Raw genomic sequence first — 281,859 nt, 5'->3', positions numbered from 1 at the left:
CTTTCTTTTTTTTCCCTACAAGGTTTTTTTTTTGAGTTTTTTCCTATCTTCTTAGAGAGTCAAGTCTGGGAGGCTGTCAAAAAACAGGACCTGTTGAAGCCTATTGGGGCATTCCTTGTGTGATATTTCACTAGACAAGAAATAATTGTTGTAGTTGTTGCACAAATGTATATCGATAATATTTTACAAAATATTTTATGTAACTTGAAATCACAAAATGAAAGCATAGAAATTGATTGAACATTGTCTTCCAACCATCAATTAAAAAAAGATGAAGCTACACCATTGCACCATATCTTTATCTGGTAACGTGTACATGAAGCTACTGTACTTAAAGTTACTATGAAATAGTAGTTATACTCTTAGAGTTTACATCTGCAGTTTAAGGAATCAACAAAATACTAAAGAAAAGTAATTTGTCAACTGTAACCTTGAATGTGAAGAAAAAATCATCAGGGAGGTAAAACTAGGATTTTTATTAAAATGAAAATAATTGCTAAAATTTCTAAACAAAAAAAGACAAGACAATTTATCTTTTAATAATTTGATGTCTTATTTTTGTCTTCACAGTCGATACCCTGAGGCGCAGGTGATCAACTTTGGAACTTGGTTTGTTTTCAGCTTTCCCATTGCTCTCATTATGCTTTTCCTGACCTGGATATGGCTTCATTGTCTTTTCCTTGGGTGCAAGTGAGTAAGATCTATGGCAGGCAAGAGGCTAATATCTTTTTTCTGCTTTTATTATCATCTGGCAACTACTCAGCATATACATTACATTTCGTGAAAAATAACCAGAAAAACACCCTGAAAAATAATAAGGGAAAAATTGTTATGTTATTTTGCTTGTGTTGATTTAAATGATTTTACATTAATTGTTGACTTTAATCACCAGTTCAGTATGGGAAAAAGTGCTTTCCAGCGCTGGCTCAGTCCTGCATTAGCAAGTTTTTATTTCAACTAAGCTTACATAGTAGTTTCCTTTATTCAAATAATATAATATAAAGGTATTGAGTCAACATTTTTACCTGCTCTTATAATTTTTCACAGAGTTGTAGTGCTTCTTAAACAGTGTCTATGAACCTGAGTTTTCAACAATCTAAATACAATGTTACCTGTGGAATGAGTTCTAAGCAATCTAAGAACAATGATACTCAATGATAATGCATTTAAGGATTAACTCACTGAGACACTGCCAAACAATTTATTTTCATATGTCTTTTCATATTTTTGCAAAGCTTTAAAGTGTCACAGAGGCCATCAAATACACATACATTAGCTATTATTTAAAGGCAATGAAAAATATAACTGGTAAATTCTTAACAGCAAAAAATCATGTTTATCCAAGAAAAGGGAAACAAAATTTCCAGAATTTCATAAATTCTGGAGAAAATAAACTATTCGCTATAGTTGTCACATAACTAAAGTAAAAGACCCAAGTTAACCGACCAACTAAACATAGCAACTTTTTAAAAGTCTAGTGCTTCTGATATATGTATACATATATATGTACTGTATACACTGTATATATATATTTTTTTTCCTGACATAGCTAAAAATATATGCATATAAAATAAACTTGCACAGAGATAAGTGCCCCACAATGTATTTTAAAGCAATTCTAGTAATGTGTTGTGTTTATCATTTTCTAAATGAACAAATTATAAAAATCTCCCTCTTTTTTTTTTTTTTATTTCTTCATATAGCTTTAGAGAGACCTGCTCACTAAGTAAGAAACGCAAGACAAAACGAGAGGAAATGTCTGAAAAACGCATCCAGGAAGAATATGAAAAGTTGGGACCAGTCAGGTATGAATCACATAATAATTAAAGCAAAGACAGTGTTGTAATCAATGATATAGAATGTAGGATGTAAGAAAAAATTGCTAAGGTTTAGTTGCCATTTGTTTTTCCAGTTTTCACCTTATTATATTTGCTTAAACTTTCTAAAATATTGTAAAGTCTCTGAAGAAAACATTTTCTAGCTACATGTATATGTCAACTTATCTTCTAACCTCAAACATTACATTGCAGGGTCCTGAAGGGCTAAATGCTATCCTTAAAATATCACACAAAAGGCAGGAACCAGTCGAATATAGAATACTAGACACTCACATAGAATCAGTTTACAACTACCAGTTAACTAAAAGTGCATGCTTTTCAAATGCGCAAAGAAACCTACACAGGCATGTGGAACTCCGGGCTCTGGAGCAGTACAGCAGTAACATTATATATTGTGTCACATGTCCAAAAATTTTTATTTTTACTTAAAAATAGTTTACAACTATGTTAATCTTCTCCTCATTCCACTTTTATTTGGATTTAAAATATTGTATAGATTTCATCTTCCATTCCATCCATCTGTTATCTAACCTGCCTAATTTAGTTCAAGGTTGCAGAAACCACAGCTTATCCTGACAGCTTAGAGCACAAATGTGGAACTAAAGAACTGTGAAGAGTTACTTCATCACTGCACACATTCACACTCTCACATTCATGGAGGACTGATATAAAATTACCATTTAATCTAATTCACATATCTTGGGGACCTGCAGGGAAATGTGAAAATTCCATATAGGTAATACTTAGTCCAGGATGTCAGAAACAATTCTGAAGCTTTACAGTAGCAGGGCTATCTGTGTCACTGTGCCATCCATGGAATAAGCTACAATGCAGTACATGAGAATTAAGCCAGACCCTTGCATAAAGCCAATGTGTTGCCTTCATTTAAGTTGAAGTTACCAGATGAATGTAATTCAGATAAGTCAAGCAACAGAACAGATTGTTAATTTCTGTCTTGTATAAAATCTTTTCAAAATGAATCGGATACAACCATCAACCGTCCCTAGTGGTTGAAACCAACAAGCAATGTAATGAGATGGTTATGCAATTTTAGGTTGTGCAATGCACATGAGAAAATTACATGGAAATGTTTTGGCTGTAGCTTTGGATCGATTTCTGTTTAATTATCGTTGATCACATCCATAAAAAAGTTCAGGGTTTCTCATTAAGAAATGCTAGGATAAACAATAAAGAGTTCATATATTACTCACAGCCATTGTTGTCATATGTGTAGAGTAGAGTCCTTATTTGCATGTGTTAATTAACATACAACATGTCATCATTCTCTGGTACTATGATTAATGAACATAACTACCTTAACTTGAAACTTCTATATTTCTTCCTTATTTTAAAAATCTCAGAACATTTATTCTGCATGTTCAAGAGCTACCTTCTTAAAAATGACTTCAAAACATACATATACATATTACTACATTAGTGTTTTTATTCAGCATAAACATTCTAGATGTTCTAGTAGTTTTTTTTAAAGCCATAATGAATAATTTGTCAAAAATATATTTCAAAAAGAATTTGAAGAACACTGCTTGCATAAGTTTTCATATCTAAAGATTAAAGTGGAAAAATGTTCACAAACAAGACACGTTTATTTCTCATTTGCAAAAATTTGTTTTTACCAGTAAGCAATTAGAGTGAAAGTGACATTTTCTGGATAAAAAAATGACTCTGTTTAGGCGTCATTAGCCAAACTATTAACCCAATACAAAAATGAAGACTAAAGAGTATACCACAAAAACAAGATACAAAATTATAAAAATGCATTGAGTTAGGAAAAGGGTACAAAAATATCTAAGCTGTACTTTGATGTCCCAGTGAAAACTATTGCAGTGATCATCAGGAAGTAGAAGGTATATCACACCACCCAGTTGCTGTGTAAAGAAGGCAGTCCGTCAAAACTTAGCCCCCTTGCAAGATGTAGACTGATAGGGGAAGCAACAAAGAATCTAGCCATCACATTGAAGGAATTACAGAACTCATTTGCTGAAAGCTCTTCATAACATTGGCTGTTTGGGAGGACAGCAAGAAAAAAGCCATTATGCAGGACAATGCCACAATGCATAAGAGAGATGCAGCAAGGATGTGGGAAAAGGACTTGTGGTCAGATGAAACCAAGATAGTTATTTTGAGTGGAATTTACAATACAATTTATAGCACAGACCCTGCAATATCCACACCTTAAAAAACAACATCTTTGCAGTGAAGTATGTGTTGGTAACATAATGCTGTGGGGATGGTTTTAATCTACAAGGACTGGGAAAAATGGATGGAACTAAATACTACAAGAGTGTCTGTTTCAGTAGGTTCAGAAACTGAGATTTGAGAGAAGGCTAACCTTAAATCAAGGTAATGATCTAAAGCACAAGGCCAAGGTAACACTAGAGTGGCTCAGAAGCATAAAAAAAACTAATATTCTATGGCCTATTCGTAGTCCTGATCCCAATTACATTGAGAGCCAACCTAAATAAACTTCAGAAAACCTGCCAGGATGACTGGAATAAAATCACTCCTGGCTAGTGGACAAAGCTGGTTCAGACTTACCCCAAAAGACTTGAGGCTGTTATTGCTGCAAAATGAGGTTCTACTAAATATTGATGTGTGGCGTTTGAATACTTATGCAAGCAGCATTTTTCCAGTTTTTGTTCTTAGATATACAGTAAATTCTGCACTGCATACTGCACTGTGTTTTAGATTTAATTTGAAATGGATAAATGTGCCATTTTTGCTCTTCCATCTACACAAAATAAACAATAATGACAAAATGAAAACATGTTTTTGGGAAGATTTATTACAAATAAAAAACTGAAATCTGTCATTCATATAAGTATTCAGACGGTTTGCTGTGGCACTCCATATTGTGGCAAGGTGCTTCCTGTTTCCTATAGTTATCCTTGAGATGTGTCCAGAACTTGACTGGAGTCCAACTATGATAAACTAAATTTACTAGACATAGTTTAGAAAGACACACTATTGTGTATATAAAGTCCCACAATTCACACTGTATTGTCAGGACAAAAACCAAGGAGCTCCCAGTAGGTCTCTGCAATAAAATTGTATTGAGGCATGGATCAGAGATAGGTTATAAAACCATTTCTAAAGCTATTTGTGAAATTGAAGAAGTTTGGAACCACCAGGGGCCTCATGTATAAATGGTGCGTACGCACAAAAGTGTTGCGTAAGCCCGTTTCCATGCTCAAATTGCGATGTATAAAACTTAAACTTGGTGTAAAGCCATGCACATTTACACACTAGCTCAAACCCTGGTGTATGGTTTTGCAAACTGGCGGCACCCAGCGTTAAAGCAGTGCTTTTGCTCCAGTGTGGTTTCCCTTTCTTTTTTAGATCCACATCCCTGACACTGAAATTAACCACATATTGTTTATTATATATTGCATCTGATTGTAATTAACCTGTAACAATATAATGGTCCACAGAATGGTCAAACTATTCTAAATACCTTAGCTGCTTTAGCGTTGTTACTTTCACTGCACCTTCTTCTTCTTCTTTCAGCTGCTCCCATTAGGGGTGGCCACAAGGGATCATCTTGATCCATATTACTCTCACTGCACCACTCGAAGTATTTATAACACTGTATCTGAGTGTGGAATCACAGATCTACAGCAGCTGATTAGAAAGAGAATTATCGGTATACAGCATCAAGCACACGCTGCCTCAGCCATGCTGCCTATTTGAACTGCTGTCACACGGCAAACGCTTCAGAGCCTTTCCTGTACGGACCTCGCGGTTCAGAAACAGTTTCATCCCAAGAATTATAAACGCAATCAATCAGTTCATCAAGTGCTCCTTGAAGAACTGTTTGCACTTATTAGTACAATCTCCTCAATGTAAACGTGCACTACAGTTATATTACACAACCTGAGCCACTTTATAAAGCGAGTATTTACATATGATGACGATATCATTTTTATGATGAAATGCAGCAAAATATGTTTATTATATTATACAGATAAAACTTTAACTTCATTTAAATAATCTATATTGTTAATAATTAAACATGTGAGGACACAGTGTCACTGCACTAGCAAGGATCTGGTGCTCTATTCACGGATAGTTCCTGCATCGCGTTGTATTCTTGCTGGGGCTGGCACGACACTGGAAGGATAGAATAATGAAACATGTACTACGAAGATATTTCAATGTTCCTTAAAAGTTTTGAAGAACCAGCGTTCTAAGCTTACAGATGGCTTAATGTCTATTACGGAGCTGATTGTGTGGCGATTGGGTAATTGTAGAAAGAAAAGTAAGGACAGGAATTGGGGTTAGTACGTTTGAAAGAGACAGTACTGCTGCAATAAATTATTTAATCGAAGGTTGCACATGGCGCAGCAAGCATCTTGCGTGAGACATGAACAATCACTGCACCACTGTGTTCCCATGTTTAATAACATGCTTTAACTCCTGTTTCCTCATGAAAATGATATCGCGTATACATCTCAGTATTTTAATTATTCAGAGAGCTGTAATATTACGAATGTAATGGATTCTGTGTCCTGTCGGTGGAAGAGAAAGCCCGTTTAAGAAGCATGTAGTGCACATAGAGCACATAGAAGATCAAATACAAAACAAAGCATTTAACGTGCTACTTTAGTTATGATAGGATTTAAGAAACTAATAAATTAAACTATTTTAAGATAAAGTTTATGATGTTCAACTTTAATGACAAAATAAACTACGCGATTAAAGTGGACATTTCGAGATTAAAGTTGACATTTCGTGCTTTTTTCCCCACTGTGTGCTTATTTTTTTTTCTCTGTACCCTCATACGTTTTTATATGACACTCAGTCGGTGGGCTACGACTCGCCGTTTCACGGCGACTTTGATATGTGAGTTCTTTTTTATTTCGGGCACTGTGCGACTTTGTGAACTTGAGCTTTTGAGTTTCTCCGACACTCAATATCACTCAATCAACTTCCTTTTGTTGTTTATACCACTGTTTAAACCAACAAATAGTATGTTTTTCCTTGCCTCCACTTGGTATTCGCTGAAATTCTTCTATTTCCCCCTGTTCTTTTGCCATTGCCTTTTCACAGAACGCTGAGCTTAAGGGCTATTTATATTGATTTGCATATTTAAAGAGGCATAATTCTGGGCAGAATTTGGGGAGTGGCAGCTGGTGCATGCATGTGCGTTACTTTTCACGCTGACCGGGATTTCTGTAGCGAAAGAACATGGAAGTTGCCGTTCGCACAGGTTTACGCATCTGGATTTTTTTGTGCGTACGAATATTTTCACTTTTGTCCGTACGTTATGTTATAGTGTGAATTCTACTTGCGGCATTATGCATGACCAAGAACACAATGATCACTCTAACAGAGGTTCATAAATTCAAGCATTTTTGAGAGAGTGGTAAACTCCCACATGGACTATCATTTAAAGAAATCTGAGTGCACAAGGAAAAAGATTATCTAGTCTGATAAGGCAAAAACTGAACTCTTAGAGCAGAACTCCAAGCACTGTGTCTGTCAAAGACCTGAAACTGCTCATCACCTGCATAATACAGCATCAGGCTATGCAGGGCTTATCAGTGGCATGAACAATGAGGCTGAATGCAGCCATATAGATAGAGTTCCTTGAAAGTAAGTGCTTGCAACCTTTGATTGGTTTCAGTATGATAATGGCCCAAACCATACAACATTGCTGCATTGACTTTGGGATAAGCCTCTGACTGTCCTTGAGTAGCGCTGCCAAAGCCTAGACCTAAACCCCATAAAATATGTGTGGGGAGACCTAAAGATGGCAGTTTACAGATGCTTCCCATCCAGTCTAATGGAGAGAATATGAAAAAAGAATGGAATAAATTGCCCAAATCCATATGTGCAAAGCTTGTAGAAATTTAGCCAAGAAGACTTGTAATTGCTACAAAAGAGGCTTCAATAAAGTGCTAAGTTAAGGTCTGAATACTTATATAAGTATATGCTTTTAGTTTTAAATTTTTAATAAATCTGCATCTGTTTAGGAAAATATGTTTTCTCTTTGTCATTATGGGTTATTGTAGATATAAGGGCAAAAGTGAAAAATTGTCCATTTAACAACACTATAAAGTGTGTTGAAAATGAAAGGGTCTGAATGCTTTCTGAATCCACTGTATTCATTTGACAAATTGTTTACTTTGGGTATAAAAATAAACTGGTAGAACATTTAGATTGTCAATAAAAATACTTATTGGAGGAATATGCATATGTTTGGAAATCCAGATAATGGTGGTCACTTCCAAAAGGAATTAATACTTTTGCACTGTACAAATGAAACTGTCTGGGACCACTTAACTAACAAAATACAAGAAACACTATACTCTACATGAGATTTTACCCCAAGAATTACTGGTATCTCTGCTACTCTTGTAGAGTACTACATATAGAATGTATAACTTGTTTACAGAAGGTACAGTTTTTCCCTTTGTTATAAATCTGAAGCATTTGTTTTATTTATTATGATTTACCTAGCTACCCTGAGCTGGTGACTGGAATTTTCTTTGTGCTTATGACTCTGTTGTGGTTTACCAGAGAGCCTGGATTTGTACCAGGATGGACCGCTCTGTTTGAGAAGTAAGTGAATGAACACAAATGCCTAAAGAGTAATAGGACACCAGTGAGTAAAAGGCAAAGCTAAAATTGAATAACATTAAGCCAGTAAAAATTCCTACAATTAGAAAAAAAGCTTTAAAGTTGGTGTTCATTTTATGAGTAAAGTATTAAAAGATCACATCACTTTAGCACTAAACTGCTTATACTGTATGTTATTCTGCCTCTCATTTATAACAGGAAGGATACATCTGAATTATGACTAATCTGAAAAAGAACAAAAATTAAGAATAAATCTGGAAAAGCCATCTGCACTCTAACACAAAGCAAAGTACTATTGTAGAAATCTAATTGTTGCCTTATCACACTACAACGTATACTTGATGTTAGTATAATTAATGAAACACCTTGTTTCTAACTTTGATCTTATTTTTCTATATGGAATTAATTAAATTTCAAAAATAAAGTAGAGAATGATTTAGCCTTCAACAGTAAATTAACAATACTTTCAGACTAAAAAGGCAATTTATTTTAAAATAACAAACCATAAAACTAAATGCTAAGATTAAAAAATCTATTTAATCAACCACAGATTTGGGTGTGGGTAAAGGCCTTTCAGGCATCATTGTTTACAGATGTGTGACCCAAAACTGAATAGCATAACAATCCATTTTAAGGATGTAAATACCTGTATATCTATACTAATAAAAGGCAAAGCCCTCAAATGACTGGCTGACTCACTCATCACTAATTCTCCAACTTCCCGTGTAGGTAGAAGGCTGAAATTTGGCAGGCTCATTCCTTACAGCTTACTTACAAAAGTTGGGCAGGTTTCATTTTGAAATTCTACGCGTAATGGTTATAACTGGAACCTATTTTTATCCATATACTGTAATAGACTGCAGCTCGATGGCCATGGGAGGCGGAGTTGCCTCCCACGTAATCATGTGAACTGACTGTGAACGCAGTACATAGAAAACAAGGAAGAGCGCTGAAGAAAAAACGCATTACACAATTGAGAAGGCAGCGAAAGAAGAGAGTGACGCATACAAGCATATTCATAAGTGCAGCTACTGCGGAAACAAAGCATGGTGTAAACCATAAGTTTAAATTAAGTTTATAGACACGCTCCCGCTCTCATTTGTCATGCCTACGACGAATACCCTATTCGTGAGATACAAGTTTAATGAGAAAACAGGAGGTATAAACGAGACTTTGGATCACTTTGTAACAGAGTTAAAATTGCTGTAGCGAGAAACTTTTAAGTGCCAGTTCTTAGCTAACATTAAATAAAGCCTTGGACATCGCAAGATCACACAAGAGAGAGCCTCACGTGAACTGACTGAATGCAGTACGAGTGATCATTTGATGAATCAAACCTGTTCAAAAAACGCATTACATAATTGAGAAGGTAGGAAAAGAATATGAAGCGAGTGACGCATTCAAGCATATTCATGAGTACAGTTATTTCGGAAACAAAGCACGGTGTAAACCTAAAGTTTAAATTAAGTTCATAGACAGGCTGCCTCTAGCGTTTGTCATGCCCACGAACTAAAACGATATTCGCGAGATACAAATTTAATGAGAGGACGCAGGGTATAAACGAGAGTTTTGATCACTTAGTAACTAAGTTGAAATTGCTGGTGAAGGACTGTGCTTATGCAAATTCCAAGAGACTGTGTTTGTGGAGGGACTGACAGTTAAGGCGGGTGGGGGAGTCACGTCATCATCTCCCCTCCCATTCACCTCATTTCATTCACTTCATTTCACTCCGAGCTGAGCTCTGCACCTGATGTGGTCTTGCCGTTTTTTTTCCTTAGTGTTTAGTCCTCTCTCCTTTACTGATTTATATAAAGGAGAGTTAAGATCGTCAGGGATAGAATAATGTTTGGCTCAAACTCAGCAAAAGTGCGACAGAAATTTTTAAGTGCCGGGTCTGAGCTAACATTAAATAAAGCCGTGGACATCACAATCCGAGAGACTGTGTTTGTGGAGGGATTGACAGTTAAGGCGGGTGGGGGAGTCACGTCATCATCTCCACTCCCATTCACCTCATTTCATTCACTTCATTTCGCTCCGACCTGAGCTCCACAGCTAACGCGGTCTTGCGGAAGCAACTTCGTCACGCTGCCACCAAATACTCACAGAAAAATCCACAAGTTGATACACACGCTGTCTCTAGAATTTCTCCACACTCTGAATGTATTCCTCGCATCCCCGTTATACCCTCTGATCTCCCATTTCAATTCAAATGCCTCAAATTTCCAGTAAGGCTCTGCTTTGCGATGACAATTAATAAGTCTCAGGGACAGATGCTACAAAAAGTTGCCATTGATTTGAGGCAAGATTGCTTTTCTCATTAACAACTATACGTTGCATTCTCAAGAGTAAGCTCGCACAGCTTGGTCATATTACAACCGGAGTGCTGAACTGACAACGTGGTATACAAAGAGATCCTTAACAAATAGTTATTGGTATATTTTCCCTCAGTTTAAAAAGGTTTTCTTTCCTTCTTAATAAAAATTTAAAAGCAGTACTTCGCCGCTGCAATCATGTTACGTTATTTTTAAAATGTTTCCTTTTCTTTTTCATGACTTCTTTAACACACTACTTCTCCGCTGCGAAGCGCGGGTATTTTGCTAGTTGATTATAATTACACAGCAGGTGTTATCAAGAGATAGAAAGCAGGCCTAAGTGGTATTAATATTTTCTTTAAACAGATAACATTCAGAAATGGTTAAAAAGGCTAAATAAACACAGTGTTTTGTTCAGAGTATAATCCAAGGATTTGCAAGGCCACATTTGAAATACTGGGTACAGATTTGGTTTCCATATTACAAGACAGTGTGACACATAGGGCCCAGATAAACAAGATAGTTAATTAAAACATAGTAACACACTTAGTAGGTATTATACAAGGTGTGATAAATAGAATAAGAAAATAATTAAACTATAGCTTCTCAGGGCTTAGCTAAAAAGTAGCATCCCAGTCTATCCATGTTGGATGATTTGTCCTGTTTCACACATAACACACACAGACAGTGCTTTACCTCCGTCACCTTTCTCCAAAACCACTGGCCACTCTTTCTCTAACTAGACAAGCCCTGGTTTAAAATTCTTCTCCTAGCTGCACTCTGTTATAGGTCATGGCCAAAAGGTTCTTTTAAATTTCAGCCCCAAATCTCTTCTAGGTCAGCCTGAGAATCAACTCATGGGTTCTTCTCCCAGAGCTCTCCCTGATAGCCCAAGGCATCTGTGCATCCTTACCAGGTCAGGTCATTGGCCTTCCCTCTTGGATTACAGCTTATACAGTGTAATTCTGGCGGCTAACAATGTGAACCTTACAAAGGATAACATATAACTGGAAAGTCATGCTTATCCTGCAGCTTAGGTTTGTCATGATACCAAAATTCCAATTTCGATATGATACTTTGAAAATAATTTATATTCGATAACATTTTCAATATCAGAGGCAGAAGGGTGAGAAACATGCATGAAATTAAAGGTCAAAATGTTTTATCTTTTGAAAAGGAAACTATCCTTATATATAATTTGATACTATCTGTATGTACGGTGTTCACAGCAACACCTCGAGTAGCCACAAGAGCAGCAGCCTCTGGAAGGATGCGTAGGAAACAAAGTCACATGACGGACGCGGAACGTAGACTTGCTAATGCAACCACACATGCGCAACGAGCACAACAAACGGATGAGCAGCGTACGGCTACAAATGCCACTAACGCTGAAAGAAATCGTGCAAATCGGACACAAAGGACAGATGAAGAACATGCGCTACAGAATGCTACTAACGCTGACAGAAATCATGCCAGCCGTGCACAAGCGACTTGAGAAGCTCGAGCAGCTGCAAATGCAGCACGGGTTAAAAGAAATCGAGCAGCCCGTGCCTTGCGGCGGCTGAATGGGTCTATTTTAACCACAAATCAGTGCCATGATAACAAAATCATTTCAAGAACTTAAAAAAAAATAATTCTTTGCAGAGAAAGTATGGTTTTCACAAATGTAGAATTTGTAGCCCAATTCGATCAGGCTACCAGTTGCTAGTATAAATATAACTGAATCCTTCCTGAGGGTGTGCATTTGGTTAAAAGGCTTTTGAGATTGCCACATATTCAAAAATCCTTATAACTGGGTCAATAATATCCTTGATAAAATCCTGTTCCAAAGTGCTCTGAATCTCAGACTGGGTGGAAGTTTCACTTTCCAACAAGACAATGATCCTAACTACAAAACAAAGATGACTGGCCGGCCATAGTCCACACTGGACATAGCTGTCCACCGATAATCTCCATCCAACCTGACAGAGCTTCAGGTTGAGGACCGGCAGAAAATCCCCAAATACAGGAGTGCAAAGCTTGTCATGTCATACCCAAGAAGACTCCAGACTGTAGATAGATAGAACGTTATTTCTCCCCGGGGGAAATTTGTTTTTTTTTTACAGAAGCTCTTAAAATAAATAAATACATACATACATACATAAATAGTTAGATAAGTAAGTAGGTAAATAAATTTACAAACAGACTTTGGTCTGAACAAAGAAGAAAATTAAAAAGAAAAAACTTCAGACTTGGCTCTCACAATGAGGAATTATTCAGAAATATTGCTGTTGGTATAAAGGAACCCCAGTAGCTTTTATTGACACACTTCTGCTGAATAGTTTGTTGACTGAAAGTTCTCTGTGTTAGTGTGTCGGAGTGAGGATGTGCAGCATTGTTTATAATGACATTCAGTTTTGTCTTACTTCTGTCCTTTGCTACTACCTCCAGGGGGTCCAGAGTGTGTCCTGTAACTGAGATTGACATTTTAATTAGCTTGTTGATTTGGTGAGCCTCTCTTGAAGTGATGTTACCAGTCCAGCTCAGCACAGTGTAGAAAATTGAATTTGCCGTCAGAGCTATAGAAGATGTGAAGGATATCACTTCCCACATTAAAGGAATGCAATCTCCTAAGGAAAAAGAGGATACTCTGCACTTTCTTATATAGTTTCTCTGTGTTCCGAGACCAGCCCAACTTGTCATTAATGTGGACCCCCAAGTACTTGTAGATGCGGACAACTTATACACCCACTCCTCGGAATAGTAACCAGACATAGAGTTTAGAGAAGGTCAAAGTCAATAATCAATTCCTTGGTTTTACTGATGTTAAGATGAAGACAATTATGTTTGTATCAAGAAACAAAGTTCTCCATCTGACTCCTGTATACTGCCACATCCCTTTTATCAATACATCCAATTAACGCAGAATCATCTGCCAAAGGTCCATGAACTAAGTAAAGGGCCATAGTCAAAGTCATAGTGATATTACAGTTTTTTATTTTTAATAAATTTGCAAAAAAATGTTAAAGTTTTGTTTTCTCATTGTGGGCAATGGAGTATTTGCTTGATGATTTTAGCATAAGGCTGCAACATAACAAAATGTGAAAAAAGTGAAGGAGTCTGACCACATTCTGAATGCACTATATTTACAGCACCAAGAATATTTAAGATATCTTTGAGTATATTGAAATATATATTTATTTTATTTTTGTGAGTGTTTAAATCATAATGTTTGGTTAATTTGACAGCCATACTGCAGATCTGTTTATTTTGTATAGAAAGCTAATTTTGAACAACAGCACAGTGAGTGAGAGGAGATGGGGCTGTCACACCTTGTGTGGAGCAGTGTGAGTGTGAGTCTGTGACAGCTTATGGGCCTGAGCTCATTGTGAAAAGAAAGGGCTAGCACCAGGAAGTGCATCTGATACAGACAGAATCAATACTACAGAAAACAAGTATTGGTATTGTTTCAAAACCTCAAAATCAATATGTATCGAAAACAAATTTTTCTACAACACTGCTATAGTTATGAGCTGTCTGGAAGCTTAAGAAGTGAACTCTTTTCTGTTCAAACAAGAGCAGCTTAAGAGGAGGCATGACAAAAGCATTTAAAAAAGCATTATGAAGAGCATACACAAGATTAATGTCATCTGTTGCTTTCAGGTTTGTCAACAGGAACACAGGAATACAGATGTAAACTAACTAAATGTAAATGCTCCTTATATTCCTCTTAAAGCATTTTTTCTTCTTCGTCTGTTAAACTACCTTTCATAACCTGCTAATACAGTATGTTCATCCTCATTTTCACTGTTCTCTTTATAAAGTTTTGAAAAGTTTGTAAAGTACACATGTATGTCTTATGTAAACAAACCATTGAATGAGGCAGTCAAAGTACTTCGGGGCGACTAAGAAAGTAACGTTTACAGCTGCAGATAAACATAAACTTGCCTTTTAAGAAATGCAGGATAAAAATCACTAAAAGAATGAAAATTGAGTTTGGAGTTTTTTTAAAGAGCTTTACAAAAACCCATGTACTTTGAATAATTGAAATTCTTCAGTTTTGAACTTCTTCAAATGAAAATCATCTGTACATCTTCATATATGTTCATCCTTGTTGAGTCTTTAATCTTATACTAATTGCTTTGTTGCAGGAAAGGGTATCGAACAGATGCTACTGTCTCATTGCTATTGGCTTTCCTACTCTTCCTTATTCCATCCAAGGTTCCACGACTGTTCCAGGCTGGCAAGGAAAAAGCGGGTTTGGCTAGTCATTTCATTACACTTAATACAGTAAACTAATATGTATTATTGTAACCAGCACCAGGACAAACTAAGCAATGATAAATGATATAGTAATTCATCCATCCATGATCTTATATGAACTCAAGATTTATTTTTTTTTGTCTGTGTAGGTGTTTCTCTAGGCACTCCAGGTTTCACCTACATACACATGCATGTGCAATGGATTGTTTACCTTAAATTAGCTCAGAGGGAAGCTATGTATGAGTGCTAGTGCCTTTGTTAATACATCTGGAATACACTTTGGCCTCCTGCAACCATGAAATGATTAAATTACTAAATATAATGGATGGATGAGTATAGAGGTGAAAAATGCCCAGAGTAAAAGCATTCTCAGTTGCTTCTCTGCACAAATACCTTTCATTCAGTGATTCAAATTATCCCAAGTGTTTTGTTAATTTAAATGGTATTTCTTGCCTGTTGCATTCTAAAGCAGTGAGCATAAAAGAAAAAGTAACTCTGCACAGGGCACTAGTCTATTACAAGGAACTCTCATGCTCACTCGTACTGGACATATTTAGAGTTATCAGTGAATATATCAAATATGTTTTATGATAATGGAGAAAAACTAGTGCCACTGGAGAAATATACATGTGAAAAGAAATTGCACAGACAGTATCTAGGCCATGAATAAAGCACAAGATTGTGAAGTTTTTTGGTAGCAGCGCTAACTGCTGCACTACCACTTCGTCTACACATCAGACAGCAAAATTGGAAACAGTTCATTAATACATCCCCAGTATATCAGATAATTGACTTTTCAAAATGTTTCTTAAATATATAAATATAAATATATGTAAATTTATATATATATATAACTATAAATATAGCAAATTGTTATCTATACATATACTGTAAAAGGCAAAGCCCTCACTGACTCATCACTAATTCTCCCACTTTCTATATAGGTGGGAAGCTGAAATTTCACATACTCATTTCTTACAGTATACTTACAAAAGTTATATATGTTTCATGTCCTATTACAACATCCAAGGGGGAGAAATGGGTTTACCTCCTAAACTGTATATATAGTTAGGGGAAACCCCTCCTCACTATTTCTGTGACTTCCAATATACGTTAGAAGCCAAAATTTCCCGTGCTCATCCTTTACACTGTACTTACAAACATTAAGTATGTTTCATTTCGCACCGTCCCCCATAACGAACTTTCGAAAATAACAGCTTTTTTTTGGCGGTTCTCACCATTATGCCGTAAGGAACTTTCAGAACTGACCTCTCCTTTTGGCGGTTTCATTCCTTATTTCCATTAAAAGACCATTTATTTCAAGGCAGAGACGTACATGGGCAGTCCCCGGTCCCCCTTCTTTTTTCCGCATGGCCACTGTCCGCGCATCTACCACATGGTTGGCTCCCTGCCTCTATACATTAATGACATCCAGCGCTCATGTGCCTCCTCACTCTCTTCCTTAATTTCCTCAGCTGTTCGTTGGGCTCACTGCTCCCTTATTCTTTACTCCACTGCTTCAAGCCTGTTATTGTTTGCCTTCCTTCATGTCTTCCTGCTAGTGACTCCTGCCTTTTCATTTACTCCACCGCTTCAAGCCTGTTATTGTTGGCCTTGCTTCATGTCATCCTGCTGGTGAATCCTGCCTTTTTATTTACTCCACCGCTTCAAGGCTGACATTGTTGGGTTTCCTTACTTCCTCACATCTCCTTGCTCATGACTGTTGCCTTTTCTTTTACTCCACCGCTTCAAGGCTGTCATTTTTGGGCTTCATTACTTGCTCAAGTACATCTTCCTGGTGCTGACTTCTGCTTTTCATTCCCTGCTCCACCTCTTCTTGCCTTCCTTCATACTTTCTTTCTCAACGGGTACAAGTTTACTGCAAATAACATGTCTATTCCGGTGATCACTGTTGATCGCAATTTCACCGACTCATACCCAGTGGTTTCCATTACCCAGAGATTGTGCTTGCCTCTTCCATTCTCTCTCTTACTTATTGCATATCAGTCTCAGCCTTGATATCCGCAGACATTGTTGCTTATATACTGAATAACTGGGACAGGTTCAAGGTGTGGACTGATGACAGTACAGGAAACAATTATACTACACAGGACCACTACAGCAGTGAAATGCTTAAGCTCTCAACCTATGGTTCTGCATGTGAACTGATAGCTTCCGCGGAATTGTTTCCTTGTCACTTTCAAGTGTATAGAAATGGGGAAATATTTTACACCTTTGGACAACCGGGAATGCCTGTTAAACATCTTATATTCATGGGTAGCAATTTAGGTAGTGGACACTTCGATGCTTATGAAACTCTGACAACATGGACAAAAAGTTAGCGATGAAACCTGTTGTATCTTTACAACGGTTGACAAACGCAGAATGTAACTTGAACACAACACATCCTCCAAATACGAACCTGATTGAAAGAAATGATGATAATCAAATCATTGATGACAGCAACGCTCATAGCAGTGACAAAACAATTACATTGACAATCATGTTATGTTATTTTTAAAATGTTTCCTTTTCTTTTTCATAACTTCTTTAACATACTACTTCTCCGCTGTGAAACGCAGGTATTTTGCTAGTTACTACTAAATCATTCCAACTGCTCCCCCATACATATACAAACATTTATTTTTAAATTCCATCATGAATACACTTTTTCCAGGAAGTGAATTCTAGTAAAACATGAATATCTACAGCATAGTGCAACTTCTAATCACTTACTTCTCTATTTACCATGTAACCTTTTACATTTCAAAATCAAAATGGGATAACAGAGCTGAGGATTTACTTTTAGAAACTTTCATTCAAGACACAGACTCACCTTGTAGCTGCCCTAAAATATTATGCAAGCATAGGGGTAAGTTATTTTTGCTATCTTTTGTACCTGCCTAAACAAATATAGAATTGCTACAAAATAATACAACTCAAAAGTGAAATATCTACTAAGAATCTAGTAAGAGGAACTGTTTGAAAGTAAAAAGTGGAAAAATAGAGAAAAATAGTAAAAAGACATTGATTGCACACCCCCTTCCATGACACATTATGGGGTTAATAATAAGCTTAACCTCCTTTTGTCCTATAAAACAAGGTGAAATTCCCTTGGAAACATTGTCTTGGGCTGCTGTTTTTGTGTAGCCCATTCTGGTAAATGTACTACAGTAGAATCTTAAAATTATTCTAAGTACATCCATGCTATACTCAATTTAACCTCGTAATTATTTTTTACTTATTCAGGTTTCCTTTCACATAATAGTAATTTTACAAGACTGATTATTTCACACTCTCTGCAACAATTTATTTGAATTAAAGAGTTCAGAAAATAGTGTGATAGATATATGAATGATTATGTCAAATGATGAGCTTTGTTAGCCACACATTTCAGCTGAATACATTTGCTTTGCTAATTCCTTTATAAACATCATAAGTGACCAAATGCTAAGAATGGGGGTTAATCTTCAAAATATCCAAAATGACAATTTTCTATTTCTCTCTCTCTCTAGAGAGCAATGCAGAGAATGAGAAGGAAAGTGATGCCCTCACCCCAATGATAACCTGGAAGGACTTCCAGAAACTGATGCCATGGGAGATTGTTATCCTTGTGGGAGGAGGCTATGCACTAGCTGCAGGATGCAAAGTAAGAAGATTGAATAATAGAATGTCGCACAAAGATATGTTGATAGGATTTTTCTGTCATTTCCATAATTGTAATGTGGCAGGTCAAGGATGGTACAGTCTTAGTACAGTGGCTTGAGATAAGTGAATTCAAGGAGAAACTTGGAGATATGAGAAGCAGGTATTCTACCATCTGAAAGCACACTGCAATGGTGTATTCATGCTTAGGTGTCTCTGATATGTTTCTCAGACCATCGTTTGGTCTCTATAGCACAGGGGTGTCCAAACTACGGCCCGCGGGCCAAATGCGGCCCTTGGCCCATTTTTAATTGACCGCAGCAAATTCTAAAAATATAATGAAATATAGCCCACAGACGAAACTTGTTTTTAGCTGTATTGTACTTCTTTGGTTTAACACAAAGCATAGCTACTGTCTTGATCAATGCAGCGTCTTCACAAACAAGTGCAACCAAAGAACAATTTTGCTACGGGTGACCAAAAATGGCAGAACCAAAGAAACACAAATAGCAGGTGAGTGCAGAAAATTTCAAACACAATCGGAAAATTAATATTTCTTCCTAGAAGTCAAGGGCAAGTACACTACAAAACCAAACATCCGACCTACACGTCCTACACTGGTGCAGAGAGAGAACAGAAAGTTAAGCAAATGGCAGTTAGTCTGCTAGCTCAACAACAGTATTTTTTCTGTGCTAACAAAACAGAAGAAAATTCCACATTAGCCAGTTACAAGGTAGTGCAACTCACTGCCCGTCACGGGGTAACCTTTATGGTGACTTCATAAAACCATGCCTCATTAAAGTCGCAGGAATAATGTGACCAGAGAAAATGCAGGAATTCAACAACGTTCGCTTGTCCAGAAACGCAGTTGTGCAGCGAATTGAAGATTTGTCAGCTAACTTAAAACATCAAGTGTCAGATAAAGATTATGCTTTAGATTTTTACTTGATTGTATGTGGTTAGAGCTCTTTATAATACAATAAATGAAAACCCATTAATGGAGAGCTGTGATGCTGTTTTTTTAAGCATATTCAATTATGAAGCATAATTTACCTATATTTGATTGATTTTGCTAGCTTAATAACCAGGAGGTGAGGCAATATACCTCACCTCTAGTGGGTGGCCCCCAGTGAAAAAAGTTTGTAAACCCCTGCTATAGCATGTACAATAGCAACAAAATTTAAGGGAATGGTACTAGAATTCAGAAAGACATTTACAGTGATAAACGGGCTGATGAATATTTTTTATGTGTGACCCTTTAAATAAAGGTGAGGCTTACAAAAGGCAGATAATCGTTCATCCTGTGATGACATGCAGTATAATGAGTTAATTGAAAGTCAATCAATCATTTTGATTTTGGCAATGGCTCGGTTAGCCTCGGACAACAGCAATATAAAGCTATATAGAAGAAAGTATTAGGTGCTGACTTTCAGTGCCGGAAAGTGTAGCAGACAAAGATCTCATGGGAGCAGACTGAAGGACTGCAGTTTCATGAATTCTGTTGTCATCTTCAAAATGTGCAACCACATTATGTTAATTTTGGGTTGAAAGGGTTCCCAAATCTTTTTTTTTTTCACAATGCTTCAAACATGACAGTTGCTCCTGTATACTTTGTGGATTCATTCAGGCTACAGAGACATCCTCAAAAAAGCTGTAAGAAAAAGAATTCCATGATTCAATCTTCCATAACCATCACAAATCATCAGGCAAAACACCAATTCTTGAAAATATGTGCTGTTTCATTTTCGAGCAGTATGATGGCACTACGCTAGTGTTTCTACCTCAAAGCTATGAGAAACTGGTTGGTATCTGCGTAAAGTTGCACATTCTCCTTGTGTCCGCCTGAGGTTTTGTCTGGATACTTTGGTATCTCCCAACATTCTATACAGTATATCTGCAGGTTAGGTTGACTGGCCACTTTATATTTGCCTTTTGTAAGTGAGTGAGTGCATCTGTCTGCATAAGTGTAGCCTGTACCACTGTGTTGGCTATTGCCTTGCAATGAGAACTATGGATATAGAGTTTGGATATTTTTGACCGTGTTAGTGTAAACAGAAATAGTTTTTTTTTTCATTAAAGAAAACCTCCACAGTTTACTAATGCTATAGTACTGTATATTATAACATAAAATACTGTATCTGTAAGTATTCCTGTCATTATTTGATGTCAATTCAATCCAACTTTGCCAGCAGGTTTCACATACACAAAAATACAGCAAACAACGACTCAGCCATCAAACTTTGTACACAAAATAAAATGTACTTGTGGACATAATAGTTATAATATAATATTGGATCATATGCATTACATATATATAGAACCATTATCAAGACTTGAGTAATGATGTATGTTAACTATTTAGACCACAGTTTAAGCTAATGGATGTCTGCTAAAGCAAAACTTGTATACAGTAGGTGATTAATAGTGCTTGGGATGAAGGAGTTTTTGAACCAGTTGTTTTTAATCCTCAGGAACTTCGACCTCTGATCAAATTGCACAAAATTGACTTGTGAGAATTGTGAGAACTGGGACTTGTGTGGGAATACACTCTACTTTTTTCAATAATAGCTTATTAAATAGGTCAGTCAGATTAAAATAGTGGGACGTTTCAATTCAGTTATCCTATTTTAGTTGCTTACAGTAAGACTTTTAAACCAAGCCACCAGAAAATAAGTTAAGAAGGACTTATGTATTTTATTTATAAAAAGTCTACATAATGTTAGAATTCACACTAATAAGATAACTTCTTAGACAGCAGAGGTCCCTTTTTACAGACCGCTCCTGTATTTTGATTAAAACTCAGATTTGAGTCAATGATTGTATTTATAACTGTCAACAATTTCATATTTCTTTTAAAGCTGATTATTAGCTCTTTCATTTTTGCGGTGTTAAATTGTAGAAAAGAGTTTTAAAAACCTGCCATTGGACAATGGACTAAACAATGCAAATTACCACCTGCTAATCATCTTGGAAGGAATTTATAAAGAAAGATTTTTAGTAAACAGTAAAGAGAATACAATAACTGTATATTCATCACAACTTGGAGGATGTTCATGTTTTTGTACTGAGAAAATGGAGTTCATTACTACATAGATCACATAGAGTAACTGAAAATAAAGCAGGTCTCTGACATGAAATTTATAATTAGGGTATGCGGTCCTTGCAATATAATGTTCCATCAGCTATGATATTTTCAAGGGGGAAGCTCAAGAATGTGTTTTTTATTTTTTTAACACAAATCAATTTCTATAAATCTAGTCAATCAAAGTCTACAAGAAACAGAATTTCAGCACTGCATCCTATTCAGTCATAAGATGCATTTACACTGTAACCTAACCCTGATTCACACTTAGGAAGACAGAATACACACTTTTAAAATACTTAGCGGAATCTAAAAGATACATCTGTTTTGATGCCAAACATGGTATAGTTTTAACATTTAACCTGTGTGTTTTGCATACATTTGCAGCATTTTTCCAAATCGACATGATAGAAATATACTAGAAAGGAAAACTGACATACAAGAGCTGCATTTTTGGGATTAGTACTCCTGTAAGCGAAAGAGTATTAAGGAGGAATGGGCATGCACCACAGCTCTATGAGATTTTGCAGGGGTATTTGACAGTGAATTTAAACTTGTGTCTACTTGCACTTCACATGACAAAGGTTACTGCAGCTGGCTACTTAAACAAGTGGTCACAAATCTAAATAATATAGTAAAGTATTTTTCTATTAACCTGCATAGTTACTGAGATGCACATACTGGGGTCTGTTCATGAGATAGTCCACAATCCATGCCACCAGGTATATGAGGAATGCATGAACCCATATACTGTATAAAGCTTAAGCGTTAATTTAACACTGGATATTTTTTTGTATTGATAGCTAACTAAGCAGTTTATCCAACTGTAGACCATCTATTTACTCTAACATGCTAATCCAGGGCAGGATCACAAGGTAGCGGGAGCCTATCCCAGCAAGCATACGCCATACATCAGGAACAACACCTCAAAAAGTGAACACAGGCACCCACTACGGTTTAGCAATGGCAGTTCACGAAACCTGCATGTCTTTGGACTGTGGGAAGAAAGTGGAGCATCTGGAGGAAATCCACCTTGGTCTTCAATCTGCAAGGCAGGAGTGCTAACACTATGCCACTGTGCTGTCCTACAACTGCAGTATAACTATAATTTGGGGTCTACATACATACATATAATGTTTAGAATAATTAATAATTTAACCTCAGTTTTTTATGGAGAGATTAAACTGATATCTAATCAACCCTTTGTTAGTCTTTAGTTATTTATTCCTGATATCTTTATAATCGGGAATTATTTAAAAGCACAATTTATATTTGTCAGTTCAATAAAGTGTTTGATATTATTGATGGCAAAGAGATACAGATTATTATCAATAATTTGTAGCAATTTAAATTATGTCCATCTGTCATATCTAAATACTAGCAACTTCTTCAAAGCTGTAAAGATATAATTCCTTTAAAACAACAATAGTGGAGATACTGTTCTAAACAGGACAGAAGAATAACATTGCTTTTTGGAGTTCAACAGTTAATTAATGGATAGATTCTGCTGACCTCTATTTATGTTAATCAGTTTGAAAACACTTATTTCCAAATCTGAGTCTTTATGTGTACTCATTATGTAATTAGTGATTTGTAACATTTGTTTCTGTATTTTACCAGAGAACTTATCTCAGTGCTCTGTGGCTGCACTCAATGAAGAGCTCTATGCAAAAATAAACTGAACTACTATAACATTTCTAAGCCTGTTCTCAGCAAGCAAGGGGAGATTAAACTGAATTCAATGGAATAGAATTTCATTTCCAAATCAGACGATTTTAATTTTGGAAACGCCTCCAGCATAATCATAGCTAACAGGTTACCTTTAAACAAGCAGATTTCTGGTTTGTAGCAGTATAAGTACAAAAGCAGTTATTTCTGACTTTTACCACACTTCAAAAACTCCAATTTTGACTTAACACTTAGTGTATAGGAGTACACTCTTTCCAAATACATATTCCCAAGGGTTAATTTGATACTATAAAATTGAATTTAATGTGGGAGTTTTTACGCTGTGCAGGTAAGGTTCCATTAAATGCATTTTTTCCATTGTTTCTTATAATTTTTTTTTTCTTGGCATCAATGAAACAGCTCAAGTAGTATCTAAAAGTCCAGGTATTTTATGTACAACATAAATCTTTAGTTCACTCCACTCAGTGTTGTGTCAGCATTTGCCTTTTCATAGAGAAATAAATACATCAAATTGCAAGCTTTTTTGTCATAAGATGGATAAGCATTTTGTCATTTCTTGCAGGTGTCGGGTTTATCAGTCTGGATCGGAAGGCAAATGGAACCAATGACAGATCTTCCTCCTTGGACTGTCACTCTCTTAGCTTGTCTCCTTGTATCAGCGGTGACTGAGTTTGCCAGTAATCCAGCCACTATCACGGTCTTCTTGCCAATTCTTTCCACACTGGTGAGGGCAAGAACATTTGCTGTGGCTAATCATGTATTTGTTAATTTTGATTAACTTGTTAGATCAACTTTCGATTGGCCTGGTAAGGAAGTGTATGGGTTAGCGTGTGTGTATGTATGTGTAAGTATGCCTTGTGATTGAATGGTCCCTTTTCCAGTATTTTGTTTTTTCTGTGCTGTCTGTTTGGTACTACAGGCAGGAAACATAGCGCTTCTTGCTGCTGCTGCCCTATAAATCTCCATTTTAAAGTATTATTTTATCTTTGTAAATAAACCTTGAATTTTTCCCAGCAGGGTATTATGTATCATACAGATACTGTAAGTGATTGTTACCTTTTCAAATGTTATAATCAGATGGATAAATACCAGAGACCGTTCTCTTTGCAGCATTTATTTCAAACATTCTGTGCTTCAAATTAATCATTACTAATGCATTTGTAACAAAAAAAATCAAAGACATTTAAACAAAATTTTGGGGTAAATCATTATATTTACTAGTATTATTACTAATATATATATATATATATATATATATATATTACAGTGCATCCGGAAAGTATTCACAGCGCATCACTTTTTCCACATTTTGTTATGTTACAGCCTTATTCCAAAATGGATTACATTAATTTTTTTCCACAGAATTCTACACACAACACCCCATAATGATGACGTGAAAAAAGTTTACTTGAGGTTTTTGCAAATTTATTAAAAATTAAAAAATTGAGAAATCACATGTACATAAGTATTGACAGCCTTTGCTCAAATTGACAGCCTTTGCTCAATATATATATATATATATACACACATACATACACACACACACTAGTATATTTACTAATATTTATTTGAATTTGATAACTTTGTAAGGTAATAACAAAAGCAAGTAATATTGCTAATTCACACACAGCTGGGACAAATACTTAATTAGCTATTGGCTGACTCGTAGAATATTATGGCTAAGATGGAACAAACAGTTTATATTGTGGCTTACAAAGCAATTTAAAATTAAAAGGAATTGTTATTAAAAGGTACTGTCATTTTAAATTTTTTATACTTTATCATTGGCCTTGAAGAATAATGGAGATGGTTTGGATGTTTTTGGTCATCACAATGGTTTATAGTTTTCGTTTTTTACCAGGAGCTTTTCTCCATTCCATCTATAAAACACATACAGCCAGTATTTTTTAGTTTCCATCTGTACAAAGGTTAAGGTTTGAACCACTGTACCAAGACCAAAACTGGATATGCAGTTTAGGTTAAACTAATAAGAGAGAGATCCTGCCGTACTAGGCATAGGTCTTGCCTGGGAATCTGAGGAGTGTGATCCCTCAATACCTGGAATTCACAAAAATGCCCCCAATTTAAAAAACAGTGACAAAACAAGCCTGTCAATCCAAAGGAATTTGCCACACAAATTGAAAACACCACACCATATCCCATGAATCCAGTAATACATAAGTTTGATCATATTAGTCTTGAGAAATTAGTGACCTTTTAAATTTGACACTATTTTTTTTTTTTTCCCACAGTCTGAAACGCTGCAGATTAACCCACTGTATACGCTGATCCCAGCAACCATGTGTGTTTCTTTTGGTGTGATGCTTCCTGTGGGAAATCCTCCCAATGCAATTGTCTTCAGTTACAAGCATCTTCAAATTAGTGACATGGTAAGGCTGGAGTTTTTTTTTTTGTTTTTTATAAACAATCAAATTACTTTTACCAGAACAGTATATCACAGACTTGTAAAGATTGTTGAGTTCATACCTCTTTATGCCTTACTGTCTGAATTTCTGATTTTTTGCTTTTTTATAGGTTAAAGCTGGCTTTGGAGTAAATTTGATAGGAGTAGTGGTAGTCATGCTTGCGATCATGACCTGGGGCGAGCCTTTGTTCCAACTCTCGGAGTTTCCAGACTGGGCAATGACACTAAATGCAACAGACAGCTCGTGACTAAAATGAATGTGAACAGTCAAACATTCTGAAAAAGATTAAACTGTGCCTGCCAAAAGAAGGACAAATGACAGCTTCTTCACCAAATAATGCAGCAATCAACACTACAAATGATGTCATTTTAGGATGATAAAAAAAACAAATCACAAAACACTGTAAAGGCCTCTGGAGACTGTGGGTCTGAAATTCTGACAGCAAAAGTGTCAATAAGGTGAAATGAGGGATTTATGTGCAATCAAAGGCTTATTATCATTATGAACTTAACAAATGTTACTGTTCTTACCTCCTTATCACTCAGATTAATCTGTATATTCCCAGAACAATAAATGACTGTTGTATTTATTTATAAACTCGAGCTCCTGCTCATTTACATAATACACAAACAGCTGGTTTTTGTGCCTAGTCTTCATGAATATAAAATATGGTGCTGTAGGAACACAGTGAATTTTGAAGAATTTAGCAACAGGTTCTTTTTGCATTTGTTGTCATTATTAAAAGTGTTTCTAAAACAGCAAAGACTTTTCCCTATACAAAATACATCCTTTGAACAGATATTTCTATTATTTTCTGGGGTTTATATAGCAATTTATTTTTCCCATTTGTAGTCTGAAAGGTAAAATAAGGTGTCTAGACATTTATTATGAAGGAGATGTGTATTTACTCAGAATCCCATTGCAATACAAAGTAACAAAGATAGAACTGAAATAGTAAATACAGTTTGTTTTCATTCAAATCCTAGAACAGGTTGAAACCTGTATATGTATAAAACATTTAGAAATACACTTGCTAATTGAAAAGAATATGATCATACAGCCTTACTGTTAAGCACTCCATGACTAATCCACCATGAGACCACTATCATTATGTAATATATGCAGTAGTGAAAAAATATTGTTCAAACAACAATTTTAAATTTCAATAATGTGGCAAGCTTCTCCAATCACCAAAAGCAAAAACATATTTCTATATGTTCAGTGTTTCTGCTTACTGTAATATATATATATATATATATATATATATATATATATATATATATATATATATATATATATATTTTTTTTTTTATTAAAGGTAAATAATAAAATGCAGGGGCCACATATGTTTTAAACTATTAAAAACATTATTTGCATATTTAACATGGTACTCTTTCTTGTAGATATGCCACTTTTTTAACTTTAATAGATGTGCCTATTATGACAAACACTTAGACTGATCAAATTCTACATTATGGTTTATTTTGTATTATGAATCATAACACTTAAATACTAAAAAGCTTTCAAATTAGACAATTAATTCAAATAAAAACTGTACATATTTCTAAGGTTTTTCGCTTAGAAAATCCTTTAATCATTGAATTACCATACATTTAATGTAAGCCAAAAAATGCCTAAATATGTTAACACCAAAAAACAAATGTCTTTGAAATTGCATCCTACAGTGAACTGTTTCCAGTTCTCGTCTTTACTGTCTCACCCATGATACATCACAGATAAAACTGGATGTCACAATAGATGAAGCAGCGTCTTTGGGGCAGGAACTATCCAACTGCAAATTATTAACAAAGTCATTTTTATCTTCAGTGATGGTTGCTTTCATTATGATTTCTGTGGCTCTCTCAAAGATTCAAATCCTTCAGCCTCCATCTTCTCTTTGTATTTTATATAGTCTCTTCTTCTATCAAAGTATTTTACCTGTGTATAAACAAGGACACATTTTCAGTACAAGTGATATAACCTAATGTATGCATTTGGTTTTTCTTTCTTAAAAGCAGAAATATGAATATTTACAAGTATAAATACAAGTTATGTTATATTTGCTTTTTTGGGTAATCCGCAGCCTACCATTTTGAAACAGGTAACAGCAATACGATTTTAAACATTTCTGCATTAAAACTAGCACCATGCTGCAGTGGTCTACAGCAGATTAGTACAAATGTTCTATATTTTACAGATTTGTTTCAGATTAATTTATTGCAATGACTAATGTGTTTGTTTCTAAATAAAGAATATCTGGCTGAGACATACACTGTAACAGTGAAGCATGTGCTCATCGCCAAAATTAGCAGCTGAGGTTCAATTCTATAATTAACAAAAATAAAATCTCCCATGCACTGCGATTCTGTGCTAGTATCTTCATTTCAGAAGACTAAAGGACTGCTAGTGGAATTAACAATTTAAGAAGCAATTTGCAGCTAAATTTTAAATGTGGATCAGCATATGAATTTTTGAATAGTGTAAATTAATTTGATCTATATTTATTACAAAATAAATTGTAGATAATCTTTCAACAATATGTTACTGATAGTTTGGAATTCTGAATGTTTTATAATCTATTTAATTTGAAATGTTACATTATGGAATGCTAATTTACAGAAAGATTTATATTATGGAAAATTTTCTACTGGAATTGTAGATTAGTTTAAAAAATAAAACATTAAACATGCTAAAATATGCTGTCAATTAAATAATGTTTTCAATCAGACCAGGCCCACTACCTGCTCTCTGCATGCTCTGTCATTCAAAAATTGGATGTTTACAAATGTAATCTTAATCTTCAATGTGTTTTAAAAAGTTGTCCCTGTATTTCTTAACAAAACATTCTCTTCAAAGTTCATCTTATGTGCGACGAACAGTATCATTCCTGCCCAAACCCAATTAATTGCTGGTCAGTCAGCATCTCTCTCTTAATAATCTCTATTATTCTTTTAGCCTGGTCATTGATTAGACCCCAGCATGAATGTGTCCACTGTTTGCTATGACAACAGTGGAAGGTTTCTTGGACTGCTTGATGGGAATGACTGTCTTTATGGTGAACATCCCAAACACATGTCTTTCAGCTTAAAAAGATTGTTGAATTAACCACTTCTGTAAAATCCTCTTGTGAACTGCTGGGGAGTGTTTGTGACATTGGGAGCATATGACTGGGTATCTGATATATGGATTAAGCGAATTAAGTAAACAGATTTTTTTTCATAGACACTGATATTGTTTGCTATTTCTTAAGTGATGTTACCCACAAAAGCCTCTTATGTTTAAAACTGTATTATGTCTGTTTTTTTGTGAAAAAAATTGCTGCTATTACTACAAACAATCAGGGTAAGTAACAGATAAAAATATATAGGGTTTTTGGGTGGAGTATTCCCTTAGGATAGCTTTACAAATGGCACCATTAGCATTGGTAGGCGCAAATGTCTAATATGTTTATAATCAACAAAATATCCAACTACCCAATATGTTTAAAAGAAAATACCATGAAACAGAATTAATTTGGATTCCCTGTTTTTAATTAGAATGAAAAAAGAAAATTGAACCTAATTGACAGATACATTTTTTGCAACAGGATATCCTTCCATAAATGCATGTTGACGCCTACCCACTGTGTTGGACAGTTGCTCTCAAACTGCTTCCTTAGTTGCTGGCAGCTACCTGCATTCTCTTGGTTTTCATCCAGACAGTGCCAAAATTCATCTCTTGCTCCCCAGCATGCACGCCTCTGTCCTGCCGATGGAGCAGACATTGCAGGTTTGCTGTCTTCTCACTAAAAATACATCAAAAACCTAATTATTGCAATAACATGTTAGATCCAGATGGCATGCTGACACAATGGTCACCAATGCTGCCTCATGGACACACTCCTGAATGCCTTCAGTGTGGAGTCTTCATACTCTGCCCAGGTGTGCATGGAGTATGCTCCAGGTATCACAGTTTTTTTTCCCCACAAACACCAAAGACTGGTGACTTATGAGTGAGTGTGACAGTGCACTATGATGGAATAGCACCCAATCCAGAGTAAAATCATGTGTGCAAAAAACCTACGTGGATTATGGAGTCTCATTAGTTCTCCAGTGTTGGCTGGGACACTGATATTTAACCATGGTACTTTGGACTATTTAGTAAATTAAATAAATTAGGGTATCCATATCCTAAGTAGGTGGACCACATGATACACAGATATGCAGCGGAACCGCCACTTTTCATGACAGAAATGCACTTTTGTAACTTGCTCACTTGCTGTAGTATATGTTATGTTATGAAACGTTCACCTGAATGTTTTCAATTGGGGCATTTTCATTGTTCTGCTTCATTGTTCTTATCAGCACAGATCTTTTTTTCTTTTCGTTTTTCCAACTGAGGTTAGGCTAAATGTAATTTCATGAGCTGAAATTTTAAACTCTTGTTTTCGGTACACAGAACAGCTGTAGTTAGTTAAGAGCACACTAGACAGAAGCATGTCTTTTTGTGGGTAAAGCATGCTAAAATAAAAGGAAACAACCCTAACAATGACCTTATTCAGGAATTGTATTTAAGTATATTTTCTCATAAATTCTGTAATTTGCACTGCATTATTTATGAGACCCCTCCACACACACATTTGGATTTGTGACTTCCAAGGTGTCCAAAGGTTTAATTAGGGGTTCCAGACCCCTCCCATACATATTGTATACCTTGCCTAAACAGGTTTGAGCAGAAATGGTTGGTTAGTTTATAGCTGTCCATCAAGGCCTCTTTCCATTACAAAATCTTAATGGAAAAGACTATCCTCAAAATTTGACAATGGCCTAACATTCATTATGGATTTACCTTGTGCAGACAAAAAAATAGAACAACAAACTAGTGTTGAAGGGATACCTTACTATTTGCCTCTTCAATGACTGTCTAGACCAGGGGTTCTCAACGTCAATCCTGGGGATACCCCTGTGGCTGCAGGTTTTTGTTCCAACCAGATACCTAATCAGTGACAACACCTTATAGCACTGATCTCATTTAATTAGCTGGTATTTTTTTTCTTTTATTCGACATTCAGAAAAGCATAGCAGCATGATTTTTACATTTATAAGACATTTATAAATATTTCTGCTTTTGCTATAGATTTAAATGCTTGACTCTCTTTTGTTGATTTCATTTTACTTTGCCCTTTCTCTGTGCTGTTTTTCCCCCTTCATTGTATCTTAATAATGACAACTTAAAATGAGCAGAGCAGACACCCAGGCAAACAACACTGAATAATCAAAGGCTGCAGCTACTTTAGAGTCAGACCCACTAATTAGTAAATAATGGATTAATTAAACAATTAGAACACCTAGAAAAGTAGAATGAAAATACTGTTAAAAAGAAAAAAAATACATTATTCCTATATAACTGCTTGGTACATTTAAAAAAATTTTTTTTTTTTTGTTTAGCAAACTTCGTTTTCTAATTAATATATTGTTCCTTAAACACAGAACTTGGGAAATATCAGTTCACTTAATTAGCCCAGGAGTTCAATTAAAAGCAGAAGATGGTTGGAACAAAAACCTGCAGCGACGGGACCGAGGACCCAGGGACAGGACCCAGACAGGAGATGCTCTGTCACATCTGATCTGAGCGAAGACCCACCTCCAATGCATTTTTTTAATGTCAGGTCAGCAGACTTATAGCAAACCAGGCTCTCTCTCTTTTTTAAAAAAAAAAGTTAAGTTTTTATTTATTACAAACTACAATCCAGAACAATACTATTTTATCATATAACAGACGGTCATTTTCCATTTCTATCTCTTAACCGAAACTCTCATCCCTCCATATAACATTGGACCAAACATCCTTACTACTAACATATGTTTTGGTTTAAAATCAATTCCCATTAAAGCCTTATTCCCCATTCCCCAATGTCCACAAGCCCTTCCATCCCTCCTTAGCAGCTGCAAAACCCCACTTCTCAATGTATGTGCTATTAGAATGCATATGGAGGGAGTAGGTGGAAAGCTTTTAGGTGTGCTAGATGTTTATGAGCCTCTGAATGACAGTTTTGTACTGTTGGGGACTTTGTCGTTACTTACAGTATATTAGAAACCAAGCAAATAGACTTGCAACAAGAACACACATCTGGGGACAACATGCAGAAAATCATGTTAGTGGATAGCAATGAAATCCACTGCTGAAAAGGCGATGTTCCAGGTGGTGGTTTATAAAATCCCACTCCCAATTTCCTATAGTCTGTGCACTGTAAACACTTGGGGTACAGCCGAAAACACAAGCAAAGCAACATCTTGATGGCTCCCAAAATGTATTAGATTTGTTATGGCACCATTAACATTTCAAACTGGATGCCTTGAGAGTAACGTCTGATTCAGTGCAGTGGTCTATATATATATTTTGGTGGGGCATGTTTATCAATTTACTAGGAGACAATAATGTTAACTTGCTTTAGTTATTTGTTTAGACGTGTAGTCAGAAACTGAATGCTGTACAACCTCATCCATGGTTCTGCTGGTATTAGAGATATTAGACACATTTACGGTTTTGACTAAGAAATCTGCAACTCCTATCTCTCTACATTATCAACAGCATAAAGACTTTGCTTAACGGGAGTTCTCTTCACCTTCCTTTGACTGGGAATGACAGCACACCATTCAGCTTTAATTCACATTACAAAGTATACCTTTTAATGGATATTGCTGCCAATTCTTTCAACATCACATTTACTCCAACTATATTATAACTGTAAGTAATGCATTGTTCACTTTTAGTACTAGTCTAGTAATGTTTTTGATAATGGCAAGCGAACACCACCGAGTTCCTCAAAATCATGGAAATGTTCAGGAACTTCTCAAAACTTTACAAGATGCATTGAAGTCAGTGGAGAGAAGGAACTGAAATACTTTTATTGGGTTTTAATGATGCAATGGTCTTTTAAATGTCCTTGAGGGATAGGGAAGTAACTGTCAAGTACACTGGACCAATTATTGTGGCTGGGCAGTGAGGCATGACACCATGCCGCAAGGAACAAAAGACATAGCTGGAACAATAGCTAAAAACAAAATACAACAAATGGAGCAAACTAGCAAGAAGTACAAAAGAAATTATCATTGCACTCAGAAAGTTCCAATCTTCATGGCACTCACTGGATGCCACACAGGTGTCCATGCAGGTGGAATAACTTTTTTGTTTCTGATCTATCTGTGCAGATGCTTTGCACATTTTTCTTCCATCAAGAATATAAACATGTGTTGTAAATAGTAATCTTTCATTATGTTTTTTAACAGGGTCTTGTGTTTTCTGACTGCCTCTGCACTTGGCTTGTGCCTGTCTCCTTTGTATAGACCTGATGTGTGATAGGCAAGAGGCCAAACTGTGGCCGCTGGGACTCAAAGATCAGTTTGTGCTGCTATGTTCTCGAACTTCCCTGTTTGAGATTCTAAGTTCCAGCAGAGATCAGGAAGTATACACCAGGGGCTATTCCTGTCAGTACCTGATCTGCAAAACATAGTGACGAGTGTACAGCAGAGAAGTACAGTGTACAATGGATCTATGCAGAACAATGACATTTGTTACAATATTCTCATTATGGGTAGTGTACCCCTCAAATGATAAAAGTTTTTTTTTTGTATTATTTTTATAAATGCATGTGGAACACAACTTCGGCAAGAGAACTGATAAAATTGTGTCTGTGAAGATTCTCAGTCATCCAGGTGACATTATCTGGTAGTTGAGTCAGGGCAACTGGACTTCTTTCTTGTTAGGTAGATATGCTTCACTGCTCATCCAAGCAGCTGCTGTCAAATAGGACTCAACAAAGAAGTTAAATACACTCCTATATCAAGAGTGAGAAGCGTTTCTATGAATTAATGTTTTTTAAAACGATCTGCATGGCATCTTGAAAATAACTACTTACAACTCTACACTTTATTTTTTAATAAAATATGTGTGACTTAACAAATGCATTTGCATTGCAATTGATATCTGGCCAAGAACCTATTCTGGAAGCAACATGTGCATGGAAGGAGTGAACGCTGCAAAGAATGTCAGTCCATCATAGGGCGCAGGCAGAGGATTATTTTAGGTTTCTTCATACGTGTCCAATAACACACAATGCAGAAAATCAATTGCTGCTGTTTATGAAAGAAACCTGTGTTAATCTCCTTTTTTTCGTTTACCCTAACTTTAATTGTCCTTCCCCCAACATTTAAATCAATAACTTACTGTCATTCAAAAAGTATTGTTATGTCATTTCTCAGTCACCTGCGCTTCCCGCTGCCCTATCCCAGCCTCTGAATGATAGTTTTGTGCGTGCTGTTGGGAGCCCTGTCTTCTGTTAAATCGCTGAACAGTTCTAAGTTTTACTTTATTTCCTGTGACGCTCTTCACATCATAACGTTTGCCACGCAATGTGATATCACGTGGCTTGTACTTTACATTATGGTATCGCTCACATTAATATAAGTGAAATACGATGGTTTTGAACCTTTATTTATACATCAATGGATATTTGAAAAAAAAATTATCAAGTTATATGAAATACACTTGCAAAAATAAGTCGACATACTCAGATTCACTCCCGAAAGGCAACTGCGTTTTCGCCGATTATCAAATCATAACACTTTAGTAGCTTTCTAAGTTGCTGCAACTTACCTGGCTGGCTTCACACAAAGTGAAAGAAAGGTTATCGCTGACAGAACTATTGCTTCCGGAGTCCTTTAAATGCGGGGGTCACTCAATACCGGAAGCTTTTTGCTACGCGGCGTCTTCAACTAATGGCACGACGCCCTCTGCCAGACACTTCGAGAAGTGCCAAGCTCCCGCTTCAAGGTAAATGCACTGCTGGAATTACAGTATTTTAAAACGGCCAGATAGGTGTTGCAGTAACCGTTTTCGCAGCTGGCTAATCCTTCTCATATCTTAAGGTACATTTGTCAAAACAGTGTATATATTATGGCACAACACCATTTTTTTCACTCGAAACTATTAATTCAATTCGTACTGCAGAATTAAATTATTGCAACAGAGAGTAATTAAACCAACATATGATCCTTTCACGTTACGTAGAACCATGGTGGTAAAAATATTTTGATGTTTTGTCAGTATGACAGTGAATTCTAGAAATTGTTCCTTAATCTTAATTCCACGCAATGCTGCTATACATTGTTCCACTCACATTAGATGTCTACTGCTGTTATTGTTCTTATTATTATGTATCAAAGTAAATGCTATTCAGGCATTCGGGCACTGATTTCAACAGCACAAGGTTTTGTTCTCCATAATTATACTTTAGATCTCTTCAAGTCTGATAGCATTATGTTCTGCTATCATGTTGTATATTTCATGATCTTGCTGAGTTATAAAAGGCCTCTTCTACCACCAGCAAGAGGTATAGTCATGTCATTCTATACACTGGATTTCACAAAGTGAACAAATTGCATCTACTACATTGTGTGCTTCTTACTGAATGTCTTTCAAACATGCATTTAATTATTTTAGCTGTCACATTCTATACCACTGTAATTGGAATAGCTCACAGAACGACGGTATTGAAGTATACTGTAAGATGGTTGTTTGGATGATCAACGACACTGTGGACAGGTTTACATTAGGCTGCACCCGGAGACCAACCTCTGCCACTGTAAGGCCATGGGTAATGACAGGGTCCACAGGTGTGGCCCATCTTTCACATGGAAAAGCTCTGTGCCTTTACATTCTTCTGCCTCTTCCCCATATACCACCACCACCATACATGCTTACTCCTCTTCTTACTTCACAAATAGACTGCTGCTCAAGTTCAGTATTTGCCTGAACAGGTTCCTCTGCATTTAGAGAGCGTACACATTCAGTTGCACTCAGTCTCTAAAGATGAGTTTAACAGTACTCATACTCACGAATTGACAGCAGGTGCCATTGGGTGGTCCAGGCAGTGCTGTTCTTAGGCATGGGTGAGCAGGGCAGTCACCCAGGGCCCTGAGACAAAAGGGGACCCGTCAATTGTTTTTTTTTTTAAGATCGACGCAAGCTACATATCTGTACTACGAAGTTTAATGCTAAGCTTACTGCCCTTTCCCAGGGCAGGGACACTGCAACAGAGAACTGGGGCTTGGGGCGTTCGCTATGGCCAGGGCCCTGTGCAGACGCAGGCGGAGCCCTGTTATGACACGCCCCCACAAAAGTCAATAAATAGAGTGCTCTCGCCGGAGCAGACCATTCCGTTCCAGACCACGGTTGCATCGAGAGCGTGGGCGCGGACTTCTTCCCGTGTTTTTCTGTTGCGTATAAGGATTTCTTCCTTTTTTCGCCTATTTTCCGCTCGTAACTGCGTCTTATTCACGTTAGCAGTTTCACACGTACCATATTATTATGAAACGCAGTTATCCATCCGGTGCTGCTAAACTAAAGAAAAAGGCAGACAATGTAGCCTTCATTGAGACAAAAAAAGGAGCTTTGCTGAAATTTGTCGTGGCCGAAAAGGTGCATTCTCCTACTGATTCCTTTCAAAACCGACCAGCAGTAAGCAACGAGCAACATACCAGTTACTGTCGCTGCTGGGGAACGCAGCTTTTCTATGCTAAAAATAATCAAGAATTACCTCAGGACAACCGTGTTACAAGAATGATTGAATGCTTTAGCATTAATGTCCATTGAGCGAGATGTTGTCCAATCGCTTGATTACTCGGCATTAATTAAAGATTTCGCAAGTGTTAAAGCGCAAAAAGTTGATTGAGCTTTATTCTGGAACATTCTTTAGCCCAAGTTTTAATTTGGTAAAAAAAAAAAAATGGAAAACGGTATAAAAAACACACTTTTTAATTGTGACAAAAAATAAATAAAATGCTCTAAAATGTTAAAAATATGCACCACTGCACTGCACATTTTGCACACGCTGGGCTTAGCTACATTCCTCCACGCGGTGCCCAGTGGAAACAGGTCAAATCTGGCTGAACTGTAGCTAATACTACACGCAGTAGGGCCCCCAACGTCCTAAAAACGGCCCTGGTTCACCTTAGAACCAATTTTTCACATTAGGAGGCATTACAATAACTACATGGCACTGCAGTTATTGAAACATATAATTGACAGAGTTCGACAACAAGCTTTTGTGCATGTGATGATTTACACGATGAGAATTCTGACATGTTTTTAAGCGTAAAAGTATTTAGCTGAGAAGCAACAAAACATATGTTGAACACAAAGACAAATACAACTGGTAACAGTTAACAATTCTGGACAATTGTACTTGTCATTTTTTCTTATGTTCTAAAGTATTTGCAGTTTGTAAAACACATGGTTTTGTTGTGCACAAGTAAGTAACGTTTTGACAACCTAAAGTGTTATTAGAGAGCTGGCCCAAAGCAATTGAGAAAAGCTATAATTCTAGGTTGAAAATAAGGAAAACTCACGCAAAATTAAGGGCACTCAATACCTTACTGCAGAATTTCACTTTTTCCTTTGGCAGATACACGCCAAGGCAAATCAGATGCAACTCCTTTCAATTACAATTTTTCAAAGTATTTTTATTTGCAACATTAGGTTGCAATTGCAACAGTTTACAGAAGCTGAGCAGATGTCCTTTATTATCTCCTTATTTGTTTATTTCTACTTCATGGTTCAGAGTTCCCCTATCAGTTTATTCAGCACCATTGACGGTATTATTTAACTTTTTTAAAATGTTCATAAAAAAGACAAAAAGTTCTAGACTTGCTGTAACTTTAAACATATAATTGAATTTATTAATATATAAAGACAATTACTGACTAAGCAGCCAATATCTGTGTTTATTGTATTTCCTGCTTTTTTCCTAAATTTACTAACTCTGTTTTTTTTTCCTTTTTTAAATTATGTGGACATATCAAGATTGGTCAGTATCTTTAGATAAATGCGTCTTTGCAATAATTAACTCAATGAAAAATGAAGGGAAATGTAATTTCCTTCTGAGAGAAAATTAAGCACATCCTTGGCTCTGACAGCTGGTACTACCCCTTTCGAAAACCTCCAGCAGGCATTTCCTATAACTGTTTCACAGTCTCTGGCATCAGCTGGGATAAAGTTTTGCCCATTCCTCTATGCAGAATTTCTTTATTTGTGTGATATTTTACCTATTTAAATCCCCTCACAGTATTTTGATAGGATCTTATCCTGACTTTGACTTAGTCATTCCAACACTCTCCATTTCTTATTTTTCAGTGATTCCTTGGTGGATTTATAGGTATGCTTAGGGTTGCATGTTGCAAAATCATCTTTCAGGTCAGCTTCAATTTTCTGACAGATATTCTCACATTATCCTCAAGCACACTCTGGCATGAAAAAGAATTCATAGTGGATTCTATGGTGGTGAGCTGCCCAAACCCCAATTCAGCAAAGCAACGCCAAACCATAACATTTCCATCACCCAGCTTTGTGGCTGGTATCAGGTCCTTCTAGTCAAATGCTGTCAGTGGTTTTCACCAACATGTCTTTGCCTCCCCTGTCCAGAGCACATTGTTCTAGCCTGCCTGTAATTGTATACTAGTGCACTTTAACATCAACAGTGGCAACAGCTACCTGTAGGTCTCATGATGAAATTCTGGGGTTTTTGGAAACTTCTTTTGGCATCTTGCATTGTGCTCTTGAATGAATATTCTGAGGCAGCCTGGCCTGAATAAGTTGGCAGGTTTTTGAAATAGATGATCTCCTTGGACAGTAGAACTGTTAATTTCTAATTGTTTGGAGATATTATTTAAATTCTTCCCCAGACATAAAGAATCCATAACCTTCTTTCGATCTAGACATTGTAATAACACACACTTTAAAGAGCAAACAAAGCTAAATGGCTTAGTTTTAAATAAGACGAGTTCCTCCAAGATCCTCTCGAATGATGTTCTGATCATTTGCACTTGATCTGGTGCGCCAAATTCTAATTTTAAGTATTTGAGGTAGCAATAGTTACTTTTTCCACATGCTAAATTACCATTTCGTTTTTAAAATTATATATTAGACTATGGGCAGCACGGCCCCCAGGCATGGTTAACTCTCTTGGCACAAACTCTTGTCTCGCTGGACACGAGTTCTTAATATTTTTTAGTTTATAATTTAAAAATGAAACAAGAATCTGAAAATCTAACAACATCACATTAAAGTTCAATAAATTCTGAAAAGAATGATACCAAGGTTTTAAAATAAGCCCGATTTAAAGCGTGACAAAACACATGACATAAAATCGTTGCACTTTTAGGTTTAGGATTTTATACATAGAGAGAGAGAGACCGAGGTGGGGAGAGAGAGAGAGAGAGAGAGAGAGAGAGAGAGAGAGAGACGCAGTTAGGAGGCCCGGGTTCACATCCCCTCCTCATGTCTGCGTGGGTTTCGTCTGGCTACTCTGGTTTACTCCCACAGTCCAAAGACATGCAGGTTAGGTCCATTGATGATCCTAAATTGTCCCTAGTGTGTGGCTCTGTGTGTGCCCTGGGGTGCACTGGCACCCTACCCGGAGTTTGTTTCCCATCTTGCGCCCTGTGTTGGCTGGAATTGGCTCCAGCAGACCCCCGTGACCCTGTATTCGGATTCAGCGGGTTAGAAAATGGATGGATATTAGACTACAAATTTTAATTGTGACATATTTGTTAAATATCACCTTTATCTACAGTAGATACTGTTTAAAGGAAGATCAAATCTGGATATGTCCACATTAACATCAAAAGAAAAAATATGTCATGGAGTGTACTTAATTTAGGGCTGCATAGGCAAACACCAGTGGTTCTCAAGCTCAGTCCTGGGAATCCCCTGTTGCTGCAGGTTTTTGTTTCAACCAACATTTGTTTTTAACTCGACTCTTGGCCTAATGAACCAACCTGTTACTTCCTAGGTTCAATGTCTTGGGATGAATGTAATGTAGTAATTACAAAATTAACTCTGCTAAATTTTTATTAGAATGTACGTGTTACAATGGAATAATTTTGTGTTCTTTAAATGTGACTTTTATCAATTTCATTCTGCCTTTCTGAGTATTCTTATTATTTCTTCCATTATGTAATATTGAACACGTCAGTAGGTGAGATAGCTGAAGTAGTTGTAGCTTCTCATCATTTAGTGTCCTTTGTCTAGATGTCTGCTCAGCTTGTTGTTAGTTGCTATTATTAGGAACTGTAGAAAAAATAAAAACATTTCTAAATGTTTTATGAGTGGATTTAAAAAAAAAAAAAAAATCACACTGCTGTGAGGAGAGAGACAGATTAGCTAATTAAATGAGATTAAATACAAGTAAACTGATTGTGAAACAAAAAACAGGACCCATATGGGTTTGAAGTTTGAAAACCACGGAGGTGCACAATACGCAGTGTGCCCTCATTACTAAGCCTGTGGACTAGAATCTGTATGGCTACCGCTAAAATTCAAATCATTTATAGCCCTGATGAAATCATTTCCCCAGCCTGTGTGACAACTAGCAAATTAAATAAGCAAGTACTGTGGGTCTGCATTTATAAATCACGGAAGGATGTGGTTCACTATGAAAGAACTGACCAGACAACAAGAATCAGATGAATATCCATAACCCCCGATTCATTATTTCTTTGGAGGATTTATATTCACCTCAGTTTTTTAATTACACATTCAGAACAATATCTCTAAAATCTATTGCATAGCGGCCCCTTTAGGAGTCTGTCATTACTGGACTAAGCAGCAATAGTAGTAGTAGCACCCACATCCTCAAGGCCAGACACAACGTTTTGTAGCAACTGAACTGGAAAACAATATACTTGATTTTTATCTAAAATTAATTAGTCAAATAAAGTCAAGCATTTTCAGTTTTTATTCTTGTTGTATACAAGGGATACATTTGAAAAAAAAAAAAACCTTTATAAATACAAATCATTTAAATAACCTTGACAAGGAATGCATTTGATTTGTGCTTTGTCAGGCCTATGCCTCAACATACTGTACTGTTCCAGCAAAACAGAGTAATGATATGTCCATGATTTGCTTGTAAAGACAAGATATTTGGGGTACACAAAAATACTGCCAGCAAAGGCAAAGGCTGCTGTGGCATTTAATTATGTTATTATCAAATAATCATACCTTCTTTATACAGACAATGCACAGTCTTTCAATACTGATATTTTTCTCACTACAAGAAACATTGCATTCAACTCAGGGCACCATTCCACTAATTTAAACTAATAACATATGCATACAAATATATACTGTTTTTAAATTTTCCATATATATCTGACTAAGCCTCTTTGGAGAAATATATTTTTAATCAGGAACTTGGAGGTTTCTTCTTGGCTTCGACATCTTTTTTGATATCTTCTAACTTCTTGGCAATATTTGGAACCTGTGCCAAGAAAGTAAAGTTACAGATTGATGGTGAAATATTTTCACAGGTTGAAAAATCGTAATAATAAAAACTAACATTTTCTACGTGGTAAGAAAAAAAATCTTCTGAATGCAAATATATATAAAAAGGTCACACACAAATTAAGACAGGTTAATTACATTTTTTATATTAGAGTGCTTACTTCTTTGACAATAAAGGAGAATACAATTGTTTTGGTTTAGTTAGATAGTCAAGGTTTTGAATTATATCCTTACTGTTAACATCCTTGATTAAGTAAAAGCCCCCATGGAAATGTAGGCAAGATTTCTCTAAGATATTTTCAAATATTTAAAAGCCTGTACAGCAGCTGTCCTTTTGTCTCCCTGCTTTGTCTCTACGACATTCTACTTTGTCATCACCTCTTTGTCTTTTATTTCCGGCCCCGGCCGTGGTTAACTCTCTTGGAACAAACTTCTCGTCTCGCTGGACGCAAGTTCTTGATATTTTTTAGTTTATAATTTAAAAATGAAATAAGAATCTGAAAATCTAACAACATCACATTAAAGTTAAATAAATTCTGAAAAGAATGATGCCAAGGTTTTTAAAATAAGCCCGATTTAAAGTGTGACAAAAAAGTGACATAAAAATCACTGCACTTTTAGGCTTATATATATATATATATATATATATATATATATACACAGTCAAATAATGCAAAGAGTATGCAACACGTGTTTCACCCTAATTCTGGGCTCATCAGGCGTACACACTTGCTGCACCCCCTCTCAGGGAAACTCGGATGTCAGCGTCAGATGTGAAGCCTCTTTACGTTGTGCCACGGCGTGTGGTTCGTTTATTTGACAGCATGTAGATCGGGGTAATTACATTCAGAGAAACAGTATATATATATATATATATATATATATATATTGTGAGCTGGAGCGCTGATCACACCCCAAATAGAGACAGACGCCCCTAGAAAAACCACAAAGCTTGAAACACTGACTACCCTCACATTGCTCCTTATCCTTGCACTATAACGCGTAATACAAGCCTTGCGCGGTACTCCGCCGACTTAAAAGCCGTGCACAGCGCCTGTCAGATTTGGAATTGATTGTTTGCTTTTATCTCTCTCTCTGCTCTTAGCGGAACTGTCATCTCTGACTTGTCATGGAGCACGTTTAAGCTCATGTGTTTGCAGTGTTTGAATAAAAATCCTTCTTGTTTCTACGACCTCCTGTGTCTCTGTGCAAATCTGTGACCCAAGCGTGACAAGTGGTACCAGAAGTGGGGTGGTTGCACAGATGGATGCCGCGAAGACTTATTTCAGAGGTCTAAAACTTATGCACTTAAAGACTGGAAACTAAACATGGATGACCCAATCCGTGCGCAAATTCAAGATTTGATACATAAAGTGCACTGCTGGTTTGAAGGAGACGTGATGGAAACAGTTGTCGTGAATATATTACTGGCCGGCATACCTGCAGTTCTTCGAGATGAATTTCTACGTCATATTAAATCATTAACGATTATGTCCAGACGATTAGAGGGTTCACTGTCCGATTGGAGAAAGAGCGGTGGATTTCGTGCTGCTTCGCAACCTGTGAACGAACGTCCAGGACATTCTCGTCGCTTCGATCGACAAGCTGCAGGACCTGAAAATCGAATGGGGTCAGGTAGGACCCCGGGAAATCCGGTCCTAGATGAGACGCCTGTTTCTGGGGAGACAGCGGCAACAGCGGGCCGAGGAAACCGTAGACACTACAGGGCACGTCGACGTAGACGTAGCAGAGGATATTTCGGAAGCGGAGCCGACCGTAGATGTTTCCGATGTGATCAACTCAGCCATTTGGCAAGAGAATGTCGCTTGTCTCCAGCTCATTCAATGGAGATTGGACTGGCCGAGGTTTGTTGCTCAACTATTACATATCCTTCGGATGGAAAAGATGGCTTGTTGATCCCGGTGAAATTGGGGGGCAGAGAAATCTCAGCATTGTTAGACTCGGAAGTGACCTTTGTATTGTGAGACGAGACTGTCTTAATGAACAATGCCTTAGAGACTGTGAGACTGTAAAAATACGCTGTGTATATGGTAATGTTAAAGATTATCACACTTCTTCCTTTAACTTATAGGGGTCGCCACTTTAAGGTTTGGTCTGCCATTTCAGACTCGTGGCCTTGGCCATTACTCATAGGACGGAGAAATGCCCTTTTTCTGAAACTGATTAATAAATGTAAGGGACCAGTAGTCCAGTCCACTAATGAACTTAGTGGGGGGGGGAGAAGAAGAAGAAAACCAAGACGAAGAACTGGTAGCGGCCGGGGAAAATCTAGAGCCCAACTTAGATATTGAACCCGATCTCTGCAGCGAGATGGAGGAGGTCACCCCCGACAATCTTCCAGAATGGGCTGGTCCTTCTACATCTTCCCAGATTGCAAACGCCTCTGAACACTAACCGAGCGTTAACGAACAATCAGATTTTGTGCGTTTGCAGGATACTGATAGCTCATTAGAATATGCATTTAAACAGGCTTGCCCTGCTAATGACTCTTATTACCAAGAGCGTAATTCCGGGGGTGTGAAAACCCCACACTTTATAGAAAAGGACGGTTGCCTTTTCAGAGTGATCTCAGATCATTTGGAGGGGGAATTTATTAAACAACTGGTGGTACCTGAAGCACATAGGGAAACTGTTTTGCATCTGGCACATTCACACATCTTGGGGAGGGGAACCTCGGTGCCGACAAAACTAGAGAACAGTTATCAAAACAATTTTATTGGCTTAATATAGGAAAAGATGTTGAACGGTTTTGTACTTCATGTCCAGACTGCCAGATCGTCTCTGCTTATAAGCCTCCTCGGGCTCCCCTTTGTCCTATGCCCATATTGGAAGTTCCCTTTCAGCATGTGGGATTAGATATTGTGGGACCTTTACCTAAGACTAAGGATGGGTACTAATATTTGCTGGTGTTGGTTGATTATGCGACATGATATCCAGAAATGATTGTGCCGAAAAAGTCCTTGCACTATAATGCGTAATACAAGCCTTGCACGGTACTCCGCCGACTTAAAAGCCGTGCGCAGCGCCTGTCAGATTTGGAATTGATTGTTTGCTTTTATCTCTCTATCTGCTCCTAGCGGAACTGTCATCTCTGACTTGTCATGGAGCACGTTTAAGCTCATGTGTTTGCAGTGTTTGAATAAAAATCCTTCTTGTTTCTACGACCTCCTGTGTCTCTGTGCAAATCTGTGACCCAAGCGTAACAATATATATATATATATATATATATACACACACACACACACACACACACACACACAGTGGTGTGAAAAACTATTTGCCCCCTTCCTGATTTCTTATTCTTTTGCATGTTTGTCACACAAAATGTTTCTGATCATCAAACACATTTAACCATTAGTCAAATATAACACAAGTAAACACAAAATGCAGTTTTTAAATGATGTTTTTTATTATTTAGGGAGAAAAAAAAATCCAAACCTACATGGCCCTGTGTAAAAAGTAATTGCCCCTGAACCTAATAACTGGTTGGGCCACCCTTAGCATCAATAACTGCAATCAAGCGTTTGCGATAACTTGCAATGAGTCTTTACAGCGCTCTGGAGGAATTTTGGCCCACTCATCTTTGCAGAATTGTTGCAATTCAGCTTTATTTGAGGGTTTTCTAGCATGAACCGCCTTTTTAAGGTCATGCCATAGCATCTCAATTGGATTCAGGTCAGGACTTTGACTAGGCCACTCCAAAGTCTTCATTTTGTTTTTCTTCTGCCATTTAGAGGTGGATTTACTGGTGTATTTTGGGTCATTGTCCTGTTGCAACACCCAAGATTGCTTCAGCTTGAGTTGACAAACAGATGGCCGGACATTCTCCTTCAGGATTTTTTGGTAGACAGTAGAATTCATGGTTCCATCTATCACAGCAAGCCTTCCAGGTCCTGAAGCAGCAAAACAACCCCAGACCATCACACTACCACCACCATATTTTACTGTTGGTATGATGTTCTTTTCTGAAATGCTGTGTTCCTTTTATGCCAGATGTAACGGACATTTGCCTTCCAAAAGTTCAACTTTTGTCTCATCAGTCCACAAGGTATTTTCCCAAAAGTCTTGGCAATCATTGAGATGTTTCTTAGCAAAATTGAGACGAGCCCTAATGTTCTTTTTGCTTAACAGTGGTTTGCGTCTTGGAAGTCTGCCATGCAGGCCGTTTTTGCCCAGTCTCTTTCTTATGGTAGAGTCGTGAACACTGACCTTAATTGAGGCAAGTGAGGCCTGCAGTTCTTTAGACGTTGTCCTGGGGTCTTTGTGACCTCTCGGATGAGTCGTCTCTGTGCTCTTGGGGTAATTTTGGTCGGCCGCCACTCCTGGGAAGGTTCACCACTGTTCCATGTTTTTGCCATTTGTGGATAATGGCTCTCACTGTGGTTCGCTGGAGTCCCAAAGCTTTAGAAATGGCTTTATAACCTTTACCAGACTGATAGATCTCAATTACTTCTGTTCTCATTTGTTCCTGAATTTCTTTGGATCTTGGCATGATGTCTAGCTTTTGAGGTGCTTTTGGTCTACTTCTCTGTGTCAGGCAGCTCCTATTTAAGTGATTTCTTGATTGAAACAGGTGTGGCAGTAATCAGGCCTGGGGTGGCTACGGAAATTGAACTCAGGTGTGATACACCACAGTTAGGTTATTTTTAACAAGGGGCAATTACTTTTTCACACAGGGCCATGTAGGTTTGGATTTTTTCTCCTAAATAATAAAACCATCATTTAAAAACTGCATTTTGTGTTTACTTGTGTTATTTTTGACTAATGGTTAAATGTGTTTGATGATCAGAAACATTTTGTGTGACAAACATGCAAAAGAATAAGAAATCAGGAAGGGGGCAAATAGTTTTTCACACCACTGTATGTGTATATATATATATATATATATATATATATATATATATATATAGAGAGAGAGAGAGAGAGAGAGATGCAGTTAGGAGACCCTGGTCCTCCCTGTGTGGTTTCCATGTTCTCCCTGTGTCTGCGTTGGTTTCCTCTGACAGTCCAAAGACATGTACGTTAGGTGCATTGGCGATCCTAAATTGTCCCTAGTGTGTGCTTGGTGTGTGTGTGTGTGTGTGTGTGTGTGTGTGTGTGTGTGTGTGCCCTGCGGTGGGATGGCGCCCTGCCCGGGGTTTGTTTCCTGCCTTGTGCCCTGTGTTGGCTGGGATTGGCTCCAGCAGACCCCCGTGACCCTGTATATAGGATATAGCAGGTTGGATAATGGATGGATAGATAGAGAGAGAGACAGAGACGATTATACTAACATACTTTCAGTAAATTAAAACCTGATTAGGCTCTGTCAAACCTTGTAAAGAGAGACCAAGAAAGGTGCACATGTTACAGTAACAGCCTTGTGCTACAGTGCCATTGCAGATATATTTAGAACCAAACAAAATTTTCCAAATTTCACAGAATTAGAGTGCTAGGCACTGAAACTGTTGGACCCCATTTTTTTTTTGTTGGGGTTTGTATTATGCTTATTTTTAATTCTTGTTAAATTATAATACCAAGAACTTGCCAGCGTAAATATTTAATTTGTGCTTATAAGTGATGTTAGTTAATCGGTTTGCAGTTTTATTATAGACAGTTTACTGATGAATGCTTCAATGGTGTGTTTTAGTTCAGTATAGTCACCAGCCATTACTTTTATAAGATAAGGCTTAAATTATGTACAAAGCAAAAGCAATATATTAATACTATGATTATTGAGTATCTCATACTAAAGATAACATTTTTACAACTCTGAAGTAGCCAGTTAACTTTTTTTTCCCCCATTTATACCAAAAGGTGCTCTTCAAACAATTGCAAGTGGTCCACTAAAATAGCCACAGAGTTTTAGCACTCCGTGTATCCATGGGTCATAATACTTATCTAAACTCTGTTAGCTGTTGTTATATCATATAGTAATGAAATATTTAAAATGACAGACAGGTATCATAGCAGACAGAGACACTTCTCAAACATGTAGTGCCAAGTAGCTGTGGAGGTCTACGTGTGTGTATGTCTGTCTCCACTGTTGCAGCGCTAATTACAACATGCAAGATAATTATTAAGCTTCAATTAAATTGTGCCAAGCAGCTCCTGAAAGGATAAGAGCAATTTTACCTTTTTATTTTCTCTCAGCATTATTAGTCTTTTATTCAGTATCTTTTGCTCTGTCCCTAAAACCCTGGTGACAGTTTAAAACACATAGACTAGAGAAACTTGGAATGGGTGTTTTAGGAAGACACCCCGTGGTTGTATTTTTTTAAAGTGAAGTGTTATTCACTACATACATTTTCACGGTTTGTACCCAGACATGTATTCTCGTTTGAGAATCATATCTGGCCCCACAAGACTAGGGACTTATTAAAAATAATCAAGAAAAAGAGATCACTTGTTCAATAATCCTTATCAAATTGACTGCTTAATTGAGAGCAATAAGGTGGCACAATGGCTGCATGTGGCTTCTTTGGGTTGACAGCTCGACCAAGTTACATGGATCACCCAGTGAACAGGTCATCAACTGACAAAAGACCCACACCAGGACTGTTCATAGTATCCCAAATCCAGGCAAGGTTTGCTTCTAATTACTAAACTATTAACCCCCCAAAACACACACACGCTACCAAAACTTTTAATGACACAAAGTAACCAAATCCTATTATGTGATATCATCTACTGTTGAATTTTGCTCTGTACTTGTAATGTTTCTATTGCACTATTGTATCAGGATTACTTGTGTTCTGCTCTGTGTATTGTATTGTATTTACCCCCTTTTGACTCCAACTGCACACCCAAACTACCTGGAAAGGGTTCTCTCTTTGAATTTCCTTTCCCAAGGTTTCTTCCATTTTTTCCCTACAGAGGTTTTTTTTGGGGGGAGTTTTTCCTTGTCATCTTAAAGATGTCAAGGCTCGGGGGGGAAAACCTTGGTGCTGTGAAAAGGCAAGGTCGGTTAAAGCCCATTGCAGCACTCCCTGTGTGATTTTTGGCTATACAAAAATAACTATTGTATTGTACTGCATCGTCTTGACATAATTTTATGCTTGTTGAAACATATCTTTTAGATCAGCCAACAAATATAAAAATGGTTTAGAACGTTGTATTGGGGTTAGAATTATACTGGCATACTAATACTTGGGCTTTGATTGAATAATATTTCAATTAGTTATGTTTTGCAATTCAATTCTGCTGCATTTTGGAATTACTTATTTATTATCTGAGTAAAGTTAAACTTGAAATAGTATATTCATCTCTGCAAAAATGTGGTGAATGTTTCAAACCTAATAAAAACACTTCCATTAATTTGCCCTAGTATTTTGTTTTCAATTATGGAGATGTTTTTCAAATAATTCAGCAGTATCAGTAGTAATGGTAGTTATAGTACATAAAAATGTAAGACTAATTTTGGCCAGACATGGGGAGAATGAACACTACATCTGATTATGTTGAAAAATTCTAGCGGAGATCGGGTTTCTTGCTTATTCATGGCCTCTTTGCTTACATCAGTTTGTGCCTGTGAAGAATTCTCAATTAAGTATAATTCAGCATGCAAGTGCTTTTGTATCAGCAGGAGTAGGAAAGATAGTTCAGTTTGCCATGATACCCAATGTTAAAATGATAATATTTGCATTTTAAGTTGTTTCTTCCTTGTGACACTGTAGAAACCAAAATAAATGCAAATGGAAAATGAACATATAATTTGTCATTGGAATCTCTGCAGCAATGCTAGCATCCGACATATACATATTTCAGTACAATGCACTACGTTTTCAGTGCCACAACTGGCACACTTCAAATGTTAGCATTGCTACAGAGATTTTTAAAATGGTATGTGGCATCAAAAGGAAAAAAACTGATGCTTGTCCACAGTGATTTGATGATATAGTGCAACAAAAAGTACTGTGCTATTCTATTGTATCAACTTTTTTCTCTTTGGTCATACCTCTAGAATCAGTATTGACCCTGCTTAATTTTATGCATCTTTATGTTAAACAGAGGCAATTTTCTGTTTAATTTTTCTGCTTCCAACATAAATGAATTTACTGGTAAATCCATTTTATACGTGTTATAAGCACACTAGGCTACTTCTCATGGCTTCAATGGTGTAAGTAATCAGAAAACCTACATTATACTTATTCACGTTATGTCAATAATTTATGCTTATTTTATGTTGTTAATATTTTAAAATGTAGGAACACAGAATATTCTGTAATGATACATATAGAATATGTATCACTATTCGACATACCCTTCATAATATTTCACATTTTGTTAATGTAAAGACTGAAATTAATATAAATTTTCACCTTTATTAAGATCTTATAACCATCAATAAGTGGAAAACAGTCACATTTTATGAAAAATAATTAAAAATATTGAGTGTTTTAACTATTAATTTGTTGAAGAACCTTTTGCTTCGACGACAGCTTTAAGTGTGTTTGGAGATCTCTGTCAACTTAGAATGCCCAGATTCTGCAGTTTTATCCCAGTCTTCCTGGCAGAAGAGTTTAAGTTCATTCAAATTGTTAGGAGGAATTTATTATGTACAACCCTCCTTAATAGTCACTACGCAAATTTTCTGAATTTCCAGAAATTCTGAAATCTGGGCTCTGATTGGGAAATTCCTGGAAGTAAATCTTGCTTTTTTTAAAAAAGCCATTCTGTCTCAGAGTTGACACTGTAATGCAGATTGTTGTCATTTAAGTTAAAATTCCTCTTCAATTTATATTTTCCAGTAGAACTGATAACTAGAGTTGTTCAGAAGCCCTGCTCTTGAGCAACCTGATACCACTGCAAGGAATTTTGTTGAAAACCATTGTTTGATGTTGTTTCAAACACTGTAATGGCACTTATGATGACAGTTAACTTTCATAATATGGCTCAGGAAAATGATCATAATACCATTTTATAATAATGTATTTTACATCATTACTAAGCCTAAAAAAACAGATTTAAACAGTTTTTGTTAAACCATGAAAAATGTCTTAAATTGCAGTGTGGACATGAATACAGAATATGAGTTATCAAGCACCTCTTTATTCCAAATCTGATGCATATATCCAAGCCAAATGCATCAAAAAGTAATGCAGTTAAGAGAATTACCAAATAAAAAAAAAAAACTTTATTTTTTATATTATTTATTTATAATTTATTTATTTATTTATAATTTTATACATTTATACAATTTATAAAACAAGTACAATTAAGAAAATCATGAGAAGGATTGCAGTGTAACTGGTTGGGCTGGGTGTCTCCCAAAAATGTCCATTCCTGAAAATCACTTCTGCTACGAGTAAACAATTTCGGTATGTACAAGAATTTTATGCACCGAGTACTGAGGCTACTTGATTGCTTAAAGAAGCCAACTTGTGCCACTGACATTTAATTCACACCAACACACAGTTCAATGCCAAAACATTTTTTGTGCCTCTATTAACAAACAAATGATACAGCTCTTTGTTAACCTGGTTTAGACCCCTAAATGAGGTAGATGTATTTTCATTTGTTATTAAGTTTTCCATTCTTTCTCTGCACCTGCTGTTTGCCTGCTTTAATAGCTTTTGGTCATACTTGATTTGCAACCAAACAAAATATTTTAGTCAAATGCACTGGGTATTTTGTTTTATTTTCATGGTTGCATGTTTATGATTTCTTTGTTGGTCTTCTTGAGGTGGATTGTTTAGTTGGTTAACCTACTTTTTCTATCAGCTATTTCTTTCTAGTTTAAAATTCCTCTGGTATTTATTTGATAGTTATGTTACACTTTAAGTATAACTACAAATAATCTTATAATAAGATATGTTATTATCAGTTACAACATTTCTGTAAATTTAAAGGATTTACATTTGATTAGAAACATTTCGCCACATAAATTGCAGCAAGTGCATGAGACAGATTTGTATATAAATACTGTCTAAAAGGACTAAATTATTACAATTATTTTCATTAATTCAATGCCTGAATGCCTGGGAGCTCACTTCATGAAACGTTCCTGTTTATGTCATACTTATAATACTGGGATGTGTTTAGGAAATGCATTATACTTGTCATATGACAGTATGTGAAGCTAACATTCCACTAAAAAGATAAAATATGTGAACTGTTTCAGATCAATTTTTTTTCAATAATACAGTATTTTAAAAATTAAAACTGGTACAGACTCTCCAATAATCACATGAAAATTACTGGTATTCAATAATATTCTAGTGAATCCAAACCAAGAGAAAGAAAACATTTTAAAGCAATGCTAATATTGTTTTATGCAATAAAAAAATTATATGCGTTATATACTGTACAACTAATATATGCATGTATATATGCATGTATATATATATATATATATATATATATATATATATATATATATATATATATATATATATATATATATATACACACACACACACACACACTCTTATATATATTTTCACATAACATTCCCAATTCTGCTTAATCCAATTCACAAGTCCAGTGTAGGGCCCAATGACACACATCCACATTGGGCCAATTTGAAATCACAGGTTAACGTAACAAGAATTTCATTGGGAATGTACACAAAGGAGGAAAACCAGAGTATACAGAGAACATATACAGACTCTAAATGAACAACGTGGAGCAGGATTCAAACCCAGTATAGTGGATATACTTAATTATATATTTAAGCAGCAATGCCAAAAATTGCGTCACCGTGTGTGTGACATGAGATAAATGTTATGAAACATGCCTTCAAAGGTCTTGGGATTATCTTTGCTCAACATAAAAAGTTAATATCAAATTTAGTTAATCTCATTAGACACTAAAACAAACAACACATACACACACAAGGGATTTTTTTTCTGTCACCCCAGACAGCTCACCTCATAGTTTTGTGCAAGGTACATCCCTACGACATTACCCAGAGTAAATCCAACCTAGAAAAGAAAGAAAAAAAGATACACTGAATAATAACTACAGGTTCCCAATGCTAACTAAAAGCACAACACATAGTGTTTGGAATTGACCAATTAACCATTGCAGATTTGTAGAAGAGGTGAAGCAATAAGCTGAATATATTTTTCTAATCAATTAACATTTTCTATTTACAACATTTTAAATTTTACTACAGTGCCTGCCACGTACACATTTCATGCTGACAGCATACTACATACTGTAAGTCCACCTTATATTGCTTAGTCAGACTGCACTACCAATAACTTTAACTATTGTTAAATGTTTTTATTGTACAATTAATATATTGTAAATGTCAGTACAGGACCACCAAGTCACTTATGAAATGAAGAAAATTGATGGAAATCAATGTCAAACTGCACTCAACCAAAAGACAAAAATGTTACATCTCTGCTATTTCTACACATATATATTTCCAAATCAAATATACTTTTTATTCTCCCCATATTCACATGACTGCTGCTATTAACGCTTTGGACTGTTGGAGGAAAGTCATGTGGGAAGAGGATTTGGCATAGCATCCTGTGTAGGTTACGGTTCTGCCAACAAAGGATGCAGCTCCCCACAGAAAATAATGTATTAATCATGTCAAAAAGATACTCCGAGTACAGGGTAGTATTCAACCATGGACGCGGCACCAACATTGTGGTAAGGAATCCTCAGTTATAGCAAGCAAATCGCGACACAACCATAAGCTTAAAAAACAAGATATTTGTTATTTGGAAGGAAAGCCACGCTAACTTATGGACAACATGGAAACATCACACAGGATTTGCGGTTATGTCTCTGGAGCTATTTAACACCAAATCTATGAGTTCTAAAAGAAAACCGGACCGGTTAAACACCACTGCAGAGAAACAGAACCAAAAATAGGTAGAAACATTGTGACATGACGGTAAACACCAATAATAGCCTGCCGACGTCACAGAATTCGCATTTTAACTCAATATTTACCTAAAGATATAGATAGGCTGGTAATCGTTAATTGCTCCGTTCGAGTCCCAGCGCTGCAGTTTTACATTTTTCAGATCGCGCAGGGTGTGAAACTAATCCAGGGTTTGCCTTTAAACGGAATGATTGCCATCTGATCCACAAACCGAAACAGCAAACTTAACAGGCCCTTCTCTTTCCAAAAGAGTGAAAACGTTTACCTCTTGGTCTCAGACATTGCGTTCATGACGCTGACCGTTTCTGTAACCCGTTAAGAATGTATGCGGACCGATAAATTATTGTTTTTTAATGAAACTATTTCAGCAAACAACTTTCAACAGATAACCAAGCATGGATGGGTTACACTGTATAACTTCCCCCTCCAACTGGTTAGAGTGATAAAATGTAAAACTCATTAATGTATGTCGCCATAAGAAAAGGAGCGAGCCTACTTGTTAAATCTACATTTTGTTATACTGTACTCGTCAACTGCTTTCGCCCTGCCTTTCTTTCCATTTCGCCTGTCGTGTGGCAGGGAATGCCGGACAAATTTAAGTGGACACTCTTCATATTCGGTCCCCTTTGCCTCCGCCCACCTCTCTTCTTGGTCAACAAATACAGCCGGCAGATAATCTTGTGTATATGTTCGACAAAAATAATAATTTACTTTTTTTAAACCAGATCGTTGGCACAGTCAATAGTCCCGGGTCTCCGGGATCAGAAAGAAGGATGAAATAATTTACCAAACAGTTGTTTACTTACCAAAAACTGCAACATTTCCACAGAAAATGTGCGATTGTACAGATGGAAAAAAAAAAAAACTTAAAAGGTGTCCCAACTATCCTTTACACGTTCCTTTCGGACTTTACTGTTTGGGCAGGCAAATAATCTTCACTCTTGAGCACGGTTGACATGCGCTGTAAGGAAGAGATCAATGCGCCACCTTTAGGAGACTCGCCGCAAGCGCACGTAAACATTAATTTATACAGTATTAACCTCATCTTCAGTTGGACCACTCCCAGTAATGTAGTCACGTAGTTGGGTGGAATTGCAGCATTCAAGTTTCAATCACATAACTGCCTGGAGTTGGAAATTGTAAAACTGACTCTACCCTAAAGAGGCCTTGCTGCTTATCTATCTATCTATCTATCTATCTATCTATCTATCTATCTATCTATCTATCTATCTATCTCTATTAAGTAGCTTTTTTTTGAAAAGAGAAAGTGTATTTTCACATTAAACTAGGCAACATTAAGGAGGGTACACAAGTGATAATGATAATGAATTGATTCTATACCATGTGTCCAGTGCTGCCAGGATTAAGTTTAGTACCTGTGCCAATGAGATACTTATGGCATGGATTTCTTCTAAATAAATGTTCCAAAGTTATTCTGCAAACGGTTTGGTATATGTATTTATTTATTTTAATTCAACAGATATTGGAGAGTGGCAAGTGAACTGTTTGTTTAACTGTATCCTTTCTGATTAGGCAAAGACATTCTTAAGCTTATATTAACTTAATGTAGATAAGAAAGAACTCCCTTTTTTGAGAAGCCCACAGCTGACACATCTCACTTAGGTAATTACATGTAGGTAAACTCCTTTCTTTCTAAAACACTTAAACACGCTGTCCCTAACTAAATCTCTTCCTTCCTTCTAAAGAACAAACTGCTCTTTTGTAATCAGTCAGGGTTCAAGAGGGGCGATTCCCCCAAGATGGTTCTACTCACTGTTAAATTGGCACAGTCCACCAATAAATCCTCCTTTCCATCCTCTCTGACCTTGACTTTACTGGGAGTGCCTTCAGTTGGTTTGAGTCCTACCTCTTGGGCAGATCCTAGCTTGCGTCCTGGGGTGACATTTCAGGAGTGCATTGAGCAGGTAAAAGGGTTCCCCTCCTCTTCTCTCTATACACCTCCTCACTATGCCCTATCATCAAGTTTCACTGTTTATCTTATCAGTGCTATCTCCTGAGGACCACACATTTTGAGATAGAATCATGGCTTGCCTCACTGATATTACAACCTGGACAAAGTAGTGAGAAGTCAAGCAAAATTACACCTTTTATTGGCTATCAAAAAAAAATCACAATATGCCAGCTTTCACGGCAACTCGGGCCCCTTCTTCAGGCAAGATGTAATCCAGAAACTGGAGTTCCCTGTGTTTATATAGACTCCAGGACAGATACAACTTTGGAAAACCCTAAAGTGAGACATTGTAAACCGCAAGTGTGTATGGTTGGATTCCTTATCATGATGCCTTTCAAGATAAGATTTTCCTTTTTGCATTTCGTTAAGAAGAAGATGTCGCTCTCCATGTGTGCCAGTTTCTTCCACTCCATGTAGTAGGGTACTAGGGTGTTGTACAATGTTAGCCATTATGAATGTAGTCAGAAGTCAACCAAAATGACACCTTTTATTGGCTAACTAAAAAGATTACAATATGCAAGCTTTCCAGGCCCCTTCTTCAGGCAAGATGTAATACAAAAATACAAACATACTGTACAAGACACCGACATGTACCGCTACTACATGGAAAACAAACAAAATCAAAAGTAATCTTTAAAGTTCAAAATTACTCGCTGCAGACATCTTTTCATTAGCTATCGGCTGACCTCTCGATTCTGCACTGAATCGTTTCTATCAGCAATAGCACCTTTAATACGAGTGGAAATGCAAATGTGTCATTATATCTCCACCTACCACAATAAAGTGAGCGGAAAAAAAGAGAATCATTAAGAGGATGATACAACAGTCAGGTAAGCCGCCAACGGGGTGCCAACCCTGGCACCTGTGCAGCTTTACAAAGTAAGCAGAGCAGTAGCAATGGCGCGTGCCTCCATTAATCTGCCGTGTCTTTGACATCATTATATAACGTAAAATGTAGGCCCTAATAATGGCAATGTGGAACGGCATCTTCTTTTTACTTTTTTGTTGGGTCCTGTTCCCATTTACAACTGGTTAGTAGCTGCAGTGCGCAATGTGGCACAGATTAGCACGAGTGGACACAAAAGACTAATTTTAATGCCAGGTGGAAATGTGGTCCTTCTTGTACAGGTACTATGAAATGAACGTTTAAAAAGATCTTTGAGAAAACTGACAGTCGTAATGTACAGTTCCAAAAATATTGCAGTGACTTATTTGCAGGAGAATTTGGTAAATAAAGAAAAGAACAATGTATTAATGTGGTTGGTTCAAAAACGCAAGGCAAATATGGATGGTGCAGGTAAGAAACAAAATCAGTCCCATTGGTTCGCCACATTCTACCCGTGGCCAACACTCCTTATTGCGAGTGTCTTTTGCATAGCCGGCCACGCTCCAAGGCCCCCGCCATCGCTCAGTGTCAGAACGGCGCCGATCGTGCTTGGGTGCGAAAAAAATAAATATAGCCGAGTCGGTGCAATATTTTAGATATTGATTAAGCGGTCCACTTTAAAAGGATCATTCTGATACTACTGCAGTATCTGGACTTATATTGATATGAGTATTTAGCTATAATACTGAATATTCAGTATTTTCAGCAAACTTGCCCAAAAAACCATGAGTTTACAGAAGACCCGTAATTGTCAGCGACCCCAGTTCAGAAACCCCGCTTTAGACATGGTCTTCTAAAACTTTGATGAAAAAGGCAGGTTATAGCAGGGGACAGCTTGAAGCAGTGCAAAATAAATTATCAAAAAGAGAGGGCATTCGTACGGAAGCTCTGAACCGCACAGTGAAAAAAAATTATGGGATAACCCCTATCTCGTACGTACGTGAAAATATGTCGTATGTACTAGATACTTTCACATACGTACGAGATACTTTCACGTATGTACGAGATGTTTTCACGTACGTACGAGATATTTTCACGTACGTACGAGATAAGGGTTATCCCATAATTTTTTTCACTGTGCGGTTCAGAGCTTCCATTCATTCGAAATATCAATGATGGAAAAAAATTAAATACACATAAAATATACATGAAAATTAAAGACACTTCTTTAGAGGCAAATTCATATTTTAACAAAAAAGGAATAAAGCGTAAAGTAATTATAAATAAAGACACAGGCAGTAAAGGATGAGTATATTACAGAATATTACAGGTGGTAAATGACCAAAAGGTCATTTAAACCAATATTTAATTTTTATATAATGCAATTTAAATAATTCACAACTAAATTAAAAAGGAGCTGACAAGTTTACTAATACAAATTTTGATGATGAGGCCAATATAATGCAAGTTCTGTTTGATGTTGTAGCTTTTGTAGTGTATCTTGGATGAGTCCGGCCTTCTTCAGTTGAGGTAGAGGTAGGTGCAAGTAAATATTGCACTTTGTTCTGTGGCATCAACCCTAGAACTGGAAATGTCAAAACATTTTCAGGACTTTGCAGAACTAGATGGTGACTCTGAAAACTCTGAGGTGGTAGGTAGGTGTAAGAGTCATAATGTAAGTGAATCTTTTCGTTTAAACAAGAGTAGTTTTAAATATTTGTAAATGCACCATCAGTAATTTCATGTGTTTCAATGAGAGTTCTTGTGCACATGTCAGATAGGTGTTGTGTGATTCTGGATGTGGTAAGGGTGAATTTTGGCGGGCAGAATGAAATGGAGCAATACAGACTTTTACTGTGTCTTAATATTTACAAACTATTATACAATTCATTTGTTATTGTTGTTCGAAATAAAATCATGAACTTGTAAAAGAAGACTCGCGTCAAGTCTATGCAACAAATTCATTCATTGGAAATTAAATCTTGCAAACGAAAGAAGGACAAATGTTGTTACAGTAGGTATTAAGAACCAATGGGTCATCTCAAAACATGTACACAAAATGAGAGACAGGTGGTGATAGTGGTGGACTTAACCTGTAGAAGTTTTGAAATGCAGGTTCACTCCAGGAGCAGACAGTCTTCTAATGTGTACTGTAGTCTTCTAGGTCCAAAGTTGAGGGAAGTCCCTGGAATGGTGGCTTGGCTGTTGGCCAAAGTGAGGGTGAATGTAAATGTCATTGTCCATGCTGGAACAAATGACATAAATGAAGGCAGGCTATTAGTTCTGCAGTCAAAGACTTACGTGCCAAGCTGGGGTATAAAATTGGCAAGGTTGTCTCAGAAGGTCTTCCAATGCCACAAGGCAGTCCTGGTAAGAGTAAGTAAATTAAAACATTTAACATATGGCAAACCTTGGAGTAGGATAGAAAGGTATGGGTTTATGGGACATTAGGAGTCTTTTTGAAAAGGATGACATCTGTTCTGTTGTGATGGCTTATATTTGAAGGGATACCAATATATTAGGGAAACATATGAGTAGGTAAGTCAAGAACTGAGGGCCAGGGAGTACTGTATAGCATAGGCCAAGTTTAGAACTTCATATGAAGGGGTGAACTGTGGTGTTATAACAAATACACATAGTAACGTAATTTCTAACCCAAAGTTAAACTGCAGCAAATTAACTATCCTTCAGAATGTGTTTTAATTGAATTATCCTCATTACTACCTTATATTTTCATTTGGTCACCTAAAAGTACTTTGTTTGACCTATTAAAAAATTACATCAGAATACTAACACATTGTCAAATTGTGGTATGAACTTTGCATATTGTGCTTAAAACTGAGTCATAAGATAAGAAAAATATACATTTTTAAAATGCAGTGCCAATAAAATGCATCTATCCACATTTGCATTATAGTGGGATTTGGGCAGAGAATCAGGTTTCTTTTAGGAAAATAAAACTTTTGTCATCCAGCACTGTTCGGTCTATAATAAAAAAAACAAAATGAACGTATTATGACACAGTGGTGCTATTGGTCATTTACATGATTCTGTCAAATAAAAACAAAATGGTTATGATAACACACTGAATAAATTACTGCATATTTTTATTTGTAATTAAGTTCCAATTATTAGTCTTTTAGTTGACCAGTGATAAAAAGTCCCAGCTACTTTTTATAGGTATGATATTATTACTACTTGGCACTCCAGAGACAATGTTTTTAGTCATTTTTGTTATCTCATAAAAGGTACAGTAACATTGTCTTAGAATGGTAGAAATTTCTTTCCTTCATTGGTATTTTATAGAGGGATGTTCAGTCAAATATGAAACACCAGCAAAAATAGATATAGTCTTGAAATCCCACATAATAAACTCACCAAAGTCATCATGTACAGCTGGAATGCATCCTGAAAATAATTTAAACAATTAGGAAATAACACTGTGTGAACTTTAACCCGGACACATACAGACAGCCAAGTTCACCCAACACACATTTAATTTTACAATATTTATAGTGCACGAACCCCAGTGCCTCTTGCACCGATTCCCCAAAGTCCAGGCCTCTCCGTCACTATGCCTTTCTCTTGGCCGCCTCCCGTCCCCTCTCCAGCTCTGTCCTCTTCCACCCGACATCCACTAATGACTGGAGGGAGGCAGCCCCTTAAATGGGAACCCGGATGGGCTCCAGCTGCTTCCCGGCACTCTCCTTTGGACACACCCTGTGTGGCGGAAGTGCCGGCTGTGCACCCGGAAGCCGTCCGGGTGTCTCCTGTTCTCTTCCCCCCAGCACTTCCTGGTGTGGCGGAAGTACTGGGCTCCAGGGTTCCTCAGGCACCTGGGTGCCGCCTGGCGGTGGCCACGGGCCCCTACAGGGTTGGGCTTCCAAGCCCTCTACCCGTGGCCCCCAATACAACCAGGGCGATCACCCCCTTGTGGTCTGGAGGAGGCACAAGTCCTCCTCTAGTCCTCCTGGGCGTCCCGGCCGGGGACCACACGGGATATTCCGGCACCGGGGCGCCACCTGGCGGTGGCCACGGGTCCCTACAGGGCTGGGCTTCCAAGCCCTGTACCCGAGGCCCCCAACATAACCAGGACGGACACCCCCTCGCGGTCTGGAGGAGGCACAAGCCCTCCTCTGGTCCTCCTGGGCATCCTGGCCGGGGACCACAACTGATATTATATACAGTACATATGAATATAAATAAAGACATGGCCTATTGTACACAAGAACACTGCACATTACTACATTTTTCCAGATAGACCTTACAGTTGTGTTGACTTAGCATGTACTTTCCTGCACTTAGGATAGTAATAATAAGCTATTTTCTGCTTTTTCATTTCTTGGCATAAGCAAGGAATAATAAACTTTTATGTCAGCCAAGAACATCAGTTTCAGTGTTCAGTTTGCCTTAAACATTGATTTTAAAAGTACTATAACAGCTACAAACTTTTAAAAACTATGAAGAACTAGAAAATGTCAAGAATGTATTAATTGTTTAATTATCAGTGACAAAACAGTTTAATTTTTGGTTTAAAAAATTTATTTTTTTATTACTATCACCCCTGAAGTTTCTCTTTAGTTATCTAGTTTCTGACTGTGTAATTTTTGGAAACTGTCATTTAAAGACAACTGCCGCTTAACGACAGACGAGTTGTGTAAGCCCGTGCTGTAAAAAGCCTGGGCTTCCAGAAATTATTGAAATGGTCTAAAAAAAAATTGAAATGCAGAGTCTGTGGTTTCGTATTGTGGTTGTGCTTGCCCTTCCTTGTCTATCAGTTGCTGAGCGAGTTTCTCTCTCGTTTGTCATTCCTCGGCAGTATCACTTTGACGACCAAGTCTCTTTCTTTCAGCTTCATGCTGTAGCCTCATACTTCTTACTTCTTTCTTCTTCTGACTCGTTAACTTGGGGCCAACTTGCCGCCTCTTTGAGCTTCGTTGCTGTAGCCTCGCACTTACGGGCTGGACAGACAGACACAAACTTCCACGTGTAGACGTTTATATATAAGATGATTAAGATGCTGGGTATAACTTTATGACACTGAACCTGAAGACTGTCAGCAGGGTGAGTGTACTCACTAGGCAATGCATACAAGCTAGAATATTGACACTTTACTAACCGTGTTAAATTCAAGTGTTACTGTATATCTCAAGTATTTTGTTCCAAACAGCAACTGGGATAAGTTGTTAAATTTATAAGTCACACAATGACCATTTTTGTTTGCCTGTTTGCCACAGAAAGTCAGGTGCAATACGTGGGCTTTAACATTTTTGAATGTTTTGAATAATATGCAAGCATGACATTGAACGATGTAAATTAAGAACACTGCTTTGCTGACCTTTTCAATGTGATACCTCATTTTTTTTGTAGTTTGCAGTTTGATGGGGGTTTTGATTTAGCGCATACCATGTAGATATTTCCAGAACAGAAATTTGTGGTAAAAACTATTACAATTTGTAAATTCCTAACATTTGCGGGCTAGGTGTTGGTCATTATACATATTAATAGATGAACTATTGTAAATAATATGTACTAAGGAGAGAGACCTAATTAAGTTTAAAGCAGAAAGTTATTTAGCGACAATAGCTGAAGCTTTTTCCTGCCCTTCAAAAATATATATATATATATATTTTGCAATAATTATTATACAGATTATCGACCCCAACGCAATGCCCTCTACAGACATACATTTACTGAATTATAAGCAAATTCCATTAAACCAGGTTAAAGTTATTAAAATGTTAAGATTTCTTTACATATTTGGAAATGCATAAACAGGACTACCTGCACCACTGTCGCTATAATGAACTGCGTATTTAACTTTTTTTTTCTGTATGTGCTCCAGTGATGCTTCGATCAAGTTGACACAGTGTGGACATCATGCCCTGGAAACCTTTAATCGTTCTGTGAAACTAAACTAAACATATTTCAGTGTCCTGGAAAGTACAGCCCAAAATAAAAAAGAAGCTATCGCCTAGTATATTTACAAGAGAAAGCTTTGATCGATTTTTTTATTTTTAACTAAGAAATGGCAATGACATACAACAATTAGATAGCTTATGAAAATCACATAGTTGACTTGTAAAAGTTTCTTTACATTATTCTCTAAGGTACATCATTAGTCTATTGTTATGCAGAGAGGGGCCAGTGATGGGATGCCAGTGGTCTGTAGAGGTAGGCCATTGGTGAGTGACGGCGAGCCGTTGGTCAATGAAGGGTGAGCTATTGATTTGGGAACTTGCCCAAGAGCCTGTAATACTAGCCCGTTAAAGTCAGATATAATAATACTGTACAATACTGTACACTCAATGCTTAAACACCTCTTGTTGCTCTGCGAAACCAACATGCTGCAACATGTATTAGCAATTACTTTATCAATGTGAAAAAAAGAGAAAAACTCTTCTAAAAAAGGAGACATTTTTGCAATAATGTCCTACACAACACCTTAGAAAAAAAAAGAAAAGATTTAGAGCAAAATTTACTATTTAATTAACTTACATACAGAACTAACACACAACACTCTGCATTATTTACAATTCGGGCGAAGAAAACATAGTTGTGTCAACTCATCAGCAAGCAATCCAGCAATTTTCAGCAACTACTGACAGTGGCCCTGAAAAACTAAATGTACAGTACACTTAATGCTCTAACTCCCTCTCTCATTTTTCACAAAGACATCTCCAATGAGAATTAGGATAACAATGAAAAAGGCACAAAACAAAATATGTAGCAGGAATAGAAATGCATATGCATGCAGAGAAAACACAAACCCAGATAAACAATAAAGTAAGTACTGTCCGTGCAGTCAAGGGCAATACTAGCTGTTCTGAGGGGCCAATGAGCCCACTTTTCTGCATGCATTTGCAACAAAAATGTTCGTAGGAGTCAAATCCTCATCATCAACATGGGGTTTGTGGCTAAAAATGAAGTCTACAACATAGACAACTATTCCGAAAATAGCCAGAACGAAACAACAGTAATAGGGATCAAAGTGGCTTAGCGAAAGATACACAAATGTACAAAAGAAAGTTAAACGATCAAAAAGGCAAGCGGACTGCAGCTTTCTTTGACTGCATTCCGTAAAGCTGGTGTAATTCAGGAAAAGAGAGAGAATGAGAAATGTACTAGATATTTCTTCAAAAAAGTCAAAGAACAAAGAAGACAAAGCTTCATTAAATTCTTAAGAGACGAAAAAGAAGAAGAGGTTAAGAAGGCGACATTTTATAAGGCTTTTTTTATAAGGAATTAGGGGAATAAAGATCAAAGAACATTTTTGGAAGTATTGTAAAAATGGTGTAAAAAAATATCCAAGGATGGGGTGGAAAAAATATATTACATTAGAAAAGCTACAAGAAGCTTTAAAGAAAAGCACCAAAAATTCACCAGGAATCAATGGTTTTCCATTGAGTTTCATATAGCCTTTTGGTATTGCTTAAGTGGAAATCTACTGGATGTTTACAGAGAAGTTAGCACACTGTGCAAAACACCAGAAATATGGAAGAAATTTGTCACAACCCTGATCCCAAAGAAAGGAGATATATGAGAGGTAAAAAAAACTGGAGACCAATTACACTGTTCTGTACAGACTATAAAATAGGGAGCAGAGTACTGACGAATTAAATCAGAGGAAAGTTGGAAAATATCATAGAGGAGGATCAAGCCTGTGCAGTACCAGGATGTAATATTGTGGATAATTAAATACTTTTGCAGGAACTATTAGAATATACAGAGGATAGGAAAATTCCAACTGCAAATTTTAATTTAGGTATGGAAAAAGTCTACAATGTTTTAGCTCACAAGTATATTTGGGAAACGCTAGAGAATATAGATATGAAGACATAACAAGTTAAAATCAATGGGCACCTTTTCATCAATTATTAAAATAGAAAGAGGCATAAGGCAGGGTTGCCCACTTTCACCCACCCTCTTTGTCCTATCAATAGAACCACTACTGCAACAAATTAGAAAGGAAAAGATAACAGAAGGAATAAAATGCCTGGAAGTGCTTCCTGATATCTGTCTAAGGATTCCTCTAACCTGTAATATACATGGGATACAACTTTCTCCGAGTGCCCAAGGGTATTTTTTGTCAGTTGAATATCTGACCCCATCTGGGGTCATCTACTGTATATTACATAGATGTTTGGGAATAGTGGCTAAGATGGCTGGGTTTCACCCCACTGGCCAGAAGTAATAATACTACTAATAATAATAATACATTTTTATTTATATAGTATGATCCCGGTATTGCAAAGCTTCTGGGAGTATTCTAAGAAAAGAAGCCACACCAGTCCATTAAGCAAGGAAGAGGTTCATAGGCAGATAGACAGGTATAACACATGTTCAAATGTTTTTTAAGATGTCCCGGTAGGTGTCAAGAAGTGGATGTACCTCATGCCTTCCTGTCTGTCTATCTAGACTCCCAATCACTATCACCTGAAGAAGACAGCGGGAATGGTTTTGGATGCTGGCCAATCACAAATCACTTTCATTGGCCAATGCACATGAGGTGTTGCTTTTAGTAAAAGTTTAGCACCCATACCGGAGTTAGGAGGTGTCAGTGGTTGTAAGCATGAAAACTTTCTGCTCATTTAAGTTAACAAGGGTAGACTGTGATTTACCTAGAAGATGCAATAACTAAGGCTTTTGAAGTTATGGTAACAATTGATTCTGATGCCAGACTTATTTAAATGATAGAAGAATATTTGTAATGGCCAGCACCCCTCCAGATGGCAAAAAGAGCATTCTTTAGTTTTTCAGTGTTTTATCAAGACACATATAATCAAACACAATAATCACATTGTTATGCACAAAATTCAATAATGAACTCAAAAGTAGTGTATGGCGTGTATTTGGTTTGCAAATACCTTAAACAAATAAGGTGCTTTTTAACAGCAGTATTTCTTTTACATAGTAGCAGTTAAATATTTCTTGTAAATTTGAACTTAAACATTAATGTAATCAAATCAAATATAAAACCAAAAACAATTTGCCCCTGCAAGGGCATTAACATTTTATCTAGTTTGTTACAGAAAGACAAGTTACCCTCAGAGTCTAGCACCATGATCACAACATTATAACAGGCACCTTCCGAGTAACAGCAAGTTAACATTTCTAAATGTATTTTCTTTTTTATCTGAACAGATGCCAGCAGAAATATTTTCTTTCATCAGGGAGCAGCATAAACAGACTATGTTCAGTAGCATTACTTTGAGGGCTAATATTTTTTCCAAAAAACTCAGTTTTCTGAAAAGCGCACAATGCACTGGTTTCACACATAAATCAACATAAAACGTATGTTTCTGCCTGTTGTGCCTGCTGTTGGCACCTGTTTGCAGTTTGCAGCAGCTGTGCGGGGGGCAGCTTGACGGCCAACAGGAATGCACAGTGAGAAACAATATGGTTTGTACCTTCTGTCATCGTAAGTGTCTGTCCTACCAGGCGAGCTTTTACCATTGGTTCATCAGCTACATGAACATGTTCAGCACCACGATCAGCTGGGGTCTGTTTCCTTTTTAGGGTGCAATATAGCTCCCTAATTGGAATAAGTTCTTTTATAGTTGTGCCATTTTAAGTAACCAAAAAATATAGATATGTATTAAAAGGCAATATCCCTTCCATAGTGATAAGGCGGTAAAAATCACATAAGAGAAAATAACTTAGCTTTCTTTATTGATGATTTACGCAGCATTACGGATGGGAAGACATAATAGCAAGACAATTCCAAGGTGGGATCTTGCTTTATACAGTCTGCCATTTTTTCGTCGCTGTGCTGGAAGGGTTTTCGGGATGAATGACGATATCACCCTGTCCAAGCCTTTTATACTGGTTCCTTCATGGCGCCCACTTAGGTTCCAAACAAGGAAAGGAAAGGATTCAATTTCATCTCTATATAGAAATAGTACAATGCCTATTTTCGCAGTTGTCCCCTTCTCTCTCAAATGCTAGACTAGCAGTTTCTAAATGCTGACAGCCCCTTTTGGCTTGGCCTGTACATGTGAATGGATTTATAAAATAATTTCTTGTACAGAGCACAGTGACATTAAACTTACATTCTTGTTACAGGGTCCGATCAGCTGATGCCAGTACCTCAATTTCGTTTCAATCTACATCTCCAGATCACTTGCATCATAATCAGACTCCGACAAATCAGAGTCCGATTTAGCGATAATACGAAAAAAGTCATCCACGGATTATATTGCTTTGAGCATTCACTTTGGTATCACTCCACATGGCATTTTAGAAACTGTTTGCTCTTTGCTACTCATGCACGCGCAGGGAATTGAGGTCAAATCAACAAAGCTAACTTTCCTTTTAGCAAAAGTGTTTAGAAAAGCGCTGTAACAAGAAGATCACTGATCTCTATCAATCTCTAGTGAGAGGAATAATAATAAGAAAAACTGCATTAATGCATGATAAAATAGTTGTCTGCATTAATTAATTAACGCATTAACGCGATAATAACACGTTAACTTGCCCAGCCTTGAAAAAATTCACGTTTTCTCTAGTAAAAGAAAACATTCACGGGAAGTGACCATATCCTCAAATAGGATAAGGCAGTTGTTGTGTAATGGGGATAGATTCCCATGTAGTGAGATTTTCCTATGGGGAAAGCACAGTAAGATACAAATTGGTTCATTTTTGTGTGTCCTTGTGTCAAGAAAATGCAGCATAGCATATTGCTAAAAAAAACTATTGTTCTCCTTTGCATTGATGTAAATAAGATACATAAATACTGTAGAACCGATTTTACCAGTGTTCTTTGTGGCTTTGCAGTTATGCTTCTTGCTTCAAATGGGTACACATAGCTGCACAGTTCTGCTCGTTGACTTTGTGCGACTGCATTGTTCTGCTTCGCAGATGCGTGTTGCTAAATGTGGTTCTGATTTTTGGCTATGTACAGCTGTGCTGTTCTGCTTCATTGGGACTTGCTTTTTGGCAGTGCAGTTCGGCTTCTCAGCTGCAAGTGGCTGGGTGGGTCTACATCACAACTGTGTGCAGTCATGCAATTCTTCTTCACAGTTCCACGTGGCTGCAATGGGCTATGAACTTCTACTTCATGACTGTGCACTGCTAAACAGTTCTGCTTCTCAGCTGGGTGTATTCTATTGAAAAAGCATTGATTCCCTTTGTCTAGTGTGCTTTGGTCTTTTGGCTGCAATTTAGAATCAAGAACTTGTGTTTCATTTCAGTGCAAAGACATGGTGCAGCATTGGGCAGGATGACATTCTTTTGCTACAGTCTGTTGTGGATGCACTAGCTCCCATAGTTTTTGTGGATCCAAAGTAACCTGGGCTTTAAGTGTGCTGTAATCATGCAACCAAGCCCACTGTGAAAAACCAGTGCTACCATGTTTAACTTGTACTAGCTCAGAATATGTGGAAAACCCAAAAAAACATTGACGCTTACAGCTCCACTACTGGTGGTCCAATTGGTATTACAGTTGTTTCAATCTCTGGCATCAGCACCTAGCACTTTTCTTTAAACTACTGATCTTCCTAATCAATTTGTTTTGCATCAGCAACAAAAATAGACCCTTTGGTCAATGCCCACCGGCAGCGTCAACTTCAAAATTTTACACGCCTTGCAAGTAACCCTCAGCTCCACCAATAGGAATACGTAGATGGAAGATGATTTAGGCCGGGATGGCCCATACGTGTACAGGGTCCATGAAATGACTAAGTACTTGAATCAGCCTTTCCTCAGAAGATATGCTAGTTAGTCCTTCTCTTCTATGTCAGTGCATCAAGGGCTTAAAAAGGTTTCCGCATGGGCAACAATACAATACAATACAGTTTATTTTTGTATAGCCCAAAATCACACAGGAAGTGCCGCAATGGGCTTTAACAGGCCCTGCCTCTTGACAGCCCCCCAGCCTTGACTCTCTAAGAAGACAAGGAAAAACTCCCAAAAAAACCTTGTAGGGAAAATGGAAGAAACCTTGGGAAAGGCAATTCAAAGAGAGACCCCTTTCCAGGTAGATTGGGCGTGCAGTGGGTGTCAAAAGAAGGGGGTCAATATAATACAATACACAGAACAGAACAAATCATCAGTACAGCATAAAAATAAAAACTGTAGAAGTCCAGAGCAGAATTTAACAGTATAAGGATATCATGTAATAAGATTTGGATATTTTTAGAGTCCTGGAGACCTCATTCATCAATCTGCCTCCCAGTGCTGGGCCAGCCAATCCAATGAAAGGACCCCTCTTTCCCATGATTCCTGCGATCCTCCATCAGGGATTACTTTACCATAGGCAGGCAAAACAACTTGGCAGGTGGGCCGTGGCACCAAGTGCCACATTTGAGTACTGAGAAGAGAAGCAGAATAGGTGAGGGTTAGTATTCAATTATAACTGTCATGTTACTTATGTTTTAGTGCTAATAACTAACAACAGAGATGCAGTATGTACGGTAAATCAGCAGCTCTAGTCAGGATATGCTAAACTGAAGTAGTGAGTCTTCAGCCGGGATTTAAAGGCTGAGACTGAAGGGGCATCTCTTATAGAAGCAGGCAGACCATTCCACAGTTTAGGGGCCCTGTAACTAAAAGCTCGACCTCCCACTGTTATTTTATAAATCCTTGGAATCATAAGCAGACCGGCATCTTGAGATCTTAATGTGCGCTCTGATTTGTAAGTCATGATAAGTTCAGACAAGTAAGCTGGACCTTGGCCATTTAATGCTTTATATGTTAAATGGAGGATTTTGAAATCTGTCCTAAACTTAACCGGGAGCCAGTGTAAGGATTTAAGAACTGGAGTTATGTGTTCATATTTTCTTGTTCTTGTAATAATTCTTGCAGCCGCATTTTGGATTAACTGGAGGCTGTATAGAGAATACTGTAGTTTGAACATACAGTGAACACTGCATTGCAGTAGTCAATCCTACTAGAAATAAATGCATGAACTAATTCTCATGCAGGTGATGGATGAAGATCCAGTTTTAATAATTTCAGGGAACATTGACAATGACTGTAAGCAGAATTAAAGCAAATGTTGAAAAAAAGGAAGGAGGAGAAGTAATTAAAGCATGTCTTCAAATGGCACAGTGCAATACAAGTTGAACCCCCATGTCATGGGTGTTTATGAAGGGTGTTATGTCAGAGAAAAGGGGTTTCTATTCTGGGCCTGGTATCCAAAAAGTTTTTGCCTGTTCTCAACCATTTCCTAAAAATAAAACAAATTTCACATAGGTTGATACATTTTTAGTGAACGTGTTTTACATAATTAGAGTTAAAAAAAAAAATGACCTGAAAAAAATTCTTATTTGGTGACAAGCGTAATATGTGGTATTTTTTAACTGGACAGCAATTCACTCAGGTTCTGGCAGACACTTTTAAGAGCTCTGAATTAAAACCTTGCCCAACAAATACCTTCATATTAAGGACATCACTTTTCACACATATAGTTGGAAAAAATTCTATTGATAATTTCATGTGTTCTTTAAATATTTTTGTTTATCTCTATCATGTAACATTTTATTAAGTAAACACATTTTTTTACCTGTCAATTATATAGTGATGTGTGGGTCGCCGACTTGCATAAGAGAGAAGAATTTGAGTTCAAGTTTCAGAGAAAGTCAGCTTTATTGTAGTGAATACGGGAACAGTCTCAGCATTTATTCATATTGGAGCTGCCTCATCAGTACGCACAAACAAAGCGATCAAGAAGTGATGTTATTGGTCGTCTTGGATTAACTCCCTTCTTCAGTTTAGGAGTAGATATCCTCCCTCATCAGTTAGGTTCAGCACCTGTGGATCAGTGGCTAGGGCCAGCTCATTCTGGAGAAGAGAACAGAAGAAAAAAGAGCGCAAGCCAAGGTTAGTGGGCAGTTTTAAATGTTCCCTATATCAACCATCGGGTGACAGATTCATTGCATGGTGAGCCTACAAGCTTACAGTTGCCCCAGCGACAGACAATCAATCTTTTTTTGCATTAAAAGAGTTTCGACGCACTGTGCAGTTGGGGGGGATTGCCTGGGGTCTCAAACACATCATGATATATATATATATATATTGTCACAATAAAGAGTCCAAGACATCATAAAGATTTGGGGCAGCCACCCATATATTGTTTTACCCAGCTGCAAAAGTTGAATTAAGTAGCATGATATGTAAAGAACAGAGTCCAAAACAGAACTGATTATAAAAGACAAAGATGAAGGCTTTTAAAGGCCCATAAAGGAAAAAAAGGAAGTGACATCATCAAAAGGGCCAGAATTGGAAGTGATGTCTTCTGGTCTGGAAGTGACGTCAGCGAAGGGCCTGGCACTGGAAGTTATGTCTTCTGAGGTGCCAGAACCTTGCAGGATTTCCTGGGAAGGGTCTGTAGGGAGTAGGGAACTGAGAAAGATAGTCAGTGCATTCCACTGCCCCCCGGTTGGATATTTTATTACAATTACTCAGGTCCTTTAGCTGGCTCCTACTTGCACGAGTGTGACAATATATACATATACTTCTTCTCACAGTATACTTAGACATAACTACTTTACTTTAATAATTTGCTTGAATTTAATATTTCCTAATGTGTAAAGCTCGATTTAAAGCAATGCAGATTTTTCTAATTTTATAAAAGTTATTACCTAAAGTAACTATCGTTGTGTTCATATGCACAGACCTGAATGTTCTGTGATTCTTTCTGTATCAGCAGTCAGGGCATACAAAATTCCCAATTTTTTCTGTGTGCGTGGGGCAGCATGGCCAAAAACTGACATTAGGTTCAGAAGGAACGGCCAGCTACAAAGGCACTACAACATGATGCTAAAAACATCATCAGACCAAGCATGGTGGTTCCAGATAAAGTACTCCTGCAACCCCTTCATTTTAGGTTTGGTTTAATGAAGCGGTTTTTCAAAGCACAATCAAAACATGGAGCCTGTCTGATGTGTTTGTGCTGAGGTTTCTGGATTTGTCTGATTTTAAATTCCAAATGGGTATTTTTGCCAAACCTGACACAAGAAAACTGATTTCTGATACAGAATCTGAAAGAGAGGCTTGGGTATCATTCACAGAAGTAATTTCAAAATCTTTGTGTAACAATGGAGATCAAAATGGAAATGAAATGGTGAAAAAAATGTATTGAGGAACTGGGCCACTACACGAGTGTCAAAGTTTACTTTTTGGATTCGCATTTGGAATTTGTTTTCTGAAAATCTTGCAATGTTGAGTGAAGGGCATTGTGAAAGATTCTATCAGGATATCAGGGACATGGGAAGAAGATACCAGGGACATTGTGATTCAGTTAGAAGGGAAACTACTGCGGTATAATTCTTAGAGACAAGCCAGAAAACATGGGAAAAGACAGGCTGCCAAACCAAGTTCCGGATCAAGAAAATGTGAGAAATGACAAAAACTGCAGAAGTTAGCTGTAAGCCAATGGGTTTGTGTTGTTGTTTTCTTTGCAAACTTATTTTAAAATATTAGATTGACAAAATATACTTTTCATGTTAAATGAATTTAGAAGAATTTGGTAGTAAATAGTGGAATTGAAGAGTCGCATGTTTGAATAAAGTATGAATAAAGTGTGTAAGTTTTTAAACTTTAATTACATCTCTTTTTAATTTAATACTTATAGTAAAAGTGATGTGATGTAAACATTCTAATGATATATTTTTATTGTGTTTATGAATGCAAGTAACCACAACTATTTATAATTAAAACAATGTTTCTGAGCTTAATTTTGTAAATCTTTATTTTTTGTCGGGTATTAAAATTCATGTTTGCCTGAACACCTGTAAAATCGTCAAATTAAGAGCTTTGTGCGTTGTGATGACATGCCCACTGCAACCAAATCAAGAGATGTTTGTCTTCATTACCGCTTGGCACAGTCAATACTGATATGTGTGTCCTACTTGAGACTTTTTGCGAAGGACTGACATGAACACAGAGGCACAAATGTACTTTCAGTAAAAATAAATACAGTTCATTGCCATTATACTGTACATTACAGTATATTAAGTGATGGTAGATTCTCTCCTGCCTCCTTTCCATTTAGAGCGGAAGAGCCTCAGCTATCCCATGTGCAATTTCTATTGTGAAATCTTTCGAAACAAAGCACAAAAAGGGTGAGTAAGCCTCAAAATTCTACTAGTCAGTCCAGGACCTTGTAGAGTCAGATCCCAAAATAGTCCTCACTCCAGGCAGCCAAACTATTTACAAAAATGGAGAAAAGTAAGATCATGAAACCTCTGATCCAACACAAAACAAGGCATGTTCTATAATATTGAAAGCTTTATTAAGAACAAAATAACAAAAAAAAAAAAAAATTAAGACAAGGCAAAAAGGCACAAAAATTAAGTTTTACCTGTAAAATGTGAAAACTAAGGCAAACAAATCCAATACAAAGTCTATAGATTGTACCTTATTCACGAACCAGGGATTAAAACCAGAAAGTCCAAATGAGTGGAAAAAAAGCAAGAACTGAGTACAGGCCACAAACCACATCATATTGTATACTTTTTTGACTGCACAATAAGCTAGTGACCATGAAGTTAAGTTTTTCAGATTTCAATTTAAGGAGAACGATAACTCGCAGTAAGCATATCTTACAAGCAAAAGCTTGCTTTGTCAGTAAATGAAAGGATGCACTGTATACAGTATTGTACTGGCATTGATGGACTTCTTGTTTGATTGTTTTTTTTTTCCTTATAGACATAGATGGTTACTAGGCAGCTGTTTCTCCACTTTGAGCATTTTTCCAGGAAAGATATGTACTACAGGGAATGAAGCAGTCACGTTACAGGTATATTAAGGGGCTTGCTGGCAGATGTATGAATTGTTGCTTATAGGGAGACCTATCAATGCATGACATTAAGCATTAATAAACAAAAAAATAACATTGAATCAGAATTCACAAAATCAGATTGTATCAGACACATTCTGCAGCACAGCTGCAGTTCCAGGCTTTAGTTCTTTTTAAGGCTGGACCACTGCAACTCTCTGCTGGTGAGAGTTCCTGCATGTGTCACCAAGCCACTGCAGATGACTCAAAATGCAGTTGCATGTCTGGCGTTCCATCAATCAATGTGGGTACATGTCACTTCTCTCTTCAGATTACTACATTGGCTCTTTATAGCGGCAAGTATTGAGTTCAAATCCTTGATATTTGCCTACAGCGTATTCAGTAGATCAGCACCTATTTTTAGGGAGACACTTATGAAGTCCTATGCCCCTTTTCAACCTCTCAGATCTGATGATGAACTTGTCATCGCTGAACTCAAAAACGAACTAACTCTGAGCCAATCTGGAATTCTCGAAGACCACTGATCTAGGAATGGAAGAAATGGATGAAGATTATCCGCTTTGGCGACGCCTAACGGTAGCAGCCGGAAGAAGAAGAAGAAGAAGAAGACTGTCTCATTATGATACTGACTGCTCGAAAATCAAAACGCTCGAGCAGTTTGGTCTCACAGACTTTCCGTAGACCGGGAGTGCGCGGAGACGTTCACGATTGAGTTGCGTGTCTCTGTCTGCAGTTCTTGAGACTGTGAAGTCCGTGGCGGCAGTGACTACTGAAAGATAAGTTTTAAAAATGAGCAGAAGCTACAATGATGAGCTCCAGTTTCTGGATAAAATCACGAACAACTGCTGGCGCATTAAGAAAGGTTTTGTCCCCAACATGCAGGTGAATGTGTAAGCCGACGAGTAGGCTGTTGAAAGCACAATGGATTTGCCAGTGGAATCCTTTTTTCCTACAGTTAGGGACGCGATGAAGCGAAATGTCGAACATATTGGCAACTTCATTGGGCGTTGTTTTTTTTTTTTTTTTAGAAAAAGTGTTTCATTTAGATACCTTATGTAGTAAACTCGATCGTTATGTAGCACTTAGTGCATTGTCTCTCACTTATGTGTCAATGAATGACACGATGCTGGCTTTTAGAATTGAACTATCACGTGGGGACGAATACCATCAGCGGTGTTTGTTCACAAAAGGAAAAATGCAGTTTTGAGTATACAAAAGTGATTAGGTGTATTTACAATAATCAGTTTAGGCTGGCTTTGGTTTGAAGAATTAAGTAGTTCAATTACAGTGCATGGGATCCGTTACCATTTTAGCACATAAAGCGAAAGAGGTCGCCGCCTACATTAGACAATTCATAAAAAAGAGATTATTTCTAATATATATTGTAACACACAGTAGTTTCATCTCTCTGTAGTGTCAACAGTCATTTAATCAAACTAATGTCCTGTTTATAGGCCTATGTTCTGAAAGAATTAAACCCGTCATGTTTTGTGCAAGCGAGTTATTTTCAGACACTTCCAATATCCTTTGAATTTAAGCAGTTACATTTTGCTTAAAAGGTTATCTTATATTCATTTATTTTAAATCCTTTCAGATGTAAGCACGTAGAAACAATATATAAAGGATGGCTTATTGATATACTGACTTCCAAGTACAGTACATGAGTTTGATTTCTATCTGGACTCAGTGGATTTTCTTTGAGTGCTCTGGTTTCCTATAAAAAACTGAGAACATATTATGTTAAATGGTGGCTCTTAATTTGCTTGGTATGTGTGAGTGTACATTGAACTCGGTCCTGCTGGTTTTAGGCTTTGGACCCCTGCAAATGTGCAATAAAAATGGATGCACATTCAGAAAATGTATGACTGAATGAACTGTGAATGTACAATCTGGGTTGCAGTTCAATTTATTTGTGAAGTTTAGTTCTTCACGGTATTTTAGTAGCATTTAGAATACATGCACATCATTCCATCAATACCTGCATTGTTAGTACATATACTGTAGCTTATCATGGGATTTTAGTTCACTGTATGTCAGGCAAATTAGTCTGGGCCAAATTATTGTCACTTAATAGCTGTTTTATTGCATTGTGGAAGGAAACATGAACATGCAAAATCAACAAGGGCGGCAGTGATTTCCTGGTATATAATAACTTGTACACTATAAACAGTCCACATTATAAACAACTGTACCAGCAAGAAAAACTGTGTACAGAGAAAATTAAATACTTATCCTGGAAGAGCAGGAAAGTTATTATATAATGTACCACTTTGAAAAATAATGCACAGTCATGTGTGCAAGTTTAAGTGCTGGATATGACATATAGTACTGTGTATACCCTAATTTGAGCAAGATCATTTATAAAGTATTAGCATATAGCAAATAAATCTATGAAAGACACTGACTGCTTTGACAAACATCTATAGTAGATTTATCAAAAATATAAAGATGTTTAAAAGTTCATTAATCTAACAGTGGTCAGGTATGTGTTTTTGCCTCCAGTGTGCTACTAAAAATGATCCAAAGAGATTGGTGCTTAATTTTGCTGAGGCTTATCTTTAGCCAGTTGCTGCTGAATACACCTGTGAGCAGTAGGAATGTTTTCTTGGACATTTGAAAGATTAATTTGAAGATGATTCTCTAAACATAAAGATTACTTTCTTGACAACCCTGTCTTCTGGGCTTATGGTTGGCTTTGTATTTGCAGGTTGAGGGTGTCTTTTACGTAAATGATTCCTTGGAAAAACTGATGTTTGATGAGCTTAGAAATGCCTGCAGAGGAGGAGGTAAGATTAATCACCCAATCAATTAATTTTAATGTAACAAAACACCATTACATTAGCTTCGCAGGTTAAGTAAGATTTTGATAATATGAAGAAAAAAAATAAAAAACCTTGCAAATACAGTAAAAAGTATTGTCTAAGGAAAGGTACTTCTTTGTGTGGTGTTTGTGTTTTAGTAGTTTATTTTATTACCAAGTTATATTTTATTTCCAAGTCATATATTCCCCCTATTTGCAGGGAGGGTTATGCGTGTTCTCCATCATTGTGATCAGGCAGGACATTTACTCAGCGTGGAGGGCATAATTTTAAATATATATGAATTTTACTTTTTATCAGTACCTAAAATGTGACCTAAAGGGATCTAAGCACCATAAACTGTCCACATTTTAAACCGTCCTGCCATGTGGAAAACTTTTAAAAGAATAACCTCTTAACTTGCAAACATACAGTCATTAAAAGTAAATGTTATGCTGAATCCACAGTATTAGTTAATTTTTCATTTTGGTAACTAAAAATGCATTTGACTACTGAGGAATTTGTTTACTTAAAGAATTGCTATAATTTTTTATTTTACTTTTATTTTAACATTGTATCATTATTGGTAGTGCCGCCATTCTATTTATTTTCCAGAAATATACAGTATATAAGGTCATTCCATGTCAAATCAACCACATTTCCAGAAATCCCATGCACTTTGGTCTCAAAAAAGTCTGAAAATAAATACCTGGTGTTACCCATGTTATCCAGGAGACACCCTGTAAAATTATTTTGATGTAAGATCAATATTTTCCAAGATACAGCCAATTTTGTGAGGGGAGAAGAGCGTCAAATTTGACATGGCTTTATTCTTTCATCAGTTTCACAAGACCATATCTCAAGAACTAAACCACCTAGCAGGCTCAAAATTTTGCATACTTATAACTTTAAAGGTGTAGTATGTAACAAAATCAAAATGTTTGTTCCAGATGACACCACTTGGTGAGAGCAGACCTTCAAAAATGGATAAAAAAATGTTTTGCATCTTTGGCTTTGTCATATTTAGGCTTTCAGAAAGCATACTTCTAAACTGATAACAACCTGCTGAAACTTTTTGCGTGTTTAGATATCTACACAGGGCTTTTCAAAAGGTTATAAACAAACATGAAACTTCATCAGAGTTTGACCAGCGGACCTCTCAAATGTGAACATCGTTTTGGGTCTGATTTTCAGACCAGCTTAAATGCACTGTGGGAATATCCGGCCATTTTTTAAATTATTTTCCTATATCCTACATGGTCCCTTCTTTCTCAAAAAACAGGTCTTACTTTTTTATGTGAATCTTTCATTTTTATTTTCTATTCTAAACTTAGGTTAAATTCACCATTTGACAGTAATGATAATTATCACATTCTTCATCACTAACTTGGATTATTGGAAAAAAGTGAATCACCAAAGGCACATTAAGCACATGTGAACAATAGCTGCTTGATTTATCATTAACTCTTTCAGTGCGGATGTCGACTTTGTCAAAAGGAGGGATTGACAGTGGTAAACAACTATAAACAGTGACAAAACCCGCCTTTGTGTTTTAGTTGGGCTCTCTTTGCTAGAAGGAAAGTTATCGTTGTCGGTTTGACCAAGATTCCCTGAGCTTGCGTGAGTAGCGCGGAGCAAATAACGGCAAAAACTGGCATCGATATCTGGCAAGAAATCAAAGAGAATGCGTAAAGCAAAATACTCCGTGCACGACGTTTTGCAAATTATCGCTGAATTGAACTCTGACTTGTCGGACTGATTTTGATACAGCTGATCAGTTCCCAACTGGTCATGGTGCTGAAGAGGTTCGTGTAGCTGATGCGCCCACGGCACTCTGCCTGGGAGGACTGCTCCTTTCAGCAACAGATGTTTTATGTTGACTTCTGTCTTGTGACAATAGATGGCGCTATACCAGCGTTTAACCTGGCACAAACAGACGCAGGAGGCACACTGATAAATCAAATAAATGTTTTATTGTTCTTTTCTTTGCCTGTGAGCAACGCTTTCCCCGTTCCAATAAGCACAAGCACAATCCCCATAATATTTCTTCTCTTCCTATTTTCTCCACCACTCATCTCCGGCAAGCTTCATCCACTACCACCTGACTCACGGATTGGTTTCTGCCACCTCCTTTTATAGCCCACCCGGAAGTGCTCCAGGTGTTTGAATACCTATTTCCGGCTGCACTTCTGGGTGTGGTGGAACAGCCGCTGCCCACACGGGTTCGGGAACAACTGCAGCGCCCCCTGGCAGCACCCCCAGATCCCAACAGGGTTTTAGAGAACTCCATATCCCATGGAGCCCTGCAGGAATCCGAGGCACCACTGTCACCCAGGGAGACTGCCGTCTACCGTCCCAGGGGAGGTACTTTTCAGTCCATACTTGTTCCCCTGGACCATATATAGAAGAGGCATCCCGATTAGGCAAAGGCCCCAGCTGTCCACCACAGTGTGAAGCTATTGCTTTGTGTGCTTTCCAGAAAACTGTATTTTTTTGGAAAAAATATTCAGCCCTCAAAGAGTTAAATACAAAGTTATAATGAAATGTTAACATTTTGGTATTGCAGCAGCAGGAATATAACCCATTTCATTTCTGTTTCAATCGAAGTACTGAGTGTAGGGCATCTTTTGAGATCAAGATGGTACTGCCTCCCACTAACCATTGTAGGTACACTAAGCAGTGCGATGACACACTGTAATGGCACCCAACAAATATCATCTCTTGGTGGCCGATGGAAAGACTGTGCAGGATAATTTGAATGCATAAAACATATCAAGATGTTGGATTCTGCTTCAGTCTTGTCACGAATCACACCAATCCAGCATTTTTTTATTATACATGCACACAACATAGCCTCCCAACAGGACACTCATCTAATGTGGGGGGTGCATTTGATCCATCAGGAGAGCGATCATGAGAGGGTAGGATCCCAGCTGCTGCTTCAGTGATGAATATTCGGAGTGTCCATTCACTCTCTTCACCAGACACCCAGGTGACTTTCAGTTTGCCATCTTCTATAGGGATGTAACAGTTGTATTCTCGAGTACCAGTTACTCTTTTGGCCATGGAGAATCACATTCTCTGTTCAGAAATACAAAATAGGATATTGTTTGATATGAAGAAAAGTTTGACATCTTTGATAACTTACTGAATGAAAACTCAATGACTACCATTTTTGATACATGGTGCATTCAGCCAAGGATTAGGATGGAAAATAAACATAACAGTAAAAATGAAAGATCTGCATAAGAAAAGTGAGGTTTGTGTTTTGAGAAAGAAGGGACAATGTAGAATAAATGAAAAATATTCTAAAAATGACCTGCACATTCCCACATGCTGTTAGGCTGCTCTAAAAATTAATTCCAAAATTATTTTTTGGATTAGAGATGTCTGCTGTTCAAACCCTGATACAGTTACTTTTTTACTTTTTCAAAAAGCCTATACAGTATAGTTAAAAGAATTAAGGGGGAAAAAAATCAAAAGTCTCTGTTGGTTACAAATATGTGGTTCTGAGGCCTAAACATAGCTAAGCCAACAAGTCACATTAAATTTTGGTCAGTTTCAAGGGGCTGTTTTGACCATGCAGCGTTGTCTGGAATAAAATGTTTTAATTTTGTCACATGCTATGTCACTTAATGTACCAGCATGCCATGTCTGAGCCTGCTGAGTAGTTTAGTCCTTGAGCTATGGACTGGAGAAATTTGATGAAAAAATTGGGCAAGATAAAATCAACATGCCGCAAATCCCCTAGGTAAACTAGCTATCCTACATCAAAATAATTTACAGGGTGTCCCCTGACTAACATGAGTACACCTGGTAATTTTTCCAAAATCTTTTCAGTCCAAAGTATGTGGGCCATGTGGTTGATTTGACATGGAATGACCTGGAACTTTCTAACCACACATGTTTTTTTTATGCAAAAGTGAAATGTGATCTATTTTATCCTATGATCAGTACAGCAGATCAGGATAAGATGTTTGTGCAAGCTACTCTGTAAAACAGATCACACCATTTAAAACATATATTAAGTATGTCTACAGTTTTCATCACTAAATTACAGTTCTGTGCAGAAAAAAAAGTCCTGTTTAAAACAATTTGTCTCTCAATGCCTTAAATTAATCTTGAGAACGATGTTTTCAGGTACTGCATAGATTGCATCATTGTCTCAGACATCCTGCATGTTCACATACAGTATGCTTTTTAGTTTAGAAGCTAAATATTTAGGGGTGCAACAGTTTGTGAGTGATTATTATTTTTCCGCACATTAGGTATTACACAACTATTGTGAGATTAATCCAAAATAAATGAAAGTGCTGAAATATACTGCCTAACACCTATGTGATGGTCTTGTTTGTGGATTTCTGAGCAGCCTTCAATATTAAACTAATCCAGTTAGGTATACCCTATGGCGTCTGCCTGTGGATTATGAGTTTCTTGATAGGTAGGAAGCAGTATGTGAAACTGGGCCCTTGTATTTTGGATCCAATGTCAATTAGCATAGGCTCCCCTGAGGCTATGTTGTTTCACCCCTCCAGTTTTCACTTTATTCAAATGACTGTAGGTCAATGGACAAATCTGTACAAATTCTAAAGTTTGCAGAGGGCACAACCATAGTCAGTCTCATTTCTAATAATGACATGTCTTCCTGTGAAAGAGAAGTCAAGAGCTCAATGCTATTAAGACAGTGGAAATGAGGATTGATTTCTGCCGACAAGTCACTAACTGTCCACCTTTGCAAATTAATGGCCAGAAAGTGTCTGGTTCAGTAGTTTAAATTTCTAGGGACTACTTTCACAAATACATTAAAATGGGACAAGCACCTCATCTCCATCATCAAGAAAGCCAGGTAGAGATTGTTCTTCCTTCGCCAGCTTAAGAAGTTTGGCATATCAATGTGTATATTTGTAAATTTTTATTCAGCCATCATTGAGAGTATTGCGACCTCCTTCATCACCGTTTGGTTTCCTTCTGCCTCCTCTCTTTCTATGACTCAGTTGCAGCAGGTGATTTGTTCAGCTGAGGAAATCATTGCCTGTTGTCTCCCAGTATTAAAAGATCTGTTCATCACCAGAGCAAAAAAGAGAGCAGGAAATATTGCAGCTGACTCCACTCACCCCAGCAGCCTTTTGTTCATTAACTTGCCACCAGAGAGGAGGTACAGGTCTATTGCGACCCAAACTACACGCCATCTTCCCAGCTTCTTTCCTCAAATTATTCAGATCCTAAATAAGCTTACATAGAGTTACTGCTAACTGTTTTACAACATATAACTGGTAACTGTTCCGTCTGTCTACTTGCTCAACTTCTACTATTTGATATCTTACTAAAATAGTTTTTCTATTTATTTGAGTTAACTTGAAAATGTGTTGTCTTGAGTTTTGCACCTCACCAATGTCAATTCTGATATGTTTTACATGCTAGCTTGCTTGCTTTGATCTTGATTTCATACTTCTTATAGTTATTTAAGATGCTGGATAAGCTAGAGGTGCAGGAACATTTTCCTTCAAATAACTGAAAGTTTTTAATACTATTATAGCAGTGAAATGAGGAACAGATACAAAGGTACAAAGGTATTTTCAACATAGTGAAATTTTACTTTTAATTAACTTGGGATCTAACAGTTGGATGTATACACTTTATTTTCTAGCTATACTGTATGTTCAAGAACACACGGGAACATTTATTTTTTCTTCAGTGTCAAAGAATGTTATAATAAAAACAGTGGCATTTCACCTAAATATACTTTTTTGTAGGTATTGGAGGATTCCTTCCTGCAATGAAACAAATTGGTAATGTGGCAGCATTACCTGGGATTGTTCACGTGAGTACCTACATACAAAAGAGGTGCTGTTCTACCCAATTTGTAACCCAATGTAGTGTGAATGTAAGGTGGATTAACTAGGGTACAGGATATGGTCGGTAGTTATTACACATTCTTTTATATTTGGTAATCATATCTGTTAGAAACATGTACTTTATAGTGTAACACAAGATATTAAATTTAAATAACCTGAAATTTGCAACCATAATGTCCTTATAGTTAAATTGTATACTCTTAAGTATAAAAAAAAATCATACTTATGTGTATAAACATAAAAATATGTATAAAATATTGCATATTAGTTTAATATACAGGTATAATGTACATTCTGTTTAGTCAGAAATTAAGTTTAAGTTTTTGAATGAGCTGGTTAATATATATTTTTTTTATATTAGTAGTATAGTATGTGGTTTCAGGGGACAAAGCTACACTCACCTAAAGGATTATTAGGAACACCTGTTCAATTTCTCATTAATGCAATTATCTAATCAACCAATCACATGGCAGTTGCTTCAATGCATTTAGGGGTGTGGTCCTGGTCAAGACAATCTCCTGAACTCCAAACTGAATGTCAGAATGGGAAAGAAAGGGGATTTAAGCAATTTTGAGCGTGGCATGGTTGTTGGTGCCAGACGGGCCGGTCTGAGTATTTCACAATCTGCTCAGTTACTGGGATTTTCACACACAACCATTTCTAGGGTTTACAAAGAATGGTGTGGAAAGGGAAAAACATCCATTATGCGGCAGTCCTGTGGGCGAAAATGCCTTGTTGATGCTAGAGGTCAGAGGAGAATGGGCCGACTGATTCAAGCTGATAGAAGAGCAACTTTGACTGAAATAACCACTTGTTACAACCGAGGTATGCAGCAAAGCATTTGTGAAGCCACAACACGCACAACCTTGAGGCGGATGGGCTACAACAGCAGAAGACCCCACCGGGTACCACTCATCTCCACTACAAATAGGAAAAAGAGGCTACAATTTGCACAAGCTCACCAAAATTGGACAGTTGAAGACTGGAAAAATGTTGCCTGGTCTGATGAGTCTCGATTTCTGTTGAGACATTCAAATGGTAGAGTCAGAATTTGGCGTAAACAGAATGAGAACATGGATCCATCATGCCTTGTTACCACTGTGCAGGCTGGTGGTGGTGGGGTAATGGTGTGGGGGATGTTTTCTTGGCACACTTTACCCTTAGTGCCAATTGGGCATCGTTTAAATGCCACGGGCTACCTGAGCATTGTTTCTGACCATGTCCATCCCGTCATGACCACCATGTACCCATCCTCTGATGGCTACTTCCAGAAGGATAATGCACCATGTCACAAAGCTCGAATCATTTCAAATTGGTTTCTTGAACATGACAATGAGTTCACTGTACTAAAATGGCCCCCACAGTCACCAGATCTCAACCCAATAGAGCATCTTTGGGATGTGGTGGAATGGGAGCTTCGTGCCCTGGATGTGCATCCCACAAATCTCCATCAACTGCAAGATGCTATCCTATCAATATGGGCCAACATTTCTAAAGAATGCTTTCAGCACCTTGTTGAATCAATGCCACGTAGAATTAACGCAGTTCTGAAGGCGAAAGGGGGTCAAACACCGTATTAGTATGGTGTTCCTAATATTCCTTTAGGTGAGTGTATATTTGTATTCATCACTATGCAACCATTCTTTGACACAGTTTGTCAAATTAGAGATTATCCTAGCAGTACTGGGTGAAAACTAACTCTGGTCACAAGACACATGTACCCACATAGACTCAAATTTGAATTACCCATATGCTTTTTGGTTATTTTTTATTAGGGTTACTTAAAATAGGATACATTTTTACGCATTAAAAACTACTGCATAATTTAGCAATTCTTAAATAGCCTTTTTGGACTTTTGCCTGACACATTATAGTATGTTGAACATCTTTTATGAAATTTTAAGTGCTTCTTTATAATAATACTAGCCAAAGCCTGCCATAGCATACGGCAGTGTAAGAATAGGAATGGAAAACTGTGAGAAAGGAATTCAGTATAATAAAGGCTTAGGAAACCACCGTTGCAGTATAACGAAAATAGCAAGGAGCGAAACCAATGCCAATGGTCGAGAGAGTACCTTCCTGTAGCAGGCTACGGAAAACATAGACATATATAGATAGATGCTGCATTCACTGTGTTGCCCAGTCGACACGATATGTCAGCGTGTCCGCCCTATTGCGAGTCGTAAAAGTGCCATTTAAACTAATACAGGTAGATATGGAAACCGGGTTTTCTGATGAAAAAACAACGTTCTAAACAGTATCGTTTACATACAACAGATTTTGGCGAATCGTTTACACGCAATTATGTATATCCATTTATACACTAATAATGGCAATTATTAAATAATAATAATACAAATTATTATTATTAAATAGTCACTCCTGTATAAGTAACATTTCTCGGACTGCTTTCTTCCATCTCCGAAACATTTCTAGACTTCGTCCTGTTCTTACACAACACAGTACTAAAGTATTGGTTGATGCCCGAGTCACCTCACGTATAGATTACTGTAATGGTATTCTATCTGTCATCCCACAAAAATGTATCCATTGCTTACAATTTATTCAAAATTCTGCTGCCAGGATAATAACCTGCTGTTCTAAATCCACTGAACATACTACACCTATTGTCTCTCAACTTCACTGGCTCGTTGTTAACTACAGAATACAATACTAAACACCGCTCTTAACATTTAAAGCTCTCCACAGCCTCACTGATCTCCTACAGACAGACACATCTCTCGCTCACTCAGATTCTCATCTGCAGCTCTACTTTCTGTATCGCACATCAAACTCTGCGCTATGGGAGCTCGAGCGTCTCTCATAGTGTTCCTCAACTCGGGACTTTTCTTCTCTCTTGTATACATCAGCTCGATTCAACACATTTTAAAACTACCCTCAAAACTTATCTTTTCAAACTGGCATACCAATTATGAATTTGGACTGTTACTGCCAGTTATCTTTGTTTGCTAATTGTTGCTGTTTGATCGAGAGCGACAGTGGACGCGGAAATAGGATTAGAGATGGCGGGCGGGGCTCTGTCGTGCGTATCTCATGGTCTTAGAGTTGGTGGGCGGGGCTCTGTGAGTTGGCGTGCATGGCTTTCTGTCTTGCGCTCACTGTCTTGCGTGCCGTTAACGAATTATATATATAGATGCTGCTGTTAATAAGTATAAGTTCACTATAATTGCTTAACAGTGCATCTATCTTTTTTGTATGTGTGGTTGCGTGTAAAACAATGAGATCTGAAATCACACTTAATGAGTTAAATGTAGATGTGCTGTGTGGCGGAAAGAGCTCTTAAAAAAAGAACAGTCTTGAGATTAGATGACAGTTGTTTGGGGCTCACATGTGACTCATTTTTGCATCTTTTCAGATAAGGTTTTTTCCAAGAGTTACTGAAGCATTTATGAAATTTTGTTGTTTACTGCCTTCTAATTATGTTGATTCGCAGCCATGGGGAGCACCATCAACAAGGTTGTTGTAGGACTTCTTTTATACCAATGTATACATAAATATGCACCTGTAAAACACTTGGTGGTGTGTGGTGGGTGAAGCAGTACAGATTTGTGTTCTAAACAAGGATCCAGTTCAGGTCCAGAAGGGCTTAAATCCACATCATTGCCTAGTTAGTTGTCAATCTTTTCAGCTTAATTAATTTCTTATTTGATCAGAAGTCTTGCTGCTGCTTTTGTCATTTGTAGCAATTTCACTATTGCTCACTTATTACGTTTTAAGTGGCTTTTGGTTCACATGCAGATTAGTGCTTTGGATGTTTTGCACTATCCATCCATCCATTATCCAACCCGCTATATCCTAACTACAGGGTCACAAGGGTCTGCTGGAGCCAATCCCAGCCAACACATAGCGCAAGGCAGGAAACAAACCCTGGGCAGAACACCAGCCCACCGCAGGTTTTGCACTATTAAAATAAGTTTTTTTTTTCCTTCTGAACTAGTACTCGGTTAACAGTTGAGAAATAAATAAAGATAGTTTACAACTAACCAGGTAATTTGGTGGAAATTTTACCTGTGTCTGTTTGTATTTTTTTGCTTATCATTTTTGTTCCACAAAATATTTTGTTGATATTTGAAGAAAAGTAAAATGTGCACTGGTGTAGATTTGTGGCATAGCAGACCAGTGCTGGTTAAAGTAAAAATTTGGACCCACTGTGAAGCTCATACAAGGCTTAGACCATTCAGGGGCATTAGTAACTATAGTAATGCTATTACATTTAGAATGGGATAGATCAACTAAGTCTAAAGTTGCCGAATTACTTGCAGTAAAGTCTCATTTTAAGAATATAATTTGACCAGACTTGGAGGAGTAAAAAGTATCTTAGAAGTGAATAGAAACAAAAAGAGTAAAATATATCTTTCATGATTGAAATGTTATTCACCTATCTCGAATAGGATTCAGTTATTCTATACATTAAAGTAGGAACAGTAGGGCAATAAAGGATTATTTGTAAAAATAAATGTATTATCATATCATAATCTTTTGGTATGACCATATTACAATATACCAAGTAATCTTCTTTTTTCCAGCGATCAATTGGACTTCCAGATGTTCACTCAGGTTATGGGTTTGCTATTGGAAACATGGCTGCGTTTGACATGGACAATACAGAAGCTGTTGTCTCTCCAGGTAAACTGATCCTTACTACAAAATAGGCATTATTTTCAGCTTTAAATTGTCTCATATATTAACATTTGCATGGCTGTTTGCAAACATTTTAAAAAGACAAATGTAGAACTGCCTAAGGAAACACTTTTAATAAATGTACAAGATATGAGATAAGTAAAGTATAATACTTTTGACTCTCAAAAGATAATTTGTAGGGAAGTATAAATCTGATTAGTGCTCTAGATACTACTTAGATACTACTAGCACATGAATGCCGATATTGATACAGTACAACAATATTTTTAAACCATAAGAAACTGCATATGCCATACATTTACAGACCCCGCTAAATTTCCATTCATCCTTCTGTTTCCAAGCACTCCTAATCTAATTCAAGACTGCAGAGAACCCAAGCCTGTCTCAAGGCAGGAAGCAACTCTGAATGGGACCCCATGCCATTGCAAGGCACATTTACATACACACTTGTATTTATTTTTATAGAACCAATGTAAAGTCACTTACATTCATAATATGAACCTCTTCTTCAATTTGGCGCAAAACCAGAGTACTAGATGAAAATATCCTGTATACATGATTAAAGTTGTGGGTTTTGTAGAGGTAGTAAAAGGAGCAGGATTCATGAGGAATAAGGCAGCACCCAAAGCTGTGCCACAGTATACTAAATTTGTTGTTTTTTGTATACATCTAAAAAAATACTGGTAATTCTAAAAAGAGTAAGAATACCTAACCAGCAATGTATGTGATGTTGATATGTTTGGACTTTTCATGATCTCTCTTTCCATACTATCAACCCAGGAATTCACCAGATTTCTTTTAATACCAGAGAATGAGCAGCTTTTGCTGGTTTGTTAGGTTCTATATATAAAAGAGTTTGTATTGCCTTTTTTATGTTAATCAAGTAGTAAACAATGTCACTAAGTATAACTCTACATTCACAATGCTTTGGTGTTTATGGGATATTAAACCTTCAATCCAATGCTTAATTGTGCAGATTTTCTCTAGATACAGTACTTATGTGAGATAAATTAAATTGAGTTTTGGATGTACAAAGATTTACCTTTTTAGAGAAAAGATAATTAGTCCCTATATACTGTACATAAAAATGTTGAGTGGCACAGCCTGTCTGTTTTGGACATCATAAGTAGGCATACCAGTTTAATGCACATTACAGGTTGCTCTCCAAGCAAGTCCCTTGCTGGAAAAAATAATTAATTTTAACACTATGTTACAAAACCAAATTCATGCCTGGACTGATATACAGTCCAGGCAGTGAATATTTGAATTGAATTGAATTTGAACATCATTGAATATTTACAACTAACCAACCCGCAGCATACCATACGCCGCATAATCAGGCCGTTTTTTTAATAATTTTTAAGCACAGGGAGAAAATTAACATTTGAAAAATCAGTAATGTAATAAATCGGCAAGAAAAGCAACATTGTAACAATGCATGGAACGAACCAACACACAATCGTCCGTGCAGCGCTCAGGCGCGGAGGGTGGAACGGGAGGAGAGGAGAAGGACGGCCACTCGCTCCCTCCGTCATGCTAGTTTGCTTATTTCTCATCCAGTATGCACTGCCTGCTCATGTGCCCACCTCCAACTCATCACTCGAGTCGTTGTCGTCTTTGTACAGTCCAGATGCACCTGTGACTCACATAGATTTTTCATTGCTCTGTGCAGTTTTGGCTGCCTTTCTACTGTATATATAATCCACCAGGACACCCGACCACGGTAGCAGCGAGGTGGGAGGGGGGTGTGTACAAAGTGCAGGAGCATCTAAGAAGACGTATGTTTGTTGCGGATGCGAATTGCTGTATGTAGCGTGTAAAACAGTTTGCTATGGTGCACGTTCGTGCGTTGTAACCGAAAACTCGGTTTTAAAGACTGCTCACTTCATTGTGTATACGACTGTAGGTGAATGAAAAGATGGAACTCTGGAGAGGGCAACATACAATACAGCATTTTACACGCTGCATACAGCAATTCACATTCGCGACAAATTGTTTTACACGCTGCATACAGCGATTTACATCCGTGACAAACATGCCTCTTCTTACATAGTCCTGTCGCGTCCACCCTCATTCTCGAAGCATACACACCGCCTGATCATGTGGTGCCTCTGTGTGAACCGGTCAGGCACAGAGAAGGTCAGCTGCCGAGAGAGCGTCTCGACTGTTGCAGGGCCTGCATTGGTGAAGCAGGTGTAAGACAGTAATGAAACAGAGGCACAGGGCTTATTGGTTTTTAAAGACTGCCTCCTTCATTGGGTTTTAACCAATGCACGGAACGAAGCAACACACAATCGTCCGTGTGGCGCTCAGGCGCGGAGGGTGGAATGGGAGGAGAGGAGAAGGACGGCCACTCCACTCCCTCCGTCATGCTAGTCTGCTGATTTCTCGTTCAGTATACACTGCCTGCTCATGTGCCCACCTCCAACTCGTCACTCGAGTCATTGTCGTCTTTGCACAGTCCAGATGCACCTGTGACTCACGTAGACTTGTCATTGCTCTGTGAGGTTTTGGCTGCCTTTCTGTATATAATCCACCAAGACACCCGACCACGGTGGTAGCGAAGTGGGAAGGGGGTGTGTACAAAGTGCAGGAGCATCTAAGAAGACGCATGTTTGTCGCGGATGCGAATTGCTGTATGTAGCGTGTAAAACAGTTTGCTATGGTGCACGCAGTCGTGCGGCGTAACCGAAAACTCGTTTTTTAAAGACTGCTCACTTTATTGTATTTTAACCTCAGTTGTAAAGGAATGTTTTTAGGATCCCATGGGATACCCCTCGCAAACAGTTTTACACGCTGCATATGGCGATTCACCTCCGCGAGAAACATGCCTCTATGAACAGTCAAAGTGGGTCGGAGCTGCATGTGACCTCTACGACAGACGAATATAAATGACGCCAGTTTTTCTGTGTCGTCGCGTCTGGGTTGGTGGGCGTGGCTCTGTGAGTTGTTGTCGTATCCAATGGTCTTGGAGTTGGTGGGCGTGGCTCCTTCCTGTGTGCGCCATAGGTGTCTCACTTGTCGGAGGCTTAGTGAATCCACGCCCCTTCCGGCGTGCTTTCCATGGTTGTCTTGCCTTAGTGAATTATATATATAGATACAGTAGAGTGAAAGAAAAATTAGAAGAACTATATCAAATGGGAAACTGTTATTCACTTTATTTTCCAAACCTGACTTTTCCTAGGATGTTAAATTTTTGAAGTTATATATAGTCATATGAAAAAGTTTCCAAACAAAGATTTTTAGTGAAGCAGTATTTAGTTGTATGAAATTAAATCAAATGTGAAAAACAGGCTGTGCAAAAATGTGGGTACCCTTGTAATTTTGCTGATTTGAATGCCTGTAACTGCTCAATACTGATTACTTGCAACACCAAATTGGTTGGATTAGCTCGTTAAGCCTTGAACTTCATAGACAGGTGTGTCCAATCATGAGAAAAGGTATTTAAGGTAGTCAATTGCAGGTTGTGCTTCCCTTTGACTCTCTGAAGAGTGACAGCATGGGATCCTCAAAGCAACTCTCAAAAGATCTGAAAACAAAGATTGTTCAGTTTGATGGTTTAGGGGAAGACTCCAAAATCTATCTTAGAGGTTTAAACTGTCAGTTTCAACTGTAAGGAATGTAATCAGGAAATGGAAGGCCACAGGCACAGTTGCTGTTAAACCCAGGTCTGGCAGACCAAAAAAAATACAGGAGTGGCATATGCGCAGGATTGTGAGAATGGTTACAGGCAACCCACAGATCACCTCCAAACACCTGCAAGAATATCTTGCTGCAGATGGTGTATCTGTACATCATTCTACAATTCAGTGCAATTTGCACAAAGAACATCTGTATGGGTGATGAGAAAGAAGCCCTTTCTGCACTCACACCACAAACAGAGTCACTTCTTGTATGCAAATGCTCATTTAGACAAGCCAGATTCATTTTGGAACAAAGTGCTTTGGACTGATGAGACAAAAATTGAGTTATTTGGTCATAAATATGGTGGAAGAAGAACACTGCATTCCAAGAAAAACACCTGCTACCTACTGTCAAATTTGGTGGAGGTTCCATCATGCTGTGTGGCTAGTTCAGGGACTGGGCACTTGTTAAAGTCGAGGGTCAGATGAATTCTACCCAATATCAACAAATTCTTCAGGATAATGTTCAAGCATCAGTCACAAAGTTGAAGTTACACAGGGGTTGGATATTCCAACAAGACAATGACCCAAAACACAGTTCGAAATCTACAAAGCCATTCATGCAGAGGGAGAAGTACAACAATGTTTTGGAATGGCCGTCACTGTCCCCTGACTTGAATATCATTGAAAATCTATGAGATGATTTGAAGCAGGCTGTCCATGCTCGGCTGCCATCAAATTTAACTGAACTGGAGAGATTTTGTATGGAAGAATGGTGAAAAATACCTCATTCCAGAATCCAGACACTCATCAAAGCTATAAAGGAGGCATTTTGAGGCTGTTATATTTGCAAAAGGAGGCTCAACTAAGTATTGATGTAATATCTCTATTGGGGTGCCCAAACATAATTTTGTTATGATGCATACTGCATATTTTCTCTTAATCCAATAAACTTATATATACTTTATGTTTGAAGACATATTAAGAACATTTAAAGGTATCTCTAAATGATTTAAGGCTGTTTTTAAATAAATTTAAACATCTTTTTTAAAGATATCTTTAAATGATTTACAGATATCTTTCAATGAATTTCATATATCTAAACATGATGGAAAAAAAATGTAAATAACCAAAAAATCTAAACAATATTTCACACAGATTGCCATATTGCTAGTGTAAAACTGAAAGTTTATGTAGGATTATGCCCAGGGGAAACATACTTCATGAAAAATAAGGTCAGCCCATGTACTGATAAGTTTTTCTTCAGGTATCTAAGTAATGAATTGCTATGATTTTCACTACATCATCATATTTATTTCACCTTATGAAACAATAGCAAAGCTATTCAGTTGCATAATTAAAGATTCTGTATCTTCTAACGGGATATTTTTATCTATAGCATCAAGTGCTGCAATCGAATTAACCTAATCAGCACATCTTAAAGTAAAAGGGTGGGAAACTGGTGAGCTTGGGAAAACTCATGTTGGCACAGAGCAAGTATGTAAGCTGTGCATAGAGTTCAGCATGGTGTGAGAATAAAACCAAGATGATGGATCCATGAGACAGCAGATTTAACCAATGCACCACCATGCCATCTCTATATCTCATGGTACTAAGATTAAAGTAGTGAGGGCTGTCGGCAGATTTTTTTGTAATGTAGCAAACTGCAGATGTCTTCATTGTATTACTCAATTTGAGTATATTCATTGTAGGTCACTGCTTAAAGGAAACAGAATCTCCGGTTCTCCATTAGAAGATATTTTTGTAACACCATGTATTCAAATTGATCTTCTGTAAAAATCACACATCAATTCTATTGTGCCATATTGTTTTTGTGTATGGATAGAGACACCTTTGGCTTTAAAATAGTCATGTTATTTAAATTGATATTCTAATTAAATGTTCATGTGCACAAATGTGTACCTATATATTGAAAAGCTTGGAAAACCATTGAATTAAAAAAAATTGAATTCTGTGAATTGTAATCTTAAGTTTAATGACAAGCAGTGGTGCATTATGTCAGTTTTAAATCTACTAAATAAATTACTTATGACATTTTAAACTGTTAGGAGCTGCGCAAGTTTCTTCTTTTTCAAATTAAATTTTATTAATCTTATTTGTCAGGTGGTGTGGGATTTGATATCAATTGTGGTGTCCGGCTGCTGCGTACAAACCTTGATGAAGGAGATGTTCAGCCAGTTAAGGAACAGCTGGCTCAAGCCATGTTTGATCATATTCCAGTTGGTGTGGGCTCCAAGGGTGTTATACCAATGAATGCCAAGTAAGAAAAGAAAAATTCCACTCTATAATCAAAATGGTATTTGCTCAATTTATAGTTCAATACATATCAAAACATTTAATTTAATTTTTTTTCTAACTGAAAAAAAAATGCATTTTATAAATATTTTATATTTTAATGTAAGTAATCATTGGAATAATGTAAGTTACTCTTGCATTTAATGCTTTTTCTGAGTTTTTGTTTTAACTGAGCTACATTCTGACTTGATTTCAGACTTAAATACCATATTTAGTTTATACAATTTATTTCTCATCTCTTAGCCAGTTCTATTGTTATCAAAAAAACAAAACTACATGTAATTGGTACTTACTCTTAAATAAGTGATTGGCATACATTTCCGATATTGTTACTAATTTGGATCCATCCAGTTTTTTAATGTTCAGGCCCGGCCAGTACTTGGATAGGAGACCAAGCTTCGGTTGCTGCTTAAAGAGGTGTTAGTGAAGAGAACAGGGGGCGCTTACACTATAGTCTGTGTGGATCCCAATGCTGCAGTGCAGTGACAGGAGTACTGTACTGTAAATATGGCACCGTCCTTCAGATGAGACGTAAACAAGAGGTCCTGACTCTCTCTGGTTATTAAAGATCCCTGGGCATGTTTTGAAAAAAATATGGTTTATCCCAAACTCTTGGGTAAATTGTCCATTGTGGCTTTGTTGAGTCTGGCCCCATCATCATCCCCTATCTGTAATTGGCTATCTCTCTCACCCCTTCACCATCTAATAGCTAATCTGTGGTGAGTGTACTGGCGCAATAATGGTTGCCGCCACATCATCCAGGTGGGTCCTACACATTGGTGGTTGTAGTGGTGCAAGTAGTTCCCCTCTGTCTAAGCGCTTTGAGTAATGAGAAAAGCGCTATTTAAATATAATTTACTATTATTTATTATTATTATCATTAATTCTGTAGCTTGATGATGATGTAGTTTCTCTTTGCAAAGAACATTGTTTTCTTTTCCAGTATAATAGATAGTGATATTTTATTTAATTTGATCACAAATTTCTCAAGTGAAATAAACCATTTTAGTTTTCCTAATCTATTTTGCTCTACAAAAAGCTTACCCTCCACATAACCATAGGAGGCACGGTGCTAATCCAAACCACACTCACATTCACTTTGTCAGGTTAAAATCCATTTCAATCTGGGATGGAATTGTACCTTCCGCCTCTGGTGTATAATTGTAGAGGCCATTGTGAGTCCCAACCATGCCCATGACAATCAACATTTATATCAGGTTTTCTCCTAGAAAATAATTTTGTAATTGAAAATACCATTCATATAGTATGTTCATTTTTTAACAGAGACCTGGATGAAGCTCTAGAAATGGGAATGGACTGGTCTCTAAGAGAGGGCTACGCCTGGGCGGAGGATAAAGAACACTGTGAAGAGTATGGCAGGATGTTACAAGCAGACCCCAGCAAGGTCAGCTCAAAAGCGAAGAAACGAGGCCTGCCACAGGTATGTTTCTACATTTGCATAAAAGCATATTTTACTAATTAAGTTCTTTAATACAGTATGCTCTGAAAATTAATGTTCATACATGTTACAGTTAACAACTTGTTCCTTCACGAGGACAGTAGGCATAGGAAAATACCATAGCTGAATGCTTGTTTTCTTTTGCAGTTTAATGCATTTTTAACTGTCAGTACTTTGTTCCATTAACAGTAGTCTAGTTACTGTATAATTTTCAACTACTGTATATTTTTAATGCTTGTTTAGTATTAGATTCACTGTGTATATTATTTAGAATGAATAGGTCACTATATAATGAGAGCTGTCTATTTTTTATACATATATAGTTGGGTACCCTGGGTGCTGGAAATCATTATGCTGAAGTTCAGGTTGTTGATGAAATTTACAATGATTATGCTGCTAAGAAGATGGGAATTGATCACAAAGGACAAGTTTGTGTCATGATCCACAGTGGCAGTAGAGGTCTTGGTCATCAGGTGGCTACAGGTAATGTGGACATAAGAATCTAATATATAAGAGCATGTGACTTAATTCTGTTGCACAATCATTAGAATATAGCCGTGATAAAATGGAATATACAGGTCCTGTAATAATAATTACAACTTTAACTATGTTTGTGCCATGATGAATTTTAAAGTTTATTCTCTGCAGTAGGATCCTTTAACATGAATTTTAGTTTATGCCTAAAATGATTTTTAACAGTCTGCCATTTCCTCATAATGGATGGTACTACTGATATTAACAATTAGTGTTTTGGCAAAGTTAAATTATTGTCAACATTGCAGTTGGGCCAAATACTGTATTTTAGAACACTTCCCCTTTAAGCATTAAATAAATTACTAATAAGCAAATGAATATGACGTTCATGCATACAACATTATCCATAACAAGAAGTGATTAAAATTAATGTCTATACCAGCATCACCTTCCTGTCTATCAGTTCATCTATCTACAGTAAGACCCTGAGAAAGATATAAATGACAGTAAAACAGTAGCCTTCTTACGTCTCCAAACACAAAACTAAAACACACTTAGTCTTAGATGAACTTAAGTGACTGAAATGTTAAAAAGAAACAAATCCCAGCGATGATTTAGTAGTATGTAAATGAATAAATAATAAATTGAATACATTTCTTCCAAAGATTCATAGTTCATTACTGTATTTGTAGGAGTTGTTCCGTTTCATTTTAAACAAAGAAAAAGTTTGATTTCATGTTTATGTTTAGATGCCTTAGTTGCAATGGAAAAGGCAATGAAGAGAGATAAAATCATTGTGAATGACCGTCAGCTTGCTTGTGCACGAATAACATCTGCAGAAGGGCAAGATTACTTGAAGGGCATGGCTGGAGCTGGAAACTATGCTTGGGTGAATCGAACCTCCATGACCTTTCTTACCCGACAGGTAGGTATGATTAAAAGTGTACTAGTTCAATTACTATAGAAGAGACTAAAACTGGGTAACATCCCAATTTGCTATTTTTATATTATATTAGTTGTATTTCATTCAGTCAATTAAATTGTTCTGATTTAATAGTGTTGTATAAAAGAGAACTTTAAAAGTATCGCTACCAGGATTTTAACTGATATTGCTTATATAGTGTAATTTTTTTGTTATTGATCTTGCAACTCAGCTATCTGGTTGAGTAGACTGGTAGATATTAAGACTAAGTTTAGAAGAGTAGTCCTTAATTGTTAATTGAAGATTATCAAGCTGTCTTACATCATATGAAAATTAATTTATTATTTATGGTCTATGGCTGTCACAGTATTCCACAAAACTGTTGTTGTCATTGATGACTTGAGTAGGCTGTGAAAAAATCCATTATGTAAATTTAAGTGGGAAATGATCTTCTTGCACTGAGCATCAGAACTGAAAAACAAAGTTTTTGACCAAGAAAGGCCATTCAACCTAAGATACACCACTCCCCAATATAATATGTGGAAATTTATTGAAAGTATCTGGTATTTACTTTGTGAAAAATATTTTCCGATGTTAGTGTGAAATTTTGCCTAACCAAGCTATCTCTTGCTATGAGTTACTGTGAAAGAGTTCATTTTTAAATAACAGGTCAAATCCATCCTACTGATTGCCTTCATAATTGTAAAAAATGTGAATTATCTTATAGTCATTGTTTGCATAAACTTAGAAAATGCAGATACATCAATAATTCCTCATAGCTCATACCCCATTGTCCTTGGATCAGTCTATTAGTTCTTTTCTGAACTTCATCTAGCCTCTACGTCTGATGGGTTTTTTCTTTTTTTCTTTTTTTTTTTTCTTTTTTTTTATAAATATGGAGACCAAACACAATATTCCAGGGGAGTTATACAACATATGTAGTATAGTGTCCCTGTTTTGGAATTTATGCTATACATCTTTTTAATTGGCCTTTTAATTTTCTTTATATCGGTTTGTTTTGGAAATTGGTTTGTGGATAAGTCCACTGCATTTCCTAACACATTCTTATATTGTGTACTTTCACATTTCCTACTACCCACTGTGTATTTACAGTTAACATTTATATATCCTATGTCTGCAACCTTAAATATACTTATATTAAAGTATTTGCCACAGATCTGCTAAAGTAAATTCCACCCAGGTCCACTTATAATGATATGGAGTGGACAACAATCCACTTAGTTTAGTTTAATCTGCCAACTGAACCACATTTTAGGTTACATTCTTACATAGGCAGTTTATATGAATTACAGTAAAACAGGAGCACCCCCAACATTAATCTCAAGTGGCAACACTTTAATATCACTAATTTACAACCAAATACCTTGCACCATAACTTGATGCAAGCTTCATGCCCTGAATACCTGACATTTCAAAAGTAGATCAATCAATGGCCTCTTATGTTGTTCCTTACCAATTTGTATTTGAAAGTTAATTTAAAAATTATAAATTTTTGACTTTGGATTGTCCATTTCTAAAAGTAGTGTTGTTTTATCAGTTTAAAGTAAATAATGAACATAATAATAGCAAAGAATAACTTTCTTTTCCAGTTAAACTGGATATACTAGAGGTAAACATGAATTTAAAATACTTCCAGTAATACTGTTGGCACTTTCAAAATTAGAACAATGTGTAGTTGTGGAGCATGAAAGAAAACTATCTCATGAGAAAGAGACCCTGGTACAATACCACACGCATATAAAAATATTCAAATTAACTTTTTTAGTAAAGCTTTTTACTTTTGGGTATGTAGAAATGTATAATCAAAATGATATTACAGACTCACCCCAGTACAGTGTAGAAAATTAATTGGCTACCACAGTTACTGTATGTAACGTGTGAAGGAATTAATGGAATGCAGTCTTTTAAGAACAAAAGGGTTTGCTCTAGCACAGGCATGTCAAACTCACTACCATTGGTGGGCCGCTTCGACTGCCATACGTGCGTCAGCGGGCCGCACTGTAACAAATACTATTATACTGTTATACAACTTACTGTAGCTTTCCTTCCAATACTGAAAACTTTAAAAAATGTAACACTTAAAGTTTAAAGAAAAGCAATTTATTTCCATACAATCTCCGTACAACATGGTACAATTAGATTCTTAGCCTCTTAGCTAGGTCCTTATATAGGAGTCTTACAGTGTGAGATCTATTTCTTTTGTCCAGACACTTGGCATCTCTTGTTAGTAACCAGTTCGTCAATATCAGGCTTGAAATCTTGTGCAGCTGCAGCTTTTATGAGAGATGAAAGGTGCTCGACAGTAAGTCCTGAGCGATGTGGGGTTTTAGTAGCTTTCATTAATGAAAACAGTTGCTCACAAAGGTAAGTGCTTCTGAATATAGACAGTACTCTTGATGCCAACTTACGGATCTGCACATACGAGGGTGGCAGGTAAGCATACAAGTGTGGCACACCAACTTTGTTGTATTTTGCCTTCAGAATAGAATCTGACTGCAGTTCAATCAATTCTATTTGGATATTCTCAGCCGCATTCTCAACGTTGGAAGAGTATGGTGACGTAAACAGCGCAAAGTCCTGTTCCTGTGAACTGAAGTCACGAAAACGATAACTGAATTCATTGCTCAGTAATTTAAGTTGGAAAACAAATCCTCCAAAAATCTAAATTTACTTTACTAAGTTTACTTCAAAGTTTATATTGTAAAATAAGCCAATATGCAAAAAGCCCCCTGACCTACACTAATTTTACAAACTCAAAATCACAAAACTTTGCTAATAAACAACTCACCAATTTCTCGTGTCCACCAGATCTTCAGCTGTAGTCTGCACTAACTGTTTGTTACAATACTAGCACAAAATTACATAAAACTAGAGCAAAACAACATGAAAATATCCATCCATCCTCTTCCGCTTAGATCTGAGATCGGGTCACAGGGGTAGCAGCTTGGGCAGAGATGCCCAGACTTCCCTCTCCCCGGCCACTTCTACTAGCTCTTCCGGGGTAATCCCAAGGCGTTCCCAGGCCAGCTGAGAGACATTGTCCCTCCAGCGTGTCCTGGGTCTTCGCCGGGGCCTCCTCCCGGTTAGACGTGCCCAGAACACCTCACCAGGGAGGCGTCCAGGAGGCATCCTGATCAGATGCCCGAGCCACCTCATCTGATTCCTCTCTATGCGGAGGAGCAGTGGCTCTACTCAGCTCCTTTTTCATTACAACAGACCAATGCAGAGCCCGCATCACTGCGGACGCTGCACTGATCCACCTGTTGATCTCCCACTTCATTACATGAAAATATGTAAGCTATTACTTCTTGTGATGGTGTTTTGATTTGGGAAAATGGTTCAAGGGATTAAAACATAAGTAGGCAAAAATCAGAGAGAAGAGGTCCGTTACTTAAATAAAATTTACTTATTCAATTATAACATATAAATACATATGAATGGGTTATAGAAATAAATATATATGCTTAAAGAGACAAACTTATACTTACAATAACATACATACATACAGTAACATACATCAAAAGACCCAGAGCCATCATCCTAGACCAGTAGACTGAGGGAGCCCGCATGTCAGTCTCGTCAGAGGATCAACCCCGTGTGCCTTTTATCAGATACCGGGCGGTTGCGCCTTTCCCCACGGTTGAGCATCCAAAGAAACTGAGGGCGGAACCTTCCCTTATATACTAATTAGGTGTCCTTGCCCAAAAGCGGTCTACGTGGAAGCAGTGCATGCAGAAGTGATCAGTTTCTCACACCCCCTCCTTCCACGGGACACGGTGCTTTTTCCTTCTACTCGGCCTTGAGACTAGTGCCTGATACCAGAAGACACAGTAATATGCTTACATGTGAAAAAAGCCTCTCGAAGTGAAAAACAACTCCTTACATAGCCTTGGCTGTATCTTTAGAACATTCCCGGCTGTTTCTCCCAAAACATTAGTTTCTATAGCTGATTCTGCGCTTAAGCGACTAACGCCCATCTGCTTTCTTGATTCCCCCTCCCTCTCTTTATTTCACCTTTGCAGAGAAAAATCCTTCCATTACAGATGGTCAGTTCTGCCCAGTAGCCAGTCTCGGCAGCTCATCAACTTTGGTCAAGGCTCGTGAGGGGTAGGCAGTGTCATGCCTAGGGTATCAAGGAGCTGACGCCGCAGCTGCAACTATACTAGCAGATGATGTTTCCGGTACCGTAATGCCATGGGAAAACACACTTTTGTCAGAAGGCGGAAGTAAGAAAAGTCAATAAGTAACGCCGAAGATGCAGAATGAATGAATGGATGGATAGATAGATATTTTACTAATCCCAGGGGGAAATTCACATTCCTTTACACATTCTCCTTCAGCGCACAATCACCAGTGTTAAATAAACTCTTACAGCGTCTAAATGACCCTTAGATAGATAGATAGATAGATACTTTATTAATCCCCAAGGGGAAATTCACATACTCTAGCAGCAGCATACTGATAAAAACAATATTAATTAAAGAGCAATAAAAGCACAGTGCAAGTTATTATTTATTTTAATTTATTTATTTTTTGACTGCCTGTCCATAATGACATTTCTTCCCCTCCCTTAGGCTTTTGCAAAAGTTTTTGGCACTACCCCTGATGACCTGGACATGCATGTAATCTATGATGTATCCCATAATATCGCTAAGGTGGAGGAACACGTGGTAGATGGTAAACAGAGGACTCTTCTGGTGCATAGGAAAGGTTCCACTCGAGCCTTCCCTCCTCATCATCCTCTTATTGCTGTTGATTACCAGGTACCTTGAACTGTATGGAGTTAGTTGATGCCTCATATTTTCTTGACTCCGGTCACCTAGTTAGCATCATATTTTCTTTTTACGATGTGTCTCTGGACTCACTATTGCACTAGTAAGTCACAACTGTACTTTTAAACCAGTTTGTTGGATGCCTTTCATTTTCACTCTTGCTGGCAGTAGCCATGTTGTATAATAACATCAGTTCATTGTATGACTGATGACCATTTTTCACTTGATACTGTGTGATGTAACAAAAAAAGTGAACATGGTCCTTTCATGACAGTGCATAATACAGTATAGTGATATACATTTCTTCTTTTGCTTAATTTCTCAACACAAGTTGAACAAAAAAAAAATATCAAAACTCTCATTGATCTTGGCAAACTCCACATTCAGCCGATTGCTGAATAAAGTAAATCTCTCCTGCATCTGGAAGTTGATCTTAGTGAGTTGGGGATTACTCAGTTACTAAAGGCAAGTGTCTGTTTATATGAAAACAGCTTTGCATTTAAACATAGAAATCTGTTTGCAATAATTTAAGAGTGTGTTTTAGCAGAACCTTTGATTTATTTAATTCATTTTTATTTTGCCAATGTCTAGAGATTTCTCAAGTTAATGTTATTGTTTCAGTTGAAGTCTTAAAAACATGTTTATTATTAATATGAGCATATTGTCATGGGATTGACTCTGATGATTTCTGTTTAATACATAGAAATCTGCAAAATACTCCAGTGACTATTACAGTGTATCTTATAGGCTAAGAGTTAGTGTTAGATGGAGGCATGGGTTCGTACAATTTACTGATTTGAATATCTGTTTATTAAGAAAATGCTTGAGGAAAAAAAATGTATTTGACTGTGTTGAACACACATCTTTAAAAGTGTACCACTAACATTTTCAGAAAGGACCCACAAACATTACAACCATGTCCATTTTTGCTTGTATTTAGCAGGTCTACTCCTTAGTGCACTAAACAAAGCAAATTACAGCGCGATGCCAAACAGACATATTTAATAGTATAATGAACAAAAAAAAGTGTAAAACTGTAAAGAAAGATATGTGATAGCAGTAGCAAACTAAAAGTACAAGATGATCTTTGAAATCTAGCAGACCAAGTAATTATTGTACATTAGCAACCTCAGAGAACAGTAAGGACTGTTGAAACATGTAAGTGAACAGAGAGAAAGGATGGGCCTTTGACAGTTTTGGAGATTAGGAGGCACAAGAAACTTATGGAACATGGAAGCCATGTTTCAAGGAGCTCAGTTTTATATGGGCAGGTTTAAAACTTCTACAGCATTAAATGCCACAGATAGCAAGCAAAGTACAGTGATTATATAGACGTACAGCCAGCAAACTGAAAAACAGACAAATTGCATCTGAATTAAGAAATATATATGAAGTAATACTCAGTTTAAATGTAAAATATTCTTGAAAATAAACTTAGCATTTGCAAAATACTAATTATGTTTTGTCAGTTACCTAAAGCATACTGGTGTGTTTTAGATACTGGTAACTGTACAAAAGAAAACAAACATTACTGTATGTATACTACTATTAATGTACGTTTGCATTTATACACTAGTATTTTTATTAACATTCTTATTTTCAGGGTACTACCTGGTTATTTAATTATTGTTATTTTAATTTCCTTCCATTAGCTGACTGGACAACCTGTTTTAATTGGCGGTACAATGGGTACGTGCAGTTATGTTTTGACTGGTACAGAACAAGGGATGACAGAAACCTTTGGAACCACCTGCCATGGAGCTGTAAGAGTTTTGATCTCCGTATCTACACTCCCCTTCAATACTAATATTTAACGTCCTTATGATAAACTTATATTTTAAACCAGGAGAGATGCCAGTAAACTAGATAAATGTTGAATGATGTCGCTGTTTTCATTAAAATAAGGCAACACACTAATTGAATGGCTATGCAAAGTTATCTCCTTTGGCTGTTTCATCTTTGCGGTTTTTACCGTTAATAATTTGTGAGTAAAACTTGACACAAATGTGTTGCCACTTCACAGTACTTGAGGCAGTACCCTCCCTCTAGAGATCCTGTTGTTGACTTTCATACATGGTGTTTTTTTTTTTTTTGTATTCTCATACTGCTGATACCCTAACCATGGATGAATTGATGGTCTTTTCTGATACTTCAGTTCCCATATGTTTTGTCACACTCTTTGTTTTTTTCTATTTTCAGGGTAGAGCGCTGTCTCGTGCCAAATCCCGAAGGAACTTAGATTTCCAAGACGTTTTAGACAAACTGGCAGACATGGGAATTGCCATTCGTGTTGCTTCACCTAAACTAGTAATGGAAGAGGTAAAATTAAATTCTATATTATTATTAAGATATACATTTTACCTATTGAAAAGAAATTAAGAAAACCAGTCAAATGAAAAAAGTTTCATATTTGAAATGTAAACTAATGCATTTAATCATAAAAGTACTATCATGTGTACTTTTACTGGATATAATTGATGATTTTGGTTAGAAGGGAATTGTTATTTCATAATGAATTTTCTCCCAAAGTGTAATTAAATCATGGTTTAATTAAAACAAGTTTTTTTTATGTTGGAACCGGTTTTATTTTTGCAAACTTTGTTTTTCAGTTTTGAAAGCATGAGAAAGAATAGTTCAGAAATATTTTAAGAATCTAACCACCACTTGGTGTAGTGTTCATGAAGTTTGAGTTACTAAGTCTGCTCAATATTTTTAAAATTTTCTGAAAGTTTTGTTTTTCCTGGTATGATACCTGATACATGGTGTTTCTATGAAAAGAAAAAGTGACTACATCACACTAGTGTACACACATGTAATTAGCTGTTTAGTAAATAACACTTCTGCCTGTTTTTAACTGACCTTCTGTCTTCTAAACCTGTTTTTTCTACTATGCCTGATTAAAATTAGCAGTAAACCCAACATTCACCCTAGGTGACCATTGTATCCAAAACTAAATTTACATGGTCTTGGGGAGAACATGCAGGTTTCAAGCTAAGAGTGATCAGGGAGGAGATTGCATACCACACAAGCAGGCTGAGCAGTCTAATATATGTATCTATGTATTGTGTTACATTTACAGCAAGTATGTTAAATAATGAATTACTTATACTTGTGATGAATCACTTGCCATACCTAAACAATAGTATCATTCTTACATCTATCTACCTACCTACAATAACAAATTCTTCTTAACTCTTTGATAGTCACATACGTATCTTCTTGTTTTTGATTGAAGTTTTGAAAATAACATCAAAAACTGTCACCCATGCCAAAATTAATCTGTCCTCCGTAGATGCTCCGGAGATAACTCTAATTTGCACAAAAACTAATCTAATGAAATTTAGGCAACTGTTTATTTTGACTACTGCATCACTAAGAGTATATTCATGGGACAACAGCCAAGTGAGTAGCAAAGATTTCTGTTTCCAGAATCATTTTCAAAAAAAGGTACTTGCAGAAATATCATATAACAGTTTAATTAAGTAATTTTAAGGGCAAATTTATACTTCACGCTCAGAAAGCGTACGCGCCTGCATCATGGCTGCCACACGTTCCCAGCATTCAGTTGCAGTACCAGCAAAAAGTTGGGGGACGCAGTGTGCTAAAAGTCGGAATGTGACGTCAGAGTCTCTGTTTACTATTTACATGTGACAGAAAGCCTCTATGCAGATGCTACGGGAATCGATGTGCATGCTTCGCTGTTTGATGAATGGTTTGATGTGGTGAAGCAAAATGCTGACATACAGATGCATTCGTGGTGCTTTTATATTCAAGTGTCGCATATTCCCGATCGTAATGACACAATGTATTTTAAAAGTCTCATAACTTTTGTGCCTTTTTTGCAACTTTACAACAGCAACATAATGTATAGCGCTGTGTTTGAGCCACTGAGAAAAAAAATAAAGGACATGGTGAAAACATGTATTTTGTGATTAAAGTGGAAATTTCAGCTTTAATCTCGAATTGTCCACTTTAACCTCGTAATTTACTTTATCATTAAAGCAGCAGTCGTAAACGTCATCCCAGTTTTTAATCGCTGCGAGCTTCTTGGACCTGACAGCAGCGGCAAGCAGCAATAGATCACCGCACAGAACAAATTAAATGTATGATATTCCAACTCTCTGCACATTAGTATCTATCTATCTATCTATCTATCTATCTATCTATCTATCTATCTATCTATCTATCTATTTAGAATCTTTAGATTTATACTTGATATCACTTTCATGATGGAATGCATTAAAGTGTGTATGTTACACTTTACATATAATTTAGTTTAAATAATGAATACTGTTAATAATTACACACATGGGGGTGACACGGTGGTGGAGTGATAGCACTGCTTTCTCACAGGGAGTTATGTTGCTGGTATTTCCTGCTTGTATTCCACACTGTGCTCCGGTTTCCTTCCAAAGATATGCAGATTTGGGGATTTGGTGCCGCTAAAATGACACTAGTGTATGCGAGTGCTTGTATTCACCTTGCGATGAGCAGAGACCTCGTCCAGGGATTGTTTCTCAGTCGTGCCCAATGCTTGCTGGAATGGACACATCCCTGGATTTATGGATTTAATCAATAAACATCCTTTTCAGAGATATTGCGGTAAGGTGTTATCGGAATTTAATGAGTGTTCTAGGCAATTCTCTACACAGAGAAGCCGAACATGTTCTCACCGTGATATCTCGCACTGCCACCTGTTGGATTCCTCCAGATTTACGTAAAGTACGCGCGCAAGTATAAACACTACAAAGCTTGCGTAGCAGGAGCGTCCTCTGCAGCATGCGTCGCGTGAAGTATAACACCGGCCTAACTTATTGAATTTACTTTATTGTACATATCACATAAGTCATAATGCACATAACAGCAAAGCATTGTATTATTAGTTTAAAATAGATTCATCATTAGACCTAGTACAACACACATGTAAAATAACATGGGAAAATTATTTCATAAATAAATAATATTAAAACAATTATTTTGTTTTATGACAGTGTCACACAATTAAAAAATTTTTTGTTCTGTTTAAATTCTTTATTTCCAATCACAGTGATAAGTGTTTTCTACTGTTTTTTATCGCCCATTGTGAATGGGACTATAGTAAATTTAGTTTTATTAAATACTAGCAAAATACCCGCGCTTTGCAGCGGAGAAGTAGTGTGTTAAAGAAGTAATGAAAAGAAAAGGAAACATTTTGAAAATAACGTAACATGATTGTCAATGTAATCAATGTAATTGTTTTGTCACTGTTATCTATATCTATATCAATATCTATATCTATAGCAGCTGTTGCTGGGGGTGCCAGAATCCATCGAGGAAGAAAAATGAAAAACATTATTTGTACAAAATCTTAATTTATCTATCCATTCCTAAATAATGAAATGGACAGGCTATTTCGTATCAGTGCAATATGCTGCTTGTTAAAACGGATGACTCCTGCTCTTACATGCACTTACTGTAGTGCTGCGTGGGTATTATGAACTATCGTATCTGTTCAAGTTCAATTAAAATTTTAAATATAAGTAATTTTTATTTAGTCAACAGAAATATGTTTGGTAGGAATGTAAGTTAAATTTAGTCATCATTGCATAAATTTTTCTTCACCATAGAAATTTATTCTTTCTTCACCATAGAAATTTAAAGACTAAATTCAACTTACATTCCTACCAAAGATATTTCTGTCGACTAAATAGAACCTACTTATATCCAAATTTGAGCTATTCAGCTATCGCCTGCCTGCCTGGATAAGTCACCCTCGCTTCGCTCTTACTTTTTTTACCGTTCATTTAATCATGGCTAGTCGCGAAAAAATTAGAACATGGAAGGAGGATTACACTGAGTATGGCTTTACCAAACCAATTATTGATGGCGAATAAAGTATCCATTATTCATAAAGCTTCGATTGGTGATCTGTTTTTCTGCGTTAACCTCATATTTTTTCATAGTTCTTCTCAAACCAAGGGGGTGCAAGGGTAAAATGAATCGGGAAGCGCTGATATATATGTATATTGAATATATTGAAATAGTTTACTGTCAAATAATGCAAACAGTACGCGGCACGTGTTTCGCCCTAATTCTGGGCTCATCAGGCGCACACACTCACTGCACCCCCTCTCGGGAATCGAATCTCAGACGTCAGCGCTAGAGGCCAAGCCTCTCGTGTTGCGCCACGGTGTGTGGTTCATTTATTTGACAGTATGTAGATCGAGGTGTGTATATGTATGTATGTATGTATGTGTGTATATATATATATATATATATATATATATATATATATATATATATATACTCCTGTAGCCACAATAAATGCCTTTATTTTATAGACAAACCAGGGATGAACAAGTTCCTTTCTACTACAGCCACGACACACATAAAAAACATCAATAATAACTCATAAACTTGCAATAATATTTAGGAAAATCTCAACATTTTACTCACCAAAAATTCGGATTATTTGTAAACAAAATCCATCGTCCTCTCTTTCCTCAAAAAACAGTTCAATTACTCTGTCGTGCAGATTATCCATGCGCTTCAGTTCCATCAAAACCTCACTTTCTATCGCCATCGAAGCTAATGCTGAAAGGCGAACCCGCCCTATGGTATTTCTGGCATAAGTTTGATTTCGCTTTAGGGCTGAAAATGTCCGCTCGACAGAAGCAGTGTACACAGGAATGCTCACCGCCAAATATACCAATGTGAACAGCTGCCCCATGCTCTCATTCAGATTTTTCTGATGAAGGAAGTCAAGGAGATAAGTGGGAGATTCTCCTGCAAAATCATCCATGGCATACATTACAGTCAGTTCTGTTTTTAGCCGAGACAGATCAAAAAGCGCTCCGTGGCTCTTGTGTTAAACTGGAGAAGGCTGCATGCGTGAAATTTTTCTTGTATTCCCGAAACTTCTGGGGCTCGAGGAGCGTGACAAATATCAGGTTTTCATGGTCTTGAAATCTGGTCTGTGTCTGGCAAATAATATTGTCCAGAATCCTGCCATGGAGTTGGCCGTAGTGCACACGACGATCTTTCGCTCGGAGCGTTTGCGGTGCGTTCAATGGCCTCGTAAAGTTCCTCATATCTGCTTCTATCCAATCAATGGGTCTGAATACAGTGACGTTGCCGTACGCCTGCTAGAGGGCCCTACTGAAACTCAAAATCTGATTGGTTGAAGCAACAGGTTAATCGACATTTATTCTGTGTTAGAGTGCCTCCACAACAGATTGTGAAAGCCTCTCTGCCTGGCAACAAATGATGGCTGAAATGTGATTGGTTAAATATTTTAATACGAAACTCCGCCTCCCACGGCTATCGAGCTGCATTCTATTACAGTATATGGGCGAAAATACGTTCCAGTTATGACCATTACACGTAGAATTTCGAAATGAAACCTACCCAACTTTTGTAAGTAAGCTGTAAGGAATGAGCCTGCCAAATTTCAGCCTTCTACCTATACAGGAAGTTGGGGAATTAGTGATGAGTGAGTCAGTCAGTGAGTGAGTGAGTCAGTGAGGGCTTTGCCTTTTATTAGTATAGATGTGCAATATGTGGTTTTACATTTCTTGGCAAGCTACATATTTGCATACACAAATGGTTGGGTGGATCACAAGACAAGACTCTAAAGTTGACTTCTTTTCAACATATTATTGTCAGCTCACATACTTTTTAGAAATTCTACTGTTCATCTTTTAGTTATTTTAATTGAATCTCACTGTTTTTTAATTTTTGTCTCCAGTTTTATTTCAAAGGATGCCATAATGTGGCTGATATGACTAACTTTGTATGGTCACTTAAATACCACTTTTAATTGTCCAAAGAACTCTTTCAACTCTATCTTCATTCCTCTTCAGGGTCACAAAATAAAGACCAGCCCTGGGTGACATGCTAGCTTCTTGTAGGTGTTTTCAAATGCACCTCCATATTCCAGTCACATCAAATTGCTAACACACACGTCTATGGGATGTGAGAGGAAGGCTGAAGTAGCACTATAAGAATGTATAAGCACCAGACACTCTTCAGCATTCATTCCCAATTTCTTGGAGCAGTGAGGCAGTGGCAGTAGCAGCCACCTACTAGAGTTTGTACAATCTCCCAGTGACAGTAAGAGTGGTTATTCGAATGGTCCAGTTTTACCCCCTAATTATAAAATATGTTTTATGGTAGATAATTTGCCTTTCAGTTTTAAATTCTGATATTTTAATATTTGGTTTACATACTGGTAATTGTTTTCTTTTTGATTGCCATTAGGAATATTAGTCTACCTTATTGTATTTACTTTTTGTATAAAGTAGCATTTTGTTACTTTTTTAGTGTTATTGTTCTCAACTTTTCAATTTGTTTTTTTTTTTTCTCACCCTAGGCACCTGAATCTTACAAAAATGTGACTGATGTTGTGAACACGTGTCATGCTGCTGGCATCAGCAAAAAGGCCATCAAACTGCGGCCAATTGCAGTGATCAAAGGTTAAGTTTGGATTGACTCCTTAGCACAAATGGTTATTACTTTGTTTGACACTTTTTCTGGGTTTGTGTTTACATAACACAAAGGAGATTGGGTACTCTGTGTTTTTCCCCATTGTCTAAAATGTAAGCTTTCTTTACCCTGCAAAAAAATTAAGATGCCAAGTTTGAATATTTATTTTATTAGAAGACAAATGTATTAAAAATAATTATGCATTACCTATAACAAAAAGACTGTACCCAGCATTACTTTTTGGGGGCAAAGAATATGAATTGGTCTGTGCACCAGATTCATTTTTGGTTTAATAAAATCATTTTGCATCAAGATATCCAGATACAAATGATAATTTCTCTTTTTTTATTATGAGTTAATTAATATGTTTCTACAGGTATATGTTTTCCCACTCTATTTTAGTTAAAGGCTTTGTTGAATAAAGAAATTATACAAAGCAGAAGTTAATTTCAAGAACTTCACAGACAGTACTGTGTTATGTGATAAAAGATGAAAAGTAATATGTTTAAAATAAGGGAGCGCTTTTGCAAGTCTCTTACCCAGAATACATTTACTGAGGTAAAATATAGAAACAAATGGAGAAAAAGATTATTAAAGAATAAAACACACAAAGACTACAAATAAACTGTAACACCTCAACACCAGCAGCCACTCAAGGTTTGCTGACGCTAAAAGACCTTCTTTCTGTCTAAAGGATGGTCAGGCACCCCTAGTTTCTGTTGAGTTACGTTCCCTACAGTTTCCACACAGAGGCCGTCTTCCACTCTGGGATTTGGCTGTAGGCTTCCTGTTTACTGAGCAGTCCATCTCAATATTCATATTCACAATATCCACATTGGATATCCATCATTTACTTGTAGCCTTTTATTCAATTTTGATAGCACATTCAATCTTTAGTTATAATAAATCTGAATAGAGTATTTATGATTTTCTGTTTTTGATGAAACTAATTTTTCCCACTTTTGCTGTTAGTTTATGTTTTTCATTTTCAGATTCTAATTTAGCCTGGCAAATCCCATCCATTGCTGTAGACAGATTGAATAAGCAAACTGTACGCAGTTAAAAGACCATTAAGAGGTTGATTGTTTGTGTTTTCAATTTGAAGCTTCGGTCAAATGACAGAAGTAGAATCTACATAAGCTCCAAGGCAGTTGTCTCAAAAGTTGACAGAAATGTATAACTCATAATTTTACAGTTGAATAACATTTTGATGTGCTGGAGTATTGTAAACTGAAAAAATAAATATATCTTTTTTTACCCCAATCTCTCCAATATGATTGTGCTGGTTTTTGGAAGGACTCCAGACTATGCCAAACCTCATGGATACAGTTGTGCTTGAAAGTTTGTGAAGCCTTTAGAATTTTCTATATTTCTACATAAATATGACCTAAAACATCATCAGATTTTCACTCAAGTCCTAAAAGTAGATAAAGAGAAACCAGTTAAACAAATGAGACAAGAATATTATACTTGGTCTTTTATTTATTGAGGAAAATGATCGAATATTACATATTTGTGAGTGGCAAAAGTATGTGAACCTCTAGGATTAGCAGTTAGTTTGAAGGTAATATTCGAGTCAGGTGTTTTCAATCAATGGGGTGACAATCAGGTGTGAGTGGGCACCCTGTGTTATTTAAAGAACAGGGATCTATCAAAGTCTGCTCTTCACAACACGTTTGTGGAAGTGTATCATGGCACAAACAAAGGAGATTTCTGACGACCTCAGAAAGGGGGTTGTTGATGCTCATCAGGCTTGAAAAGGTTACAAAACCATCTCTAAAGAGTTTGAACTCCACCAATCCACAGTCAGACAAATTGTGTACAAATGGAAGAAATTCAAGAACATTGTTACCATCCCCAGGAGTGGTCAACCAACAAAGATCACTCCAAGAGCAAGGCATGTAATAGTCGGCGAGGTCACATAGGACCCCAGGGTAACTTCTAAGCAACTGAAGGCCTCTCTCACATCTCTCAGGAGAACACTGAACAACAATGGTGTGCCTGGCAGGGTTGCAAGGAGAAAGCCACTTCTCTCCAAAAAAAAAACATTGCTGCTTGTCTGCAGTTTGCCAAACATCACATGGACAAACCAGAAGGCTATTGGAAGAATGTTTTGTGGATGGAGGAGACCAAAATAGAACTTTTTGGTTTAAATGAAAAGTGTTATGTTTGGAGAAAGGAAAACACTGTTTTCCAGCATAAGAACCTTATTCCATCTGTGAAACATGGTGGTAGTATCAGGGTTTGGGCCTGTTTTTCTGCATCTGGGCCAGGACGACTTGCCTTCATTGATAGAACAATCAATTCTGAATTATATCAGAGAATTCTAAAGGAAAATGTCAGGACATCTGTCCATGAACTGAATCTCAACAGAAGGTGGGTCATGTAGCAAGACAACGACCCTAAGCACACAAGTTGTTCTACCAAAGAATGGTTAAAGAAGAATAAAGTTGTCTTGTACTCCACTCTTCACTGTTGTATGAAATTTTTGGTTTCTTGACTGTCACATGGAATAACTATCATCTGCAAAAATAAAACAACAATAGACTGACATGTCTCTTGAGAAATGTGTTTCATTTTGCAATACCAGTACGTTGCAACTCAAGTGAACAGAATAACAGGCTTCAGGGATTCAACTACTGTACAAAGGTTTCTCTAATAACCAATTAGCTGTTATACATGACTATTAGGGGATGAGCTAAGGAATTTGACCATTTGGACATTGAAGAAATGAATGCTGAAAATGGGGCTTCGCAGTTGAATGCAAATAATAAATAAAAAATTAGCCATTTCAAGTATTAATAGCCATTGGCAACGCTAGTAATGTATTGGTTGAAATTTGTAATCATTTTAATGGTATCTTGATAAAACAAAGCTCTAAATTTCTATCAAAAACATTAATCTTTCTTGGTGATTCCAAACTTTTGAACGCTAGTGTAAATCATGCAGAAATTGCCCTGAGTGGTGTTCTGCATACAGCACCACAGAGGTGCGCTCGATTTAGTCCCCAGTCACACAACACAAGTGAAAAACTCACATTTGGCTTACTTTAGCCATATTTGCAACCTGCAAAAGATCTCTTCAAGGGAAAGTTTCTTTAAAAGGATTAGATATTGCAATCCCTGTTGATTGAGCAAAGCTCTTGCCTTGAGTGGGGTTGGAGGTGTCTTCTTTGTTGGGATGTCATTGATGATGACCACTTAGTGATGTTTCCACCAGTTCAGCATGTCATCAGTTGTGTACCCCAGCCTCATATGGTGATTTGGCCTTTTACCACAAGACACCCACAGTCAAGGCTGGTCAGACCTGGGTGTGTGTCGAATGGTTACTAAGTGGTCATTTGGCAGCCCATGCTGTCTCCTTTCGCTTCAGCCACAACAAGTGACTGCTTCTATCAGCGACAGTGGCGAGTACCTTAATTGCCTTCTGCTGGGCCTGCCCTCTGATGCCCACTTCCTTCAGCAGCCTTGTAGTGAAACTGGCTACAAAGCCCCTGCAGCCCACCTATACTGGACGCACTTTCACCTTTCAACTTTGTTCCTCTGCCTCAGCTGTGAGATTGGCATATTGCAGCCTTTTTCTTTCATATATCTCATTGATGGCATCCTCCTAAGGGACTGTCAGTTCAACAATGAAGACACGTTTGTTGGAGTTAGACCAAAGGACCACATTCGGGCACAGATTGGTGGCTGCAATTTCAGATGGGAAGGTGAGTCTCTGATTTATGTTGACACGCATTTCCCAATACCTGGCTGTACTCAGAGGGCATGAGTCAGCAGGTGAGGGCTTGGTCCGCTGTTTCCCCCCTTCCCAGATGAAGGATGTTAGTTGCAGGAAGGTAGCCTGGGCATTTAGGGAGATTGTGTCGGTTGACACTCTCTAGTCCTCTAGTCCTGAGGCCAAGCACCTCAGTACTCGGTTATGACGCCACATGTATCTTCCTTGTGTTTAGCGATTCTTACAGCCCACCAGGATGTGTTTGAGGGTTGTCGGGGACGCACACTGGTGACAAGTTGGGTCCTCTTTACGACAAAGATGTTAGTTTGTTGGCGAGGCCATCATATTATATGTGGCTCTATTAGCTTGTTTGTTTACAGCTTGCTCCATGTGATTTTACATTGCTCTATGCCATCCCATCTCATCCAACAGCCTTGCTGGGCTTGGGAGCTGCACTGGATGTGCTGGCACATTTGGCTGCTTCGTCCTGGCAGTGCACCTCTTCCACCACCAGATACCGGCGTTCATTTGGTGTAGCCTTTTGCCATATGGGTGTTGTTGGTCCCGAACCATGTCCCCTTCTGCCATGTTGGACTTGCCCCACAATGTTCCGGTGTCAGAGGGCAGCCTTTGTTTCTGCCACTGCCAAAGCTACATCCCATTTTCTCCCTGTCGCAGGGATTGGTGGAGCATTTCTTATGAAGGGGTCACAGGACACTTTGATTGTCATACTGTATCTAGTCTTACTTTGGCACATTTATATTCCTGCACAAGGCTTGATATACAGTAGGTAGAGAGAGGGCTCCATTCCCATATAGGCCTATGCTGCTGTGGCATCTTGGTAGTCCAAGCCACTTCCTCACTTGTGCCCTCACCGTCGTCTCCAGCCATTTGATTTGGGATGGTGTGACCTCATGGGTCCACTGCTCCAATTTTCCAGGGAGAGCAGTGGTGTTAGTTTTCTTAAGGACACTATTTGTGTCCTGCCTGTGTTGTTGCACCTGTTCGAGGTCTTTAAGTGTGTGATGTGCCAACGTCCAAGGCTTTTAATGGGCTTCTCCAGGATTATTGGTATTGGCTCATCATTTATGGAGAAACTCTTGTTAGGAAACTGGCCTTTGACAATGGAAATGATGCTGGATTTGCTGGGGTTTAACTCCATTCATGCCCATTTAATGTTTTCTTGGAGTTTATCCAGCAGTTGTTTGTTGCATGCTTTTGTTGTTGTGATTGTAGTCATGTGATCTACAATCCTCTTCCGCCCCTCCAAGAATAGAGTGCTGCCTATTGAAACTACAAATGAAATTCATCCTGATTGGAGGAAGATGTAGCCCATTTCTCAGACGTTCTCCTCCAACCACCCACTGTGATGCTCGAATAATGAGCTCCATCGCTATTGTGAAGGCCAGAGAAGACATGGTACAACCTACCATTATGCCATTCTCAAGCTGCTGCCAGGCAGTGGTAGTGTCCCATGTTGTGATACAGAACTGGAGGTCCAGGAAGTAGGCTTTGACCTGCTTTGTTATGCCCTCTGGGACATAAAATAAATTGAATGCTGCCCACAGAACCTCATAAGGAAATGGCCCAAAGGCCACTGGCAAGGTCCAAACATTCTGAAAAGCCATCTATTCCTGCTTTCTGCACTGAAGTGTCCATGAAGTTGTTATAATGCAAGAAAGCTGAGAGTGATTGGGCCACAACACTGAAGAAGATCTTTCTTTCCACGTTCAGGCGACTAATCTGGTGGAACTGGTTGATGGTTGAGGAGGTTTTCTCCATGGGAATCAGGATTCCACCTGCCTTTCACCATAGCTTTTGGCATGAATCGCTTCTTCCATGCCAGCTTCATTAGTTCCCATAGGTACTTCAGGACACCAGGGGTATTCTTATAAAACCTATATGGAACACCGTTGGGCTCAGGGGCTAATGCTGATCTAGCCCATTTTACTGTGCTCTCAGCTTCACTCCATGTAGGGGGCCTTGTTTTTCATCTGGTGCTCTGGGGACTCATGCATAGTGCCATGCGTAGAATTCACACTATGACATGGAGTGCAGACAAAAGCAGAAATGTGTTTATGCACAAAAAAATCAAGATGCATAAATCTGTGCGTTCACCAATTTCCACATTGTTCCGCTCCATAAATCCCAGTCAGCGTGAAAAGTAATGCATGTGCACACGCCTGCTGTCCCCTCCCAGACTCCTCCCAGAATTACGCCTCTTTGAATATGCAAATCAACATAAATAGCCCTTTAGCTCAGCCTTCTGTGAAAAGACGTTAACAAAAGCATGAGGGAAAATAGAAGAACTTCAGCGAATACCAAGTGGAGGCAAAGAAAAACGTACGATTTGTTGGTTTAAACAGTGGTATAATCAACAAAAGGAAGTTGATCGAGTGACATAGCGTGTCGGAGAAACTCGAAAGCTCAAGTTCACAAAGTAGTACAATGCTCGAAATAAAAAAGAACTTATCACATATCAAAGTTGCCATGAAAAGACGAGTCGTAGCCCACCGTCTGAGTGTCATATGAAAGCTTATTAGGGTACAGATAAAAAAAAAAGGCACACAGTGGGAAAAAAGCACGAAATGTCAACTTTAATCTGTAAATTTCCACATTAATCACGTAGTTTATTTTGTCATTAAAGTAGAACATCATAAACTTCATCTTTAAATTGTTCAATTTATTAGTTTCTCAAATCCCATCGTAACTAAAGCAGCATGTTAAATGCTTTGTTTTGTATTTGATCTTCAATGTGCTCTGTGTGTGTGAACCTCTACGTGCTTCCAGGCTTTCTCTTCCTCCGACAGGACACAGAATCCATTACATTCATGATATTACAGCTCTCTGAATAATTAAAATACTGAGATGTATACGTGATATCATTTTCATGATGATAGGAGTTAAAGCATGTATTAAACATGGGAACACGGTGGCGCAGTGATTGTTCATGTCTTACGCAAGTTGCTTGCTTTGCCGTGTGTGACCTTCGATGACATAATTTATTGCAGCAGTACTTTCTCTTTCAAACATACTAACCCACAATTCCTGTCCTTACTTTTCTTTCTCCAAATACCCAATCGCCACACAATCAGCTCAGTAATAGATGTTAAGCCATCTGTAAAGCTGAAGGCTGATTCTTCAAAACTTTTAAGGAACATCGAAATACCTTCGTAGTACATGTTAAATTATTCTATCCATCTATCCATATAGTTAAAGTTTTATCTGTATAATATAATAAACATATTTTGCTGCATTTCATCTTAAAAATGATATCGTCATCATATGTAAATGCACGCTTTATAAAGTGGCTCAGGTTGTGCGATATTATAACTGTATCACAAGTTTACAGTGAGGTAATTGCATTTATATGTACAAAGCATTCTACAAGGAACACTTGATGGACTGATTGAGTGCATTTATAGTTCTTGAGATTAAACTGTTTCCGAACTGCGAGGTCAGTACAGAAAAGGCTCTGAAGCGTTTGCCATATCAGAGCAGTTCAAATAGACAGCATGGCTGAGGCAGTGTGTGCCTGAAGCTGTATACCGATAATTCTCTTTCCGATCAGCTGCTGCTGTGATTCACACTCAGATACAGTGATATAAATACTCCGAGTGATGCAGTGAGAATAATATGGAAAAAGATGATCCGCTGTGGTAACCCCTAATGGGAGCAGCTGAAAGAAGAAGAAGAAAAAGAAGGTGCAGTGAGAGTAACAACGCTAAAGTAGTTATGGTATTTGTAATAGTTTGACCATTCTGTGGACCATTATATTTTTACAGGTTAATTACAATCAGATGCATTAAACTAATAAACAATATGCAGTTAATTTCAGTGTAATTTCTGTGTCAGGGATGTGGATATAAAAAAAGAAAGGGTAAACACGCAGGAACAGTTGCACTGCTTTGACGCTGGATGCCACCAGTTTGCAAAACCGAGCGGAGAACTGGCATACGACAGGGTATGAGCTACTGTGGAAATGTGTGTGGATTTCCGCCAAGTTTAGGTTTTATACATCGTGATCTGAACATGGAAACGTGCTTAAGCAACATTTTTGTGCGTACGCACCATTCATACATGAGGCTCCTGGTGATAGGATTGGTGGCATGTCGCCTGGAATAGTGATTGGTACATGCCTCTGATTGCCAGAATAGGTCTTCCTAAGGTGCTCCTTAAGTTCCATTGCAGGTCCTTTAAGGTTCCTGGTTTTCTTCTTGACAAAAGAGGATTTTGAGGAATTTGTAAGGATCTCTGTAGAAGGCAGTGCTCGTTCACTTTTTCTTCTTATTTTGCTTCTTCAAACTCTGCAGCATTGGAAGGCACTGCTTGATGTTGCCCGGTAGTGCCTTGAGACCTTTCCTTTCCTCTTCTATTGCCCTCCTCCACTGTTTTTTCAGGCTCCTTCTTACTTTCACAAGTCTTTCAATCTCTTGTAGTCTCCTGGACTTGAGCTGGGCCGATGGTTCCTTGCATGCCCTTGGGTTCTTGGGAAAAATATAACCCTAAAACAGAGAAAGGCCAGCTTCCATCTTCGATAAATTATAATGCAGATGTCAGTGATGTTTTCAGAAACCTACGGTAACTGACAGATTTGATTTAACATTTAGAGTTAGCTAGATAAGTGGTTTATAAAAAGGATGGGTTAAGGTGAGGCTACAAACTTGAAAGAGATTAATTAGACTTGAGGAACAACCTGTTGAGGGAGTAATAATTATGAAACCTGGAACACGATCAGTCACTGTAGAGCTATCATTAAAGCTCATTATTTATGCAACAATTCATAACTTGTCACTTATTAAAAAAGCAAGCGCTGAATTTGGCAATGGGCTCACAAAATGTAAAGAAATCGTGAAGTCTTTGTTAAAAACAGATAACTTCAAGCATGCCTAAACAACAATAAACCACCTTACACACATATTAGGAAGGTTAATCTCACACAAGGAGATGTCAGTAGACATTGTGGCAGGCGGCTGGGGGTGGTACCCAGCTGGGACACCCAGAAGGACTGGAGGAGGGATTACGTCTCCTCCAGACCACAAGGGGGCAACCGCCCTGGTGTCTTTGGGGACCACGGGAACAGAGTTTAGAAGCTCAACCCTATAGGGCCCTGTGGTCACCGCCAGGGGGCACCCCAATGCCTGAGGAGCCCTGGACCTCAGCACTTCCGCCACACCCGGAAATGCTGGGGGGAAGAAGACCAGCGACACCTGGAGTGCTTTCGGGTGCACAGCCAGTACTTCAGCCACACTTGGGAGTGCCAGCAGAAGCTAATCGGGAAGCACCTGGAGCACGTCTGGGTGTGTATAAAAGGGGCCACCACCCTCCATTCGATGGCTGGAGTTGGGAGGAAGAAGGCAAGAGCTCGGTGGAGAGGAGTGGAGGCGGCGAAGAGAGGCATTGTGTAAAGAGGCCTGGACTTTGGGGTGAAGTGGGTTGTGTGTGCACTTTGTAAATAGTCATGTTAATAAACATGTTGTGGTGCTTAAAACGATGTCTGCCTGTCTGTGTCCGGGCTGCTTACCACAACATGCAAACTCTTAGACTGAAAGACTAAAGTTTTGCTCAGAAATTCTGCGTCACTTTAGAGCTCACAGTTCATAACAGCAATGAAAATCATGGTGCGCTGTTGACCTTATAATAGACTAGGGGGCTTAGCCCTCTGCTCACTTCGCTCGCCAACCCCCAGGCTGGCACTACATGCTAGCCACTTTGTGGTTCAGCTGCTTGCGTATGTGGATGTGGATGTACAATTTAAACAGATTGTTATTTTCATGGGAATTGTTACATATGCATAATAGAACTATTTTACATTACAGCAAGTAATTAACAATATTAAAAAAATAGTAAAACGTAATCATTTGAAAGTAAATTCTGTTTCATGTGGCGTTAGAGGTATTTGTTGCGTTATACAATTTCATTCTGTTTGGATTTGAAATTAACACGCAAATACTTTTTAAACTTACACTTTTACTGTAAAACGTAATTAAAAACAATTTTTTGAATTTAATTTTCGTCAACAGTGGTAGCGCTGCTGCCTCGCAGTTAGGAGACCCGGGTTCGTTTCCTGGGTCCTCCCTGTGTGGAGTTTGCATGTTCTCCCCGTATCTGCGTGGGTTTCCTCCCGGTGCTCCGGTTTCCTCCCACAATCCAAAGACATGCAGGCTAGGTGCATTGGCGATTCTAAATTGTCCCTAGTGTGTGCTTGGTGTGTGGGTGTGTGTCCTGCGGTGGGTTGGCACCCTGCCCGGGATTGGTTCCTGCCTTGTGCCCTGTGTTGGCTGGGATTGGCTCCAGCAGACCCCCGTGACCCTGTGTTCGGATTCAGCAGGCTGGAAAATGGATGGATGGATGGATTTTCGTCAATATCACAGTGAATTTTGATTCTGTGTTTGGACTATCATCGTGACAGTGTAACGTATAACTGCCCGTGAGTGAATTTTGTTTATTTCTCTCTAATAAATAAACCGACTTTTTCGAATGTTTGGCTCTGAGATTTGTTAATTGTCTTTGCAAAAGCTATTCTAACGGGAAACTGTTAACATTTTAATACAAATGGCATATCAAGATCTCCTTTGTTGTCCAATGTTATCCAGGAAAGATGTACTACATTACCTTTCTTGGATACATCCTTCTTTCTACAATAATTCATGCAGTGGAAGACTGCCTGGTGTTAACAGTTGTAGATATTCTTTAGGATATTGTAAGTTGATGTTTTTATCTTCCGCACGATCACCACCAACTGTTTCAGCGTAGGCTATTGATACGCATTTAACTAATTTGCAGTGTAAGCGATTGACAATTTTTGCATTAAATCGTTCGACTTCATCGTTTTTCAGTGCTAGGATTGCCTGTGTACTCATTTCTTCTGTTGATAACCCTTCAGGATGAAATTCATCAATAAGATTTGGACATAATACGTCTTCTTTAATTGGGAACTTAAAGTGAAAAAAATGTCAAAATTTATAAGAGCTGAGAGAGCAGAAACTGTGTCTGTCAAAAGCATTCACACGAATGAGAGGTGAGAGCGCATGGTTGAATATGGTTGAGAGGAAGGCGTGACTTGAAAAAATCTCATGCCCAAAGTCTTGTCTCGTGGAACTTAAGATTATCTCTTTGAAAAAGTCTCGTCTCAGGATTTCCTTTTATAATAGAGAGATATATAATATGTAATGTCAAACATCTTCATCAACAGTTCACAACAAAACAAAATGATAAAATGGAGCCTAGGATTGCTTATCAAAATGTTAAATGGGAACCTAGAATTAATAATAAATAGTTTTATTTATATAGCTCCTTATCATAAACTCAAGGCCACTTTACAAATATACAATACAAGTATAAAACAAGTTAGAATATATAACATAATACATTTATATTATTGTAAAAGATGAATTGATGGGTAAAGATTATCAGGTTTTGAATTAAGGAACGATAATGTCGAGCAAAAATCTGTGCTTTGAGGTTGGACTTAAATATGGCCACGGAGATGCTGTAGAAGGTTGTTTCAGAGTGTGAGGGCCGCTACACTGAAAGATCTGTGTCCGACAGGAAGACATGTCAAAGGAACAGACCAGTGTGTGAGGATTCAAGTATTGTAAGGATGAAGAAGTTCTGAAGTATAAGAAGGAGCAAAGCCAGGAGTTTTTAATGTGAGGACAAGTCGTTTATGTTTTATACGAACTGTCACAGTAAGCCAACGTAACCGAATGGGAGCCAGTGTGATATGCGAATAAGTAATCTAATTAACAATATCTGGTTGATTTTGTATTTAGTACACCTATATTTATTAGAAATTACCATAGTATTAATTAATGATACTGTGGTGGGCTGGCACCCTGTCCGGGGTTTGTTCCTGCCTTGCGCCCTGTACTGGCTTGGATTGGCTCCGGCAGACCCCCGTGACCCTGTGTTAGGATATAGCGGGTTGGATGATGACTGACTGACTGATCAATGATAATAATCCAAGTAAATGTGGTATATCTTTGTTTTTGTTGATTAATCTGTGGAAAGCACCTTGACTTGCATTTAAATGTATGATAAGGTGCTATATAAATAAAGTTGTTATTATTATTATTAATCTGGCAGCAGGATTGTATATATTTTGCATTTTATTGAGAGATTTAGCAGGCAGGCCGGAAAGCAGAGAAGTGATATCAGTATGAACAAGAATATCTGCATCATGAAACCCAAGAGAAGAATGGAGATGGGCAGTTACATAAGTGACAGAAAGCTACTTTCTTCAAGGAAGAAATGTATGACGGTGAAGAAAACGTTGGATCATAAGTAACACCAAGGTTATGAAACTTCACTAGAGGGGGGCACTGTGAGCCCATCTAAATTAAGGCAGAAGTCATTAATCCTTGAAACCACTGCACTGTTTTTTCCCTTTTCAGCATTAGGAAGTTTGATACCATCCAAAGCTTAATATCAGATGACCAAGGAGGAAGGTGGAAGACGACCTGTGGCACTAGTGCTAAAGTAGATGTGTTTGCATCGTCGGCATAAAAATGAAACTGTAAATAATGAAGCCCAGGACTGGAGAGTAAATGGTAAACAGGAGAGGAACGAAAACAAAGCCTTGAGGGACACCTTGAGAAAGTGGAGCAGCATGAGATTTACGTTTCCTAATAGGAACAAATTGTTGCCTGTCAGTAAGATAGCATTTCAACCATGCTAAAGTAATGCCACAAACTCCAAGGAGTGGCTTCCATCTAACAGTGCCCATACATGACAACATTGTGAGCTGTTTTCACTTGCTTCATGACCGGTGAAGACTTCCTTCTTTGTCAAACACCTTCCTGCTCGTAACCACCACTGAAAACGAAAAACTGGATTCAATTCCTTAAGCGGTTGTCCAGCAGTATTAATGAGTCCACTTGCATGGACTAATTACACATTTCACATATCAGTTATTTCATTCATGATGCTAATTAAGATGCTGAAATGCGAGTGGTATGAAATCATTGGGCACACTGCTGATGTCCATGTACTCATGGAAGACATCAGGACAATCCAGACGAGAACAGACCATTCAGTTTGCCAGTCCTATCCACTTATTTCTTCCAAAAAAAGCATCAAGTCGAGTTTTGAAAGTCCCTAAAGTCTTATGTATGTATAGGTGACAATACTACTCCCTACTATTACTACTGTCTGTTTTGTTTTCTCATCAACATTTGAAATGCTCTTCTCTCATTAACTAGGCCAGTTTGTCTCTCCATGTCCTACATGCGATGTATCGCTTGGTTGTCACGTTTGGATGCTCTGTCTACACTGTTGTGTGGGTGTCTGTCCACAAGGCTCCTAAAGAGCTGAGCACAGATGTTTGAGTTACCACACAGAGGTGTGCTTTTCAATGTCACGCCGAGCAGCTTTAGCCGTTTCTTCAGTGTATTCTCCTCGAATAATGCAAGCAGTCTCCGTAACTTGTATTCACGTTAAGTTATCTCTTGATTTTGTAACTGCAGTGATAGCTTACTTAACTCGGCAAGTGTATCATATACAATTTCTGAGTTCTTCACCGTGGATGTTAAAAAATTGCACAGAGCCTTGTAATTTGATCTTTCTTTTACGTTTTTTGTAATGTCATTTACTGCAGGACAGAAATGTCCAGTGAGGATACTATAACTGTCCGATAATCGATCTCAAACTGGATGATAGCCATCTTATGGCAAACATTTTGGCAATTCTTCTACAGTTTTTGATTTAATAAAAGAGCAGCAGTTCTCTCCAAATTTTTGATGACATGTACAGTAAATGCAGTTTATCCAATACTGAGCGAAAACGATTATGACCTTTGAACATCGTCTCTTGTATCATTTACTACTAAATCCTGTCTCTAACTACAGCAGTGCCAAACTATCATGTCAGGGAATGTCTTCATCTGTTCATCGACAGACCATTTTGTGTACAGTACCCGGTATTACTGAGCCTCCAAGGATAATAAAAACCAAGCATATTTTTCTTTAGGAATTCTTCATTCTTTCTGTAAGATCTTAAATTGGCTAAACATGCATCCTTTACAACTGTTGCTGTAGTGTTACGAAGTTACCAAGATCACAGAGAAAAAGGTATAGGCTTAGCATTAGCATAACATGATATGTTCTGCGGTGGGCTGGTGTTCTGCTCAGGGTTTGTTTCCTGCCTTGCGCCCTGTGTTGGCTGGGATTGGCTCCAGCAGACCCCCGTGACCCTGTAGTTAGGATATAGCGGGGTGGATAATGGATGGATGATATGTTTATTGATGTTGGATGTGATTATTTGCCATAGTTGTCATTTTATTGTATATGCAGCAAGTGATGCAAGATCAACTAAAATTTGAATGACGTATCCTAACCTGATTTCGTCCATTGAGCTCTTGCAGTTCCACATCAAATGATTACTCCACAAATGTTCTTTTTTATTTAGCAATCTTATATGCTATGCAGAAAATTCGTACTGTGACGTCAAAATATTGACACTTCAATTTGTTTACAGCATTTCTACATTGCAGAAATTAGTTATCTACTCTCTCTATATAAAATTCTAAGCCTAAAAGTGCAGCGATTTTGGGCAACGATTTTATGTCACGTTTTTTGTCACACTTTAAATCGGGCTTATTTTAAAACCTATGCATGTTTGGTATCATTCTTTTCAGAATTTATCAAACTTTAATGTGATGTTGTTAGATTTTCAGATTCTTATTGCGTTTTTAAATTACAAACTAAAATATCAAGAAAGTCGTGGTTTTTATTTTTGATCGCTTGAACTTTCTTTCACAGGAACAAACTATTAAAAAATGACCTATTCACAACACCAGTGTTTGTATTTGGGTGATTTAGTTAGCTGAAGGTCGAGGCACCGAAGGCCCCCCTAGTTTGCTTTCTGTGATTTTAATGGATACTGTATTTCTTTGGGGAATGGATCTTTAATGTATATTTGATTGTGATCAATTACCTGTTGAGAATAATACTGTATATGATACATAGCAATGTGAAAACACATACAGTATATAAAATTACAGATTAGTCAAAGAAAAACAACTTACAAACTGCATTTGAAAAATCATTAACTAATAAATTGCTAGATGTTAGAGAGTTCGTAAACACCAGCCCCCCCCCAGACTCCATGGCCCCAACCCTAAATTGCCCGCTCACCCGTGACAGTAAACACCTTGGATCTTTAAAGTTCATGATTTTTATGTTAGCTTTGGTATTACCGTTGCAGCCTGCTGGACATTCCACCCACTTGACTTCTTGGTGGATTCCCTTTACAACTGTCCTAATTCTATTCTTCTGGTATCCATTTTGTTTTTCAGGAATTAGTTATGTTTTTCTCCCAACCAGACCAACAATGTGTATGAAAACTGAAGAATCTGAAGTTGTTGAAGCAAAGCTATGTGGCAATTCATCTGCAAAAAATGAGGTATGCAACATATTATCTACTGAGACAGAAACAAAGCACACTTGAAATTCTCCAAGTTCTTCTGCATTTAAAGAAGATGTTAACCAGATAATCCTGACTAAATGAGTACTTACTTGCTATGTAACTTCCCATGTTGTTCTGAGGTGGTCTTTCTATTAGCCACTTTCTGAAACGTATGTTGAAACATACAATTAGACTAAATTCAAACCTGAGTTTCTGCTTTTCTTTAAATGTACTCCATAACAACAACAATTTATTTCTTGTGCAGCTCAAAACCACACAAGGAATGTCTCAGTGGGCTTTAACAGTCCCCTAATGTCAAAAAATGTAAAATATGATCTACCTGGGAATTCATATTTATATAATGTTATCTACCTGGGAAGCCAAACAAATGCTGCTCTGGTGTAGCAGCCCACGATGGGTTGGATGCTGTCCTGTGAAGCGACATGCCCACCACACTCAAACTAGGCTACTTTAACAGGTAATATAGCAGGTTCAGGTCATTTATTTGGCTAATTCGAGGCAGGCTTACACATGAATAAAAGGAAGCTGGAAATCCCGATGAGCATTCCTGCAGACTTCACACAGACAGAGATCAAAGTGTAGTTGCAGTCGGCCTTTTAACCATCTTCTAAAAGAATTAACATTTAAAACTAGAAATGCAACGCTCTTTGACACTGTGCTGTCGCAGTCAGACCAAATCCAACTCCTCCTCAGTCTTTCTGCACAAGCTGGAGTTCAATCAAAAGTTCTGAGAGTGCATCCCACAACCCAGCAGTGGCTTATTTTTCTTTGGTTAGTTCTACTCCTTCGTATGCAAACTCTGAAATGCAGGAGAAAAAAAATCACGGACGTGATACTGGCTCATGTATAACTAATTAAGCATGTCGTGGGTTGTACATAATAAACGTTAAGGGTTTCTCTTTCATAGCACATAGCGTGTAACTCTAGTGGGTGGAGTTAGACCACTGCGACGAGCTTATGGGCTGCATTACTCCATTACTTTGAGAACAGGATGGAGATCAGCCAATCATCATTGCTCTAGAAGGCGAAGTGCCCCACCCACAACGCCTGGTAGGCTGTCAAATCTGGGAACGTCACTTTTGCTTGGCAGTCCATAGGTGTATTATTGACTATGGACGAGTGCCAATACGGAAAATACTTAAGGCCTCTTTGAAAGCGTGTAGGCGAAAAAAGAAGAATTCTGAAAGTATAACACAAAAAATCGAGGGGGATTTAAAGGTGGCAGGAAGTAACTGTTTTTAACCAACGTAAGTACCGCACTGACAAAACCGCCCTGTTTTTAAAAAGGAGAAAAAATTAAAGTTATATTGGCAATTCCGGTAGGTGAAAAGTCAAACCTCAGGGTGTGTTTATTAGGCTAGATTCATAAGTAGTACTTTCAGCATAGATAAAACGAAATGAATTACCGGAGGGATGGTTTTTGAGAAACTTTGCATTTCAACCAGTCTTTCTTGCGCCTTACATTTTTGTTATTAGAGTATTATTGGAAAGAATATGATTGCTCGAGAACGGTCGGTTAATGCTACTTCATTTTTACTGTTGTATATCATTTATAGCAGATAAGCCGTTAAACTGACATCTTGGTGTACCCGAGTCGGGTTCTCTGCTTTGAATCTGTGACGCCTGCGTTCATTCTCGACATGAAGAGAAGTTACAGCGAGGAGCTGAAGTTTTTCGAGAGAGTCTCTCCCTATAGCTGGCGTATCAAAAAAGGGTTTGTCCCGAACATGCAGGTAAGCGCCCTTGTTATCTGATGAAGCCGAGAGGACTCTCTAGTAACCAGTGTACCTCTTTCTGTCTCTTATTTTATTATGTTTACTTTACCCTGTAGGTGGAAGGCATTTTCTACGTGAACGAGCCGCTGGAAAAGTTAACCTTTGAAGAGTTACAGCAAGCAGCTGGAGGACAAGGTGACTTCCTGTGGCAGTGAATACATAATAACGGTCCTTTTCTCAGGATTACAATGGATGTTTGATAAACGAGTCAGTAGGAATACCATAGTTACAGAAGGCTAGTAAATAACTTTTTAAAATGTACATCCATAGAATACAAACCTTCGTGCAACTATACAAGAGTCTTTCTATTAACTGCTGGAAACGAGTGTCCTTTATGGGATGCCATCTGTTCAGTGTGTGTGAAAATACATGACAAAGAAGAAGGCAGTAATTCTAGAAGTAATACTTTAAAAACATATACTTTCTTACAAATAAATACAAGGTGCATAGTCTTTCTCAAGGGACCAGTTAAGGCCATAAATAGGTTTTATGGCACAGGGATCAGCATTTTCACTTTGCACTGCTTGGATTTCAGCCCTTTTCTAGGTTGTAGTGACATTTTCATGGTGTTTACATGACTTTCCCTTGGAGTCCATGCTTACCTGAAGAAGTCATTCAGTTGCGGAAGTAGCTGCCATAACATTGCTGCACGTGAACATGCCCTTTTCTGTCAGAGTAAGACTAGGCACCCATAATCTGGTGCTGGATAAAGTTTGTTCTGAAAATCAATTGGCAGTGATCTGCACCAGTTTCTAATTTTTGTATTTATCAAAACCTGAAGAGTTTTGCACTTTTAAATGGTCATGTTTGTGTTTATTTAATGATAGTACTTACACATTTTAAAGTTGTAGTTTGACATTAATAGCACTATTTGCCTCTTCAGTATAGTAAAGTGTATACATTAATTTATTTAAGGACATGGAGGATTTCTGCCAGCAGTGAAGCAGATTAGCAATGTAGCAGCATTACCTGGAATTGTTCACGTGAGTAAAATCTAAAGTTTTCATCAAGACTCCTGGAAAGACTTCGTGTTACACAATAACTGATACTAAGGTTTGCAGCAGAACTGATACCATCGTCCGATGGGACCAAGTCAGGAAGTTACAGCTCATACAGCGGATTCCAGATGTTGAAGGAGAGAAGTGAACTTAAAAAAAGAACCCAGGATGCACTTCGTTATACAAAACATAATATACATTTAAAACAAGACGCCATGATGGATTAAGGTAGTATACCTGATAGAAGAGTGTGATGGGCTTATTGATGGTTCTTTCATATGCAATTGGTTATAAATTGGAGTTCCCTCGATATCTTTGAGGTTTTATTTATTTCTGTATAATTAGCCATGGTACCTGTTGACTGGGAGTAGCAAATATTTCTATATTCTTCAATCTTTTGGCCTATGTGTACCTTGAGTGCCTTTCTGTCCAAATTTGCTTATGTGAACGTCTCCTAACCGGCGTGTTCCCATAAAGCCTCCTTCTCAAACTCATTATTTTCAAGGTACCTTTCTCCCCTCGTGCCCCACTTTATACTTGTTGTCTTTGAAGGTGACTCCCTCAGCATGCCTCGTATGCCTTTACTCCTCCCTCGCATTTCCTGTTTCATCAGGTCAACAAAGCCAAACTGACCAATCCGATTGCTCGGAGAGACTGGACACACAGACCTTAGTATTTTATTATGCAGTAGATTATATCTTGGCTTGTGAAGCTGTATATGGCACACAAAAAAAAATCCAAGATGAGAAAGCGAAATCTTAAGGAAAAGTTAGCTTATTATTTGTGTTTATGTATACATTATTTTGGCAGTTAGTTTTTTGTGAGTAGTATCAGATTTCTTACAGAAATCTTGAGACTGTCTAGTGGAAACCGCGGGCAAAGTATATTTCATCATGGTGACTTGTTAGTAAGGGTGGCAGGGTGTCATGGCACAGTGGTAACGCTGCTGCCTCGCGGTAAGGAGACCAGGGTTCACATCCCAGGTCCTCCTGGTGTGTGGAGTTTGCATGTTCTCCCTGTGTCTGCATTGGTTTCCTCCCACAGTCCAAAGACATGCAGGTTAGGTGAATTGGTGATCCTAAAGTGGGTCTAGTGTGTGGTGGGGCGGGTGTGCTGTTTGCCCTGTGATGGACTGGCACCCTATCCAGGGTTTATTTTCTGCCTTGTGCCCTATGCTAGCTGGGATAAACTCCAGCAGATCCCCATGACCCTGTTGAGGACTAATGACTGACTGACTTATTGCAAGGATTAATTACTGTGTCAGGTTTGGTCAACTAACATGTAGGAAGGAAATTTTTATGTGTGTATAGATAAAATATATAAAAAGGTTGATCAAAAGGCTTTTTAAGTGAATTGCAAAGAGAGATCTTGTGGTGCTGATTTTCTGAGTGTCTCTGCTCCTGTCTCCTAAAATATGAGTTACAAGTGTCTGGTAATTGTGGTGTATAGTGTGTTCTCTTTTTCAACAACCATATCCACATTGGTGCCAAAAAATGAAGTATTTCATATACTTTCAGCAGTTTTTTCTTGTCAGGGCACTGTATATTAGGACCAGTGTCCTTCATGTATCACGTTTGAGGGTTGGTCTATAGAGAACTCTCAAAGGTATCCTGTGGTTTGAGCAGCCTTTGACATTGATGACCAAAGAAAAAAATTGCCCTCCTGCTTCAAATCATAATGGAGAATCAAAGAGTGATGGTGTGCACAATATCAATCGCTTTGAGGATTAGTTCTACGGGTCTGTTGAATCCATTCCTTGCAAAGTTAGAGCAAAGTGAGTCCACGTTGTATAACCAGAGTACGGACTCCTGAAATGAAGTATTCCTGAATTCCACGTTTGAAGGAAACTCTCAAGCTAATTCATTCAGCTTGGGAGAAATTTCAGAAGCATTTCATAACCGGATGGAACTTGGATACCCTTTGACTAAGAAACCAAACAACATACAAAATGGAGGAAGCACTGTGATTCATATCGTGGTGTTTTTTTATGATGCTGAGGGTTTACTGTATGTTGGTTATTTGCCTCAGAAGGTCTGTATTAACTCAGCCAAATTACACTGTTTGTTTTTCTTTAGCAAAGTGGTGAGAAAAGCTGTCAAGTATTTCCCTTCTAATTTATGAAAATGTTCTGTTCACGGGCTGCTTTGTAAAACAGTGGATACACAGTGCTGCCAATCTACCAGTCTGTTCTCCAGATCTGGCCCTGTATGCCATCCATCTCTTCCCCAATCTGAAGGGCTACTTGTCTGGAACTTTCTTTGCTAAATAAGCCACATCAAGTCACCCTAAGAAGGGAGAAGAAACATTTTAATTTGTGCGTGGCACAGAATTGTTTGAGAACGGTGTTTGACCCAATAGGTTAGAGTCAAAGCTTTTTGATCACCCCAAATGTGAATAAGTAATCCAACACTGACAAACCCATTTAACCCAGTTGAGGGTCTTGCAGACCGGGAACAGAAATAAATTTAACATTTTATTTAATTGCCTGCATTGACAGGCACACAGTTAGCCTTGTCACAGGAATCCAGAGCTCATCTCTGTGCAAAACTGAAACCTGCCGTGGGCTAGACATTCGTCTGTTGGTGCGCACACACTTGCTCAGTCATTTTAAAATTTGGTAGTGAAACAGAGTACAGTGTGTCTGTAAGAGGAGAGCATGCACACAGACGGCGGCGCATCACCGAATCAAACCAGGGCATAGCAGCAATTACGAGATAATATGGCAAGCTGATCTGGTGATATTGTTACAGCACTCATTGGAACATTGGTCTATTTTACTTAAAAAATAATCAAACACAAGTTAACTTAAAACATGAGATTCTCACTTATAAGCCTTTTCAGGTAAATTTGTTTGAATTAGTGTTTTTTTATCGTTCAAACTGATTTAGTTTTCTTTTTGGAGTTTGGTAGAAAGTTTTAAGTAGACAGGCAATTAATTATATGAGCCACCATCTAAATTTGACAGATCTGGAAATTAAAGTGAAGAATTAATCTTGAAATGGTTAAAATATTTGAGTAATAAAATGTGGTGTTGAAATTCTTATGTAACAACTTGTAACTTACAGAAGTCGATTGGCCTTCCTGATGTACACTCGGGCTATGGGTTTGCTATTGGAAATGTAGCTGCCTTTGACATGGACAACCCTGATGCTATAGTCTCTCCAGGTAATGTACTGTAAGCATGTGTTTTTATTTTTTAATTTTTTCTTCCTTCCCCCATATCTACTTTAGAAAGGTTAACTCAAATTGGTCCATAGTGGGTGAGGGTTTGTGCATGTGCCCTCAAGCAACCCATCTAGTACTGGTTACTGCCTTTTGCTCAATGCATAGAATAGATTGTGTCTTCTTGAGACCCAAGTTTGAAATGACTGGGTTCAGAAAATGAACAGATGACAAAGAGCTTTGCCATATATACTGTGATTGTGATACTAAATTATACATTATAAACGTCTACGCGTGGAAGTGTCTGTCTGTCTGTCTGGCTCGGGAATGAGATGTGGAGTTGGGCTAAGGGCTCAACCTCTGAGGATACACAAGCGAGGCCAGCATGTCGGCAAAACAAAACCTCAGAAGAACGAGTCACTCGCTTGGCTGCTAACAACACAAGCGAGGCCAGCACGTCCGCAAAACGAAACCTCAGAAGAAAGACAATGTCGCTTAGCCACTAACATCAGCAAAACTGTATCCCTTTTACTTTTCCTCCCGCCGCTAATACACAAAACCGAGGCAAGCAAGTCAGCAAAATGAAACCTCCTAGGAGAGAGATGCCCAGAGTAGTTCCTTTCAATTACCTGACATCTCTACATTTCAATTTTTTTTTTGAAGATTTCAATAGTTTCTAGGACTAAATAGTTTATAGCATGGGCTTACACAGCTTGTACATTATAATTGCTAATGTGCTGCACAATATTAGGAGGATAAATGCATGTTTTATAACTTACATACTGTATATGCAAGAAAAGATCTAAAATATCTAATATAACAACAAAACGCAAGACTAAGTGGCTGTGGCAGTGTCACTTTAGTTACTTTCTGAACATTCTGGCACTTAAGATGTGTTTATCACTGTTGTTATCCATATGGAGTTTGCACATTCTTGCCACGTGTATTTGGGGTTCCCTCCAAAATCCCCAAACGTTAACACAATGTGATTGTGTGCGTCAGTGGGCCACACAGTGTGCTGATGCTTTGTCCAGAACTGTTTCATGCTGGATTAAGCACCGTTAAGAATGTTACATGATCAGTTCGAAAATTGTATGAAAAACGTACTAAATTAAAAATTTTTGGTATACATGTATTTGTTTTGTTAAATCTACCATATTTGTAGGTTATGGTGGAGGTGTAATACACTGTTTTAAATATTTTTAAATTGAATATTATATAGACAGGGCGGCACGGTGGCGCAGTGGTAGCGCTGCTGCCTCGCAGTTAGGAGACCCGGGTTCACTTCCCGGGTCCTCCCTGCGTGGAGTTTGCATGTTCTCCCGTGTCTGCGGGTTTCCTCCGGCACTCCGGTTTCCTCCCACAATCCAAAGACATGCAGGTTAGGTGGATTGGCGATTCTAAATTGGCCCTAGTGTGTGCTTGGTGTGTTTGTGTGTGTCCTGCGGTGGGTTGGCACCCTGCCCAGGATTGGTTCCCGCCTTGTGCCCTGTGTTGGCTGGGATTGGCTCCAGCGGACCCCCGTGACCCTGTATTTGGATTCAGCGGGTTAGGAAATGGATGGATGGATGGATTATATAGACATGGATTTTTTTTGTTATTTTTACTGTGTTTTTTTTTTATCATTTTATTGACGTGACAGTGTTTCTATGTGAATCCAGGTGTAGTGTATTCCAAACGATGTTTTTGTATGAGGAGTTTCAAAATGTTTTGCATGTACAATAGCTAAGTTTATATACAGTTTTATTTTTATTCAGCATGTATCTTGTTTAATACTTCAATATATTTCAATTTATAAATTTCATTTTGTAGGTTCTGTTTTTACATAAAGTAGAAAATATTTGCTCATGTTTCATTTATTTTTTTTAACCGTATTGTTTTCAGTTACGCTTTTTTTTTTATTTAACTTGTTTCTTTTAAATAGCATCTCACTTTTTATGTGAAATAGCTTTAAATTATGCTAAGTATTATTCAAAATGTATTTGTTATGGGTGAGCCAGGAATGAACGGTTTCTTTTTCCGCCTTCTAGGTGGTGTGGGTTTTGATATAAACTGTGGGGTCCGGCTGTTGCGCACTAACCTGCACAAAGATGACGTTGAGCCAGTGAAGGAGCAGCTGGCTCATGCGATGTTTGATCACATTCCAGTAGGTGTTGGTTCCAAGGGTGTCATCCCCTTAAGTGACAAGTAAGACCAGCAATTTTTTAATCTGTAGTAAATTACATTCCAAGTCCGTGGTTATATTGCTGTGTGTGTCCTCTTGCATTGTTTTTATTTATAAAAAATCCTTTTATTCATATTCATAGCATTCATTATGTAAATATTAAGTGCTATAGAAGGGGTGTATATTGTGCTATTTTGTACAGCTGTGTGAACAGCGAAATTAGATTTTTGTTCGGCACGGTGGCGCAGTGGTAGCGCTGCTGCCTCGCAGTTAGGAGACCCAGGTTCGCTTCCCGGGTCCTCCCTGCGTGGAGTTTGCATGTTCTCCCCGTGTTTGCGTGGGTTTCCTCCGGGTGCTCCGGTTTCCTCCCACAGTCCAAAGACATGCAGGTTAGGTGGATTGGCGATTCTAAATTGGCCCTAGTGTGTGCTTGGTGTGTGGGTGTGTTTGTGTGTGTCCTGCGGTGGGTTGGCACCCTGCCCAGGATTGGTTCCTGCCTTGTGCCCTGTGTTGGCTGGGATTGGCTCCAGCAGACCCCCGTGACCCTGTATTCGGATTCAGCGGGTTAGAAAATGGATGGATGGATAATTGATGTTTTTCTAAAGGCTAGGGCAGAGAAGTCCATATAGATACATCGTCTTCCATTCTCACATGTTGATCATGTGAAGAAAAACAAAGTAAACAGTTCCCTGTGATTGAATGAAGTTGAAGAGAGAAAAAAAAATCCTAAAAGTTACAGTAGCATAGCATTAAAAAAGTAGATAATTAGTTTGATTTTTTTTTTTCTTTTCATTTTAAGACTTTATTTATCAAATCCTAAGAGGTTTTATCGAGGCAAAATGTCCGGTGAAGCTGGGTAGTCTTTTGGCCTTGGAACCCCTGCTGAATTTTTTTTTTTCCCAGCTTAACTTGAGTTTGGTTTTTCTGTCCCCCTAGCTATTTGACCTTTCCTTGTTTTGTTGTTACTTTTTTTTTAATACTCTTACCTAATCTTAATTGTTTTTTCTTTTCTTGTAACTTTCTTTTTGTCATCTTGTAAAGCACTTTGAGCTACATTGTTGTATGAAAATGTGCTTTATAAATAAATGTTGTAGTTGGAATTCAAGTAAGATTACTGAAGCCTATTTTGATCTGCAAGCAATATTACCTTTCATATAAAACTGCACATTGCACATGTAATTTAAGAAAAACAAAATCCTTAATGAATATCTGATTTTTCACAGAGACCTCAATGAAGCACTTCAGCTAGGAATGGACTGGTCTCTGAGAGAGGGCTATGCCTGGCCCGAGGACAAGGAGCACTGTGAAGAAAATGGAAGAATGCAACAAGCAGATCATACCAAGGTGTCTTCAAAGGCCAAGAAACGGGGGCTTCCTCAGGTACGTTAGGTTAACTCAGGAAAAATCATTAAATACAAGTGCTTCTTGATATTGTAAGATTAATTAAAGCCCTGGTAATATTGCACAAAGTAGGCTATATAAAATATATTTTTTTAACTATATCCAGTGTGATATATGGTCGGCAGTTTATCCCGGCCAATACCCCCACACCGCTAGATGGAGTCTTCCCTGCAACATGGAGGGGCCCCGAATTCCAGCAGGGCATCATGGACATTGGAGTTTTACTTCACAGCCCTGCTGGATACTGTGAGGGCCACCAGGGGACGCTGCAGGGAGGCACAGGGATTTTTGTTTTCCATATAGCCTGGAAGTACTCCCTAGTCGCGGGGGACGGAAGAGATGAAGGACTTCCAGGCTGAAGGAAAAAGGAGTTTTCATCTGACCCGGAAGTGCTAGGGAATTACATGGATTGAAGGACTACAGGTGCTGGTCATAAAATTAGAATATGACAAAGTTGATTTATTTCAGTAATTCCATTCAAAAAGTGAAACTTGTATATTAGATTCATTCATTACATACAGACTGATGTATTTCAAATGTTTATTTCTTTTAATTTTGATGAATATAACTGACAGCTAATCAAAGTCCCTAATTCAGTATCTCAGAAAATTAGAATATTGTGAAAAGGTTCAATATTGAAGACACCTGGTGCCACACTCTAATCAGTTAATTAACTCAAAACACCTGCAAAAGCCTTTAAATGGTCTCTCAGTCTAGTTCTGTAGGCTACACAATCATGAAAAGACTGCTGACTTGACAGTTGTCTAAAAGACGACCATTGACACCTTGCACAAGGAGGGCAAGACACAAAAGGTCATTGCTAAAGAGGCTGGCTGTTCACAGAGCTCTGTGTCCAAGCACATTAATAGAGAGGCGAAGGAAAGGAAAAGATGTGGTAGAAAAAAGTGTACAAGCAATAGGGATAACCGCAGCCTGGAGAGGATTGTGAAACAAAACCCATTCAAAACTGTGGGGGAGATTCACAAAGAGTGGACTGCAGCTGGAGTCAGTGCTTCAAGAACCTCCACGCACAGACGTATGCAAGACATGGGTTTCAGCTGTCGCATTCCTTGTGTCAAGCCATTCTTGAACAACAGACAGTGTCGGAAGCGTCTCGCCTGGGCTAAAGACAAAAAGGACTGGACTGCTGCTGAGTGGTCCAAAGTAATGTTCTCTGATGAAAGTAAATTTTGCATTTCCTTTGGAAATCAAGGTCCCAGAGTCTGGAGCAAGAGAGGAGAGGCACAGAGTCCATGTTGCTTTTGGTCCAGTGTAAAGTTTCCACAGTCAGTGATGGTTTGGGGTGCCATGTCATCTGCTGGTGTTTGTCCATTGTGTTTTCTGAGGTCCAAGGTCAACGCAGCCATCTACCAGGGAGTTTTAGAGCACTTCATGCTTCCTGCTGCTGACTAACTTTATGGAGATGCAGATTTCATTTTCCAACAGGACCTGGCACCTGTACAAAGTGCCAAAGCTACCAGTACCTGGTTTAAGGAGCATGGTATCCCTGTTCTTGATTGGCCAGCAAACTCGCCTGACCTTAATCCCATAGAAAATCTATGGGGTATTGTGAAGAGGAAGATGCAATACGCCAGACCCAACAATTCAGAAGAGCTGAAGGCCACTATCAGAGCAACATGGGCTCTCATAACACCTGAGCAGTGCCACAGTCTGATCGACTCCATGCCACGCCGCATTGCTGCAGTGATCCAGGCCAAAGGAGCCCCAACTAAATATTGAGTGCTGTACGTGCTCATACTTTTCATGTTCATACCTTTCAGTTGGCCAACATTTCTAAAAATCCTTTTTTTGCATTGGTCTTAATTGATATTCTAATTTTCTGAGATACTGAATTTGGGACTTTCATTAGTTGTCAGTTATAATCATCAAAATTAAAAGAAATAAACATCTGAAATACATCAGTCTGTGTGTAATGAATTAATCTAATATACAAGTTTCACTTTTTGAATGTAATTACTGAAATAAATCAACTTTGTCATGATATTCTAATTTTATGACCAGCACCTGTAGTTAAAGGACTGTGGGAAACCCAGCAGAGAGAGCCAAGTTAGGAGGAAGTGTGACGGAGCTGCTGGGTGGAGAGGAGGATTTGTGATTAATTATTGTTTACCATTGATGTATTATTGAGTATAGTGGAGGTGCTTTATGCACATTATTGTAAAAATAAATTTTATTATTGGGACTTTGTGTCTGAACGTGTTGTCTGAGGGTTCAGGGGTCAACAGTACCCCCTATCTGGGCACACCAGTGATTCTAAACAATTAAGACTCTTATCTCACAAGTGTCAGTGTTTTTTTAATAATAGTGATTGACTGTAGATGTGAAAATGAAACTGACATCTCATTTACCAGATATTTGTAAGCCATCATTACAATCCACTTCTGATTGGGTATCTTCACCAATTGTCATATGCACATACTCATCTGGATAGAAAAAAATACTTTAAACAGAACTAAATAATCAAACTAACTAAATATAATGCATATCAAAAGGCAATCACCACATGTGCCATGATTAAATTAAATAAAAATATAACATTGTTTCATGTCACTTTTTTGAACTTGGCTATTCCAGTTGTGGAACGGGCCCAGGACACAGACAGACGGACATCGTTTTGCACCCAACACACACACTTATTTACACAACCACTATATACAATATTTACAGACTTTAGTGCACGTCCCAGTGCCTCCAGCACCGATCCCCCAAAAGTCCGGGCATTTCACAGTCTCTTATGCCTTTCTTCTGGCCGCCTCCAGTCCTCTCTCCAGCTCCGTCCTCTTCCACCCAACTTCCGCTCTCGAATGCAGGGAGGCGGCCCCTTTTATACCACCCCGGATGGGCTTCAGCTGCTTCCCTCCGGGTGTCCCCATTCTTCTTCCCCCCCCAGCACTTCCTGGTGTGGCGGAAGTGCTGGGCTCCGGGGTTTTTCAGGCACCGGGGCACCACCTGGCGGTGGCCACGGGCCCCTACAGGGTTGGGCTTCCAAGCCCCCTACTCGAGGCCACCAACAAAACCAGGACGGTCGCGCCCTCGTGATCGGGAGGAGGCACCAGCCCTCCTCCGGTCCCCTCGGGCGTCCCGGCTGAGCTCCACCCCCAGCCGCCTGTGACACAGTACCGTCGTGGTGTGCTGGAGTCCACCTTAGCAGCACCAGGGACAAACCACAAACCCTGAGGTGCCGCCTAAAATATCGTAATTTTAAGTTTATTTGTTTCTTAGACTAAGTTATACATTTGTTCTTTAATGAGACTGGCATTACAGTACATGCTGTCTTCTGCTTTATTTTCAAGATTTTTAGTTTTTATATTGGCTACTTCTGATTTTGTCAAAGTTCAAATCATTATAACACAGTTAATTTTGTTCCGTTTTTATTTTTGTAATATGTTTGCTTTTCCATACTGCAACCCATATTAAGTAACTGAAACTTCATGAAAAAAGACAAAGCATGTACATTCACAAAGGCATAAAGGTTATTCATTGAAAGTGTTTTTGTAGATTAAAAAAGAATAAGAATCTTTTTTGGGTGGAATGATTTTAAAGCACTGGATATATGTGACTTGCTGATCCAGTTTGTAGGATCAGGAAGGAGCTATTATGGCACACTCTCTCACAGTGTAAGTCAGTGTAAGAAACTAGCAAATGTCCAAAGAATGCTGGACACCAAAAGAAAGTACAGACTTCTAATTAACACAATTTGAAATATTGAATTTGTTGTACTGAGAATTTAATAAAACATTTTTTTCTTTTTGTAGTTGGGAACACTGGGAGCTGGAAATCATTATGCAGAAGTTCAGGTGGTGGAAGAAATTTTTGATAAACAGACAGCCAGTACTATGGGTATTGACCGTGAGGGACAGGTCTGCATCATGATCCACAGTGGCAGCAGAGGCCTTGGTCACCAAGTGGCTACTGGTAATAACCAGAAAAGAGAGAAACTCATTTCTTGTTTTAAAAAATACAAATAATTTGAATTCTCTTTGAGAAGAAACTTATAATTAATAAAATGACTATTATTTTTATTATTTTTATTAATTATTAGATGCACTTGCTCAAATGGAGAAAGCAATGAAGAGAGATAAGATCATTGTGAATGACCGTCAGCTTGCTTGTGCAAAAATAACATCTGAAGAAGGTCAGGATTACTTGAAGGCCATGGCTGCTGCAGGAAACTATGCTTGGGTGAATCGAACCTCCATGACACACTTAACTAGAAAGGTAGTTGACATTTAATTCATGTTTAATTCTGCAAAGTTGGGCAAGGTCTAATGTACCATTCCATTCATTAATTTGCATGTCTTGTTTAAAACCACTTCACTTATTGATTTTAAAAAAAAAAAAGTAATGATACATGTCTTACAAATATTTATTTAGTGGTACATACTCCTATTTCACTTACTTAGTGTTAAGTGTCTAAACCTATAAAAGTGGACGTCATTATTCCAAATTAATCCACACTTCACAGGTTCTTAGAAGTTGCTGTATTGTTATGGCAAATTACTTTTTATGGTGTCTGAAATATCGGTGTCATGTTGAGTCATCACTGGAAACTGTTTTTAAACACTGGACAGTAAACTCAAACTTATAAATTCCCACCTGTATCATTAACCTGCAGCTTTTTTCAGTCTCATTAACTGCATTTTTGTATTAACCTCATTATGTGGTTTAAATTATTTATAATTATACTCTTAAGTTGATCAGGTACATCATAACGTTCTGGTTTGAACTGTGACTAGACTATCTGATCATGGTTAGGTTTTTTTATAACTGAGCAAAACAGTTAATAAGAATGGTTAGTGTTCAGGTCAATGTGCATAATCTGTAAATGAAAGACTACAGGACCAACTACAAGCCCCATTACTTTTACATCTTGCAAATCTTATTGCAATATGCATACATTAACGCCTCATTCACATTAGCTGATCACTGCTGGCTACACTTCCTTCCATTCAGCAATTCTTTGTTCTGCTTTCCCTAACATCTTCAGTCGGTCTCTGGAGTGATGTCTTCGTCACATTTCAATACTTGTTTCCTTAGCAGACCCCAGCTCCCCAAGCAAGTGTTCATGAGGTAATTAAATAGGAGGAAGGAAGGTAACTAATGTTGGGACTCGGGAGTCTGAGATACAGTGCATGGTGGCCTCCTTGTAAGCCAGTCTTATTTACTCTGACCTGCTACTGCTTCAGTAATGCAAGGGGAGTGAATGCTGCCCTTTTACTTTATGCTTTATACATTTCTGGTCTTTCCCCCCCTAATATTGTCATCCCTCAATGACTCCTCAGTTTATGAAAATCTGACTAATTAAAAATTACAATCCAGTCATGCACTGTTTCTTTTGTAAATATTGTTCCAGGCTTTTGAAAAGGTTTTTAGCAGCACACCTGAGGACATGGACATGCATGTTATCTATGATGTGTCTCACAACATTGCTAAGATAGAAGAGCATATGATAGATGGCAAACCAAGGACTGTTCTTGTCCACAGGAAGGGGTCAACCAGAGCTTTTTCTCCACATCACCCCTTGATTCCTAATGATTATCAGGTAAATGTTAAAACGGTGAAATTGAATTTTCAGCTGTAAATTGTAGGGGCTTTACTTTAAAACGTTAACATTTTTGTTGACAATGGACACTTGCATTAATATAGTATTTGAGTATTATTTGCTTTGTACATCAGCAAATTAAATATGTGTTATTGAAAGTTAAAAAATCAATACTGTAATACAGTACAAGAATGTAATAAGGGTCAATCATGCTCTTAATATGAAAGCTGTAAGCAAGTTGTTTAAAATAATAGACTTGTTTAATTTTTCTTCTACTAGCATGCTGATTTTCTTTATATTTGTTTTTGTGCTTACATTAGATAACAGGGCAACCTGTTTTAATCGGTGGGACCATGGGTACATGCAGTTATGTTCTGACTGGCACAGAACAAGGAATGCAGGAAACATTTGGAACGACATGCCATGGGGCTGTAAGTGTGCATGTTGACATATTAAAAATTGTATTTTGAAGTGCTTCACACAAGCAAATCCTGCATGTGCTATTAGTATTTTCTAGAGCTTAGAACAAAATGCTGTCTCTTAAGCCAAGAAGGTGAATTTTTCTGCAGTTTATAGTGCAAACTGTGGGGTTCTGTAATGTCAAACAACATTTTTTCATCCATTACTGGCCTGAAATAAAGGCCATCCCTGGCAGTATTGCCTGTGTCCACTTGATTATTAAGCTGTCTGCCGGAGAAGTAAGAATGCGAAACTCATTTATTTTTGATAAAATATTGTTAAATAAACCACTTCTCAAAAATGCTGTTATAAACATAAATGGACAGATGAATGACTGAAATGCTAGATGTTAATTTTGCAAAATTTGGATTGATGTTTAAACTTTTGGAAGTGGGGTTTTAAAATGTATAACCTACGCTCTCCTGGTTACAGGACGCCTTTCCGTTCCTCCCCTCTGGATGTGCACTTTCTTGCCTTGCCACAAAACCCTTTCCCTTTTCCCTTGCTGGTTGAATCAGTAGCACGGCAAGTGTCTGTAAAGCAACTATTGATGTGCAGCGGACTCTCTCTTCTTTTGGTTTTATCCCTTTGGCCTTATTGCAACTTGTACAAAAGGAATGAGCAATGGTCTGGAGTTAACATTATTAAGACTGATTAAGACTTCCTCATGTGAAGTACGCCATTTCTTACTTTATGCACGCGCACTCGTCTACCCTTACATAAATAGGCAGGAAGAAAGTGACCCGTGTAATTGTTTAACTTGTAGAGTCGCAACTTTGCAAGAGGAGATGAAATGATGGCGAGAGGAGTCACTTTTTAATTCAGTGTCCTACAAAGTTCCGTTAAAGGAACAGAAACTTTGCAGTTGATTCTCTGATTTTAAATTTGCACATCTACAAATGTCCGTCCGAGCACTCCTCCATTTTATAACGGGTGTATACGGCTCAGGATCATAGGGAGAACCTTACGAAGTATCCACAATTATGCACGTAGGGTTGGGAAGTGAAAATGAACGTGGGACAGTGCCAACCACTGTTGTAACAAGTGACAAGGTTATACCTTGCCTGATAAAGGGGCCTTAGCTACCTCAAAAGCTTGCATTTGTAATCTATTTAGTTAGCCAATAAAAGGTGTCATTTCACCCTACTTTCTCCTGTAACAAGTGACAATCAAGGTACGTTTCAAGCAAAGTAGCTGTTTGGCTTGTCTGCATTGAAATGAGCTGCTCCATTTGTTAATGCCAAAATAAACTCTACTTACTGTTTCAGTGCCTCGAACCTACTCTCCCCATTATTACAACATGTACTGTGTTTAACAAAAATGTCTAATCGTAGAGACGTGCAGTTAAGCAGGATCGGCAATCCAGTATCCCTCATTGCTATATATATATATATATATATATATATATATATATATATATATACACAAACTAAAATTTGTGTCATTCATTTGGTTTTTGAAGGGAAACATTCATGAGTTTAACACATAAAAACATAATGAACATGCATCATATTGTATATTTCAGTCATTTTCTAACCTACTCAGTCCTGGACAGGGTCTTGAGGTCTGCTGGAGCCCATCCCAGCTAGTGTAGGGCACAAGGCAAGGAACAAACGCTGGACAGGGTGCCAGTCCTTCACAGGGCAAACACACATGCACACTATGGGCCAGTTTAGGATCACCAACTCCCCTAACCTGCATGACTTTGGACTGTGGGAGGAAACTCATGTAGACTCCATGCAGGGATTACCCGGGACGTGAAGCCTGGTCTCCTTACTGGGAGGCAGCAGCGCTACCACTGCGCCACCGTGCCGCCCCACACCAGTCCAGTTAATTTTCTAATTAGGAATTTTCACACAGGCTAATCAATAACAAAGTCTGCTCACTCATGTAAGATACTTTGAAAGCAGTACAAAGAAAAAAAAGAATTCTGAAATAACAGGTTAATGCAGAGGTTCTCAAGTTTTCTTTCCAACTGGTTTCCTAATTAGAACTCGGTTCTTGCTTATAATGAAACTTGATATTTAAACTGTATGCCTCATTAGTGTTTTCATTCATCCAAGAGAAATTATAATTGTGCTGTAGAGTTTCTTTACCTGAGAGCATTATCCATGTATTTTGTGGACTAGAACAGAATTAAACTTAATCTTCTTCTTCTTCTTTTAGCTGCTCCCGTTAGGGATTGCCACAGCAGATCATCTTCTTTCATATCTTTCTGTTCTCTGCATCGTGTTCTGTTACTCCCATCACCTGCATGTCCTCTCTCGCCACATCCATAAACCTTAGCTTAGGCCTTCCTCTTTTTCTCTTGCCTGGCAGCTCTATCCTTAGCATCCTTCTCCCAATATACTCAGCATCTCTCCTCTGCACATATCCAAACCAACGCAATCTCAACTCTCTGACTTTGTCTCCCAACCGTCCAACTTGAGCTGACCCTCTAATGTACTCCTTTCTAATCCTGTCCATCCTCGTCACACCCAATGCAAATCTTAGCATCTTTAACTCTGCCACCTCCAGCTCTGTCTCGTGCTTTCTGGTTACTGCCACCGTATCCAGCCCATAAAACAAAGCTGGTCTCACTGCCATCCTATAGACCTTCCCTTTCACTCTTGCAGATATCTATCCGCCTGTCACAAATCACTCCTGACACTCTTCTCCACCCATTCCACCCTGCCTGCACTCTTTTTTTTTTCCCCACACCTCTCTTCCACACTCCCCGTTACTCTGTACTGTTGATCCCAAGTTTTTAAACTCCTCCACTTTCACCAGTTCTATTCCCTGAATCCTCACCACTCCACTGAACTTCCTCTCATTTACACACATGTATTCTGTTTTGTTCCTACTGACCTTCATTCCTCTCCTCTCTAGAGCATATCTCCACCTCACTAGGATCTCCTCAACCTGCTCCCTACTTTTGCTACAGATCACAATCTCATCAGCAAACATCTCATTTATTTCTAAACATTTTTTTTTTTTATAAACACAGACACTTTCATGGTGCATATGCACAGGTTTAAAAGGAAGCACATTGGCTGGAGAGCTACTGGTTTATTGGTTATCTGCATTTTATTATTAACTAATGTCTCATTAACAAAACAGGCAACAATTTAAAATTTTAAATGCAGCTGCTAAAACTAAAATAGGCAATTAAGGGTTCTGAATTGTAACAGGCAAGATAACTAAAATTAAGCCCAAAAAGGTATTGCTTTAGCAGTAAATAATTGGGGTCTAATTAAAAAAAAAGTGGTTGAAGTGGAAACCTGCAGCCACTGCGGCCCTCCAGGAGCGTGATTGAGGACCCCAGGGTTAATGTAAAATTGACAAGATTGATTTCACACAAGAAGCCTTAAAAGTTTGGACAAATGAAAGCACCAGGAAATTAACACATGTGACATTTGAATTAATTTGACTCGTCTGTTTATTTCTCTTTAGTAATTTTTTTAACCCCTAATGTTATAAAACCTTAAAATAGTAAATGTTGCAAACCAAACGAAGTGGTCCTCTGACAAACCAGACTTTAAAAGCATGTTCTTAGAAAAACAGCTTTATAGACTTTGTGTACATTAAAATACCCTGAATTATCTCGGATTTCACTAATTCAATAGTGCAGATGTTATAATGTTTGAATTTTTATTTTTAGTACTGATTTTAAGCAGTTTTTTAGTTACTGGGGAGACTGTCAGAATACATTAAGAATATACATGTGGTGGACATTGGGTAGTCCATGATGAGAGCATTCTTTATAAACCTTATGCTGAAATCCCCCTAAAAGTATTACACCCCGTTGTTGTCACACAAGGGGTATCTTTCCATGTTTCCGTTGACTCCTAATTATTAGTTAAAAGATGGGAAGATGTACCAACATGGAGGTAGTGTGGTATTTTGGCTGTGTCATGGATCTTTAAACCTCAAGGTTTAAACTAACTTTGTAATCCTGAGTCACTTAACCCTCCTATGATTCAACTAATACCAAAAAAATCTGTCAGCAGTTATAATTCGATTTTGTAAATGTCCTTGTGGCGTTGGCCAAATATGTAATAATGAAATCATAACGTGCTTCTCCTATGAGCATGCAAGAAACTGTCGTCTATATGTTACTGTATATAAAGTTAAAGTTCACATTATTATTTCAGGGGCGAGCGTTGTCCCGTGCCAAGTCCCGTCGAGATCTGGATTATAAAGAAGTTTTGAACAAACTTAAGGAGCTGGGCATTGCCATCCGTGTAGCATCACCAAAGCTGGTCACAGAAGAGGTAAGAATCTTTATATTATGAATAGAATTACAAAAGATCTGCATAAAAGTACTGTTTCTGACTACATTTGAACAGCAGCTGCTTTGTGCTCTCAAATTTTGTAAAATGTAATCTGAAAAATTACAAAAAAAAAAATACAAAAATAAAGTAGCTTAACATATGCCGCTGCTTTTCTTGTGATTTTGTGCTAAAGGTGACCATTGATATGTAACAAGTCTGTGCTCTCTGTAAGGTGTCAGAGCTTGGGAGGAAAGCACACCAGGGGCCTCATGTATAAACGGTGCGTACGCGTAAAAATGTTGCATACGCTGTTTCCTCGCACACTTCGAGATGTATAAAAACTAAACTTCACATAAAACCACATGCATTTTCACAGTAGCCCCCTACTGTGTGTATGCACGTTTCCGCTCGATTTTGTAAACTGCTGGCACCCAGCGTCAAAGCAAGTAGTACTGTTTCTGTGTCATTTCCCTTTATTTTTCAGATCTGAATCCATGATGAGGGACTTATCAAATACACCGAAATTAATTGCATTAATGTATACAAATTTAATTCTCTTGATTGTAATCATTCTGAAACCATATAATAGTGCACAGAATGACCAAAGTATTCCAACTACCATAGCTGCTTTACTGTTATTAGAAGACATCGCAAATGTAAGAATTAGAAGAGAGCGGGTATTTAGAGATGATGATGATGATGACTGGCTTCTAAGATGATTTTGATTTCCAAGGTGCTGTGTGCTGAACTGGCACCAGCTTTACAAAGGCAGGCTTTGACGAATTGTGCTCTACCTGCTCCTTTGCAAGTTCTGTCCATTCTTGGGTGTTTAGCCACAATGTGAACTTGCGGTCAGATCGGGTATTTCTCAGTCATCACTGCCAGCTGTATGGGATGGTATTATCCGCTTGTCATCCAGGTATACAAGATTTCCTTACACTGTGGTTTATCTGGGAAACATCAAAGCACAATTCACAGCAACATCCAGTTTTCCCAAATGTAATCAGAGCGGTAAACTCCACTCACATTGCTATTGCAATGGTCCTGGACAAGCTACATTAGCCAGGAATGAATCGCCAAAAGAATGAGCTGGCATTGCATCATCTATAGCAGGAGCGCCTATAAAAACAGCAGCTCCACACAGTTGATGGTGCTTTTTTCAACTAGTGTGGCAAAAGGCAAACAGTCCTTTTAAGGATAGCAAGTCACCTCAAAGTGCCATGTAGAGAGAAGAGAATCAATCCATTATGACACTTGGTGTTGATGCTGTTGAGGCACCTTCAGAGAATGAATCTGCTTATATAAATAGAAAGCATTTTTTACTCTATTAATTTGCTGCTCAACGGTGCAGAGAAAGTGTGTCGCATTGTGCATCGGACAGTGTTACAATTTCGTTTGAATGTTTTTAGCAGAATGTATAAACAGGTAGTCAGATGCAACATTTATTATTTTTTTTAACCAGTTCATTTAATTTGTGGTCAGTATCACATAGTACAGCCCTTATATTCTAAGTTAATTGACTCCAGAACAATGTCTGTTGGCACACAGCTAGCAGGTCGCATGGCGATTTGAGGCAGAGGTGTGTGTGTGTGCGTGTGTGTGTGTGTGCGCAGCAGCACCATTACTGCATGGATTCATATCAGAATAGAACAGAATAAGCAGACAGTGGGCTGCGACTCACTTTTCACGTTGACTTTGATATCTGACCACTTCGTTTTTACTTCAGGCGCTGCGTGACTTTCTGAACTTGAACTTTGGAGTGTCTCTGCCATGCTGCATCACTCATGTCAGTTTTCTTTTGTTGTTTATACCACAGCCAACAAATAGTACATTTTTCCTTGCCTCCACTTCACATTCGTTGAAATTCTTTTCTCCATGTGCTTTTGCCATTGTCTTTTAACAAAGCACTGAAGGAAAGGGGCTATTTATATTGATTTGCATATTCAATTATGCAGAATTCTAGGAGTCGGGATGGGATTTATTTTGTGCATATGCACATTTCCACTTTTGTCCATACGCCATGTTTTAGTGTGAATTCTGGACCTTTTTCCTCTTGTGATATGATCCTTCATTGACCTTTTATAGTTCATTGCTTTTTTACGAATACTTTCCCCAAGCTTTCATCACCTACTCAGAAATGCCTTGGAGTATTACCGTTTCTTTTTACTTGACAAGAACAAAGAGGGAATGTCATTTTATGATGACCAAAACTGCAACTAACGTTGAGGAGCGAGTCACCGTGCTGCCTGTTGCAGCTAATGGTATGTTGATGTTCTCCATCTGGACTAGTTAGAGAGCTTTTTTGCTGCCTGCTTTCTTCCCTCCAAGCATTGTGCCATGATCAAGCACTTCTTAAATGGTGGTCTCGCTTATTAGAGGCCAGAGCCATGATAAGCAGTAAGGTGTGTTGAGAACCCTTTTAGTTCTTTTGTTTGAGGTATTTGCATGGAGAGAACAGCAGAGCTGCAGCTAATACTATAACTGGACATACAGCAACTATCAATGTGATGTGCTCCGTTTATAGCCAAAAGGCCCAGTATGAACAGATGCACGTGTGCCATGTGCAGCAGTCTATAACTGCAGTGGAATGGAAACTTCTGTTGACATCAAAATTGGCAATCACAAAAAATGTGGATCTAGCCCAAAAAAAAAAATCGCAAAATAAAATTGTTAATGATGATTAAGCTGGAGTATACAGTCATCTGAAAATATTTGGGAAACCCTCTTAATTCTTTGGATTTTTGTTTATCATTAGCTGAGCTTTCAAAGTCACAACTTCCTTTTAATATATGACATGCCTTATGGAAACAGTAGTATTTCAGCAGTGACATATGCATCATAACAAAATTAGACAGGTGCATAAATGTGCCTTCGAGTGTCTGGATTCTGGATGGAGGTATTTTTGGCCATTCTTCCATACAAAATCTCTCCAGTTCAGTTACATTTGATGGCTGCCGAGCATAGACAGCCTGCTTCAAATCATCCCATAGATTTTCAATGATATTCAAGTCAGGGGACTGTGACGGCCATTCTAGAACATTGTACTTCTCCCTCTGCATGAATGCCTTTGTAGATTTTGAACTGTGTTTTGGGTCATTGTCTTGTTGGAATATCCAACCCCTGCATAACTTCAACTTTGTGACTGATGTTTGAACATTATCCTGAAGAATTTGTTGATATTGGGTTGAATTCATCTGACCCTCAATTTTAACAAGGGCCCCAGTCCCTTAAATAGCCACACAGCCCCACAAACCTCCACCAAATTTGACAGTAGGTAGCAGGTGTTTTTCTTGGAATGCAGTGTTCTTCTTCCACCATGCAATGCGCTTTTTGTTATGACCAAATAACTCAATTTTTGTCTCATCAGTCCAAAGCACTTTGTTCCAAAATGAATCTGGCTTGTCTAAATGAGCATTTGCATACAAGAAGTGACTCTGTTTGTGGCGTGAGTACAGAAAGGGCTTCTTTCTCATCACCCTACCTTACAAATTGCGCTGAATTGTAGAACAATGTACAGATACACCATCTGCAGCAAGATGTTCTTGCAGGTCTTTAGAGGTGATCTGTGGGTTGTCTGTAACCATTCTCACAATCCTGCGCATATGCCACTCCTGTATTATTCTTGGCCGCCAGACCTGAGTTGGTTTAACAGCAACTGTGCCTGTGGCCTTCCATTTCCTCATTACATTCCTTACAGTTGAAACTGACAGTTTAAATCTCTGAGATAGCTTTTTGTAGCCTTCCCCTAAACCATGATACTGAACAGTCTTTGTTTTTTTAGATCTTTTGAGAGTTGCTTTGAGGATCCCATGCTGTCACTCTTCAGAGGAAAGTCAAAGGGAAGCACAACTTGCAATTGACCACCTTAAATACCTTTTCTCATGATTGGACACACCTGTCTAGGACGTTCAAGGCTTAATGAGCTAATCCAACCAATTTGGTGTTGCAAGTAATCAGTATTGAGCAGTTTACAGGCATTCAAATCAGCAAAATTAGAAAGGTACCCACGTTTTTGCACAGCCAGTTTTTCACATTTGATTTAATTTCATACAACTTAATACTGCTTCACTAAAAATCTTTGTTCAGAAAACACCTCAGTACTCAGATGTTCCTGGAAAATGAAAGACGTACCACTGTTATCTTTTTTTGTTGAAAGTAGAGTAAATTATTATGCAGGGTGAGAGGGTTACCAAATTTTTGGTACATTCATATTCAGAAGAATATGTGTAAGCATATGAATATGGTGGAGTCAATATTGAGGCAAAAAGCAAAATTGGTAGTATTGCTAAGGGCCTGGCTGGTGAAAAACTGGAAAAAGAAAGGGAAAGGAAGAAGAAGGTGGTGGATGGACTATGTAGAAGAGGTGACAGGCACCCGAGATGTGATAATTAATATCCAAAAAGCTAGAGACAAAAACAAGGGGCAAGATATGGTCGATGTAAGATTCCCAGTTTGAAGACCCCCAAGACTGCTTCCGGTCATGGTCGTGCAGTGGCATACACACACACACACACACAAAAACAAAATAAACAAAATGACTACAGTTGCATCAGTAAGTTAGATCCTCAGCTTGCACTATACACACATGCCATACGGCAAATTACCATAATCAGTGCTAGTGGCCTTACAAGGTTGCTGCATTGAGAACACCACCACCCAGATAGTCCATCAAAATGTTTTAACAACATCACTCCAAAAACCAACAGTGATGCAGAGAGACCTGTTTGTGACGTGGGACAATGCAAACCATTCAAAAGAAGGTGCTTGTAAAAGGCCCGATGATCCCTATTGGCATCACTTACTTTTGTGGTTTTTCTACATTAATTCTAAAATTAGATGTTGCTTGTGAAACTATTAGTTATGAAACTTTTGATTCCTATTAGGGTATCCTACAATAGGATTGTGCATCAGTGTTCAGTCTCGCTGGTGGAAAGCAAGATTCAAGCAGGATCATTTTGGGCTACTGTCCAGAAGATCATCTACGAGTAGAAAAGTAAGTTTAGCCTTGGTGAAAATTACAAGGTTGCTGAAAGAAGTCTCGAAGAACCCCAGAGTTTCATCATGGGACGTACAAGTAACTCTTGTCACAGTTGATGTCAAAGTGCATGAGCCTACCAGTAGACTATGACTACACAAATTTGACCCAAATGTGAGGACTTCTGCTGTCCAGAAAGAACATCAGGGCAGGTTTAAAATTTGCCAGTGACCACCACGACAAAGACCAGGGGCTTCATGTATAAATGGTGCGTGTACACACAAAAATATTGCATATGCCTGTTTCCACACTCAGATGTATAAAAACTAAACTTGGCGTAAAGCCACGCACATTTTCACGCCAGGTCAATCCCTTGAGTATGCAAGTTCTCCGCTTGGTTTTGCAAACTGGCGGCACCCAGCATCAAAGCAGTGCTACTGTTCCTGTGTGGCTTCCTTTATTTTGTAGATTCACATCCCTGACGCGATTTTATCAAATACCCAGAAATTAATCGCATATCATTTTTTAGTTCAAGGCATCTAATTGTAATCAATCTGTAACCATATAAAGATGCAACAAATGGCCAAACTATTCCAAATACCATAGCCACTTTAGCATCATTACTCTCCGTTAACCCAGTATATCCGAGTGTGGAATCACAGCTCTACAGCAGCTGATCAGAAAGCTCTATGGCAGATTGTGTCAAGAGCAGGGAGAAATATCTGGATGGAGCCTCAGTCATGCACACAGTCTATATGAATTTCTCCCATTTGGCAAATGCTTGAGAGCCTTTCCTATACTGACCTCATGGTTCAGAAACAGTTCCATCCCTAGAGCTCTAAACTCATTCAATCAGTCCATCAAGTGCTCCCAGTAGAACCATTTGTTCTTTTAAGTACCATTACCTCACTGTAAACTTGCATTACTTTTGTAATATTACACAACCTCAGCCACTTATGCTTTCATATTGTATACTTTGTTTTTTTCCCCTATTATTATCGCTGTTGTTATTTTACCATTTTGTTGGAAAGTAGAGGGTTTGCATATTGAATCTCCTTGTACCATACAATAACAAACAATAAAGGAATTCAATTAAATAGAAGTTTCCAGGAGCTATATTCGTGGAGCTCTTGATATTTTTAAGATGGAATGCAGTAAAGTATATATATTACATTACACCGATTTACATTTTTAACTTCATTTAAATAATGCATATTTTTAATGATTAAATATGCAAGGATTTGGTGGACAGAGGTAGCGATGAACTGGCGCCCCGTTCAGGGATTGTTCCTGCCTCTCGCTGTATGCTTGCAGGGACTGGCACAACCCTGGATGGATAAATGGATGGAGTAATTAAACATGTACTGCAAAGATATTTCAGTGTTCCTTAAGTTTCGAAGAATCGCTGTTCTAATCTTACAGATGGCTTGACATTTATTAAAGAGCTGATTGTGTGGCGATTGGTTATTTGGAGAAAGAAAGGGAAGGACAGGATTTGAGGATTAGTATGTTTGAAAGGGACAGTACTGCTGCAGTAAATTATTTCATCGCTTGCTGTGCCGTGCACAACCTTCATCTTGCAGGAGGCAGGAACAATCTCCGGAAGGGGCACCAGCTTGTCACTACCACTGTGATATCTGACCACTTCATTTTTATTTCAGGCACTGCTTGACTTTCTGAACTTGAACTTTGGAGTGTTTCTGCCACACTGTATCACTCATATCAATTTTCTTTTGTTGTTTATACCACTGATTAAGCCAACAAATAGCATGTTTTTCCTTGCCTCCACTTCACATTCGTTGAAATTTGTTTTCCCGTGTGTTTTTGCCATTTGTCTTTTAACAAAGCACTGAAGAGAAAGGGCTATTTATATTGATTTACATATTCAAAGAAGCAGAATTCTGGGAGGAGTCAGGGTGGGGCAGCAGGCACGTGCGTTTTCATACTGACCAGGATTTATGTAGCGGAAGAAATGGTGTATGTACAAATTTATTCATCTGGATTTTTTGTGTGTACGCACATTTCCGCTTTTATTCATATGCCAAGTTTTAGTGTGAATTCTATGCACGGTGTTATGCATGAAGCACCAGGACGTTTAGAACAAAGTGCTCTGGACAGACCAGACAAAAGTTAAGAGATAGTTGGCCAAAGTAGCAGTAGACCTGTTTTTTGAACACTAAAGACCACATTTGACCACATGAACCTGACAACCAGCTGTAAAGCAAGAATCTGGTGCTTAAGAACCTTAAACAGAAAAGTAAATCCACCAAGGAATGGCAGAGAAGAAAGAGATGGAATTCTGGAATGTACAAGTCAAAACCTGGATCTGAATCCCATTGAGCTGCAATGGTGGGATTTGAAACAGCCCATGCATGCAAGTCAACCCTGAAACATTGAAAGCTGAGCGAATTCTGCATGGTGGAACAAGAAAACCTTTCTCCAAGTCGCTGTCAGAGACTACTAGACAGTTCTAGAAGACACCTACTTTTGAGGGGGCACCATCAGCCATTAGAGTGAAGGGTGGATTTCCACAGACATTTATGGCACATCTGTTTATTTTTCTAAGTCAAGCTTTTATTTTTGCTCTAATTATACCCCCTTGTATGTATAGACTTTGTTTAAATGAAGATATGTACACATGTTAGAAATACCTGGGGGTGTACTTCCTTTCGCACGTGACTGTGTTAGCAGAGTTAATGATCCTCCACTCTTAGGAGGATCTTGCAGTGTGGTTTTCTGTCTGTACTTCTTAAAATCCAGGTTTACTCCTCTGTGGTGTGAAAAACGGCCAAACCAGGGATGGACAGTGCAGGACGTCCCAGAGGAGAACTGCCCAGGGCCATATGTGCTTGTGTCGTACTACATGATACCTAGTGACCTTTTCCTGGGTTAAATTTGTTTAAACGTTTTATAAAATACATTTTTAAGGCATTTTACCATTTTAATGTTTTAATTTCATTGCCACAAGTGCTTATTGTAGCCCCACTGTATTTGGCTAATAGACGTCAATAAAGGTTTATTAGCCGCCTAATTCATAAGCCACTATCAGCTTATACGTTAAGCAGCTAATAAATGTTTATTGACATCCACAACATGGGCGGATTGGTGTCCACGTGTTTACTGATGCCTTTGAAAACTGAAGCAGGAGTAAATGTAAAGTTGCTATATTAATCCTTGTTATGTTGTACTTAATACCAAATCTCCTCATTAGAAGAGTGTCCAGTAATGAATAGTCCAATGTTCATGTAAGGAGCGTATTCCTTTAATCGCTCATATGACCTTTCTGTGGATCATCTAGAAAGACAAATATATATTTTTTTCTCTCTGAATGTCCTTTAAAAATCTTAATTCACACAAACTTGACATGTTTTATTTTTGTTGTTTGTTTAATACACGCAGGCACCTGAGTCATATAAAAATGTGACGGATGTAGTGAACACCTGCCATGAAGCTGGCATCAGCAAGAAGACCTTCAAGTTGCGCCCCATTGCGGTCATCAAAGGTTAAACACTCCACAAGTAAATCCCACATCTTGACCGATTTCTTTATTTTTTTCTTCTCACCTGACTACTTTTTGGTTATTTCTCAATTTAGAACATAAGACTGTAATGAAAAGACTAAAAATCCTTTGTAATCCATGCCAGCTAACATTTGTCAAATGCTTGTAAATTTAAGTTTAATGATACAACATGTTTTCATTTTGCTGCTGTTCTAGTCAGGTATAATAAACAGGACTAATGCTGACATTCACAATTCTTTGTCATGAAACAGGGTTTTTTGTTTGGATCTGCTTTAATAATTTATGGTTTTTAAACAAGGTACAGTCCGTGCACTTTAAGACAACCAGAAGACCACCTGTAAGTGGCCAGGCCAGGTGGCCCCAGCAAGTTCAGACTGAGAATGCAAGATGCTGTGTAGGGTCTTGGAAGAATTTCATTACGGGACCTGCAGCGAGTGAGTCCTGACCACTGCGGATGTCTGCCATTACAAAGATACTGCACAAATTAGTTCTGTCCGGACAGAACTTCAGGGCTATGAACACTCGAGCAAAACGCCAATGAAGTGTCCTGATTCTCTCATCACTGTGAATCAGCATGAATGGGTTTCATCACGTCAATCACTTTGTTTAACCTCCCTGAGAGTTTTAGGTTTCATGGCCAATGTTACCTTCTTGGCTATTCTTGACACAACTGCAACTCATTTGTTCCTTGACCAGTGTCCTCAATCTATGACAGTGTAGCAGGAGGTGTGCTCCGCAGTTGTCAAGCCCTTATTTTGACTGGTTGTACTGTATTTCTAAACACAACCACCAGAGTTTGGAAGGTATGTGCTGGTATACTCTTAAAATATAATTATAATAAATATATAATGTACTGCTGCTCCTACAGTCACCCTGGTGCATATTCTACCATCCACCCCATCTTTTGCCTGTTGTGTCACTGAATTGCACAAATGACCCATTGGTTTTTTTGCCATCTGCAATGTGCGCACAGGACAGTCACACCCAGCAAATGGGCCATCTGGCCTACCGCCATTTCATAGGTTGTGACGTTCAGTCCTTCAGCAGCCTCTGAAGATCATCGCAGATTGGAGGAAGTTGAAATGTTTGGCTGCATGTGAACTCTCCTGCCCCTCTGGAAGAGATATAAAGGTATAATAAAATTGATGTGTGTTGTTTTTATTTCCTGAAGTTTTATTTCAACCCATAATTGTTCTGTTATACTTCTTAGGTCCATGAGAGTAGGTACACAGGGCAAAAAGGAAGGGGCTGAAGAATAAGGGGGAGTGATGAAGTAGATATGGCTGGATCTTCTCACACAATTACAGATCTCTATTTAACAGTTTTCTGAACCATTGAATGCTGCTCTTGGGTGGCAAAGTCAAATTCCTTATACTGGTAGTGGGTTGGCATTGCTGTCTGCTAAATGTCCACTCCAGCTCAGACAATTGTCTTCAGTTTATCAGCATGGGGGGTGACCATCAAAAACATCAAGCAACAAACTGACCCACTGGAATTGTGATATAGTCAATAAAAAGTGAAATCTTCCCAGCACTTGGCACTGATCACCTCACTTCTTCTGCATTTACTGCTTATGGTGGGTGTGCCAGAGAGAATGAATTTATATTTTCTCTATATGTACTTGTATTTTAAATATCCATTGCACTCTTTATCTTTTTCAGATAATTAAACAAAAACAACCTGTAAATATTGAAAAATAAAATGTTACATTGTTACTAACGTGTGCCATATATACTGTACAGTAGTTAGGCTATAATGGTTGCATCTACTCAATGAGTACCGACTCTCTTTCCTGTCATTATTCCCTGAACAACAACAGGATAAGAACTATTTAGGTTGGGTATTATAAGGAATTTAGAGATGCTTTAAAGCAGTGGTTCTCAACCTGTGGGGCAGGCACTCCTATGGGGGCGCGAAGTAACAAAAAGGGGGGCGCAAAGACGTGGAAAAAAAAAATGAAAAATACATCTGTTGAAACCAAATCAAATTAACTTAAACTACATTCTGATACTAGAAAAACAGAGTAAGATAAATGTCGATAAAAGTTAAGTAGGTATAATAAAATATGCATCTTTGATATATCATTAATTAAAAAAGAAATTGGTATTAGTGGACTCCTTTCAAAAAAATGTTAGGGGGGCGCGATTAAAGCAGCGTTTCTCAACCTTTAAGTATTTGCAAGCTTTCATAACAGTTTTAAAGTATACAGAGGATATGCGTCAGTTCAATGCAAATACCACACCATTTTATATAAATAGTCCACGTTTACATGGGCAAGTTGTCTTCCGGAGGTTTGCTTTGTCAAAAGTGGTCCAATGTCATGTGTCATTCTCGGCCCTCATGAATCTGAAAATAAGCACAGCCTCTGTGATCATTTCCTTGTGTTTTATAAATATGTTTAGTCAGACTGATGGCTGATTTATAGGTTTCTGTTACAGGGTTGCACACCACACACTCTCTTCTGCTTGGCTGTGCAAGTGAGTCCTGCAATGGGCCCGGTACGTGCGCTTCTTTCCTTACACGCAATGCTGCTGGAATAATAATGCAGGTATTTTAAACTTCACTAAGTATTGCATTAGGTTACACATTAAAACTAAACTTATCAACCAAAATTAGCAATTTCTAAAATACTGACACAAGGAGAAGGAATAATGTGATTGCTGGGATATTTGCCTCTGGAAGTGTACCATGTGGACGCTTCTACCTGCAGCTTCTGAAAGCGTGTTAAGCAGGCAGACACAGAGCAGAAACTACAAAATCCTTAACAGTAACCGGCTAAGGCTTTAGATGGCTGCATAAATATGATTATTCACGGAGAAATCTACCTCTGATAATCAGACTAAGGAGTTACATAACGTATTAGAAATCACGTTTCTGTGAATAATTGGGGTTTTGAAGAAACAGAACACAAGTAGGAAGAACTTCCACTCGAAAAATACCAAACGTTCCCAGACACTTCTACGTGGTGCCATTATCCGCACTGTCTCAGTCTCAGTCATTCACTGGGTTAAGTGCCAACCCTGAACTGAAGGTGACGGCTCAACTGGCTTCCTTGGTGTTGCTGACACACTACCACCATTTAGAAACCCCAACAGTTTCAAACTTGTAACGTGGGACTTGATAGTTTTCAGAGGGAGTGCTGTAAACTATAAGAGCTTTCAGATTTCATATGGCAGCTCGTCTCTGTCCATCACGACCAGCACAGCACGATTTATTTATTGACAAGCTGAGAGGAAGTGTGAACCTTAACATCCTGACCCTCAGAGTCATCTCAAGTCTAAACAAGTCAGGGCTTCTGAGTAATGAAGATTAGTGCTGTCCTTATGTTAGTTTTATATTGTTTTATTGGTGTGTGTTTCACCCAATCACATTCCAAGTAACTGACATTGTATTTCTTTAAAACCAGCGATCCTTACTAGCAACTTACCTATTTTTGGGCCGATTTCAGCCATTCACATCATCCAGAAATAAATGAACACAACCAACAAATCTAGCAGCACAAAGAGCTCTCAAATAGAGGATCGATAAACTTACCGTGACAGAGGGCACTCTGTAATAAAAAATATAACCAAAGCCTTCTCCAGCCCAAGGGATCCTTTTATTCAAACAAATAAAAATCAAGTCTTTTTTTTTTTTTAAACAAAAAAAATGTATTAGGCTAGAATTCCATAAAGCTTTCTCTGTATTTCAAGGTTTTAATCCCTTAAAAGTTAAAAAGGAAAAAAAATGAGCTCTTTATCAGGTATTACCATATTGATGTTGACAATAAATATTTCTATTCATCTATATACAGTAGGTGCATGGATTTGCAAATCACTAATCGAAAGAACTTCTCCGGCAAAGAAATACAAGACAGCTAGCTGAGAGTTTGTTCTTTCCTGTTCCGATGACTAGGCTGAAATGAACTGAATTGGTTAAAATACGGAGAAAAGACTTTTTTTTTTTTCAAACTTAATTGTTATTATTATTATTACTTTTTTTAAAAAAGATTCTCCTTTGACATCCTAACAAGTCTTATCCTAAGTAAAGGATCCACAAGTGGGTATCGGATATGAAATGAGATCTTGAGGACGTCTCGTCAGCAGCACAATGGATGCACGGGCTTATGGAATTACATAAATGCATGGAAACGTAAAGATCGAGGGGGGTCTCCATACCAAAATGTGGACTGGCTACTGGTCTTAACGCGTGTCATTAGTCCTAGATGATCCACTGGCTTTCCTGCACTCCTCTATTGTATGCATCAGAAAAAGCAGCTCTCTTACAAACCACAAACATTTCCTGCCTTGAAACGTCCCATAATTGTGGCAACCGGAAGATACGATTAGCAAGATGTGTGTGTCGGTTTTGTTTTGTTTTGTTTTTTTTTTTTAATTTATTTGGAATACTTCTCTCAATTCATTCTCTGCTTCTTTTAGAATCACGTTTATAGAAAAATATGTGCTCTACTCTCTGAACTGAACAACATGAGAAGAATTTGTAGAAAAACAAGGCTTGAGCTGTTCAGGCACAGTTCCCCAGCAGTCAGTGCAGCAGAACACCTCAACAAGCATGGTCTTAACACTATAACCTCATAAGAGCGAGAGCAGGTCCAGCTTCTAAATGGCACTTGTGTTCAGTTGTCTTCTTCGCTTATGCAGTGTAGGAAGCTGCTCTTTAGACTTTTGCTCGCTGAAAGAATACCTGTTAAAATAAAAAGAAAAACACAACTTCTTAGAAATCCACAGGATGTACCACTATTGGACTGTGAGGGTGCGCAGTATCTTGAAAACGTATTCAGACTTTTCTCACATACTGTAAATGATGGTTACAGCTTACAATCAGAATCAGTTTGGGATTGCTTGTTAGTAAATCAAACACTTTTTCAATATGCTGTTGTAGGATATTTTGCCAGGCTTTTTAGTGGCACACAGGCCTATTAAGACAGCAGATTCAACAGTTAAGTCCAAACTAAGTGACTGAACTCCAACTTGTTCCAGGATCACTTCATCTGATAACAAAGGTGGAAATCGGAGGTGAGCAGACATCTTTGTTGATGCTCTGTCAGGCCAGAAGGCACCAAATGTAAACAAAGAACGACAATTCAACAAGTGACAGCTGTAATGGACCAAATAACGCACCACCCAGAAGGCATTGGTTCTACAACCAGAAACGACTTTAGTCCAAATCACCAGAGGTTGCACATTCCTGTGAAAACAAGCCACATTCATCGGTGTGTTCCTCTTTGAACGTCGAGGACATTCTCTGAAACCTAAAAACTGTTGAGACGCTCCCTCTTTGGGAAGCTGACAATGCACTCTTCCATCGAGCTGGATGCCATGAACTAACTCTAAGATCCATTCTGCCAAGTCATGCCATGTGCACCTCTTACCGATATCATCTCGAGTGTCCTTTTCTCATTACATACGTTCCAAGTCACTGAAGTTAATAATACGGGTTTTTGCTGTGCAGCTCTCCATATTACCAACTTTCCTATTTTCCAAAAACAGAAACACACACCACAATTCCCAGGTTTAATAAACATTTCTAGATACAAATATTGTACCATTGCAGTAAATGAGGACAAGCAATACACCATTCATGATCAAAGAAATGCAATTAAACAGCAGCCTACAAATATTTTTTGCTCATTACACTTCAAGTACAGTGAAGCGCCCAAAAGTGATTATATTACTGTGACTTAAAACGGAGACTCTGTAAGACATGGCTTTGTTCTGCTCCATCTCAATAGCAATAAACCTATTATAATTGATAACAAGTCTGAGGAATATTTAGCTAAAAGAAATACGTGCATTAAATCCTCATGACTGGTAGTTCTGAAATGAGGATGGCGGAATTATACAACTGTCTTTCTGGCTCTACTCCTCATTGATACACTGATCTCAAATGGGCATGCAAGCCATAATATCATTGTACTCGGCCTACCAGACTACATTTTATTTAACGCTCTTACATTAATTCAAATTGCATCCTTGAAACAAAGAGGATCAAGTTAATTTTACTTGATAATGATCGCATCAATAAACCACCATTTTCTTTACTTTTGGGCCAAGAATGAAGTTTCATGTTTCTTTGTTCAGTTTGGTGACACGTCACAACATTTCTGCAGTTTTGTTATTTCTCTTGGACTGAAACTTCTGTTTTGCTGGGGTGCTGAACTGAAACCATTTCCATATAAATTGGCTTCTTGATTTTCAATGCAACTTTTAGAAAATGTATATACTTGTACAATTTGTTGATGTTAATTATAATGGTGGTCCTGTGTGCTGTTGACTTCCTGCAGTTAGCAGGTCTTCTTCATCTTAGCCAGCCAATCATTTAATGTGACCGAGATCAACTAGTCTTTGACTGGCTATAATAAAATCAAACAGATTTGATTTTCCTGTTAGTCGAATGGCCGGGCTGTGTATGCAGGAGAGCTGCAACCAAATGAACCAATGAATGCTCATCCAGAAGTATAATGCATAGAATACAGCGACGAGGAATAAGAAACATTAATGTTTTAAACCTCTCAAGAAGAAGAGATGCTCATCTATCTGATGTCTCATATATTACATATAACTGAATGAAAAAAGAAGGGCAGAGACTGTAATGCGCTGCTCTGTCTAGCAACATGCTGCTGTCACTAAAAGGGGCACACATGAATGCACTGAAAGACTGGCACTCGATCAGTGAAAGTGACATGAGCTGCAATTTAAAAGTTATACTTATGAAAATGAGATGAACACTACAGAGTAAAACAGAAAACAAAAACAAGTAAACCTACTTAAACAGTACAACTGTGACAATTTCAACACCACACTGCAAAGGAGCCTTTGCCAAAAAAAGAAAAGATGACTTAACCCATGAGGAGGCAGAGCCAATCTCAGCAGCACTGGACGCAAGGCCAAGAAGCAGCCCTGAGTGGGGGTGTTAGCACACTGCAGGGTCACCATTCTCTCTCAATGAAAATACTTGAACTGAAACACCAACTTCTTGTTCGTTTGCAAATTATGCAGACATTGGGTTTAATAACTTGATTTCTTTTTGAAATGTTTTCTGTTATGACTGACAGTCTTTGAAGCTTATGACCGGGGTGCACATAACTGGTACGCATGCACAACTAGAATTGTAAATGCGTAACGTCATCTGTGTCCCTACGGCGCCAGTGCGCACCTGACGGTCAGAGAGGGCATCGACACCTCATGTTGCTAATATACGTTGTTTTATTTTTGGTTTTGATTATCTTGTGTTGCCAATATGTCCAAAAAACAAGAGACATAAAGCAGCTGCTTTGGGGTTTCACCACCTGCAAAGAAACAACAAGCCGAGCCAGAGCAGAAAAAAAAAGTTTTTTTCTGAAAAGTGGCTTCAAGCTAATGATGAGCGCACTGAAATGTGGTGTAAGTTGTGCTGCTCGCATCCACATATTGCAGACAAAACAAGTGCCTTCTACACAGGCTCAAAGAATTTCTGTCATCCGTTATTTGACAAACATGAAAAGTGCAAGGAGCACATGAATGTAGTAAAAGCTATTTCTAATAAACATGCTAGTCAGGAAGAAACTTCCACTCGCCCACTAGCTAGAAGGCAAACAAAGGTAAATGAAGAACAACGGCAAACTCTGTGTAATGTTTTTCTCCATGCCTTTCATAAAGCTAAACACGCTCGTCCCCTACCTTCCTTTGCCGAAGATATTCCTTTACTGGAGCGGATAGGAGTAAATGTCGGAACTGCGTAACATTCACGTGAGGCAGCCACACACAATGCAGACCATCGCGCGCACTGTCAGCGCGGAGTTGAAAGCAAAGTTAGAGTCTGCTGAATTTTGGGGACTGATCTTTGATGGATCAGAAGACATCATTAAAACCGAGCAGGAGATCGTTTTCATTGTGTCTGTGTCCAACATCGAGCAGTTTACCACAGAGTTCCTTGGCCTAATCGAACTGGGTGCTGACCGATCTGTGCAGGCTGTAACAGACGGACTCGTTAAACTTTTCCAGGAAGCAGGCTTGGACAACTGGAAGAGAAAGTTGGTCGCTGTGTGCACAGACGGGGCTGCTGTTAACGTCGGTAAAAATTACGGCAACTGGCTACAGTAGGAGACTCCCTTGTGCACATTCTGTGCACCGCACACACACTAGAAAACCGCGGAAAATCAGCTGATCACAGCGTTCCGTATTGTCCATCCATCCATCCTCTTCCGCTTATCCGAGGTTGGGTCGCTGGGGCAGCAGCTTAAGCAGAGAGGCCCAGACTTCCCTCTCCCCGGCCACTTCTTCCAGCTCTTCCGGAGAATCCCATGCTTCCCAGGCCAGCCGGGAGACATAGTCCCTCCAGCATGTCCTGGGTCTTCCTCGGGACCTCCTCCCGGTTGGACGTGCAGGAACATCTCACCAGGGAGGTGTCCAGGAGGCATCCTGATCAGATGCCCGAGCCACCTCATCTGACTCCTCTCGATGCGGAGGAGCAGCGGCTCTACTCTGAGCTCCTCTCGGATGAGTGAGCTTTTCACCCTATCTTTAAGGGAAAGCCCAAACACCCTGCGGAGGAACCTCATTTCAGCCGCTTGTATTCGCGATCTCGTTCTTTCGGTCACTACCCATAGCTCATGACCATAGGTGAGGGTAGGAGTGTAGATCGACTGGTAAATTGAGAGCTTTGCCTTACGGCTCAGCTCCTTTTTCACCACGACAGACCGATGCAGAGCCCGCATCACTGCGGATGCCGCACCGATCCGCCTGTCGATCTCATGCTCCATTCTTCCCTCACTTGTGAACAAGACCCCGAGATACTTGAACTCCTCCACTTGGGGCAGGATCTCTCCCCCAACCCTGAGAGGGCACTCCACCTTTTCCGGCTGAGGACCATGGAGGTGCTGATTCTCATCCCAGCCGCTTCACACTCAGCTGCGAACCGATCCAGAGAGAGCTGAAGATCACGGCCTGATGAAGCAAACAGGACAACATCATCTGCAAAAAGCAGTGACCCAATCCTGAGTCCACCAAACCGGACCCCTTCAACACCCTGGTTGCGCTTAGAAATTCTGTCCATAAAAGTTATGAACAGAATGGTGACAAAGGGCAGCCCTGGCGGAGTCCAACTCTCACTGGAAACGGGCTGACTTACTGCCGGCAATGCGGACCAAGCTCTGACACCGTTGTACAGGGACCGAACAGCTCTTATCAGGGGTCCGTACCCCATACTCCCGAGCACCCCCACAGGATTCCCCAAGGGACACGGTCGAATGCCTTTTCCAAGTCCACAAAACACATGTAGACTGGTTGGGCAAACTCCCATGCACCCTCCAGGACTCTGCTAAGGGTGAAGAGCTGGTCCACTGTTCCGACCAGGACGAAAACCACACTGTTCCTCCTGAATCCGAGGTTCACTATCCTACGGACCCTCCTCTCCAGAACCCCGAATAGACTTTACCAGGGAGGCTGAGGAGTGTGATCCCTCTATAGTTGGAACACACCCTCCGGTCCCCCTTTTTAAAGAGGGGACCACCACCCGGTCTGCCAATCCAGAGGCACTGTCCCTGATTTCCATGCGATGTTGCAGAGACGTGTCAACCAAGACAGTCCTACAACATCCAGAGCCTTAAGGAACTCCGGCGTATCTCATCCACCCCCGGGGACCTGCCACCAAGGAGTTTTTGACCACCTCGGTGACTTCAGTCCCAGAGATGGGAGAGTCCACCTCAGAGTCCCCAGGCTCTGTTTCCTCATTGGAAGGCATGTTAGTGGGATTGAGGAGGTCTTGAAGTACTCCCCACCGACCCACAACGTCCGAAGTCGAGGTCAGCAGCGCATCATCCCACCATATACGGTGTTGACACTGCACTGCTTCCCTCCTGAGACGCCGGACGGTGGACCAGAATCTCCTCGAAGCCGTCCAAAGTCGCTCTCCATGGCCTCTCAAACTCCTCCCACTCCCAAATTTTGCCTCAGCAACAACCGAAGCCACATTCCGCTTGGCCTGCCGGTACCTATCAGCTGCCTCCAGAGACCCACAGGACAAAAAGTCCTATAGGACTCCTTCTTCAGCTTGACGGCATCCCTCACCGCCGTGTCCACCAACGGGTTCGGGATTACCGCCACGACAGGCACCACCACCTTGCCACAGCTCCGTCAGCCGCCTCAACAATAGAGGCACGGAACATGGCCCATTCGACTCAATGTCCCCACCTCCCTCGGGGCGTGGTTGAAGTTCTGCCGGAGGTGGGAGTTGAAGCTACTTCTGACAGGGGACTCTGCCAGCCATTCCCAGCAGACCCTCACAACACGTTTGGGCCTACCAGGTCTGACCGGCATCTTCCCCACCATCGAAGCCAACTCACCACCAGGTGGTGATCAGTTGACAGCTCTGCCCCTCTCTTCACCCGAGTGTCCAAGACATATGGCGCAAGTCCGACGACACAACCACAAAGTCGATCATCGACCTGAGGCCTAGGGTGTCCTGGTGCCAAGTGCACATATTAATACCCTTATGCTTGAACATGGTGTTCGTTATGGACAATCCATGACGAGCACAGAAGTCCAATAACAAAACACCGCTCGGGTTCAGATCGGGGCCATTCCTCCCAATCACGCCCTTCCAGGTCTCACTGTCATTGCCCACGTGAGCATTGAAGTCTCCCAGCAAAACGAGGGAATCCCCAGAAGGTATGCCCTCTAGCACCCCCTCCAGAGACTCCAAAAAGGGTGGATACTCCAAACTGCTGTTCAGCGCATACGCACAAACAACAGTCAGGACCCTTCCCCACCCGAAGGCGGAGGGAGGCCACCCTCTCGTCCACCGGGGTAAACCCCAATGCACAGTCTCTGAGTCGGGGGGCAATAAGTATCTCAAGGAAATTGGTTCCAGAGTCCAAGCTGTGCGTCGATTTGAGTCCGACTATATCTAGCCGGAACCTCTCGACCTCGCGCACTAGCTCAGGCTCCTTCCCCTTCAGAGAGGTGACATTCCACGTCCCAAGAGCCAGTTTCTGTAGCCGAGGATCAGACAGCCAAGGTCCCCGCCTTCGGCCACCACCCAACCGTACTGTGAGACCTTTAATCGCTCCGCGGTCAGGCTGATGCAGTTTTATTTACAAAAAGGTGGAGCCAAAAATACGGCTGTGCTTAAGAAGTTGTGTGAAGAGAACGGGATCTCCTCTGTGAAACTGGGTAAATTTCATAATATCAGATGGTCTGTATGGAGGCTTGACACACCGCTAAAAATATCAAGATTATCGCCAGCCATTAAAAAGCAACTGGCCACAAGTGATAACATTAACTTGCAGCCTTTCTTCACAGACCAATTTCAGTGTTTTCTGGGCAACGTGCTTGACATTGGCAAGATTCTGAAGACCACATCCATTGTGTTTCAGAAGGAAAAGCTGAGCATTGGAGAATGTAAGGATAACTCACGGTGGCCATTGGACAGTTTACACTTTTGCTTGATGCTGAAGGCCACTACAGAGCATTTACTGTTTCTAATGCTGATGCTGACAGGGACAAGATAAACTTACTCAAGAGGATAATTGAGGAGTTTGGAATCAGATATAACTCACTGAAGTCATGTGATCATTTCTTAGCATTGGATCCTTCAACTTGGCCTCAGGAAATACAAGATTTACATCATTTTGGAAACACAACAGTTTGAACCATTCTTCAGAATTATGAAGCCACACAAAGTCTTGACAGAGACACAACTGTCACAGAATGGATGCACTTAAAGCAAACAGGGAAACGCTTGGCAGCATCCTCTGTGTATGAATTGGTCCAGATAATAAATACAAGCAATCCAGATCTTTACTCCAACATTATCAAATTGGTTAAACTGTCTCTTACACTGCCTTTGAGCAGTGCAGCCTGTGTGAGGGGATTCTCAAATCTTAACATAATAAAAAACAAGCACAGATCTCGTCTGTCACACGCTCGCCTCATGGCCCTAATGCACATCCACCAGTCAAAGAAGACCACAGAGACATTTGACCCAAAACCAGCGGTTGACCTGTGGATGGAGACAGCTAAGCGGAGGCTTAACCAAGGAGAGGAAGATGCATCTGCAGCATCATCATCTACCATGCAGGAAGCTGAAGCAGAGGACTGTGAGGTAGACAGCGAGGAGGACAGTGAGGAAGGCTGCACTTATTAAAACCTTACTCTGTATACAGTGATCAGGTATTTCTGATTCTTACCTCTTTAAGCTGCTGCCAAATTTTTATTTTATTATTATTGTTGTTGAATCTGTATGTATTTTTTACCCTAATTCTTTACTTTACTGTTAAATCTCTTATAGAAATTGTTTTACTTCAATTTTTTCAATTTCTTTGGCAAAACTGTTTACGGTCATGCCAATAAAGCTCTTTGAATTGAATTGCGTACCAAACTCCATTTGATGGTACTCACTTGAGTAACTCACTGAAAAAGTTATGTGCACCCCTGATTATGACACAGTAAGCAGAGTAAATGAAATTGAGAATGAAAATATTGAAGAGCTGTGATATGAAAATTACGCTTATACTATTACAGTCAACCTGCTACACTTTTCATTCTACACCCTTATCCACTACATACTTGTTAATAATGTAATTTAGATTTCACAAATACATTTTTCTGGGATAGAATGCGGCACCCAATTGTTTCGCACGTGACGATGTGGGGTCTGCTCCAGGCTCCCGTCTCCAGTTTGGGAGTTCTTGAACCCGGCACAGTCGGTAATGTCACCGATGAGCTAGACAGTGAGACACAACAAAGCAAGGGGATGGTGCAAAAAGTGCAAGTGCTTTTATTTAAAATAACAAAATCAACAGTGTCCAAATAAATAGTGCAGTGTTGCAAAGTCACTGAATAAATAATCCATTAAAAACAAGTGAAAAACATGGAGGTTAAAAAAGCAATAAAAAGATCCAAGTTAAAAATGAGGTTAAAACAATGGCTGGAAGCAATCCTTTTAAAAACAAAGCCAGTGCCTTCTTTTACTGGCGACTCCCCTGCTTCTCCCATCCAGGCTATGCACCAGAGGAGTCACCCTACCTGACGAGGATCAAGTGTGGCGATTAGCAGCTCCCGGCATCAATTACGGATGTGGACAACTCCTCACCTTTGCACTTAAGCGAGGACTGCCCACAATCACATAGCGTATGGGAGCCGCTCTGACCACACTACCACGCCCCCACTTTAAGCCACAATTATCTATTTAAAAAAAAAAACAAACTGGCCTTTTCATTCTGAGCTGTGGACCCGCTACACCACACTGCAAGTCCTTCCTGTCCTCTGTGTGAATGTTCCACCCATGTCTTTAAAGACCTGAAAATGGCCCAGTATGAGTGTAAGGAGTGAATGACTAGGCCCTGTGATGAACTGGCATCCTGTCCACGGCTGTTTTCTGCCTTGTGCCTCAGCCTCCCTGGGGGCACTGCGGCTCCCCACAACCTTGAACTGGATCAAGTGGGTTTGAGAATGTTGTGTGTGAACTGCGCATTTTATGTCAACCAAACTTAACAACAGTACAAAAATCATTCCTTACCTTTAAGTAATTTTTAAAAATTTTTGAATCAGGTTGTTGAAGTGCTTGGCAAAATTCCTAGAATAGAAGACAAAAACACAGCATAAAATTCTATTTCTTTTGTATTACTTGTAATACCATACTGTTACATAAAGATCACTACATGTTTTATTAGTTATAAAATGAGCGTCTATAAATTTAATATGTCTCTTTAAACCAAGTTTTAGAGTTGTGTAATGCTAATGCTCTGCTTGACTGATATGGCCATGCTCTCTAGCAATCGGTTTATTGCTGTGTTTAGAAGACTGACACCCAGCTGAGCGCTTTTCTTATAAGTAACATTGGGCACAAAAGCATAGAAGACAGATGTTTACCACTGCTGCTTGTGTTCTACACCTTTAGGCAGATGTTTGAAAGTTCAAAAAACTCTAATGGCACAAAATTCAGCCCAAGCTGACCACGTCATCGCTTTAGTTCCTATATATGCTGCTTAGAATAACAGCACCAAGAGAAAAGAAACACCGACTTTACCTGAATGATCTCAGGAGCTACTTGCAAAGATGGCAGGTATTCTTGCTGAAGGTACTGAATACATTCTGGTCCCTAGATAAAAAGCATATTGAGGTTTATTCATCATTAAGTGTGCTCATATTTCAGATGTCTGTGACTGTATGCCTGTGACTAAGCACACTGACAAAAAACGTACACATTTTGGGTATGACAGAAAATGATCCAAATAGCTACATTATGACATGACAGCTAAAGTGGCAACAAAGCTGGGAAAAGAAGAAAGCAATCCTTATAAAAGGGGAAAATAAAATCAATGATTAAAATCCACAGAGAAAAAAAACATTTAAAAAGCTGTAGGGAACAATTCAAACATTCAACAGGCGTGATATTATAAAGAAAATATGAGAACCAAATTTATGAAGTTCACCTTACGTGTTTTTCTTTAATTGGTATCTCCTAAGAGTTTTCACATTGCCTGACAAAATCTGCTGCCACTTTTCTTTCTGCTGCTTTACAGTTTTTTGAATTGTTGGATTAACACTACTGTCTTCTAGAAGCGTGTGTTTTTCTAAGTGTTTTAAAGGCAAGTATTCGCAACGAATGCTCCACTTTGATGTTAGAAAGCGAAGCAGCACCTTTCTAGGTATCACTGACTACATAAGACAGGTTGAAAAGGTAAACCTGAGTGGGTCAAAGGCAGACTAAACTCAGGCAAAAGTATGATACACCATTTGTTTTGTTCATAAATCTTGCAAACTGCTTGCAGAAGACAGGCTGATTAAGTAAATGGTTGAAAAAGGAGTGAACTGACAGCTGATAACAGAAAGGTCATGCTAAAAACAACAAAGAACCACAAAGAACATCATTTAAGGACTCAGTATAATGGCATGCAAAAGTCTGGCCGGCCTTGCTTAACATGTCTGTTATTGTGAATAGTTAAGTGAGAAGAAGATGATATGATCACCAAAAAGAATAAAGTTAAAGATGACCTTTCTTTAATAATTTAAATAAGATTTTATTTCCATCATTCGTAAGTACAAAATAGCAAAAAAAAAATGAAAAGGGCCTGAAGCAGAAGTTTAAGCACACATCATGATCAGAATTTAGTAACACTCCCTTTGGCAAGTATCACAACCTGTAAATGCCCTCTGTAGCCAGCTAAGAGTCTTTCAGTTCTTACTTGAAGCATTTTCACCCATTCATCCTTGCAAAAGGCTTCTAATTCTGCAAGTTTCTTGGGATGTCTTGCATGCACTGCTCTTTTGATATCTATCTACAGATTTCCAGTGATGTTTAGGTTAGGGGACAGTGAGGGCCATGGCAACACCATCAGCTTGCACTTCTTCAGGTATTCCACTGTAGATTTTGAGGTGTGTTCCGGATCATTATCCTCTTTTAACTTCAACTTTTTTGCAGTTGATGCAATGATTTCATCTAGAATTTTCTGATATTTATCTGAATTATTTTCCATCTACCAATAACAAGTTTCCTGTGTCACTGACTGCAAAGTTCTATTTTGACTTCGTTAATCCACAGGACTTGTTTCCAAAATCTATCAGACTTGTTTAGATGTTCACTTGCAAACTTTGGGTGCTGAATTTTGTGGCTAGGATGCATGAAAGGTTTTCTTCTGCCGACTATACCATGAAGGTCATACTGTATTTTGTTCAGGTGTCACTGCACAGTAGAACAGTGTACCACCACTCCAGACTCTGTTAAATCTTCCTGAAGGTCTTTTGTATACAAACAAGGCTTTTAATTTGCCTTTCTTGCAATCCAACAAGCAGTTCTTTCAGAAAGGTTTCTTGGTCTTTCCAACCTCAACTTGACGTCCACTGTTCCTGTTAACTGCCATTTTTTAATAACATTATGAACTGAGGAAACAGCTACCCAAATACACTTTGCTATCTTCTTGTAGACTTCTCCTACTTTGTGAGCATCAGTTATTTTATTTTTGCTAGGCAGCTGCTAAAAGGTGTCCATGGCTGCTGACTGTTGGTACATGGGTTGAGGAGTCAGAGAACTTGTGCAGCTTTGGAATTTGCATCATCTGGGGTTTCCTGACAATGACTGTCAATAAGCCATAGCTCTAATGAGCTAATGAAGGTCTGAGATATTGATAAAAGTTATCTGAGATCATGAATATCTTGGGGTGTCCAAACTTTTGCATGGTGCTCCTTTCTTTTTTTCACTGTACAATCGTACAAAACAAATGTGGCATCTTTAACTTTATGCCTTTTGGTGATCAGTTCATCTCCTGCTCACTTAACTGTTCATAGTAACAGACCTTTTAAGCAAGGGTGCCCAAACTTTTGCATGCCACTGTATGAATATATTAAGGCCAGTATTCACTGCTCTGCTATTCAGAAGACACTGGCCAAACTATTTACATAAATATACCAGGATTCTGCTTAAAGGCTCTAAAGCAATGCTCTATAGTCAAATTAAGTCAAAGGGAAAATAACCCCGGAGCCCATGTAAGCCATATACTGTAGTGACTCATTTGACCAGCTATCTACCATTATTGCATATCCTAGCTTCATATCTAGCATCAAAAGGTAACCTGAAACAAGTATTACCTGCATATAAGCAATTTACAACTATCCTACACAATATATGCTTACAAAAATTTAGCAATAACAAGTGCACCCTAACAATGGAAGCATAAGCATGCTTAACCAATTAGTAATATTAGCAAAAATATAATATATAAAGTGCAGGAAAGGCAGAGTATAACATTCATATGAGTTTTGAATAATTTTTCAGTCATATTTTCAATAGTTACCATCCCAATAACAGCCAAAAAAGGTGGTGTGCAGAAAGAACACTACATAAACTCCATATGCAACTGAAACCTTTTTTACACCTAGCAAAGCCTCCATTTTGTTTTTAATATGAGAACATGGAAGGCTAATTATGTGCATCTCTTCTGTCTCTCATACTGCCACAGTACAATAATGAATGTCAAACAAGGTTGGTACAGCAGATATTGCTCACATTAAACAGTTGCTCTTGGCATTGAAATGTGACATAAAACTTACCCGTTTTAGATGAATTGTTTTCAGTGTTACTGCACACTCTGAAAGAGCCTAATTAAAACAGGGAGAGTTGGGGAAAAAATTAGGTTTATTTTAATATACAATTCCCTTTTGTGCAAATCTTGTATTTAACATACTTCACTGTGAAATGCTAGTTTACATGGGCTTTTCCAATCTTTTTGTGCTGAAAATGTTATGTATTTTTCAATGTTTAAAAACTACATTAAAAAAGGTTGTTGCCAATTTTGTAAGTAAGGAACTAATGTTAACATGGAATGTGTTTAAATAGACATTTAATTGTACGTGTTATATATCAACATTACAAAATGGACAAAACTATATGTTCAAAATTTAAACCTACCAATACTGTCTGAGCATCTGACAGATCGAATGTAGGCTTTAAAGGTGCCATGAAGCAGGCTGGAACAATGTGTTTGTAGGTGAAATCTGCAAAGCCAACCAAACCGTCTTTTCCCCCTGTAAGAAAAAGTTTTAAGATAACAGACTAGGTAATCAAATGGCTAAATGACACTGTAGTAGGATGTGTAAGGTCAATTATGCAGAAATGTGCTTTATTATGCATTAATATGGTCGGTTTTAAATAGAAAAATATAGAGCAGGACAGTTGAAAGCAAATAGAAAGCTTACCCCAAAGCTCTACTAGTTTGGAAAGAATAATAAAACACGTCTTCTGAGCAATTGGATCTGGAAAATCAACAGCCCCTTGGATGATGGTAAACAGAATTCGTTCAATATTTTCAACTCCTGAAAAAAGAAAGCGCAGATTATTTAAGTCATCCCTGAATACTGCAATCCCATACAGTATATAATATCAAACAATGATTTCCATAAAAAATAGGTAGGGAGAATTCAAAATGTGCAAAGTTACTAATGTATTGCACTTCATAAAATGAATCGTATAAAAAACACTGACAAAAAAGACTGCATTGTTTCTCCCAAAAAGCAGAGGAAAATGGCAACTTAACTAATGATATTCTACATTTAAAATACATTTTGCACTGTCTTGCAGGATCAAATACATCTATACCATTCATACAAAGCAATACCAAAATCTCCAAAATACCAGGGATACCAGGAGTGGAGGAATATCAATGTCGGTATTTTATTCACACTGTTTCATTCAGTTTCAACTGTGTGTACATTCTCTTCATGTTTATTCAGATTTTTCTGGTGTTCTCCATGCTTCAATGCAAGGTAATTTAGAATAACTATGAACTCTAAATTGGTCCTATATAAGTGATTCCAGCAAAGGAGTGAGTGGTGTTACAGGAAGTCTGTACTTCTGTCTATTCATGAAGCTGCTGGGGTGTGCCTCACCTCCATAACAACCAAGTGAAAGAAAAGGTAGTTTCATTAAACAGATAAATGGATGGATGGGAATTAGGAAAAAGCAGTAATGTTCCCTTCAATAATCAGGAGAAGAGGTGCAATCAAAAGGAATATGCAATCTAAAAAATCTGTTCACTGTGTATGGCAGTTCTACCCCAAAAAGGAAATGCAGTGACCAACTGCAGGTACTGTTATACTACATGTTTCTTTATGTCACTATATCTGGACAATACTGTTATGAGTTTTATTCACATGTGCATGTTAACTGTGGCACACAGGGGCTCAGCAGTTAGAAGTGCTAGCCAAGCATTGGATTAGATAGCCTAAGACAACTGGAGGCTTGTATAGTCAGCTTAAACACAGGTTAGGGTATTTCTGTCCTCTATCAGCACAAATCTTCTTTCCTTATTGGGAGAATGAGAATCGGCATATAAGCACTATGATATTTCTGTATTTTGGGGAAGAGGAATTCAGCCCTTGTTTGGAGACAGAGAAGACCAGCAAATGAAGCAAGAACCATATAAAAGGTCTGGACAGTGGCCAGACCCTTCGAGGCTGTGTCGACACAAAGGTGTTGGAAAACCTCCCAGCGTAGGGACGGAGAAAATGGCTGACTGTGTTGATCCAGATTTCCCACCTGGATAAAAGTCTGTCCATATGCCTCCCCGTCTGTAACCGCGTAAACGTCAGTAAACGTAAGCTAAAAGATATTTTGTCTCATGTGATTCTTGTACCGCCGTAATCACTATGGGAGGGATATCGCCTTTTCTGGTATATTATGATATTGTTTAATTATTTAATAAGCCACAATATTAAAAGAACACATTTCCAAGAGAGCTAATGCCTCTGCAGGAAACAGGTACCCAAATTTTTCTAAGGTAAACGTTGAATGGAAATGATAAATGATCCAAGTCACATGCAATATGCACAGTTTACCTGTGAAAAAAGTAATTAACTAGACATCCAGTATTAGCCAATAATTTTACAAGCTTCTTTCTAAACATTGCTACAGCATTCTTTTCATTAATAATATTAATGTTCAATTGTGTTAGAAAGTAATTACATTGTTTCTCACCTTGATTTCCTATGACTTCATTCATTCCACTGCCAGCAACCGTTTGTAAGAAAACAAAGTAGCTTCGACGCAACATTTGTTTGTCCATTGCTGCAGTTTGGTCATTCTCTTCTGCTGGACGTGATAACATCTCAAATATTGCCTGAACAAGTGGCATGAAAATCTGCTGAAGGAAGGGCGAGACCTGTGTCTACAGAGAAAGGAGAAATAACAATTTACTACAACAGAGTGCACTAATTACAAGAATAACTGAATTAGTAATGTAGTAATAAATTTAATATATACATTTGACAAAATTAAATATCCCCAATATATAAACTCTAAAGAAATTAATGAAAACAATTTGAATGACATTATGTCAGTGTGATTATACAGAACTTAAACATATTATACCTAGTGTAAGAAATTATGACTAAAGATTAGGTTTAAAGAAAGGTCATAAAAACACTGCAAAGAGTAAATTTTAACAACTGGCAACAAGTATTTATACTAGCACTTGAAAATACCTTTTACATTACCACATATTAGTTGAGTTTAGGTTAGATAGACTTTATTATTCCAGAGGGAAATTTGTCTACAGCAGTGAAGAACAAAAACTAGGTCATTGTTACACAGATTGAAGAAATGAAGCCAAGACACAACAGCGGACAACTAGTACTCAAGATTAGTACAAAGATGAATTATTATAATGTATTCTTGGCTTTTTTTTTTTTTTGTTTAAAAACTGGAATAAAATAGATAAGATTACATAGATAAATAGACATAACTTTATTTGTCCCCAGGAGAAATTTGGCTTTTGACAGGAGCTCTTTAAGCAAATAAATACAGTACCAATACACACACAGTATGGTTTGAACACACACCACAATGACTTAAAAGGAAGAACGCAAAAAGAAATAAAAACATCTAAATTGGCTGTCACAGTCACTGTGAGGCATTATGTAGGCATATTGCTTTTGGGATAAGGGAGTGCCAGTAGCGTTTCATGACACACTTCCGTTAAATATTTGTTGGATAAAAATTTTCAGTGTGTCACAGAGAGGAAGTGCAGCATTGCTCGTAATGGCCCTCAGTTTTGTTATTATTCTCTCCTTTGCTACTACCTCCAGGGAATACTCTTGGAAAAGACTCCGTGAAAGTTTGCACATGCTTGAATTTCATCCACATTGTTTCAGAGAGACTAAATATTTCCTATTACAACAGTCGGTAATGGAGGTTGCACTCCACCGTAGTTTGTTCAATTTTTCTTTTTTGGTTATGAGACTATTATGACAAATTACCCAATTAAATGTATTTCTAAGATTTACGGAGGAATTGGGCGGTAGATATGTACAGGCGAGTTCCACTGAAAGGAATGCTCACTGTGGTGTGCAGTTCATGTAGGCTATTTAGGAGGAGTAGCATGAGGACCCCAAATCAGCTGCAAATATATACGAATGATAAAGATATAAGAAAACATATTCTGAATTAGTTTACTTCACTACAACTGCGTTAACTCCCAAAAAACAATAGGAAAAAGATTGACAAATACAGCAGAAAGAATATAACAAAATTTAACAAAACGCAGTGAGAGGCAATACTGTTAAGATTTCAGTTAATCAATAGCAATACAATTAAATTTTAAAATTATTATACAAAGAAGAAAAATTGGGCTCTTGTAAAATATGCAACACGCACACTCTCTGATGTCAAAACCTCACGGTCTTAGCTACGTACTGTGTATATATGTATATAAACTGAGCAAAAACAGCAAAATGGTAATGTTTGTAATATTTTATTTAAGATTTGTTTTTATTACTCTAATTTTGAAATAATTTTTTATCTGTTTAACTCATTGTCAAAGCAGCATCAAATTAAGAGCATACTGGGAACATGTCACACGTGAAGCATATTGATAAATGATAATATAATCAGACAGGGGGAAATACACGCTGAAAAGAGATCAGGCTAATTAAAACATTTAAGTTATAATGCCAATACATTTAGCAGACAAAACACATAATTCTTAACAAAGATTGACTGAAACCCATTACAAAGGTTGCATTTTGCCTTTACATCACTAACGTGCATCACTTAAGGAATAAAACATTCTATTATTATACTGCACCGTGCCATATTCATCAGGCAGCAAGGAGCTACATATCCTCTAGAACAATGTAAACACAGCAAATAACACATGCCCTTTATTTCACTTTTTTGAATTATCCTACTTGAAATATTTCCTTTTATTTGCTTTACCCCTCACATATTTTCTTCAGTAATGATACTCGCTGGTTAAGTGCACCACTAAAAAAAGATGTTTATTATCATTAAGATGTAATGTGAAAGAACTCAAACAACACTGATGTGAATATTTTTAGCCACTTTTGTTTTTTAACGTTTTTTTAAACTAAAACCTAAGATAAAGGATTGTTTTATTGTATTTACCTGTATGTTTTAGTCATACTGTAATTTTTTGAAACAATGATATACTGTGTAATGCAAAATGAATAAATACAAAATTTGTAAATAAAATGTTTTTGTGCTTCACATATTACTGTCCACAGGCATGAAAATTTTGATCTAATGTCAGGTATCATCACACTTATTAAACTTTCCTCAGTGACCTCATTCTCAAAAATAAGTTCACAATGAGTTTATATTTCAATCATTTTTGTTTTTGTCCAAAGGGGTTGGTGTGTAGTAATGGTTAAATTCTACTGGAAAAAAATTAAACAACTATGAAAAAACAGTGATTGTATAACATTCAGATGCTTTCAGTGACTCTTTGGGCATATTTTATTCTTGTCATTTTTTTTTTCATTTTGTTTCAATCAAAGATGGAGAGACCAAACATTATTAAATATTTTTGTAACAATAAACAATAATATTGAGACACACACTGAAAACAAAATGTAATTAAATATACGAGCAGTGTAAATAAAATGTATGGTTTTAAAAACGTTTTGCAGTATCATGTAGTTTAACATCAGGCTTAGGCTGAAAGGGGTATCATAGAAAACAGACTGCAAGCCAAGTGATGCAAAATCGACAGCAACTGAGGTGATATACTGTAGATTCCGGAATATAAGCCGAGAATTTCGTCCTAGATTTTTGGCTTGGAGTTTGTGGGTCGGTTTATACGACGAGTATCGTTTCAGATTCAAGATTTCCAGCGCAATGCCGGTTTTGCTGATAAATACGGAAGCAATTAATGATGAAACCACAGAGCCATCTTTCAGATGAAGAAGTAACTTTGCATGCCGGTACTTTAAATTAAATAAAGAATTTATTCAAAAAAGTGTTTTAGTTGTTGGTTTTATTAATAAAATTTATAATAAATTATCGGGAAGTTTAAAATAAAAATTTTTGTTTTCATTTATGACTAACATCTTGCGTTACGACCCGAATGCGGTCATGTGTATCCGCTTGTGTGATTGTAAACAAACAACTGAAAGCCCAGATACATGTGCTTGTGGATGTAATTTCGGTCATTGCAGTGATTTACCTATATATATAATTCACTAAGGCCATGCAAGCAAGACACATAATTGCTAAGGAAGGAAGAGAAGGTAAAGAAAGAGATCACAATCGAAACGAAGATGGAAATTGTGTGGAAATATGAGAGTGCTGTTCGTGTGACCGATCTCGCTAATATGTACAGCATGTCGAAATCCACCATCTCGACAATTTTACAAAGAAAAGATTTGCATAAGGAGGCTCCTTCTAAACAATAACCACCTTCCGTTTCATTCTCCTCCTCCTCCTTTTCTGCAGCCCAAAGATGTCAAATTAAATGGCGAGTACAGTATGAAATTGTTGTTTCTAGAATAGAATAGAATGCCTTTTATTGTCACTATAGACATGTACAATGAGATTAAAAGCAGCTCCTTCAGTGCAGACATATGTGTAGAACACAACAAGTAAATAAACAAATAAACAAATGGTGCGAAAAGATGCAAAGAAGTTGCAAAAAAAAAAGTTCTGTATGGGGCTTGTATGGTTGTTTTTTTAGCCTTAGCATAACGCCGGATCTGAAGCCCCACTTCTGCTTTCTTTCCCTCCTCCGTCTACGTCGTCTCATAGACCCGACAACAATCCACGGAGAGCCTGCTGGTCTCGCTATGTTGTCTGGGATGTTGAGCGTGTGATGAAAACTACTCGAAACAGATGCCTGGCTCTGGACACTGATGTCTATAAGGTTCTGACGGGTGTAGCGGATGTTCGCCGGACTGATCGTGCACAAACAAGCAAAAAAAAAAAAAAAGGACAAAAAAAACAAAAAAGTGCACTGAAAAGGAGAGCCCAGAAGCCGCTGCGACCATGCGCACAATATAGCTTAATCTAGCTTCCTTCTGGTAGGCTAGGCACTTTTTATAACTTTTTGGTTAGTACATTAGAAAAATTACTGGTGTTTTGGTAAATTACGCACATTATACAACATTTTTTTATTATGAAAAGGTTATGTAAGTGTTGCAGTGGGAGGTTCGGAACGCATTATGGGTTAGACTTAGCGAACGAATTAAGTTCTTAAGTCAAGGGAACCACTGTATTGCGTATCTAAATTAATCAAATTTATAACGAGTCTCCGTATTTGCGTATATAGTTTCAACACAAAGGTTTCATTTTACCAAACTTCTCCGCAATCACTTCCTGGTTTCCATCAAAAATGCCGGCAGTCTCAAATTCTTGCTGATAAACATGATAAATATACCTGAAGAGACACTTTTAAGGAAATTTCGAAAATTTTGCTTGGAGAAGGGGGTCGGTTTAAATACCGGTCAGCGGCAAATACATATAATTTAGTAGGTAGAGAAGGGGGTCGGCTAATATACCGAGTCGGCTTATATTCCGGGATCTACGGTACTGCAATTTTTTTTTTTAAACTAGTTTTAGGAAAACTGTCACAGTATAAAGAACACACCACCGTATGCATAAAAAATCTTACTGTTTCATGTAATCAGAACAGTGGGATCTGCATCTGCATTTATCAAAGTCACTTTAGCTTCAAACATGATAGCACTACTTTTTGTGAAATCTGAGCAAAGGAATTAACATGCACCTGTATCAATAAAAAAATAAAAGTGCATGTATGTTTAGATACTGCTTTAAAGGTTCACAGTATAGTCCCATCTATATTTGTAATTCCACAAAGCCCTTCATCTTGTCTTTTGTTGTGGGTTTCCAATTTGAAAACAGAGAATGCGGTGCAAGGGCCGCCCGCGAGTCAAAAAAATTGCTCTGCATATCTGTTTGTCTCGTCTGACAGTAGCTGAAAGGCAGCTTCAGGAAAGAACAGCCTGAAGTAGTCCAGCGGCTGGTAATCTGTCATGTCCAACAGCAACCCATGCCACCTTGTGAAGTCCGGTAGCCAGTTTGGCTCCCACTGATCAATGTCTGGGTATTCCTCCCACATGAACCTTGATATACAGTAGGTGCATCAGCTACGTGAATGTGCTCAGCTGGGGCGGCATCGGCGGGTGTACGATCAGCTGATGCCAGTTCCTCACTCTCTTGCTCGATTTCCTGATCACTCTCAACAAAATGAGATTCTAAAAAATCAGAGTCTGACTCAGCAATAATGCACAAAACATCAACTGCCGAGTATTTTGTTTTCTGCACTCGCTTCGCTCCATCGTGAGATGTCGATGCCATCTTGCCTTTGTTTACCTTTCGTAACTCATGCACACGCAAGGATTAGATGCCGAGTCAATGAGTCTAACATTCCTCCAAGCAGAGAGGGAATGCATGTAACTTAACAGTGAGTTTCTGTAATAGAAATACACATATGAAAACAATGAAAATGAGACGCTAAGATGTATTTTCATAGTAATACAGGTCCGAACACAGAATGAAAACGAGATGTTAGATTTTTTTTTAATAGAAATACAGATATGAAAACAGAGTAAAAATGAGACGTTAGATGTAATTTCTTAAAATAGAAATATAGGTATGAATACAGAATGAAAATGAGGCGTTAAATGAAGATGACTCAGTTCCAAAATGTTTTCGCCACTTTATTTTTCTTCATTCCGTAACAGACTTTTTCCCGGATTGCTAATTTTTCTTTCAGCCTAAACTGACGCCGTTTAAAATTTTTTTTAGCTCATCTCAAAGAAACTTTTGAAGCACTATGAAGCTTAAACAGTATAGTACCAGCACACGATATAACTACCCACCTGTACGCTCGGTGGATTACTGACATAGAATTCCGCTATGTGTAGGATGTCACACTTACACACTTGCCAAACCTGCCCAAGACCAGAAATTGTGCAATAGACTGACTCTTTCTTTGAGATACCCCTCTTGCTTTAAATCCTCTAACTATTGTTACTTCATCTCTGTCTGTTAGTGAAAGATCAAGCATAAATAAGATATCGAAAATACAGCTGTAAACTTTGTACAGTATTTTATATTTGTAAAGCACCATAAAAATGAATTGCCTCTGTGTTAATTATTACTGTTTTTTTTTTACTACTGCATATTTTACAAGAAAATCTATTTAGCAGTTATTAGTAATATACAGTGAACAGCATGTGGAGGAGGAAACTACCCATACAAAAGGTGCTTCCCTCTTTTATTAGCCTGGAATACAAGGTAATAGAATGAGTGATCTTCAAATGTAGTGAACTCAAACCTTATTAAAGGAATAATTACAGTTATCTGGTTAAAGGTGTCAAGTAACAATCAGGCCTCATGGTTTTCAAAATCTAAATCTGAATAAATTTGTACATTAGCATCAGAAATAAGGTATCAGCACAGATTACAAAGATGGACATGACCCAACAAAATGAGTTCCTGGAAAAATATGAAGGAAATAGATTAGTATATCTAACGGACCGAAACAGATAACAAAGCCACTTTTACGTCTCTGTCAAAGTGCAGTGAAACATATATTGTTTAAATGAAGAAAGTATTATGCAATAATTAGAAAGACATTGGGTGAAAATAGCATTCATGTCAGAGTAACAAAGTGAAAACCACTGCATGTTAATAAGAACACTTTTGGAAGTGTACATAAATAACCTTGCATAATCTTCAAGAGTCTTTAAATGTCCTATGGAGAACAGAGTCAAAAATGCTGCTTGATTTGGGCATCATTATCCACAGAGAAAAAACAATACAATGATGACAGTGTCATATACAGTTTACAATACAATACAGTTTATTTTTGTATAGCCCAAAACCACACAGGAAATGCCGCAATGGGCTTTAACAGGCCCTGCCTCTTGACAGCCCCCCAGCCTTGACTCTCTGATAAGACAAGGAAAAACTCCCAAAAAAACCTTGTAGGGAAAAATGGGAGAAACCTTGGGAAAGGCAGTTCAAAGAGAGACCTATCATATCACATGTTTGGTCTGTTGCATGAGGACCTGAAATGATTGCCATTACTAAAGGTATCACTAAATCTGCTGTGTCCCATGTTCATGAAAACAACAGGCCTTCCTTGTGTGAGCTGAAACAGCTGGGCTATGGAGCAACCATCAAAAGAGTTGAAAGAAAAAAGTCAATATACAAACATAAACCCTATGAAGATGTTGTTTAAGATTTTCACAGTGGCAAATTTTTCACTTACCTTAAATTTGGCAGTAATTTGGTTAATCAGAGGAATGAATTCTTGTAGATCCTTGGCTTCACAGTCTTTGAGCATGTGCTCAGATGCTGTCGGAATAAAAGGCAGCACTTCCTCTTCTAGGCATATAATCATTCGGTGCAGAAAAGTGCGAATGCCGCTTCTTAGGACCTCTTTCTGTAGGTGACAGCTTAATGCTGGAAGGAAAGTCCTAAGACAGTCGAGATAAACCTCTGAGCATCCACACTGCCTCACTGTCTGCTTGTTGCTGAATGCCTTACTAGTTCGACTGCAAAACCCAAAATAAAGAGGAAGATTCAACATACATATTTATTAATGAAATTATGTGAAGAAAAGTTTTGTAAATGTATATAAATTTGACTATTAAGACAAACTGTTTACTAGTTATTTTAAAGTATGATGTCACTGATCTACCCTCCTATAAAAACAGTGGTTCTCAATGTAAATTGGCATGAAAAAACTGCCTGTACAGTTTGATGGACTACACTGTTCCACTACTATTAACACCGTATTTCTCACTAGTGTCACTGTTAACCCTGTCATCCAACCTCACTGCATCCTATGTTAATCCAACCTATGAAAATAATGAATATTCTTTAGTCATTAGGACATAAATCTACAATCTGCCAATGACATTCTTAAGACTTAACTGTTCAGACTAGGTAAAATAAAGAGGAATAATATTTAAAAATAGCGAGATTCAGTACACAAACCTGGCAAAGCCCACGGCATGGTTCAAGCAGTCTGCCAAAGTGGCCTGTCTTTCTTCATCTTGCTCTCCCAGCAATTTATTCAGCAAAATTTTGAAGTTATCCATGAGTGGTGCCAATAAATTTCTCATCAGAGCCTGTTTCCTTTCAGCAGGGTACTCACTGTTAACTATAAGCACTCCAGCCGCTTCAAAAATAAAGAGCTGATCATCCCTTGTCAGCAATGCTGGTAAACCATTCTCCTGCAACAGAATATTCACATGCATTAACAAGAAAGATCAAACTCATAAAAACACATAAAGCGACACTGCTGATATAAATCCACAGCACCACTATTGTAGTAACAGTGTTGTTTTCTGCTGTACACTAGTGCAACTTCAAAATGAAGTAAGTATGTTTAGACATGACTAAATGTATATAAGACAAGTGTATAGTACTATAGTGTGGATATGTTATTTTTCTGATTCTTATTTCCACCTCACTATGAAACACCTTGGGATCCCGGTTAGCAAACCTTCAGATAGACAAGCGGTTCAGTCCAACCCTCTATCTGCTGCAGCCAGGTGTCATGTGGGCATCCCCTTGGCCTGTTCCAGTCGCTCAGGTCGTCAGCAATGGCAAACCTGCTAGCCGGATCACCCTTGGGGAATCGGACCACATGGCTGTAGTGCCATAACTGATGCTCACTCACAATGCAGGTGATATGACATTCGGAAATCCATGAACAACTGCTCGTTGGACACAAAGTCAAACCAGCGGTACCCAAGGATTTGCTGAAGAGACACAGAAGGAGCCCAGTCTTCATCTCTAAGATACTGAATAACATCCATATCTCACAACCATATATCAAAACAGAGAGCACCAGGACGCTAAAAATTTGAACCTTCATCCTTTTGATGAGATATCAGGACTGCCATACACCCTTTTCCAGCCACTTCATGATCCTTTAGCTCTCCCAATTAGTCTACTGCCTTCATAAGAACAGTCACCAGAGACATGAATGTCACTGTAAAGGTAAGTAAACTTCAACGTGGTTAACCTTCCCAACACAGACAAACACACCTCTGATGACTGTGCCGAAGAGGCTGTTAAAGGCCTGGATCTTGGTATCTTATCACAAGGCCAGACACTCAGACTCCTCGCTCAATCTCCCGAGAACCCCGATCATATCTCTTTTCACCACCAGATACCCCACAGCCACTAGATCCCTCGACTCTGCTCAACACCCAGTCCATGCAAGTATTGAACAGACTAGAAGAAAAAAAACACCCTTGATGACACACAGAATCAACTGGAAAAAACGCAGAGGTTCTGCCTCTACTCTGCACAGCACTCACAGTACCACTGTACAGGCCGGGCATGATATTCACCAAGTTTGGAGGGATCCCGCAAAGTCTCCGGATGTTTCACAGGACAGCTCGATCAACTGTATTGAACACTTTACACAAATCAGCAAAGGCTGCAAGCAAATTCTGCTAATATTCGTGTTTGTGCTCAATGACAGTCCTCAGTGCCAGGATGCAGTCAATGGTAGACTTAATGGGCTTAAAACCAGTCTATTTCCGGTCGCTGGTAGATAAGCAAGTGATCAAAGATCCTATTGAGGATGACCCTAGTAAGAACCTTACCAAACACCGACAGCAGCGTTATTCACCGTTGTTGCCATAGTCCAGACGATCACCCTTCCCTTTCCGGATAGGGACGACAAGTCCTGTTTTCCAGTCAGCTGGGATGACGCCTGTCTCCCAAATGGAAACAATGATTGCTTGCAATGCCAGGAGGACAGCTTACCAACAGCCTGGAGAAGTTCACCCTGCATAACACAAATCCATGCAGCCTTCCCTACTACCTGTGCAATCTCAGTGAGACTGGGTAGTTCACAGCTAATTGTAGGGTCAGCCTCAAGGACTGTGATCCCAGAGATGTCCAATGTCCTAGCCAGAGGATTGGCTTTAAACAGCTGCTCTGAGTAGCCAACACAGCGGGTCACATCTTCAGTGTCACCAGTAAGGACCGTTTCATCACCCACCCTGACTGTAACTCTCTGAGGAACAGATACAATTCTATAAAATACACTATCAAAATCAAAACGGTTACCATTTTCACAAATTATCACTACATGATACTACATGAACATTTGAAAAGAAACTAGAATTATGACTATAAAACTTGATAATCTGTGGGTAAACAAGAAACCAAAGGAAATACTATACTCGTCTTTAACACAGTCTTCAGAGTGATCTATCTTTGGCATGTTAAAATGATATCAGATGGGAACTTGGCAACTCACATCTACAACCTAAAAATAAGATTAGCTTCAAGGCCTGGGTCTCGTAGGCAAGGGAGAAATGAACGTCAAACTATCCTTCTGAATCACCCAGCTGTGACTGAACAACTTCTGTTATCAGATGATCTGCTAGAATTCAGATGGTTTGCTTCCAGTAAGTAATTTAGTTAAACACAAGGTTAAAGCAATATATACTGCCAAGCAAACATTTCCTTGGAGATGTTTTAATACCCAAAATGTAAAACATTGTGTCACTGCATGAAATGCTGAAAATTACCACCAAATATAGAACCAACCCGATGGATTTGTCCAAGTTACACCAAGACATGATATGAATTCAGAAAGCAGATTCAGATCAGCCTAATAGTTTAAAATGAATAAATATTTAGAAATGCAATCTAAACAAAATGTCCAAGTATCACAACCGTTGTCTATAATACAATAATTTCTACTTGTTACTTAATCATTCTTTGCTACTACTACTACTTTAACATATGAGTAATATAACACTCTAATATAAAACAGTAATAAAATATAATAATATAAAAACATCTCATACATGTACACTTAATTAAACATCTACCTTTAACACTATTATGTAATGTTTACATGTTATTTTTTTTTTGTAAAAAAACTACATTATTTATGAAATTGTTAATAGTTTTCTGTTAATCAGGGTGGACATTTCAATGGATAAAGTTAGCATCAAATAAACTGAGTTCAGTAGTTTACTATTACATCACTGAATATACCAGGTGCTTAAAACTCAAAATGCTAATTTAAATTAAACCAACTGGCTATAGTGACCAGTGAACCACTAATTTCAAACCTGATTTTTAACCGGTTTAAGGAAAATTACTTACAGGAGGAGAAAGTTCCAGCAGGTCTTGTAGTCTATTTAAGATATCTTCAATATAGGCATTCATAAACTTACTAAGTAAAGAGAAAATAATAAAATGCTTTGGGATTTGATGTAGCAATGTACTATAATAGCATTCTTAAATTGTATAAGCTTTAGAAAAAAAATAAGCAAATAAATAACTAAATGACAATATTTATGTTTATGATCTCTGTCATATATCCAATAGACAGTGCATTATTAGCTTGGTGAATGAACATTTCATTATAAGACTACTTACTGCAATGACTTCACAAATCGAGAGAACAAATAAGAGGTCCTGCTTCTAACTTTCGGACTGGTGTGCCTTAAGCCACGATGATCTAAAAAGGCCATCTATTGAAATGCACAAGATTGTAAATTTAATAAACATTCGCTTCACTGATATTTGACTGAACAATAGACGTTTTTAAAAATGGAAGTTTATTTGATAGAAATTTTTAATCAAAGTTATTATTAGTTGTACGCAAAAAAAAGCTACAATTAAAAGTTACATTTAACAATAACAATGACCCATGTCTTTGAAAGAATGATGAAATACAATTACCTTCAGGCATTCAAAACACTGTAGCTAAAAATTTACAAGTGGATTATAAATTTGAAATTCAATTTTGCAGATAAGTCTTTAATGAGCCAGAATTAACTAAACCTAAATCAAACTAGGTAAACAGCATACTTCTCATTTGATCGCCCTAGCCAGTGGCTCCTCAAGGCAGCTTAAAGTATAAAACTTGTTTATGACTTTATTGTAGGCCAAAACCGCTCTAATGCCACTTAATTTGGGATTAATAAAGTATAATAAAATTTAAAAAATAAGTGGTGTTTACCAGATAATCTTGGTTTAGACAGAAGATAAAAAGTAATAGTAAGAAGTAAAAAAAAGTAATAGTTTGATTGATACAGTAATAGATTAAGAAAAGCACAGGAAGAGTCGCCGATACATAAATACTCACCTATCTGTTTATCACTACATTTAACTGGCATGGAGGTTACCAAGCCCACTGGACAGTGCTGCATTCTGACCAAACATATTCAATGCCACACAGCTTATACAATTCATGTCTCAGAATATGTTGTTTAAAGTAATAAGCACCAACAGAAGTTCTGTGTTAGTACGTTGTGTTCTATGAAGCATAATATCCAAACTGGTATTGATTATGCAACCACTGCCCTCAAATACCCTAGGCTAGGGCTACACAGGCGTCTGGTATTGCAAATTCAAAACCTACCTAACTCCTATGCATACTCTATTTCTCTGAAACACTTCTTTTTAATGCATCTATAACTATATGAAAATAATTTGAGCATGTGAAATCATACTATTCAAATCTCATAAAACAGTCTTTGCAAGCGGTGAAATTATTCTCAGTAGGTCAGTTTTTTCTTGTTGTCAGCTTTAAAGTGCAAAACCCAAAATACCCAACAAAATAATAAAGCTTAAATCTATCAAAGCACATCACAAGTTGGAGTGATGAATGATGGAAGAATGTTTACTTGTGAACACTAGACATAAATTATATCCAATTAAATTAACAAAGCAAACAATGCAGTATTTCATGATTTATAGCATCTTACAGGCAGTCAGGAATGAGTTCATCAGTGGATTATAGAAATTATTTGTTGACACTTTCCACAAGCATTAAATTGATACATTTCTATTAAAATGTCTGTTCATTTGTCATCCTGATAAATGTCTGTTCATCCCATATAATTAGTATGGATATATACATTACATGGATGAATGCCTGCATACAACAGTGGAACAAGTTGGAGGATCCCAGCAGCAGATTATTTTTCTGAACATTATTTTAAGAACATTAACAGAACATGTATGGCACATTCATGGGCAACCTGGACATAGATAATGTAGGAAAGAGTCTAGTGGACAAGTCAACACAATGGAACAAGGACAAATATATACAGTCATGGCCGAAATTATCGGGACCCCTGGAATTTTCCCAGAAACTGCACCATTTCTCCCAGAAAATTCTTGCAATTACAAATGTTTTGGTATACACATGTTTAAGCTGTTCTGCAGACTCAGGGTGCAACAGTGTCAGCTCAAACTATCTGTCGACAACTGAACGAAATGAAACGCTATGGCAGGAGAGCCAGGAAGACCCCACTGCTGACACAGAAACATAAAAAAGCCAGACTGGAGTTTTCCAAAATGTACTTGAGGAAGCCAAAATCCTTCTGGGCAAACATCCTGTGGACAGATGAGACCAAGGTAGAGCTTTTTGGTAAAGCTCATTATTCTACTGTTTACAGAAAACGGAATGAGGCCTACGAAGAAAAGAACACAGTACCTACAGTCAAACATGGTGGAGGTTCTAAGATGTTTTGCTGCCTCTGGCACTGGATGCCTTGACTGTGTGCAAGGCATCATGAAATCTGAAGACTACCAAAAGATATTGGGGCGCAATGTAGGGCCCAGTGGCAGAAAGCTGGGTTTGCATCAGAGGTCATGGGTGTTCCAGCAGGTTAATGACCCCAAATATACCACTAAAAGCACCCAGAAATGGTTGAAGACAAAGCGCTGGAGAGTTCAGAAGTGGTCAGCAATAATTCCAGATCTAAATCCGATTGAACACTTATGGAGAGATCTCAAAATTGCTGTTGGGAGAAGGCGCACTTCAAATCTGAGACCCCCTAAGCAGTTTGCAAAAGAAGAGTGGTTGGAAATTCCAGTCAAGGGGTGTAACAAGCTTGTTGATGGTTATAGGAAGAGCTTGATTTCAGTTATTTTCAGGGCATGCAACCAAATATTAAATTGAAAATGCCAATAATTTGTCCAGCCCAGTTTTTGAGTTTTGTGTGAAATGTCAGATTTGGCTTTTTTTCTGTTTTTTTGTGTTGTTCCAATGCACATAAAGGAAATAAACATGTGTATACCAAAACATTTGTAACTGCAACAATTTTCTGGGAGAAATGGTGCATTTTCTGGGAAAATTCCAGGTGTGCCGATAATTTTGGCCATGACTGTATACATTAAACAACCATCCAGAAATATGGGGTACAAAAACTCACCAAAACGTTTGGAATGTGCTGAGGCTCCACAATGAAATACTTGTCATAACGTACTACAGTTTCAAAGAATTCCAAGATCACAGAAGTATGCCGATACTCGCTCACACCAGAGTTTACCAGCTGCAAAAAAGTCAAATTAAATACCAAAAAATTATTAAAGCTCCAACATTAAGTGCAGATTAAAAGATTTTTTCAAATAAATCTATTAAACAATGGCAGTAAAGAATTTAATAAGTGCCACTTTAATTAATAATGGCATTTACTTGAATAAGGTTTATTTAAACAAGTTTTAAAATGGAGTGAAAACAAAAACCTCAAGTTAATAATTCCACAAGGTTTTGGGAGGCATTTGACAATGCTGAAATTTATCAAGGTTTCATAAATTAAAAAATCGCCAAAATAGCAACAATCTCAATTAAGAAAACAGAGAGGATGAGGAATAAACAATAATTGTTCTGTATATTGCTCAAGCAATATAAAGGTACTCAAACCTGTAACATGCTGAAAAAACAAGCAAAGATGTTTGTTTAATTTGAAATAAAGCATTTACTTATGCTAAAACACTTCAAATAAAGCACATCCTTTGATTTGACTGGATAGTTCACTCCAATCTCCTGGCATTACAATGTATTGATAAATATTTTGGAAGAGAACTGACAGAAGGATGGAACTGTGACTGGAGAAGAGAGCTGTTGCAGGGACATGATATGAAGCTAGACAGATTTATTCACAAGGAGAAATACAGACCCAACACATTTGAACTGAAATTCTAAAGAGCTGGAAAGAGCCTGGTATTTGGCTTTTTTAGTAACCAAGTATGAGAAAGAAAACAAAGAAATGAACTGCATATCTCTCTATTATAAAAAAAAATCCTGGAGACTTGAGCTTTATGTTAAGATCACGGAAGACACTTAAAAGACCCGCGGGACTAAAGAGATTGGCCACGCAGCGTCTTGCAGGAACCTTAAACATGAGACTTTGTGCCAAGAGATTGAACCAGGACCGTGTCGCGATGACGTAGAACATGAGATTCTTGCAAGACACGTCCTACTTACAACCAAATAACAGCACGGCCAGCAACACACTCAGTCGTGTTTTGGCTTTGAGCCCACACAGATCCAGGGCTCTTAGCGCATATAAAGACAATACGCTATAAATGAAACGTAGACGACTAAGTGAAGAAGAAAGCAGCGCGGAGAAAAGAGACTCAAATCGTTGGAGAGACAAAAAAGAAAAAGAATAATCTAGGTTCAAATTCAGAAAATAAGGAAAGTAATTGTCAGCCAGGAACAAGAGGAATTGAAAAAAAAGCATGTCCAATCTGGATGTTGGCGCTATACACATGCAGAGCAGGTTAGAGATTATGAAAGCAGGGGAATTCAAAAGGCTCCAAAAAAAAAAAAAAAATGTTGGCGCGATACACATTTGGAGAAAGTTAAAGAACATGAAAGTATGAAAATTAGAAAGTATAAAAAAAAGAAAGTAAAGATTGCAGTAGCGCAAACAAACAGAAATTATTACTCAAAAAAGGGAAAATAATCACCATGGACAAGGTGGCATTGAAACAAAAGCAGGATAAAGCGAGGTCAGAAATAAAAGAGAAGAAAACAAAGTAAAATGTCATAAAGAGGTTAAAAAACAAGGGGGCCAAACACATGCAGTGCAGGTTAGCGAATTCAAAAGACTCGTAGGCACGAAACACACGCAGAGCAAGATACAGAATAAGAAAGTAGAAAACAACAAGAGTGTCAAAACAAAGAAAGTAAACATCGCAGTAGCACAAAGAAAGAGAAATTATTACTCAGAGAAATAACGAAAAGGCGAATGGAGATCTTATATATGGACATAGGTGATATGTCAGAAGTACAGTGGGTACGGAAAGTATTCAGACCCCCGTCAATTTTTCACTCTTTGTTATATTGCAGCCATTTGCTAAAATCATTTAAATTAATTTTTTTCCTCATTAATGTACACACAGCACCCCATATTGACAGACAAAAAAAGAATTTTTAAATTGTTGCAGATTTATTAAAAAAGAAAAACTGAAATATCACATGGTCCTAAGTATTCAGACCATTTGCTCAGTATTTATTAGAAGCACCCTTTGGAGCTAATACAGCCATGAGTCTTCTTGGGAAAGATTCAACAAGTTTTTCACACCTGGATTTGGGGATCCTCTGCCATTCCTTCTTGCAGATCCGCTCCAGTTCTGTCAGGTTGGATGGTAAACGTTGGTGGACAGCCATTTTTAGGTCTCTCCAGAGATGCTCAATTGGGTTTAAGTCAGGGCTCTGGCCTGAACAGTCACAGAGTTGTTGTGAAGCCACTCCTTCGTTATTTTAGCTGTGTGCTTAGGGTCATTGTCTTGTTGGAAGGTAAATCTTCGGCCCAGTCTGAGGTCCTTAGCACTCTGGAGAAGGTTTTTGTCCAGGATATCCCTGTACTTGGCCGCATTCATCTTTCCCTCGATTGCAACCAGTCGTTGTGTCCCTGCAGCTGAAAAACACCCCCACACCATGATGCTGCCACCGCCATGCTTCACTGTGGGGACTGTATTGGACAAGAGATGAGCAGTGCCTGGTTGTCTCCACACATACCGCTTAGAATTAAGGCCAAAAAGTTCTATCTTGGTCTCATCAGACCAGAGAATCTTACTCCATGCGGGCTGTCATGTGTCTTGCACTTAGGAGAGGCTTCCGACAGGCCACTCTGCCATAAAGCCCTGACTGGTGGAGGGCTGCAGTGATGGTTGACTTTCTACAACTTTCTCCCATCTCCTGACTGCATCTCTGGAGCTCAGCCAAAGTGATCTTTGGGCTCTTCTTTACCTCTCTCACCAAGGCTCTTCTCCCCCGGTAGCTCAGCTTGGCCAGACGGCCAGCTCTAGGAAGGGTTCTGGTCGTCCCAAACGTCTTCCATTTAAGGATTATGAAGGCCACTGTGCTCTTGGGAACCTTAAGTGCAGCAGAAATTTTTTGTAACCTTGGCCAGATCTGTGCCTTGCCACAATTCTGTCTCTGAGCTCTTCAGGCAGTTCCTTTGACCTCATGATTCTCATTTGCTCTGACATGCATTGTGAGCTGTAAGGTCTTATATAGACAGGTGTGTGGCTTTCCTAATCAAGTCCAATCAGTATAATCAAACACAGCTGGACTCAAATGAAGGTGATCTCAAGGATGATCAGAAGAAATGGAAAGCACCTGAGTTAAATATATGAGTATCACAGCAAAGGGTCTGAATACTTAGGACCTTGTGATATTTCAGTTTTTCTTTTTTAATAAATCTGCAACAATTTCAAAAATTCTTTTTTTTTGTCTGTCAATATGGGGTGCTGTGTGTACATTAATGAGAAAAAAAAATTAATTTAAATGATTTTAGCAAATGGCTGCAATATAACAAAGAGTGAAAAATTGAAGGGGGTCTGAATACTTTCCATACATACTGTATATAAATGCTGTATTGTAAGGCTTTGAAGTTTAAGTCAAGAGAATTTCAAAAACAGAGTTTACCTCACATGCATTTTATTGGTTATTTTGCACAAAAAATTATTAACTGCTGATGAGGTAGATCGTTTTGTCTGTGCTGAAACTCCAAACAGAGAAAGCTATCCTGAATTATGGTACAAAGTCATTAAACACATGTCTCACTGACCTCATTAAAAAGATTCAGCACATTGGGACTCGAAATATTGCTTTTACAGAAGTTCTGAAATAAAAGTGAAACTAATGAAATAGCAACAATTCAAAGAAAAAAAAATCTTAAAAATGTGCATTTGGAAAAACAAAAATGGGGGTTGGCGAGCGAGGCAAGCAGGGGGTAAAGCCCCCTAGTTAGTGAAATAAAAAAGGTAAAAAAAAAACCTAAACAAAAAACATAGCTTTCTCCTAACCCATTAACAGCTGTGTTTGGTGTTCTTCCAGAGGGGTTTAAAGTGGAGAAAGACAAACAAATTGTGATTGCATTCACTACAATTTTGGCACAAAGACTTATTCTGATAAACTGGAAGAACCCAAACTCTCCTCTTAAGTCAGTAGGAAACCGATGTGTTGTACTATTTGAAATTGTAAAAAATCACATATTCAGTTAGAGAATCCGTACAGACTTTTTTCAAAACATGGCAGGATCTAATCAGTAATATTTTAAAATAAGCTCATAAAGCACAGAGAATTTAAAAATTTAGGTATGTTTACAGGTCTTAAATTTCACGCTGTTTGGCTTGCTCTCTCTCTCTCAGGGGTGGGGATCGGATTTGTTCTTAACTCAATTTTTCCTTTTGTAAAAACTTAATTGCAATAAAATTGATAAAGAGAGAAAAAAAAAAAAGATAGCTTGCACAAAATGATTTTTCACATATGAAATAGTACTTAGTTACACAGCCCTCAGGAAACATAATGGTCTTCAGATGGTTTACTGCATCCTTAGACTGAAAATGTATTGTTTCTTCAGATGACTTAGTCAGGTTTACAATTAGATTTTAGTGGGATTCAGAGTAGGACTCATTGATGTCTACTTCAAAACAGTCCATAGTATTTAGGAACATTAACTTACTAGAAGACCTAACAGCTTTTATAGAAAGACTGTTTTCAAGACTCATGGCTTGATATTAGGTGTCGAAATGCCTTGATAACCTTCATGCACATGTTGGAGGCCTCCAATACCACAGGAAGCGAAACAACTCTACAGCATTATGTGACCTTCATTATGCTCAACAGTAATGAGAGTGTTTATTTGAAAGCCTATTTTTTTTCCAATATAAACAAAAGGCTAGTAACCACTTCTAAACATAGTGGGTCTATAGAAAAGAAACACCTGCCTTCAAAATGTTAACATTTTGTTGCTTTGCAGCCTGAAATGAAGACACACAAAAAATATTTCTTCAGCTGTATTTACTCAATGAAACTTACAACAGCTGGGTATTCCAACAAGACTCATGGCTGTAGTCAAAGTAAAAGGTGGTTCCACAAAGTACTGACAAAGGGGGTGATCCTTTAACCATCTTAATGATTCAGGTTTTTTATTTTTTTCAGAACTTTTGCTATGTCTTTCACTTGGCTGTTATAAGTTGAACTAGCAAAATACCCGCGCTTCGCAGCGGACAAGTAGTGTGTTAAAGAAGCAATGAAAAAGAAAAGGAAACATTTTGAAAATAACGTAACATTGTCAATGGAATTGTTTTGTCACTGTTGTGAGTGATGAGTGTTGCTGTCATATATATATATATATATATATATATATATATATATATATATTTACACACACATAAACATATATACACACAAATACATATATATATATATACACACACACATATATAAACATATATATACATATACATACATATCTACATATATACACACACAGCTATTTCGTATCAGTGCAATACGCTGCTTGTTAAAACGGATAACTCCTGCTCTTACGTGCAAGTCTGCGTGGATATTATGAACTATCGATTTGTTCAAGTTCTATTTAAATTTTAAATAGAAGGAATTTTTATTTAGTCGACAGAAATATCTTTGGTAGGAATGGTAAAAACAGACAGGAATATTATTCGTGAATAAATCAACTCAAACCTTAAACAACTTATAATATTTTGCTCTCCATAAAAATATATCCTGTCAAAATTATACAAATTCAAATATGAACATGCTGCATAACAAAACCTAGAAATATAAATAAAATGTGTTCCTTTCAGCAATAACAAATCAAATCATTCAGTTGTCTTTGCTCATATGTCATTTTAGAGCTGGACGCCTGGCATCTTTTTTTGGCCACAGGTTTGTTTCTGTTTGGTGTGAGGTTCTGTGTTGTGGAGATTCTCAGGATGGATTGCAGGTGCTCATCAGTGAGGCGACTCCTGTGTGCTGTTTTGTTAGTCTTTATCACTGAGAAGAGCTTCTCACACAGATATGTGCTACCAAACATGCACAAGGTTCGAGCCGCATGTAGACGGACTTTTTGTTCTTCAAAGTCACCAAAGCGCCGTGCAAACTCAGTGCGCAGTTTATCAGCAAAGTGCGTATTTGGGAACACCATAGTGACGACTTGGTTTAACATTACTTGGCAACAGGGAAAGTGGGGCAAATTGGACTGGTGCATTTGTGTCTCCCATAAAAGCAGCTTCACTTTAAATCACTTTGTGATTGTGCACGGGTAAAAACGTCCGCTGAAGTGTCAGATTCTTATTTAATTCTTCTGCTTTCTGTATCTTCTGCATTGCATTCAGGTTACTTTGATGTTTTGTCTCATAGTGCCGTCTTAGATTAAATTCTGTAATTACAGCCACATTAGCTCCACAAATGAGACACACGGGTTCAGTAAACATATACTCAGCCTCCCATCGGTTTTTAAAGGCTCTATTTTCAGAATCAACTTTTCTCTTCAGCATCGTGTGAGCTAGCTTCACAATAACTTGCAGCATCATAAGCTAGACTTGATTAATGCGGTAAGTGTTTGGCAAGGCAGCTGAAGCGCTGCATTATGGGATCTGTAGTTTATTGTGTTACCAGCGCTTCATATACCCGGGTCATTAATAACAATAATACAGTATATAAAATGATCTCGGGGCGGATATAATTACACGGGCCGGATGTGGCCCGCGGCCCTTGAGTTTGACACATATGGACTAAATAGAACTTGAAAAGATATATTTTTTTGAAATGTGATCGCCAATTCAGATAGAGTTGACGCGCACTACAGCCTGCATGCCTCAATAAGTCATCCTCCCTCGCTCTTACTTTTTTACCATTCATCTAATGAATACACTGAGTATGGCTTTACCAAAACAATCATTGATGGCGAATAAAGTATCCATTATTCGAGTATGTAGATCGGGATATATATATACATATATATATACCTGCGTATCGCAGCGGAGAAGTAGTGTGTTAAAAAGCTAGAAAAAGAAAAGGGAACATTTTAAAAATAACGTAACATGACTGTCAATATACAGTATTTGTTTTGTGAGTGTTACTGAGTGTTGCTGTCATCAAGGATTTGATTATCATTATTTCTTTCAATCAGGTTCGTATTTGTAGGATGTGTTGTGTTCAAGTTACATTCCGTGTTTGTCAATCGCTGTAAAGATGACAGGTTTCATTCATCGATTCATTTCTTACTGCATCAATAAACAGCTCGCCTTCTTCTTTATCTGAGACCTGACACACTGCATGCACGGGGTTTTTTTTTTTTTTTACACTGTCTTCCTTTAGCGGACATTGACTTTTTCCACCGTGTGCTTTGTTTCCGCAGTAGCTGGATTTATGAATATGCTTGTATGTATCAGACGCTTCATATTTTTGCTGCCTTTTCAATTGTGTAATTCGGTTTTGTTCAGCCTTTTGGAACTGTTGCTTTTATCTGTGCACTGCGTCAGTTCACGTGAGCCGCTCGGTGTACATGCATCGAAGTTTCCCAGCTGTGCTGGTGCCATCTCGTGCTATGTCCATGGCTGTATTTAATGTTACCTTAGTCCTGGCACTTAAAACTTTCTCTCGCAGTTTCGCTGAGTTTGTACCAAACACCACCCTGACCATCTCATCTTCCTCTGCATAAGCACAGTCCTTAACCCGTGAATATTTAGTGGGAGTTTGCTGACGGACGGCCTTATATGGGCAGGCACTAAATTACAAACGCCAGCGGCAGCCTGTCTATGAACTTAATTTAAAGTGTAGGTTTACATCGTGCTTTGTTTCCGAAGTAGCAGAACTCATAAATATGGTTGTATATGTCACTCGCTCGCTTCTTATTGTTTCGCTGCCTTCTCAATTATATAATGCATGTTTTCTTCAGCACTTTTTGGAGGTCTTCCTGTTTTTCTATGTACTGCGTGATTACGTGGAAGGCGTGATGATGTCACACGAAACTCCGCCCCCACGGCGTTCAAGCTCATCTCCATTACAGTAAATGGAGAAAAACAGCTTCCAGTTATGACCATTACGCGTAGAATTTCGATATAAAACCTGCCCAACTTTTGTAAGGAAGCTGTAAGGAATGAACCTGCCAAATTTCAGCCTTCCACCCACACGGGAAGTTGGAGAATTAGTGATGAGTCAGTGAGTCAGTGAGTGAGTGAGTGAGTGAGGGCTTTGCCTTTTATTAGTATAGATTGAGTAAATACAGCTGGAGAAATATATGTGTGTGTCTTCATTTGATGCTGCAAAGCAACAAAATGTGAATATTTTCAAAGAGGTGATTCTTTTCAATATCCACTGTAGCTCTATTTTTACCATCTGTACATAAAACATTCTCTCACAAAGGGAGTGCAAGTGTCTGCACAATTCAGTCTGTTTTGGGTCTTTCAGCAGATCCTAGGGGGACTCGAAAGCATAAGTCTTTGTAGACAGTGCAGGCTGAGACCACTATTCTATACCTCTCTCAAACTGCCATTTATTATTTACTTATAACAACTCTTGCCGACTGCCAACAAGATCTCTAGATCCAAGTTCCTCTTATGACCACACCCTGGCAAATTTAACAATTTTTAAAATGAAAATTTTTCAGAACATTGTTTGGCACTGATTTTATTTTTAATATCCAAGTAGTGCTGGGTGATACAAGGAAATAATAAAATCAATTTTTTTAGACTTAATTTATAGACTTAATTAATTAATTAATTTCACAATTTTATTATTGTTTTCTTTTAACGAACATTTATTTTATTTGGACCAAAAATAAAAATACAAAAATGCCTACAGAAAACTTGCAACACACACTCTATGTTGTTAATAATAATAATATTTTCTTTTACTTTACTGTGACAGATTTTACTCCAACTAAAGTTGTTATTGCAAATTCTTGATATATGGCATATATGATTTTAGTTATAGCCCTTCTTTAACCATTTTGGTGTCACCAATATTTCAAATCTTCATTCCAAGAGTAAAATATAAATAAACCTTAATCAACCTTTTTCTACATCTGTTGTGGCTGTGATGACTCAGTACCAGAAATATTTTATGTTAACAAGGACCATACAGAAAAACTAAACCATATTATTTAACAAAACAAAGAAATGCAGTCGAAGGCACTCAAGCATTAAAACTGCTTTCCTTACAAGACTTACCAGTCTCATCATTTCCTGTAAGACAGTGGCTTTGGTAACATCCCCAGAAAAATGTGCCCCATGAGTTGTAGGAAGAGCCTCACCAAGCATATAAAGAAGCCGTATTGCTACTTCTACCTCCATAAATGGCAGACTTTGCCAGTTCCTAAAGACAAGAGATTTTACACTTAGAAATCCAAAAAACAAAAACAAACTAACAGCTGACAGTCTTTATTAGTTATTATATTTTGTTGCCCCTCATGATGAGATACACAGGACTGCCAATGTCAGACAACATATTCTGCATGCTTATGTAAAATTAACTAAAATCATATTATACAATTACTAATAAATATTTAGTACATTTAAATGTATTATTTACTTTGCAAAAAGAATGTACTGCAAATATGATATAAAGGGAAAACAACTTTACGCTGACAAAGGATAACACTCAGGAGAGTTCAACTACTAATGGACCAGGATCAAACTACGTGTAGTGCAGCTCCCAATACCCAAAAATACTATCTTTGTTGTACTGAAACACTGAATGATTGCACATTTCAATTCTTTAAATTGCTTTACTACACCTGCAGTGATGAGAGGGTATGACATAGAGTGTATGTATCGAAAATTGGAAGCATAATATAAACAAAAATCACTGTAAACTACAAAGGTTACTCCTATAAATAGCTCTGTGTAAGATTTGCCCCAGAAGGTAAGTGGTACAGACAGAAAAAAATAATTTAGTAATCGACATCTAATAATTAAAATGTTTCACTTGCATGTCAATATAAATTTGAATATTAAACATGAAAGCCAATCTGACCAAAGATCAAGCAAATTAAGACAACATGAATCCTATGTATTGTAAGTGCCACACAGGATAGACAGGCATCCTGACCAGGGATGTCATGCATAACGGCGTGTATAGAATTTACACTATAATTTGGTGTACAGACAAAAGGGGAAATGCACAAAAAAATCCAGATGCATAAATCTACTGTATGTGAACGCCAACTTCCATGTTCTTCCGCTCCATAAATCCCGGTCAGCGTGAAAAGTAATGCACAAGCACACGTCTGCTGTCCCACCCCAACTCCTCCTGGAAGTAAGCCTCTTTGAATATGCAAATCAATTTAAATAGCCCTTAAGCTCAACTTTTTGTGAAAAGACAATGGCAAAAGCACGGGGGAAAACAGAAGAATTTCAGCGAATACCAAGTGGAAGCAAGGAAAAAGTACTATTTGTTGGTTTAAACAGTGGTATAAACAACAAAGGGAAGTTGATCGAGTGACATACAGTGTCGGAGAAACTCGAAAGCTCAAGTTCACAAAGTCGCACAGTGCACGAAATAAAAAAGAAGTTGTCATATATCAAAGTCGCTGTGAAAAGGCGAGTCGTAGCCCCTTTACGCCAGGTTTAGGCTTTATACATCGCGATTTGAGCATGGAAATGTTTGTACGTAACATTTTTGTGCGTACACACGGTTTATACATGAGGCCCCAGGAGAGGATATTGGTGCCTGGTCAGAAAGACCCCAGCTGGGGTCCACTGGTGAGGGTGCTGTAGGAAGAGACACTCCTGGTTATTCAAGAGTCTTATGCCTTCCAACAGGCAAAAGCCCTGACACTGGAAGTACTCCTGGGTCTTCAATAAAAGTGACAGCACTGCGTTATCCAGGTGAGTCAGAGCTGGGAGGAAGGAAGGCAACACTAAATTGGAGGAGAGTAGTGCGGTAGAGAGTGGAGAGGAGGAGAAACAGGAAAAGAGACAACTTGCTTTTGAGCTTGTGTATACAAGGTACAGTATTTGTGTAATAAATGCCTTTTTATTTAACCCAGGACTGTGTTTGTGTGTTCATGTTTGGGACTTGGGGCTTGCTGGCAGCCCTAGCCTACACAGAATATAAAAAGTGATAAGCATTAATCTATATTTAAAATCCTTATAAATGTACAAAAAACATTTCATCATATTTTAATACACTAAAATAAGATACAAAATTTTGAAAAGCAGTCCCTGAAATTGATTTCATGGTTTTTAAGCATGTTATGTCATACTTTACTGAAATACACATTTAATTCCAAGAATTCAAAAAAATACTACTGAAATTCTTGTCAAAATATATAAAATTACTGTATTATTAATTCTGAACTGTAATGCATTTAAGTAATAATAAAAACCAAGAAGTATGTAAAATGAGATCTCAAATGCCTATTACTCTAATTATACTAGATGCATATGTACTGTTTCTTTTGACATTTTTATTAAATATGTTGCATGCTTATCTATAGCACTGTTTAAATTACAGTATATAATAAAAAGCAAAAGAAAAAAAAGAATATCTAGAACCAACAAAGGTAACCTGCACTTCATACACAGTCCATTAATAAACCATATTCATTAATTTGCATAAAGCTAACATTGCATTAAACCAAATGGTTTAAAACTTGCTAAAAGACATACAAATTCAGAGTGTTAACTTAAAACTATTTATGAAGAATGGAAATGAAAGTAAAATAAAAAATAACTATTCTACCTTAATGATCAATAACTTATAGGCAACACAAGTTAACCTCTTGTTGGGAGTTGCGTTTTCTTATTATATTGATTCTTTTTATGTTCAAAAAACAAAGCAGAATGTTTTTCTAGATGTTGTGAAGGACAGCTGGGGCACTCCAACAGTGGAAGGACTTGGGGGGAAAAAGCATCTATAAGGCACTACCTTCCCTGGGATGCTAGAGGGCAGCCCTCCTGAGTGGCTATGGCACCACGGATCCCTGCAGGGCACACTGGGAGTTGGAGTTTGGTACAGCCCGGTTGGGTTCCGTGGAGGCTACCAGGGTGAGCTGTAGAGCCCTACAGTGGACTTCCACCACACCTGGGACTGATTCCAGGTAACGCTGAATAAAAGGAGCCGCCTAACTCCATTGGGGGAGTCAGAGTCAGGAGGAGGTGGACGAAGCTTGCCAAAGAGGGAGTGGAGGTGGAAGGACTGAAAGTCAGAGACAAGAGAAGAAATGACAGTGCTTTGGTGCTTCTATTGTGATGTGCTCTGGGGAGCTAGGAAAGCACCCAATTTGTGAAAAATAAAGAGTGTTGTGTTTTGCACCTGACAGTCTGTATCGGGTTAGGGCAGCTGTATGCACCCTTGGGGGTCCACAACATACTCTGCATGAACAAACAACAAAGCAGAGAGTTCCCTCTGCCTGTATTAATGCTTTAAGTGACAATAGCTTTATTATTTGTTGTGCTTTTAAAAACCAAGTCACACATTACAGCCAAATCATATAAGGAAACATAAGCAAATATAATGTATTAAATGAACATATATAATTTTGAACAAAAACCAATAGTTTCCTAAAAATATTTTTTTTAAGTTAATTACTCTATATGCACATACTCCAAAGATCCTCTCTTTCATTTAAATTTGTTTTACTTTCTTCTGCAATGTATATTTGTTGTATAACTTTGAAAGAAAATACAAACTACTGCTTACTGTACTGTAGCATTGAAGACTCTACACACAGCTTCTAACAGGAGCTCCGGAGACACCTGGGCTATTCTGTCTAAGAGAAGTTTTAACTGTTTTCTGTATTCTACAAACATTGCTTCATCTTCACCCTAGTTCAAATAAGACAGAAAACATTCACAAGAACAGTTTAATACAGTAGCTCGTGCTTATAACAATATAAAGAATGAGTGGAAGAATGGTAAATGCATAATGCACTGTACTGCATAAATGTATTGATGTCTCATTTTTATTGATAAAAAGGTCAAAATTCAAATAAGAAATATGTTCAAGGAAATTATTAAGCTATTATATGTAGCTATCTGACCTAGCAAACCAGACTTTAAAGCCAAAAGTGCTTGCTAAAATGGATTAACTGATATGTCCTTAACAACATTATAATATAGTACCACATGTTGTGCACCAAATATAACTAAAAATTACAGGCTCCATGTCTTTTTACACATACTGCCTATTTCAGAAATCAAGTAGTAAATTGGTAAATACAGAACACATAAGTGGATTCAAGAATTCAGTGAAAGAAGATTAAAGTCTTTGTACAATTCCCAGGAATCGTCTGATCAGTTTATAAGACAAAAGCTATAAAAATGGACACAAAACTTTATTGCATCCTAATGAGCAATGACTGACTTTTATAATAGTGAACCTATCAAAAGGGACTTGATGCAGCTTGATCATGCTTTCTAAAGTTATTTATTTGAAGTCAGTTTTGGAAACTACAAGAATTTGAAAATAAGGGATCCACTCTCCTTCCAAACTAAGCAGAAAATTAGGCATCTCCAGTCACAACCCAAGCATTACTCACTTCACAGTTGCTATATTCCACCAGTGAAGGGAGAGGCACATTCATATGGCAGTGAAACATAAAGACAGTTTTCATTAAAAAGGAAATGGGGTTGTCAAACATGGCAAAACAGCGAAAAAGCAGTAGCATATATAAAGGTATGCTTCAAATATTTTCCTCTGCTTTTTTTCAGTTTCACAGCCATAATTTTGTTTATGTCTTACATGCATCTTTGTGTTTCTACAGGCTACTATATAAAACCAACTACTACTGCTCAACACTGTATTTGCTTTTGAACCAAAATAAAATGTGGGAAAAGACATTTATTTTTTGACTGCTATTGCCCTGGGAAAATTGATGGGAATGTGTGACTAGGTGAATTTCAGTAAATTCCTGGAATTATGGTTGCCTTCACAATTTCATAGACTAGTATACAAGAAAAGATGCTAATATCTACCTCATTTTCAAAATTGTATTCATCATCATATGTCAGTTTCTTCATGACAGCCAACATGATAGCCTATTACAAAGTATATGAAGAAAGAAGCTTTAAAATTTATTTATTTCAGCATTCATTCTAAAAATGTATTAAGTAGGAATTTCAAACAAATACAGTAGGAGGGCCTACCTCAACATTAGTTTTCTGCTGATCTGTAAGCACAGTGAGCTAAAAAGGGGGAAAGAACAAAGATGCTATGATGGCACGTCTTAATATAAATAAATATTCTCAATAATATTGAATGTTAAATATTAAATACTAACTATTCTAAATAATACATTACAGAACTCTACAAATACATTAAAAATGGCAAATATCAATGCTGACAAAGTAGGCAGTATTAAATCATACTTTTACGATGTGAAATTAAGTATAAGCTGTGATCACTTCTGTTAGTAATACCACTATTAACATTAGGTGTAGTTTTGCACTGTTAAATGTTGGTACTATGAATGAACAACGATGTCAGATTATGAAAACAATGATGTTTTGCCAAACTGAGACATATTTATGTGGGCAAGAATATATGGATGATGCCGCTTGTTAAATGGATGTATAAAGATACAGGTACTAACTTAATAATTATTTGCCCAAAGCTACCATTTAAAGCCAGAAAACACCCATCAGCTCTGAAAGTAGATTGTCAAGTTTTCCAAGAAAAAAAATAAAAGGCAAATCCACAAACTACATTAATGAGACAGTGTAAGAAACAGTCAACTAGGTACAAACAAAAACAAAAGAACAATTTTTGGCCAAATTAATAATGTCAGACAGGATTAAAACAGTATGTCGTTAACAAAGTATTTCTAATGTTTCGATATACATGTTAAAACATTCTTCATTAACCCATTCCTGTAAGTAACATATTGTAAAAGACAATTCAAATTTTAATTATTATTCATGCAGTAATAAAACAAAATGAAAACATGGTAAAGTTACTTCATAAGGCAAAGTTCATAATACACAATAAGTACTAATTTAAATGTTTTATTCGTCAGAATAACTAGTGTTGATCCTGAATATTCACTGGTTGGCCAGCTGAGATGAACATTTTTTTCACAGTGCCCCATGATGCACTGAGAGGCCAGCGTGACATCACAGAGATACAGCAACCATGTACAGAACTTTCACATATGCCTAGTGTAAGATTTACATCCTGCATAAGTTTTACAATAATAAAAACAAAGACACCTTTCAGTAGTTTAATTTGAGAGGTACATTTGCTAATTACAAGGAGTACCATAACACTAACTCCAGGGCAGGACCACATGGCTACTTTGCATGTATAACTAGCCATGCAACCCAAGTAGAATGTCAAAACAAGCCTTACAAAGAGCTCTGTCCTTGACAGAAAACTCAAGAGGCCTTGTGAAATAATAACGAAAGATGCATCTCTTTTTAGAAAGCATTTCTTTCTTCTTGATGGAAGAAAAAACGTGCAAAGCATCTGAAAAGACATACAGCAAACAAAAAGTTTGGAACAATGCAACTAGCCTGTCCCATGCTGCCTCTTTTATGACAAGACTAATCTGTGCCCCAAGATTATAACTCTGTCAGAGCGATAACTTATATTTTATTTACTTATTTTTCATTTGTGGCCATTTGTTTGTGGTAGTTGTTCAATCAGCTTTTTTTTGTTTAAGGCATTCTGGCACTGTGTTTAGCACTGCTGCCTCACAGCACAGATCAAATTTCTGGTCACAATAATCAGTTGAGCATAGTTGGCAGATTCTTCCCTAGCCCTCAGGGACACTTAAAACACAACTAAAACATACACAACATACAATAAGACATGTTAACTGCTACCTTTTCTTCCCTGCACATATATTCAATATTTTTTATAGATTGGCCTATTTGATTTTTGCCTAGTTAAGCTGGTCTATCTGTGGTATTTTAAAATTGAGTATTTTGCAAACTAAACCAAGAGTCATCCAAGGCAGTTACACCCATCAAGGATTCAGCAAGGTTCCAAGAAATGAAGTTTGACTGGTAGCAGACCATCCTTTTGATATAAACATAATATCTATCTCCGTATTTCATGAGGACATGCTGGGGACAAACATATATTAGAAAAACATGAATATTTTTTATTATTTTATTTAGCTAATGCATCTACTCATGGTGACTTTAAACTGTTCTAAAAGGTGGGTTTCAGTGTCATTTTTGACAAACTTTACATTTTACACCTCCAACATTGACAGAGCAAACAAAAACCATACATATGGCAAATATGAAAGCTATATTTTATAATAGAACTGATAAATTAAAATTCAATTCAGAACAAAATGCAAAATAAGGGCATTTAAATTTACATATTGGTCATTCACTTAAGCATCACATGCCATGTAATAAGAACATCACTTGATGTAAGTGCAATATTAAATGCCCTCCAAACATTTTGGAGTAATGGGCAGTAATTTCATCAAAAGCATCTACAAATTAGTCTGACTGATAAGAGACATGCACACATTAAAAAAAATCACATTTGTTCAACAACTCTTTCATACTTCAATTTTTTGCAGCACCATAATTACTTACAGCTGAGAACTTGTGAAGTATAATTCTAAGTAGCAACACACAATGCAACTCTCACTGAAAGATGGTAAAACCTACCTGTTTTAAAACATGCAAATAGTCATAACAAAATCCAATGATATTTAATGAGATATCATCATCTTCATGGACTAAAAGTTGCAGCATTAGGGGCACTTTAGCTTGAATAGCCTGGAGAGTCTCCTGTGCATTCTTCATATCTCCCAGTTTTACTAGTTTTGTCCAGCTGATTACGAGTGACTGGCCCATTCCATTTACTAACTTTGAAAACCTGGCCAGAAAATCCACATCTTCTTCCTGTTTATCAAATATTCTCAAATCAAAGTCATGCCAGATGTAGATAAGACAATGTAAATAATAATTATTTTATACCACACTAAAATGACGTGTTATATTTTTTTCCCCAAAAATGTAGTGTCTGAGAATCAAACTGATCTGACAGTAAATTACTGTACCAATTGCAGTTTATTTTTATTAGAAGAAAATCAGGAGATGGATAAAAGTTGTGAGCAAGTAACCAAATACACAAGATTTTAATTAACAAAGCCCAGGGCATGAAAACAAAAATAGTTTAAAATAAACTGAGTGCATGTAACCAGAGTCAAAAACTTCCCATCAAGGTATGGGAAGGATTAATAACCAAGCATATTTAGGTACAAATTCTTTACACAGTGTTTTTTGTCATATTCACAAACCTGGATAACCAGGAAGTACACGACACTGACTTTTTACATTGTTGTGGAAATATACAAATACCTAACTGTACATGCTTTCATTCTAATATCCTCTGGTCTTGCATATGTCACACAACAAATGTGGCAAAATGAGTGGATATGAGGAATGGTCAAATACATTTTCACAGCAACATATTTCTTAGATTTTGTATTATCCAAACATCTAGGCTAAGAAAGAATCATCCCAAATTCAAAGTCACATTTTTTTTCTTACCTTGAAAAATGCCTATGGTTAAGAGCAAAACACAGCTCTTCAAAATAAAGAAGGCTGCTGATGATCCTGTTAGAGTAAGTGTCAAACTGCCCTGCATTAGTATACTGTAATTTAAAATCTCTATACAGCACCTTCAAATGCAAATCTTTCAGAAAGGTAAGCCTATACAAAGTTGTACAATAATGTTGGAAGATACATTTTCAATAATTTAGACATAGTTTAATGAGGTGAAAGAAACCCAGAATTATATTTTTTTCTTTTTATACAGCTTTAACTGCACTCTTGAATATCTTCAGTTACTTGCCTGTTAAGCTAAGATTGTATTCACCACAGAAAAAGTGTGTAGCCATTAGGCCATACTAAACTCAACAAAACTATGTGTTCAAACCATTCTTTATCTGGATATTCTGGTAAATTTCTAAATGTAGAACCAAATATTGTACTATACTTTAATTCTTGATAACTTTTATACATGTAAAACTAAATTCTTATATTAACCTAATGCACAGATTTTTTTTTTTGCCTTACCGTTCATGTAATTGTTTTTCCACTGCTGAAATAGCAGAGAACTAAAAAATGTGCAAATACCTAGCTTTAGTTTAAACATAAATAATATTAGCACTCAACATAAGACTACTTCAAGGAGGCTGATAACATTGCATTGAAACATGTCATACTAAGGCATACTTCACACTCAAAGAACATTCATCTATTACTGAAGATGATAAGAGGGACATGAAGTTTTGTTTTACTATGCTTGGATTTGCCAGCTTCATACCTGTTCAATATTGAAGAAACCTGCTGTCTGTAGCACCTGACATAATGACTCCACTAGCTTAGTTTTATCAACAGGATCCATGCCTTTGTTGATAATCTCCAACAGACAGTCACATGCTTCTTCTCGAAGAACCTCCACCGACATATGACTTAGCAGCATATTCACAAACCTGAAAAAAGCAGGACATTCCTCAGCAAACTGTTTTTGACAACAAAATTCATTTGAGTTTCAAGCAGCCCTACTTTGAAATGAGGTTTTTGAAACAGCTGTTTGTCTTCCTGCATGCCCTATAAATTTATAATTATTTACAGAGGTACATTAATTAGGGTGTTGGTACTCTGTTAGCCATTATGGATGCAATGAGAAGTCAAGCAAAATTATAGCTTTAATTGCCTAACTGAACAGATTACAAAATGTAAACTTTTGAGGCAATTGAGGTCCCTTCTTCATGTATTTACATAATTTATCATTAAACACAAACAGTACATTATTCTACACTATATTACATATATGTTAACTTTTAAAATAATTCATGTAGATTTTACTTCATTGTCTATGGGAGGTATTTTTTGCTAAAAAGGAAATGAAAATGCAATCTTTCTTTTGCAATTTCATTTTCAAAGTCTACACATAACAATTTTGCAAAAATTAAAATTAAAATGAAATAACCCCATTTGCAATTTCATTTTCAAAGTCTGCGCTCAAGAATCCCGCAAAAATTAAAATTAAAAATAAACACCCCCATGTGCAATTTCCTTTTCAGCCTGAATTGCAATGAAGCTTCAAAAATTAAAAGTAAAATGCAAATTAGCACTGGCGCCACCTGTCAAGTTCTCAATATGCAAATAGAGCAGCTCAATGGGACAACCACATGTGACAAAATAAATTTCTGGAAGGTACAGGCAGCTTCAAAAAAGATGGAAACTGGTGTGCAAAAAAATGGCAAGAGACTTAATGGAGTTGGCAGACTGTGAGAATGAAAGTTTTATATTACTTAGATGCGAAGTGATTATAGATAGGCTTGGAGATGTCGAGGCTTTTGCCAACACGGAGGTAAATGATGTTGTATGGTGGTTTTTACATGAGATTGTACATCACCCGAGTACTGCATCAGTGGGCATTACAATCCGTGCAGCACCAGGTTGGCCTTGGGTGAACATTACCATAAATGTTATAAAGATATATCTGTTTCATAGAATAAAGGCCAAAATGAATATTCATTTTTGCAGCACTTTTACGCGAAGAAATTGTAAAAGACAGATTGCATTTTTATTTTATAATTTTAATTTCCATTTCCTTTTTTGCAGAAAATACCTCCCATGCATTGTCTGCATGAATTCGTACTATGTTTTCTATACTAGTTTTTTAATAATAAAAAAAAACCTCATAATAAAAACACATCAATTAAAACTAACAATCTCAAATGCATTTTATTTTACAGTTCCTAACTGTGAAAACAAAACTAAAGATAAACATAAGCCTTTGGGATCTTGCATTTTTTATGTGATCCAAACAAAGAATTAAAAGATACGAAGAAATTTAATGTGGCCCTTGATCATGACTTTTTGCGTAAGCTTCAGGGATTCTAGTGTTAGGGACTGTTACAAAAGTATGAACTTTATCACTGCAATCCCCTATATCACACTAAGATTTTTCAGCTTATCATGTAACTGTGCAAATTCCTTCCATGGATTGTTTTTTGCACATTTAGAAGAGTATCTTCTATCATTGATATCAACAGTATCTGGTTCAAAGAAGGACCTCCTGTTACTAAAGCTATATCCCAAATTATCAATCGTCAATGAAAAGAACAAGTCTCTGCCTAATGACGCAAATGTGGGGAATCCAGCAGGCACAGTGAGGGACATAACTTCCTAACACCTAGATATATTCTTCATTGGAGGTGAGCTTTCACTTATCTAAGTGAAGGCAAACACCTTGTTCAGGGGAAGGACTTGCCATGTGCTGCTGCTTGGCAGACATACAAGAAGACATCAGCATCACGACTCTCTGATATTCATCACTTGTCAGTCCACTACAATAACAAGAGTATATTCATTTACTTAATTTGAGAAATGCATCAACACTCACACTGCAGCAGTGATAGCTGGCTCACAATACAATAATATTATATTTTGTACAGTTTATGCTATTCACATATTCTTAAACAACCTAGCTTCCATTAAAATAGACTTGAAATGTTATAGATTTACGCTGTTTTAACCTTGTCCAATTAGAAATTTGATTTAGAAATCAATTGCTTGAAAAATGTCTTAATATAACAACAACATCATAATTTATTTATATAGCACGTTTTCATACAAATTATGTAGCACAAAGTGCTTTACAAGATGAAGAAAGAAAAAAGAAAAATATAAAAATAAGATTAGGCAATACTAATTAACAAAGAATAAAGAAAGATCAGATGGCCAGGAGGGCTGGAGAAAAAAAAAAATGTGCAGGGGTTCCGAGGCCACAAGACCACCCAGCCTCCACTAGGCATTCTAAGAAAAATAATTTAATTGTCCTCATTGTTTTCAGGCTTCACATGAAAGAATTAGATGATGATGGTCATGTGGACATCTGACCTTTAATCCATCAATGTAAGTACTGAATGGTGCACTTTATATCATTTCCATTTATATAACAATTTATTCAATTATTTAATCATTCAAACAGTCATTTACCTTTCATTGGCAATAAGATTTAGATCAATCCAAGAGACAAAGGCTCCAACCACCTCTAGGCACTGACATGTCAGCTCAGAATTTGAATGCTGGTAAGTCTGCAAGATCTGGTACCAAGACTCCACGAGATTCGGAATGCATTGTTCTCTCATAGTGTCTTTGATAAGAGTGTTTCTACGTGTCTCCTAAACATAATGGGGGAAAAACATACATATAAAAAACACACATGCAAGATCCACAGAAAATACACGCAACCCACAAAACACTACACTGTTGTGAATTTAAAACGACATGCGTACCTCTGATGAATGAACAATATCCCTGTCAACTACTTCAGCATCTATGGCCATCAAAATTCTTAAGTAGAGGTCCACACCTCGAGGATTCAGACCAGCCACTGACAGAATATCAAAGAAGAACTTGGGCCATTTAGTTAAGTATTCAGTAATAAACACCAAAGCAAAAACCTGAGCTGCTTTGTTGCGAATGAATGTCTTTTCAGGCTGCACACTGATCAACTGCATAGAAATAAACAGAGAAATACAGTATCAGTAAACCTCAATTACCATTCTGATTACAAGCCAGGCTAAAATGCTGTTCGAGTCTTACAATATGGCTTTTATATACAAAGATACATATGAAATTTTCAACTGAAGTTCAAAAGATTGCTATCAGTTAATCCAACATTTCACCAACATTTAACATTTGTATCTTTGTTTGCATTCGTTTCCAATGAGTTCCAATACTATTGTTCTCAAATGTTCTTAGTCTCATCCTGTTTCATACATTCTAGATCTAGGAATCATTCATTTGAATTTAAATTTTAGATCTTTGCTTTCTATATTCTTGAACAAAATGCTTTAAAATTGTAACAGACTTGAGCTAAATTAACATTTATAGCAAAATAAACATAAAATAATATTTGCACATTCTTTTCTAGAACTGCTTTTACATGACTTGTCCTTGTCCATTTTTTCTTGAATCGTATTATCTTAATAATAATCAGCTAGCTATGAATGCTCAGATTAGCCATCCAATAAAGGACGCAACTTGCCTCTTTCACACTAAGCAGAAACATCATACATACTGTACATGAGAAAACTCTTGTTTATGAAGACGTAATACACTGCATAAGTATAAAAAGTTAAGTAAAGACGAAAAATGTGTGAAAATATTGAGGTTGTGATGAAATGCGTACCTCTGTAATACACACACTGCCCCAAAACAGCTGAGAATTTTTTTCCATTTATACTGGCTAAGTGAGACATTGTAAGATTGAAGACACCTGTAATACTAACTAAGAAAGATCAGTCTGCATGAAGTGTCACTATAATACAATTATTTGTTGTAAATTCCAAACGGGTTTTAGTAATTTTGTTCAGGCTATTTGGGAATGAATTTGTAGAATAAGCAAGAATTCAATTCTTTTCTCAGCTTTTTCTTTTGTTTAACTACAAACCAAAGAAATGCAAGTATGGATGACCAAAGACTTTTTAATTTCAAAAATTTTTAAGAATAATGGTGCATTATTTGAATACAATGCAAGGGATTCCAATATTTTTAGGGAGTGTGATATACAAGAAGTGTTTTTAATTGCTTCAAAGAACAATTATTAAATCATGTAGAAAACAAAAGTGAATTCACCTGTGCCTGCAGCCATGTCATTAAGGTCTCTCTGACAAGTTGCTGCTGACCTGCCGTCAATTCAGAGTATCTGTGAAAGTAAAACATTAGGAAACAGCATGTATAATAATTTGGAGATCAATAAATAATACTTATACACTATCTGCACTCAGTAACCACTATATTAGGTTCAATTGCTAATTAAAAGGTTTAGTGGTTTAACCAAACAATAGAATGGGCAAGGCCTAGGATGTAAGTACCTTTGAACATGACATCACTTGGTACCAGATGTCGTGGTTCCAGCACCTCAGAAACAAATATCCTTTTGGGATTTTCACACATTGCAATCTATTGAGCTTACAGTGAATGGTGCAATTAAAAACAAAAAACATTTAGATAATGGCAGTTCTGTGGGCAGTGACATCTAGTTAATTAGTGAGGTCAAAGGAAAATGATCAGACTCAATCAACTCCACTCACACTGACTGTCCCCAAGAGGGAAATCTGCTTTGCTAGCCGTGTTTTTAAAGAGAGACCAAGATGTCGCATTAGAAACACAGTAAACAAGAACTCAACTATTAAACATAACTTTGTACAACTAAATATGATATTTTAGCAATCTCTACTGCTACTTCTTTGATAATGGTTTCTTGTAGGGGAATGGTTTTTCTTCCATAAAATTATTATAATTATAAATTATTGTTTAGCTTTTGTAAAATTAAGCTATAGAAAACATTTATCACGCCACCTAACAAAATCATCTACCACTTGACTAGGTCTTGTTTTTATCTCATTAACATGTTTAAAAAAATCCTCAAAACTGGGCAAGTGATTAACAAAACTGAATTATTGTACAGTAATGTTGCCTGATCCGGTAATTGTAAGCATCACACTATCACTGATTTTTCTGAAGCTACAGAATCTCTAGCCTACCTGCATACATCAGAGTCAATAATTTTCAACATACATGTTTGATAATGACTGACTGTTTGACTTAGTTCTTAACCTAGAGAACATACATTATAAGCCATAATTCTAGAAACTTATACAAATTGTACTATACAGGACCTAATTTTCTACACCTTATAAAATCAGCACTATAAAACAATCCATTTCAAACTCAGGCTCAAAACTTTTTAATCCCATCTCATATGTGATACTTCAGATTTAGCAGTGACCAAAATCCCTAAGGAATGTTTTCAGAAGAATATTGAATTTAGGTACTAGCCAATTACACCTAAATAAGTAGCCACTTAGTATACTTAAGCATTTTAGTTAAATAACAATGTATAACAGGTTACACACATCTGTCCTGAAGGCCTTGTGTAGACTGCTTTTACATGCAGAAATAAGACATTTAAAATAAACTCTTTAATAATTATAATGAATAGGACAATTAATGCAGATACCTAGCTTGTAATACTGACTTTGTTGTAAATGGCAACATACGTATGAGAATGAGAACACAACATTTATTACCAATTTCTGTGTATTTCCTCTCATCATTTTAATAAAAACAATACATGTAAGGATACCAACATTAAATCATCACCGATGCTCTATACAAAGAAACATATAATTTGACAAGATGAGAAACCAAAGCACTTATATATTAAAATATTAAAATAAATATTAGGTCTTTCCCAAAAGCAAGTTTTCTTAAGAGAATGTTAAAAACAAATTAAAATAACATATTTACCTTTTGCAATATTAAGAGTACTGTAATTTGTCTTAGACACTTACTTTGTTACATGGGGATGTCCTAGGAGGGGGGAAAAAAAGTGTCTATTCCAAACATTAAAGAAAATCTTGCAAAAGCAGGGAATTTTCCCGTTTGACCGAGTATTTTTCCATACATACAGGTGAAAAAGATTGTGGAAAGTCTGCTGAGGTGAATTGATGTGGGAAGTATTTTGAAACTCTTACATTACTGAAAAAGCTTCAGAATCCTCATCACTTCTCTCATTTTGTAATGTTTAATTTCTTGCATGTCCAGGGTGGGGATACTAATAGCTAAAGGATATTTTCAAGGGATGTAGAAAAGCAAATCGTTACTTTTACCAATAGTATGTCTGAATGAAAGTATATATAAAAAATAAAAAAAAAACTCAACTGAACACTACATTGTCATGAAAATGGGGAAGAGAAAAAACAAACTGAAGACAAAAGGAAAGTCGAATCAGAGAGACAGAAGAAAATTGAAATGCTGCAGTTGCTGTAAGGCTTAGAGTAACTGGAGGTGCATATTTGGATAATGTCCAATAATGCCCACTGAAAATAAATGTCTACTTATAGGAAGTAGGAGTTTCTGCTCCCACCAATGGAGTATTGTTTCTAGCAGTCACCAAGTATGCAATTTCAGAATTTTTTTTTTTACACGTTTTGAAAAAATATTAAAAGAAGCACCAAGAGAGAAAACATCAGATGGCCACTTTTTATTAGCATACGTTTGATTATCATTTCCTTTTGGGTTTGCGCTGTACCAGCATTACCTGGCTAGCTACTTTAAAAAAAAAAACAAAAAAAAAAACAGTGTAGCCTGCTGGTTGTGAGATTTCACAGTGTATCTTCTGAATTTCCCTTTTGTATCACTATACACAGTACATGATACTGATGTACTACAGGAAATAAAAAGTTGTTTTCATTATGTTGTCACATTCTGTATATGAATATCTATGCACCATTTTAGATTAACCACTATTATAGCTAAAGATTTCTTTTTATTTCCAAATTGCTTTGTGATTTTCTATCATGGAGTATTTCTAACAGGCTCCACTGCATTATTCCTCAGATTAAAATTCTACCTTCTATTTTTCTCTAAGAAATGTTGATGCCAGAAATATGTGATAAAATATTTTATTAGCAGATTGTTTATGTTGCTGTTACTATCTTTGAATCTGATAAAAAAATAAACAAAAAAAAAAAATCACATTTTGTGAATTCCACTTTACTGTGGAAATACCTGAAATGATGTATGGGTTTTGTTTCATGTTTAGACTAATGCCTTATTGGCTATACATGCGAGGTTACTCTGGGGGAAGTAAAACTCTAAATAAATAAATCTTCACTCTAACAAAGCACATGTCCAGGAAAAAATACAGAAAAATATGATTGTGAAAAAAACAATAACTACTTTAAAAACACTGAACTCATCCTTTAAGGCTGTTTAATGAAGAAAAGAAAAAAAGTGATCCTTACTTAAATTTGATTTGATGTTCCAACACTTGAAAGCAGAAAAACTTCACATGATCATCACTGAAGGAAGACAAAAAAAATATAATAAAAGTAAATTATTTAGGCTTACCATGTTGTATTATCCAGGTTGCATTTGTTAATATCCTTTAATGCTCAGACGCTGACAAAGAACAGCACACTAAGAATAACACTGGCATATGAATTTAAATACAGATAAAGTAAGTTAATCCTACTGAACAATTGGAAAATATTTAATACGGGTGTTTCATTTAAGGCGAAATTAGGCAAGAAAAAGTGAGTAAAAAAATCCAAAGAATAAAAAAAAAAATCATACTGTAAAGACTATAATATGCTACGACCATGCTATTATAGAATACCTCTTTCAGGTTCAGGCTTAAAACTTAATGGTCAGCTTTTGTAATAATACTCAGCTATTTGACAAAGTATTAAAATAATATAAACGCTTTAGTAAATGAGGGATACCAATCATATTGAAAATCCCTTTGATGCAGGTTTGGACATGGCGATAATAATTCAAATAGCATCCCATCATACGACCAATTCATCCTTTCCACATACACAGATTCACACAATCTGGATGATCAAACTCTGTCTACAAAACTCTAAATGTGTGTCTGTAAAGATTTGTCCACACAAAATGCACATATGCTATAAACTACTCACCACATAAAATAATGTACACTTTCAAGGTGTGTGAAGAGGTTTGACGCCATAAGGGTCTTTATGATTTTTCTTGTAAAGTATAATGATGCTCACTTAAATAATTTATGGATGGATGGTACTGCAGAGAGGTGGCAAGTGGCAAAGAAACACATACACTATGGGCAAACTATGTGGCAAATGTAGACTTGAAAATTTGGTGTGAAAGGACAGTTTTTAGGTGTACATGTAGGCATGTGCATTTCTGTTTTACAAATATATAGGCTATATGCAAATGCAGATTAATCCAATCTGCTTATTATGCTGACTGCCAATGCTCAAAGATGACAACTCCGGGAACTTAAAGTAAAGGCAATGTGTGGCACACACCTGGAAGGAGCTACAATACCTAAAATTATCAACTGATGCCTCATAAGGAACAGTGGCTAAGGTGATCAAGTCAAGTTGGGGAGCATGCATCAGTACAGTGCGCTGCTGTACCCACTACACAATGAAACAACTCAGGATCCTGGTTGGTAACCCCCCAGGCTGACATGCGGTCCAGTCCCACCCTCCGGAAATTACCCTCTATCTGCCGCAGCCAGGTGTTATGTGAGTGACCCCTTGGCCTGATCCAGTCACTTGGGTCCCCAATAATGAGGATCTTACGAGCTGGATCACCCTCTGGGAAACGCGCCACATGGCCATAGTGCCATAACTGATGCTCCCTCACAATGCAGGTAATGTGCTTTATTTGGGACTCCATGAGCAACTGCTCATTCGACACAAAGTCAAACCAACGGTACCCAAGGATTTTTCAGAGAGACACAGTACCAAAGGAGTCCAGTCTTCGTCTCAGGTCACTGGATAGTGTCCATGTCTCGCAAACATATAGCAAGACAGGAAGCACCAGGACTCTAAAGACTTGGACCATCGTCCTTTTGCATAGATATCTGGAGTGCCACACACCCTGTTATCATGAAATTCGGAGGGAAAGACCTGATCATAAAGGAGCAATAATGGACAAAAATCTAAACTGTTTTACTATTATATCAATAAGCAATAATAAGACGCAAGGAAAAAAATACAAAGAATTTTAGATCACTTGATAGCAATATGCAATATAAGGCAAATTGCTGACTTGAAGCAATTAGCAAACACAAATCTGCATAATCAAATAATGTCATTGTCACTGGTCTATTCTTGTGTCTTTGGCACTTCAAGCTACAGGTTATAATACATTAATTCAGCATACTGGACATATTCCAATCAGTTTGTCTACAGCACAAACAGGTCAATGGAGGATACAATTTCCAACACCAATAAACGCCTAAGGAAGATTGCTATTTATGTTTATGCCTCAGCATTCAACATCATCGTACCCCTGAACATAGCAGAGAAGTTCACAACCTTTGGATTAAACATCACTCCCCATAAATAGTACCAGGGTTTCATTGCTGGCAGACCTAATCGAATACCTGCATTTGAAACTCGGAGCACCCTGAGCTGTGTGCTGAATCCAATGGTGTTTTTCTGTCTTTATGCGTGACTGAATTGCCAAATATGACACATTTACTATAATCAAAGCTGCAGATGACAGCAATAATGGGTTCAATTACTACTCATGAGGAGACAATTTACAAGGAGTAGGTTAAACATCAGTAGGTCAAATATCTTACTGAATAATGCAAGCACATCTGCACCATCATTGAGGTTTAGAAGACCTGAACAGTCTCATGCCTTTGATGACATTAATGTGATTACTGTGTAAACAGGAAGTAGCTTTAAGTTCTTCAGTTTATCGAGGATCTCTCAAGGTCCCTCAACCCCACAAATATTGTTAAGGCAGCTCAATAGCACCTTTACTTTTTGAGAAATCTGAGGAAAGTGAACCAGTCACTTCAATCACTTCTACACATTTACAGTATGTAACATTCAACTGAATAACAGTCTAGTACTTCAGCCATACCTTGTCAGATCACAAGGTCATGCAGCAGGTCATTAAAACAGACCTATTCTCCAAGTCAAGATTCTACACATACAAAATATGACGAGAGCTGCCCGAAGAATGGACATTCAATTTAAAGGTGTGTGGGAACTGAGAAATACAGCAACATAATGTGTGATACACATCCCCCACCATCTTGATATTGAAGCATTTAGTGCCATTATGACAGGTCGTTAATTATTCATGTACATGCAGTCTTCCAATTGACCTGTGGGTAAGACATTACATAAACACTTGCAATATCAATTAGTTTGCACTACTTAATGTTATGCTGTAGTTCAGTTATACAGTATATGCAGAGTGGCTACTTTACCAAGCACACCTGCTCTTAAAGGCACACAGCTTGCTCCTCAATATATGTAATAAGAAGGCACATTCAAGACACGTGATCTAATGAGCTTTGATGTAGGAAGTTTTTTGGTACCAGAATTGGTGATTGACACATTTTACAAACACTTGCCTGCTTGGGAAATTTAACCAATACACTCTCTAAAGTTTAGAGAGAATGGTGTGATAAACAAAAAAAATCATCAAGTGAGCTTCAGTTCTGGGTGAAAAAAATGCCATGTTCATGAGTGATGCCAGTGGAGAATAAGTAGACTTGTTCCAGCTAACAGAAAGATCAAAACACTCAAATTACAGCTGTCTGCAACAGTACTATACAGACTGGCATTTCAGAACACGTAACAGAGAGAAAAGTAAAGTTTATAAGAGTAGGGGGCACATCAGCAGCAAAACACAAGTTCAACTTCTGTCAGCTAATAACAGAAAGACAAGACTGTTGCAGGCAATTAAACACCAAAGGTAGATAACTGAAAATGAAAAAGAAAATGTTACCTGGTCTGCCAAATCTCAGTTTCTACTAAGAACAAGATGGTATTGTCAAAATCAACCCACACCTTTAAGTCAGTGGGTAACTGATGACCTAAACTATCTGAAATTGGAAAAAAAATCAAATTCTCACTCCTAGGATCTGTCCAAAACTTTTTAAAAACATGGCAGAATCTATTCAACAGCGCGTCAGTATAATCTCTATATCAGGGAAAAGGATACTCTTCCTTCCTTGCAGCTTCAAAGATTTGCATTGTTGGCTGGCTCTCTTGTCTTTCTTTTTTGGTGAATTTTGGTTTTGTTAAATTTGATTGCATGGATTCTTATTTTCTTTTAATTAATGTCATCCTGCTTTATATTACACAAACAGGCTGATGCCAGTAGTATTACCATCAGGGAAAGGTTTTTGGCACATATCAGGCCACTTACACACCATTTGAGCATTCGCCAAATGTCATAACCTAACTAATCTTTGTTGCTGACTATGTACTTCCCTTTGCAACCAGTCTATTTTTAACAGACTCTTACAGCAAAATAATGGATCACAGCACACACTGTCTTTTTAGGCTTTTTCCATACTGATGGCAGTTTATTTCAATGCTCTGCAAGTGCCCATATTTCCAGCCAATAGAGGAGTTTAAGGCTGAGGTGAAATGAGAAATTAGTAGCATGAATATGTGTCCAAAACTCAATAGGTACTATATGATAGTACCAAGTTATCAAAAATCAAAATCCCTATAGCATGTTTGTGCAGCACCTTGTTAAATTAAATTAATGCCTTAATGAACTTAAGCTATTCTGGAGGGAAAGGTGCATCTTAACAAATGTGTAATTAATAAAGTGTTCAATAAGTAGATACCTTTCGGTTCCTAATTGTCTGGTATGATAAATATTCCACGCCCTTACCTAATATTTTTATTGTTACACTGACACTGTTGGATATTAGTTGATAATTAATTGTATTCTCTATTGCCAATGTTTCGTTCAGTAAGGAAGCCTGTGTTGAGTGCTGCCAGGATAGGCTGACCCCCTAGAATCTGAACTGGATTATGTGGATTTAAGACTAAATGAAAATTTCAAATATCTGTCAGGTTACATCATTGGTATTAAACATGGAAAATATTTTGAGTATCAATCCTATTATTTTACTTTTAAAGAATTTTGTTTGCAAGCCACCCCTTCGCTCAGCTCAAGCCCTGGCTTATAGAAAAGAACTCAAAAACCTAGAAATCAGTGAGGCAGTTAGAATACTTCTCACCATTAAAAGATAAAATTATTAAAAGCAAAATTATGACTGTTCATAAAGGCTAATCTTTCTAATTGAGACAGCTCACTTCACTGGTGACACATGAAAACATCTCTCTCTTATAAAAAAAAAATCTTGGGATGAGATGTGATCTTTTGAAGAGAGACATTTTCACGTTCTGCAAGATGTTCATGTCATACTTACAACCTTTGGAAGCAAGTCCCATGAGACGGTAACTTTTGCAACTTTTTACAATTTTTAAACAAGACCACGGTCATCTAACCTCTCAGTTGTTGGAATGCTTTTGGCAGACACACTTCCTGTGCTCTCAGCTCTTAAAAATTTTATACATTCCAGATAACACGTCAATGACTAAGCGAAGAAGAAAGAGCAGCTTGTCAAAAAGAGACCCAAAAGCATTGAGAGAGAAAAGAAAGCAAAAAAGAACAAAAATAATCTATTTGTAAATTCTGAAAATAAGGAAAGTAATAATCAGCCCGTCCTGCGAGACCAGACTTTGTGCCAAGAGATTTAACCACAGCCGGGGCTGGAAAAAGACAAAATAGAACATCGTAAAGAATTCAAAAACGTTGGCGCAATACACATGCAGAGTAGGTCCGAGATAATGAAAGTAGGAAAATTAGAAAGTCTCAAAAAAAAAATGATAGTAAAGATCACATTAGCGCAAACAAATGGAAAATATTACTCTGTGAAATAACGGAACAGCAAAAAGAGATCAAACAGTGTTGGAGGATGTCTGAGGGAGAAGAGAGACAAGGCTGTGAGACAAAAGGACAGCTGCTGTACAGGCTTTTAAATGTTCAAAGCGCCACACGAGATGCAGGTCACATGGCACAGCAGCAGCAGCAAGCCAGCAGCTGATCGAGCAAAGAGGAGGTAAAAAGAAAAAAGGTATTTGTTTCCCATTGTATCACCGTTTAAGAGGGGTTTTGGAGGAGTGACCGCGTCTCATTGGGGTGCGTTCAGCCCCTATCTTCACAATGGCACATAGCGCTGGCGTGGTGGGGGAAAGAAGCCCCCTAGTCCAACCAAAAAAAAAAAATGCTATGCTGTCCCTGAATGTAATGTGTGAATACAAAAAAGAGTTTTGAAAATCCCAAATTTCATTTAAAACTAAAAGTCACGTCTAGGTCAGAAGAAAACAAAATAATGAAATAGGTCTTTGTAAAGTCACAGACATTAAAAGGTACCTGAAGAAGACACCACCAACAAATCTTTACCTGTATAAGCCCTTAGCCAGTGCTTCTGCACACCCCTGCCAAGCATCTTGAGAGATCTTTAGTTCTTCAAAATATGCCAGTGCCTGAAAACCCCAACCGTACAAGTGAGTAAACAAATAACATCCTGAAACTCAAGATCTAATAAAAACAACAGTAAAAACAGGATAAGCCTGACAAAAGCAAAAAGTGATACAGCAAATACTTTTTTATATGGTTATTTAAAAAGTCGGCAAAGAATTAAAAAAAAACAATATCAAATAAGAATATTATTGTGTGTGTATTTGGTTGGAGCCTATTCCAGCACAAATTGCTGTAAGACAGGATCAAACCCAGGACTGTGCGCAAGGCCATGGTAAGGTCTACTCATAAACAGATACCCCTAATAACACTCCCTTAGGAACAGCTTAAAACTGGTAATTAACCTAACCTGCATGTCTTTGGGAAGGGGCAGTAGCCCTACTCTATGACACCTTCAAGTAGGAAATCTCAGATGCAACAGCTACCAGATCTCAATTATTATATAATTCTAATCTGTGAATATTTGTATTAAATTAATCATGTTGATAAAATGATTAGCTCCCAAGGAGTTTAAATTCTTCAAGACTGACTTAAGATCTATTCATGCTATTAACGGTTACTTAAGTTAGTAATATTCTCAGGATCCAGCATCCTGCATTTCAAACCTAAATTAAGTCATATGTCTTGAGTATGGAAATTATCTTCATATTTTGTGTCGGGGCTCCTCTGGGTACTCCAGATTTCCTTCTGGAAACACAAAATCTAAAACATGCAGTTTAGATTAACTGACAATTGCAATGTGGTCCTTTGCAAGTTTGGGGGAGTATACCCTGTATAGGGATACTCCACACCTTGCATTCAGTGATACTGGTATAGGCTCAGCCCACTTGGGGGTCCTGAACTGGATTTGAGTATGTTATATTTTCTAGTAGAAGTTTCTAACAGGGACACTTACTATATTTGTACTGTCATGATATACTGGTGTTAAACTTTGTTAAAAAGGACCTTCAATAAAACTCCGAGACTAGATTGATGTCAGGATTTAAGCCATTCTTGTCTAATAAAAATTATAAAATGGGCTCTTTTGCATCGAATTGCATGGTATTCTCTTTAAAATATATTTACAGTGGTGTGAAAAACTATTTGCCCCCTTCCTGATTTCTTATTCTTTTGCATGTTTGTCACACAAAATGTTTCTGATCATCCAACACATTTAACCATTAGTCAAATATAACAAGTAAACACAAAATGCAGTTTTTAAATGATGGTTTTTATTATTTAGGGACAAAAAAAAATCCAAACCTACATGGCCCTGTGTGAAAAAGTAATTGCCCCCTGAACCTAATAACTGGTTGGGCCACACTTAGCAGCAATAACTGCAATCAAGCGTTTGCGATAACTTGCAATGAGTCTTTTACAGCGCTCTGGAGGAATTTTGGCCCACTCATCTTTGCAGAATTGTTGTAATTCAGCTTTATTTGAGGGTTTTCTAGCATGAACCGCCTTTTTAAGGTCATGCCATAGCATCTCAATTGGATTCAGGTCAGGACTTTGACTAGGCCACTCCAAAGTCTTCATTTTGTTTTTCTTCAGCCATTCAGAGGTGGATTTGCTGGTGTGTTTTGGGTCATTGTCCTGTTGCAGCACCCAAGATCGCTTCAGCTTGAGTTGACGAACAGATGGCCGGACATTCTCCTTCAAGATTTTTTGGTAGACAGTAGAATTCATGGCTTCATCTATCACAGCAAGCCTTCCAGGTCCTGAAGCAGCAAAACAACCCCAGACCATTACACTACCACCACCATATTTTACTGTTGGTATGTTTTTTTTCTGAAATGCTGTGTTCCTTTTACGCCAGATGTAACGGGACATTTGCCTTCCAAAAAGTTCAACTTTTGTCTCATCAGTCCACAAGGTATTTTCCCCAAAAGTCTTGGCAATCATTGAGATGTTTCTTAGCAAAATTGAGACGAGCCCAAATGTTCTTTTTGCTTAACAGTGGTTTGCGTCTTGAAATCTGCCATGCAGGCCGTTTTGCCCAGTCTCTTTCTTATGGTGGAGTCGTGAACACTGACCTTAATTGAGGCAAGTGAGGCCTGCAGTTCTTTAGACGTTGTCCTGGGGTCTTTGTGACCTCTCGGATGAGTCGCTCTGCGCTCTTGGGGTAATTTTGGTCGGCCGGCCACTCCTGGGAAGGTTCACCACTGTTCCATGTTTTTGCCATTTGTGGATAATGGCACTCACTGTGGTTCGCTGGAGTCCCAAAGCTTTAGAAATGGCTTTATAACCTTTACTAGACTGATAGATCTCAATTACTTCTGTTCTCATTTGTTCCTGAATTTCTTTGGATCTTGGCATGATGTCTAGCTTTTGAGGTGCTTTTGGTCTACTTCTCTGTGTCAGGCAGCTCCTATTTAAGTGATTTCTTGATTGAAACAGGTGTGGCAGTAATCAGGCCTGGGGGTGGCTACGGAAATTGAACTCAGGTGTGATACACCACAGTTAGGTTATTATTTAACAAGGGGGCAATTACTTTTTCACACAGGGCCATGTAGGTTTGGATTTTTTCTCCTAAATAATAAAAACCATCATTTAAAAACTGCATTTTGTGTTTACTTGTGTTATATTTGACTAATGGTTAAATGTGTTTGATGATCAGAAACATTTTGTGTGACAAACATGCAAAAGAATAAGAAATCAGGAAGGGGCAAATAGTTTTTCACACCACTGTATATCTTAAATATATTGCCAATCTTTCAAAAAGAAATACTGTAGTAAATTAAGCATATAGAAAAATAATGATTCGAAGTGTCTATGTTGGAATATAGAGAATGTGTTTTGTTAGAACCTTGGGCTACTAGCTTCTAACATTTTCTCAACTGGAATTAAAAACATACACCTCAGTGAAAACACTTAGTATAACAAAACAGCACTGACAAAAGACAAATGATACATCTAGAAAGTAAGTAAATATTATTTGCTACTCACTCTTTGTCTAAAGCTGGCATCGGCATTTGGGTTAAGACCCAAAAGGGCCTGTTCGTCCATAGCTACAGCTGATGTGTAGATAACTGTTCTTTCCAGTAAAACTTGCTCCCTTCTCCCCTGTTTTTGCATGAGCTACACACATCTGTAAACATCAATCAAAATTTTATTAAGAAAAAGACATCTGACTAGAGTTAAACAGAAGACATAAACAAAGTTGACTGGAAAGAGGCAAGTCAAAGATATTCATAAAACTTTTCTTATATATTTACATTGATGACAAAGTAATTAAGAAAGCAATGGAAAATATAATGACACAGAGGTAAAAATAAATAAGAAATAGTAAAATTTTGTTTTCAGGTATACTGACATGTGTTAACTGAGTTAACTGAGTAATAGACAAATCTTTAGGTGCCAACCACTTGGAATGAGCTTGATCAGTAAATTTGGACATCAAGATATGGTGAACTAAACAATTCATTTAGTTAAAAAGCTTATTTTTTTTTACACTCATCTGACAGAGGCTCTAGTATTGCCATCTTTGAAAAACTATACTGTATCACTTTGACTATTTCTGTTATTTTTGCATTCTCTTTTCAGATTGCTTTCCCCGCTATCCACTAAGTCAGCAGACCTGTATTCTCTCCAACTCCCTAAGTTCCACTCTTGATTCAGATTGTCCTCTTGTCTCCCATTCAACTCACACCTCTCCTTGTCAGCCACAGCCTGGCTGAATGTGAATGGCAGGAAAAAAAAGCCCTAAAAAAGTACTGCTCACCTCATCTTCCCTCTCTCAGTAAAGATCTATTTTTCAAATTTTACTGGAATCTTCAGAACAGACATCTTTTTCCCGGTTCTCTACCTTTATGTTTCTTAAGCCCATCTGTTACACATAGTTTATCATGAGTTTTACCTGCTGATTTTGCCTTCAAAGGATGCCAATATCAAAAAAGAAATCAAAATTCCATAAATGTTCATATATAAATGATACCAACTGAAAGAATGTTGCAGGGCATAGCAACTCATATCGTTTGACAATAATACTGAGGCAAAACAAATGTACTACATTTTTGTACCTACAGAGTATTAAATTATTATGTAAGTTAAACTTTTCTCTAACAGTTAATTTAGGGATTACCGATGATGGTATAGCTTTTTTGCTTCATTCCAAAGGAACAACATCTGAACAGCAAGTACATTTTTTAAACTCATGTTGCTTGTTTTTGCTACCATATTTAAACATTTTGTATTTATTTAGGTCAACTTTTTAAATGCAACTTTTACATTTTTTTTTATTACTTATTGTCTTTACTTTTTCTTATTACACATTAAATATATCAAATTTTATATCTACTCTATATATCTATAAAATCCAACACCTAAAAGTGCAACGATTTTATGTGACTTTTTTGTCACGCTTTAAATTGGCCTTATTTTAAAACCTACATAAATATGTTTGGTTTCATTCTTTTCAGAATTTATCAAACTTTAATGTGATGTTGTTAGATTTTAAGATTCTTATTCCGTTTTTAAACTATAAACTAAAATATCAAGAAGGTCGTGGATTTTAATATCAAGAAAGCTGTGTTTTTTATTTTTGATTGAGTAAACTTTCTTTCACAGGAACCAACAATTTAAAAAAATATCTATTCATAACACCAGTGTTTGTATTTAGGTGATTTAGCTGGCTCAAGGTCGAGGCGCCAAGGGTGCCAGGGGAGCTTGCCCCCCAGTATAATATAAAAACTTAAATGAGCCAATAAATATAATCCATTAGTTCATCTTTATAATCCTGAAACACATTCCTTTTGTGGAATGCCAAACTACTAGACATCTTAAGAAGTAGGTCACTACCACCTCCGTGTAACACATTCTTTATTAAACTGTCAAAAATCTTGAGTTATTAGCTGTTGCAGCAAGTAGAGGTTCTGTAACACACAAAAATGTCTTCACTCACAGTACAGCTAAAAATTGGTACTCTTTCCTTCAAACTTTGAAGGTGAAGGGAATAACTGAGAGGAATCTTTTTATATCCCCTGCAATTGATTAGCAGTATACAGGATAAATCCACATGCTGTTTTTCAAGTCCATTCCTTCCTATGGGGATGATGGTGACCAGACGGTTGTCTGCCTCATCTTAAGAAAGAAGGCTGGAAGGGCACAGAAACGTTTGCTGATTTTAAGACTTTCAAGTGAGAACCAGGATTTCACGGAGCTGTGCAGATGATCCACAGTGAATTTCAGCAATTTTTCTTCTGAAAAAAAAAAAGCCAACTTTCCAACAGCTCAGATCAGCGGTGACACAGTGCACGGGCATCTCACATGTGAACGGTTTTAGAACGACCGACATGTTTTTAATAAAACTACTGCAATATGTTGACACCAATAAAAGACTAACCTTATCTACAAGCAGTCCACGCTGTCATACAAGTACTGTACATGCATCTAGTTAGTTGCGGTAATAAGAGCGTAGAAAGCACAACGTGTCCAGAGTGCGGTCGTTCAGGCAAGAGCGCACATTCGTGCATAGTAGGCCAGCCACTGAGAAAGCACACTCTGCCTCCACTGAAGTGGGCGGCACAGTCATCAGATACTGATACACGTGTTCTAAACAACGCCCGTGCTTCCCATTGCTCTGAAACACCGCCATTTCAGCTGTTACTGATGCATCCTGTTTCCTGTCATCGTTCTGTGATGGCAAGTTTCTTGGCACAGATAATACGGATGCAAAAGACTGACGCATTGCAATTTTAAGTTGCTGTTCAAAGCTGTTGTCTGACAGACGTCAATGAAGTCTGCCCCATCCCGGCATTCGTGAGCTGCAGAGTGCAGACTCCTCTTAGTCCACTGAGCTGGGAGACTGACTGCTGCTGGTCTATTGTTGACTGAATTAATCTTCAACACGCAACACCGTGGGCCAAAAAACCGTGACACTTAATTATTTTCAACTACAGTGCATCCGGAAAGTATTCATAGCACATCACTTTTTCCACATTTTGTTATGTTACAGCCTTATTGCAAAATGGATTAAATTCATTGTTTTCCTCAGAATTATACACACAACATCCCATAATGACAACGTGAAAAAAGTTTACTTGAGGCTTTTATAAATTTATTAAAAATAAAAAAACTGAGAAATCACATGTACATAAGTATTCACAGCCTTTGCTCAATACTTTGTCGATGCACCTTTGGCAGCAATTACAGCCTCAAGTCTTTTTGAATATGATGCCACAAGCTTGGCACACCTATCCTTGGCCAGTTTCGCCCATTCCTCTTTGCAGCACCTCTCAAGCTCCATCAGGTTGGATGGGAAGCGTCGGTGCACAGCCATTTTAAGATCTCTCCAGAGATGTTCAATCGGATTCAAGTCTGGGCTCTGGCTGGGCCACTCAAGGACATTCACAGAGTTGTCCTGAAGCCACTCCTTTGATATCTTGGCTGTGTGCTTAGGGTCGTTGTCATGCTGAAAGATGAACCGTCGCCCCAGTCTGAGGTCAAGAGCACTCTGGAGCAGGTTTTCATCCAGGATGTCTCTGTGCATTGCTGCAGTCATCTTTCCCTTTATCCTGACTAGTCTCCCAGTTCCTGCCACTGAAAAACATCCCCACAGCATGATGCTGCCACCACCATGCTTCAATGTAGGTATGGTATTGGCCTGTTGATGAGCGGTGCCTGGTTTCCTCCAAACGTGATGCCTGGCATTCACACCAAAGAGTTCAATCTTTGTCTCATCAGACCAGAGAATTTTGTTTCTCAAGGTCTGAGAGTCCTTCATGTGCCTTTTGGCAAACTCCAGGCGGGCTGCCATGTGCCTTTTACTAAGGAGTGGCTTCCGTCTGGCCACTCTACCATACAGGCCTGATTGGTGGATTGCTGCAGAGATGGTGTCCTTCTGGAAGGTTATCCTCTCTTCACAGAGGACCCTCTGGAGCTCTGACAGAGTGATCATCGGGTTCTTGGTCACCTCCCTGACTAAGGCCCTTCTCCCCCGATCGCTCAGTTTAGATGGCCGGTCAGCTCTAGGAAGAGTCCTGGTGGTTTCAAACTTCCTCCATTTATGGATGATAGAGGCCACTATGTTCATTGGGACCATCAAAGCAGCAGAATTTTTTCTGTAACCTTCCCCAGATTTGTGCCTCAAGACAATCCCGTCTCGGATGTCTGCAGACAATTCCTTTGACTTCATGCTAGGTTTGTGCTCTGACATGAACTGTCAACTGTGGGATCTTATATAGACAGGTGTGTACCTTTCCAAATCATGTCCAATCAACTGAATTTGAGGCTGTAACATAATAAAATGTAGAAAAAGTGATGCGCTGTGAATACTTTCCGGATGCACTGTATAACCCTGTTTTTTCTTGATCGATTTTTACATGCTATATATATGCGAGCTTGGCCGTTCCCGGTTTCCCAGGAATTACAGCAGTTTCATTCCTGGGAATGAAAAATGTCCGGGAGCCTGGGAATGGATTCCCTAGCGGTGACAAATTCACTAGATTTTAAATACATACTCTCATCTCAGCTAGCCTGATCATTTACTAATTGACATTTTTAAACAATTTAATCACCAGAGAAAATATTTTAAAATAACTAAATAAATGTGTGATATGTTTCTATAGGAGTTTATCACTGCTATGTAGTTTTTCTTTCAGATCCACCAGATGACAACTATAGAGTCACTTGTTGCCAGCCTTGGCATAAATATCTGGTGAAAGGTGAATATGTAACTATAAATATATCAGCTCAAGGCACCACTTTGGCACTTCTGGAAGATGAGGTATTGAAGATGCTAGTCTGTCTCACAAGTTGAGAAAAATGTATCCTTTAACATTTTGGGACAAAATAAAAATGATATAATGTTCATGTGCCATTTTAAATTTTGAGCCAAACTCATAGTAAGCAGTTAACGGTTAATTTCTACATTTTCGATTTTGCTTCTGTTCTTATGAAAACACTGTGCTTGATTACTTGAGTGACTTTTAAAGAAATATACCTAGATTCCCATGCCTACCCCACCCACCAATCAACTGATTAATTTACTCGCCTTCTTAATTTAGTTGTGGGATTATAGGAAACTAGACCACATCCTGAAAGTATTTGTCAAAGGTATGGCACCAGCCCTGTGTGAAGCATAACAGTGTATACTGACAAACACATTCCTGCACCCACTCATACTGTTCCAATTCAAGTACTTAACATAAATCTTTGAGGTATGACGGGAAAAAAGCAGTACCTGGGGAAAAACACAAGGAGAAGAGCACAAAGGCTGTGACCCCAAAGATTCTGAAACTACTAAACAGCTGTGCTGTCCTCTTCCAAACATGGCATGAAAGTTAAAAATAAGAAAACAAAGGTAATAGGACTGAGCTAAATAGGAAACAAAAACACAAAAAACAAAGATGTACAAAAAAATACAAACCACATCAAACATTGCTGCGACACTGGAGGCCTAATTAATGTTTTTCTTAATGTAACCACAAGAAAAGTGATAAGGACCTAAGTACAGTATATGAAAAGTGATCTAAGAAAAAAATATGAAGGAAATGTTGGTCAAAACACCAATGTGGACATGGAGTACTTTATAAGTGAAACACACACACCATGAGGTACACAAATACTAAATGCAAAAATAGTAAGAAATTGAGAAAGATCAATAAAAAATTAGGTGGTTTCAGTATATAGCAAGGATGCATCCAACCATTACATCGAGTCTGCTTTCCAAAATTAGGCATGAACCCTACAACTCCCAGCAACATTAGGTTAACTCGCACTATGTTAAATTAGAGTTGACAAACAACCTAATATTCATTCCATAGGGATGCAATTTTTTGTGATGTCCAATCCTTTATTTGCCATATGCAATTTCTTATATTAGGAATTTGTCATTTTTTGCAAACCTCAACTTGCTCTCCAGAGACACACAGAATTTTGGGGGCAGAGCACAGGGCCAGCTATTTGTACAGCACCCCTGGAGCAATTGCAGGTTAGGGCCTTGCTCAAGGGAGTAAATCTGGACTAACTTGAAAAAATTAACTTAGACAAAGGAAGAATGCACAAACTCTATGCAAGCTATAACTGAACCATGCACCATGACTTGAGCTCACTCTGCTGTAGCTGTGACTGAACTGTGCTAAGTAAAACATCACATTAATGCCAAACTAGCTTTTTATGTTACTCATTATAAAGCATTGTAATTTCATGTTTAAAAGCACTTTCACAACTAATTCTAATTTACTTTTTCTACTCCTACAGTTAGTATATTCAATTAATCAAATCCATATCCCTCTTAACATTCAACTGCAGACTATAAATATAAAAAAAATAATGACACTGACTACTCACATATTGAATTTAATACCGTTCTCTGTAATCTGTCGACTACAATGGAATGAAGACTTGGATAAGATCTCCAAGTGCCGTTAATTAGTAATCTTTTCCAGATATGTGAGCTACAATGAACTATTTTGGATTAGTCATCTGAAAATTGTAAATTAGATGGATTTGGAAACAAAGGAGCAAATATTAATCTAAGGTAAGGAGAAAGTTGATGAGATCATGCATACATATACTTCTAGCTTCACAGATGCTTTTTTCCACAGCCAAAGGGATAAGAGCCCTGTGCCGTCAAACAGTAATGAAAGTTAGAGGGAAGCATCACATGGAAACAAAGCTGTGGGCTTGTTACCAGAACAGTAATAATATACTGGGTTTAAGAAACAGAATAACACAGTTTATTAGAAAGGGTTAGCCATTTAGTAATTATTTACAGTTCTAATTTATCTTAGCACATTAAAAATAGTTTTATTATATCAGGTCTTTAAATATGATGTTTGATGTTGAGTGGAGTTGTTGCTGTTGCTCCTGGTACTCAAGGTTTTTTGCATTGGAGTACACACTCTTTGCTGCATGATCCTTTGTCTGTGGTGCTCTGTGCTTTTCTCAGTAAGGCTCTTTGCAGTGCTGTCTGAAACTTCATAGGAAAAAGCATTACTCTTTCTGGCAAAAGAGTTTACATGCTGAAGTTCCCTTCTTGGAGTAATGGTCGCTTCTCAACCTTCAGGGTTGGACTCAGTGATTGGCTTGGCAGACTGAATCTCTGCTTTCAGGTCCATAAAGAGAAGAGACTTGTCAGCTTTCAGCTCCCCAAATAGGAGGCGGCTCACCAGCTTTTTAGTTTCACAGAGCCGGTTTCACAGGGTGGAAGAGGTCATTTTGGAGAGTTTGACAGCAAAGCGCCCTGAGAGAGGAGTGAGCATACTTACTGTGTCTCGTGGTTGGATTAAATTCACTTTCAGTTATTTTGTCCTATTTCTCATCTTCTATCCTGAAAGGGTCTCTGCAAAGAGGTAGGTTCAACTCTGATTAACACCTTTGTTATCAGTTGATGTACAGGATGGTAGTAATAGTTTAGTCCCTTACTTTGAAATGTAAGCAGAGGTTTGGTGCAGGTAGATGTCTTAATCCCTGTTAAAGATTCTGTTTTAACAGGCCTGAAGTGCTACTAAAGCCTGGCATAATGGTCAATGCCACCTTTTCTGACAGGATCAAGAAGTATACTTATTTAAATAGGAACTGGGTGTGAAATACAAAAGGCTACAAAACTGCAAAGAGGCCAGAATTAAATTAGTATGTGGCTGGAATCTTTATCTCATACAAAATATGAGAACAGTATGTAGTAGTGGAAAATGTAGGACACTGGTTTTTCACAGTAGAAATTGGGCCACTGAAATGAGAAATAAGGACATTTATATGCCCACTTTTACTATTGATCTTCTTATTCAAATCTTCTTGTTATGCCTTCTGTTCTTCTACCATATGGTACAGATCCTTTAAATTTGTTGCTCCTCATCCTTGGAACTCCCTCCCTCAAGATATCCACAGCATTGCTTAACTTTGAATCTAGACTTAAACCGTATCTTTTCAAACCTGCCTATTCTCCCCTGATTTTGTTTTTTTGACTGTATGTTTTTTTTTTTGCACTTTATGACCATAGTGTCATAATGTTATTTTATTTTAATTGTTTTTAATTATGTGTTTTTCTTTTACTTATTGCCATGAAAGGGACCTTTAAACAAAATTTATTATTATTATTACTACTACTACTGGCTGTGCAAAACAATCCATGTTAAACACATGGAAATAACTAAACCAGTCAGATTTTACTTTTGTGCTTGATCTTTAAATTCATTTAGGTTTGATCTAGTACAAAGTTTATTTCACCTAGTGCTGTCACATACAAATTTAAAGGTAGAATATGTGAGATTTTACACAACCCTTAATATCTGAAATAAAATTCAAAGGTCTAAATCTTTCCACTCTGCTTTATGTTACTGCAGTCAACAATGTGTCATTTGGTGGTGGGCCAACCCATATTGGGGGATTTATAATCAGGCTCAGGTTGCAGCCATACTTTATATCACTAATGAGGTAGGAATAAGTGCGTACTTATACAAGTAACAAAATATATATATATATATATATATATATATATATATATATACAGTATATAGATATATATTTATCAATAGACACATTTTCTAAATCACAAAATGCCATGATGCTAACTACCACTGTGATGAAACTTTCAATGTTTTTAAAGTACAAGAGTTTTCTAATTACATTACATACTGTGTGTATGCAGGACTTGCTGATGCAGCTGTCCTAAATTCTGCATACTTCACAATCCCGTATAAATTTTGCTTGCACTGCCTTTCTCTCTCAGCCAGCTCATCTTCAAATATGTTCTATCTACAAATAAACCTCAAATTCAAACAAACTTTTTTATGTTATTTGAGAGTTGTTTATTTTTTTTTTCCAAATAAAAATCAAAGCAATCAACACCACAAAATGTAATTTATGTGATCAAGGCATATCAAAAGGAAGTACCAACTGTATAAATATTAAGATCAGCAAATTATCATAAAATTCATTATATATGCCTTAATTCTAACCATATTTTTGAGTGGCTATCTTGTATTGTCATCATTAAAAAAATAAGGATGAGGGAATACTTAAAATCACAATGCCACCTTCTAGAACATTTACTTATTTCAATTCTAAAGCACAGTACATAAAGATGTTATCGTCTCAATTTATATATAAAAGACTACATAGCAAAACGACCTGCTCTCAATGTCTGTGAATGGCTGACACTATTGTTGCTAGTGCCAATTGTTGCTACTGTCCAACAAAAAAAAAAAAATCCCTTTTGTCAGGTCAAATCTAACTGTTCTGGCAGGTCTAAGTAAGAACACTTTTGCCATGATTAAGTCAATTCGTGCATGAAGAGATTCACATTGCTGTGAATGGCTGTCTTTTCAGTTTCAACATTATTAAAGCAATAGTTTTTATATGTGTCACATTATGGAGCTGCACACCAGTAATAAGTATGCCACAATTTTCCAGATGCATCCCCATAAGCAATGAACTGTAGAACTACTGATTATACAAAACAAAAACACACACACACAGTACAAACATTTGTGTGTGTGTGTGTGTCTTTCTGTCTTTTGTTGGTAGTGGTGAATCAATTGAGTCAAGTAGTTAAAAAGAACTAAAACAAGAAAGTAAACATAATATCCATCACTATTCTCCTCATTTTGGTGAGTGTTTTATTTCAACGCCTAAATCACAGATTAATTGACCTCATTCCAGCTGGTAGAGGAATTTGCATAAACATTTCTTAAAGTGAATATGCATTCTATCCACAGCTGATTCCTGACCTGTGCCAGATGATGCTGGAATAGACTTCCAACTCCCCACAAGTGGGTTTAAATAATAGACTGACAGCCCATCTTAGGCTCTCATTTACTAAAATACAGTATACAGCCAAGGGTAACTCCGTGGTTCTTGCTTGAAAACTGACATATGCAGCATTTTCTTGGAGCAAAGCTATCACATAACAAGTCATACTGATAGTGCATCCAGAGGTTGTTAATCTAATCCTAACATCTTCCATGTTTGTATAAGAGAGGTGTCCTTGAGTAACAACATGGATACTGAGATGCACTAAAGTTCCCTGAAGTTAATATTTAAGTCAAAAAAACAGCATCTGTCTTATTTAACTAATGCTAGGGCTTTATCCATGTTTATTTGAATTTTTTTTCATGCAACAAATGACATGATCTAAGCTAAAATGAATATTTGATCCTGATTAGCACTGACTATGCATAGTGGCTCCAATTCTTACACATTCTGCTTTATACAGTGCATCCAGAAAGTATTCACAGCACATCACTTTTTCCAAATTTTGTTATGTTACAGCCTTGGATTAAATTCATTTTTTTTCCTCAGAATTCTACACACAACACCCCATTAAAAGACAACGTGAAAAAAGTTTCCTTGAGATTTTTGCAAATTTATTAAAAATAAAAAAATTAAGAAAGCACATGTGCATAAGTATTCACAGCCTTTGCAATGAAGCTCAAAATTGAGCTCAGGTGCATCCTGTTTCCCCTGATCATCCTTGAGATGTTTCTGGAGCTTAATTGGAGTCCACCTCTGGTAAATATATTCAGTTGATTGGACATGATTTTGAAAGGCACACATCTGTCTATAGAAGGTCCCACAGTTGACAGTTCATGTCAGAGCACAAACCAAGCATGAAGTCAAAGGAATTGTCTGTAGACCTCCGAGACAGGACTGTCTCGAGGCACAAATCTGGGGAGGGTTACAGAAACATTTCTGCTGCTTTGAAGGTCCCATTCAGCACAGTGGCCTCCATCGTCCATAAGTGGAAGAAGTTGGAAACCACCAGGACTCTTCCTAGAGCTGGCCGGCCATCTAAACTGAGCGATCAGGGGAGAAGGGCCTTAGTCAGGGAGGTCACCAAGAACCTGATGGTCACTCTGACAGAGCTCCAGAGGTCCTCTGTGGAGAGCGGAGAACCATCCAGAAGGACAACCTTCTCTGCAGCAATCCACCAATCAGGCCTGTATGGTAGAGTGGCCAGACGGAAGCCACTCCTTAGTAAAAGGCACATGGCAGCCTGCCTGGAGTTTGCCAAAAGGCACATGAAGGACTCTCAGACCATGAGAAACAAAATTCTCTGGTCTGATGAGACAAAGTTTGAACTCTTTGGTGTGAATGCCAGGCGTCACGTTTGGAGGAAACCAGGCACCACACATCACCTGGCCAATACCATCCCTACAGTGAAGCATGGTGGTGGCAGCATCATGCTGTGGGGATGTTTTTTAGCGGCAGGAACTTGGGAGACTAGTCAGGATAAAGGGAAAGATGACGGCAGCAATGTACAGAGACATCTTGGATGAAAACCTGCTCCAGAGCGCTCTTGACCTTGACTGGGGCGACGGTTCATCTTTCAGCAGGACAATGACCCTAAGCACATAGCCAAGATATCAAAAGAGTGGCTTCAGGACAACTCTGTGAATGTCCTTGAGTGGCCCAGCCAGAGCCCAGACTTGAATCCGATTGAACATCTCTGGAGAGATCTTAAAATGGCTGTGCACCGACGCTTCCCATCCAACCTGATGGAGCTTGAGAGGTGCTGCAAAGAGGAATGGGCGAAACTGGCCAAGGATAGGTGTGCCAAGCTTGTGGCATCAAATTCAAAAAGACTTGAGGCTGTAATTGCTGCCAAAGGTGCATCGACAAAGTATTGAGCAAAGGCTGTGAATACTTATGTACATGTGATTTCTCAGTTTTTTTATTTTTAATAAATTTGCAAAAACCTCAAGTAAACTTTTTTCACATTGTCATTATGGGATGTTGTGTGTAGAATTCTGAGGGAAAAAATGAATCTAATCTATTTTGGAATAAGGCTGTAACATAACAAAATGTGGAAAAAGTGGTGCGCTGTGAATACTTTCCAGATGCACTGTATACAGCTTTGATGCCAACACAGTTCAAGTCCATTAAAGACCTTTCATATTCCCACTACATAAAATAGTTAAGCGTTCAACACAATAAACCTGTTTAAGATCATCACCAAGCTGGACACTTCACTGGGCAGCTGGGATTTAACTCCTTAATAGGCTGACCCCCAAGTGGTTTGAGTGGGTGGCCACACTTCATCATCTCTCACCCTTAATCTAGGTGCTCCACAGGGCTGTGTTCAGATTCCTCTGCTATACTCCCTCTATCCATATGAGTGTATGGCTGCACACAACTTTAATATCATTATCAAGTTTGCTGATGGCACAGATGTGGTGGGAGTATAGTTTGGATGGGACTTGAATGACGTGCAGAGTCTGTTACATTTGGGTCAGGACAATAGTCTACTCCTGAATGTTAGCAAGAAAAAGGACCTGATTGTGGACTTTGAGGGAAAACAGCAGTGATACTACCACTCTCTTAGAATTAGGTGGAGAGGTGGACTGTTTTAAGCCGCTTTTCCACTGCATAGTACGGCACGACACGGTTCAGTACAGCTCACTTTTGCGGGGCTTTCCACTGGGAACAGTACCTGGTACCTGGTCCTTTTTTTAGTACCACCTCAGCCGAGGTTCCAAGCGTGCCGAACCGTTACCAAAATGTGACGTGTAAACTCTGCTGGTCACTGATTGGCCGGAGAAAATCGTCATTACTGCGTCACTGGCTATTCTTTTCTTTAAAGGTACAGACACGCGGAAGTTTCGAAAGTTCTCCAGCCACTGAGTGTTTGTAAAACCGGGAACAATCACATCCCACCACTCTGAAGCACGGTTAAATGTCCAAACAGATGGTCTGTTGCGGCGACTTTTTTGCAAAATGTGGAAGATCTGTAATATACAGAATCAGCATTTTAATGTTACACTGGCAGTTAAGTTCATTTTATGCTTTGCAACAGTGATAAAAGTTAGCTAGTGATGTGCTTTTTTTAGATGCTTAACCTTGCGCGTCATCGAGCTAAAGTGTTATCGTTGTCTGCGTGTTGTTGTAAAAGTTCCACGGTGTCACTGCAGTAGAGGCGCAACTATAACGACACGTGAATAATCCCCCCACTCTAAAGCGGTACTAAACTGCAGTCGAAACGCAAACCAAGCTGAACTGAGCCGAACCAAGGTGAGCTGTACTGAACCGTGTCGTGCCGTACTATGAGGTGGAAAAGCGGCTTTAGAAACACTGTGGGCCACACCACAGTAGACTTGACCAGGTCCAGGCACATCATATCACAATACCTTTACCACCTCAGGGATTTTAGGCTGCCCTCCCACTTACTAAAGAAAGAATTTCTACATATCGACCAACAAACATATCCTGACATGTACCAGGAAAGTTCTGCAGATGCTTGAGTGGCTGAACACATCACTGGGTGGGCACTCTTCAAATTTCCACAACATCTACACCAAGTGATATCAGACCAGGGCAACACAAATTATCAGAGATACCAGCCATTCTAATAACAGACTCTTCACAGTGCTGCAGTCAGTGAAGCGTATCCCTGCCAAAAAAACAGTTCAGAGAGACAGAGCAGGATCTTCTTTCCACAGTCCACACGAATTCCAAATGAGGCCAGCGTCTTGACCTTCAAGAAAGTCATTTTCTTATATTAAGGTGTGTAAGTTATCTATTTTTATCATTTTGATATAACACTATTGCTGTCATTTAACAATGACTTTTATTAATAAGCTTTTGACTACCACTGTACTGTGCATATTAATTGTGCATGACAAGTAAAATTTTTTATTTGAACCCTTATTCATTTAAGAGCACTTTACTTAGGAACACCAAGTGGTTAAAAATATTTAATGAAAGGCATATTGTAACAAAATGCCTAAAATAAGCAGTGAAGCTCAAATAAAATAAGGCTTGGAGAGGTTAAACAAAGATGATGGGGATGGGTGTGACGTGAGTGCAGTCACATGTAAATAATGGCAATACCTTCATCTGCAGCGTGTTGTCTACTAGTAACTTGTCATACATTATTTATGTTTAGGCGCTCGTAAACAGTGAAGGCACGTGATTGAATGAGAACTTCATAAAAAATAAGCCATACAAAGGGAGACTCGCTTTCTGTCGGTCCCATTCAAGACGATTTTGCAGGTATGTCGCTCGGATATGAACAGTGGTCGTGGATCGCGGCTCACTAGCACGTTTCATTAACCCGTGCATGGCAACAAGACAACTTTTAACGTGCACCAACATCTGCTTTCCGATCACATCTTACAGCAACAAGAGTATTTGTTGAAAACCAATTAAAACCACATCAATCAATTTAAAAAAATCACTTATAACACAACCGAGAATTTTTTTTTTCCTTTACTTAAATGTGCTTTTAACTGAGCCGTGTTTCATCACTCCATCACGCAATACCGGTCCCTACCTCTGTAACCAGCAGCCTGAAGAATGAATCATCATCCTTCTCCTTATCATCACAAAACAAAATCACCACTGTACTCTGCGCACTTGCGAATAATCAACTTATTTTATGGAACAAGGATGTAACCGTTGCCGTTTCAGAACCTTAACGTTTGTTAGTAAACACCCGTTAACGCTTTTCGCTAGGAGACTCCGTGGCGGACTTCGACGAGAAGCCCAGCCCAGTAAGCGTGGCGCGCCAATATACATGAGCAACCAACGCGCAGTGTCAGAGTATCTCTGCCGAAAACATTACTTCTATATCTTTACTTCAGGTAAATCAACTACTGTCGGGTTATCTGGTCAACACAAATGAGACGATTTCGTGCATTTAAAAGAAACTCCAGTTTACCTTTCTGCGCACTTCATCTCTTCAAAATGCCCCCATTGCGTCCGGCCAGCGTGTCTCTCGCACGGAACACGAAGACGGGAACAGTAGCTGTCTGTCGGAAAACGCGGACTCGTGCACCGACACGTGGGTTACGACCAGAGGAAGTGAAACGTAGCACAGGCTTATCGAGCACATGGGCGGTGTGCTGCTGCAACTGAGCGGTCCGATGGATTTCATTCTGAATTCTCCCTTTCGAAATCCCGCATTCTGTTGTGATGTCAATGAAGTTATAGTTTTACGCAAGACAAAGCTCGCGGGACACATTCATGAATTTTTAATCCAGAGTGTCGAGCTTTTGATAAAATAGTGCATGGGAATACATCGCACTTGGTCCTAAAAAAGAACCTACTTTGAAAAATAATTACGTTTTGGATACACGTTTATGTCTTCATAACTGTAATCATTATTTTTGGGGCAAAGATGTCTGTATAATTTCCATCTCGTAGTAAATTTTTACTGCGAGTTTAAATTAAGATGTTCTTTTGATTTAGTGCGTTTAATTAAAATGGTCAGTCGGTTTAGGTAACGTGTGCGCATTTTGTACATTAAAATGTCTCATTTGGTCATTCTTGCAATTAATTTAAATATTCCTTCGATTTATGTAATATGTGCGTTCAATTAAAACATTCCCTCGGTTTAGTTAATTCGTGCACTTATATAAAGAGTTCCCCCGATTTAGTTAATTCGCGCGCTTAATTAAAAATTTCCCTTGGTTTATGTAATTCATGTATTTAATTAAAACATTCCCTCCATTTAGCTAATTTGTGCACGTTTTAATTAAAAGTTCTCTCAACCTATATACCGTAATTCAAACGTCCCCATGATTTAGTCAGTATATTTGCCTGTGCAAAAGTAAACGAAGTCAATTGTCTTGTGAGATAGGTAAATCAGAGCTGGCATTTGTACCTGTTATCACTCAACACAAGGACTACACAGGTGTCAAAAGCAAGACTGTACAAGGATCACCATAACATTATTTTGAACACTCTAATAGTTGAGGTGATGGTAGATCAAATAATGCTTTGGGAGACTCACACCTAATCCAAAATCTCCAGGATTTAGGTAATTTAGGATAACAATAATTTTTACTTGTGGACTACACAACACAGCAGCATAGGGTACAATATCAAAATATGCTGCAAAGTAAATGGTACAAGTTATCAGAGTCACAGGTGATCATTTTAAAGGGAAAGCCTTTGGGCTTTTCAACACGATAAAGATCTTAAAAAGGGAAAGTTTTAATTAAAATGTGAGCAAGAATTGTAAATTGTTACCACTGTGTATTATTATTTTTTATAATAAACAATGGTAACAATTTAACTCTCAGGGATCCATAGAATAATTCCAGTCTAGCTTTTGCGCTGGTCATAAATACAGAAACCTGTATTACAACCTGCGTTTTAAACGATATTCTGATACTCTCTGATGAAACCCATTCCACAGTAAATATGTTGTTATATTTAAACATGTTTGCCACCATTGACAATTCTACTTTAGTCCACAGGATAGAAAATTACATTGGGCTCACAGGCACTGTTCTCGGTGTTGGTTTAGTACTTGTTTATCAAATTGATTCCAGTACATACAGTAATATGCTGACAGTACTCCATCATTGTATTTAGAAGTTAAAAATAGTGTCCTGCAAGGGTCGGTATTGGAACCTTTACTGTTCCATTTTACATGCTACCATTAGGATCTATCATTGGAAAACGTAACATTAATTTCCACCCGTATGCAGATTACCCCCAATTATATGTTTGTTTTAGAACAAATGATGTTTATCCAATGCTGTCCTTACTTAGTTGTGTCGTTGAGTTAGTGTATTGCGTGAATGTATGAGAAATACTTGACAGCAACAACATTCTTGTCACTTTTTAAATCAGTGAGAATCAACATATATTTTACTGAATCTGCACACAACCTTGGTGTTATCTTTGACACTAATAGATCTTTTAAAACACACATTACAACACTATCCAAAATATTTTTTTATCCTAAAAATATTGGAAAATTGACATTTTTCTAAATATGCAGGATACTCAAAAATGAATTAATGCATTTATTTTTAGTTGGATCATCTACCACAATGCATTATTCACTGGCTGTTCAAATTGTTCTTTATACTGCTTTCAGTTAATTCAAAATGCTGCTGCGATAATTATTACATGAACCAGAAGATACAAATAAATAACTCCAGTACTCAAGTCCTTATATCGGCTCCAGTGGCTGATTTCAAAATCTTCCTTTTAACATATAAAGCCTTAAATGGCCAAGACCCTACTTACTTATGTGACGGTTTAATTGAAGATGTGAGTTCCAAAATCTGCTAATTACACCTTTTGGTAAAATTTTGTGAACACATGATTGTGACTTTTCATGCAGTTGGTCATGCGCCAAAAATATGTTTGAGCTTCAAAACCTGCTAATTGCAACAGTGTAGCGCCGCAAAGTAGTGGAATGATCTGCCTGGTTATATAACAGATGCCCATTCAGTCTTAGGTTTTAAATCCAGGCTGAAGACTTGCTACTGCAGTTTAGCATACCCTGACTAGAGCTGCTGATTAGCTGTGCATACCAGGCTGAAGACTTGCTACTGCAGTTTAGCATACCCTGACTAGAGCTGCTGATTAGCTGTGCATAACACATATGTATATTATTCATTTGTACAGAAATATAAGCATCACAATATATACAGTCATGTGAAAACATTAGGACACCCTTTGAAAGCATGTGGTTTTTTGTAACATTTTTAATAAATGGTTATTTCATCTCCGTTTCAACAATACAGAGAGATTAAAGTAATCCAACTAAACAAAGAAAACTGAAGAAAAGTCTTTTCAAGATCTTCTGTAAATGTCATTCTACAAAAATGCCTATTCTAACTGAGGAAAAAGATAGGACACCCTCACATGTATTCCCTCTTAAATTGGCTCAGATCTCACACAGGTATATCACACCAGGTGCACATAATTAGTAGATCGTTACTCTGCATGTTGAATGAGGCTTGCCCTATTTAAACCTCAGACATTTAGTTTGGTGTGCTCCTGACTGTTGAAGTGAGAGTGAGCACCATGGTGAGAACAAAAGAGCTGTCAGAGGACTTCAGAAAAAAGATTGTAGCAGCCTATGAGTCTGGGAAGGGATTTAAAAAGATCTCAAAAGATTTTGAAATCAGCCATTCCACTGTCCGGAAGATAGTCTACAAGTGGAGGGCTTTCAAAACAACTGCCAACATGCCCAGGACTGGTCGCCCCAGCAAGTTCACCCCAAGAGCAGACCGCAAGATGCTAAAAGAGGTCTCCAAAACCCTAAAGTGTCATCTCGAGAACTACAGCAGGCTCTGGCTACTGTTGATGTAGAAGTACATGCCTCTACAATCAGAAAGAGACTGTACAAGTTTAACTTGCATGGGAGGTGTGCAAGGAGGAAACCTTTGCTTTCCAAGAGAAACATCGAGGCCAGACTGACATTTGCCAGAGATAAAGTTGACAAAGACCAGGACTTCTGGAATAATGTTCTTTGGACAGATGAGTCCAAAATTGAATTATTTGGACACAACAGCAGAGGACATGTTTGGCGTAAACCAAACACAGCATTCCAAGAAAAGAACCTCATACCAACTGTGAAGCATGGAGGTGGAAGTGTCATGGTTTGGGGCTGCTTTGCTGCAGCAGGACCTGGTCAGCTCACCATCATAGAATCCACGATGAATTCTACTGTGTATCAGAAGGTGCTTGAAGAACATGTGAGACCATCAGTTAGAAAATTAAAGCTGAAGCGGAACTGGACCATGCAACATGACAATGACCCAAAACATACTAGTAAATCAACCAAAGATTGGCTGAAAAAGAAGAAATGGAGAGTCCTGGAATGGCCAAGTCAAAGTCCAGATTTGAATCCCATTGAGATGCTGTGGGGTGACTTGAAAAGGGCTGTACGTGCAAGAAACCCCTCAAACATCTCACAGCTGAAAAAGTTCTGCATTGAGGAGTGGGGTAAAATTTCCTCAGACCGATGTCGAAGACTGGTAGATGGCTACAAGAACCGTCTCACTGCAGTTATTTCAGCCAAAGGAGGTAACACTCGCTATTAGGGGCAAGGGTGTCCTATCTTTTTCCTCAGTTAGAATAGGCATTTTTGTAGAATGACATTTACAGAAGATCTTGAAAAGACTTTTCTTCAGTTTTCTTTGTTTAGTTGGATTACTTTAATCTCTCTGTATTGTTGAAACGGAGATGAAATAACCATTTATTAAAAATGTTACAAAAAACCACATGCTTTCAAAGGGTGTCCTAATGTTTTCACATGACTGTACATATGTATAAACCTTTACGAAACCTCCTCTATTCTATTTCACCTTTTGATATTTTCATGTGGCACGACTGAGGCACTGTGCCCACAGAGGCGTATAAGGAGGGAGCCAACACAAGAAAAAGGATGAAGAATGAAAGGAGGTTAAAGGAAGGACAGAGAAAGGCAGAAGTGAGCAAGAGCCAGTGCAAGATGGGAAGAAACGGGCAGATGGGACGGTGAGCCCCATGCCTTCCATGAAGGAGCATGTGGCTGGCGCTTAGGAGGGGGGCTGAGGGAGTCACTACTGTAATAAGCGTCCATGTAGCAGGAGCAAGCATTATGCTCAGGGTGTGCTCTTGGTGGGAGAAGCTAACAATTGGCAGCGGGTGGTATCAGTAGTGGTGTGAGGGGAACAGGGCTTGGCAACTTCCTGTTGAATGTTGTGAGATTGGTGGCGGGGACATGGGCTGAAATTAATGTCTGTCTGCGCCTGTTGATTAGCATCTCTCAGTGCTGCAAGATCCAATTAGGGTAAGACAGAGAGACATCAATTTTAAAAGGAAGACACCAAGGCTAAGAATTGGGAAGGACAATTTCCTCCCTGTGTTTTTAACATCATTTTATTCTGATTATTTATGGACTTTTTAATCTGCACATGGACCCTGTTCATTTTAAAGGATTATTTATTTTTGAACACTTTTTGGACTGCACTATTTATTTGGACACTTTTTTTTATTGTTTTGTTTACACTGGCACTGCTTCACCTACCCCTTGCTATCTTTGTGTGTGGTGTCCTCATCCCAGGCTCATCCCTTATGTATGTTATCAGTGATAGCAGGTTCAAGAAGCTCCCCAAAAGGACCTGAAGGCATGGGGCTGACCCACACAATCATATCTGGGATACTTGTGTTGCTTTTTCACTTACATATTTCAGGAAAGTTACAACACACTATATACTGTCCAGAGAAGAGATACAAGTCCTACCTTTGGCTGAGGGCATGAGCTAAACACAAAGGCTAAATGAGTTAAGGGAGTTTCACAAATGTCCCCTTTATTATGCATATGGAGATTAAAAGGTGATAGTAAGAAGTGTTTTAAAATATCAAGGGTTTGATTGAACAAGTATTCAAGCAGTTTATCTTGAGAGGACCCTTAAATCTCAAATTGACGTCTTTAAGTAAACAGGAAAAAGTTCTAAAATTAAAAAAAGGCCCAATAACAAAAAGTGTTCAGCACTTTGTGCATTTCATACGTAAAAATACTACAGACGGTCTGCTAAACAAAACACTATGCTGATTCCAGGGCTACAGGGGATGAGGTTTGAGGAAAAATGAATAGAGCTAAGCCTTTTTAGTTGAAGCAAAAGAATACTATAAAAAGACATTGGAGTGCTTAAAAACCATGAAGGGAATTGGTACAGTGGATCAGGACTGTTATTTTAAAATTCATCAAGAATATGGGGACATGTCTACTTAATGACAATGAAATCAGTCATGGCCCAGTGGGGATGACTTTATTAAGGTGTGTGACTAAACCATTCTAAAAGCTAAGGAACTAATAATTCATTTTGGAAAAAATACCATTCACCCACAAGAAACAATTATCAAAGACAAGGCAGTGTAGACTATTGAATGTTATAAATAGCTGATGACAATCATAGACTTAACACTGGCTTTTAATGAAATATATCTGCAAAAAGGGTAGAAAGTGGAGTCTTAACTATGGATCCTACCATTATTTCAGTCTTTTATACATCATGTATTGAGTTTACTCATATTCTGCTGACCGGTATTTTCTGTACGTCGCTTAAATCATCCGAGATCAGATGCCTCATCTTGGATGAGTTAATGCCGGTGAGGCTCATCTGGGATAAGTCAGTTTTTCAAACACAGCCGTGTAGTAGATTAGTCTAGCTGGATCTAATCATTCGAGATGAATGCGTGCACCCGCACTGAATGGAAAGCCCATATATATTGAGTCTAGAAAACATGATCAGCAAGTCTTTGATATGCTGTAACAAAATGACGAAAGAACGGACACATTTTTTTTCACATAAGCGGAACAGGACCTTTTATTCGAAGGATATGAAGAATTTCAAGATTTAATATGCACAATGGGTAACACCGCAAAAGCAGCCCAAACTAGAAAAGATGGCTGGCAAAAAGTGGCTGACAAATTAAACGCTAAGTAGTGTGCGTTGTATTTACTGAATGCAGCGTTTCATTTCTTATGTGTCAGATTAATTATTATTTAATATGTCATAATTCCAGATCAAAAGTGTGCACAAGGAGAATATAGGAACAGGTTAAAGTGAAGTACAAGAATATACTTCAAACTGGTAAATATTGGTATATAACTATTTAAAGAATTGTTGACATAAAGAATCATATACAATATAAAAAAAACATTCATTTTAAAGCTATCAAGAAGGCAGACAAGCAAAAAACAGGTGGAGGTCAACGCGATCCAGACCTAAACCCTACAGAACAGTTGGCTCTCCAGCAAAATGCCCATCGCCCCGTTTCTGAAGGCATTTTTTTTTGGGGGGGGGTCAGTTGCAGAGAATGTCATATCCCTAGAACTTGTGCCTGACCGATGAGATACTGACGAAGGTCAAATATTTGATGAAGACACTGTATCTGATTATTCATCAGGAGGAGAGGTACATTTCCAAATAATGTTTGATCAGACTCCACTCTGATCAGTCCCATGTGCCCCAATCACATTTGGAAATCCTGGGTAATGAGAATGTTAGGCTGATTGTGAGATTCTTTATGGAACTGTGGGTGTTTTTGCCTGTGTACCTGCAATAGAATGAAACGCCTCTTTTATCGTCTGCACACGCAGGTGTCCAGGAAACACTATGAAAACCCGAAGGAAATATTTCAGAGCCAAACAGACTTTACGAATTGCCCGGCAAACTGCACTTTTAGATAGATTTTTTGCATCGCCTAAAGTATATAAAAAAAGTGCCGCTTGCAAAAAAACCCAAAGCAATGCATACTGTCTGTGTGGTTGTGACAGCCCGACTCCACCTAGTTTGACTTCGAATATAAGGTGCTAATAAATCATTGAGGTACACTATTCCGCGTCAGCTAAAGTGGTATCTTTCGAAAAGAATTTCCTCCAGGAGCGATAAAGGATCTTGCCGATCACGCAAAACCCTCTCTATATGAAATTCTCTTATTATAATTTGCACACCGATATCAATTGGTTGCTCATTCATGAACGGCAAAGCCATGACTGAATGAATTCCATGCACGGACACTAATTAAGTGTGTGAGCTAATCCTTGTTTACATAGAACAAACCTGCTCCGAGCAGGTTTGAGGATTTGGATCTGCTATGAAAACACATCCAGCAAGCGTTTCGAAAAACCGACAGATCCGGGATCATGTTAAATCATCAACAATTACATCCGGCTAAACTAGTAATCCATGTACGAAAAATAACCCCCTGGTTTGGATGTCAACAACAAAAACAGAGTAAATCAAATAGTAAAATGGAGCAGTAAAATAACAGGCCCTAAAAAATCTGACAAACCTGTTGAAAAAAGTATCACAGAAACACAGTGTGTTTTCTCAGACAGGACTCGCCCACTACTTTCTCAGTTCCAGTTGTTGCCATCAGGTCACAGGTTCAAGATTCCACAATTCAAATCCTATCTGCTGTTAATCTTCTGATCAACTGTAATAAACATCCACAGACTTGAATCATGGGATAAACAGTTATCATTTGCATTAATCATTAGTCTTGTCTTAATGCTGATTTCACTTTTGTGTAAAATACGTATGATTTAATGTTATACCATACATATTATGTTTACTGCAATACTTGTATTTACTTGTTCAATGTTTTTGTTTTAAAATTTGTGTTTTTAATGTTTAGTTGTTAACTCTGTCTGTAAAACCTGCTGAGAATGAAATTTCCATTTTGGAGCAATAAACTTTAATAGAACTGAATCTACATTTCCACTTTTCCCCCACTTCCTTTTTAGGTATATTTTTTATTTAAAAATACATTTTTCAATATTGTTGGTTAACACTGTAATCATTTTAACCCACATAACACAATATGACACTGATTTCTAATAATACTTTTAGACTATGTGCAGAACTCACTGTTAGCTACAAGTCAGTCTTGTTATAGATTTTATGAACCTCAGGTAACATTACCTGAACCTTTCCTTCCATAACAATTTTGTCTTCTGCAGAACATGCAACAGAAACCCATGCAATATTTTTTCTGATTTTTATCACTTCCACTGATGCCAAGACCTCTTCTCCAATATGCAATGGTGCAGGGAAACGGATTTCTTGAGAGAGGAATATACATCCAGCTCCGGGCATTTTCGTCCCCAAAACTGCAGAAACCAATCCATTAATTAACATTCCATGAACAATGGGCCTTTTGAACAATGTACTTTTAGCATATTCTTCATTGAGGTGGAGTGGATTTGCATCTCCAGTTAACTCAGAAAATGTTGTAACATCAGATTTAGTAAACACTTTTCTAAGTTCCGCTTTGGCTCCAACATGAACAGGTCTGCAGTCAGTGTTCCTAACAGGAAATCTGAATATAAAACCACGATGCAGCTGAAACATCTTTAACAGGTGTCGAGAGAAAATGAAGAATTTATCTCTACTACAAAACTGCATGTTACTTGTAAACATCATTTGTGCTTATTCGAGTTTCAGTGTTCTGCTGTTGCCACACAATGCTAGTAGAAATGGTGAAACCTGTGGAGGAGAGAAACACGTTAAACTATAGGTTCCTTAACCTGGATAAATACAAACACAAAAGGTGGAAAAAAAACAAAACTGCATTTTATTATAACAATGTTTTTATGTATTTTATTAATATACAATAATGTTATTTATTTTAAAGAACGAAGAAATAACTTCCTTCCATCCATTTCCTAAGTCACTTAACATGTTCTTGGCTGTATGAATATGAACTAAACATGGATGCATGCAAGATGCCATACTTATTTACATAGTTCAAATAAATGACTAAAATGTAATAACTGATTATTGAAAACAAAGGGAGGAAAGACCCATGTATTCATATAGACCACCCTTAAACTATTTATTTATTACAAGTCAAGTCATGTTGAACCACAACTATTATAATTTTAGAACAAAAATATCACTTAATAAAAGTTGTTCTATATACAGTATTTTGAGAAAAATACTTCTGGGGAGGCACAATGATTCACCTGATCTGTTTTGCACAAACCAAGAGTAATGAACATTACTGATGAGAATTATTCCAGTCAATCCCAGCTGTTAACTTTAAAATAAATTGGTAAAACAAGAACACATATACATTGTTGGAAATTTGCTAAGGGTAGATTTTGCAAAGTTTATTTTCTTGAAAAGAATCATAGTTACATGGAATAAACTACCAACTAGTATGGTGGAGAATAGGACATACCATAACGTCAGATCTTGACACAATGTTATTTCAGAGAACCTTGGTGAATATGTTTATAAATATAAGAAAGGGCAGGCTATTTTTTGTTTTAGGAGACTGCGTTCTTTTTTTGTGTATAGTGACATCCTTCACATCTTTTACAACTCTATGATGGCCAATGCAATTTTCTACAATGTGGTGTGCTGGGCTAGTAAGATCACCATGAGAGAGGTCTACAGAATCAACAAACTAATTACAAGAGCAGGTTCAGCTATGGGATAAACTCTGGACCCCCTGAAGGTAGTCGCAAAAGAGAAAAATAAAACAAAACTGAGTACTATTATGAACAATGCTGCACATCCTCTCTCTCATACACACTTACACAGAACATTTTCTGCTAACAACTTATTCAGCAGAAGTATGTCAAGTAACGCTACTGGAGCTCCTTTAAACCAACAGCAACATGCCTGCATAATGCCGGTGACAGCCAAGTCAGAAGTTTTTCTCTATTTTTAACAATAGAATTACCAGAGCCTATGAGAAATCTCACAAATCCAGCCCACCTTAAATCCATTCTCACCTCTCCGTCAGTGTCTTTTGTCTTGTAAATGTATCGATAAGCAGCAAGCAGCCTGGTATCCCATCCCCCCACCCACCGCTGCAGTTCTTTTCGCAAAGAAGTTTCTCAGTGCACAGCGTTTATCTTCGAGTGAAGTGCTGGAGCTTTATAGGGTAAAATAGTATATCATCATTTGGAATATATACATTTCACATGTGTTTCGTGTCAACAACAATCTATGTAAAACGTAGTTAACACAGAAACTTTTTCATGTTTTAGTAATAGTAATTGTAATTGGAAAAAATGTAGACATGAAATGTATAAGGTGTGAAGCGTGAAATAAAAATATGAAATAAACACTTTCACAAAAGGTACAAGTATAACAAAACAAGTGCACTTTTACTCAAGAATTTAACTGAAGAAAAAAGAAAGCAGGTTACAGTAGGCGGTTGATACGACAGCTTGCGTAGTGCAATGCTAAGAACTGCTGCCTTCCAATCAAGAGGTCACGGTGGCGATATCAGCTGCTTCCCAAATTTACCATTTTCAGTAGTGAGCTGCTCTTATTGTTAATATCATACAATAAAAGCATACATTTGATTTGCGTCTGTAAATTTATAGTTAGTGTTTTTTTTTTTTTATCTTTCAGTTTTATTCTCTCAGTCACGTTCAAGCTCCCAAACACCCCCGGATCTGACGCCGTCTTCAGATAAAGACGTGGTATAACAAACAAACTTGTTTTATTACAACCCCTCTTTATTTGAAAACTGTGTCAGATCTTGTGCGCAAACGAGACTGGGAAAACCGTGAACGTGGATGCAAGTGGTGTGCGTGACTGAGAATGACTGTGGATGTCAATTTTGTTTTTATTTAGTTTTATTCTTGAGTGCTCCTGCTCATGCTGAATTAGTATGCACCTTCTGATCCATGATGTCAAAGCCGCACTGACAAAAAAGAGGGACTTAGGTATATATGACATTTGGAATAATTCATTTTATGACCTGTATTGTACATTTCGGAAAATGTTGTTGCACTAATGCAACATTATATTCATTTGCATACCTTCATGCGGTTGTATTTAGTGACCGCGTTTGGTTTTTTGTTCCGATCTTGTTGCTGCATGTTGGTATTTCTTTTGAACTGCAGTAGATGCAGAGGACAGCATAGTACAGAGAAGTCAGTACCGTGCTATATACAATCATCAGATTCAAATGTTAACATTTCCCACACACACCCAAGGACCGTCTTTACGACATGTGTAAAATGTGTGAAGCCTGAAGTCCAAATATCAAATAAACACTTTCACAAAAAGTACAAGTATAACAAAACAAGTGCGCTTTTATTCAGGAATATAACAGAAGAAAAAAGAAAGCAGGTTATGGTGATCGGTTGATGCGACAGCTTGTGTATTGCAATGCTAAGAATTGCTGACTCCCAATCAAGAGGTTCTGGGTTTGATGCTGGCAGCTTCTGAAGTTTACCGTTTTGAGTAGAGAGCTGCTATTATTGTTAATATTATACAATAAAAACATACATTTCATTTGCGTCTGTAACAGCCACTGTAAATTTATTGTGCTTGTCAAAGTTAGCGTTTTTTTATTCAGTTTTATTCTCTCAGTCGCGTTCATGCTCTCCCTGATCTGACACTGCTGTTTTCAAATAAAGACGTGCTATAACAGAGGTGAACTCAGATCGGAGAAAGAAAACAGAAGCCCTCCCCGCAAGAAACGTCCACTCACATATAAGAAAAACGCAACCAGGCGTAAAGGCAAAAGATGGCACCGTTTGGATACAGGACAAAGTCTGGCGTCATCCTGTCAATCACCTGTCTTTGAAAGAGAGCCAGAGTCGGAAGGAGGTGGATGAAGCTTGCAAGGAGAGGAGTGAAGGCGGCAGAGGAAGAAAAGAAGAAGGGACTGTGTTTGCTTATTGGTGCTGTATTGTCTGTCATGTGAGCATAAGGAATGGAAGAAAGCATTTGTCACACAGAAAAGAAGAAAATAAAAGTGTGTGTGCTGGACTGTAATTGGGTCTGCCGGTCTGTGTAGGGTAAGGTGGCTGGTATGCACCCTTGTGATCCACACTATATGTATTTATATAAACTGCTTCTGTAAAGAGCCAAATTTCCCCCGAATAACACATAAAGATCTATATAATCTACTTTAACTTTATCTTTCAATGGGACAATGACCTACTCAAAAAAAAAAACACAATGGACAGTGTTATTTTGATGCTCAATTTCATTAGAGCAAGTTCGAGCCTACAACACCTCGTTTCACAAACTCCTGCCTGATATGTCAACTGAGCACAATAATTTACTTGTGCATACTGTTAAGTGGCTAAGTAAGGGCAATGCACTTAAACGGGTTTGTGAACTCTACCAAGAGATCATTGCTTTTCTCTGTAGCTGTTGTCTTAAAAAAACTGGAGGCATTTATATCCAAAATGCTGGAATACAAGTTCATAGAAGAACTGTTCTTCCTGAATGACATCTTCCAACATTTAAATAGACTTAATCTTGTTTGCAAGGAAAGGGCAAAACAGTCGTAAATCTTGTTAAAAAAACGTAATGGATTAAAAAAAAAAAGTGGACTTGTTTTCAAATGATTCAACTACTGGGAAAATGCTTAGTTTTCCAACACTGTGTTATTTAATAAATAAATTGGCATCTGCACAAATTACCATAATAATAGAATTTTTAGGCAAGTTAAGGGTGAATTTTGCTGAGAAGTTTCACAGCTGGTTGGCGGGTTTTCTTCTAACAATGTTCGCTATGATGTACACATGCAAGTGAAGCTTTATGCATATGAATGCAATAAAAACAAACACTCACTCCCCCTTTACAGGAATTTTAGTCATTAGAAAACAAATATACCTAGTTGTTAAATGTGTACCATAAATATGTACATATACATGTGTACAAGAGAAAAGAGAAGTAAAGAAAAAAAGAATAAGTGTTAACGGATATTGGAAACATTGTTATTTAACATGTGGTCCTGTGGATTTATTATGTTTCCTTAAAATTTAAAGTTATAATAACAAATGTATAAAAATGTAAATATAACAAATATAACAAAAACTAAAATAGTGTCAATAGACTGATAGTCCAGACCATTGTTAAATGGCATTCCAAGGTATATTTGATTTTTTTTTTGGCTATTTAATTGAAATCAATTTAAATAGTAATAAAAAATATTCAGTGTTAATGTCAATAAACACCCAGTGATACATCCTCTTTAATAAAACCCCTGTGTGCGTCCAGGTGTCCGTGTGTGTCTTCTGGTGAAGTGTGCATGCTCGGGGCCGCACGGCACGTGTTCAGTCTCTTCCTGTGCATTCTTTGTGTGTGCAGAAAGAGAGACACACACAGGTGTGTGCGCACAAGAGACAGACAGACAAACAAGCAGGCCCGCCCGAGAGATAGACACGCACGCATGCACGCAAGCAAGCCCACGCGAGAGGCGCGCACACACACACACACGCAGGCCCGCGCGAGAAACACACTCACACAGGCAGGGGACAGACATGCACGCACGCAGGCCCGCGACAGAGACAGACACGCACGCACGCACGCAGCACACACACACACACGCAGGCCCGCGACAGAGACAGACACGCACGCACACACACAGGCACACGCGTGCATTGTTGCAAGGTTATTTTTCTTGGTTGTTTATTACATTACGGATTTGTCAGATGTTCATTTTTTTCCCTGTGCTTAAAAGGCGTTTTTAGCGAGCGGGTCGTAAGGCTATAGCGTGAACTCTTGCAGTGTTAGTTTTCTCTGTTGTTCAAGGTTTTCTTAGTGTTATTCAATGTTTTCACATTTAGTTTACTATTACGCTGTGCATTCAATGGTATAATTAACTATATTTGTGCTTAAAATCTTAAAAAAATATATATTTACATACAGTTCATACGGTCTGGAACGAATTAATTGTATTTACATACAATCCTATGGGGGAAATTACTTCGGTTCCACTGTACAGTAATCCCTCGCTATATCGCTCGACTTTCAGGGCTTCACTCTATCGCTGGATTTTAAATGTAAGCACATCTAAATATATATCACGGATTTTTCGCTGGTTCGCTTTCTCGGACAATGGGTCTTTTAATTTAGGTTACATGCTTCCTCAGTTTGATTGCCCAGTTGATTTCATACAAGGGACGCTATTGGCGGATGGCTTAGAAGCTACCCAATCAGAGCATGTATTACATATTAACTAAAACTCCTCAATGCTATAAGATATGCTTCCCACGTGGCGCTTGTTTTGTTTGCTTCTCTCTGTCTCTCTCACTCTCTCTGCCTGACGGAGGGCGTGTGAGCAGAGGGGGCTGTTTACACAGTGGCTGTTTGCCTAGAAGATAGGACACTCCTCTACAAAATGCCGCTTTATCACGGTGCTTCTGAATACTTAAAAGCGTGTATTGATTTTTTGATTGTTTGCTTTTCTTAGCAAGCGCTCTCTCTGACATTATCTGCTCTTCACGGTGCTCCTTTGAAGATAAGATATCTTTGCATTCTTTTAATTGTGAGAAAGAACTGCCATCTCTGTCTTGTAATGAAGCACAGTTTAAACGTTTGACTTAAAGGGTGTTATTTCATGTCTAGAGGGCTCTAATAATGTTAACAGTGTGGGAGAGTTTATAAGGGCTTAAAATATATAAAAATAACCATACAAACATATGGTTTCTACTTCGCGGATTTTCACCTATCGCGGCTGGGTTTTGGGGTGTTATGGAACGCAACCCCCGCGATTGAGGAGGGATTACTGTATTTAGAAGGTCGTAAACAGGTTTTCTATGCTCTAACTGAGAAAATATTCGATTTATAAATAAAGAATCCTACTTCGCGGAAATTCATTTATCGCGGCAGAGTCTGGAACGGATTAACTGCGATAAACGAGGGTTGACTGTATTACTGTCCGACAAAATTACAGGCATTTTACGGAAATACAAACCAGTATTGCGGAGAGAGAAAATCAAAGGCACACAATACAGTGACGCATATTACAGCCACATACAAGGTCCCTTGCCATTTAATATAGACTGTTCCTACTAATGTTTATGCACTACTGTCTAGTAGTGTTATATTTACTATTGTTCATCTCGTTCACATGTGAATGCCATAAGACAAGAATTATACTTGGCCCTCCCAACAATTAACATTTAGTAATCTGGCCATCAAAGGAAAGTAGCTGAAGAACTCAAGTATATAAAACATAACTACACTTTACAGCCAAAAGTACATAAATACCTCTTCAAATTATTGAGTTCAGGTGTTTTAGCCACACTGATTACTGACAGGGTCATAACATCAAGCACAGAATGGGTTGTACCACAGAGCTTTAAACATGACACTGTCAAAAGATGCCACCTTTGCCACAGTACATGAATTTTCTGCAATGCTAGACCAGCCCTGGTCAACTGTAAGTGCTATTATTATAAAGTGGAATCATCTACAAGTAACAACAGCTCAGCCACAAAGCTGTTAGACCACACAAGCTTAGACAGCAACTCCATATTAATGCCCATTATTTTAGACTGGGATATCCAAAAAGCACATATGGGTGAGATGTTCAGATGTCCACAAACATTTGGCCATATACAATGTATTAATAAAATTAAAATAATGCTACTATAATAATGTTACTATGAATGGTGTTTTTATATTACTTTTTTTTTTTTTAAAAAGGTGGTCCATTTTTAGAATAGTCTAACTCTGAATACAGACTACAATGATGATGCTCAATTTAACAAAAAAAAAAAACAAACTCAAAGTGGTATTATTGGCCGAGTTTTAACACTGAAGAAAAAAAATCTGTTTAAGTCCTCTAAAATGAGGTATTACAATTTGAAACCAACTTCTCCAAAATGTTATTGAAGTGACAATTAGATGGGATGATATAAAGAAAAAATCAGTAATCGTTTCATGGAGTTCTCCAAGTTAACACAATCTCATTACACACTCCAGACTCGTTATAAATTTGATTAACTTAAATACGCAATACAGTGGACCCTTGACTTACGAACTTAATTCGTTTGCGAAGGCTAACCCATAATGCGTTCCGAACCTCCCACTGCAACACCCTTCTTAACCTTTTCATAATAAAAAAGGGTTGTATAATGTGCATAATTTACCAAAACACCAATAATTTTTCTAATGTGCTAACAAAAAAGTTATAAAAAGTGCCTAGCCTACCAGAAGTAGGCTAGATTAAGCTAGGAGCATGGTGGCGTGCATGGTCGCAGCAGCTCAGGGCTCTCCTTTTCAGTGCACTTTTTTGTACTTTTTTTTTTTCCTTGTTTGTGCACGATCGGTCCGGCGAACATCCGCTACACCCGTCAGAACCTTATAGACATCAGTGTCCAGAGCCAGACATCTGTTTCGAGTATTTTTCCTCACACGCACAACATCCCAGACAACATAGCGAGACCAGCGGGCTCTCCGTGGATTGTTGTCGGGTCTAGAAGACGACACGGACGGAGGAGGGAAAGAAAGCAGAAGTGGGGCCGCAGATCCGGCGTTATGCTAAGGCTAAAAAAACAGCCATACATGCCCTATACAGAACTTTTTTTCTGCACTGAAGGATCTGCTTTTAATCTCATTTTAGATGTGTATAGTGACAATAAAAGGCATTCTATTCTAGAAACAACAATTTTATACTGTACTCACCATTTAATTTGACATCTTTGGGCTGCAGGAAGGGAAGAGGAGGAGGAGAATGAAACGGAAGGTGGTTATTGTTTAGAAGGAGTCTCCTTATACAAATCTTTTCTTTGTAAAATTGTCGAGATGGTGGATTTCAACATGCTGTACATATTAGCGAGATCGGTCACACGAACAGCACTCTCATATTTCCACACAATTTCCATCTTCGTTTCAATTGTGATCGCTTTCTTTACCTTCTCTTCCTTCCTTAGCAATTGTGTCTTGCTTACATGGTCTTAATGAATTATACATATAGGCAAATCACTGCAATGACCGAAATTACATCCACAAACACATGTATCTGGGCTCCGACTGACGCTACTAACGCTCTTGGTTGTTTGTTTACAATCGCGCAAATGGATACATGTGACCGCATCCGGGTCGTAATGCAAGATGTTGATCGTAAATCAAAACAAAAATTTTTATTTTAAACTTCCCGATAATTTATTATAAATTTTATTAATAAAATCAACAACTAAAACACTTTTTTGAATAAATTCTTTATTTAATTTAAAGTACCGGCATGCAAAGTTACTTCTTCATCTGAAAGATGGCTCTGTGGTTTCGTCATTATTTACTTCCGTACTCATCAGCAAAACGGCATTGCACTGGAAATCTTGAATCTGAAACGATACTCGTCGTATAAACCGACCCCCAAACTCCAAGCCAAAAATCTAGGACGAAATTCTCGGCTTATATAACGGGATCTACGGTAAACATACAGACACACACACGCACACACAGAATACATCAATGTTTTAATATTTTTTGAGTCCAATGTAAAAATGGCTTGCACTATTTCTTTAAATATACAATTACATTTTTAAATAGTATTTTTAAGAGCTTATTACTTGATCTATGAACTGATACTTCAGCTCCTATGAAATAAGTACTATTACAGTCTAAGTAATAAAATAAAATGAAAACAGGTTGGGTTGAGTGCCCTTTAGGAACATAAAGGCAGACTATAGCTTTGTATTTGCCTAACTTTAAATTTGTGTTTTTAGCAGTTCTGTTGCAATTCTGTATCACCAGAATTGAGAATGCCGTTAGGCAGAGTATTATCAGCTGTTCTCTTATTGATTATTAAAAAAATCATGCTGTTTAAAAGATCATGTCCATTTACTTCTATTTGATGCCACTGAGTCAAAAGAAACCTATTTGGTAACTAAAATGAGCACTGCTGACAGTGATGTTCCTTAAACAGTTATCCTAAAGCCATTACAATAACCAAAGAAAAATCAATGAAACTATTATTTTTTCACTTTCACTGAGGGTCAATTAAACTTTTCGTGAATGTTGGCAATTTAATCATTGTAAAAGGCTTGTGACCAAAATATGGTTAAGACTTTGATCTCGTAATCAGATTTTTCAGGTGTTCACAATTCAAAGGATATTTGGTCACATCTGAAATGTCTCTTTCCATGAAACAAATGTCAAAACTAACAGCCATTCACACCTTCATAAAGAAACCTTTGGTTTGTGCTATACTCAAATACAGAGTTCGATGCTCTAATTATACCTCATGCAAAATAAAAAATGTGTTTTAGCACATGCATATAATAAATATTCTATCCTTTCTCTTCATAAAGACAGGTTTATCTAGAGTGTGAAATCAGAAGATGTCAATTATCACAAACTAATAACAGACAAAAAACGTCTTTATTAGGAACTTTACAATGCATAATGTGGCATGTATTGAACGCTGTTGTATGAAATATGAATGCTATTATAATTTTTCTGATGATTAGCCAATTTTTTGTCAGTAATTAGTGTTACTCCATGTTTAGAAAATTAAATATGTCCGGGACTTCGTGAAGTGGGGTCTAGCCTCACGTGGGGTGGCAAAATGGGAGGGTGGGGGGATAAGGAGGGAGAGAAAGAGAGCAGGCTATATCTATATCTAATCCATCCTTTTAATCCTTATAATTATAACTACCAAGGTAACAAACAATAGGCTGCATGGCAATAACTCTTGGGGAAATAGGAAATTAAGGTTAAACCTGTCTCACTTCCAGACTATAAAATGACATCAAAAATTCAGAATCAATGTCTCCATGATGGGACAGTTAAACTTTGTGAGCTGGAATGTTAAAGGCCTGAATCACGAATTAAAGAGAAAGAAAGTATTCTGTCACCTAACAGGTTTAAATGCTAAAATAGTATTTTTACAGGAGACCCACTTACTAAGCAAGGATCAGTTCCGGCTGCAAAAGGACTGGACTGGCCAAATGTTCCATTCTAGCTTTACAAAGAAAACTAGAGGTGTGGGAATTCTCATACATAGAACAGTCTCATTTGTAGCATCAGATGTAGTATTGGATCCTGAAGGGAGATATGTGATGGTCATGGGCAACTTATTAACTGTAAAATGATTTTGATAAATGTTTATGCACCTAATGTTGATGATAAGGAATTTATACAAAATTTATCTGCATCCATTCCCATTGTGAACACTCATAAAATTATAACAGCTGGGGACTTTAATTGTGTTTTAAATCCACCAAGATTTCTATCACAGGGGGGACGACATCTAAAACTGCAAAGATAATTACAAAGTTTATAACTGACCACAACTTATCAGACCCCTGGAGGTTTCTAAACCCAAACTCAAGAACATATTCTTTCTACTCACCAGTACATCATTGCTACTCAAGAATTGATTATTTCTTTATAGATAATTTCTTGCCTACAATTAAATCTTGCAAGTACGATGCTATTGTTATTTCTGACCATGCACCTCTAACCTTGGAGCTAAAGTCACTATGCCATGCCCCACATACCTCGCAGATGGCGTTTAAACCCGCCTCTATTAGCAGATGAGAATTATACAGAATTTATATCCAAACAAATCAGTTTCTTCCTAGAGACAAATACATCCTCAGATGTTTCTGCAGGAATACTCTGGGAAACTCTGGATTATTTCATATCTTTCCCACAGAAATAAATTAGAAACCAAGAAAGTATCAGATCTAAAAAGCGAAATCACTAGAACAGATGAAGAACATGCCAGGCTTCCAAGTAAGGCTCTACAAAGGAAAAGGCAAGTTCTGCATTCAGAACTCAACCTCTTGACAACTAAAGAAACTGAACAACTAATTTATAAATCCAGACATCATTACTATGAACATGGAGAGAAAGCTAATAAGCTTTTAGCTCAACAAATCCACAAACAAGACGTTCGCAACACAATTCCAGTAATCATCAACACGAAGAGAGACGAAATCATCGACCATAAAAATATAATGCACACATTTTGAGACTACTATAAATCCTTATATGCTACTGAGTTTAAAGAAGACAACACACAATCTAATGCATTTCTGGATACATTACAGATACCACAAATAGATACTTTTAGTGTGGAGGAACTCGATAAACCTCTGGTGCTATCAGAATTACTAGATGCTATAAAGTCACTTCAATGCGGGAAAGCAACAGGCCCTGATGGCTACCCTGCAGAATTTTTTAAGAAATTCTCCGCTCAGCTAGCTCCCCTTCTATTAGCAACATTTACAGAAGCTAGAGACAATCAAATTCTACCTCAAATTTTTCACCAAGCATTAATCACCATCTTTCCTAAGCAAAATAAGGACTTATTACAATGTGCATCATACAGACCAATTTCACTTCTGAATAATGACATTAAGATACTCTCAAAAATCATAGCTAGAAGGATGGAGAAAGTGCTACCTTCGGTAATATCACAAGATCAAACTGGATTTATCAAGGGTTGACACTTATCTTCCAATCTTCGACACCCGTTTAATGTAATATACTCATCAACAAAGTCAGACACCCCAGAAATACTATTATCATTGGATGCAGAAAAAGCATTTGACATGATTGAATGGAAATACCTTTTCACTACATTAGAAAATTTGGGTTTGGCCCGAACATTTGTGCATGGATCAAACTACTGTATACCAATCCAGAAGCTTCAGTTTGTATTAACAACATTTGTTCAGACTACTTTAAATTAGAACGAGGTAGGGGCAAGGATGCCCCTTGTCACCACTGCTATTTGGAATCGCCATTGAACCACTGGCGGTTCACTGTCGAAATACTGATCAGATAAAGGGGATTATCAGAAAAGGACTGGAACAGAAAATTTCTCTATATGCAGATGATATGGTACTGTATATATCAGACCCACAAAATTCTGTGCCTGCAGTCTTAACAGCACTTACAGAATTTCAAAAGATCTCCAGTCTCAGAATTAATCTGAATAAAAGTGTACTCTTTGCAGTGAATTCTCAAGCATATAATTTTAGACACCCTACCTTTTATCATTGCAGAACAGTTTAAATACCTTGGGGTAAACATCACAAGTAAACATAAAGCTCTTTATCAACAAAATGTTGCCATCTGCCTGGAAAAAATTAAGCAAGACTTGCATAGATGGTCAACCCTTCATCTTCTTCTAGCTGGAAGAATTAACACTGTTAAGATGAATATTCTTCCTAAGCTTCTTTTTTATTTCAAAACATTCCAATATACATCAATAAATCATTTTTTAAGCAATTAGATTCAACAATAACCTCATTTATTTGGAACTCAAAACATCCACGTATCCAAAGAGCGACCCAAAAAGACCTAAGGCAGAAGGTGGCATGGCTCTACCCAATTTTCAATTTTATTACTGGGCAGCAAACATACAAGCTATAAAAACCTGGACACACATAGATCCTGCAGTACTCCTTTATATTCCCTGCTTTGTGCCCCAATAAATGCAAGTTATCGGCAATATACTGATAACCCAATCGTGCTTCACTCAATCAGAATATGGAACCAATGTAGAAAGCATTTTAAGATGGAGAAGCTTCTATCTGTGGCACCTCTGCAAGAGAACCAACTCTTTCAACTAGGGCTGGGCGATATATCAAAAATTTATCGTTACCGAAATTTATTACTCTCATCGACGTCATTTTGCCCATGTCGGTAAATTCGGTATTTTAAAAAAAAAAGAAAAGGCATGTGCAGGTTGGCGATGTTCATGTCCCTTTAAGACGCTGTGCTACGTTACAGACTTGACGGGGTGGAGTCACATGACTCTACTACCTGTAACAAGACGAGACACGGGTGAACAAATGGAGGACGATTTAAATGTTGAAGCAGCAGCGAAGGTAGAGCTGGTGGAGGAGGAAGAGGAGACGCTTGTTAACAAAAAAAATGCATCATCAATCGTTTGGCAACATTTTGGATTCAACAAGGATGATATTGATCAAAAAATTGTTAAATGTAAACTCTGCAAAAAGACTGTTGCGTCAAGTCAAGGTAACACAACCAACCTCTTCCACCACCTGCAGCATAACCATGTGATTCAATTCGAAGACATAAAAAAAGCTCAAAGCGAGAAGAGATTAGGAGGACCAGCAAAACGTCTTCCTCCACCAGGCAGCGGTCAATAACCGAAGCATTTGCTAGTGCTCAACTATATGAGCGAACTTCAAAAAGATGGCAAGAAATCACAAATGCTATAGGCTACCACATAGCAAAAGACATGGCTCCTATTGCTACAGTGGAACGCAACGGGTTCAGACACTTCATGAAAATAATTGACAAGAGATACGAACTCCCATCACGAAAATATTTTTCAAAAACTATCATTCCCAACATGTACAGCACAGAGAGGAAAAAGGTTGCTGCTGAATTGAGATACGTTAAGCACGTTGCAGCCACATCCGATCTCTGGTCCAGCCGCACAATGGAGCCGTATATTAGTCTCACAGTTCATTACATCGACAACAAATGGGAGCTGCGTACCAGAGTGCTCGAGACGGCCTATTTTCCATCTGATCACACGGGGGAGATGGTTGGACAGGGGTTGAGAGCGATGCTGTCTGCATGGGACATCAGTGAAGAGGACCTTGTTGCTATAATAACTGACAACGGCCCAAATATTGTGAAAGCTGTCAAGCTCAATAAATGGACACGGGTGCAATGTTTTGGGCACAGGCTGCACCTGGCAGTCGGTAAGTGTGTACATCTTAATATATTTGGGTGGTGACATCTGGTGTGTTTTAAAGTGACTTTAATTCTGTGTGTCATATTCAAAATTGAAAGTATTAATGTTTGAATAATGTTTATATAGGCATAAAATACTTAAGACTGCTGAGCAGCAGTGTATCCAGAAAGTTTTTACAGAAGACTTATTGTGAGCCAGTGTTGATCATGTTGTGCTGTGAAATGTAGCAAAATACATGATTTTTAAAATGTTTTATTACTGTGCCAACCCTTTTTAATTTTGTAAATATGGTCTGAGAGGTCTTATTTAATTCTTACTTTATTTTGCTTGCTTTATTTGAGAATTAGACCATGAATTGGGGTGATGTTGGGTGTGAAGATTTGGATAGATATGCTACCTCAAGGCCTTAGCAGAGATAGGCCTTTGTCCATGATGGCATTACATTTGCACAATCATTGTTTACTTTGTGAATAGCCAATGTGAAACATATTTATTATTAAACTATTTTGTTTACAAGGGATACACATTTTTTAGAGAGCATGGTTACATATTGTATCCTACACTTTTTATTTTGTTCAGTTAATAAATCTTAACCACTAAAAGTACTTACTACTATTGTCTTCATTTATTTTCAGTGACATTTTACAGTCCTTTAAAGTGGTAATAATATAATTGCAATGAATAGGTCTAGGGGGAATAATATTATCAAAATAACTGGAGGAACTATGCTGCCTGCCACAGCCCCATCAAATGAAAAAAAAAAAAAGTTTGTTTTTTTGGCACTTGGGGTGGTTATCGTCCATTTATCGTTATCGAGGTTAACTGCTCAATTTATCGTGATATTGATTTTAGGCCATATCGCCCATGTTTACTTTCAACCTTCGCAAACATATACAGTTTTTAATATCTGGAAAAAATTTGGGATTAACTTGCTTAGAGATCTTTATATACAACATCTTTCCATCCTGTGAACAATTACATTCCAAATTTAATATTCCAGCTACACATTTCTTTCACTATCTTCAAATTAGGAACTTTGTTAAACAGAACCTGCCCAATTTTCCTCATCTTGCACCCTCATCCATCCTGGAAAAAATATTGCTCAATTTCAAGGATTTAGACACTGTCTCTGCAATATATAAAATTATTTTACAGTCCCTCCCTTTCAAAGATCCAATAGAACACTGGGAAAAAGATCTCTCACTCAACATATTAGAAAAGGAGTGGAAAGTAGTAATGCAGAGAATTCACTCGAGCCCCATATGCGCAAAGCATACAATTATTCAATTCAAAATTATATATCGAGCACATCTGTCTCACCTAAAACTCTCCACAATGTTTCCAGGGCAGGATCCAACCTGCAAACGCTGCAATCAAGTCCCAGCCTTACTGTGTCATGTGTTTTGGGCCTGCACCAAATTAATATCATTCTGGACCAAAATTTTTAATTACCTTTCAGACAGCCTTGGTCTCACAATCCCTCCTAAACCATTAACAGCTGTGTTTGGTGTTCTCCCAGATGGGTTTAAAGTGGAGAAGGACAAACTGTGATTGCATTCACTACACTCTTGGCACGCAGACTTATTTTGCTAAACTGGAAGAATCCATCCATCCATCCATTGTCTAACCCGCTGAATCCGAATGGGGTCACGGGGGTCTGCTGGAGCCAATCCCAGCCAACACAGGGCACAAGGCAGGAACCAATCCCGGGCAGGGTGCCAACCCACCGCAGTGGAAGAATCCTAATTCTTATATTTTAAGTCAGTGGGAAACCGATGTGTTATACTATTTGAAACTGGAAAAAATCAAATACTCAGAGGATCTGTACAGATTTTTTTCAAAACATGGCAGGATCTAATCAATAATATTTTAGAATAAGTTCTCAAAGCACCGAGGAAGCAGTTATTTCCAGATTTCTTTTTCTTCTGCATTCATCTATATTGGCCTATCAAACTCATCAATTTAGGTATGCTTGCAAGCCTTAAGCTTTACCCCGCTGGCCATGTTCTCTCTCTCAGGGGTGGGGGTCGACTTGTTCTCAATCCTATTTTATGTAAAAAAATCGATCAATTTGTATGGAACGATTACAATAAAATTAATAATAAAAAAAAAATTAAATATGTACACTGTTTACACACACCCTCTTCTGAGATTGCCATTGGAGAACTTTTCAGTCTGTTATTAATAATTTCAAAATACAGACAATAAAGGAAATGCTAAATTATGCATTTTATTACAGCTTTTTTCCATCAGCTGGATTCAGCTGTGCAACCATTTTAACAGAGGAGACAAAAATAGTTGAGGACACCAGGGGGCGTACAGCTCCAGAAACCCCAGACACAATAGACATGACCCCAAGTCCAGCACACAACACACCTTTATGCATGGGAAATGTTTTTCCCTAGTTTCGCACCTTATACAACACAGTATAATAAACTTCAATACACAACCTCTTCCTTCTTTTCTCTCTGTTCTGTCTCTTGTCCACCTCCACTCCTCCTCCCGCAAGCTTTGTCCTCCACCTCCTGACTCTGGCTCTCTGAATGGAGTGAGGCGGCCCCTTTTATAGAGCACCCGGAAGTGCTCCATGTGTTTCACAATCTCCTTCTGGCCGCACTTCTGGGTGTGGCAGTAGCCCTGCAGAGGAGGGCCCAGCCATTCTCCACGTGCCCCCTGGTGGTGGTGTTGAACTTTCATGCTCCACACCCATGGCACTGTAGCGAGCTAGGGGGACTGCCCCGTGTAGATCCAGGGGAGGTATGGCCCTGTGCAAGCTCCTTCCCCGGTCCTTCCGTTATGGAGGTGTCCCAGCCACATAAGAATCCCAGCTGTCCATTACAAGTTTAAAATAAATGTGAATCCATCTCTACATTAAGTACACAACCGATTGTGTCTTTTGAATGTAACTACTGATTTTGTCATAACATAAGAGCACAAGAAATTTGACAAATGAGAGGAGACCATTCAGTCTATTAGGCTAGTTAGTTTAGCTTATAGCTAAGCTGTTCCAGTATCTTATCTGGATACTTCCTAAGATTTGTCAAGGTTTCTGCTAAATCCACTTCTCCTTCATTTCCACGGGTATCCTCTAGTACACATCACTGGTAAGTAATGTTCTAAATCATAGTAACACTTTTTTTTTTTCTCGTATGTCTTAATTTATTCTGGCTGACAATGAAGTAGGCACCAACCTCAACATACACAATGTTATGTAACTTTTGAGAAGTTCTCATACAGTGTTTGAAAACTAAAATGACTTTTTTAAAAGTTAAGTTGTTTATTTTAATGTTTGACATGCTTTTTACAGTCTGTATTTCTGTTGAATGTGAAAAAAAGAATTTTTGTCCTTCTACTAAACAAGAGGATTATTTCACAAAGTAGGCTTAGGACATATGCATAGAAGTTTGGCCAGGTCAACAACCCCAGGCAAGCACTTGTTCAATTTTTTAACTTGCTTGAGTTCTGAGGAATTACAAAGATGCCACTGGCAATCACTATTTATCCTGTGTTCCACTGGAGCCAATTCTATGGCACTGTTAAAATGTATAGACTTTCAAACAATGTACACTACAGGTTAAATATCAGATTAAAAGAAATAGAACAGGGAATGATAACTTCATCTGTATATAACAGAAATAGATTCCAAAACAATATTTGTTATTTTTCCTGTGCAGCTGCATAGAACACATACATCCTAGGGTAACTTTTAAATTGGTCCAGTGTAAACTAGTGTTGTTGTGCTTTCGAGTTTACAATGTACTGGACCGATATTAAAATTATTTTTGTCCTTGTGATTGATGTTGCCACGATAAGCCTCAGCTCCTTACAACGATTTACTAGGTTTAGAAACCTAATGCACTGATAAAAACCAACATATAGCGGACTATCATATACATATTCTACAAATTCACTGTAAGAAATACGAATTTTACCTGTTGCACTCGGAATGCACACATTTCACTCTGGTAGGACCCCAAAAGTGTAAGGGCACTCCACACTTTAACAAGATCCCTAGAAAAAAATAACAATTATTAAGTAATCTCAAACAATTCACTTTTAATTATGATTCACCATAACAGACACTTTACTACATCAAGGTAAAGAGTACATCAAGTAAGCTGATTTGTATTTTCCATTACATAACATGGAGCAATGTATCTGAATACATGTTTGTTTATAATAGTGTCAGGGAGTGACAATGTTTTGCATGCTAGAAAGAAGTTCAGTGTACTTTGTACATGTCACAATACTAGAACTACTACAATAAAGTAAATATGTTCTATGTAACTTTACCTGCTGTACACTCGAAGAATAGCTGACAAAGTATTTTCCTCAAACTGCAATACATCAAAAGGTAAAGCTGCTCCAATCTGCAACACAATCAACAAAATACTTATGCATTTACTGTGTTTCACAAATATGAATTATTAATTAACTTCAAAATATTTCATTATGATGCTTTAGCTATTAATAGCTATTATTAATACCTTGAAACCAATGAAATAATTTTGCTTTGCAAACTATTTAAAAACTCAAATTACTACTGTACTGAAATAAAACTTAATACATTTCATAACTCCAATTTATTTTTTTAAAGAAAAAAGCTTATATGCTCCCTTCATATTCTTATCCAGTGTGCAGGAAAGCAGATTCAACTCTCATTAAAACAAACATAACAGTACAGAAATGAGAATCCATACTACAGACAACTTTTACCAAATTTCAAATTGGTAAAGGACTTACCTCACCAAAAAGCTGTTTCAGGGATGAAATAATTAACTGTTTGAACTGAGCAGAATTAAGCCTAATGGTGGTGTCATCTTCAAATTCTCTTTATTTAAAAAAAAAAAGTTAACACTGAAAGCAGCAAGCAACATTAATAGACAGCAATGCAACCACACAAAACAGTTAAAATATTTTACTCTACACAAAAACTTGAGCATATTTGCTAAAGATATATTGACATCTCTGTTACAAGGAAGGTTGTTTAAAACTGATGGTCAAGAACATTGCAAACAAATTGTATAAAGGCTTAAAAGGGTGGAAAAGTTCAAGTATCTCAGATCAACAATAACAAAAAAATGGAAAGTTAAAATCAGGAATGAAAGAATCAGAGATACAGTCAAAGTTGGAGAAATATCAAAGAAAATAACCAGAAAGAAAGTCAGAGTGGAATGGGCATGTCATGAGAAGATAGATAAAGACCGTGGAGAGAAGAATCATGTATATGATTGTTTTTTGATGAAGGAGAAGAGGGTGACCAAAGAGAAAGTGTATGGACTGTGTAAAGGGGATCTAAAGGAGAAAGTGTACAACAGAGAAGAATGGAGGAGACTGGTCAAATATATACCCCATATGAAAGTGAAGAAAAAGAGGTATAAAAGACTTTTAAGAATGTTGAAAGATTTTTATTTAATTCGGCAAGGATATGATAATCTTAGCATGTGTGCATTCATTTGTTTTTCGTGTTCTGTAGTGTTTGTTTTAAGAAGTGTTAATATATGATTTTATTCCTACCTGTATAGGAGGAATTAAAAGAAAAGTTAAAGAGGATCGATTACCATTACCAATTAATAAATACAAGAGCCTTATTTTTAAATGAATGGTGGCTAGGTAGTGTTTATGCAGGTCCCACAAGACTTTAGGGGACTGTAATCAAATTTTAGGCCCATAGCATTGCCTATATGCAGTATGCACATTCTCCCTTAGTCTGATTGATTTTTCTTGTCATATTACAGCTCTCCTCCAAGACAGTGAAGGGGTGCATCAGGCTAATTGTTCTGTGATGGACCACTGACCCATTTAGGGTTGGTTCCTGCCGTGTGCACAAAGCTGTTGGGATATACACTAGTCCCCAGGATTAAGTGAGCAAAAAGGGGTATGGGTAATGGATGAATGGACATTTTCTAAATAAATAACAAGTTAAAATTATGCTTTTTTTTGACAATTTACAACTGTCACCAAGTGTTTTCCAAAGGTATTATAAGTTGAACTGCAAAAGAATAAGACTTAGTGCTTTTATTTCAAGAGACAACAACCACCTTCTGAAATCAGAAGAACCACCTTCAGCGAATATTCTGTTCTAACCAATTTCTTCTTTTGACTGAAAATCTATTTCAATTAAACATTATTTGTACATTATATTATTATATCTGTTAATTCATAGATTTCTCCAAAAATAATTAATCTTCCTTTTATACAAAGTTTAAAAGTAACTACTCATGACAATATTTTTGGCAAAAAGCAATCACCATGGTAGTTGTATAGATTTAATTCTCAATCCACCAGCTATAACTTTACTTCTTTAAAATTGGTAGATTGTGTACCTGTGTAACGATACAGGAATACTGGTTTATGTAGCATGTATTTCTGTGTAACATGTAGCTATTTCGTATAGATCTAGCTGAAAATGCTAATACCTGATTTTATGTATCATGCAGTCTACATTTTTTTGCCATAAAAGTTACATTCATGGCTAAAACAGCAAGACAAAATCCTTACAAATTTTTTAAACAAACATATATAAATCAGTTACTTTTACAATATACTGTGTCTAGAATAAGTTTAAATATATGACATCAATAACAGATGTCAAAACCTATATAGAAAAGTCAAGGCTTCATTCTATTTATTTGGCACTGTACACACTTTTGCCACCTAATCAAACAAGTTTATTTAAATGTTGGATTGATTTCTGAACAAATGATTTGATTACAATACTACTGACAAAATATATTTGGAGATTATGCAGCTAAACATTACATTCTACAGTAGTGCAGCCAACTGCATGTATTTTATTCTACTGTTGTGATCCTGGAGTAATAAGTATAAAACCACGCTGTGGCAGAACAGCACAACATTCCTCTTCACAAAGAAATTCCTTTTTTTTTTTTAAATTATTCTAAACAACTAAGTATTAAAAAATATTCTAATGTATGCAGCATTATTAAAACAAAGTTAAACTTACAGAGATATTTTCAAATAGTGGTAACTGGATCCATTTTTATGAACAATCCTCTCATATTTGCCAGAATCATCTTCCATTCTTTCATGACATGCCATACAAGAAATGTGTTTTCTGCTACTTTGAAACAAATAAAAGGGGGCACAATCCAATTAATTCAAACCTACAGTTAATAATGTATGCATACAGTATATATGTCACCAAGATGGTATAACATCTTCAGTTTTTACAATAACACAATGACTAAAACTTTTGGCTATTCTTGAATATGAACAATAGATGGGATGTAATTCCACCAGGAAGCACAGAAACATAATAATCAATTTGAATTATTGTAACTGCTATCAGAATGCTGCAGGAAACAAAAATATCCAGAAAAAGAAAAACACATGAACATGGAAGTTCAATCTCCACAGAGACAGTAACCTGGAAATGAGCTGTGAGGCAGCTGGCACAAATGTCCACATGGCTATACTTTCCCCATTCATTGACTTAAACACTGCATTTATTACACAAGCATCTCCCAATATCTGTTCAAGAAAATGTTAACAGATGTTTATTGAGGGAAAAAAACAAAGAGGAAAACAGGCAATGATAGTATTTTGTTTATAATGTGTAATAATAAAAGAGTACATATTAGCATAACATTCAGATGGATTTGGGAACTTTTAAAGTTTTACATTTTTGTTCTCAAAGAGAAGTCACATTTTACTTTATTAAATATTTTTGTAACTATAAGTTATTGAAAAAATAAAAATGAAAATAGAACTTCGTCACATAAAAATACATCTTTTTAATAGGATTTCACAGTATCATGATGTAGTTAAAAACTGAGCCCTAAAAGGCAAATGGTAGCTGAAACAGCTTTGATAGCCAGATTAGTTGTTGCTTTGGACTGCGTTTCAGTGTTACAACTGAAAATTTATCAGACCATTCCTGGCTTACAAGTGAAATTAAAACCTGCATGGAACAGAACTCTTTAAAATTAAACTGTAACAAAAAAAGTCCTGCTAACAGGCACTACAGCTCAGTTAAGAAAATGAACTCCTTTCCTTGCACTTTTGGTGATGATATTTGAAAAGGGCATCATTTTTCATCCCTCACTTTTTTATTCTACCCACATAAATTATTTTAAGAAATGTTCTTACTTCCACTTCCATAAAATATCCTATATTCGCTCGGTCCTGTCATTTTTCAACTATCATAAACTTGTCCATACTTTTATTACATCCCACTTTGACTACTGTAACTCCCTACTGTCAGATGCACATCATCTGTTATCACAGCTCCAGATGGTTCAAAACTCTTCTGTAAGAGTCCCTCCACATAACACCCATTATGGTGAACCATCATTGGCTCCCTATATTTTCTAGTATTGAATATAAAATTCTATTACCAACCTATAAAGCTTTATATTGCCTTGGACTGGACCACATCAGTAACCTCCACCATCACTATACTCCTGCTCACCCCACTAAAATTCACTTGATTCTACAAATTCCATGTGCCCCAAACTAACCTGTGCTCTATGCGTGACAGAACCTTCAGCTCCACAGCACCCAGATTTTGGAACGACCTTGCTAAATTAATAAGATCAGATGGCTCAATTCATTATTATTACAAAAAAAAAAAAAAACAACCCTGACATTCTGATCCTTGTACAGATGGGCAATATGATGTGTTTATATTACCAAATATGCAATTTGTTATGGGTTTTTCTCTTAGTATTTGTAATCTATTTTTCTAATTCAAAGCTTCAAAGTTAGTGTTTTAAGCAGATATAATATGCAGGCAATGTGGCGCAGTGGTTAAGGTTTTTGACTTCAAATCCCGCTACTGACGATGTGTGACCGTGAACAAGTCACTTGACCTGCCTGTGCTCCAACTGCAAAAACCAAAAGAAATATACACATTGTTATCATAAATGTCGTACGTCGCTTCGATAAAGGCGTCGCCAAGTTAGTTAATATAATTTGTTTCCAATGTTGCAGATGTCCTGTTTTTCAATTACTATGAAGCAGTTTAAACATGGGAAATATCGTTACATAAATACTGTATGTATGTACATGTATTATTATATTACCGACAATTGCGAACAAACACATCAGATAATACTTTTAATTGTGACATCATAAAACATATATATGAACACAGATATCGCACGCGCATGCAGCTGCCAGTAGCCTTTATTACCTCAGAAAACAAAAACAAAGCTGATCAATTAATACGAGTACTGATAACGGGGTAACAGTGCAAGGGAGACAAAAGAAATGAGACTGTGCAGGGCGGCTGATGTGCTTTAATAAGGTAGCCGATGTTACACAGGTCTCCCACGAAAAGGGAAAGTTCACGGAATCTTAAAAAAATCAATGATTTGAGAACTTTTTAGACTAGCTTCCACAGTTAATAAAAGTATTAAAAACAGTTATTTTCGGTCCTATTTCGTACCGCTTTATTCATCTGGAGGTCGCTTGGGGTACGTCAGCAATGCCAACATACAGTAGCTAGCCATACTAAAAAGCTCTTACAAAATTGGTAGCACGTTTATTAAATAAATAGATTCAAAAAAATTCACAAAACTAAAAATTTCACAAAAACACACAAAACTACCCGATATGTATCTGTTGTTTTACGTTGGCAGAAAAATTAAAGTATTAGAACTCACTCAAATAACAAAAATGATGAACCTTCTTAATGTAAATAGTACCGACACCTCCGAATCACATGAACACCACAAACCGAGTTTATGTTACGTGCTTCCTGTGCAACAGGAATTCCTGTCCGATGTAAAATTAAGCTTGCTCAGTTTTCTGTACTGGAAAGCAAAACTGGCGGTTTGTAAGGTTTACCGCGAGGACAGTTTAATGTGAAGTCGTGGAAAAATACACTTTTGAGTAGTGCAGTGTTTTGTGTTACCCAAAGGAAGATAGTCAGCTGGAACTTATGTCCTAACGCTCAAAACTCATACGGTAATAATAAAAACTCATTTCACTAATGTCCTAACGCTCAGAAGGCATACAGTAATGACAAAAACTAATTTCTGCATGTTGTTTAAATGAAATAAAGTCAGAAAGATTAAAACAGCTGTCCTAATCGGTTCAGTTATTGACTGCAGATATACTTATGGGTCATTATCATCACAGTCTTAAAACTCTTAGATAAACTAAATGGTCAAGCACTGAAGTTGTGTTGTACTAATAAATAATCTTTCATTTCAACCTTACTGGTAGAAACTGATGAATTACAACGGTTTATTGTGCTAACATTAGTTACAAGAACCACCAGTCACAAATAAGGCAGATAATGAATGGTGTAGCGGCCGGTTGGCTGCTGAGAGAGGTGGGCGTGTCCAGGGTCGAGATTGATAGCGACGAGACTTGGGAGCAAGCGCTTCACGGAGAACGTTCAGGAAGGTGAAGGAAGGTAGGCGGAGTCGGAGTGACGCGGAAGATAACAGGGATCTAGGGATTGGCGATACCACTATTTTTTAAATCGATACCGATACAAGTATATTATGTCTCAGATTTCCGATAGTATTTTTGAGTATTTTTTAAAGAACATGGGAATTTGTTTTCAAATGATAGTGTTTTACAATTTCTATTAATGGCTCAGTCTGTATTTAAATTAATAACGACACAGTATTAAGGTCGCAATTACAACTTTATTACAAAATATATATTAATAGAATGAACATATCATGTCATTTTCTAATCCAATTACTGCAGACTTTGGCGCTGGGTGTTTGGGTGCGGTTGCCATAGATGCCATAGAGCATAAGGCAGGCGCAAACTCTGGACAGGACACCCACCTGTAGGGCAAACACACCAAACACACACCAAGGCCAATTTAGCTTTGCCAGTTCACCTAACCTGCATGTCTTTGGACTGTGGGGGGAAACTTACACAGGCACAAGGAGAACATTTAAACTCCACACAGGGAGGGTCCAGGTCTCAAACCTCCTTACTGTGAGGCAGCAGCACTACCACTGCACCATCATGCCGCCCTGAATGAACATACACATGTAATAAAGATAATAGGAACGTTTGCGCTTTCATAATACATGTAAAACAGGCAATCAACTTCACAAAAGTACTTACACACACACACATCAGGGGCCAATTTACCATTCTCAGTCCACCTAACATGAGTGTCTTTGGACTGAGGGAGGAGACAGGAGCACAATACAAGTTAGTTAGTTAGTTAGTTAGTTACAAGTAAAAAAATAATATTTTATTATTCTAGATGCTGTTACTAATGCAATTAAATTACTTTTAAATCCACTAAACTTGCAAAATAATTAATATTTTTAGTGACATTGTCTCGGGCACTTAATTTTCAGAAAGAAAAACTACTTTCAGTGAAAGTTATTATCTTCAAATTAGGCATAGCTATGAAGTATTTTGCATAGTGTTAAGACTAACATTCTTATTTATGTACTGTATGAGGGGGAGTCAAGCTAAACTTAGAAAATGGGATTAATTAGAAAATGGAATGATCCTTAACAAAACTGATAATGTCATGTAGTTTCCACCCTTCTCAATGCACTTGCACCACCTGCCTGGATTCCAGCAGAATAAAAGGTTTTGACTTGTCCTCACAACCACTTGTGCGCTGCTTTCTTCACGTCGTCATCTGTCTTGAATCAACGACCACTTAGATTTTTTTTTTTTTGCAGTCTTAAAGGTGATAATCAGACGGTGCCAAATCTGGTGAAATAAGGAGGATGTGGCAATATCTCAAACTTTGGTTTCTTCAGACAAGCCTTGGTGTTCTTAGCAGTGTGTGGATGGGCTGGTAGTCATTGTCTTGGAGCAAAAGGACTCCATGAGACAGCAGTCCCCACCACTTGGATCGAATAGCAGGCTTCACATTGGTCTCCAGCAAGTCACAGTAACTTGCACTAGTAACTGTGGTACCCCTCGGCATGTAGTGTTCGACAATAACTCGGGTGTACGAGTGATTGCGAGGACAAGACAAAATCCTTTATTCTGCTGGAGTCCAGGAACTTCCAGGCAGGTGGTGCAAGTGCATTGAGAAGAGTGGAGACTACATTGAGAAATGACATTATCAGTTTTATTAAGGTTTGTTCCATTTTCTAATAAATCCCATTTTCTAACTTTAGCTTTACTCCCCCTCATATAATGGTTATACTGTACTGTACCCTTCATTTTAATTAGCTGAAAAAACACAACGGACAGAACCTGTGACAAAATGCTCTGACAGTGATGCTTTACACTATTATGTGTTCTCTATTACACTAACATCTTAATGAGCAGCAAATGGGAAAATGTTAAACTTAACTAAAAAGTCTTTGCAAACTCCCGTCTACATAAACCTACTAACTGCAGTTACCTGGATAACGTCTCATGCTTCTTTGAAAAATCTCCTGCAGTGTTTCTTATCTTGCACTGATTGTAGCTAAAGTGCTGTGCTTCATATTTTCATCTTTTTGATATTTTACAAACGTCTTTCTGTTGGTCAGCGTGTGTGCTTTTTAAAATTTTAAATTGGCTGGTTGTTTTGTCACTGTACTGTTCACATTCTCACAAATATTGCATTGGGTGGCCATATTATTTCCCATCTGTAAAAAGTAGCAGCATACAATGCTATGCTTTTGGTCTGCCATTGTCAGACACGGTCTGTGCTTGTGCAAGGGGTGCATGGTGTCCTTAGGTCATAGCGCATCTGCTCACTTCAGTACGTGAGAGCGGAAAGTGCGTTAGTACATTCCATGCCTTTGCAAGACCTTTGCTACTGTATCATACAGAAAAAAAGTAATCGATATTTTTTAATGGTACTCAATACCAAATGAGTACAGTTTGAGTATCAAAGTATCGATTACTTTAGTATCAATATGCCCATCCCAACTGGGAGCCAGTGGTGAGATGTAACAGTCTCGATACAGAAATGTATAATATATTCTGTAAGATGAAGTAATTGTGAAGGTAAATACATAAATGAAGTTGGAAACTCCATCTAGTAGTTGGCAGTTATGGATTATTTTATAAGATCCCAGCTTGCCATTACCCGAAAAAAAGAAGAAGTGCGGTCTTATTCTTCTTTGGGACTCGGGGCATGAAGGAGTGCGACACGTGTTCGTTGCAGTGGAATGGGAGTTATGACATTTGTTACGGTGGAAATGTTAGTTAATTAACAGGCATTACCTGTGGCCTAAACAGCCGGAAGGTTTAGCCAGTATTTAGAGTTGTTGCCATCTCGATGGTCGCTATAATTAGCATGTAGCTAGTAGTATTTACTGTGGAAATATAGTTGCAGTGTCCACCTTTCTGCCACTCCTCCACGGATTTTTTCTTTTTAGAAGGTAGCTGATGTAAGCCTTCCACACTGGATCTTTGTGGAAAATGATTGTGTATCAGTGAAACAAATGGTTAAGCAATATGTGGACAGCAAATATTGCAGTTTATTACTTATCTATACATGTTTCAAAAGGCCCAGTGATTGGTCATTCAGATATTTATTTTTATATTCCACTGTCTCAGATCGACGTCCAGAAATAGTCAGTTTTCAATAGTGAAATTGTTTTCCACAGTGCCACTTAGAAGATTAGATTTCTATCATTATCTCCTTAGAGGATGTATGTCTTAAATGTGTACTTACAGTATATGTTCTTATTCCTGCTCTACTTTCACAAACTCTGAAACAAGATATTTCAAAATGTGGACCAATTCTTCTTGAGACTGGTCATCATCATTTGAAACTGCATCGTCTAGGCATATGCAGTACCCTCCATAATGTTTGAGACAAACACACATTTTCCTTGATTTACAGTCCTGCTCCACAGGTTAAAATTACAAATCAAACAATTTAGATGTGATTAAGGTGAACACTGCAGACTTTAATTTAAGGGTTTTTGCATACATTTAATTCACACCAAGCAGAAATGACAACACTTTTTCTTCATGGTCCCCCCATTTCAGGGAAGCATAATGGTTAGGCAAGTGGTAACATTACTCAGGTGTTTGTGCTTCATGAGTCCAGGCATAAGATACGTTGACCTGCTTCTACTGTTCGGAGTCTATAGTTGCCATTGATGAAATGGAGGACAAAATGTAGACTAATGAAAGTCAAAGAAGCCATTATGAGGCTGGAAAACACGAATAAACCTATTATAGACACCGGTAAAACCTTAGGATTACCTAAATCAACTGTCAAGAATGTAATTAAGAAGATAAATCATAGTGGTGAGGTCAGTAACCACAAAGGGACTGGTAGACCAAGGGGGACCTCTACTGCTGATGACAGAAGAATCCTCACTATGACAAAGAAAATGTGCCAAACACCTGTCGGACGGATCAGAAACAATCTTCAAGAGGCAGATGTGGAAGTGTCAGAGACTACAATCCGCAGAAGACTTCATTAACAGAAATACAGAGGCCACAGTCCAAGATGCAAACCACTGATTAGCCACAAAAACAGGATGGCCAGATTACAGTTTGTGAAAAAGTACTTAAAAGAGCCTGCAGAATTCTGGAAAAAAGGTCAGACAGGATAAAAATTAACCAGTATTAGCCTGATGGCAAAAGCAAAGTGTGGAGACAAAAAGGAACTGACCAAGATCCAAAGCATCCCCCTCATCTGTTCATCATAGTGGGGGTGTTATGGCATGGGTGTGTTTGGCTGCCACAGGTACTTCCACACTTATTTTCATTGACTGACAACAGATGCACAAACATACTTGTAAGGCAACATAGGGGTTTTCATAGCTAAAAATGGAAAATTCCTGAATGGCCAAGCCAGACACCTGATTTAAATCCAACTGAGCATGCATTCCATATGTTGAAGAAAAAACTCAAGGGGACAACTTAAGCCCCCGAAACAAGCAGAAGCTGAAGATGGATGCATTAGAAGCTTGGCAGAGCATCATTAGAGAAAATACTCAGCACCTGGTGATGTCTATGAATCACGGACTTCAATCAGTCATTACATGCAAGGGATATGCAACAAGGTGCTAAATATGACAGCTTTAATAGACCTGCCATTGCTGTGTCCCAAACATTATAGTGTCCTGAAATGGGAGGACCATGTAGAAAAGGTGCTGTCATTTCCACTCGGTGTGACCAAAATGTATGTAGATAACCTTGAATTAAAGTCTGCAATGTGCACTTTAATCAAATGTGAATTGTGTAATTTGTAATTTTAGACTGTGGAGCTGAGGGGTAAATCAAGGAAAAATGTGTCTTTCATCAAAAAATTATGGAGGGCACTCTTAATTAACTTCTAACAGGTCCTGGATGAAGGAAACGAGGTAGTGGACCTTCTAGCCAAGTACTCACTAAGAATATATTTGGTTTGAATGTCCATCCATCCATTTTCTAACCTGCTGAATCCGAATACAGGGTCACGGGGGTCTGCTGGAGCCAATCCCAGCCAACACAGGGCACAAGGCAGGAACCAATCCTGGGCAGGGTGCCAACCCACCGCAGTGGTTTGAATGTATTGAATAAAATTTGAATGTAATGGTATCTTTGCACGAAGCGGAGACTAAGCTAAAAAAATCAATGTGATCACCCTTAACAGCAATGTTGTGATCTTCTAGGAAAGAGAGGAAGGCATTTGAATACAATTCTAAAGATAGCAGTAACTCAAATGCTTGGTGTGAATAAGAAGAAAGAAGAAGTGCAAATTACAAAGTAGTAACTGCATATTTACAGTACATCCTGGAAATGGCGTCTTGAATAATTCTTTATTTAAGATTAATCAGCAGAAGGTAGGAATTTGTTGTAATTGTTCATATCCAGAAACAATGCTATATTGCTCGAGTATATTGCTTATGAGCTGCAAAGGAAATATTTTTATTGATAGACTAATGTCTTTGTGACAAGCACATCAAAGTTTATATATGTACTGTTTTTGGAATTTTTGAAATACATCAGACATTTTGATATGATATTTTGAGTTTTTTATGGAATTAAGACATACTTCTTGCATCGTTCCTCCACACTCCAGCTCAATAGGTGGCAGTCATGTACCTTCTGTTTGTCTACTGACTTCCACTGAACATTAGAACAAGAGACAGCTACATGAGATAGTCTAACTTGACTCTCCTCAAGCACACTGTTTTTGAGGTGTTTGTGCAGACTTTAAAGAACTGTGGAGCATTCTGCTAACCTTGTGTCTTAGCTCATCGATGCCAGTGGTTCTCAACTACAGTCCTTGTGCACTAACCCTGTGGCTGTGGGTTTGTGTTTCATAACTCAGTGTGTCATTTATACTTCAAATTGATCTCATGTTTAATTAGCTGGCCTGGTGAAATAAAAACCTGCATGTGTATGAGCACACAATAGTAGTGAACCTGAAAACTACTGCTTTAAAGGGAAGTTGGCATGATTTGTAGGTTGAAGCTTGCAAGTGTTTTTATGGGTTTATATTCTACAATGGTTAAAGAAATGAAGTTAAATGACAAAACTTGTATTTACCATATGTAAATTCACAGTCCTATCAGTCCTATTAAGTTAGTCATCTCAGCCAAAAGCAGGGTTTCGTATTTTCTACGCACGTTATTGTTTTAATCTGCAGTATTTCCAGTTATGGTGAGCTCTTAATCAAAATTCAAAATTAAGTAATAACATATCAGTAAATTAAATATTATATGGGAATATCACCAATTTACAGTATAATCCTCTTTGTTGTCTCTTGTTAGGGGAAAAAAAACTAACCACAAGGGTAAAGATAAAAAAAAACAATTTATTTCTATGTATCCAATTTTCAAACCTGTGTGGTAGGCAAGAACCAAGCCAGTATGTGATGTGCCAGGGCACTTTCACACACGTACCCCCACTAGGCCAATTCAGCATGTCCGTTAAACTAGCAAGCACTTCCCTGTGGAAGGAAAAGTTTAAAACTTTGAGAATCATTTACACAAACAGGGGGGAAAGTATGAAATCTTCGCTCTCAGGCTGCTCAGGCAATATTTTGAAACCTGAACTTTGCCAGGTAGCAGTACTAGCCACTACACCACACTCATATATATGTTTTTGTAAGAAAAACACTGCTGTACAGTGTTAGCATAAATAACACTAAACATTAAACATATTTGTACCTAACTTAATATTATGGTAAAACTCACTCCAAATTCTCAGTTCTGTACCAAGTCGTGGAGGCTGAAGTGGCATCATAGTGCTTCTGGCTACTAATCCAAGCACCTTGGCATTACATCCGCACCCAGTGTGGCTATATTTATACAATCAGTAAAGCAAACAATAGTCCCAGCTCAGAGTACTGACTTTATTTATTTCATCTATGATGAATGAGTTATTCCACGTCCCCAGGGGGCACGCTTTAAGCCAGCTGCCGCTTGTGCCGTGCTGCGTGATCTGCATGTCGCGCTGCGCATCAATGATTTAAAAGCCTGTACAGCAGGTGTCCTTTTGTCTCACTTCCTTGTCTTGTGGGACGTTAAAGTGTCTCCAAGAAATTGTTTGTAAGTAGGGCGTGACGTGAAAAGGTCACCATCTCACAGGTCTTGCTTCCTAAGGTTGTAATGTCTAGTCTCACGTGACGTCAAAGTGTCTCTCCAAGATGATCTTGTCTCGACCCAAAATTTTTTTATATAATAGCTAGATATAAAATCCAACATCTCTCTATCTGTCTGTTTGTCTTTTTGTCTGCATGTCTTGTCGATTTTCATGAGCTATCCACTTAATGGATTTAGATTAGGTTTTTTGTATAATTTGCTTGAGCATTGCAGTTGATGTTGAGACTTCTCTCATCACGTTAAGTATCAAAGTTTGCTTGTAGTACTGATTTATTTGCATAAATCCGAGAGAGCAGCCGTGAGCCGAGGGGAGGGGGACAGTGTTTGAGTCACTGTACCTCTCGCCACGTGTTGGAGCGTACCTGGCCTCCGCTTAGCTAGCGATATCTGTTTGTTCAACAGACACTATCATTTACGGATTGTATTGTCGTTTTTGAGACAGAGATTAGAGCTACAGTATGTGTGTTTTAGAGGGTAGCTGCTGATTGCCAGAGATATCACGGCCATGTGCTTTTCTCCCCACATGGGGGATGCTCTCCCATCAGAGCTGAAAATGATCAGATAAAACGTGCTAACGTTTGATGTTGAAGTGTACCTACCTTCCACTTGGCCAGAATTACATTTTTTACATTTTTTTTATTCATTTTTAAAGTTTGTCCTGTTTCACTACTACTTGGGCAGAGCTGCCGGTGACAGCTGGTTCTGAAATAAATAAAGAAGCAGGTTTCTAATACCAAAGTCTAGTACTCCTAGATCTGACCCAGTCTGGCCTGTCACCTGAGTGGCATTGCACCCGATCCTCACCCTTTGCTTTGAGCGTGGTGAGTCCACATGATGACTCCGCTTGGCTTTCACAGACTGGCTGGGTTACTTGGGTGGTGGCCACCCTCAGACATGACACTAGTTGGAGTGGGTCCTGGTGTTTCTGTTTCCACTTGAAGTAAATTTTGTTTATATTCATTTAAAGCTTTCAAAAGAATCATATTTTTGGAATTACATTGTCTCTCTGCTCCCCAGTTTGCCAATAGGTAACTTTATCAGGAGTAGCTACTGTATCTTCAGTCAGCATATCTCTACAAATCCTTTAGACATGCAGGTCCCTGCTAAGTTCTGTGTCTTTGGTCTCCTTGTGAATACCGAGCCAGGGAACTAGAAGGAAGTCTCTGCCTGATATTTGAAGCTTAGGTCCAGAAACAACGATTAAGATTCTGTCATGACAATCCCTTTCAACTTTTTTACTTACCTGGACATTTGAGGGTCTATTGGAGTTTGCCCATTGTGTTGGCATCTTCTTTGTGAACTCAGATGAAGTTTGTTATTTTACGTAAAAGTGGTACAAGAATATGAGGATTTGGAGCCATTACCCCTGCATGCCATTCCTTCTCTGTATTTGAGGAGCAAAAGCTGTGCTCACATATAATTGATAAGTTTGGTATTCTTGAAAATGATTTTTTAACAATCATGGCATACATTCAATGCACTCGATAACTGTGTTGTAAAGTGAAGTTGTGGCTTTTTCCTTACAAATAAGGGATGAGAAGATACCCCAGGTGGGGAAGTTCAAGCACTTCAAGGTCATGATCACAAGTGAAGGTAAAGTTGTTTGCGATCGTGAGAGACAAATTAGTTCGGTGGGAGCAGCTTTGGCAAACCAATTTATCACATAGTCAAATTTTTTTTATATTTGTTCCAGACTGTATAAAAAGAAATCATGAGTAAAAGTGCCCAAAATGTTTTCTTCAAAGAGTTTCTGTGCTCACTTTCTGTGATAGGGAGAGCAGCCCAATGATACGACAAGACATGTTCTTAGTGGATGGAATGGAGGTGGTTGAGGTGCTTTGGATGTGTAGTTAGGATGTGCACTGGTCTCCTCTTCAGGAGATGTTACGAGACACGGCCCTTTGGGAGAAAACCTGGAGCAGATTTAAGGCACCCTTGAGGAGTTAAATGTCTTCATTGGCCTGGGATGTAGGAATTCCTAAGGAGGAAAATGAAAAAGGATATTGTGGCCTACTCAGGCACACTTGGAATACTGCTATTATGATTGTAGACAAGAAAACTTGAACAAAAGTGAAGTGAAGGAATAAAGCAATCCCAGGTTAACACAGCAAGAACCCAGGATTTAGAATTATATTTCTTATGCTTCACTCTCGACTGAATTTTTGTTTTCAGGTTATTTTATATGCTTCCATTTACTTCAATTAGTATTTACCTAGACTGTTTCAGTCAATATTTAATGATATGAACTAAATTCAATGAGCTGTGTCTCCACACAATAAATACTTGCAATAACTATTTGAATATTACTGTAAATTATGGGTTAGCGGTTAACTCAGTCATGGGTCACAATTTAAAAGCTGTCTTTAAGCAACCAGAACATAATGCTGTCATCACTCACGTGAAAGTAAGTAAATTGCCAGAGTTTGTGAAATCAAATACAGTCATTCGATTTGACATTTTGCATGTACAGCATACACAGGCCGATTGCACTATAGAGTATTTGAATACTCCATGCTACTTTATCAACCTCTTTTTCTTCTTACTGCTGCCTGGTGTCTAGATGTGGTTTATAGTGTTGTCATAGTAACAGTGAGTAACAATTGCAGCTAAGCTCCTGAAATTTACGCTACAACTCAAAACTGTGTTAATTGGCTTGGTCTGTGTCCTTCAGGTCTGTGTAACTTGTTGTTTGTGATCTTGTAACGGCTACAGTGTTTTCACATTTTCTGTAACTGGTGTAAATATGTCTTGCAGTTTAACTCCTTTGAAATGATCTAAATAGGATCTGTACTTTGCAAATTGAAGACCTTTCTGCAACTGCTGATGCCAAAGCTCATGAGAGGCTGTTATTGCAGAAATGTATTTCCCTAACATTTAAACCTACACTGAAAATGAGTAATTTATTTCAAGCAGAGTCCTCTGAAGTGTTTTTATGTATAAAGCTGCACCAAACTGGTACCCAAGGTATAATCGCCCCTGACTCCCTGCGATTTATAGGAAACATTTACCAGAATCAAAGACTATACTCCTCTGTAAATTGGGAAAGAAATCTCAGAATAGAATAGGAAGTAAAAACAAAGCAGTGACAACTGTTTATGGGGCCTTTTTTATTCAAATTGTTTAGTTCAACAGAAAATCCAAACCGTTTTCATTTCTGGTGAAAAATACCCAAATAGAAGATATAGCCCAAGGTGTGAAGGCGTGATCCCAAGATATTACCCGCAGAACTGAGTCACAAGGGATGTTCTGAGATGAGCTGAGAAACTCAGCCTTTGGGGAGTGCAAAAGTCTTTTGATGGAAGGTGTATGTGGCTTTTATTTTTCAGAAGACAAAGAACATGTTGCTGTCACTTTACTTCTGAGCAGGCATCATGTCATCGATGGCTTCTTTCTTCTCAAGTTTCTTCTCCATCTCAATCATCAGCTTGACACCATCAACCACCATCTGCACCTGCTCCACCTCGGAGAAGCCCAGACGGTCAGCGTTGGAAACATCATATACACCTCCCTTTGCTTCGGTGTCAACACCACCTATAAGGGAAAAGAGGAAGAGAATGTTGCTTTTGCTTATCAATGGGGGAGGTATGTTTTATTTCTGGACATTTTAAATGTGTTTCAGCATTCACTTGACATTTTAAAACTCTTGATTCAGTGATCCATTTACTTTGTCCACTTCAGCATAATGTGAAGCTGGAGCAGATCCTGGGAGGATCAGATGCAACTGAACCCTGAACAGGACGCCAGTGCATTTCAAAACTTCACATGTCTTTGGGATGTGAGAGATAAACCAAAGAACTTCGGAGAAAAAAACTGATGCAGACATATCAAGAATGGGCTAACTCTGCATAAGCAATGACCGAGCAAGGATTCACATCTTGGGCTGGAGCTACGGACTAACCACACTGCTGGTTGGTGTAAAACCACCGTTTTCAACTGGAACTGATGGCTCAATAGTAAGGTTTGAATTCATCATAAAAAGTTATATTATTAATATTATATATTGAACTGAAAGAAATACATGAATCACTATGCATCATCAGTGCAGCAACCCAAAATCCTAAGGAAAGATTGATGACACTACTTACATATCTTCATTTTGGTTAAGATTTTTAGACATCATTATTGATAGCAGCATTATAGACAATGGTAATAATTTAACAATACTTTATGCAATGCAGCATTTACTACATTCAGTGTGATTATTTCTTGCCTTAGGTAAAAGAATCCACGTCTTTCAGCTATACATGAAGTGCGGCTTCTAGTGGTTTGTGGCAGGTAAGCAGCACTCCAGCTCTTGTCTGTAGTCATCACATCACTACTTTGATAGACAGTAGAGCAAAAAAAGGTAGGGATTGCTTAGAGGGCTCCAGAAGTATGATCAGAATATTTTTGGAGAGACTAGCCTTACATATATATGGGGTTGGAAATGTGGCTGCTTTATTAGAGAGCTTCCAGTGGAGTTACAAGGGTGGGAGACACTCAGCATGGTGTTAAGTATGTTAAGCTGGTGAGTAAGAACTGGAGCTCTACTAGTGATAGAAACCCTAGACATGTTTTCTGTGAATCAGTGTATTGGGAGACATAATTCTCATTGTATGAAGCACTGGGTCTTTCAAAAAGACATTTGTTTTTTAATTTTGAGCTTCATGAGAATGAAAAAGCCAGCCTTGAGATACAGTGAGCCCAAAACATCATCATTTATGACACGTGTCATATATTAGGATACATTTAATGCATAAGTAAGAAGCTCTTGCACTTGTACCTATTTACTCCTGTGTATGCAATCAAGAGATTTGCCAAGGGATAAGTCATATGAGTGAATTTGGATTCATTGTCTATGTCAGCGTTTTTGAATTCTGCCATGGATTTTCAAGGGAGCTACGGCACACTGTGTGGATATTAGATGCAGTATGTTATTTCTAATATTTTTTTTCTAAGGTTTATAAAACATATAATTGGAGGTCTTACCATTAATGATGCAATAGAATAATAACTCATTCACACTTTTGTTATTAAACAGTATAAAGAACTGTCAGAAAGCAATTTAGTCAGCTAAAGTTTGTGTTTGTTGCTGTTTATCCTTGATGGTCCAGCACCTTCATTTAGAAATAAATGGTGTACAACTTAGTCCAATCTGGTGATTTAGTTAAGAGTGGCTGAAAATAGAAGTATTCATGCAGAGTTTATAAAGCAGCCTCTCTGTTTACTTACCTGTGCCACGTTTCTGCAGACGCAGTCTAGTCAGCACCTCCTCAAACTTGGCATGTTTGCACAGGTTTGGCAGCTTGACGTGTACACCACCACGCAGGCCAGTGCCCAGGTTGGAGGGGCAGGTAAGGACGTAGCCAAGATGTTCAGTCCACATAAAAGATTTGTTGTGCTTCTTGAAGATATCCTCAATCTAAAACAGAGACACATATTTTGCATTCAGCCAAGAGTATATCTACCATGGACAGAATACTGATCTTTCACATTAATATCCCCTATGCTGTACCCAGACTTGTCTGGTCCAATAGTTACTCCTAAATAAGCCTAAATTATTTGAAGATTATATAGTATTGTTATAGTTTTACATGAAAAAACAAAATGCTTTTTATTTCCCTGTAGAAGTAAATTAAAATAAGTGTTATTCATATAAAATGTCCATTAGAAGTCATTTCAAAAATAGTGACTAAAGCAAAGGTACTCTGTGATATACCAAGAATGACCTTGTCTACCTGGTTGGGGCCACAGGGTGTCCATGGCAAGCCCAGGGAAGTTATACCATACAGTCATAGTCATAATCAGGGGATACTGCAGTCAATGGTATTCCATGACTCATTGTATTGCAAAGAGTTGAAAGTGGTACACATACATCTCCTAATGTTAGATTGTGTTAAAAACATGTTCTGAGATTTTTCAGGTAAGGTAGGTATACTTGCTAATAATGAGTGAACACCACTAAATTTGCTTTGCCTTGGGTTTGGCTGAAGTCTTCCAGAATTTCGCCGAACTCAATGAAATGCGTTGAAGCCAATAGGGAAGGAGAAGCTGAACTAGTTTTAATTGGATTATAATGGTGCAGTGGCTTTTTAAGTGTCCCAGATGGCTGGAGAAGCATCTGCCAACTACGCCAGAGTGAATGTTTTGGCCTAAAATGTGGCTTGTGAGACAGCAGTGCCATTGCCACCATGCCTCCTTGAGATAAAATTATACTCCAAGTGCTTTATCTCTTTCTGCATCTCTCACACTTCTATTACTATGACGAACCAAAAGCCATAGAGTCTGTGAGGAAGAGGCTGCCCCTGTCACTACTCAATCTGTCTTCAAAGTGAGGAACATAACATGCTTAATCCACTAGTGAAGACACAATGTGCAATGAATCTACGCAGAAAGACAAGAATGTTTTTTCATAATATTTTTAATATGGTCAGCTAATGTAATCTTCAAATGGAAATACTGCAAGTTTTTTTTGGGGGGGGGGTACAAATCCAGCTGGAGTACCACTTGTGTTGTAACATCATACCTGAGTATATATGGCGTAAATTATTCATACATACACAATGCAGATCAGGCAGCACCGTTAAGACTGAGGTGGAGTATGCGTGCATTATCGGGTAGTGATAACCTTACCCAGCATGGCTGCTACAGCCTCGTCATGTCACGCTGGCCTCACAAAACATCATGAGATACTGGGGAAAACAATTTGACTACGGTGGCCACATGGCCAATTTTTGGGGAAAGATTTTGCTGAACAAGGTTACTAGTGAACTCAGTAAATTTGCTTGAAAAAAACGCTTTTGCAAATTTTACAGATAAACCTTGATACTCAATAACCATGAAATCAGAGAACGATTTTATGTTGCATGCCAATTAGTAAATACTGTATTAAAA

At 37.8% G+C, this 281,859-nt stretch overlaps 9 protein-coding genes across 16 annotated transcripts in view; 3 read left to right on the top strand and 6 right to left on the bottom strand.

Annotated features, from left to right (window-relative positions):
* slc13a4 (solute carrier family 13 member 4) overlaps positions 1 to 26,500 on the top strand; it is a 167,838-nt gene extending 141,338 nt beyond the window's left edge. For 3 of the 4 annotated variants that reach the window (XM_039769453.1, XM_039769451.1, XM_039769452.1), the window contains exons 9-16: positions 571 to 690; positions 1,704 to 1,805; positions 8,319 to 8,420; positions 14,881 to 14,987; positions 18,508 to 18,641; positions 23,971 to 24,132; positions 25,661 to 25,798; positions 25,944 to 26,500. In XM_039769453.1, the coding sequence (XP_039625387.1) occupies positions 571 to 690; positions 1,704 to 1,805; positions 8,319 to 8,420; positions 14,881 to 14,987; positions 18,508 to 18,641; positions 23,971 to 24,132; positions 25,661 to 25,798; positions 25,944 to 26,081 (1,003 nt within the window). In that variant the 3' untranslated portion in view covers positions 26,082 to 26,500. The remainder of the gene's footprint in view (positions 1 to 570; positions 691 to 1,703; positions 1,806 to 8,318; positions 8,421 to 14,880; positions 14,988 to 18,507; positions 18,642 to 23,970; positions 24,133 to 25,660; positions 25,799 to 25,943) is intronic. The other variant, XM_039769454.1, reaches the window with a different exon arrangement.
* A 794-nt stretch (positions 26,501 to 27,294) lies between these two features.
* On the bottom strand, positions 27,295 to 34,572 carry LOC120539416 (cytochrome c oxidase assembly factor 6 homolog). Its single transcript, XM_039769450.1, has 3 exons — positions 34,469 to 34,572; positions 29,454 to 29,618; positions 27,295 to 27,772 (listed from the first exon to the last, which is right to left on the bottom strand). The coding sequence occupies exons 2-3, from the start codon at positions 29,595 to 29,597 to the stop codon at positions 27,677 to 27,679; spliced, it is 240 nt and encodes a 79-aa protein (XP_039625384.1). The 5' UTR covers positions 29,598 to 29,618; positions 34,469 to 34,572; the 3' UTR covers positions 27,295 to 27,676.
* A 6,096-nt stretch (positions 34,573 to 40,668) lies between these two features.
* stmp1 (short transmembrane mitochondrial protein 1) lies at positions 40,669 to 53,992 on the bottom strand. Its single transcript, XM_039769449.1, has 3 exons — positions 53,807 to 53,992; positions 52,024 to 52,077; positions 40,669 to 41,132 (listed from the first exon to the last, which is right to left on the bottom strand). Exons 1-3 carry the CDS (start codon positions 53,819 to 53,821, stop codon positions 41,058 to 41,060), a joined length of 144 nt encoding a protein of 47 aa, XP_039625383.1. The 5' UTR covers positions 53,822 to 53,992; the 3' UTR covers positions 40,669 to 41,057.
* Positions 53,993 to 73,212: 19,220 nt separating this feature from the next.
* LOC120539414 (RNA-splicing ligase RtcB homolog) lies at positions 73,213 to 109,167 on the top strand. The gene is made up of 12 exons (XM_039769448.1): positions 73,213 to 73,421; positions 75,247 to 75,325; positions 81,091 to 81,158; positions 85,740 to 85,839; positions 91,602 to 91,758; positions 93,078 to 93,234; positions 93,576 to 93,735; positions 94,476 to 94,651; positions 99,244 to 99,432; positions 101,094 to 101,204; positions 101,641 to 101,760; positions 107,792 to 109,167. The coding sequence occupies exons 1-12, from the start codon at positions 73,329 to 73,331 to the stop codon at positions 107,897 to 107,899; spliced, it is 1,518 nt and encodes a 505-aa protein (XP_039625382.1). The 5' UTR covers positions 73,213 to 73,328; the 3' UTR covers positions 107,900 to 109,167.
* A 14,959-nt stretch (positions 109,168 to 124,126) lies between these two features.
* LOC120539413 (RNA-splicing ligase RtcB homolog) lies at positions 124,127 to 151,551 on the top strand. 2 transcript variants are annotated; one of them, XM_039769447.1, is made up of 13 exons: positions 124,127 to 124,295; positions 124,608 to 124,781; positions 124,880 to 124,958; positions 125,739 to 125,806; positions 128,887 to 128,986; positions 131,014 to 131,170; positions 132,371 to 132,527; positions 136,325 to 136,484; positions 136,612 to 136,787; positions 137,923 to 138,111; positions 138,432 to 138,542; positions 142,704 to 142,823; positions 151,198 to 151,551. In XM_039769447.1, the coding sequence occupies exons 2-13, from the start codon at positions 124,689 to 124,691 to the stop codon at positions 151,303 to 151,305; spliced, it is 1,518 nt and encodes a 505-aa protein (XP_039625381.1). In that variant the 5' UTR covers positions 124,127 to 124,295; positions 124,608 to 124,688; the 3' UTR covers positions 151,306 to 151,551. The 2 variants fall into 2 exon arrangements, with proteins under 2 accessions (XP_039625381.1, XP_039625380.1); XM_039769446.1 differs by having other exon boundaries at positions 124,605 to 124,781.
* Positions 151,552 to 154,894: 3,343 nt separating this feature from the next.
* xpot (exportin, tRNA (nuclear export receptor for tRNAs)) lies at positions 154,895 to 234,660 on the bottom strand. The gene is made up of 25 exons (XM_039769445.1): positions 234,543 to 234,660; positions 219,893 to 220,034; positions 216,887 to 216,969; positions 210,904 to 210,960; positions 207,728 to 207,797; positions 206,383 to 206,601; positions 206,084 to 206,268; positions 203,397 to 203,565; positions 201,731 to 201,967; positions 199,247 to 199,285; positions 199,076 to 199,138; positions 197,802 to 197,926; positions 194,327 to 194,471; positions 185,266 to 185,385; positions 182,477 to 182,571; positions 182,201 to 182,270; positions 179,054 to 179,292; positions 178,323 to 178,608; positions 170,768 to 170,957; positions 168,991 to 169,107; positions 168,704 to 168,819; positions 168,346 to 168,393; positions 165,326 to 165,397; positions 164,816 to 164,872; positions 154,895 to 156,001 (listed from the first exon to the last, which is right to left on the bottom strand). The coding sequence occupies exons 2-25, from the start codon at positions 220,019 to 220,021 to the stop codon at positions 155,975 to 155,977; spliced, it is 2,958 nt and encodes a 985-aa protein (XP_039625379.1). The 5' UTR covers positions 220,022 to 220,034; positions 234,543 to 234,660; the 3' UTR covers positions 154,895 to 155,974.
* An 8,199-nt stretch (positions 234,661 to 242,859) lies between these two features.
* Positions 242,860 to 243,543, bottom strand: LOC120539409 (hydroxyacyl-thioester dehydratase type 2, mitochondrial-like). Its single transcript, XM_039769439.1, has one exon. The coding sequence runs from the start codon at positions 243,529 to 243,531 to the stop codon at positions 243,001 to 243,003; it is 531 nt and encodes a 176-aa protein (XP_039625373.1). The 5' UTR covers positions 243,532 to 243,543; the 3' UTR covers positions 242,860 to 243,000.
* rpp14 (ribonuclease P/MRP 14 subunit) lies at positions 243,517 to 267,320 on the bottom strand. Of its 4 annotated transcripts, none has more exons than XM_039769441.1 (6): positions 267,157 to 267,320; positions 264,495 to 264,611; positions 262,271 to 262,358; positions 261,821 to 261,897; positions 261,460 to 261,538; positions 243,517 to 243,612 (listed from the first exon to the last, which is right to left on the bottom strand). In XM_039769441.1, exons 2-6 carry the CDS (start codon positions 264,587 to 264,589, stop codon positions 243,556 to 243,558), a joined length of 396 nt encoding a protein of 131 aa, XP_039625375.1. In that variant the 5' UTR covers positions 264,590 to 264,611; positions 267,157 to 267,320; the 3' UTR covers positions 243,517 to 243,555. The 4 variants fall into 4 exon arrangements, with proteins under 4 accessions (XP_039625375.1, XP_039625376.1, XP_039625377.1 ...); XM_039769442.1 differs by having other exon boundaries at positions 264,495 to 264,608; XM_039769443.1 differs by having other exon boundaries at positions 267,179 to 267,320.
* Positions 267,321 to 278,073: 10,753 nt separating this feature from the next.
* The window catches only part of LOC120539408 (creatine kinase M-type), a 12,626-nt gene continuing 8,840 nt past the window's right edge, over positions 278,074 to 281,859 (bottom strand). The window contains exons 7-8 of the mRNA XM_039769438.1: positions 280,198 to 280,387; positions 278,074 to 278,517 (exon numbers count right to left, since the gene is read on the bottom strand). Of these exons, the coding sequence (XP_039625372.1) occupies positions 278,339 to 278,517; positions 280,198 to 280,387 (369 nt within the window). The 3' untranslated portion in view covers positions 278,074 to 278,338. The remainder of the gene's footprint in view (positions 278,518 to 280,197; positions 280,388 to 281,859) is intronic.

The sequence above is a fragment of the Polypterus senegalus genome, chromosome 11 (assembly GCF_016835505.1).
Source record: "Polypterus senegalus isolate Bchr_013 chromosome 11, ASM1683550v1, whole genome shotgun sequence".
In the NCBI taxonomy this organism is placed as follows: Eukaryota; Metazoa; Chordata; class Cladistia; order Polypteriformes; family Polypteridae; genus Polypterus; species Polypterus senegalus.
This window is presented reverse-complemented; position numbering and strand designations above follow the sequence as displayed.

Bases quoted from the DNA above. Each gene is read 5' to 3' on its own strand.
- LOC120539414 (XM_039769448.1), top strand. From the start codon at position 73,329: ATGAGCAGAAGCTACAATGATGAGCTCCAGTTTCTGGATAAAATCACG. The intron at 99,433-101,093 runs GTACCTTGAACT...TCCTTCCATTAG, and splicing joins TTATTGCTGTTGATTACCAG to CTGACTGGACAACCTGTTTT. The intron at 101,761-107,791 runs GTAAAATTAAAT...TTCTCACCCTAG, and splicing joins CTAAACTAGTAATGGAAGAG to GCACCTGAATCTTACAAAAA.
- LOC120539409 (XM_039769439.1), bottom strand. From the start codon at position 243,531: ATGCAGTTTTGTAGTAGAGATAAATTCTTCATTTTCTCTCGACACCTG.
- stmp1 (XM_039769449.1), bottom strand. The intron at 41,133-52,023 runs GTGAGCTGTCTG...TTCTTGGCACAG, and splicing joins ACCTTGCACAAAACTATGAG to GTTCCAAATATTGCCAAGAA.
- xpot (XM_039769445.1), bottom strand. From the start codon at position 220,021: ATGCAAAAACAGGGGAGAAGGGAGCAAGTTTTACTGGAAAGAACAGTT. The intron at 194,472-197,801 runs GTAAGCAGTAGT...TCTTGTCTTTAG, and splicing joins GTCTTCAATGCTACAGTACA to GAACTGGCAAAGTCTGCCAT. The intron at 182,572-185,265 runs GTGAGTTTTTGT...GCATTTCAATAG, and splicing joins AGCACATTCCAAACGTTTTG to ATGGCCTTTTTAGATCATCG.
- rpp14 (XM_039769441.1), bottom strand. From the start codon at position 264,589: ATGGCATGTCATGAAAGAATGGAAGATGATTCTGGCAAATATGAGAGG. The intron at 261,539-261,820 runs GTAAAGTTACAT...ATTTTTTTCTAG, and splicing joins ATTCTTCGAGTGTACAGCAG to GGATCTTGTTAAAGTGTGGA. The intron at 243,613-261,459 runs GTAAAATTCGTA...TCTCCTCCACAG, and splicing joins GTGCATTCCGAGTGCAACAG to GTTTCACCATTTCTACTAGC.
- LOC120539416 (XM_039769450.1), bottom strand. From the start codon at position 29,597: ATGTCTGCTCCATCGGCAGGACAGAGGCGTGCATGCTGGGGAGCAAGA. The intron at 27,773-29,453 runs GTAGGCGTCAAC...GTTTATACACAG, and splicing joins GCAACTGTCCAACACAGTGG to GTAAAATACTTTGATAGAAG.
- LOC120539413 (XM_039769447.1), top strand. From the start codon at position 124,689: ATGAAGAGAAGTTACAGCGAGGAGCTGAAGTTTTTCGAGAGAGTCTCT. The intron at 128,987-131,013 runs GTAATGTACTGT...TCCGCCTTCTAG, and splicing joins TGATGCTATAGTCTCTCCAG to GTGGTGTGGGTTTTGATATA. The intron at 136,485-136,611 runs GTAATAACCAGA...ATTAATTATTAG, and splicing joins TGGTCACCAAGTGGCTACTG to ATGCACTTGCTCAAATGGAG.